The sequence below is a fragment of the Cibotium barometz genome, chromosome 58 (assembly GCF_041138505.1).
Source record: "Cibotium barometz isolate CiBa-2024 chromosome 58, ASM4113850v1, whole genome shotgun sequence".
NCBI classification, from domain to species: domain Eukaryota; kingdom Viridiplantae; phylum Streptophyta; class Polypodiopsida; order Cyatheales; family Cibotiaceae; genus Cibotium; species Cibotium barometz.
Window position 1 is genome coordinate 26,878,192 of NC_141103.1, and position 280,000 is coordinate 27,158,191.

At 44.4% G+C, this 280,000-nt stretch overlaps 2 protein-coding genes and 1 long non-coding RNA gene across 3 annotated transcripts; all 3 read right to left on the bottom strand.

Annotated features, from left to right (window-relative positions):
• Positions 1–20,707: 20,707 nt before the first annotated feature.
• Positions 20,708–67,236, bottom strand: LOC147606095 (MA3 DOMAIN-CONTAINING TRANSLATION REGULATORY FACTOR 4-like). Its single transcript, XM_086792844.1, has 3 exons — positions 66,608–67,236; positions 66,096–66,190; positions 20,708–22,877 (listed from the first exon to the last, which is right to left on the bottom strand). Exons 1-3 carry the CDS (start codon positions 66,837–66,839, stop codon positions 21,039–21,041), a joined length of 2,166 nt encoding a protein of 721 aa, XP_086648970.1. The 5' UTR covers positions 66,840–67,236; the 3' UTR covers positions 20,708–21,038.
• Positions 67,237–105,699: 38,463 nt separating this feature from the next.
• On the bottom strand, positions 105,700–107,020 carry LOC147606096 (uncharacterized). Its single transcript, XR_015265099.1, has 3 exons — positions 106,929–107,020; positions 105,959–106,043; positions 105,700–105,826 (listed from the first exon to the last, which is right to left on the bottom strand). It is a non-coding gene; the product is annotated as an uncharacterized LOC147606096 (long non-coding RNA).
• A 204-nt stretch (positions 107,021–107,224) lies between these two features.
• LOC147606097 (uncharacterized) lies at positions 107,225–231,902 on the bottom strand. The gene is made up of 16 exons (XM_086792845.1): positions 231,707–231,902; positions 169,089–169,297; positions 168,917–168,999; positions 148,177–148,272; positions 147,937–148,063; positions 147,799–147,857; positions 147,597–147,686; positions 126,077–126,144; positions 125,870–125,966; positions 108,643–108,717; positions 108,449–108,547; positions 108,111–108,269; positions 107,975–108,004; positions 107,762–107,824; positions 107,553–107,630; positions 107,225–107,432 (listed from the first exon to the last, which is right to left on the bottom strand). The coding sequence occupies exons 1-16, from the start codon at positions 231,829–231,831 to the stop codon at positions 107,346–107,348; spliced, it is 1,545 nt and encodes a 514-aa protein (XP_086648971.1). The 5' UTR covers positions 231,832–231,902; the 3' UTR covers positions 107,225–107,345.
• Between the last annotated feature and the right edge of the window lie 48,098 nt (positions 231,903–280,000).

Sequence of the window (280,000 nt, forward strand, 5' to 3'; positions counted from 1 at the left end):
GAGGAGTCAAGACATCTTTTCTGAGAGAGAAAGAGAGAGAAACCCCACAACAAAATGTAACTTGGCCCAATAGAGTAAAATCACCTCTGAAGCCACCGATGATGTAGGCCATGTGGTAGATGTATGTGTGAGCAATTTAGTCAAGGTCACGGGCACTTGTAGTAGTAGCCTTGGACACATAGAGAGAGAGTGTCAAGGACTATGAGTTTGGGACTTGAGGCATTGGTTGCGGGCTACCAAGTAAGAGGAAAACTTGGTATAGGGTCTAGGTGTGCTAGAATTATTCACTTGAGGGGAGGTGTTGAAATATGCAAGTGAATGGATGTGTGCAAAAACAAGCCCTTAGCAAGAGACTGTAATTAAGTGGGTAGCAATGAAAAGGTGAGAGGAATCTACTGATGAGAGAATCAAGGGTAGCATGAGTGAATATAGGGGTGTGGAAAGATGATAGGAAAAGGTGCCCCCAGATATAGGAGAGGTGGCACAAATCAAGGAGAAATGAGTGGGATTAGATGCTTGGCATCTTGTGGATGTAAAACCTATAAATTGAGGCATTGGCCTAATGAGAAATTATTGGTTTTTTAGTATCCATGCCTACATTAAGCTATTAGATTAATTGTTCACTAATCTCATCTTAATCATCATCTAATCACTTGCTTATTATGTTGATTCTTGTATTTGATCCACCATAGCTCATCACATTGCTGCAAATTTAACATGGTATCAAAGCTAAGCTTAGGATTCATCTGATTTTTGAGCCTAATTATCCATCCTAATTACTATACTAATCATAATTAGAGTTAATCCATGTTTTTAGCTCTCTTTAACTAAACCTCTACACCCCCAGCTGGTGGAGGGGCTTGATCTCCCTCCATCCTTAACATTAGACTAAATCTTCTTAGCCAAGCCTAGCCAGCCTCCCCACGCTTCAGCCTGTTAGGTCATCACGTCAAACCGCCGCCAGATTCAGTAGAAATTTACGAAATCGCCAGTGCCTTTTTCTATGAGTAAATCTACAAAATTGATTTCATGCCTTGGAATTGGAGCTATTGGAGCTAGCCCAAGAGGTTTTTGGGTGTGCTGAACATGCTGGTGATCTCAGATTTGAGAAATTCCTCAAGGAGAAGTGCTCTGCATCAAATCTGCAAGTGACTTTGGTAAAACAGAGCTTAAGCATTCAATAATTGGTCAATTATTTTGTTTCTTAGCTTGGTCCTCTACTAGACTAATTGCTATTGATTTCATTGAACCAGATCTGGCCTCCCCATACACTCTATTTTTTACACACAAAATAGGGGATTATTTCACTAATCAATGATTAATTAACACTAATCATTACTTTTAGGTGCAATTGATGGTTCAAATTTACCATTGGGTATCTGATATACAGATCTCTATCACTTTAGACTGCAATTCGGAGAAGGTTTGATATCCCAACCATTCAGTACAAATCAGTTACCCTTGGCTGTATGTAATTTTTGGTGAATTCATGCCGATAAACTTGTAATCATTAAACATCTGATTGGAGTTTTAAAAAGGGTAGACACTATCCTTGAATCTTGAATTGCATCAAGAGGTAAGACCCCCTTCACATCATCATGAGAACGGCACAAGAAATAGCTAAATTTAACAGGGAGCAGTTCCATATATGGCAAACAAAGACCATGTATTTTCTCATGAGGAAGAATCTGTGGGGGCTAGTTGAGGGAAGAGATTAATGTCCAGAGGAGATTGGGGAGAATGAGTGGAAGAGCAGGAATGAGAAAGCATTAGGACTCATTGCACTTTGCTTAAATGATGAAATTATTCACCACATTGCAGGGATACAACGGTCTAAAGATGCATGGGATGAACTTAACAAATTATTTGGCACTCAAGCAAGAAATTTCAAGATAAATCTGCTAATGCAATTCTACAAACTTGCCATGAAGGAAAGTGAACCTCTAACCACATACTTGAACAAATATAAAAGCATTAAGCAACAAATGGCAGCCATTGGTAAGAAGGTAGAAGATGATGAAGCACTAGCAGTGCTTCTGAGTGGACAAAGGAGAGTATGAGAACATTGTGGCATTCTTAAAGAATGTACTAGATTTGAAGCTACATGAGATAGAAGGAACTCTACTAGAGCAAGAGAACAAGGTCAAAGAGAAGAAAGGGTTGGACCTAACAACTAGAGAGAAGAAAGCATTCTACAACCCGAGGAGGCCTTGCACGAGGTCCAGGAGACGAGGAAGAGGCAGGGGAGGAGGAAGGACCATCACTTGACACAATTGTGGGAAGCCACAATATATGGCTAGAGACTGCTTAAAAATGGATTAACTCTAATTATGATTAGTAGAGTAATTAGCATGGATAATTAGGCTCAAAAATCAGATGAATCCTAAGCTTAGCTTTGATACCATGTTAAATTTGTGGCAATTTGATGAGCTATGGTGGATCAAATGCAAGAATCAACATAATAAGCAAGTGATTAGATGATGATTAAGATGAGACCAATTAATCTAATAGCTTAATTTAGGCATGGATACTCAAAAACTAGCAATTTCTCATTAGGCCAATGCCTCAGTTTATAGGTTTTACATCCACAAGATGCCAAGCATCTAATCCCACTCATTTCTCTTTGATTTGTGCCACCTCCTCTACATTTGGGGGCACCTTTTCCTATCATCTTTCCACACCCCTATATTCACTCATGCTACCCTTGATTCTCTCATCAGTAGATTCCTCTCACCTTTTCACTACTACCCACTTAATTATAGACTCTCTTTTACAGTCTCTTGCTAAGGGCTTGTTCTTGCACACACCCATTCACTTGCATATTTCAACACCTCCCCTGAAGTGAATAATTCTAGCACACCTGGATCCTATACTAATTTTCCCTCTTACTTGTTGGTAGCCCGCGACCAGTGCCTCAAGTCCCAAACTCATAGTCCTTGACACTCTCTCTCTCTCTATGTGTCCAAGGCTACTATAAGTGCCTGCAACCTTGACTAAAGTGCTCACACATACATCTAGCACACCTGGACCCTATACCAAGTTTCCCTCTTACTTGGTAGCCCGCGACGACCAGTGCCTCAAGTCCCAAACTCATAGTCCTTAACACTCTCTCTCTATGTGTCCAAGACTACTACAAGTGCCCGTGACCTTGACTAAAGTTCTCACATATACATCTACCACATGGCCTACATCATCGGTGGCTCAGACATGATTTTACTCTATTGAGGCAGGTTACATTGGGTTTTGGGGTTTCTCTCTCTTAGAAAAGATGTCCTGACTCCTCTACCTTAGGAGTCTCCATGAAGTTTGCTGATCTTCTTCATTGGGTTTGCTGTTTGTAGAACAGCCACACTCAGTGTAGGAAGGAGGTCCATCCACTACTGTAAGGCACCAGATCTCGCCTCCCCGTACATTCTATTTTTTGCACACAAAACATGGGATTATTTCACTAATCAATGATTATAATCACTACTTTTTGGTACAATTGATGGTTCAAATTTACCATTGGGTATCTGATATATAGATTTCTATCATTTTAGATTGCAATTCGGAGATGGTTTGATATCCCAACCATTCAGTACAAATCAGTTACCCTTGGCTTTATGTAATTTTTGGTGAACTCATGCTATGATAAACTTATTGTAATCATCATTAAGCATCATATTATAGTTTTAAAAGGGCAGACACTACCCTTAAATCTTGAATTGGATCAAGAGGTAAGACCCCCTTCACATCATCATGAGCACGGCACAAGAAATAGCTAAATTTAATGGGGAGCAGTTCCATACATGGCAAACAAAGACCATGTATTTGCTCATGAGGAAGAATCTGTGGGGGCTAGTTGAGGGAAGAGATGAATGTCCAGAGGAGATTGGGGAGAATGAGTGGAACAACAGGAATGAGAAAGCAATAGGACTCATTGCACTTAGCTTAAATGATGAAAATATTCATCTCATTGCAGGGATACAATGGGCTAAAGATGCATGGGATGAACTTAACAAATTATTTGGCACTCAAGCAAGAAATTTTAAGATACATCTGCTAATGCAATTCTACAAACTTGACATGAAGGAAAGTGAACCTCGAACCACACACTTGAACAAATATAAAAGCATTAAGCAACAACTAGCAGCCATTGGTAAGAACGTAGAAGATGATGAGGCACTAGCAGTGCTTCTGAAGAGTGTGGACAAGGGAGAGTATGAGAACATTGTGGCAACCTTAAAGAATGTACCAGATTTGAAGTTGCATGAGATAGAAGGAGCTCTACTAAAGCAAGAGAACAAGGTCAAAGATAAGAAAGGGTTGGACCCAACAACTAGAGAGAAGAAAGCATTCTACACCACCCGAGGAGGCCTTGCACGAGGTCGAGGAGACGAGGAAGAGACGAGGAAGAGACAGGGGAGGAGGAAGGACCTTCACTTGCCACAATTGTGGGAAGCCACGACATATGGCTAGAGACTGCTCTACATCAAACCCAATGAAGAAGGATAGACATCAGCAAACTTCATGGAGACTCCTAAGGGAGAGGAGTCACGACATCTTTTCTGAGAGAGAAAGAGAGAGAAACCCCACAACCCAATGTAACCTGGCCCAATAGAGTAAAATCACCTCTGAGCCACCAATGATGTAGGCCATGTGGTAGATGTATGTGTGAGCACTTTAGTCAAGGTCACGGGCACTTTTAGTAGCCTTGGACACATAGAGAGAGAGTGTCAAGGACTATGAGTTTGGGACTTGAGGCACTGGTCGTGGGCTACCAAGTAAGAGAGGGAAACTTGGTATAGGGTCTAGGTGTGCTAGAATTAATCACTTGAGGGGAGGTGTTGAAATATGCAAGTGAATGGGTGTGTGCGGGAACAAGCCCTTAGCAAGAGATTGTAAAAGGGAGTCTGTAATTAAGTGGGTAGCAGTGAAAAGGTGAGAGGAATCTACTGATGAGAGAATCAAGGGTAGCATGAGTGAATATAGGGGAGTGGAAAGATGATAGGAAAAGGTGCCCCCCCAGATGTAGGGGGAGGTGGCGCAAATCAAGGAGAAATGAGTGGGATTAGATGCTTGGCATCTTGTGGATGTAAAACCTATAAATTGAGGCATTGGCCTAATGAGAAATTGTTGGTTTTTGAGTATCCATGCCTACATTAAGCTATTAGATTATTTGCTCACTAATCTCGTCTTAGTCATCATCTAATCACTTGCTTATTATGTTGATTCTTGCATTTGATCCACCATAGCTCATCACATTGCTGCAAATTTGGTATCAAAGCCAAGCTTAGGATTCATCTGATTTTTGAGCCTAATTACCCATGCTAATTACTCTACTAATCATAATTAGAGTTAATCCATATGTTTAGCTCTCTTTAACTAAACCTCTACACCCCCAGCTGGTGGAGGGGCTTGATCTCCCTCCATCCTTAACATTAGACTAAATCTTCTTAGCCAAGCCTAACCAGCCTCCCCACGCTTAAGCCTGTTAGGTCAACACGTCAAACCATCGTCGGATTTAGCAAAAATTTACAAAATTGCCAATGCCTTTTTCTTTGAGTAAATCTGCAAAATTACTTTCATGCCTCGGAATTGGAGCTATTGGAGCTAGCCCAAAGGGTTTTTGGGTGTGCTTAACATGCTGGTGATCTCAGATTTGAGAAATTCCTCAAGGAGAAGTGGCATCAAGCTCTGCATCAAATCTACAAAGTGACTTTGGCAAAACAAAGATTAAGCATTCAATGTTTGGTCAAATCTTTCGTTTCTTGGCTTGATCTCTGTACACTCTAATTTTTGCACACAAAACATGGAATTACTTCACTAAAATCAATGATTAATTAGCACTAATTATTGCTTTTTGGTGCAATTGATGGTTCAAATTTACCATTGGGTATCTGATATACATATCTCTATCACTTTAGATTACCATTCGGAGATGGTTTGATACCCCAACCATTCAGTACAAATCAATTACCCTTGGCTTTATATAATTTTTGGTGAATTCATGCTAATTAAACATCAGATTGGAGTTTTAAAAGGGCAGACACTGCCCTTGAATCTTGAATTAAATCAAGAGGTAAGACCCCCTTCACATCATCATGAGCACAGCACAAGAAATAGCTAAATTTAATGGGGAGGAGTTCCATGCATGGCAAACAAAGACCATGTATTTACTCATGAGAGGAAGAATCTGTGGGGGCTAGTTGAGTGAAGAGATGAATGTCCAGAGGAGATTGAGGAGAATGAGTGGAATAGCAGGAACGAGAAAGCATTAGGACTCATTGCACTTAGCTTAAATGATGAAATTATTCACCACATTGTAGGGATACAACGGGCTAAAGTTGCATGGGATGAACTTAACAATTATTTAGAACTCAAGCAAGAAATTTCAAGATAAATCTGCCAATGCAATGCTACAAACTTGACATGAAGGAAAGTGAACCTCTAACCACACACTTGAACAAATATAAAAGCATTAAGCAACAATTGGAAACCATTGATAAGAAGGTAGAAGATGATGAGAAACTAGCAGTGCTTCTGAAGAGTGTAGACAAGGGAGAGTATGAGAACATTGTGGCAACCTTAAAGAATGTACCAGATTTGAAGCTGAATGAGATAGAAGGAGCTCTACTAGAGCAAGAGACCCAACAACTAGAGAGAAGAAAGCATTCTACACCCGAGGAGGCCTTGCACGAGGTCGAGGACGAGGAAGAGGTAGGGGAGGAGGAAGGACCATCACTTACCACAATTGTGGGAAGCCAGGACATATGGCTAGAGATTGGTCTATAGCAAATCCAATGAAGAAGGATCGACATCGGCAAACTTCATGGAGATTCCTAAGGTACACGAGTCAAGACATTTCTGAGAGAGAAAGAGAGAGAAACCCCAAAACCCAATGTAATCTGCCCTAATAGAGTAAAATCACCTTTGAGCCATCGATGATGTAGGCCATGTGGTAGATGTATGTGTGAGCACTTTAGTCAAGGTCACGGGCACTTGTAGTAGCCTTAGACACATAGAGAGAGAGTGTCAAGGACTATGAGTTTGGGACTTGAGGCACTAGTCGCGGGCTACCAAGTAAGAGGGAAACTTGGTATAGGGTCCAGGTGTGCTAGAATTATTCACTTGAGGGGAGGTGTTGAAATATGCAAGTGAATGGGTGTGTGCAAGAACAAGCCCTTAGTAAGAGACTGTGAAAGAGAGTCTGTAATTAAGTGGGTAGCAATAAAAAGGTGAGAGGAATCTACTCTATGAGAGAATCAAGGGTAGCATGAGTGATAATAGGGGTGTGGAAAGATGATAGGAAAAGGTACCCCCAGATGTAGGGGAGGTGGCACAAATCAAGGAGAAATCAGTGGGATTAGATGCTTGGCATCTTGTGGATATAAACCTTTAAATTGAGGCATTGACCTAATGAAAAATTGTTGGTTTTTGAGTATCCATGCCTACATTAAGCTATTAGATTAATTACTCACTAATCTCATCTTCATCATCATCTAATCACTTGCCTATTATGTTGATTCTTGCATTTGATCTACCATAGCTCATCACATTGCTGCAAATTTAACATGGTATCAAAGCCAAGCTTAGGATTCATCTGATCTTTTAGCCTAATTATCCATGCTAATTACTCTACTAATCATCATAATTAGAGTTAATCCATTTTTTAGCTCTCTTTAACTAAACCTCTACACCCCTAGCTGGTGGAGGGGCTTGATCTCCCTCCATCCTTCACATTAGACTAAACTTCTTAACCAAGCCTAGCCAGCCTCCCCACGCTTCAGCCTGTTAGGTCAGCACGTCAAAGCGCCACCGGATTCAGCAGAAATTTGTGAAATCACCAATGCCTTTTTCTCTGAGTAAATCTGCAAAATTGCTTTCATGCCTTGGAATCGGAGCTATTGGAGCTAGCCCAAAGGGTTTTAGGGTGTGCTGAACATGCTGGTGATCTCAGACTTGAGAAATTCCTCAAGGAGAAGTGGCATCAAGCTCTGCATCAAATCTACAAGTGACTTTGGTAAAACAGAGATTAAGCATTCAATGTTTGGTCAAATCTTTTGTTTCTTGGCTTGATCCTTTACTAGACTAACTGCTATTAATTCCCTTGAAAGGATCTAAGCTCATTTGAACTCTAAGGCACCAGATCTGGCCTCCCAGTACACTCCATTTTCTACACATAAAATAGGAGATTATTTCACTAAATCAATGATTAATTAACACTAATCATTACTTTTTGGTGCAATTGATGGTAAAAATTTACCATTGGATATATGATATACAGATCTCTATCACTTTAGATTGCAATTTGGAGATGGTTTGATATCCCAACCATTCAGTACAAATCAGTTACCCTTGGCTTTATGTAAGCTGTTAGTTGACATTTTCATGAAAGCCCTGGGAGCAGAGAAGCTTCGTAGATTTCAGACTATGCTTGGAGTCCTAGAGATGGAGTTGAGCTTGAGGGGGAGTGTTGAGATGTCAAGCTCAACACGAGCTAACACTTATGATATGCTTGGGTGACTATGCTCGCCACTTACATCACTAGCGTGTTTGGTAGGTTTCCGACATGATAGATCTTCACCACCAGTAATTCTAGAGCTGGACTACACCAACTACTAGTACGCCACTAAGTTATGGCATACTTATCTTGCCAGCTCACTCACTTAGCGTGTTCACATTATGGACCACATGTACATACTACTTTAGTACTTATGTTGTATTTCCCTTATCTTTTTGGTAGAACCCTTTTGTTGTGAGAAGAAGAAGAACAATTTTTTGCCTCTAATCTTGTGTGCTCTCTTCTAGGGTTTGTGTGTGTGTGCTTGCAAGAGCTCAAGCTCTCTTCCTCCCTGCATCTTTTCAGCCTTACCTTAACAGATGAAGTCGACTTGAGAAACATGAAGGAAGAACCTTTAAAAAAAAGAACAAAGACGAGCGTAGCAAGATTAACAACAAGAGTAGTTCATATTTTAAAACAAAAATATGAAAGCTTTTTTATGTTACCTACTCTCTTATACAAGAAGCATGTAATCCCTTCTTGCATTGGGACTTTTCATAGGATCTATTCTCGAATTCTCATTATCCATTCATATGGTTTGATTTTCCGAAGACCTTAGTCCAGGAATCCCATATTCATCTTAGTCCTCTTGTTTATTTCTAAGGTTTATGCATTTCAATAAACCTTAAGACTTTTTTATTCCAAACAACATAGATTTCATCTTAGATATCTTTGCAATTCATACAATCTTATATTGAATCCTTGGATCAATAACTTGGCACATAATTGTAGATACTCAATCTTAACTACTTAGTACCCAAACATAGATGTTCAATCTTATCTCACTAGAATTCAATCTAATGTCAACATAAGAATCATGGTCACTGATTTAAATTTGATTTCGTACGTATTTCAATAGCTCAACTCTATTCTATCCAAACCCTTCTTGATCCTTCAAAAGTTGTCTTATCCATCTGAGGGGGGACAAAGTAAAGGAGATAAGTGAATTCTTGGTGATACTCTTCTATAGACTTGCTCTTCTAGTCTACTTCCAAGAATTTATTCATTTTATCTTCTCAGAAACTAGGTGGAAAGAATTGGTTGAAGGTAATCCCTCATATCATCCCATGACATCATGTTGATCGAGCCCATTGGTCTCAAAATTATTTTTCCATCCAACCTTGGCTAGTTCAGTAACTTTCAATTAAGCCAAATCCAGCTTATGTTACCCATTGTATCTCACCACATCAAAGTACTCATCCATAGATTTAATCCAGGACTCGACAGCTTCACCAAGATTCCTTCCCTCTCCTTTGAGAAAACCCAGCTACGCTTTATGCAAGGCTTCCATACATTGTGATTAAGTGGCTCATTATCATCTATGAGGTGAGCCTGATTGCAGTTGGCACAATTCATGATTCATGTCCAGGCAAGGAGAATTTCATAAGGAGTATTCTCATAAGCCTAATTAATTTATCAAAATCTATAATCATTGATCTCATAGGTTTATCACATTAGTTAAACATGATTTAAATCTAATTCAAATAACCATTCTTAAAAAGAAACACTTAAACATAGTCAAAATTCCTTTTGCCTTTTCAAACATATGCTAGATTTAAACAAATGCTTTTAATGATTCTCGATAGGCTATAAGGGTACAACAATACCCCAACATGGATAGGGGGGTCATGATATCTTTCCACATCCTCACTGTTAATAAAACCAAGGGTACCTCCTTTTAAATTACGACAATAAGATGAGGGCTACCTCAGAATCCTAGCCTTCCTTCATAAATAATGACTCCTTACAGTCATACTACCCAAGATCATTCATAAGTAATCTAAGATCGTGAAATGCCTAAGTATGACAGTTCTAGGTAACCTAGGTTCTTAATAATCTGAGGCTTTGATACCAGCAGAGCAGCTGTGAGGGACCTAACCCCTATATAACTTTAGAATTTAACAAAAAAGTTGAATTTATGATTCGGGTAGAGTGACTCACATGGGGCCTCTCCCAACAATATCCAACGGCTATCTGACCATTTCTGTATACTATCTAAAAGATAATTCCTTTGTCAAAGAAAAGAGGGAAATTCCTCTAGATTGCCACTCAACCTAGGGTCTTTCTCTACAAATATCTACAAATCACATGAAGGGCAGCTACTTAACAGCTCACAAACAAGCTCCCAATGCAAAGACAATAGATAAACACTCTAGGACTACTAAATATCTAAGCTTTGGTCGCTACTTTACCATTTCAAATTGAAATCTAATCTCTCACACTTAGACCTCCAATTAAACCTCTTCCGATCACTCAACCAATGGATTATTCTATCATGCCTAACCCCATCTGACCCAATGGGTCAAACCTCTTATGATCACTCAACCACAACGGATCATTCTGCCATGCCTAAACCCATTCGACCCAATGGGTTAGCCACCATGTCCAACCACATAATCAAAAGATAAGAACCAATTTTTGTCTGGGTTGTGTCTAGGTACAAGGAGTATTTCACATGTGCTCCCTAGTCGCAGCACTTCTTCATGCAAGAAAAAATAGTCACCCTTTACAAAGATTGAAAAAATAGTCACACTTTACAAGGAGTATTTCACATGTGCTCCCTAGTCGCAGCACTTCTTCATGCAAGAAAAAATAGTCACACTTTACAAAGATTGAAACCTTTACTCAAACACACTTTTACTCAATAGGATATCACATAAACAATGTTTGCATAAATTTAAAATAATATATCCAATTATATCAATTATTCAACAAAATAACAATTTTCTCTTATTTTGATTCATCGATTACTATGGTTGGCCTGCCATGGTCTCATCTCATCGACCCTTGTTTACCACCATCTTAGACTACCATGGTCTCATCTCATCAACCCATGGTTACCACCATCTTAGACTACCATGGTCTCATTTCATCGACCCTTAGTTACCACCATCTTAGCCTACCATGGATCTGATCCTTGATTACCACCAGTGGCATGTTGCCCTGATCAAATTTTCCTCATTACATGACCTAGGTTCACTAGTACCAGGAGCTTGTCATCTCTGAGGCCTATTAAGAGTGAAGGGTTGGCCACATGATCAAATCTTCCTCTTCGTATAACCTAGGTGCTTTGGTACCGGGAGCATGTCATCTGTGAGGCCTGTCATGAGTCAAGGGTTGTTGGCCATGATCATATCCCTCCCTTGCCTATGGCCGTATTAACCTACTATCATGACACCATGGAGGATAGAGTCCCCATGACACTCCCTGCCTTCTCTACAAAGACCACCTACCTCCCCTAGACATACCAAAATCTCACCCATGCTCAACGATGAGGGGTTAAGGTCCACTGATGCAATACCTATACTGGCTCCACATTTGCCAGTGCGGGGCTCACCTTGTACCACCGGTCGATCCAAACTATAACCAGTTCAGAAATCAATACATGAAAATAATGATGCATATGCAAACAATGCATTCACACAAATTATCCTTGACATGGTAATCCCTTCTTGTATTGGGACCTTTCACATGATCTACTCTCAGATTCTCATTAAGTACCCATTCATATGGTTTCATTTGCCCGAGGCCTTAGTTCAAGACTCCCCTATTCATCTTAGTCCTCTTGCTTAGTTCCAAGATCTATGAATTTCAATAAAACGTAATCTAAATAACATAGCTTTCATCTCAGATAACTATGTAATTCATACAAGATTCTTGAATCAATAACTTGATACACAATTGTAGATGCTCTCAATCACATAACTACTTAGTACCGAATCATAGATGCTCAATCTTATCTCATTAGAATTTAATCTAAGGTTAACGTAAGAATCATGGTCACCAAATTAAATTTGATTACATACTTGTTTTAACAACTCAACTCTATTCTCGTTCTATGTTTTTGGAACATAGGATGTAATTTTCTCTATCTTCTCACCTTCTCTCTCTATATTACTTACTACATGTTTAAATTCTAAACCTTTTATTCTTATCCTAACTGTGTATTTAATCTTATGTTCGTATGATAATTTTTACACTCTATAATTACTCTCTCTAAGTTTATTTCTTCTCTCTCTAGAAACAAGCACCACATTAATTTCTATGGATTAGATAAACTTAGTTTTTCTTAATTTAGTCATCTAAAAACCATATTTACTATTTTACATACATCTAAATCATGTTATAGTGTATTTATCTCACTAGCATGGCAAAATTTAACTATTCTCCCTCTACAAATAAGCTCTACTATGTTTCAAAAATTTACTAGAATCTAAGCCCATGGAAGGTCTATCTACCATTTATACCAAAAATAGATCATTTAACCATACTCTCATTTGAGAATCTAGGTCCAATCTTGACTCTTTCGCTCTAAAATCTCATCCACTTGTTATGGGTTACCACACCTCCAAGAGGGAACTTAATGCATTCACCTAAAGGATGAGCAATAGATCACAACCGTCATTAGGAAACTTACCAATGCTTCAAACTTGAGTCCCTTGAGGCCTCCAAGCTCACTTGTTAAGCTCCAAACCTCCAAGCTCCACCTCCACGCTGTCACCGTAGAGTCGCTCACACCGTCGCATAAGACAATCCTCACTCTCCCACACAAGCATGAATCATACAAGCATAGAAGAGACACAATGCTAGAATGCTCTCTCTCTCAATATCTCTCAAGACATAAAGAAGAACTCTCTATAGCACAAAAGGGGATTGTGTCTTTTCATTATGAGAAAATGCCTTATATACATTTGGCCCTTATTCACACTTGGGTGCCCAAAACTTACTTAGCTAGGCCTTGGGTGGACGATATCTCATAATGTATAACTTTTATAGTGCCGTTTCATGACACTTATTAATGTCCTCGATTGGAGAAGCATGCTTGTAACCCAAAATGAGATTAACATCCCCCCTTCCTGATGTAGGTTCTGTCCTCAGAACCTATTACCGAGGTCTAAAGACCTGGTCAACGAACTCATGTCAGTAGAAATTCCTTCTTGATTGAAGCTTCTTGAGTGTGCGTCTGAAGGCTAAGTGGGAGCGCCAGAACCCTGTGTCTACCATGTCCTCGAACGTGACATGCAGGTAAGCCGGAAGACACCTTAGACGATGGTAATAGGATTCATCCTTGGAGGTAATGGGGGTGACACTTTATTCATAAGGGAATAAGGGAACTGTGGCTAAGGTTCAAGAAGAGTTGAAAATAGCTCAAGATAAGTTGGAAGTTATGTTAGCAGATGATTTAGAGCCCAAAGAGCAAAAGGAATTTTTGGACATGCTAAGAAGGTATCCTAACTTGTCTATCTCTGATTATACAGATTAGTGGAGTACATGCCATAGAACACCACATTGAGTTGAAAGAAGATGCCAAACCGGAGGCTAAAAAATTGCAAGGATTGGGAGTAGTATAGCATGATGCTTTGCTTAAAGAGGTAACCAAGTTACTAAAAGCTGGATTTATTTACCCTATCAAAAATTTTGAGTGGGTTTACTCCTATGGTGATTACTCCTAAAAAGAATGGTAAATGGCAGTATGTGTAGATTACAAACCACTCAATGCACCAACAAAGCGGGATCATTTCCTCTACCCTTTCAAGATGAAATTGTTAATGAAGTGGCTAGTCATGAGCGTTATACAGTATGTGATGGTTATTCAGGTTGTTTTCAGATATGGATTGCAGAGAGGGAGATCAAAAAAAGATTACATTCATTACCTCATGGGGATGTTTTGCTTATCGTGTGATGCCTTTTGGATTGACAAATGTCCCCTCAACTTTTCACAGGTATATGAATTATGTCTTTCAACCATTCTTTGGGAAGTCGATTAGGGTATACATTGATGATTTTTGTATCTATCGTCCTCGCATTTCACATTGGTTGAAGGTGGAAGAAGGACTACAATGATTGGATAACTTGGGTGGGCAATTGAATTATGAGAAATGTAAGATTGCTAGAAAATAAGTGGTTCTACTTGGCCATTTAGTTTCAGCAAAGGGAATTTCAGTGGACCCATCCAAAATTAAAATACTTTTGAAATTACCTTACGCTTCCAGTCTCAAGGAACTTGTTTCTTTTATTTAGAAAGTCAGGTATATGGCCACTTGCTTTCTGAGCTATTTCACCCTTTACAATCTTTAGCCAACCAAACAACTTTTTTTTTGGAATGAGGAGTATGATGCATATTTTGGTGAGCTAAGAGGGTATTACGCACTCTTCCTACTTTGTTGCCACCTGATTATGACCAACATTTTTTTGTGAATCCGAGTATTGGGAAAGATGCTATTGGTACCATTCTATTATTGAAAGATTTGAGGACTTCTCTTTTTTGCGACCCATTTATTTTGCAAGCAGGATGATGACTGTTGGAGAAAAAAATTATTGTGACACAAAACAACTTGTTTTGGCCTTGATGTTTGTAGTGAGAAAGTTTCGTGCATATTTACTTAGCAAACCTTTCATTGTGATTACAGTGGAGAAACTTTTCCACTTGTTGCTCAACATATGACAGGATCTCATAAGATTGCTAAGTAGATATTGGAATTACAAGAGTTTGATTATACCTTTAAAGTGGAAGATACTATCTGGGCCTCACTTGTAGATATATTGACTCTCAAAGTCTATGAGAAGCACCTAAGGATTGAAGAACCACTTAAAGGGATACAACCTTTGAAGCCTCTGGAGAATTCTTTCTTATTGTTATTTGAGGGAGAATATCGAAGATAGTTAGGGAAAGCTAGTGGTAGACTAGCCTTATATGATCCGCATATGGTCAAACTATGTTCAAAAAGAGAAGGTAGTCTTAGAAGATGTACAAACCAACAATGAGGCTGAATATGCAATTCTTGAGGAAGGATTGATAAGATAAAAACAAGCATGAGTGGATACATTGATCATTAAAGGGGATGCATTGTTACTCGTTTCGTTCAGATCGAGGAGGGGGGAGTATATGTCCAAGGAATTTCATGCATATAAGGCTAAAAAATGCATTAAGACATCAATGTATAGTGACATACACACCTCAGCAAAATGGTGTGGTTGAGAGGAAGAACATGTCTCTCATGGAGATGGCACGATGTATGGTGAAAGCCCAAGATTTACCTCATGGTTTTTGATTAGAGGCAACTATGTGTTGAACAAATGTCCTACCAAGGCCTTGCAGTCTAAAACTCCTTATATGAAGCTTGGCATGGCAAGAAGTCTTCTGTGGCTCATTTGCATGTTTTTGGTTATCTTGCTTATGCTCTTGTGCCTGAGCAACAACGTAGTAAGCTTGATGATAAGGCAGTTAAATGCATATTTGTGGGATACAGTTCAGAAAGCAAGGAATATAGACTCTACCATCTAGTCTCAAAGCGGATTTTGGTAAGTAGAGATGTTTTTGTCGAAAGCTCAGTTCAGCCCATGCTTTCATGCAAAAAATAGCAGAATATATGCTCAGAGAACATGTTTGATTTGCTCCTATCTTTGTTTAATGGAGAGCAGCCATATGTAGAGCAATTGAATGCTCAGCCAAGTTATGAGATTCAGCCTTTCCAGGTGCAAAATCAACCTGCAAATCAGCCTTTTGATGAGGCAATTATTGAGGATGTAGTGGATGAGGAGAGAGCAACCATAGAAGAATCTAGGCGTATGCCAAAATGGCTTGTGCAGACATTGAGGGATAGCAAGTTGGTAACTCCTTTACCTAGCAGAACTGGTGCAGGTTCTCATCATGCAGATTATTCTCATATGGATTATGTTCTCATTTCCACTTTATGTAACGAGGAGGAACCTGTTTCCTTTGAGGAAGCACAGGATGATGATCATTGGATGCATGCTATTATGCAGGATGAGTATAACTCTATACTCAAGAATGACACTTGGTATTTGACATATCTACCTCATGGCAAGAAGGCCATTGATACTAAGTGGGTTTACAAGTTAAAACGTAAAGCAGGTGGTAGCATTGATCGCGCTACAAGGCCAGACTTGTTGCAAAGGGGTATGCCCAGCAAAAGGGCATTGATTATGATGAGTCATTTGCACCCACATCTCGTATGACTACCATTAGGTGTCTCATTGCTTTGGCTGCACATCATGGGTGGAATGTATATCAGTTGGACATTAAGACTGCATTCTTGAATGGTGATTTACATGAGGACACGTATGTATCGCAAGCTCCTCGTTTTGCTGTGAAATGAGAAGAGTCTGAAGTATACCAGTTGAAAAAGGCTCTTTATGGCCTTAAGCAGGCTCCTAGAGCATGGTATGAGAAGATTCATGCATATTTGGTTGCAAATGATTTTTGCAACAGTCCAACAGAGAGTACCCTCTATGTGAATAGGAGTACGAACACATTTTTGGTCATCATTCTATACGTGGATGACATACTGCTCACGAGACCCGATATAGATCAGATTTCAGTCTTTAAGGCTGATTTGCAGTCATCGTTTGAGATGTCAGATTTGAAGCCCTTGCATTACTATTTGGGGATTCAGTTTATGCAACACAATGATGGCATTGTTATGCTGCAGTCTAAATATATATAGAAGCTATTGAAAAGGTTTAATCTTCAAGAATATAAACATGTGGCTACACCTAGGGAGACAGGTACTCAACTTAGTCTTCAAGATACAGGCTGTTGGATCCCTTCTTTATGTGTGCAACACGAGGCGAGATATACAATATGCGGTCTCATAATTGAGCAGATTTATGCATAGCCCAGGTACGAAGCATTGACAGGCTGTTAAGTGAATTTTTTGCTATTTATAGGGCACTCAGTATTTTGGATTATTTTATCCAAAGAGGGATGAGTCACAGCTGCATGCTTTCAGTGATTCAGATTGGGCTAAGTGTTATGACACACCAGTGTCCACTAGTGGGTTTTGCTTTCACCTTGGTGATTCATGTATATCATGGCTCAGCAAGAAGCAACCTACAGTGGCCATTTCCAACTGTAAAGCTGAGTACAGGATAGCTTTTACAACTACAGTTAAGTGTGTGTAGCTCAGACGTCTTATGGCTGATTTGGATGTTGGACAGTCGTCTAGCACTACGATTTTCACTAACAGCCAGAGCGCATTAGCAGTTACGAGGAACCCAGTGTTTCATGCTCGTACTAAGCACATTGAGGTGCATTACCACTATGTCAGGGAAAGACTCTCTACAGCAGAGATCATCTTGGTGTACATGCCTACACATGACAACATGACAGATTTATTCACGAAGGCTCTTCCTTGTGAAAAGTTTAAAGCTTTTCGTAAAGCTTTGGGCTTATCGCCTTTTCAAGATTGATCGGCCATACCCTGTACATGTTCACATCATCACTCCATGGGAGATTTGTAGCATTATACAGTAGTGATGTGTGAATACACTTAAGACCACCGAGGCACTTTTTCCCTCACTCTAGGAGGTTTTTTTCCCTGTGCGTATGTACACTCTTATCTACTCATTTTGGGATGTGTACTTATCTTTTGTATTTGGCACACATTTGTTCATTCTAATCTAGTGAGTTTGTGTACTCTCAAGCTTCTCTATCTTGTGTGTGCATTTTTGCAACCCTAACCCTAATTCCAACAACAGATTAGAAGCCAAAAAACAACCCAGTCTAAATTTCTGCAGAGGTTATGTTCATGGTGCTGAGTAACATCAAAATTCTTTCAACATTAGTTATTTAAAGACCAACCATTATATAAAAACTATGCTCATTCAATCCAACAGTCAGCATATTTTTTTAAGAACAGTATACATAGCTAAAAACGAGTCAATAAAGATATTATTTAACATGTTATCACATTCTAAGCCAAGTTCAGTAGTCCCATCTACTACAGTATTAAAAAATTATGTAATCAACATCTAGCAGCATATTCAGTATTTCACCTAGTAGTCCAAGTAATCAACAGCATAACCAGTACTTCAACCAATAGCCCAAGTAGCATCAGACCAGGTTTCTACAACTAATCACCATGTTTAATTACTATGTAGAGAACTTATAGTATAAGTGAAAAGATATGAGTCAGATCAATCTGCTGAACAAGATAGGACTCATACAATCCTCATAGTTGAAGGTCAACTAAAGTGAGGTAAGAAACTGTAGTTTTTAAACTTTGTAGGATCTGAAGTGTTTGAAGGTCTGTGAGTGTCAAAGGACACAGAAGGTGAGGAGATATGAATCAGCTGAATCAATTTATTCAAACTTGAGTCAAATAAGAGTCAGTAAAGGACAATTGACATATTCAATAGAGTCCTAGAGCTAGAGATTTGAGGATTGAAGATTGTTGGTTTTGGAGGAAAATCTGAGGGTCTGCAGGACAAGAATCTGACAAAGGTCAGCACAACAGTTGGCTGAATCAGATTACAGCCAGATCGTGGTTAGCTGAGAGTCAATTGGGGTCAGTTTAGGTCAACAAGTTATCAAAGAAGGTCAGCTGAGGAGATAGGATTGAAGATCAAACTTGTTCAAAGTCGTATCTGACCTGAGAAGGCATTTAGGAGGATTAGCTATTTCAATTTGAGGAGGGTAAGCAGCTTAGGGTTAATTTAGGTCAGCATGTTATCAGAGAAGGTCAGCTGAGGAGATAGGGTTGAAGGTCTGAGTTGTTTAGTGTCATATATGACCTGAGAAGTCATTTTAGAGAATCAACTAATTTAAGTTGAAGAGGGTAAGGTGTCGGATTGTATCATCAGAGATTCAAAGGATACCTAAATGTCAGCTAAAGTGAGGTAAGAGACTGTAGTGTTTAATCTTTGTAAGATGTGAAGTGTTTGAAGGTCTATGTGTTAAAGGACAAAGGTGAGGAGATCTAAATCAAGTGAATCAGTTTATTCATACTTGAGTCAAATAAGAGTCGATAAAGGACAACTAACATATTCAATAGGTTTCTAGAGCTAGCGATTTGGGGATTGAAGATTGCTGGTTCTTGAGGAAAATATGGAGGTCTGGAGGACAAGAAATTGACAGAAAACAACAATTCGTTGAATTAGATTATAGTAGTGGTGAACCAAGAGTCAGCTGGGGTCAGTTTAAGCCAACAGGTTACTTGAAGATCAACGTTGCTCAGAGTCATATTTGACCTAATAAAACATTTCAAAGAATCAACTAGCTCAAGTTAAAGAGGGTAAGGTGTTGGAATGTATCAGCAGAGATTTAGACAATAGTTGCAAATCTATTATGTTCCCTGGACTGGGCAACTCATCACCATCTGTAGCAAATGTAGCCTAAAACAGAGTGATGATGAACCCATGTTCATAATCACCTATAATCATAGTCCTAAGCAACACTCTTTCATTTTTACCATTTACAACAATTGAAACAAGGTATTGATCCAACAATACTCAAGGCTAAAATACATAATGATGCCCATGGATACAGTTTCATAGATTAGTTTACACATAATAATGCCCATGGATACAGTTTCATAGATTAGTTTAATTTCTTGAAGAACCCCAACTTATTCAAGTATGAAAAAAATGGTGTTGTTCTTAAGCACTTGTGTACCTGGGTAGAAGGACTCCTTGCAGAGGCAAGCATGATAGACATCGCGCAATGTTTCAATAAGAAAGTAAACGTGCGAAGTGAGTAAAAGAACCCACCTCCAATCTAATATATGGGTCACTACTAAGACAAAGCAAAGGAATCTCCATCATAGCGACAAGTGCCACAAGAACGTTATTGCCCACCACCATCCTTTGTGAGATCATGATAAACAATCGTGTACAGAGGCACATCAACCTATATGTAGCCCGTGCCACAAAAACGTAACTGCCCATCCGCACCCCTTGCAAGGTTATGATGAACCCAAAGAAATGACAGAGTTGGAACATCCAATAAGTCCAATGTGAAAGAGTTTGCAATAGTAAAGAACCCTAGCAAAGTACGCTATGATTCCATTTGTGCCATTACACATGTCATATGAGCACAAGTGGAGTAAGTGCGCGCGCGCGCGTGTGTGTGTGTGTGCACGCGCGCGCGTGCACGTGCAAGCGTTATGTGGTCAATAATCATGCAGCACAACCAGGTACACAAATTCCTCAATCCTAAAGCAAGAAGGGACAGCAGATGCAAAAGCATGGAAGAATCATACAAATAAATAAACTTCTAATTGCAGCAACAAATAGTCATTTAAAGTGTACCAAAAGCTTTGTAAAACGAAAACGTAACTAGCACATCTCATCTATGTAAATCACAACGCATTGACTACACACCAAAGTTTGTGGTTGTATGGAACCTTGCGGGACCATTCATCGTCCAAACCATACATTCCTTACAAGGCAATGACATGACAAATTTGAACACACGAGAAATATCCAAAAGCAAGTCTGTTAAGCACCCTAGTATCCCTGAAAGAGCCTTCAAGGTACTGCAAGCAGTCAAACCGCTAGAAACTTAGAATATAATACCCCCCCCCCCCCCCCCCCCCCCCGCGGCTGCGCACGAACCACCTCCTAAATACACACCAAAGCATATAAAAAGGGGTTCATTCAAAACGCTTGGTGCGGGAAAGTATCATTTCCAGTGTATGCCTATCATTACTGCCTACACCATGCCTCTGCCTACTGCAACAAAGTCAAAACTCTACTAGTTCATATATCCACTTTTAGCATGTCCATTTGTCCCAGATATCAGGGCCTTGGGACCGACCGCAAAAGCGGAGGATAACCAACCTTGAGTCTTTGCCTTCTCCACATAACCTGCAAACTTTTCACTTGCATTTGGAATATCCAAGGCAAGATCATCCAGACTGTCTGCTACTCTGGTAAATCCCTTAATCATCTGATTTAAAGTGATCAGGCCTTCACTTGAACACTCCTGTAATAAATTCAACAACCGGTCATTCTGCTTTTCCATAGCCATGACCAGTGCTTTCTTGACTACTTCATGGTGGAAGAACGGCATATCAAGGTCACGGATGCAATGGCAGGCTTCTGAAATATCCCCACCTGCTTCATACTCTTCAAGGAGCTTAATAATTTTGTCTTTGGCATCCTCCACTGCCCAACCAGAACCTCCACCCCAGCATCGAAGGATGCGTTCACCTGCATGCCGGGCTGCAAGTACTGCCTTTGCAGCGCGGACTGTTTCACTTCCAAGAGAACCTGGCTTCAGCTGCTCGTTGGTTTCCTCAAGATCTAATGGAGCCAGAATATCGTCTACTACAGCCCTTGCCAAAAACAATGCTAGCTCATTGGCAGCATCTGGAATGTCCAGGGCCGTGTCTTCTGCAACTTCTAGCAGTAGGACAAACGCTTTGGCCACATCCTCAGATGAAATAACCTCAGCATACAGAGAGGAGAGCAAAACAGATGCCATCTCCTTCTCTCGATTCTTCCTGTCCATGGCTGAAGTTATCACTTTCTTTACAAAAACAGCATTTAGGTCAGGGGCAGCCAGATCCTCTAAGCTTCTGATCACTTCACCCACATCATCAGAAAGGAAGTATTCTTGAATAATGCTTGCAGCCTTCTGCTTGAATGCAGTGACTTCATCAGTCTCCACAGTATCACTACATTCGGCAGTAGCAAGCGTTGTTGCAGAAGCTGGACTTAGAAACCCTCCTTCTATAGCCTTTGAAACTAAAGACAAAAGCATGTCTTTAGCATGAGGTATGTCCAGAGACAAGTCATCGACAGCATCAGCAAGCCGTGCAAAACCTTTCGAGATTTGGCTGGATGTTATTAAGCCTTCATCATCAGCTTCTTTCAGCAGAGAGAGAATGAGACTCTCAGAATTCCTCTTCTCCATGGCAAGGGTCAAAGCCCTCTTCACCAAGTCATGATGGAAATAAGGAACATTTAGCTGTCTGATGCACCTGCATGCTTCTGCTCTATCTCCGCTCTCAACATACTCATTAAGCAAGGCACTTATCTTTTTTCGCACTTCATCCACTGTACTATGGGTACAGCCACCCCATCTGCGTTCTACAATCTCAGCATGTAGAGGTGGTAATAAATAGCTTTTTTCTGCTTTTCTAACTACCTCATGACCCTTTGCTCCTTCAGGTAATGTCTGGACAATCTTTTTGAGAAAAGCTGGTGGAAGGATATCATCTACAACTGCTCTGGCTACAAAGAGAGCTAATGTGTCCACAGCATCAGGAATATCTATCGTCAGATCATCAGCTGACTCCACTAGTCTGGCAAACCCTTTGGCTACTTGATCTGGTTTGATTACGTCGGCATAGAGTGCAGATAACAAAACCGCAGCCATTTCCTTCTCACGGTCATGCCTATCCAAGGACATGGAAACAAGCTTCTTAACAAAATGGTGATGATACATTGGAGAACCCAAGTCCCGAAGATCAGCTGCAGTCTCAACGACAGTGTCTGTGGTGAAATACTCTTCTACAATTCGCACAACCTTGCTTTTGTAATCCTCAAGTGACTCTGTGACTGAAGCGCTGACGAGCTTGTAAGGTTCCTGAACACAAAAACCAACAAGCAAGATTCTCAAAACCACAAACCTTGCACGTTTGCACATTAAAAACTGCATGGCCCTACCCAAAACCTACCCTGATGGCAACTCACCTATGTTCCTTGACTAGGGCACACAACGGGGCACAATGCACATCACTAACCCGAAACTTGCACATAGTTATATCCACATGGCACCCAAGTGCAGGCTACACGTGACAACATGGACCTAAACATCTAGTTTGGCATTGCTACTTTAAAACAAGGTTCTTCGAGATCATTGTTGCAACATAAGTGCATGTAGGGAAGTCAATGGATCTACCAAAAATGGGCCTATAACACCTCACAGCTCTGTGTAAAAACACACATCAACCATAAATAGTATTTGAAAAGCTATGGGCTTTTACATGAGACTTGAGCTCAAACAAGTGGTATTTGAAGACGGCGAGAACGATCCGACTTGGAGCCATGAGTCAAACAAAGGACTTTACAATCAGCAACAATGTTGAGCAGACATCTAGCAAGCCAACCCAAGAACGCATAGCTTAAGAGCGTTGTCTACAAAACCAAAATTGAAATGTGCAAGACAATGAAAAGAGGCAAAGAGGAGTTTTGTAGAGCCATTCCCAATGAGAGGTTTTGTAGAGCAAGTATGTCAAACCGTGGTTATTCAACATGAAGTGACATTTAACACGCTAAAGCAACCAGCGACATTAGTGGAACTTTGATAAGATGAAAAAAGAAGTTCCTCTATGAGTCTATAAGGAGGGCTTTGTATGTTCCCAAAAGAAGGTTTTTCATCCAGTAGAAATGTGTTTATCCGAAAGGAGGGATTACAACACATACAAAGCATCACCACCAAAGCATCACTCAACAATAATAAAAGCTTCAAAAAAAAAGGAGAAAGTTTCCATAGGTTTTGTGCATATTATAACATCTATCAATAAAACACCATAATCCATGACTCATAGGAGAGATTTATCTATGATTTCACAAGTAGCTTACATAAAGCACCATCATCCATCATTCATACGAGTACGATTTCACAAGGAGGTGACTAGCTAATACAACTAAAGATTCATGAAGGATGAACTGTTTGAGAATATGCAAAGGAAAGACAGCTGCAAAATATTGCCACCCTCGCATCCAAACATAGGAGGCTAGCATTTTCAGAACACAGTGAGGGTTGAATTTAGGCTACATTGGCTGGCCTTCAAGTACTAGGGAGACACCAAGACAACTGTAAAATATAATAAAGGTAGAACTACTATCTTCTAAGAACTAGCAAGGATTTTACCCGGCACTAACATAGAAGCCAACATTTTCAAAAGATTGTATTTTGTCTACTTGACAACCAAACCAGTTACCTTCAAGTGGGAGGAAGACTCCAAGACAGTTGTAAAAAAGACAGTTGTAAAGCATGCCATGCTTTAGCAAAGCTATCGTAGACTTGTCTCTAATGTGCAAGTGAATAACAAAGAAGATAGAAGAGTGGAATAGAGAGTCAAGACACAGGCACAACACACGACTACCTAAACTCCTATAAACTTATGTACAAGAAAATGAGATACAATAGTACTCTCGACCTGATTGTGCGCTTTAGAAACCATAAGATGAGATGACAAATGATGAACCAAAACCCTCTTTATATATAAAAGCTACTACAGGTTGGTTTCAGGTCGGCCCGCCCTTTTTAATCTACAAAATAATGTCAAAAAACATTCCAAATGCTTTAATATTGTGCCCAAAGGGTGTCCCATCCATTGGTCCCTTGTGTGGGCACCTATAGGGCTCCTAAATTGGCCCCAAATCAGCCCCAAACCTGGTTGTCCAAACACAACCCACACACTTACTTGCAAGTGTGTCACATTCTCCCCCACTAACATTACAGATGTCCGGCCAAGAAACACAAAGGTAAAAGGAAAACCTCCCCACACAACAGATTGTCTAGAGATATGAGAAATAACCTTACATCTGCTCTTGAACCTAACATTCCGATCATGCATTGTCTGCACCAGAACTGTGCAAAGCAACTCCCCATCGAATCTCCATGTCAATCAGCAAAAAGTGCCGACTCCTCTAGAGGACACTCTTGATCTATACTCGGAGCACCAATGAAATTCTGCATATGGACCACCATCCTTGGCTCCCCAAAGCCCCTATGACACACCTACGAGTATGCAAGGCAAAGCCAGACATCAAATAGCAGCCAACAAGCAAGGTTAGACAACACACATAACACACGTGGCAGTAGTGACGTGTCAATCGGGTACCACTAGCCACAAAGCATTACTACTAGCTGACTAGGAGCATTGTTGCATATATATACGTGGGTAGTCAATTCGTCATAAATTCATCTGCTTTCCTTAGCGTTGTACTTAACAGAGTGTTTCTCTGTAGGCGAAGTGCAAGCCATGAGTGTAGGCTATGATTTGATGTCTTCATTCTTAGCCACGTCTCGTACTTGAATTTCAGTTGTATTACTTCTTTCTTGTACATAATACAAAGCAGTAGTTTAGGACCCTTGTGTGTGCTGTATGTGTGATTCGGCCGCACTCTTCTTTCTATTTCCAGAAAACCCTAGATAGGCACAAGTGTTCTACAGTTGGTATCAAAACCTAGAGAACCTGCAAACTTCTTTTCTTTTCTGGCACCCATGTGCGTTGACTACTTAGATATGGTTGAGCACCTAGATTCCAAGAGTGCACAAGTTCGGGTTTGGGAAAAGTGAATATTTGGGTTCTCTTCTTTGCACCTAGGTTAATTGGGGTATATTGTGCTTCCCTGCCTCACCAAACCATTGCACCTGGGTTAATTGGTGTATATTGTGTTCCCTGACCCACCAAACCCTTGCACTTGGGTTAATTGGGGTATATTGTGCTTCCCTGTCACGTGCATCCCGCACTTGGATGCCACGTAGACATATCTATACAGAAGGTGCAGGACCTGGGATGGTAAAACTAGTCCCATGTAAGCCAGTCCGGGGCGAGTCAGCTAGGGTTCCATCCTGGTCGTCCGAGGTCAAGAGTGCATTGTCCTCCACATGAGTCCAAGGTTAGGTGTGCATCGTCCTACACATGAAACAGTGCCAGTCCGCGCTGCGAGTCTCCCTCTGGAATGATGTCAGTGATTCTGTGTATCTGGTATGGTACTGGATGCCAGATCATTGTGTAGATAGTTAGGGTTTGCATATAGAAAAGGGGCCAGCCCATAGGGCTACCCCAAGTACTTGTGTGGGCATGGGGACAGTGTAAAACCACCCCATTAAGAGCCAGGAAGGTCCTGGTTGTACCCACCAGCCACAAGTAGGACAGCCCTAAGGGCATGCTAGGGGCAGCCAACAAGTCAACCAGCCTTTTGATGGCTGTAGGGCAAGTATGGGGCAGACCATACAGGCTGCCCAGCATTCAAGACAGCCAGTATTCAGTGCCCAGGCCTCTAGAAATCCATGTGCCTAATGCCCAGGCAAGAAGGGAAGCAGGCGCAGATTTTATGTAGCATTTAATGCTGTTTATTCAATCGTGGGCTGAATTTATGCCAGCCGACTGGACTTGAACTGGCCGACTAGACTTGAACTGGCCGACTGGAACTTTGGGACTCTAGGGATGCACAGGCCATGTCATTGATAGTCCCTTCAGTGAAAAGAACTATTATTCCGCACATTCGTTCTTGCAAGACATCGAAGCTTGCATGGGACACATTGGAAGCAATGTATCAGGTACACAACGAGACAAGAGTTGCCTACTTGAAGAGGCAATTGGATCTTCTTTCTATGGATGAGGGTGACTCCATGGCAGATCATCTCACCAAAGTGAAAGATTTGCAAGAACAATTGCTCAACATTGATAAGGTTATCCCAGACAGACAGCTGGTCACCAACACTCTTCATTCTTTACCACCTTCCTACTTGGGCTTTCACACCTCTCTCAACCTCTCTATGAGAGGAGGTGGTGATCCCGTCACTTTTGAAGAGCTGGTGGGTTTACTCTTGCAGGAAGAGCAAACAAGAGCAAACTTATCGAGCAACCGTGGTGGAGACAAGGCATTTACAGCCAAGGATAAGGGTAAAGCAAAGAGCTTTAAGCATGGGGGACAACAGTCTAGCAAGGTTGGTCATGGACAGCCCTCTTCTGGTGATGAAAAGTCTGACAAAGGGGATGCAAACAAGCCCAAAAAGAAGGGCAAATGTCACTACTGCCATAAGCTTGGACACTACATCAGTGAATGTAGAAAGCGGATTGCAAAAGAGAAAAGGAAAGAAGCAGGTAATGCAATAGCAGACTCTTCTGATGACAAAGCACAGCAATCAACTAATGTAATTCAAGAAGAGTACACTTTTTTGGTCACATGCACTAGTGACACACCAAGTGCTTCAAACAATGATATGTCTTGCATTGCATCTGACAGACAGGATGTATCATGGTATTTTGATAGTGGTGCTTCGAGCCACATCACTTCATGCAAAGATGTATTTCAGCACTTGGTTTATGCTTCAAATGGCCGCACTGTATCATGTGCAGATCATACCACATATCCAGTAAAGGGAATTGGCAATGTCATACTTATTGCAGCCAATGGTGCCAATATATGTATGAAAAATGTATTGTATATTCCAGGGATAAAGAAAAATCTGCTCTCCGTCTCAACCATAAACGACCAAGGTTTAAAGGTTGAATTTGAAGATGGGAAGTGTTTGGTAAAAGGCCCATCAAAGGGTTATGAAATAGTCACTTCTGGAACACGATACAAAGGCTTGTATAAGCTGGACAGCTATGACAAGCGTACTTTTATGATGCAAATACAATGGCTGCCCACACTCCTGCTATGCATGATGCAGAGCTATGGCATGCTCGTTTTGGGCATGTAAATTTTCAGAGTTTGATGCTTTTGCAGAAGCATCATATGGTTGATAATATGCCGCCTCTTGAGTCTCCACCAAGACATGTATGTGAGGGGTGTATTTTGGGAAAGATGCAACGAAAACCATTCCCCAAAGATGGAGCTGTTAGAGCTGAAAGTAAATTACAGCTCATACATAGTGATGTATGTGGTCCAATGCGGACACCATCCATAGGGGGACATCTTTACTTCGTCAGATTCATTGATGACTACTCCAGGTTTGCTTGGGTTTACCCTTTGAAAGCGAAAGCAGAGGTGTTTGCATGCTTTCGACACTTTGTAGCAATGGCTGAAAATATGTGTGGATGTAAAGTCCAAACACTCCGCTCAGATAGAGGTGGAGAATACATGTCAAATGCATTCAAGGATTATATGCTTCAAAAGGGCATCAAACACCAATGTACTGTGCCTTATACACCGCAGCAGAATGGTGTAGCTGAAAGGAAAAATAGATCTCTCATGGAGATGGCAAGATGCAAGGTGAAAGCACAAAAGTTGCATCACAATTTTTGGATGGAAGCTATAATGTGTGCATGAGATGAAAACATGGATTATGGGCTGGGGTATTTATACCACTCCCTTCATGCAGTCGGCTGGCTTCAGGACAGCCTCACGACTAGGTATTATTAATAAAATGTATTCACACTCTAATAAATGCTGTTTTCACACTAGGCAGCCTGCTGGCCATCCTGCGCAGTGTAACGGGAGGCGGACGCGTGTATTGGAATCGTATAAATGTGAACAAGATTCTGAGCACTTAACACTTGAGCATTACAACCACAAAGCTGAAAATGACAGTACACCACATAAAGGGGCCGATGATAGGCTGACCCCCCCCCCTTTTAGGTTATATTACCAAAAGAGTCTGCAAAGTACAAGATTACGGGTGCCTGGGGATTCACCACCAGCCTGCACCTGATTCTTCCAAATACATCATGAATGAATACATTTCAAACAAGAGAATCTGTAGGTACATCCGCCCTGCACAAGCCTCTTCACAGGTACATCCGCCCTGCACGAGTATCACAATCCTCACAGGTACTCCGCCCTGCACAGGATGTAAATGGATCTTTAGGCCCTGTTTCCACGCGAGAAACTGATCCAGAAACCTGTGTTCTCCGCGAGCAAGTGTCCCCAATGCTTGCCCTAAGCACCTGTTACACCAGGAATCCTTGAGACACATCCATGCTCACATATTCCATTGCTGTCCGACCTGTTTTGTGCAATAACCAGTCCAAAACAGCAACTTTCTATCGCGAGAAATCCACCTGTAAAGGGTCCTACAGCCCTGTGGAGGTCCCTAGAGCTGTCCTGTACTGTCCAAGTTGACTTTGGACACCTGTAACCAGCCCAAAACTCGCAATAACCAGAAATTACAGGTCTGAAATTTACCAACCAGCCCTTTAGAAGAGTGTGGGGATCGATATCCAAGCTTGTGTGAGTCCGGGAAGCAAGCAACCAGCCCTGTAGCAACTCCCAAAGCTTCAATCAGCTCTCCAATGTGTTGAATCATGAATAAAACAGCCCAAATGGTCTCTTGAAGGAGGCGCCTTTCTCCAGTGCCACCTATGGGGCTTGGTGGGTACACATACAGGCTGACAAGTGTCCCCATAAGGTGTCCAGGTAGGTGTCCAGCCCATAGTGCTCCATTTGTCCTGTTTGTATAAGTTTAGGTCCAACCAAATGGGAAATGGCCATAAGTTGTCCGGACTTCATTAATTTTGGTCCAACCAAATGCGAACGCATTATAAGTTGTCCGGCCACTTATTAATGAGTGTGGACCTGCAAACCAATAAACTTTAGTAGTAAATGAAATAAGCTGTAAATTGAGTGTGGACGCACTTACCACCTGCAAAACCCATAAGCCCACAATTCTAGGCCCAAACAGGAGTGCACACACGTGTCCACAAGGTGCCCGGGCGTCCCCGGTCCCTCGGGCTTCACAGGCCAAAATAACAAGCATTGTCCAGGCAGCAAGACAATGTCACACAAAGTAAAATAAAGTTATGGCATGCATCATTTATGCATTGTGCACATGTAAACTTGGAGAACCACCTATCATCACTCTTGTACTTGAAAATATTCCGCCTGCCATCATAACACACCATGTGTGCATGGCCGGAATCCACACGGGCACCGCCCGAAAGTCCACAAATATCCTGCCATGTCCTTGGACTCATATGCATCCACTCATATGATCCATACACATGCCCAGGTATAATACATACATGCATCCGCATGTTTCTAGGCCTGACACGCATCCGCATGTCCCTAGAATATAGGGATTTGAGACACGCAACCTTCTGGAACAGCTCCTGACTGCTGGCCAATCAGCGCATGGGTGTGGGACTGCTCCCTACACCTGGCTGACCTGCTGGATAGTGCTTTAATCCCTGTCGGCTGCCTGTCCAGAAGCTCTAGAGCTGGCCGACAGCCCTCCCAGCCCTTGCCTTGGCTGGTGGGCAAGGCTTGGGCCCTCCTGGCCCCTTGGGGGTGGTTCTACACCTCCCCCATGCCCATACTACAAGTGCAAGTGCAAAACCTTCTCACTGGGGTAGCCCCATGGGCTGGCCCCTTCTCTACATGCAAACCTACATGCCTACAGAGGCCTGGCATCCAGTTGCAAACCAGATACACAGAACATCTGACATCATTCCACAGGGAGACTCACAGCGCGGACTAGCACTGCTTCTTGTGCAGGACTTTGCACACCTGACCTCGGACTCATGTGCAGGATAATGCACACCTGACCTCGGACGACTGAGATGGATCCCTGGCTGACTCGTCCCGGACTGGGCTCACATGGGACCAGTTCACCATCCCAGGTCCTGCACCTTCTGTACAGAAATGTCTACGTGGCATCCAAGTGCCGGATGCACGTGACATCCCCTTCTGCTTAACTTGACGGAAGCTGCATAGCCTCCAAATAATCCGTCAATAATGCCGGATAGTCTTCGAAAAATTCTTTGTCGAGCCATACCGCTTCATGAGTTCCTCGGTCCTGAAACTTCGTGAGAAACTGTCGTAGTCTTCGGCCTGAGCCATGCTTGAAACGGTGCAGAAGGATCTGTTCTGGAACCATTACTTCTGTTTCATCAAGGATGTCTGGTTCCGCTTCGTCTTTGACCTCTGAAGGGGGTGGACTTGCATATGGCTTTAACCAACTGACATGAAATACATCGTGCATAGTCCAACTCGGAGGTAGCTTTAACTGCATAGACACCTCATTAATCTTTTTCCGGATGGGGAATGGTCCAAAGCTCCTGAAAGACAACTTTGGGCATCGCTTGCCCACCTGCTTCAATCTTTGCTTCATAATCCGAAGATATACCCAATCTCCTTCCGAAAACTTCATGTCCCTTCGGTCTTTATTGGCCTGTCGAGTGTAGGCCTCTTGCGCTTTAGCCAATCTGTCTTTAACGGACTCTAGGATCTCCTGGTAAGACTCCGTCACTCTGTTCGCCTCCGGTACTGAAGACGAAGTCCTAGTTAACAACGACTGGAAAGGCCTTCCAAACCCTGCCTCATATGGAGTCCTGCCAATAGCAGAAGAAAAAGAGTCATTCAAAACAGCTTGAACTAAAGGCAAAAACGATTCCCACTTACCTTGCTGATCGTGGACATAACACTTCAGCACATCAAAGGCCAACTGGTTGTATATCTCTGTCTGGCCATCTGTCTGTGGGTGGAATGCACTGGAAAAATTCAACTTAGTACCAAAATTAACAAACAATGCCCTCCAAAAATGACTGGTAAACTTGGCATCTCGGTCTGACACTATGGTCCTAGGAATCCCACCAATCGGGTACCAATGCCGAATGAATAGCTGGGCAACATCCTCGGCGGTCACATTAGCCCTGCAAGGAATAAGCATCACAAATTTGCTGAACCTGTCAACAATAGTCAAACACTGTGTATTACGCTTACTCGGACTGGGAGGCAGATTTGTGACAAAGTCCATTGAAATGTCTTGGAAAGGACCCTCAGGAATTGGCAAAGGCTGTAACAACCCTATCTTCTTTCCACGAGGAGCTTTCACCTTTTGACAAATGTCACAGCGTTGTACATATGTAAACACATCACGCCTCATCTTTGGCCAATAGTATTGCCGTTCTAATTTCTCCAGAGTCGAATTCATGCCCCTATGACCACCTGTAATGGCGTCATGGGCATCATGGAGAAGAGTTGCCCGGAATGATTTCATGACACACAGTCGGCCTTTGTAGTAAAGCCAACCATCGCGTATCAGAAAATGGCATGGTCCTGTGGCATCCAATGCCTGTTCCCACTGTGTACCGAATTCCTCGGAATCCGCGTACGTGTGCTTCATGTCTTCTAGTCCTGTACCAACAAGGTCAAGTCTAGTGGTCTGAATCGCAGATACTTGTCCCTTCCTGCTCAAAGCATCGGCCACTGGATTGGCCTTTCCTGGAAGGTACTCAATCATGCCACCGAACTGCTGGAATATCTGACTCCAGCGGTGTTGTCGATCACTCCACTGTGCACTTGGCATCGTCTGAATCCAGCGCAATGCCTGATGGTCAGTGCGAACCTCGAAGTCACGGCCATACAGGAAATGTTTCCAATGTTTCAAGGCCTGAATAACTGCTAGGAGTTCACGATCATAGACTGAGTAGTTCTTTTCGGCGGGCAGTAACTTACGAGACATGTAAGCTACCGGATGACCATTCTGTTGCAATACACCTCCAATTGCGATCTTACTCGCATCGGTGATCACTTGAAATGGTTCGTCCCACGAGGCAAGGGCTAAACAAGGCGCTTCTGACAAAGCCACCTTGAGGTTCTGGAATGCCTCCAACGCTTGTGGAGTCATTCGAATCTTTTGCCTCCTTGTTTTCACTCCCTTTAGCAGATCCGTGAGGTCTGCCGAGAGATCAGAAAACTTGGCAATGTGGGTGGAATATGCCTGGCATATACCCACAAATGATCTAATGTCATAAGCAGTCTGAGGTACTTCCCAGTTAACAATCTCGGCCACTTTAGCCGGATCAAGTCGAATGCCTTCGGCACTGATTATATATCCCAAGTAATGTACCTGAAATAAAATTCTGACTTTTTTTCATTGACATAGAGCTCGTTGCTTTCCAGCAACTTAAGGACTTTCTCCACATCAATGTCATGCTGCTCAACTGTAGCTGAAAATATGAGTATGTCGTCCCGAAATATGAACACACACACTCCAATCAACTCCCGGAAAATACGCATCATCATGCGGTTAAATGTAGCTGGGGCGTTCGTCAAACCAAATGGCATGACCACAAATTCATAGTGGGCCCGTTCTGTACGGAAAGCTGTCTTGGGGATGTCCCCCTCAACAATCCGAACCTGGTGGTACCCACTCTTTAAATCCAATTTAGAGAACACCTTAGCTCCATTCAGCCTCTCGAGAATATAATCAATACGAGGCATCGGGAATCTGCTCTTGATAGTCAGCTTGTTGTGTGCACGATAATCGACACACAACCGAGAAGACCCATTTTTCTTCTTGACAAATAAGATCGGTGCTGCAAATGGCGACACGCTGGGGCGGATGAAGCCAACTTGCAACAATTCTTGGAGTTGGCGGTCCAACTCCGATTCCATTGCCTTAGAAAGGCGATACGGAAACTTGCTGGGGGGTTCCGAGCCTGGGAGGAGGTCAATCTTGTGATCCTCCGGTCTGGACGGGGGAAGCTGGGGAGGGAGACTGTCCCGAAGAAAAATCTTCTGGAACTTTTCATGGAGAACCGAGTACTTCTCGGAAGCACTGGCCACCGTCTGGGCTGTCTGGATGTAAATCATCGCACACTGTGCGCCTTTCCTGACTGCTCGCTTAGCCTGCAAGTGGCTTATGAGCGGAAAGTTTGGAATACCTGGCTCACACTTAATGGTCACCGGGGTGTTTGACACATTCCGATCAATCTGGAACGTGTGCTTGTCCCACTTGACATCAGGAAGACACTTGTGAAACCACTGGATACCCAAAATTATGTCAGCTCCTACAAGAGGGGCAACCATAAAGTCACGCACAAACTCTATGCCCTGAATGACTAACTTAGCACCTAGAGCTTCATACTTGACGCTCGTTGTCATACCTGTGCTAAAACCCTCAACTTGTTTGTCCACCGGAGTCAGCTCGAAACGGGCACGCCTAGCGGCCTCTTCCGTGATCACATCCTCCGTGGTGCCGCTGTCAAACAAGACAACGATTCTCTGGCCACCTATGTAGCCAAAGGACTTGAGCAATTCGTTGCGCTCATACTCCTGGTCATGGGCGCCCTTCTGCTTATCTTCGAGCTCCCGGCTAATAATTGCTCCAACTGAAGCACCAGGGGTTGAAGAACTAGGGGTAGCCGCTGGGGTCTGTGTGGGAGCTGTGCTCACCACGGAAGCTCTGGAGGCGGCGGCGGCCTTTGGAGGCTTCTTCGGACAATCCCGAGAAGTATGTCCTTTTGTGTGACAAAAGTAACATCTACCCTCCTTCCTGTACTGAGAAAGCTCCTCAGCACTCAACTTGCCACCTGTCTTGCCTGCCTCCGCTTTCTGGTCTGGAGTAAGCTTAGACGCATTGTTCGAGTTCTTGGAGCCAGAGGCTCCCGGGCTCTGTCCTGGGGAAGACCCCGTCTGGTTCTGGCTTTTGCTCCCCGAGGCGTTAGCCTTGGGAGAAGCCGGCTGGGAAGTCTTGGGCTTGCCACCATTGTGTTTCATTTCTGCACTTTGCGCAAGCGAGAGTGCGTCCTCAAAGGTGGCTGGCCTAAACATACGCACCTCCCATTGGATTTGCGTGTCCAGGCCATACAAAAACTGCCCTTTCTTGTCTGCATCAGATAAGCCTAATTGTAGACACGGTCGAAATTCTATTGGCAAACTGAAGGACTGGTTGCGCATTCTGACGCGCACCCCTGAACTCGTCTTCGAGTCGCTCAAGGTAGTGGGGCGGTAAAAACCGCTGCTTAAGGTCACAGACGAACTCGTCCCACCCATAAGCTGCCATACCTGATCTGGTGTGGGCATGAGCCCACTGAGTCCACCAAGGAATGGCCTCATCTTCCAGGTACCAACTAGCTAAGATCACTTTGTCAATATCTGATTTCCTAACTGCGGCAAAGTAAGCTTCAAATTGATGTAACCATGAATACAGAGTAGTGGGATCGAGTTTACCATTATACTTACTGAAATTCATTTTCTCGGGAAAATGATTCGAGGACGCCGCCGGTGTCAATCTGGCGTCCAAAGCTCTGAGGTAACGCTCGTGTTCCACTCGTCGCATGGCGTCGTCTTCGCGTTGTCGAATCTCCAATGCATGCATCTGCATCTCAAGCAAGGAGCTTGGTTGCGGCTGTGACCCCTCCAGAGGGTCCCTGTGACGAGGATCTGGTATCTGGGGTACGGAAGGAGAGGGAGGAGGACATGGAAAACGCGACGCTGGAGAGCGAGAACGCTCCTCCAGAGCCAAAATCCGCACCTTCTGCTCATCCAACTTGGTTGTCTGGTCTGCGATTGCTCGCATCATCTGCTCGAACATGTCTTGTACACTCAAGCCGGGTGCCCTAGCTGGGCTGCCTGGTGCACTCTGGTCCCATGGTTCTGGTTCTCTCTCGTCGCCAAAGCTCGCCATAGCGGGAAAATACAGTTCCTTTCCGGAACGCAATCTGACCATCCACTATCTGTGTGGGAGACTTCCGGAGGCTTCCGGAGGCTAAAAACCAACCGTCCTTCGAGGGACAGGAGTCACTCCGAAAGGGGTAGTCCACCAGTGTCTAAAAACCAACCACACGAGCGAAAAAATTTTCTGGTTTTCTTTGCTGAATCTTTGTCCTTGAAGTGAGCTCTGATACCACTGTAATATGCGGAAGCTTCGGAGAAGGATCGGTACTTCAAAACTCAGAAAACAGCACTCTTTTCGCGACGGAATTAACGCACAAATTGAAAGACGATGTGCAGAAAAATAGAGAGAGAAGGGGGAGATGGAGAAGGACACAGTATTGGGTCCCAATTACCCTCTGTAGGGCCCCCCACCACGGATGGTGTATTTGCTTTATTAGTATGATGTATATCTCAAACAAATACAAAGTACTTGACCTTTTCTTGGCTGGAAATCCTGCCCTTGACCTTCAGTCCTTCACCCCTTTGCTTTAGCAATGTTCTTGGCTGTCCTGGCCCTTGGTTGCTTGGAGCACTTGGTGAATTATGAGATGAAAACATGGATTATGGGCTGGGGTATTTATACCACTCCCTTCATGCAGTCGGCTGGCTTCAGGACAGCCTCACGACTAGGTATTATTAATAAAATGTATTCACACTCTAATAAATGCTGTTTTCACACTAGGCAGCCTGCTGGCCATCCTGCGCAGCCTTCTGGAACAGCTCCTGACTGCTGGCCAATCAGCGCATGGGTGTGGGACTGCTCCCTACACCTGGCTGACCTGCTGGATAGTGCTTTAATCCCTGTCGGCTGCCTGTCCAGAAGCTCTAGAGCTGGCCGACAGCCCTCCCAGCGACTGGTGGGCAAGGCTTGGGCCCTCCTGGCCCCTTGGGGGTGGTTCTACACCTCCCCCATGCCCATACTACAAGTGCAAGTGCAAAACCTTCTCACTGGGGTAGCCCTATGGGCTGGCCCCTTCTCTACATGCAAACCTACATGCCTACAGAGGCCTGGCATCCAGTTGCAAACCAGATACACAGAACATCTGACATCATTCCAGAGGGAGACTCACAGCGCGGACTAGCACTGCTTCTTGTGCAGGACTTTGCACACCTGACCTCGGACTCATGTGCAGGACAATGCACACCTGACCTCGGACGACTGAGATGGATCCCTGGCTGACTCGTCCCGGACTGGGCTCACATGGGACCAGTTCACCATCCCAGGTCCTGCACCTTCTGTACAGAAATGTCTACGTGGCATCCAAGTGCGGGATGCACGTGACAGGATACCGTCTTTATAATCCATCGTAGGGAGTCTGCATTAGCCATGGGTGGTCTCTTTGATTCAGAAGAGCCTTCTTCTTATGAAGAAGCACATGAGAATGAGCATTGGGTGCAAGCTATGCAAGCTGAAATCTCTTCTATCATGAAGAACAATACTTGGGATCTTGTGGAATTCATTGGAACAAAGTGGGTGTACAAAGTCAAAAAGGAAGTCTCATGGTACTATTGACAGGTACAAAGCAAGACATGTGGCTAAAGGCTACTCCCAAAAAAAGGGAATAGATTATGAGGAGACTTTTGCTCCTACAAATACATGCTCATCTAACTAGCCAAGGTTATGTGAATAGTCCAGCTGAAAGCACATTGTATGTAAAGAAAACCGGTGCCGATATTCTCATAGTCATCTTGTATGTAGATGACATGCTCATTACAGATACTAGCAAAGCACAGATTTCAGATTTCAAAGCTAATTTGAAAGCTGAATTTGATATGTCAGATTTGGGGCCTTTACACTACTATCTTGGCATACAGTTTATGCATTCAGATGATGGCATTGTTATGCAGCAAACTAAGTACATAAAAAGTTTGCTAAAAAGGTTTCACATGGATGAATGTAAGCCCATTTCTACTCTAGTAGAACCAGGTGTACAGCTTACTATGCATGATATTAGAGAGCCTTTTGAGGCCGACATTTACAGCCAGGTAGTGGGATGTCTCATTTACTTGTGTAACACGAGGCCAGACATATCTTTTGGGGTGTCTTTGTTGAGCAAATTCATGCACAACCCAGGTACAAAGCATTGGCAAGCAGTCAAACACATTTTTCGTTATCTTCACGGTACCTTGGATCTTGGTTTGTTCTATCCCAAGGGGGGCAACTTGCAGCTTTATGCATACAGTGATTCAGATTGGGCTGGTGATTATGATACCATGCAATCCACCAGTGGAAATTGTTTTTTTCTTGGCAGTTCATGCATATCTTGGTTGAGCAAAAAGCAACCCACTGTTGCCACATCTACTTGTGAGGCTGAGTACAGGGCAATCTTCACAGCTACAGTAGATTGTGTATTGTTAGAGATTATTGGCTGATCTTCGTGAGTGTCAGCAGACACCCACCACCATTCTCACTAATAGCCAGAGTGCTATGGCCGTGGCACGAAATCCGGTATTTCATGCGCGTACCAAGCACATTGAGATTCATTATCACTATGTCAGAGAGAGGTTACATGTAAGGGAGATCAGTTTATCTTACTGCCCTACACAGGATAATGTTGCAGATCTATTCACAAAGGCTTTACCTCGAGAAAAGTTTGAAGCTTTCCGCAAAGCTTTGGGCTTACTCTCATACAGAGAGTGATCTGCTACCTTGTACAGGTTCACACTTCCACTACAGGGGGGATTTGTAGGCATATGCTCACTTATGGTAGTGCTATGTGTGAACAGGGCTTAACCAAGGGTACTTTTTTCCATGTGGTTTTTTCCCTTGGATATCAAGTGTGAAAGGACACTCTACATATAATATTTTGTACTTCTATATTATATGAATGTGACACACATGCAAGGGTTGGCTTACATTTTGTGGCTACCACACTTTTGGCTCTCTCTCTCTCATTTTTGTGTGAGCTTCTCCATCCTACACCTAACCCTACTGTGCAGATTTGTGTGTGTGTGAGTGTGTGAGTCCAACAAAAAACAAGATCAGCAAGGTAAGTGGGAATCATATTTGCCTTTAGTTCAAGCTGTTTTGAATGATTCTTTTTCTTCAGCTATTGGCAGGACTCCATATGAGGCAGCGTTTGGAAGACCTTTCCAGTCGTTTTTGACCAGGACCTCGTCTTCAGTACCTGAAGCGAACAGAGTGATGGAGTCTTACCATGAGATTTTAGAGTCAGTAAAAGTCAAGTTGGCTGAAGCGCAAGAGACCTACACTCGACAGGCCAATAAAGACGGAAGGGATATGAAGTTTTCGAAAGGGGATTGGGTTTATCTTCAGATTATGAAGCAAAAGGTTGAAGCAGGTGGGCAAGCGATGCCCAAAGTTGTCTTTTAGGAGCTTCGGACTCTTTCCCATCCGGAAAAAGATTAATGAGGTTTCCATGCAGTTGAAGCTACCTCCGAGTTGGACCATGCACGATGTGTTTCACGTCAGATGGTTAAAGCCATATGCAGGTCCAATCCCTTCAGAAGTTAAAGACGAGGCAGAACCAAATATTATTGATGAAGCAGAAGTTATGGTTCCAGAACACATCCTTTTGCACCATTTGAAACCGGCCTTCAGAAACTTGACGGGCGGTGAGCACACTTAAAACTCTTTATGAACTGGAATAGTAAACTTGGAGGAAGAAGAAAAAGAATAAGTGGAGCTAGCGTGCTCCTGCACAAAAAGACCAATTCGCCCTAGAGCGTGGCGCCCCCGTAGGTATTTATTTATCACTCGAGGTCGGCGTAGCCCTTGTACAATTCCCGAGAAGATGCCTCCTTGATTCACGCGGAGGAGATCTTCTTAAACTTTCACCCAATTTGTGTTGTGAGAAACTTAGCCCCCTTTTTATACAAGATTGGAGGTGACATAGCTTTTCCTCCTAGAAAAAAAAACTATAACAAGTGCTTTTCCAAAAGACTCTTCGAATAGCTTTCTCTCTTTTTTTTTAAAATAAAAAAAATATGGAGACTAGCGATTTTCGAAAATTCCCACGCAGCTTTTTCTTACGCGATTTGGGCTGCCCGGCGCTTTTTCTCCATCGTGTTTTTCCTTGAGCTTTTTCCTTGCTGCCTGGCGCGTTCGCTTCGCTTCTCTCCTTCGCTTGTACGCCTACCCACCTACGTGGCAGTCAGCCTCCATGTGCACCTACAGCCAGCCTTCGCTTCTAACACGTGGCAGCGCCTGCAGCCATGTCACCTAGCCACCGCTTATGACACACGCCTGCAGTCAGCTCCAGTCCAGTCTGTGCAGCCAGCCATACCACGTGTCAGCTGCCACGTGTCAACTGTCTGTACCTGTCGTACTTGCAGGGCTGACCCACAAGTAGCCTTGAGAGAGAAACTGCTACACCTGCAGCAAGGTAAGAAAAACACATATATATGCACATGAACATGTACACACATGTACACACACACACACACACACACACACACACACACACCAAACATGTATCTGCATTCACACACATGTACAAACTTACACATGCATATACAGGATTAACATGATCAATGAATGCTAAACATGATTAAACATAATCACAATGCTTAAGAAAGAGAGGTAAAATACTCAGTCCTGTAACATACCCCCCTCTTAAAACAAAGCAATCGTCCTCGATTGTTCATTCAAAGGATCTGCTTACTGAAACAAAACCTAAGAGCGCAACGAGAAAGCTATGTCCTGCCAATTGAAACAAAACATCTGAAAAACATAAATCAAGAGCATCAATCTCGTGAATAGTCATGTCCCCCTGGATGCTTTACCTGCTCCGCTCATGGTCCCACAGGACCCACGATCAGCAATACATCATGAACATAAGTAAACACTGATGCATATCAAATGAAAGTCTAGAATAGACGTCCCCATTCTCTCAAAAGACTCATATACCCATGAATCAAACCATGTGACTAGTACACATATCATAGAAATCCCATAGACAGATATATTCTCAGTTCAGTATCTCGGGTGTGCTGATAAGAACACCAAGCGACTTCCAGATCTCATCCAAGTGAACTCTGTGACAAAGGAGCGGAGTCACCCCCCTCTTGAGTAACAGGTAGTACTCCAAAATCCATAGCTGAACCTGTTGAAGCACTTTCTAAGGTAGGCTCCAAACCAAAAGCCTCGAGGTAAAGTTGTAGTATCCTTGGTGAATCTGCCAAGTCACCCTCCTCCATCTACTTCGAATCCATAGGTGAATAGTTCACAAACTTCACCAGATATCGGCGTGAAACTTTTCCTCTGACTTTTCTTTCTTTATGTGCCAAAATTTGTTCCGGTTGAAGAATCTCATCTAGTTCTTCGACTTCTGGTTGTGTCTCATCAACCTGATCTGTAGGCACCTCACCTCTGAAAGGTTTAAGAAGACTCACATGGAATGCATTATGAATCCTCCAATGATCCGGTAACTAAAGACGATAAGAAACATCACTCATCTTCTCAATCACTTGAAAAGGCCCATAGTACCGCATACTCAGTTTAGGATATAAGTGCTATTTACCCTTCATTTTCTTGAGTCTAGCCTTCTCAAATCTCAAAAGCACCCAATCACCCAAATCAAAAACCAATGATCGACGGTGAAGGTTTGCTGCTTTCCTCTATTTCTCTTGAGTCCTTTGAAGAGCCAACTTGACCTTCTTATAAGCCTCATCCATATTCTCCACAAAACGGTCTGCCTCGAAGATCTTATCTTTTGTACGCAAGATCGGAGGTACTTTCTTCCCGCCTTCCACAATCTCGAAAGGTACCTTTTCTGTCAAAGTGTGAATGGTGTTGTTGTAAGCAAACTCCACCAAAGGAAGATACTTTTCCCACTATATCTTACCGAAACATAACACTTTAGAAGATCCAATACAACTGAGTTGGCAATTTCTGATTGCCCATCTGTTTGTGGATGAAAAGACGATGAGAATTTCAACGAAGTCTTTATGTTCTCGAACAATGCTCTCCAAAATAAACTCGTCATTCGAGGATCTCTGTGACTAACAATAGATGTGGGCATCCCATGGTACTTGAAGATATTTATCAAAAATATCCTCACCATTTGCTCTGCATTAATCTTCTTCCTGACTCGAATGAAATGAGACTGCTTGCTGAAACGATCCACGATAGTCCAGATGCCATCATCCCCACTCTTTGTCCTAGGAAGATCAAAGATAAAATCCATAGCAATACTCTCTCACGATCTATCTGGAATAGGCAAAGGATAAAGTAACCCAGGTGTCTTTTGATGGTCATACTTCACCTTCTGACAAATGATGCAACCACGAACAAAAGCATCAGCATCCCTGCGCATACCAGGCCAATAAAAGAATGCCTCCAAAGCTTTCACTGTAGCCTCAATACCACGATGGCCTGCATAATGTGGAGCATGGCATTCTATCAAAACCTTCTGCCTCAATTGAGATGTGACACAATTTGTCATGCATCATCAAAAATCCTTCCTTGAGAGAATAATGATCAACTCGCTCTCCTTCAGTCAAATGATCAAAGATCCGCTCAAAATCTGCGTCATGAGCATACTGTTCTCGCATATCATCAAGTTCATGATGAAAGATAATAGAGACGACGGCCACATGTGGTTTCCTAGACAAGGCATCCCCAACCACATTCTTTTTGCCATCCACATGAACAATCTGAAAGTGAAACATGGACAAAAAGTTTGTCCATCTCATATGCTTCTCTGAAAGCTTCGTTTGAGTAAGGAAGTATCGAAGAGCCTGATGATCACTCTGAACAATGAAATCAGCCCCAAGAAAGTAATGCTTCCAAGAAGAAAGAGCATGAATAACCACAAGAAGCTCCTTCTCATATAATTGTAGATTCCTTTCTGCTAGTGACAGGGTTCTACTCTCATAAGCAATAACATGTCCATCCTGCATAAGAACAGCTCCAATGCTATTCTCGCATACATCACACTATACCACAAAAGGTTTATGTAGATCTAGTAGAACCAAAACTGGACCAGTGGTTAGCTTTTCCTTAAGCTTATTGAAAGCTTCCACTTCCTTCTCTGTCCATCGAAATTTTACATTCTTTTTGGTTAGGTGATGTAAAGGTGAAGCAATTTCTGCAAAGAATCGGATAAACCTCCTGTGATACGAACAAGTCCTAAGAAACTTCTCACATCATGTATAGTCTGCAAATCCGGCCAATTCTTTATCGCTTCAATTTTCGCTAGATCCATCCTAACGCCATCCTTAGACACTATGTGCCTAAGAAAGTGAATCTCCTACATGAAAAAATCACTCTTCTTTCCGTTGACAACCAATCTATGCTTTCTGAGTTCCTCAAACACTTTGGTCAAATGCTCCTGATGCTCCTTCTCTGAAGGAGAGAACACAATCATATCATCAAAGAAGGTGCCCACAAAAGCACGGTGTGGTCGAAAAATCCAATCCATCATCTTGTTAAAAGTCCCTGGAGCATTCATAAGACCAAAAGGCATGACCAAAAACTCATAAAGTCCAAAAGTTGTCCTGAAAGCTGTCTTGTCCACATCTTCTGGCCTGATGCGAATTTGATGGTATCCACTCTTCAGAGATCAATGCGACTGAAGTAAGCTGCTCCCTGTAACCGATCCAAGATATCATCGATTCGTGGTATAGGGAATCCACGCAACAAACAGGACCATGCTACGAATGTGGTGGACCACATTGGGCGAGAGAATGTCCAAACAAGAAACGACCCCTCTTAGCTAACATAGGCACAACATCTACGTTTCCACCTATAGAGAGGTTTTGCCAAGGGTGTAGCATTGACCATCTACCAAAGGATTGCTTGTTGAAGCCTGCGGATCCGGCAGCACAAAAAGCTAAAGCGCGTTGAAGTGATTCCATCACCCACGACATTTGAGGAGGAGAACGAACTAGTGTCCCTAAGAGTAGTGACTAGAGCCCAAGCGCAAAAGAATGTCAAAGAGGTTGTTGAGAAACCCTCTGAGATTAAGGTTCTATCCAAAGATGGAAAAGAGAGAAAGAAATCAACTCGACGTAAACCACGCAGCAAGGGGAGGAAGAAGTCGAAGGAGCAGAAGAGCTCTAATGGAGGAAATTCTATCCCAAAAGAGCTAGAAGGAATGTTGAAAACAAAACAAATCGGAGAGAAAACTCAAAATGAGCAAAAGGGAAAAGCATCGGAGTCTGAGAGGAAAGCTAAGGAGGATCAGTCCTTGTGGACAAAGTGTACGAGCCTTTAGATGCAGCGCTTCAAGCGTGTAATAGTAGGATCGCAGCTCTGACCGAGCTGCCTAAGAAGCTGCAAGAATATCCCAACCCTCGTGAAGAGACAATCAACTTGGCTATCCATAAGCAGTTGATTAGGGATACTCAGACTCTAATAGACGGCCCACCACCTATGTACGCAAGAGGACCTCCTTCTCTGAAGCCTAACTTAGAGACGATACCAGAAGCCATGCCAAGCATGGAAAAGGGAAGTGAAGTTGTATCTCTACATTTCCCAGAAATGCCTGAAGGAGATGATTTACCTCATACCAATGCAGACGAGTCAAAACCATTGACTACCGCAGATTTTGGAGATGAAATACGGGGAGTGAGGAAAAATGAGAAAACACCTACAAGGGCAGGCACACCCACAACAAAGTCCCTGGTGTATCAGTAACGACAAGAGATGACTTCTAACAGGCGTAGCCCTTGTACAATTCCCTATAAGATGCCTCCTTGATTCACGCGGAGGAGATCTTCTCAAACTTTCACCCAGTTTGTGTTGTGGGGAAACAAGAGCCTTGGCCCCCTTTTTATACAAGATTGGGGGTAAAAAGCTATGCTTTTCTCCCTAGGAAAAAAAAACTATAACAAGTGATTTTCCAAAAGACTTCGAATAGCTTTCTTTCTCTCTTTTTTTTTTAATTAAAAAAATAAGGGGATTAGTAATTTTCAAAAATTCCCACGCGACTTTTTCTTGCGCAATTTGGACTGCCCGACGCTTTTTCTCCATCGCGTTTTTCCTTGCTGCCTAGCGCGTTCGCTTCGCTTCTCTCCTTCGCTTGTACGCCTGCCCGCCTACGTGGCAGCCAACCGCCATGTGCACCTGTAGCCAGCCTTCGCTTCTAACACGTGGCAACGCCTGCTCGACAGTATTGCCGCCTTTGCAACGCCAACCTCTTGTGCCACATCAGCCGCTTACGTGGCAACGCCTACAAACACAGCCATGTCAACCCAGCCACCGCCTATGACACAGGCCTGCAGTCAGCTCCATTCCAGCCTGTGCAGCCAGTCTTACCACGTGTCAGCTGCCACGTCACCTGTGCCACGTGTCAACTGTCTGTACCTGTTGTACTTGCAAGGCTGACCTACAAGTAGCCTTGAGAGAGAAACTGCTACACCTGTAGCAAGGTAAGAGAAAAACACATATATATGCACATGAACATGCACACATGTACACACACACACCAAACAGGTATCTGCATTCACACGTGTACAAACTTACACATGCATATACAGGATTAACATGATCAGTGAATGCTAAACATGATTAAACATAATCACCATGCTTAAGAAAAAGAGGTAAAATACTCAATCTTGTAACACCATTTCAAGCATGGCTCAGGCCGAAGACACAGACAGTTCCTCACGAAGTTTCACGACCGAGGGACCCACGAAGCGGTATGGCTTGACAAAGTTTTTCGAGGACTATCCTGTCACATGCACTCTGCACTCAGTGCATGGTGACAAGATGGCTTATCATCAGAAGTGCAACATTTGTACAGTTTTAGAACCCAATAGGATGATAATTGTCGTACGCCGTGACCCCATTGTACATCCTCAGTCCAGGATAAGTCAGGCACGAGCTATGTAGGTCATTCCTCAGCCTTAGTGGGTCAGTCAATCAGTCAAGTCCCTTAACCCACTTGGAGAGAATCATTCATGCATGTAGAGTCAATAGAAGCCTTAGGGTTTGCATCAGAAAGCACTCTGCATCTTGCATAATATGCATACATATGCCTATGCATCATTTAGAACATCCCCAAAGCCTTAGGTAATTTACTGGGATTTATCTGGTATTTTTCCCATATTTATTAGTATTTATTTATCATTATTTGCATTATTGGGCATTTATAAATATTAACTTTATTAAATGACCAACCTCCAGTTAGTATAAATAGGCTTGCCTAGAGCCTCTTTTGCTCATTCAGTCTTCATTGTGCTAAGAGCTCTCCTCTCTCTTGCTTTCAGCCCAAGACTAATCCAACCCTAGAGCCCATAAGCTTGCTTCTCCAGCCCTTGAGAAACCCTAGCTTCATTCAGCCCTAGGTGCTTGCATTCAGCCCTGAATTCAGCACTCAGTTCAGGCCCAGATTCAGCATACCCTTCACCTTCAGTTCAACGCCAGTTTGCAGCCTGTATTCACCTGCGTTTTTGCACAGCAGTACAGCAGCAGTGCTGCGTTTCTGTTCCAGCCGTACAGCAGCCCTGCAGTCCCCTGTTGCTCACGCGTTTCAGTCCACAGCCCTCCCCACAGCTCAGCGTTTCTGTCCACAGCAGATTCCAGCCCTGAAGCAACAGTCTACAGCAGTTTCCAGCCCTGAAACTGTTGTTTGCATCAGTGTCCAGCATTCTGTGCATCATCCACACATTCAGCAGTCATCTGGTGAAGGTAACTCAGCATTCATATGTGTTTTCAGCATTCTAACAGTGTGTAGAACAGTCCACCTTCTTCTTCTTTGAGCCTCAGGTGTGCAGCCCTTCCTCATGCCCTTGGGAGGAGTGCATAGGCTCGAGATCAAGTCATTGAGGTGTTTCTACAGCAGTGTACAGATCAGCCGCTCTCCGATCCTCCGAGATCTTGCGTTCGGCTTATCTACAGTCCAAAGTCATTCTCTCTAAAGTAATAAAGCAAATACTATCTCGTTATCGGGATAGGGGGCCCTTCAATGGGTAATTCGGGACCCAATCTGGTGTACAGTTCTCATATCTCTCTCTCTCATCTCTTTAAAGTTTGAAGTAAATGAAATGGATTGCTAAACTCACGAAACTCAGGATACAGAAGATGGTGTGAGCATATTGTGTGACAGGATCAACCAATACAAAGACTTCCGCTGCATATCACATTGGTATCAGATTCAGATAGTCCACACACACCGTATCCTAGCGTGGGGGCATCCTTGGATGGTTAGATTGCGTTCCGGCACGACCACCGACTTCAGCATCATGTCTACAGGAGAGAGTACTCATCAGCCGGAAGACGTCTCCCCCGAAGGAGACCTTGTTCTTCCGCCTACAGCAGACACCATAGCTCTTCTTAGAGCTCAGAACCAGCTACTCATGGAGCGTCTCCAACTCTTGGAAGCAGCAGCAGCACGTCCTTCTACACCTCCAGCAGCACCCGACTACATATCCCTCTTCTTTCAGATGGAACAACAAAGGAGAGAGGACGAGGCCCAAAGGAGAAGAGATAAAGAAGAAAGACGGGACTATGAGGAAGCCCAACGCAGGATCGACGAAGACCGGCGTCAGGCTGAACTCGCCGCTCGGGAACACCAACGTGAGCTTGATCGAGAACGTATGTTACTCGAACACCAACGGGAAAAGGAGGCCATACACTTGAGGTATCAGCAGCTCTCCTCAGTCTCCCCAGTCATAGGTGTCACCAGCCAGCAGCCCGCAGCAGCATCAACCACCATCATTCGCAATCAACCAAATTTCAGTAAGTATGATGGTAAGTGTGATCATTCATCAGTTAATCAATTTATTCATCAGTTTAATGCTCATTTTCCTTTAGCTAAGATCACAAACCCACAAGACAAAGTCCACTTAGCGGCTCCCCATCTCACTGGTGAGGCAGTCACTTGGTGGCAGCATTGGTCTAGTATTCAACCACCATCATTCGCAATCAACCAAATTTCAGTAAGTATGATGGTAAGTGTGATCATTCATCAGTTAATCAATTTATTCATCAGTTTAATGCTCATTTTCCTTTAGCTAAGATCACAAACCCACAAGACAAAGTCCACTTAGCGGCTCCCCATCTCACTGGTGAGGCAGTCACTTGGTGGCAGCATTGGTCTAGTATTCATACAGACCAGGCCACAGGTGTCACAGCCTTTGACTGGAACATCTTTGTCCATGACCTGAAGACCAGATTTCTCCCACCCCAGTACATGACCGGTCTGAAAGACGAGTTCTATGGACTCAGACAGAACGGATCCCCAGTGCTTCAGTTTTCCGGTAAGGTTATTACTTTAGCACATCAGTTAGGGTTATCTGAGCAGTCCAAGATGGAGCAATTCATTCAAGGATTGGACTCCAACATTCGGTACACAGTTCGTAACTTTGAACCAAGTACATATGACCGGGCTTTGACTCTCGCTCAGAACGAAGAAATGAAGCTCAACGGGGGCAAGCCCAAGCAGACATCTCAGTCCAGTACCAAACCCCAGCAGCAGCAATCAGCTGCACAGACAGGGAAAGGTAACGCATCTTCTAAAGATGCTAAGAAGGACAGCAGTAATAGCTCCAGTTCAGACTAAGAAAACCCCTGATGAAAAGGCTAAAGCAGACATTACTGGAGGTTATCTTCCTCCAGAGGAGCAAAGGAAGTACCAGTCAGAAAATAGATGTTTTTTCTGTCACATTATAGGGCATGGTAAGAAGGATTGCCACAAATGGCAAGCGGCACAAGCTGCCAAAGCCCCTTCTGCCATAGTTGCCACAGCCTCCCCAGCTCCTCCAGCCCCGCCTACTACCTCAAATGCAGTTCAACTTTTACATTCCATGCATCCTATGCCATCCGTGGTATTTGATGCTAGATGCTGCTCAGAAGAGCCTCATCCGAGCTTATGGCTCTGCCCAGGGCCAACAGTTTGTAGTCCTTTTCGATATGGGTAGTTCTGAAGACGCCATCTCTCCCCAGTTGGCTAATAAATTGAACTGCACATCAGTCCCATATCATCTGGATGTGGACGGGTTTACACCTGGTCTTCGCACCCACATTTCCCAGAAGGCACAGCAGTTTGCCTTTGAAGTTTAGAAGGCCTCATTTCAACGAGATTTCATCGTCTCCCCTCTGTTAGGGTGTGACATGATCTTAGGAATTCAGTGGTTCCGTCAGTATGAGCCTATTCCCAATTGGGGGCAAGACACTTTTACTATTTGTAAAGGTTTTCCTGAGCCTGTCATGATTCGGGGGGATAGAAGCATTCTTGGCATCCCATTGATTTCACATCTCCAGGCCCGACGAGCTATCCGCAAGGGAGCAGAAGGAGCACTCCTTTATGTTCGTGCTCAAACCGCCCTTCCCTCATTAGTAGCATCCATTACATCTTCAGTCCCTCAGTTAGCAGACCTCCTATCCAGACACCAGGACATTATGCTTAGGGACGATCTCCTGAAACCGATCCCGTCAAGTGGGAAGGACTCCGTTGGACACCCACACGCTTAATAGCACAACTTTAAAACCACAAATTTGAAATGGACAACTTTAAAACAACTTGAATTTAAATGAACAGAAATGGAAAGATGGACACCAGCACTGGGGCCGGAACGGGCCGACCCCCCCCTCAATATATGATATATTTATTGGGAGTATTTAAAGAATACAATGCTCCATGGGTTCTGAGAACCAGATAATGTCCATGTACATATGAAAACAGTACCAAACAAGTAGGCTCGGAATTCGATGAAGAAAACTCGAAGCAGAACGACCACTAGTGTGGTCCAATCGCTACGGTCCTGGGCTTTCACTGGACTCCGCGGAGAGCGCCTCACTGGTGTTCCGAGACCACGCACAAACAGGCACTCTCGTACTAACGCCTGGCTCTCCCGATCTCAGCACCTTTGGACCGAGGTTCGCCAATTCAGCTTGGACAACCCGGCACCGAACGGGTGTGGCCGTAGAGGGATGAATCCCTTATCAGATTTAAACATTAAATGCTTTACTCAAATCTGAAAATCACTTACTTGTAGATGGTTGATAGAAAACCCATACTCCAAGTATGAAGAAGATGAAACCACCCTTGATGAAGAAGCAGTTGCCTCGTGGTGAACCACCAAGACAAGCACCACCACGAAAGGCCACAGCCGCCTGCTGTGATAGTATGAGCACAACTTACTGGTGGTGGACATTGTCCTGAGGGTAGAGAAAATGGCAGCCTGTCAGTAGCCGCCTGTGAGAGCAGCCACAACAGTCCTTGTGGAGGTGGAATCCACGTCTGAGTGCAGAGGAGAAAAGCAGCGCCAGCCTTCAAGTATGCTGCCGCCTGTGGGGGGTAGTTGCAGCCAGCCTGTAGAGGGGCAAGCGCAGCCGGCAGCAGAGGGTATAGCCCGTTGGAGGAGTCGCCTGTAGAGGTGGAAAGAGAAGGCAGCCGCCTGCAACAGCAAGCTCAGTCGCCTGTAGAGGGGCAGGTGCAGCAGCGGCAGCCAGAGTGTAGGCAGTCGCCTGTAGGAGCAAAGGCAGCACGCTGTAGTCAGGAGCAGCCGCCTCTGTGCTGCTGTAGTGGCCTGGCTGCAAAGTTTAGTCGCTTAGTTATGACCAAAAGAGGAGATGGCCTAGCAGAGCAGAAACATAGGTGGCAGCCGCCAACAGCAAACGATGCAAACCGTAGGGTGATGAACCAACGCAAAAGAAAAATAGAAGCGATGGATGATTCCGCTTGATGGAGAAAGCTTTATTTAATAATTATCATGTGGAGATAACCTTGGTCATACCCACGTTTGCATGTGGGGGACTAGTGGGGGTAGGTGACCATGCCCACCCCCACACTCACTTAAAAGTGGGGCTCCCCACCTTGGCCCCTAAGTGGGTGCCCAAAGGGGGTGCCCACTTTTAAATAAGTGTGAACCCCTAACCTTATAAAACAAAGGGGTTAGAATTTAAATAGTAAAACAACAAGTACCATATACTTACCACCTGTTCACATGCACTGAAACTTGTCAGAATACAGAGCAGACTTCACGACTCACTGGCAGGCGTCCCCGCTCAGTAAGTAACACGTCAGGCAGGCAAACACACAAATACATGTCATGCGAAAACAGTTTCAAACATGCAAAATATGTGTGCATGTGCAAATAGTAACATGGACATATCTCCCGTTCATGGAACATGTACAAAATATCTGTCGGCACAAAACTGGCACGACATAAAACATAAAAACCTGGTCTTCCTATGGAGTGACAGTCCCATAGGTAAGACACAGTTCCAGGCACGAGTTTCCCTACGGTGTGACAGTCCCATAGGTAAAACACGGCACGAATACTGGCTCTTCCATGGCGTGACAGTCCCATGGATCGAACACACTCCAGGTCATATACGGGTGGCACTGATCTGGCTCCCGTCCATACGACACCATCCTGCTAACACACGGGTGGCACCAGTCTGGCTCCCGTCCATGTCAGCAAAATACTGGCCTCTTCACATGAGACACCGGCCTGGCCTCAAGTGAACGAGACGCAAAAACTAGGAATGGACCAAATGGTCGGCCAATTGGTGACATCCCCCCGGGCTTCTAAAGAGTTGACCTCAACTTAAAAGCCTCAAGATATGCCTGCAACAAATGCGGATAATCTGCAAAATAATCCTCATTTACCCATTTGGCATCAATAGGCAAATAATTTTTAAACTTCACAAGGTATCTCCTGGAAAGCTTTCCTGCAGGTAGCTTTCTCTCCTTGTGAAAAACAATCTGTTCTGGCTGGAGGATCTCCTCAAGCTCTTCAATTTCTGGCGGATCTTCTGTGACAGGCTCATCAGGATCAAGCCCCACATATTTCCGAAATAGACTCACATGAAAAACATTGTGAATCTTCCAATGACTAGGTAGAGCAAGCCTGTAGGACACTTCATTGATCTTATGAATCACCTTGAAGGGTCCATAATAGCGAGGAGAAAGCTTAGGATATGATCCTTCTCGTCCTGGCCTCTTCCGAAGCCTAGCCTTCTCAAATTTCAGCAATACCCAATCACCTTCTTTGACTTCCATGTCCCTTCTATGCTTGTCAGCAGCCATTTTATGCTTATCCTGAGATCTTGCAATGGCTGTCCGTACCTGACCAAAGGCAACATCCAAGTCACGAACATATTCATCAGCTGCAAAAATCTCATCCTTTGTACGAAGGATGGGTGGCAAGACCACTCTGCCATAAATAATCTCAAACGGAGCCTTTCCTGTGGAAGCATGGATCGTATTGTTGTAGGCAAACTCAACAAGTGGAAGATACTTCTCCCATGCACTCTTTTGATCTGCCACATAACACTTCAACAAATCCAACACGGCTGAATTTGCAGCTTCACTTTGGTCATCCGTTTGGGGATGATAAGCTGATGAAAACTCAAGCTTAGTACCCATATTATCAAACAAAGCCCTCCAAAATAGGCTTGTAGTCCTGGGATCTCTATCCCCAACAATGGAGTTAGGCATACCATGATGCTTGAAAATATTAGCAAGAAAAAGCTTTACCATATGATCAGCTTTAATGGTTTTCTTGACGGGCAAGAAGTGAGCTTGCTTGCTAAAACTGTCCACAATAGTCCAAATAGCATCATTCCCATGCTGGGATCTAGGCAAATCCATAATAAAATCCATCGTGATACTTTCCCAAGGTTGCGAGGAAATAGGCAATGGCTGGAGCAAACCTGGAGGCTTTTGCCTGTCAAATTTCACCTTTTGGCAAGTGATACATGCACGCACATAAACCTCAATGTCTTTACGCATGCTTGGCCAAAAGAAGTACCTCTGAATCATGCGAGTAGTAGGCATAATACCTCTATGACCAGCATATGGTGGAGCGTGACATTCGTCCATAACCTTTGAACGCAAATCCTTCACCACACATAGGCAATTATCCTTCATGAGATAACCCTCGTTGATAACATAAGAGGCATGTGAATGACCAGCCATCAAATCAGTCCAAATATGGCAAAAATCAGCATCCAAATGATACAAATCTCTCATAGCAGATAGATCTCCATGAGAGGCCACTGAGACTGCAGCAATATAAGGCCTCCTAGATAGTGCATCGGCCACTACATTTTTCTTTCCTGGAGTATGCACAATCTGAAAATGAAACATGGAAAGAAAGTTTGCCATTCTCATCTGCTTCTCTGAAAGCTTAGTTTGAGATAGAAAGTATCTCAAGCTTTGATGATCTGTCTTGACTACAAATTCAGCCCCAAGAAGATAATGTTTTCATATCTTTAAGGCGTGAATTACAGCCAAGAGCTCTTTCTCATAGATATCCATATGAAGCTCAGCATCATGCAAACGACGGCTCTCGTATGCAACTCCATGCCCTTCTTGATTTAGGACAGCTCCTATGCAATCACCACAAGCATCACATTCAACCACGAATGACTTGTGCAAGTCAGGAACAATCAATACTGGGCCACATATGATCGCATGCTTGAGCTGCAAGAAAGCATCCTGTTCCTTTGAAGTCCATTTGAAAGCAATTTTCTTCTTCGTGAGATCATGTAGAGGAGTGGCAATCATAGCAAAATGCCTTATGAAACGCCTGTAATACGAACATAATCCCAGAAAACTACGTACTTGATGTACGTTTTGCAATTCGGGCCAATTCCGAATAGTCTCTATCTTTGCAGGATCCATTGTAACTCCATCCTTGGATACAATATGTCCCAGATAATGAATCTCTGAAAGGAAAAACTCACTTTTCTTGGCATTGACGAAAAGTTTATGCTTCCGCAACTCTTCGAACACTGTGACCAAATGAGTTCTGTGTTCCTGCTCATTCTTGGAGAAAACCAAGATATCATCAAAGAAGACTCCTGTAAACTTGCGATGGGGTCGGAATATCCTATCCATCATACGATTAAAAGTAGCAGGAGCATTGGTGAGACCAAAAGGCATTACCAAGAATTCATATAATCCGAAGGCTGTCCTGAATGCAGTCTTATGGACATCTTGTGGCACCACGCGTATCTGGTGATAACCACTCTTCAAATCAAGTCTGCTAAAGCAAGCTGAGCCATCAAGCTTATCCAAGATATCATCAATACGTGGAATTGGGAATCTGTTCTTGATGGTAAGCTTGTTCAAAGCTCTATAGTCTACACACATACGGAATGATCCGTCCTTCTTTTGAACAAGAAGTACAGGAGAGCAGTAAGGTGAGGAACTGGGCTGAACCAAACCTTTCTCTAAAAGCTCGTTGACCTGTTTCATAATTTCTTCTTGCTGTGCAGCACTCACTCGGTATGCGGGTTTGTTAGGAGGAGAACTACCTGGCACAAGATCTATGCGGTGATCTTCGGGCCTTTGGGGAGGTAATTCACCTGGCAATGAGTCAGCAAAACAATCGTTGAATGCATTAAGAAAATTCAGCCTATCATTAGACATAGCATCCACATTTTGATGATTTGGCACAAGACTATCACGCACAAAAACCAAGTACGCTGAAAGACTCTTTTTCATTGCTTTATTAATTTGGATGTGTGATACAACTGGGATAGAATCCCCTTCTTTGCCAGCATCAATAAAATGCATGCGGCCTTTATGCATAAAAGAAATCATATTAGACTTGTAGTCTTTGCGGGGCTCAAGCCTATGGTGCCACGGCTTGCCCAACAATACATCACATCCATTCAGAGGAGCAACTAAGAAATGCTCATTATCAAGATAGCCCTGTATATGGATACGCAACTTCCCAATCAAAGGGGTAACCTGCACCTCTTTACCAATAAATGCAGCTTCGGCTTCAATCTGAGGTCCCATGTTTTCAACCTCAATACCCAATGCAGCTGCCATTTGCATAGAGATGAAATTGTCAGTTGCACAGTCATCAAACATAAATAGTGCGGGCTGATCCTTGATTTGCCCCCAAGCCTTGCAAACCATACGCTCTTTTGCATCATGACCTGTATTACCTTGCACATCAGGAACTGCATGAACATTTGCTTTGGTGTGCTTGTCCTCGTGCTTTGGTTTGCGATCTGGGCATTGTCGGAACATGTGGTCTTCGCTACCACAAGAAAAGCATTTTCCATCCTTAGCATATTGCTCTCTTTGCTCCGGGGTTAATCCAAGTTTGTTCTTTCTTGGGCCCTGTTCTTTGGATGTGTAATTTTCAGCTTTACCACCCTTGTAAGGCTCCCGAAAGTTCTTTTTAGGTGGCTGTCCACCCTTTTGCTGATTTGGGACAGCCTTGTCCTTTGCCTTGGAACCTCCTTGATCCTGCTTGATCTTGAGCACCAATTGCTCTGTAGCAAGGGCAGAAGCTGTGAGTTGTTGCAACGTATGTTTTGGGTGCAATTCAATACCCGATCTATAGGCAGGTTGCAATCCAGAACGAAACTTCCTCTTTCTTTCATCTTCTGTGATTAGCATAAAGGGAGTCACTTCCAGCAACACTTTCCAAAATTTGTTAACATACTGTTGCACACTCTCATTATCTTTTTGTTCCAGCCTGTCCCACTTTTGAGTGAGAGTTTGCTCTGCATTGGGTGGCAAGAACTGAGCATAAAATCTGTCTTGAATTCCTTCCAAGTAGAGATGGGATCCTTGGTGATCTTTTCGGTGATCCACCAATGGGCAGCAGTGCCTTTCAGAAACATGCTAGCATGGCGCACTTTTGACTTTTTTGTAAAGTCCTCATCGCTAAAAGCAATGTCGAACTGTGCCACAAACGCTAACACCTTAGAAGCATCATGTTCACCATGAAAGACATCAAATTTGACAGATTCATCACCTGCTTTGAATTCCTTGAGCTTCCTGGCATGAGGCTCATGGTCCTCTCTTTTTCTTTTCCCCTTATCCAACGGGGTAGCCCTATCTGCATGGGCTCCATGGGCCGTCATAGAAGCTTCATGGGGCACGGTGGCATGTGCTCCACGAACTCGAAGCTCAGATGCATGTGAGTTACCTGCATATGGCATAGTCTCTCCATGAGACAACTCAGAAGGCAAAATTTTTCTGGAAGCAGACCTGTCACCATGAGATACATATCTTGCATGCAGGTGACTTTCGTGCCCTCCATGAGCACTGGCATACATAAATCTGTCAGGCTTAGTGCCTTGGGGAGAGGATGCATGACGAGAGGTGACAGTCACCTCTTCCTTTTGCATAAAAGATTTCAGCCTTTGGGATGCGAGATCTCCATGCTTCAAACGAGGTGGATTTCTGAATTTTAGCTCTCCGTCATCCCCCTCTTTGATATCACCTTTGCGAAGGAGATAGGCAAGTGCCAACTCCCTTGGTTTCTTGCCCACTTCACGAGCCATTGATTCAAAGGTTACATCAACCATAGCATCAGCCTTCCTGGCTTCAATAGCACTTTGCAGATGTGGATCTTCATGCAAAAACTTTAATTCTTGCTCTTGAGCCTGCAAAAGTTTTCTAATATGTTCCATTTCAGCCCTCATAGCATCAGGCTCTTGTTCAAGCATAACTGTCTTCCCTGGAGACAGTTGACCCTTGGATTCACTATCAAGAACCCTTTCAAGGGGCTTGTGCCTACCACGCAGGGCATCAGACCCACGAGAAGCACTAGATGGACCCCTCGAATTTGGTACTTCCAAAGGGTTGCTTTGGCTGTCCATTGTGTTCAAAGTTTGCTAAAAGCAGGATGTCCAGTACACAAGTTCGTTTCCCCACTAGGAAGAGGGAAACAACCGTGCTCTGATACCAATGAAACCGATCCCGTCAAGTGGGAAGGACTCCGTTGGACACCCACACGCTTAATAGCACAACTTTAAAACCACAAATTTGAAATGGACAACTTTAAAACAACTTGAATTTAAATGAACAGAAATGGAAAGATGGACACCAGCACTAGGGCCGGAACGGGCCGACCCCCCCCTCAATATATGATATATTTATTGGGAGTATTTAAAGAATACAATGCTCCATGGGTTCTGAGAACCAGATAATGTCCATGTACATATGAAAACAGTACCAAACAAGTAGGCTCGGAATTCGATGAAGAAAACTCGAAGCAGAACGACCACTAGTGTGGTCCAATCGCTACGGTCCTGTGCTTTCACTGGACTCCGCGGAGAGCGCCTCACTGGTGTTCCGAGACCATGCACAAACAGGCGCTCTCGTACTAACGCATGGCTCTCCCGATCTCAGCACCTTTGGACCGAGGTTCGCCAATTCAGCTTGGACAACCCGGCACCGAACGGGTGTGGCCGTAGAGGGATGAATCCCTTATCAGATTTAAACATTAAATGCTTTACTCAAATCTGAAAATCACTTACTTGTAGATGGTTGATAGAAAACCCATACTCGAAGTATGAAGAAGATGAAACCACCCTTGATGAAGAAGCAGTTGCCTCGTGGTGAACCACCAAGACAAGCACCACCACGAAAGGCCACAGCCGCCTGTTGTGATAGAATGAGCACAACTTACTGGTGGTGGACATTGTCCTGAGGGTAGAGAAAATGGCAGCCTGTCAGTAGCCGCCTGTGAGAGCAGCCACAACAGTCCTTGTGGAGGTGGAATCCACGTCTGAGTGCAGAGGAGAAAAGCAGCGCCAGCCTTCAAGTATGCTGCCGCCTGTGGGGGGTAGTTGCAGCCAGCCTGTAGAGGGGCAAGCGCAGCCGGCAGCAGAGGGTATAGCCCGTTGGAGGAGTCGCCTGTAGAGGTGGAAAGAGAAGGCAGCCGCCTGCAGCAGCAAGCTCAGTCGCCTGTAGAGGGGCAGGTGCAGCAGCGGCAGCCAAAGTGTAGGCAGTCGCCTGTAGGAGCAAAGGCAGCACGCTGTAGTCAGGAGCAGCCGCCTCTGTGCTGCTGTAGTGGCCTGGCTGCAAAGTTTAGTCGCTTAGTTATGACCAAAAGAGGAGATGGCCTAGCAGAGCAGAAACATAGGTGGCAGCCGCCAACAGCAAACGATGCAAACCGTAGGGTGATGAACCAACGCAAAAGAAAAATAGAAGCGATGGATGATTCCGCTTGATGGAGAAAGCTTTATTTAATAATTATCATGTGGAGATAACCTTGGTCATACCCACGTTTGCATGTGGGGGACTAGTGGGGGTAGGTGACCATGCCCACCCCCACACTCACTTAAAAGTGGGGCTCCCCACCTTGGCCCCTAAGTGGGTGCCCAAAGGGGGTGCCCACTTTTAAATAAGTGTGAACCCCTAACCTTATAAAACAAAGGGGTTAGAATTTAAATAGTAAAACAACAAGTACCATATACTTACCACCTGTTCACATGCACTGAAACTTATCAGAATACAGAGCAGACTTCACGACTCACTGGCAGGCGTCCCCGCTCAGTAAGTAACACGTCAGGCAGGCAAACACACAAATACATGTCATGCGAAAACAGTTTCAAACATGCAAAATATGTGTGCATGTGCAAATAGTAACATGGACATATCTCCCGTTCATGGAACATGTACAAAATATCTGTCGGCACAAAACTGGCACGACATAAAACATAAAAACCTGGTCTTCCTGTGGAGTGACAGTCCCATAGGTAAGACACAGTTCCAGGCACGAGTTTCCCTATGGTGTGACAGTCCCATAGGTAAAACACGGCACGAATACTGGCTCTTCCATGGCGTGACAGTCCCATGGATCGAACACACTCCAGGTCATACACGGGTGGCACTGATCTGGCTCCCGTCCATACGACACCATCCTGCTAACACACGTGTGGCACCAGTCTGGCTCCTACTGGCCTCTTCACATGAGACACCGGCCTGGCCTCAAGTGAACGAGACGCAAAAACTAGGAATGGACCAAATGGTCGGCCAATTGGTGACATCTCCCACCCAGTCTCCCACCCTCTCGCCTTGAGGACCATCACATTGATTTGGTCCCTGGATCAGATCCTCCTAGCAGGTTTCCCTATCATCTTTCCAAGACTTTAGAGGGCGAGTTGGAAAAGCAGTTATCTGAGCTTCTCCGAGCCGGATTCATTCGGCCTTCTTCCTCCCCATTTGCTGCACCTATCCTATTTGTCCAAAAGAAGGACAAGTCTGCACGCCTTTGTGTAGACTACAAGGCATTAAACAAACTCACTATCAAGAATAAGTTTCCTATGCCTAGGATAGAGTACATTTTGGAGCGTTTAGACGGTGCTAAGTTTTTCACTAAGATCGACCTCAAGAGTGGTTACCATCAGGTCCGCATTTTTGAAGCTGACATTCCAAAAACAGCTTTCAGGACAGAGCGTGGTCACTACGAGTTCGTAGTCATGCCTTTTGGGCTTACAAATACACCAGCAACGTTCAATAAGATGATGTCTAGGATTTTCGCAGTCCACATTGGGAAGTGTGTTTTCATATTCCTCGATGACATACTAGCCTTCTCAGCCACTGCGGAGCAGCATGAGAAAGATGTGGAGAAAGTCTTGCAACTTTTGCGAGATAATCAGCTCTACATAAACGCCAAAAAGTCTATCTTTGGTGTTAAGGAAGTTCAGTATTTGGGCTACATCATCGGTTCCGATGGGATTAGACTCGACCCATCAAAGGTTCAGGAGATCTTAGATTGGGATATTCCTAAGACCGCCCAAGAAATCCGTTCATTCGTAGGTCTTTGTCAGGCCTATAGTACCCATGTCCATCAGTTTTCCAACCTTGCAGCACCTCTAACAGACTTGCTCAAGGGGGTGAAGACTCGCAAGCAGAAAGTCTCAGTTACAGGTAAGGCACTTGATGCATTCCGTGCACTCCAGAAAGCTGCCTCAGAAGAACCTGTATTAAAGTTAGCATCATGGGACGAACCTTTCGAGGTCATCACCGATGCCAGCAACGTAGCCATAGGTGCAGTCCTCCAACAGGACAATAGACCCGTGGCCTATTACAGCAAAAAGTTGGATGTCGCCGAAAAGAATTATTCGGTATATGACAAAGAGCTTTTGGGTGTGATCACAGCGCTCAAACATTGGAAGCCTTTTCTTTATGGACAGGCTTTCACAGTGAAAACAGACCACCAAGCACTTAAGTGGCTTCAGACTATGCCAAGTGCCCAGTGGAGTGATCGACAGGCCAGGTGGAGTCAAATCTTCCAACAGTTTGGAGGTATGATTGAATACATCCAACCACCCCCATAAGGGCCAAGAAGGTCCTAGCTGTACCCACCAGCCATGGGTAGGCCATGGAGGGCTGTAGGACAGCCCTAGGGGCATGCTAGGGACAGCCGACAAGTCAACCACTCTTTTGATGTCTGTAGGGCAAGTATGGGGCAGCCCATACAGGCTCCCCAACATTCAAGACAGCCAGTATTCAATGCCCAGGGCTCTAGAAATCCATGCGTCTAATGCCCAGGTAAGAAGGGAAGCATGGGCAGATTTTATGTAGCATTTAATGCTGTTTATTCAGTCGTGGGATGAATTTATGCCAACCGACTAGACTTGAACTGGCTGACTGCCTTTTCTAGGTAGTATAAATACCAAGGCCCCAAGTCCATTCCTTCATCTCATAATTCACCAAGAGCCAAGGCTAATCAAGGGCCAGGACAGCCAAGGATTTGCTAACGCAAAGGGGTGAAGGACTGCAGGTCAAGGGCAAAGTTATCTCAGCCAAGAAAGGTCAAGTTTTCTGTATTTTCTTTTCAGATTTGCATCATTCTAATAAAGCAAATACACCACTCGTGGTGGGGGCCCTACAGAGGGTATTTGGGACCCAATATTGTGTCCTCTCCTCTCTCCCTCTCTCTCTCTCTATTTTCTGCACATCTTCATTCAGTTTTGTGCGTTAATTCAATCGCGAAAAGTGTGCTGATTTCTGAGCATTGAAGTTACCAATCTTCCCCGAAGCTTCCGCATGTCACATTCCCTGTCCCGACTCCCATTAAACCCTTACCTCATCGCGCAGGGCTGAAATCCCTCACCTGTGATAAAATGTGCAACGGAAGAAGGGAAAGTGGAACCACAGGAGAGAGAGTGAGAGAGAGAGAGAGAGAGAGATGGAGAGAAAACACAAGTTCGCAAGATGTAAAGACTCTGTAGAAAAGATAGGGTCCATCTCCTCAAACTCCATAACATGAGTTGCCCAATGCTATACATAAGTACACACCACTGAGGTGTGCATCGCAAGATAAAAGGACTCCACATCCCCCTCTGAAAACAATATCGTCGGACATTATAAGTCCAACCTGATTCTAATCCAAATCCAAAAAACTCTTGAAATACCACTGTGCCCCAGGCACGGTTAGCAACCACAGATCCAAAGCATCCCACTGGGTCCAAAAAACCATCCTCCAAAACAACAAGCCAACAGAACTGGCAAGGGAGGAGCATCCACAGAAGCATCACAAAGAGATGCAAAGATAGACTCCTCACAATGAGGAAGGGAAGCAGGAATATAAATTGCAGTGGTAACAAAGTCCTCAAAAGCATCACAGATTGCAAAAGACTGTTCCAGAAGTAGAACCAGATCCCAAGAATCAGCAAACAGATAAAAGATCCATGTGAAAGGATCACACCGCAAAGGGCAAAACACCCTCCTTGTTCTACAAATACGGCAAAGAACACAAGCTCGGACAAAATAAACTCTGCTCAGGATCTCTGAAAAGATCACTGCTCTCCTCCAAATAACTGTAAACTCATGTCAAAGAAGAAAGTCTGCACAGATACAACACAGCCCCCGAAACTGATCCTCAAGTGAAGTAGCTGGAGAAAGGCTCCCTCTGAGTGTAGAAAACTCCTATGGGAAGCAAAACGCAGCCAAAACACTGCTATCAAGCAAAAATATCACTCCACTGCCAACAACAGAAGGCAAGGAACATGTAGAAACCGGGAAACCGTGTAGGCCAAGAACAAAACACAGGTATAGATGCTCCAAAATCAGCAAAACGCTGACTGAAATCAGAAATTCGGAATCCTCCTCAAGTACCAAACTGCCTCCAAAGCCACAATCCAATCAAGAAACCCCCTCTGCAAGTGATCTGTGTCCACTGGAGAAGAAAACGCAGCCAAATAAGGGCTACAAACCTGAAAATTCAGGCCAACCAGTGCCCACACCTCCTATGAGGAAAAAACGCTGAAGAGAAGGTACCTTCGGGTCCAACAGATGAAGCCCAAGTGAAGGTAGAGCTATTAGCAAGATCGGTTCAGAAAAACGCAGCAACCATGGCTGCAAATCTGAAAACGCAGAGATATGAGGGGCTGCAGAACGGGCTGAATATGGAAACGCTTAAGCCTCAGATCAAGAACTGTTTGCAGAGAACAATCAGGGGGTGGAGGGATGGCACAAGATAACCAAAAAGGATAGGCAAAAGGGAGCCCAGAGAGCTCTAAGAGAGCTCTAAGATCAGGGCTAGGAAAGCAAGCCCAAACAAGCCAAAAAACACAGCCTGTTTGGGACAGCTATGTTGCTGTCCAGTCCTGAAAAAAACACCTAAGAACCCCTGGAAGATGCCACCAAGGACAGGTATGCTGTCCAAAAAAAACACCCTTGTCAAGTTGCCAAGAAGCTGCAAACTGACGCCCTGAAGAGAGGAAACTGCAGCCCATTGGATGGGGATCAATCAGCCCTTGAAGAAATGCAAGCTTCAACGCATGAACACAAAAAACGCAGATCTGTCCATGGGCGGAAAAATGCAGATATAAAGAGGTAGAGGAGGGAGCATCCAACTCTGAAAATCACCGGCGCTCTGATACCATGATAGAATGTGCAGCGGAAGAAGGGAAAGTGGAAACACAGGAGAAAGAGTGAGAGAGAAAGAAAGAAAGAAAGAAAGAAAGATTTTATTAACGTCTTCCAAAAGACCGAACTCGGCCTATGAGACAAATCGGAGTACCTGTATGGGGTATCCTCTGTCATCCCAACAAAATGAAAAAGTACTGAACAAAAAAGCTGAATCTGGGTGTGCAGGGGATGGAGCTCTACTACTAGGAGAATGCAAAGCTATATGCATGGAGTATACAATCATGATATGCAACCTAGCTAGCTCAATCCTGTACCATACTGGGGGTATAAAATGGTGTACATCAATGAAGGGGGTGTCCACAGCTCCCCACTCCGCACCCTCAGTATGGAGAGAAAACACAGGTGAGAACCTGCTCTCAATATCATCACCAAATACATGTCCCGAGCAAGAGGGGAGAACCCTTGTAAGTGAGGGACTGCAGCTAGACAAGCTAGGCAAGCAATGAAATAAATATGAGGGAGGCATGCCGGCTATATATACCCCTATATGTAGACAGCCGACTAGAGCAAAAGAACCTCCACGACTGGGGAAAAATACCCAGGACCATAAATGGGGAATAAATATGGGTAGAATATAAGTGGGGTGACCAGCCCCTCTGACTAACATGGTCAGCCCTAGAGGCTAAAATAGGGCACCAAATAGGAAGCCAGCAAGTGGGGGATGATGTCTAACAACCTGGTCGTTGATCACTTGATATTTATCATGAATTCACAACTCAATAAGCATGAAGACATCCATGGAAGCACAAGCAGCTAAAATGGAGGCTATATCTACCCGTCTCAAAAGGATGGAGTTGGCACCTCGAGCCCCTAGTACTCCAATCTCCGAATCTAGATCTGGAATCCCCAAGGGCCCATGCTTCGGAGCAACTCTTGGACGATTTCGAGGACGAAGTGGCAAAACTTTTTGGAGGAGGATTTTTCACTCCTTTGGATGCAGGCAAGGATGTACTTGATGAGCTTTGCTCCCAATCCGGCACTCATTATCATTCTAGACCTACTCGTAGTCGACAAGAGAGACGTTCTCGTCATTGACGATCTCCTTCGCGAAGTCCCTCTCCATCGGATTCTCTAGACAGTTCCTTCTCACCACCACTGGCTTGACATCGAGGGACTACCAATTTGACGAGTTCTTCCTCCATGCCTCATGAGAAACCAGCTCAATTATTGAAACTTTTGAAGCCTCCCAAGTTCAACGGAAAGATGGACGGAGAAGTACAGCAAGTGGTTCACATATTTTTCTGGTCCATTTGGTACGTACAGCTTTGACGGGTGCTGGTTTGAAGACCAAATTAGGCACCACTCCGTGACTTGTTGAGATGACTGCCACAAGGCAATCTTAAAGCAATTTATTCCAGTAGATTACGAGTATGAATTAAAGAAACACTGTGAGCATGTTCTTCCAAAACATGGTGAATCGATAACCGACTATCTCGCTCATTTCTAGAAGCTTTTGCTCATGCTCCCAAGGACCGTCCGATGGTCAGGGCATGTTGAGCGATTTGTGGATGGTTTGAAACTGTCTTTGAACGCGAACGTTGGCGTACATCGGCCCCATGATCTTTTAAATGAGTTCTTGCTACAACCTTTGAGACAAAGAAAAGTTCCAAGTCTGGACTCATCAACAAGGGCAATAGATAGAAAGGCAAAGACAAGGGTAGCCAAGCCAAGAATGGTAAGGACAAGGCAAGTAGGGGAGCCTCGGTGACTCACCTCACCCCTGAAGAGCGACACGCCTCACCTACCGTTTGCATTGGGTGGAGTATCTTTAGCGTCTAATGTCATGGAGGCACCATAGGAGGACATGTCATCAAATTTGTCTTCGTCATGGGAGGATAGGCCAATTGATGTAGCTTCATAGTACACAAATTTCTTGGAGACCGTACCGACAACAACCAAAATTTTGCCTTCGATAAATCAATGGATGTATTACTTGGAGTATGTTCCACAAGACATGGGTGGTTTTAAACATCCAGGTGCCGAGCAATACTGATGAATACAAATTTGGTGCAGCGTTTTTTAGGAGTATGGTTCTTGGTTTTGCTTTCTTTCTTCACAGTGCATTGGAGACCGTGCCAGCAGTTCTTGTGATCCATCAAAGCCAATGCATAAGAGACTGGAGTTTGGATAGTAGAGTTTTGCTCAGCCATTCTCTAGGGTCTTTCTTGTACATAATACAAAGTAGTAGTTAATGAATCGAGTGTGTGCGTTGTATATGTGATTCCGCCACACTTCTTCCCATCCCCGAAAAAACCTAGCACATAGGTGCATGTATTCTAGCCCCACATATGTCTTGACGATTGAACGAATCAAACAGAAACTTGTGGTTTCTTAGAATAGCTCCATCAACCGCGAGTACCTCTAGGTGCTAGTATGCTTAGACCAACATCCCCCTGCTTGTTGTGCACTGATACTTGGTTCTCCCTATGGACACTTCATTTTGAAACACTCGCTGGAAAGCTTGTCTTGCAATACAACGAAAAAAAAACCTCGTCCTCTATCTAACCGGCTACTAACAAAGTTATCTTCGATGAAATCTCATCTTCTGGTAAAACCTCTAGTGCTGAAGGCACATCCACTGGCATGTCCTCTTGTGGCCCCATCTATGAAGAAATCACCTATGTTGCTAAAGAAAGTGAACTCTTTGGCCAACTCTTGTGATGGCGTTGATGAATCCTCTCGATGTGTTAAGTTGTTGCATGTGGAATGACACTCCCCCACTAGAATTGGGCTTACCCTCCATGGCCTTAACAACTCAGTCAATAAGAATCTATGTGCCCTTCTTTTTGTGGACTTGCGAAGTCCCAGAGTTAGAATCCCCAATGCCATTGCCACCCTATTAAGATGCCTCCATACACACCGTTTGTGCGTCAATACTCGCTTTCATGCTAACGGGCAAGGCTGCAAGTTGATCAATAATCATGATGAATAGACAATGATCACTGAGAACACAAATAAAGACATTTCTCAAACCCGATCTTGTGCACTCCTCGAATCTAGGAGCTCTATCCTATCCAAGTAATCAATGCGCACGGGTGCCAAAAAAGTAAAAATTCAAAGATTCCCTAGACTTCAATACCAAATGTGGTAGACTTGTGTCTAATGTGCAAAGAAACAATAGAGAAGATAGACCATAGGAATGGAAAGACACATGCACAACACACGACTACCTAAAGTACAACTCCGCTATCTGTCCGAACATGAAGTGTACGTTCATCAACTCTATCATGCATAGCGTGGACAATAAGCTATGACATTCTTACTCATGTCACCAGTGCCCAAGGTTAGATGCAGGTTTGTATAAGGTTAGTCCAAAAGAACATGCTTTATAAAACCAGCGAACTGAGTTTCTATCACTCTCCGAAGGAGATGGGCATACTCAACCATGATAGAGACTAGCACTCAAAGTCCGCTCTAAGGTATAACAACAAAGAATCACAAAACATAAGAAAGAACCAAACTAAGTCTATATTAAGCTAGAGCGAGAAAGTTATTACAAAAAGACTAAACAAGGCCTACTCTAAGTTAAAACAACAAACTCTACTCTAAGCTAGAACAAGCCACTTTTACAAAAAAGAGCATTGAATTATGAATTAAGTGGGCTTTTCAGCTCTCCACTTCTATAAAACTTACTCCTTATCATTTTTAAACATTCCAAAAGCTGAAATACCAAAGATAAACTTACTACGATTCATGTAAGAACGAACCTTTTTCAAAATCTTATTGAAACTATAACCTTTTTCGATATGCAGCAAAATAAGATGGCATGATTGAGAGATAAAGGCAAATTTAGTAGAGCAAACACGAGAGAATCTAAAAAGTTGAGAACAAATAACACCTTACTTAGCTGTATCAAAAATATTGGAAGAAAAGTGTGGCACCCGAATGATCTTTAAGTTAGCATATTCAGGTTGTAAGTGTGTATTATTCTTTCCAAAGACCAGTTGAGATGCACGAAGCACCTTTCCTAATCATGCCACTTAACCTCCCCCACAAAAACCAACCCTTCTAGATCCCCGAAGTGAATCTCTCTCCCCTCCAAAATTTGCGGTCTTAAACAAAAAATCTCTAAAATGAAAGGTACCTTTATCATGCAAAAAATAGTCTTGATAAATGCTCACCTCTTCACTATTGTAGTTGGGGTCATTGCGATCAACACGGGCCTCCCCACCAATCTCTAGCGGTGAACCCCATGTACCTCTGCCTCCAGCACCACCTGGACTTGACAAAAGAAAAGGATTCCAAACTGTTGACTCTACTAGGAAAAATTTTATTTAAACCATACAAGATAGACTTCCTCTGCATTGCCATTGAACAACCTAATCTTGATCCCCGTAGGAGGTGAGCTCTCCGCCAAATGCGGATGGCAGGCAGTGACAGCCCATCCCTGACCAGCCAACTCCTGCTCGTCATGCCACAAAATAGGCAGCAGACTTCTACACGGATGAGCATTGGGGTTGCTACATGAACACTGCTACTAGATAATATACCATGAGCATTAGTACATTGTTACTAAGCCATTAAAGCTGTGTTTGCACGTGAATCAATCTGAGATTTACCATGGATAAACCCTAAGATCAACCAGCAAAGCAGAAAACATGACCCTAGAATACATGGAAAAAACAGGCCATACCTTTCTTAGGACGACCGAGCTTCCCAGAGTGCGAGCGCCTGTCGTGCTTAAGGACGGGAGGTTTCCCTCCGGCGGCGGCGGCAGCAGCAGCGTTGCTTCCTTGCCTAGCCAAGTCGGAGGAGCCTCTTGGCGATGAAGCTTCCGATGCAGAGGTGTTGCTGCCAAAGGACATAGATCTCAGTAGCTCCCGTTGCCCTTCAGTGAGAAAGCCATCCTGTTGAGGAGAAGCCATGGCCTAACCTTAAAAGGCTCAGAGATTCCAGGGCTTTACTAAGATAATGATGGTGACGATAGATAATCCTAAACCTAACCCAAAACCTAGAAAAACTCGGAGTCAAAAGGCTTTGCCGCGATGACGAGACCTGTCTTCTCCTTTCCTCGCCGTAGGCAGAGGAAAGGAAAGCTCGGCTGGGCGACAGTAGCTGACGCTTAGTTAGCGGGTATGCAACAGCTATGGCTATGGCGCTTGGCCTTCCCCTTTCTTTTCCTTGTTGCTCTCAAAAAAACCCTCTCCGTCTTATGGATATATATACTGCATGTCAGCTGAAAGATTAGTCAGCAGGACTGACCACTCAGTGTGTCGTTGGAACCTGTTTTTATGGGCAATGGCATCAATCAGTTTGTGACCCGCCTCTAGTATCGTATTTTCAACCTTAATCGACCGTGGATTAATTAATGGAAAAAAACATTTTGCACACATATTCGTGTGTGAATCGTGGAAGAATACCTTGAAATAGATAAATTCATCGCCTATTTCCAACAATCATGGTTTTTCACCACTCTCGTTTAACCTTTCTCACTGCAAGAGTTGGTAGATGTCGCATGATTGGTCTCTCGTCTCTCCAGAAAGGATGGGTGAACTGTGGGGATGTTAGTATGATGGATATAAAGATTGGTGGAGTTTTCTTCTTCTCTTTGTTTTTCTTCTTTTTAGCATTTGAAGTAAACAATGAATGAGTATGAGTACAAGGGCTTTCAGAGGAACAAGGGCACAACCATTAGAATGTGAGTGTGCATGCTCCACTGTTCATTTGTTTGCCATAGCTAGTTGGTTGACATATTAGCATTAAATTTCTAGTGTTCTCCCATTTTTTGGTTTTATTTATTTTTAATGTCTTCTTCACAAAGGGAGCTCTTCTTATGTGTTCCTTCTTTCTGAATAATGATCACGGACATGAAGTCAAATCTTCTCTTGTGTTCATTATTATCGTTAAATTTCTAGTGTTCTCCCAACGAAATTTCTAGTGTTCACCCATTTTTTGGTTTTTATTTATTTTTAATGTCTTCTTCACAAAGGGAGCTCTTCTTATGTGTTCCTTCTTTCTCAATAATGATCACGGACATGAAGTCAAATCTTTTCTTGTGTTCATTATTTAATGTCTTCTTCATAAAGGGAGCTCTTCTTATGCATTCCTTCTTTCTCAATAATGATGAAGTCAAATGTGCTCTTATTTAATGACTCCTTCACAAAGGGGCCTCTTCTTATGTGCTCCTTCTTTCTGAATAATGATCACGGTCATGAAGTCAAATCTGTTCTTGTGTTCATTATCATTTTTGGACAAAGGTTGTGTGTACTCCCAAGAGAATTTGTTTTTCTTGCCATGCCAAAATAAGTAGGTCATGTGCTATCCCATTTTTTGGGATAGGTTATTGTGGCAATTTCTAAAATTGTGCATGCTATAAAGCAACTATGACAAGTGAGTGTCATGGATTGTTGCATTGATGTACCTTGGCCACTTTAATATTGATCTTGTAGTTAGGCCCCTTTACAATAGTTAGGCTAATGTTAGTGTAGAAGTAGATATATGTGCGTGCACTTGCTAATTTGGGCTGAAGAGAAGATTACATCCCTAATATAAACTCATGAACAAGTTCTACTAGCTAACTCACATTGAAGAAGAATTGGTGAGCGTTGTAAATCATAATACCTCTTCGTTAATAAGTTGGAGATATTAGCAGCATGCGTTGATGAACATAACTCGTTGCCCCTTTCCAAAAAAGTTTTACGAGTGCTCTTTTTAGAAGATGCGAGCAATATCTTTATCTATCTCTCTACACATTCATGTAAACATGCATGCATTCATACATACCTCTCTCTCTCTCTCTCTCTCTCTCTCTCTCTCTCTCTCTCTCTCTCTCTCTCTCTCTCTCTCTCTCTCTCTCTCTCTCAAAGGACAAAATATGCCAACTCAGTCACATAGAGCTCGAGACAAAGGATCGTTACATATGTCGATGCCCTATATACTATGAGATTCGGGGGAGGTTCCACTGCCTCTTCCGAGCTGGGTTTGGTCCACTTTCCAAGATCATGGACTTCTCGGATTGGAGATGCCTGGGACTTTTTCTTTTGGAGCTCCGCAAACACAGGGAGTCCTTAGAGAGATTCAGATCAGTTGTACTTGCTCGAGGACCAGCACAGAGAGCTCTCACCGACTTCTTCTAGACTAGCACTCTGAGGGCCAATCCACCCACCATACCCAGACCACAGGCTAGTGCAAGAGCTCGGCTGAGAGGTGTGACACTCGCAGAGCCACTGAGTTATGCAGAGCTCGACACCCCATGGCCCTTGCCCACGGCCACACCACCACATGAGGATTCGGGCCATCATCTCCTATCATCACATGACCTCCTCGCGCCGGCTCAGTTTTACCACCTTGAGCACCATGTCACATCGGCCCATGAGGGATGTATTAGGGTGATATGAGAGCTCTCTGCTCATGTACCTAGATTAGATTTTATAGTTCTAGATTTTTGTTATCTTTCTTTATTACTATTTTGTACCCAGGATGATGTACCTCATGGATATGATGTAACCTTTTGGTCTCATAGGTCATTTTGAAGACATTAATACAACTCTCTCTCTCTCTCTCTCTCTCTCTCTCTCTCTCTCTCTCTCTCTCTCTCTCTCTCTCTCTCCTTTCACTCTACAACTCTCTCTAAATCACTCTCTCCAGCAGCATTGATGTATGGAGCATCCTTCTGGGCATCTGATCTTACAGTGGCCAAAATGGCCTAGGATAGAGAGGCCTTACGTCATGATGCTCTCCCGTATGTACGCAACAAACCATCAATCCCACATGATATTATCATGGGAGAGTTTGTTGCTGCACCCATGGTAGTAGAGGCACTCGTCCCCAGACAATCACATGCATTCACAAGATCAGTGCCATGCCCCTCTAGAGACTCCCGAGGCTTGCCCTACAGTCCTCCCAATAGCTAGCAACAGCAATAGATAGGCACGAGTCATGGTATAGCCGAGTATGCACCTGGTTCATGAGGCAGGGACTCAAGATGGATCGTTTCCCCCCACTCCAGCCCCCCACTCCAGTATGATCCAAACTCCTCATTCATCAGGCTCTCTTAGGATGGTAGGAACTGGGTGATCAGATATGATTTATTGGGACTATATATACAGGATACCTAGATCACAACACTCTCACACAAACAGCAGTACTACATGGATACTTTCATGAGGCTTACAGAGGATGTTTTCATACTGAGGGCCAGCTATCTTGACATATACATGTCACATGCCATGCGAATTGCAATGGGCCATTTGCGGGTGTCATCGCACCGCTTAAGGATAGAGACAGGGAGAGCCACGTAGATACCTCGTGAGGAGAGGATATGCACTATCTGCCAATAGGAGGTCGAGTCAGAGGAGCACTTCACAAGCAGATGTACTGTATATTATGAGATTAGAGGGAGGTTCCACTATCTCTTTAGAGAGGGGTTTGGACCCTTATCTAGGATCATGGATTACCCAGATCAGCAATGCCTGGGCCTCTTCCTACCAGAGTTTCACCACCACACAAAGATTCACTAATTAGGGAGTCGAGACCCCATGGGAGACACCCACCTGACCCTAGGCGAGCATCACTTAGTTCTTTCAACCACGAGAGCATGCCCCACTAGCTATGGATGACATACCTGCAACCTCATCGAGCCACACATTCTTGAGTGCTCGAGACCCCACTCTGGCGTGACTCCAGAGCGAGCCACTGCACTACAGCAAGCCCAACGCCCCAAACTACATGGTCGTCACACTAGCAAACAGAGACATCAACCCCAACTTGAGGAGATCTTGGAGAGCCATAGATCCACCTTCCCACGCCCGGTGGATCTATAGAGCCTTCTACAGGCTAACCCCATGCTCAATATCCTTGATGGCCCCCTCCCCCTACCGAGGGGTTAGCTCCATAGGTTTTATGATGATGGTCCCACTTTTTATCATATGGCTCAGATTTGATTTTCTTAGCTCATAGCTCTAGTCTTTGTTTTCTTTTGTACCATGATGAGATTACATGGACACTATTGTATCACTTTTGGTCTCATAGACCCACTGGGTCTTTTGAAGATGTTTAATATAAAAATCTCTCTCTCTCTCTCTATGAGATTACATGAACACTATTGTATCACTTTTGGTCTCATAGACCCACTGGGTCTTTTGAAGACATTTAATATAAATATAAATATAAATATATATATATATATCTTTTACACACACGTGTGTGTGTGTGTGTGTGTGTGAGAGAGAGAGAGAGAGAGAGAGAGAGAGAGTTTGTGTGTGCGTGTGTGAGAGAGAGAGATAGATAGATAGATAGAGAGAGAGAGAGAGAGAGAGAGAGAGAGAGAGAGAGAGAGAGAGAGAGAGAGAGAGAGATACACAGGGAGGGAACAAGCGGCCAAAAACAAAAACTAGCAAACTGTAAGTTTTTTGTTTGTGAGAAAGTTTGGGAAAAAAAAGACTTATGTCACGCTGCACAGATCGATAATATGCCGCATGGCTTTTTTAAAATCGATAGTATGCCACGTGGTTTTTTTTAACATACCCTCTCCAAAATAAAAACTCACAAGAAAAAGCACTCTTCACCCGAGGAGGATTCTCTCGAGGACGAGGATGAGGAAGAGGCAGAGTAGGAGGAAGGACCTTCACTTGCCACAACTGTGGAAAGCCAGGACACTTGGCAAGAGACTGCTACAGCAAACCAAGTGGAGAAGGAACGACATCAGCAAACTTCATGGAGGCTCCTAAGGAAGAGGAGTCGGATCATCTTTTCTGAGAGAGAGAGAGAGAGAGAGACCCCACAACCCAATGTAACCTGCCCCAACAAAGTAAAACCACCTCTGAGCCACCGCCGATGATGTAGGCCACGTGGTAGATAGATGTATGTGTGAGCACTTTAGTCAAGGTCACGGGCACTTGTAGTAGCCTTGGACACATAGAGAGAGAGTGTGTCAAGGACTATGGAGTTTAGGGACTTGAGGCACTAGCCGCGGGCTATCAAATAAGAGAGAAACTTGGTATAGGATCCAGGTGTGCTAGGATTATTCACTTGAGGGGAGGTGTTGAAAATACAAGTGAATAGGGTGTGTGCGGGAACAAGCCCTTGGTTAGAGGCTGTAAAAGAGAATGTGTAAATGTGAAAGAACCTGTGAAAAGGTGAGAAGAATCTACTCGGATAGAATAAAGGGTAGCATGAGAATATTTAGGAAGTGTGGAGATATTCTGGGAGATATTCTGGGAAAAGTGAAGAGATGGAGAGAATCAAGCAAAAGAGGTGGAGTGAATCAAGGAGAAATCAGTGGGATTAGATGCTTGGATGTAAACTCTATAAATTGAGGCATTGGCCTAATGAGAATTTGTTGGTTTTTGATTATCTATGCCTAGATTAAGCTATTTATTAATTACTCATCTTAATTATTGTCTAATCACTTTGTTAATGATGTTGATTCTAGTATTTGATCCACCATAGCTCATCACATTGCTCTAATTTCAACATGGTATCAGAGCCATGCCTAGAATCCATCATTTTGTGAGCCCATTATCTTGCTAATCATTTTACTAATTAGGATTAGTAGAAAATTATAAAATTTCCTCTTTTTTCAACTCACCTCTGTACCCCCAGCCAGTGGAGGAGTTCATTCTCCTTGCACACTAAAAATTAGGCCTATTGCTTCTAACCATAGCTAGCCCCATGAGCCTTGTGCTCCAGCCAGTCAAGAAAGAAGCGCAAACCGCCGGCGAACGAAGGAGAAATTGCTGTTTTAGCAGGCATCGTTTTTCAGCCGAAGATCTCAGATCTACACTCACTCAAGGTGAATTAGCCTAATTCCTCTTAGCTCCAGGAGTTTTCAAGCATGCTCTACAAGCTGGTGAAGACAGAATTCAATTTGATCAAGTCTACAGTGAGATCCAAGCTCTTCATCAAATCTGCACAGCAGCAGGTGACTTTGGTAAAACAGAGATTAAGCTTTCAATATTTGGTCAAATCTTGTGTTTCTTGGCTTAATCCTCTACTAGACTCATTGCTATTGATGGCTTTGAAAGCATTTGAGCTCATTTGAAGTCTAAGGCCCCAGATCTGGACTCCCCGCATACTCTGTTTTCTGCACACAAACCAGATATAAATTTGCTAATCAGTGATTAATCAGTACTAATCACTGTATTTTGGTACAATTGAGGGTTCAAATTAACCATTAGTATTTGATACAGATCCCTATAACTTCAGATTGCAATTCGGAGTTGGTTTGATACTCCAACCATTCCGTACAAATTGGTTACCCTTGATTTAATGTAATTTCTGGTGATTTTATGCTGATAAATTTGTTGTAATCATGTCTTAAACACGAGATTGAGTTGTAAAAGGGTAGACACTGCCCTTGAATCTTGAAATTGGATCAAGAGGTAAGACCCCCTTCACATAATCATGAGTACAGCACAAGAAATAGCCAAATTTAATGGGGAGCAGTTTTACACATGGCAGACAAAAACCATGTATTTGCTCATGAAGGAAAAATATGTGTGGGGGCTAGTTGAGGGAAGAGATGAATGTCCAGAGAGAGGAGAAAATGAGTGGAAGAGCAGGAATGAAAAAGCATTGGGACTTATTGCACTCAGTTTAAATGATGAAATCAGTGAGCACTTTAGTCAAGGTCACGGGCACTTGTAGTAGCCTTGGACACATAGAGAGAGAGAGAGTGTCAAGGACTATGGAGTTTAGGGACTTGAGGCACTGGTCGCGGGCTATCAAGTAAGAGAGAAACTTGGTATAGGATCCAGGTGTGCTAGGATTATTCACTTGAGGGGAGGTGTTGAAAATACAAGTGAATAGGGTGTGTGCGAGAACAAGCCCTTGGTTAGAGGCTGTAAAAGAGAATGTGTAAATGTGAAAGAACCTGTGAAAAGGTGAGAAGAATCTACTGGGAGAGAAGAAAGGGTAGCATGAGAATATTTAGGAAGTGTGGAGATATTCTAGGAGATATTCTGGGAAAAGTGAAGAGGTGGAGAGAATCAAGCAAAAGAGGTGGAGTGAATCAAGGAGAAATCAGTGGGATTAGATGCTTGGATGTAAACTCTATAAATTGAGGCATTGGCCTAATGAGAATTTGCTGGTTTTTGATTATCTATGCCTACATTAAGCTATTTGTTAATTACTCACTAATCACATCTTAATTATCTTCTAATTACTTTGTTAATGATGTTGATTCTAGTATTTGATCCACCATAGCTCATCACATTGCTCTAATTTCAACATGGTATCAGAGCCATGCCTAGAGTCCATCATTTTTGGATAATTTGGAGCTATATGGCCGCTCTCCCACACTTGAAATAGTCCTTTTGGATCCTTTGATTTCGGGCTTGAGGTGTTCCTCTATAACTTTGGGATCCATTAATTCTTTCTTGATGTTGGCAAGATGACCTCTTCCAGATAGAAGAGTCTTGGCTATTATCTTGGTAGCAACGACTCAGGGTAGGGCCGATGTTATACAACAACTCCCTGCCTAGATATATATCGGCTCTAGCCAAATGCATGACCTAAAAATCTAGCTTGTTCTCATAACCCTGCATAGCTAAAGGTACACCCAAGACCATTATGTCCCAAACAGTTTTGTCGTGACTATTAGCCAGTGCAGTGTGTACTCATGGTGGTCAGACTTGGTCTACAAAAGGCGCAACTTCTTAACTAACGCATAGTTAAGAAAGTTGTGTGTGGCCCCATCGTTAGTCATAACGGTGACTCTATGGCCACCAATGCTGCCATAAAGGCGGACCAAATCATGTGGTTCCACTGATGGTTGCCTCATTGCCTGGGTGATGCATTAAGCATGGGTACTATCCATATGTCCTATAGTTACCTCTTTGATTAGTGGCAACCACTGAATAGTATGTACCTGCTGCTGCGAGGACTTGTCGTCCCTCTTGGCATCACTGGAACTCCCTCCAACCCCTAGCTTTGGACATGTTGCCTTGCTATGCCCAGCCTTAAAGTAGTTAAAGTAGATATTTTCCTTTCTCGCTCTATCATACTGCTCTTTTTTTAGCAGTTTTAGACAAGTTCTCTTTTTTTTAGCAGTTTTAGACAAGTTCTTCTCTTTAAAACGGCACGGTTTTTAGACCAACGCCCTCCCTGTCCCCTCTGCTGATCACTCTGGCCCCCTATCCCCTATCACCCCGAAAGAATTTCCTCTTGAAATGTGAGCCCTCTTTACCCTCGATTAATTTGCTAACACCGGATTTAGAGCGACGTAAAATGTCGTCATAAATTTTTGCATACTTTATTGCTTTGCAGAAATCCTTTGGCTGCTTAGGCTCAACAAATGTCTCGCAATCTGGGTTTAGACCCCTAATGAACCCACGTAAGTTATGGAACTTTATTGCTTTGCAGAAATCCTTTGGCTGCTTAGGCTCAACAAATGTCTCGCAATCTGGGTTTAGACCCCTAGTGAACCCACGTAAGTTATGGAACTCATCGATTCCCTTTAATCTCAATATGATCTCACGGTAGTTGGAGATGTATTGGGTGAGGGAGATGCCCAGCATCGAGCATCTGTCTCACTCCCGCCACGATCTTTATTCACGGGTAAAAATTCTTTTTGAAACATCGTCTCAAACCCAAATATAAGGACGACTGGCGCTATCGGCCAAACTCATCCACCACTTAAACACCTTGCCTGTCTCAACGACAAGCTAGCCTCTATGAGCCTCACTTCCTCAGGCGGCTGCCTAAGGTTGTGGATGTCATACCACTTTTGTAGGAATATGTTAACCGAGTCTTTATTGCACTCTTTCTCCTCTCCCCCAAGGCTCGGTGTCTTGAGATCCTTGAGAAGACTAGCAGTCGATACTACAGAGTGCTTTGCAAACTATACTATCCGTGATGCTGCTCGAGGCTCTACATCCCTAGCAGATGAAAATCGCACCTTCTTGTGTGCAGAGCTGCGACGTCTATACACTCCCTGCTGCAAGAGTGGTTGGACTGGCGTCTAAGTAGGCATGAATGCTCCTAAGCATGGTCAGGATCTTCGCTTGATTACTTTCCAAGGCACTGGTCCTAGAAAATACCCTAGCAAGGGACTTTCAACCCATAAGAAGTTCCAGATCAATCGATGTACCTGGCCAATGCATGCCCGAGAAAAGGCTCAACACGAAGTGATGTACCACATAGTGGCTAGAAGTACATGGCTCGCGAATCTCTAGAGATTCCCATCTCTTGAAAGGAAGGCTGCTGTGTCATTTGTTGCAAACTCTAAATCAAGAAACTCCTCCTGCATATGAAGGGGAAGAGAGAAAATTGCTCATGGACTTATCGATGAAAAGGAAGAGGTACCAATGGTGGACAGTCCTGTGCCGAACTGAGCGTGCCGAACTGAGCGAGAAAGGGAAAATGTATCACCTCAGGCTCCCTGAATGAGGACCTAGCTATGCGAGGCTGTGTAGAGTCCTAAAACCCCATGAATCCACTCCATGGGGGAATCCCTTCTGTCTCATCGTGCCCTCCAGAAAGCTCCAATCCACCCTATCATATAATTTCTTGAAATCTAGGAGAAGCACAATGAGGTCCTGTTGCCACATCTTGGCCGATGTTGTCGCCTCTCCCAGAAGGTAAATATGTTATCCAGGATGCTCCGATCCTGAACAAAGCCAGTCTGAGTGTCATGGATCAAGTTTGGGAGAAAAGGCTGAAGTCTCCCGTTGATGGCCAATATCGTATAGGCTATCCCAAGGGGGAGAGTGATGGGTCTCCACTGTCGGATCTCCAATCTATCACCACCCTCTTTGGGAATCACGTGAATCAAGCCCTCTAAGAGCCTCTCTGGCATGGCACCTATAATCACAATCTCATTGAAAGCAACTCAAAGGCAACCTTCCACGAGGTCTTAATGGCAAAGAAAGAAGGAGATTGGAAACCCATTCGCCCCTGGGAAGTGCCGTTAATGCCTCCGCCAACTCCTCAGCAATAAATGGTGTTAATAAAAATGACTGAAGAGAAGGGGGAACCACCTCCCTTGTATGCCGCCAGACCCTCTCGCGTGCATCCACCACTTGTGAAGATGCTGGGGCACGAGTGAGGAGGGATCGAAAAAGCCCGTGGTGGCGATGGCTCTCACCTGGGGGGGATGGCTCTCACCTGGGGGGGATCTGAAACAATAGCTCCATCGTGGCCACGCAACCTGCGAATACCATCTCTTCTCCTGTGGGGTCTAGCGATTTCAAAGAAATCCCATGTGTTTTTGTCGCCTACTTGTGTTCAGAAAGAGGCCCTAAAATGATACATGTACTCTACCCTCCTCTCCTCTATGGATCTAATCTCTGTGTGAGTAGTGGCGGGCTGATGACTCTCGATCCACTGGCTATTTGGGGACCTCTCCCGAAGCCGGCTACTATAAAGAGTCAAGACTCCTTCTCAAACTCCTCTCTTGCTCTTGAAAACCCTCGAATTTGCTTTTAGCTGCCTCTTGCAAGAAATTGTTGATCTCCCCTAAGCCCTGCATGCAGCAGAGCCTGAATGAAAATCTAGTCTCGCCCATATCTACTCTATCCTACTGCATATCTCTGGGTCCTGAATGAGGCTATCTCGAATCCTCAATCTCACATGCTTGTCATGCCTCTAGGGGTCCTCTAAGGACAAAATAATTGGGGCATGATTAGAAAAGGAAGTACTTGCCAGAACACCAATCATATCCCCTTAGCTACAAGTCCAATCATCAACATAAAACCTTTCAAGTCTAGAGAGGTTGGGGCCGGTGCTTCTCTTATCCGATCTCAAGAAGCAAATGCTCCTAGTGCTACTACGCCCAAACTTTGGAAGATGCTAAGGTTCCTATCCCCTAACTGCAAGAATCATTTCCTCCCAGGCTGAGTACTCTTCTCCTGAACTATCCCATGCCACCTCCAAGCTTGTCCTCTAATGCTGCCTCAATCATGTTAAAGTCACCACCCAAGCACCAAAAGTCAGCCTCAGGGAGGGCTTGCTGTATTGAGCTCAAGAAGAGGGCTCTACCTGTAGGAATGTTTGGAGCATAGATGTTGAGGAAGATAATGCTATCCTCTCCAATAGTAATGGTAATCCATTGTGCCTGCCTGGGGACAATGCTCGCCTCGGGACAATGACCCTTGAGCCAATCACTGTTGTGGCAAACTGCTCATCTCACACTGACAGAAAAACACACCCCTCCCTATGTCCTTGAAGGGGCCGAAGGATGGGGACTAGAAAGTATGACTCTTTCTTGGAAGAATCTTCCCACATTTGCAGGTGTGCCCCTCTGAGAGATGATGCTCCTGGAGGGAAATAATGTCTATAGGTCCCCCCACTATGGCCCTCTGAAGCTCACCTTGTAGGACGCCTCGTCTCTGAAAAAGCACTGAGGCCCCCCTAAACCTTGAATGTTCCATGAAACAATCCACATATCAATCTTGGTGTGATGCGACACTAGCGAAGTTGCCCTCCACTCAAAGAGTCTTGGTGGAGGGTTTAGACGGGGAATAATCACAATCCGTGTGCGGGGGCGAAGGCACGCCAGGTGGGCACTAATCTTGTCCTCCATGTGATGCCACTCTGTAGTACGAGCACGCACATATGCATGCTCCGGACTCCATCGATCACAGTAAAGGTATCTGTAAGACGGGGGAAGAGGTACCGCAACAGAGGTATGCATGAACACAAAGAGTAGCACCTCCAGACTGGAAACTACCACCTCTCCATCTTGGTCTTGATGGGCTGAACCTCCAAGCTCCATCCTAGCCAAAGGCAAAAAAGGTGGAGGCCTCAAGTGAGGCAACAGTTGTGTGGCAAGAACCTATAGATCCGCTTCAGAGAAGGAAATGCAAGCAACGACAGCTTCTCAGTCCAGGGGATGATGGAGCGATTGCTCTTGAGGGTGAAGACAAGAATGAACCGAAGCTTGCCGAAAAAACTAAAAACCCCAAAAGCCTGGAAACATTAACTTGCATGGGAGGGGAGGGAGGAGAGGGTCGAGGAAACAAAAAGAGAAATGAAAAAGAAGAGAGAGAGAGAGAGAGAGAGAGAGAGAGAGAGAGAGAGAGAGAGAGAGAGAGAGAGAGAGAGAGAGAGAGAGAGAGAGAGAGAGAGAGAGAGAGAGAGAGAGAGAGAGAAAGAAAAAAAGAAAGAAAAAGAAAGAAGAAGAAGAAGAAAAAGAGTAAAAGAAAAAAGAAAAAAAGAAATGCACAGTGCAATGAGGGGAGGGAAGGGGGGGAGAGGTGGGGGGGCAGCAAGGAGGGGGAGGCAGGGCAGGGTGGGAGCATATGCACATGAATTGCACAAATACTACGAGGATAGAAGCCTCTACAACATAAACCATCCAGGTAAGTTCATGGATAGGGGGACCTTGGCAGTGTGTGCCAACACGGGAAAGATCATGGATAGGGGGACCTTGGCAGTGTGGCAACATGGGTAAGTTTATGGATATGGTGACCTTGGTAGTGTGGCAACATAGGTAAGATTACAAATTTCCTATGAGGAAGGATACAAACTAAGATGGTTAGTCTTGGATAAGTATTTGCCTAAGGTAAAAAGGGTTCTACCACAAATCCTATATTATTTTATAAAATTTAGGCCTTCCATAATCATGGCTAAACTTAGGGTTCGAAGCATGGCATGTCTATGTCTATCTCCACGATAAATTTCTCTTCTTCTTCATCCCACTGATGTTGCCACATGAACAAAGGATAGTAGGGTTGACCAAAATAATATTCCCTAAACTGAGATAGTAAGTTGTGGCCATTGCTCTATTACTAGCTATATGCTTGAATGCAACTTGGATGGCTTGTTGGTCCAAGGTAGAAGGCAAGTTCTAGACCCTACTACATTTTGATTTACATGGACTTAAAAAGATAAGATTTACATTTTGATTTACATGGACTTAAAAAGATAAGATTTGTAAATACATAAGATAAACAACATCTCTTACAAATTTATTTAAATACAATTAAGTATGCCATGAAGCCATCAATGATCAAGTCTTGCTATTACATATGGATAGACATGCCATATTAAACACGAAACAGAGGTATGCTTGGTAGAGTCACAAAGTCCTTTGGTGGGGAATTAAAGTTCCTAAGAATTTTATACATCTATCAATGAACTCTAAGTTATTGTCGTACGGGTAAAGAGCCATCCCTCTCACAACGTCTAGTCGTATAAGTATCATCATAGAGAAACACCATTCGTAGTCAAATGGTAGATCGGCAAAAAGTTATGCCTATCGGCATTGTTCATAGCTAAGAGTTTAGCGTAGCTGATTGTAAATTTTAAACATCTTTTGTGATCATACAAATGAAGGAAAACTCCATAGTATATCTAAGGTTCATCATAACTAGGAAACATACTAGATTACCATTCACAGAGAGGAAAGAAAAAGGTAAAAGTACCAAAGCTCTCCAAAGGAAAATTAGATCTATCTAATCATCCTTTCTAAGCAAAAGGACTCAACTGGTTGAGAGGAGTGGAGGATGATGATGAGGAAGAAATAATCCTAAGAGAGAATCTGGATCTGGTTTCCGTATATCTGATGTAGAGGTTGACTAGATAGTGTCTCAATATGATCTGGATCTTATGACGTGCCAATCATAGATTGAGTAGTACTGGCAAATCTAGGGGACACAGTTAAGCAAGTTCTCTAAGAAAAAGATGAAGCTACGGTTCTAGCACAGATTAAAGCACCAATCATAGATCTAGTATTGGCAAATCAAGGGGACATGGTTAAGCAGGCTCTCCAATAAAAAGAGGAAGCCGAGGCTCCAATAGAGATTAAAGCAATGATTGATGTGGAAGAAGCACATCAGAAGGACATGCAAAAAAAGTGGTTGAAGTACCAATTGCAGATCGAGTAGTACTAGCAAATCCAATGGACACGGTTAAGCAAGCTCTCCAAGAAAAAGAGGAAGCTGAGGTTCCAACAAAGATTAAAGCACTGATTGATGCAGAAGAAACATCTGAAGGACATGCAAAAAAGTGGTCGAGTTCAAGAGGATGAACTTTCTGACATGAACTTGGGGGGTGAACAAAACCCTTAGATGGTCTGAGTAAGTACTAAACTTACAAAAAGTGGTCAAGTTCAAGAGGATGAACTTTCTGACATGGACTTGGGGGATGAACAAAACCCTTAGATGGTCCGAGTAAGTACTAGAATTAAATATGAATGGAGGCAAAAATTGTAGGAATTGTGTATTCACTTGGAGTTATGTAGATATGAAGGGCATTCACCCTAGTCTATCAACACATGATCAATGTAGTACTAATACGGCAAGTAGAGGTACTGGATGAATCCAAATTATGCCCGACAAGTCAAAGAAGAATTTGACAAGCTGTAATTAGGTCTCACCAATTGTGAGAGTCCCTAAGAAGAATGGGAATTAAATATTACGTGTGGATTATAGAAAATTAATTGTAGCCATAGTTACAAATCCATTTTCCCTAGATTCCCTCGAGAATACAGTTGGCCATGAAATGTAATCATTCTTGGATGGCTTCAATGGTTATTATTAGGTATGGATGGCTCCTAAAGACAAAGAGAATACAGTTGGCCATGAAATGTAATCATTCTTGGATGGCTTCAATGGTTATTATCAGGTATGGATGGCTCCTAAAGACAAAGAGAAGATAGCTTTTATCACAGAATGGGGCCTCCAATGTTATGACATTCAGATTAAAGAATGCTTCGGCTACTACTTTCCAAAGAATGGTTCAATAAATCTTTTATGATTATCTCACAACATTCATGAGGGTGTTTGTGGATGATTTAAGTGTGTTTGGGAGTGCTCTAAGCATCTTCAACACCTAACCTTATGTCTAGAGAAGTGTCGAGAAACCAAATTGAGCTTGAATCTAGAAAAGTGTGCCTTTGCAGTGAGTGCAATGGTTTGTTGTAGTCTAGTCTTAGAGGAAGGACTAGCAATGGATCCTTGGAAAGTGATTGTCATAGTGAGGCTTGGCTTTAAGCTCCATGCAACATTAAAGAGAATGGGTAAGTTCCTTGGGAAAATCAAGCGGCACACAAGCTTCCTTTGTTATTTAGCACACATCACATCTCCATTGTAAATCACAAAAAAGGATGCTCAGTATATACGGAATAATAAATGCAAGTAAGCATTTTGGGAACTCAAGTTAATGTTAGCAACATCAGCAATAGTGCATTCTCCAGATTGGACGAAGCTATTTCATATCTTTGTGGATGCTTTTGATGTTACAATTGTGGAAGTGCACTGATGTAGGAAGCTAGAGAAGCTGGTGCCGTCCAATTTATTATGTAAGATGGGAAACATCTACTATAGAAAAGAAATATTCCACAAAAGAAAGAGAAGCCATGGGTATGGTTTATTTAAAGATAATTTCATGCATATTTTGGGCAATTATTTTGTCTTCCATGTTGATCATCTCAGCATTGGTGTATTTGGTAAGTAAGCCCAACCTGATAGGGGAAGCTCGCCAAATGGATGTTGTTATTTTGGGAAATCATTTTGTCTTCCATGTTGATAATCTAAGAATTGGTGTATTTGGTAAGTAAGCCCAACAACCTGATAGGGAAGCTCGCTATATGGATGCTGCAAGATATACAGCATAGGCTGCTTGGAAGTGAACACGCAATTGCATATGGATGCTGTTATTATTGTAAGCAGTTAATTGTAAGATATATAGATTGCAAGATATACAACATAGGCTTGGAAGTGAACACGCAATTGCATATGGATGCTGCTATTATTGTAAGCAGTTAATTGCAAGATATACAGCATAGGCTTGGAAGTGAACATGCAATTGCATATTTTTTATCTTGGATAGATTCTAGAGAACCACTAGATGGGGTACTAGATCAAATTTTAAATGCCTAATTATTCACTCTAGATGCTCCACCAATGATGTGGTATGATGAGATACTGATGTTCTTGAGGAATGGAGAATTTCTAGAAAGAATGTCTAGAGATTAGTGGAAAATGCTGGCACTCCATAGAAAAACTTTCATGGTTGTGGCAGGTTAGTTATATAAGATGAGAATAGATCGGGTCTTAAGATGGTGTGTCCCAGATCATGAGAAAGTTGCAATAATTGTGAAAGCATATCAAGGTGTGAGTGAAGAATAGCTCTCTGGAGAAATTATAGGTAGGAAGTTGTTCTAGGTAGGTTATGGCAGTCCATAGTATTAAAATATGTATGGCAATTTGCAAAAGCTTATGATTTTTACTAGTAGCGATGGCGGTTAGGTCAACCGACTGCTGTGTACATAGAATGTTGCATAATCTGGTATTACCACTAGAACTATTCCAAAAATGGGGGTTGGATTTTGTGGGTCCTTTCAAACTTCTAGCTCAAAGAACTCACAAGAAGTACATTTTAGTGGCGAGTCTGATTACTGCTCAAAGTGGGTGGAAGTTAAAGTGGATTTTGTGGGTCCTTTCAAACCTCTAGCCCAAAGAACTGGCAATAAGTACATTTTAGTAACGAGACTCATTACTGCTCAAAGTGAGTGGAAGTTAAAGCTCTTAGAGATAACAAGGCTACCTCAGTAGCAAACCCACGACCTCATTCCAAATTCAATTTCCAGTCATTCCTTGCTCAGCGTACTTATGGCATCATCGGCAAAACCAGAACGCTTACCACGTGGTCAGTCCCTCTCGGCTCACCTAGTACTTCACTCAGGGACCTTTGCAATAGTTCCTAGCTCATAGTACCCAAGAGTATAATCAATAATTTTTCATAAAATCCATATGGATTCTCCGTTGAAGATCAGCTAGATCAACCAATAAGATCTATTTATCAAAAAGAGCCATGAACTCATCCGTAAGACCAACAAGGCCAATCAACGAGATCAATGCCCGTGTTCAAAAAACAACTCCAACTCATTTTTTTCCTCGAAGTACGCATGGGTATCGTGGGTGACCCCGAGCCTGAGCACCGTATGGTCAACACCCTCTAGGCTCCTTTTCGCATAGTGATTCACTCATAGTCCGTTTCCTTGGCCCCTCATCCACCGTACCGAAAGCTCACTATTTTAACCGAACCGAGGCTGGTCAAGACCTCGACCGACCTTGTCACGTGAGACGTTCTTCTTTGACTCTCTGTCAGTTGTTGGAACATTTTTCACTTAGGTCCCCATGACCTCATTCTGTAAGATAGTCAAAATGCTTCTCCAACATTCTTGACGACATAAAACAATCTTTAAAAAACAGGTTTCATATGCAAATACAGTTTCTAAACAAATTTTCTATCTTTCTATATCATTCCTCATCATTTCTCTTTGGATTCTCTCTTAACGATCCGCCACCACACGGGTGAGTCATCCCATATTCCACATCAATCCACACATTAATCCACATCACTCCACATCACTCCACATCAATCCATATCAATTCTCATTAATCTACACATCAATCTACATAAATCCATATCAATCCATATCAATCCTCATCAATCACATGAATCCACATGAATCCTGTTGGAATTAGGGTTGCAGGAATGCACACACAACTTCAAGAAGATGAGGAAGTTTGAGCACAACACAGTAGTGTATTATGAGTGCCAAAAATAAAAGATTACAAGCCCTAGAAGATAATGGGCGTATATACAATGCACGGGGGAAAAAACCTCCTAGTGAGGGAAAAAGTGCCCCGGCGGTCCTAAGTGTGTTCACACACATCACTACTATAATATGGTAACAAATCCCCCCTGGAGTGATGCGGTGAACAAGAGCTAGCACTCATGTATAGGGAAGTGTCTAGCTATGTGGACGAATCCACAAAAGGGAGTAAGCCCAAAGCTTTGCGAAAAGCTTCGAACTTCTCACGAGGCAGAGCCTTTGTGAAAAGGTCTGCAAGGTTATCCTGTGTTGGCACATAAGCCAAACTGATCTCTCCTGCAGAGAGACTCTCCCTGACATAATGGTAGTGCACCTCAATGTGCTTCGTACGAGCATGGAACACTGGGTTCCGCGCAACTGCCAATGCGCTCTGACTGTCAGTGAAGATGGTGGTGGCAGATGGCTGCCCAACACCCAAATCAGCCATAAGGCGTCTGAGCCACACACACTCAACCGTAGCTGTGAAAGCTGCCCTGTACTCAGCTTCACAACTAGAAGTGGCCACAGTAGGCTGCTTCTTGCTCAACCATGATATGCATGAGCTTCCAAGCATGAAGCAAAAACCACTCGTGGACACGCGTGTGTCATAACAACCAGCCCAGTCAGAATCTGAAAAAGCATGTAAATCTGGCGGCAATGATCCCCCCTTGGGATAAAACAACCCAAGATGCCGAGTACCACTCAAATAACGAAAGATACGCTTCACTGCCTGCCAATGCTTAATGCCTGGGCTATGCATAAATCTGCTCACCTGTGAGACTGCAAACTGAATGTCTGGCCTCGTAATGCATACATAAATGAGGCAACCAACAGCTGTCTGATAGAGTGTGACATCAAAGTGATCTCCAGCATCATGAAGACTCAACTTCAAACCTGTCTCCATTGGAGTAGCAATAGGCTTGCAGTCTTCAAGGCCAAATCTCCGCAACAATGTTTCAATATACTTTGTCTGACACAAAGCAATACCTCCATCACACTGCTTAAATTGTATCCCCAAATAATGATGCAAATGCCCCAAATCTGACATCTCAAAAGAGGCATTCAAATCAGCCTTAAAATCAGCAATATGACTCTCATTTGGTCCTGTGAGCAGCATGTCATCGACATAGAGAGCAATGATTAGATGTACACCATCCACACGTTTAACATACAAAGTGCTTTCTGTTGGACTATTCTGAAACCCATGTGCAGTCAAATATGCATGTATTTTTTCATACCAAGCTCGTGGAGCTTGCTTTAAACCATATAAAGCCCTTTTTAACCTGCACACTTTGTTTTCCTGCCCTCTTTGAACAAAACCACGAGGCTGCGATACATACACCTCCTCATGCAAATCTCCATTTAAGAACGCAGTCTTTATGTCCAGCTGATGTACATTCCAACCATTATGAGCTGCTAATGCACAGATGCTATGAACAGTGGTCATACGACATGTGGGAGCAAAAGTCTCATCAAAATCAATGCCCTTCTCTTGAGCATAACCTTTTGCAACAAGCCTAGCCTTATGGCGATCCACTGTGCCATCAGGCTTACGCTTCAATTTGTAAACCCACTTAGTGCCAATGGCCTTCTTGCCAGGGGGCAAGTCACATAAAGACCATGTACCATTCTTCATAATAGCATCGTATTCTGCTTGCATAGCAGCCATCCAATTTTCTGAACTTTGTGCCTCATCAAATGAAACAGGCTCACTTTCATCGCACATACTAGAAACAGCCAATGCATAACAATCTGACGCATAAGAGGCACCATGAGAGCCAGAACGAGTGCGACTAGACAAAGGGGCATCCAACTTGCTGTCACGCAAAGTCTGCACCAGCCATCTAGGCATATTCCTAGAGCCCTCAATCTCTTGTCTCTCATCCTCAAGTGCATCATGCACATCTGCATCAGATATAGGCTGATCTGTGCCATCATTTAAAACCTGCATAGGCTGAAAAACTGCCTCATGAGGTATTGCACTTGACTGTGCACCACTGAAAAGAGGCAACAATGTATCATAGACATCACGTGAGCTGATATCTGTCTCCTTAGTACATGAAACCAAGGGCTGAACTGCATCTTCCACAAATACAACATCACGGCTAACCAAAATGCGCTTTGTCTGTGGATGATACAAACGATAGCCTTTGCTCTCAGCACTATATCCAACAAAAATACATTTGACAGCTTTGTCATCCAATTTTTTGCGATGTTGCACAGGCACTAATGCATATGCCAGGCAACCAAAAACACGTAAATGGCCAACAGATGGCTTGCGGCTATGCCAAGCCTCATATGGAGTGACAACCTGTAATGCTTTGGTGGGACACCTGTTTAGTACATAAGTGGCACACATGACAGCCTCAAGCCAAAAACCATGTGGTAGACTTTGACTCTTAACCATACATCTTGCCATTTCCATGAGAGACCTGTTTTTTCTCTCAGCCACACCATTTTGCTGTGGTGTATACGGCACTGTACATTGGTGTTTTATCCCACGCTCAGCCAGAAATGCATTAAATTCTGAAGACATATACTCCCCCCCTCGATCTGAACGGAGGGTGCCCATCTTACTTTCTGACACATTTTCAGCCATAACCAAAAACTGTTTGAAGCACAAAAACACTTCGGACTTTGCCTTCAAAGGATATACCCATGCATGCCTGGTAAAATCATCAATGAAAGTCACGAAGTAAAGGTAGTTTCCAAATGATGGAGTTTGCATGGGACCACAAACATCACTGTGAACAAGCTGCAATCTGCGTTCAGCTCTCACTGATCCATCTTTGGGAAAGGAAGCACGCTGCATTTTACCCAATATGCAGCCCTCACAAACATGCTTGACAGGTGCCTCAAGCTTAGGCAAAGAAGACACCATTTCAGATTTCTGCAGGCGCAGCAAACTTGCAAAATTCAGATGACCAAAACGTGCATGCCACAGTTTTGCATCTGAAATAGCCTGCGTATCCATAATAGCACATGCTGAATCCTCTACACATTTGCCATCCATATTGAGCTTATACAGCCCTCGACATAGTGAACCAGATGCTACAATGATGTCACCACAAGAGAGATCATGAACAGTACATCTGTCATCCACAAATTTTACAACCAAACCTGTTTTGGCAAATGCGGAGACTGACAGCAGATTCTTTTTGATCCCTGGCACATACAATGCATCAAAAAGTGTAAAGGTGTTGCCATTTGCAACATTCAGCACAATCTGTCCAACTCCTTCAATGGGATAAGAGGAGTTATTGGCACAAGTGACAGTATTCCCTGTGGGAGCAGACTCAAGGAAAGTGAATAAACTGCGCTGCGAGGTGATATGCTTAGTGGCACCACTGTCAAAGTACCATATATCTGAATCTACTGCAGACATACATGTGTCATGCAAAGATGGGTCATAACTGCACTGCGCATTGAATGCCCATTCTGTATCTAGCACAACATTAGCAAATTCATTGTTAGAAGGAGAGGCATCTGCAATAGCCATACCAGCCTCTTTCTTCTTAGCCTCTTTCGCAGCTAGCTTAGGACACGCTTTGATGACATGATCATTTCCCTTACAGTACTTGCAAAATGTCTTCTGTTTGTCACCCTTCTTCTCATCTTTGTCTTCCTTCTTTGGTTGCGCAGCATTTGCAGATTTCTGCTTACTAGAAGAAAAGCCAGCTTTACCTTTCCCGCTTCTCTGACTAGCAACGAAAGCTTGATCTGCGACACGCATAATATTCCTGTTTTGCCTTGACTGGTCTTCTTGCAGCAAAACAAAAACTAACTCCTCAAATGATAAGGCATTGGGATTGCCTTTCATCATCAAGCGAAGAGTGGAAGCAAAACCCTGATAAGAATCTGGTAGACCATTCAAAACAGTCTGCACAAGTGAACTGTCTGACAGGATTTCATCTGCAGAAATGAGCTGCTCTTTGAAATCCTTGATCTTTGTCAAAAAGCTATCCATAGAATCACCTTCGTTCATATGCTCACTCTCCAACTGTTTTCGGAGATAAGCAACACGAGCCTCATTTCTTGCCTGATACAATGTGGCAAGTACATCCCAAGCATCCTTAGAAGTCCTGCAGGAGCGAATATGTGGGATAATGGTACGTTTGACAGACAGCGCAATCAAGGCATGAGCCTGCGCATCTCTACCATCCCAACGAATCTGCTCTGCTGAAAGTGGTGGTTCTCGAACAGCTGCTACAGCACTTGTGCCTGCACCATCATCAACAGTACCTGTTTCTGATGTATTTGCAGCATTCCCAGCCACAATAGGACGTGCATCAATACCCTGCACAATGTTCCATAACCCCTTTGCTACCAATACATGTCGCATCATATATGCCCACAATGGATAGTTGGTGCCATCCAACTTATCCTCAGCAGCCAACATGCGGAATACATCATTGTTGTCAGCCATGGCCAATGACTGTACTACTAGATGTAAATGCTGTCTGTAAGAGGTAAACCTGTATAAAATCGACCTGTGCTATGTAGCACAGCCCAAAACAGACGAATGGGCACCTGTCCTGCAGATTTTAATCTTGACAAAAAATCTGCACAGTAGGACGATTTTGCCTGCGCAGTACTTGGAATGCAAAAACGGAGGGCGAAATGACTTCAGATCAAAATTCTGAAACGAACGAGCCCTATGGGCTCGCCCACGGCATATACTAACCTGCAGATGCTCGTGAAACCTCGTCGCAATCGGAGGAGATGAAGCGGCAGGTGCCGGTGATGCTGCCCGGGAGGAGGAAGCCTGCTCTGATACCAATTGTTGGAATTAGGGTTGCAGGAATGCACACACAACTTCAAGAAGATGAGGAAGTTTGAGCACAACACAGTAGTGTATTATGAGTGCCAAAAATAAAAGATTACAAGCCCTAGAAGATAATGGGCGTATATACAATGCACGGGGGAAAAAACCTCCTAGTGAGGGAAAAAGTGCCCCGGCGGTCCTAAGTGTGTTCACACACATCACTACTATAATATGGTAACAAATCCACACATCAATCTACATCAATCCTCATCAATCCACACATCATTCTACATCATTCACATTAATTCTCATCAACCCACATCAATCCACATTAATCCACAACAATCCACACATCAATCTACATCAATCCTCATCAATCACATCAATCCACATCAATCCACATCACTCCACATCAATCCATATCAATCCTCATCAATCCACACATCATTCTACATCATTCACACATCAATTCTCATCAACCCACATCAATCCACATCATTTCGCACATCATTCACACATCATTCACACATCAATTCTCATCAACCCACATCAATCCACATCATTCCGCACATCATTCACACATCATTCACACATCAATTCTCATCAACCCACATCAATCCACATCATTCCGCACATCATTCACACATCATTCACACATCAATTCTCATCAACCCACATCAATCCACATCATTCCGCACATCATTCACACATCATTCACACATCAATTCTCATCAACCCACATCAATCCACATCATTCCGCACATCAATCCAATTTCTACAAACAAGATGATCTCTTTTCACTTTGAGCGAATCAATTTTGATTATCAACTTCCCTTGATCTAGTTATCAGAATTTTTGTTCCACAATCAACCAAGTTAAGAGTACAGTTACTCTACTTTTCATACTGAAAGAACTTTCTAAGTCTCGGCCATTACTTGACTTAGTTAAAGATAACTTTTTCTCGACTCAATTCAATTAAGTCTAAATCCCCATTCACTTTTGGATCCTCGATCCTTTCAAGAATTTCAGATTCCTTTCCCAGGAAATCTAGGAATAAGTCAGTCTCACAAGTATTTACATTCATCCAACTAAGCATGTTTCTGGTCTTTTGTTGAGAAATCCTTTTCCTGTTCTGAGTGTACTGAAGATTCTATTTTTCGAGAATCTAGACGTCTGCTCATAATTTCAAAAGTCAATTATGTTCGTGATTTCTCTTTCTGATTAAAATTTATCCATGTTTTCTCGATGCATTCCTAAGAATATTTTCACGTTCTTATCTCAATTTTCACAAAATGAAATATGCTCAATATTCCTCTTTTTAAATAAAAGATTTATGCTTACATCTTTATGGGATTTACAAAATTAATTATACCCATTCAGCATAAAATATTTATGTACACATACTAATTTATTTTTATCTAAATGAATTATATTCATAATCCTTTCCATAATTCTCTATAAAAATTTGTGCATAACCTTCTTTATTTTTCTATAATGCTCAAAACTCCACTTTTAGCATAAAATTTATTATGCATAAATTTATTTTCTAATGATAAAAATTTTACCATAACTTCCCTACATTTTCTATGAAATGAGAATGCTTAAAATTTCACTTTTAACATAAAATTTATTATGCATAAATTTAAATTCATTTTCTAAACATTTTGCCATAGCTTCCCCGTATTTTCTATGAATTGAGAATGCTCAAATTTCTACTTTTAGCATAAAAATTAATTTATGCATAAACCTTTATTTTCTAATGATAAAATTTTACCATAGCATCCCTGCATTTTCTATGAAATGAGAATACTTAAAATTTTACTTTTAATATAGAGATTAGTTTATCCATAAATCTAAGCTTAAACATAAACATTACTTCATTTAAACAATAACATAAATCAAGAAGGCCTGGTTTTTAAGAAGAAATCATAAGATAAAATGGTTCCCAAGCATGAGAGAGGTTGGGAAGAAGATTAACATAAAAAAAGAGAGTAAACATCATTGTTTAGGGTTACCCTTGGTTTGCTTGATTCTTTACCTTTGCAAAAGTTATGTAGCCCTCAAGGAAGAGGCTTGGCCACCAAGAGAAGAGGGTAATCTTCAAGAGAAGAAGAGGTTTAGTGAAGCACCAAAGCTTCACAATGGAGAGGCAAGGAAGAGGGAAGAAGAAAATACACTAAAATGAAAATTACACTAGCATGTAAATACACTAAGATGAAAATACAAAGGAATGGGGCTCTATTTATAGGTGAGGAAGGCCACTAATCAAGTCCAATTGGGATCTAGAGACTTCCAGCTTCAGTTTGATCCAATTTGGACAAGTTTTAGACTAGTTATGCCCAGTTTTTAATCTGGTTTGGAAGAGGAGAGATGAGAGATGAAATATCTAGCCACTTTATGATTTTTTTGAATAAGAAAATGCCCCTTTGATGTGATTTCTAGGCGCTTCCTTGATGAGGGATTTTCTCTCTCCTAAGGTGTCACAAAGCCTCCCAAAAGTCTCCTAAAATATCTGAAAACTCATAATTATTGAATCTTCACCTCATGTGAGTCTTTCTTTACTATTTTTTAAATGGATAATTCTAAATTTTTTTATTTTTATTTTCCAACCTTAATGGATAAGGATATTACATTTTTAAATTCAAAATAATTTAATAAGGCTTAAAACTTTGAACTAGGAGACTCCTTGGTTCACCCATTGTCCAAATCTAATGCAACTTAGGAATTTCTGATTAAAATTTTGTTTCAGGGGATGACTTCCTATTGGCTGGATAAAATACTTATCCAAAAATATTTCAAAACTGTATTATCTCTCTCTAGACCAAAACATGGTCAAACAAGATCTTTTTTCCATTCTGAAGGGGGGATGATTACAAGAGACTGAAGGGGAGGTTCTTACATCTTTTCATCATCAAAAGCTGGAGGGAGGAATCTTACACAAGCCTATTGCTTGGACTAGTTTTAAGCAAATGTTCATGGATGAGTTCCTCCAGGTGGAGGATAAGTATGACATAGTATACCATGTCTTTGACACCTTTTTGCACAAATTTAGAGAGTTGCAAGCAAAAGCAACGCATATGGATGTGATCACCTTGCTTGTTTTTTTATGCAGAGACATTGATCCTAAATTGCAGGTGAGGAATAATAATTGTAAAATACTTGAGGATGCTATTTGTTTTGCAAAGATTTATGAAGAAATAGTTTTTGGCAAGAGTGAGAAGATTATTCCTCAAAAGTAGAAAATCTCTAGCAACTCCAAACCAGAATCCAAACATAAACAAAAGTTTAGATTTGTGAAGGCTTCCACAATCCAAAATCAAACCCGAGGATCGAGCAGAGCCTCCAGAACATTCAACAGGGTGGATTCTTTACTTGTGGCCAGATAGGTCATTGAAAAGGGAGCTACTCTCAAGCACAGAAAAAGCAGAAGCCTAACGGCATTCACTTAACCGTGGTAAGAAGGTGTGGTGTGGGGGCAGAGTTACTGCACGATTTTGATATAGAAATTCGGTATCGGCGAAAGGGTAGCTTGTGGAGGTTCAAGGTTCACAATCTAGCACTATGGAGGATGATGGACGTCCATGGTGTAGGTGTAGAGAGAGAGAGAGAGAGAGAGAGAGAGAGAGAGAGAGAGAGAGAGAGAGAGAGAGTGATGTAATAAACTGAAAGCTGAAGATTGCACAATACAATGTGTTGATTAGTTTGAAGTTTACAAGGTACTATGCTTTTATAGACAAAATGGCATATCTTTCTCAACTCTCTACTCAATATTGGGGCAGTGACACTTGCCTATACCAGTGACATCACTACTTACATATACAAATATTTAAGTGGCTATATGCTCTTATTCACACACACTTGCACACATCAACCTTTAAGAGGTGTTTACACACATACACTCATAGGGAGTGTTTACACATTGAAGCTCTGAATATCCAACAAACCCCCCTTTGGTGTGGAGATGCTAGGATGGCCTTTAATAGTCATTGTCCTCTAATACTAGCAAAGAAACACGACATGTTCCCTCGCAAACTAGCTCAAAGGCTTACAAACATGGCTTAAAGGCTTATAAGCATCGCCCAAAGGCGCATGTTTTAGTGCGAAAGATTTAGGTTATAGAAACAAAAGACAACTTACATCAACACAACAAAGCAAAAACCCTGCTGTTTCTAAATAGGGATGAGAGAACACGGAGCTTTTTATAAAAATAAGGCTTACAAAAATTCACACACAAGATTATGTATCATATTTTGGGGGACATCCCGGCCAGAGAACCCTTCAACTCATACGAACTAGAGAAACTAAAAAACCCAATCATAATCTTCCTCTTTAAAAGAAAGATTGTCCATCACGATAGCCGCATGTTCCACTATTGTGGATGCCTCTTCTTCCTCTTCTTCTGCCACTAAGTTTGCATGTACCTTTTCTTGTTCCTTAGCCATCTTCTTGAAGCATTGGTCCTCTGTGTGTCCACGCTTCTTGTAGAAGTTGCATTTGACAGCCCTTTGCCTTTTCCATTTATGAACATGGCTTTGTTAAGGTCAAATGCTCAGTCTTACTGCTCTTTGAGACGACTATCTTCATCTATCAAAGCTGTAATCATGTCATCAAATAAACTCCATCTATTCACCCAAGAATAAGTCAGGATATCAGCATATTTTGTCAAATCTTCAATGCTGGACAAGAGGACAGTTTTCTTGTCATCTTCATCTGGCTCGGCATTTAGGCTAGCTAATTATTGAATGAGAAAGCCCAAATTGTCGAAATGTTCTCCCAAATTTATAGTTTCACTCATTTTAGAGCCAAAAAAAAAACCTTTACATGCTCTGGAAAAACCTTGGATTTATTGCCAGACAGGTTTTCAAGCTTGTCCCATACCTCTTTTGCAGTTCTGTTGAAGTCTACATGATGAATCAAACTATCTACAAGATCAAGTCCAATCTATGCCGCCTCACCACCGTGCATGAGTAGTAGATGGACCTTTTTCTGCCAAGTAGGGAAGTTAGATCTGGAGAACTTCTCAAAAACTACATTGCTTCTGTTTACATCCATGTTATGTCTTCTGTTTACATCCATGGTATATGTAGAGGCTCAGAGCACCGGCAACACAGTCGGGCAGTGGGCGAGGCAGACGGCGGCGGTGGCCACTCAGGCGGGTATAGGTAGCGGCCGGGGAGCTCGGCCATGACGATGGTGCACCCAGCACTAGCACCGCATGATCTGGCGGCTGCACGGCTGCCTTTCGCTCAGCGGTGGTGGGCGGAAAGCTGTGGGCAGTGGCGCTTCATGGTAGATAGTCTAGCTCCGATACCATTTGTGGAGGTTCAAAGCCCTTGTTCACACGCACTTGCACAAATTCACATTTTTAAGAGGTGTTCTCACAGATAAACTCACAGGGATTGTTTACACACTGAAGCTTTGAATATGGGACATAGTTTGAATTAGATTGCAGATGCATAGAGTCGAATTGAGGAGGTGATTCTTTTGAGTTTCACTGAGATTCAAAGTGACCTTTATGATTTCGTGAGAGGGCTATGTGGGACCGATAGATATTTTACTCGGTTTTTGTAGAGCAGGTCCAGGCAGGGAGCTCCATTATTACAGACCAAAGCGACCAAAGCTTAGGTATCATTCCACCTGTTCACCAAAGCTCAGGGATCATTCCACCTATCTCATTCGAAGCGGGTTGTTGTTTCGAAACAATAGAGTTTGCGTGCCAAATAGTGCTTAGATTAGGAGGAGAATCCTTAATGACTATCACGTTGCTCCTAGTAGGTTATCCAGGTGTACAACGATGATTTGGCAAAACATATGTTTTATTGTCCTAAGATGACGGGGCACCAATCCAGGACTATCTGGTAAAGTGTTGTCAATGTTAGGTGTGAACAAGGCTGAGCGCCTTAGGAGTGGAGGATTGATGCATCCTCTAGAGATCCTATATAGTAAATGGGAAAGTATTTCCATGGACTTTATCACTGGTTTACCACACACTCGTAGAGGGCATGATGCCATTTGGGTGGTGGTATAGATAGATTGACAAAGATGGCAAGATTTCTACCCACAAGGAAAACAATAACAACATTTGAATTGGCATAGCAATTTGTTGAGCAGTCTTTAGGTTATATGGTTTACCTTGTGACGACACAGTGAGTGACAGGGACTTGCAGTTTACTGGACACTTTTGGCAGCTAGTCTTCCAGAAATTGGAGACCAAGCTGAGTTTGAGTTCCTTTATCAACAGGCAAACAGAGAGGGTAAATCAAGTTTTGGAGGATATACTTCCCATCAAACTGGGAGAGGTACATCCCGATGGTTGAGTTTTCCCATAACAATGCTAAGCATGTGGCTATTGGTTACAGTCCGTTTATGTTGATGTACGTATGAATATACCAACCTAGGTCTCTGGTAGAGCTAAGGGAATTAAGGGTATTTAGAATGATGCATCTAGGGATTTCTTGGAAGATATGCAGGAGAAGTTAGCTAGAGTTAGAGATTCTATCACAAGTGCTCGAGATAGAGCATAGTTTTATGCTAATAGGCTGCATTCGCGCCCAAGGAGTCATTAAAGGGAATGCTTGTGTTCTTGCAAATACCCAAGTGTTCAAAAACATTATGGATGGGGAAGGTTGGGAAGTTATTCCCTAGGTACTGTGGGCCTTTTTAGATCCTTAAAAAGATCGAAGAGGTAGCCTATAGACTAGAACTACCTCAAAATGTGAAAGTTCATCCAATATTTCATGTCAATAGATTGAAAAAGATGTTGGGAGCTGAGGCTAGTATTGTGACTCCTAAGGAACTTGTTGAGTTGAGGACTTGTCCTATGTTCCACATGAACCAATATTTCATGTCCGTAGAATGAAAGAGATGTTGGGAGCTGAGGCTAGTATCATGACTCCTAAGGAACTTGTTGAGGTTGAGGACTTGTCCTATGTTCCACATGAACCAAAAGCTATGATTGATTTCAGGGAAAGGCAACTTAGGAATAAGTTGATACTTGAGTATTAAATTAAGCGGAGGGAGACAATTGGTTGCTAGTATAGAGCACAGGTTTTCCGATTTCCTTTCTTAGACAGATTTTGTTTTTCCAAGAGTGGAAACGTCTGAGGTGGGGAAGTATATTATGTATCTAGAGCTAATCCTTTGATTAGCAAAACTAATCTAGTAGGGTTAAGGGACCCTAGGATTAGGAGATACAATGGGCTATGGTTCAAAATTAATAAAACCGGACTACTGGTTATCTACAGCGGGCTAGCTATTTATAGTAGCAACAATTATCACTATATAAGTGATGCCTTAGGTTATTATTTGTGAGTTAGTTGTGTAGTGCACTTATGATGGGTCTATGCTAGACCAAAGTTTCTACTTTTGCTGTGGACATAGTAGATCACAAATAGTCTCGTCAAGGGCCACTCTGGGTAGGCACTGGCGATATGGGATGGCACTGCTAGACTAGCATGTATATGTGGAGTGGGACCTTAGCCCTTGGTTTGAGGGTGGATTGAAGTACTGATCCTATGGTTGGGTGGTGAGCTTGCATGCACCTCTTTTATTTGGTTTTCTCTAATCTTATGTTGGACTATGTTTAGGACATCTTGGTTGGACATGGATGGGAGGCCTCTTACAAAGTTTGAGCTTGAGCAGAAGTGGTTGGCGAGTTATCCTTGTTGGTGCTTCAGCTATGAGGCCAATCGACTCAAACACACATAGACTAACACAAGGTCGCCACCCATGTTTTAATAGCTTATGCATGTTCTTCTCAATATGCTTCTTGCTTCCACCTTCCACTTCACCAATGTGAACATTAATTTAGGAGAGGTCTTACCACTTGTTTATCAACACAAGGGCAGTGTCTAACTTCATGACAATATGGTAGACGACTTTCATGCACATGAGTTCATCAAAAAATTTTGAGGATTGAATTTCATGAAAAAGTTACCATGCCCTTGGATGAGCAAGGATGAGTGATATCCTTTGGATGAGTAAGGGTTGAAAAACCTTTGATCGAAAGGTTTAAAACAAAACCTTAGATAGAAAGGTGGGTTTTTTTTCTTGTAAAATAGAACCCTTGATGTGAAAAAAAAAAGAGAAAAGGTTTTCAAACCTTAGGAGAATGACGTTTTTTTTCATGTTGAAAAATGCACGGTTGCGTTTTCGTTTGCTGTTGTGTGCTATGTCGCCAATGATGCGCTGATGCGTTTGTTGACACTTCTGTAGTCTGCTAAGGCAACAGAAGGACGCTGTGTGCACACAATAGTCCGTCGTCTGTTGTTGGACGGCTGACGACGGCAGGTGTCAGAAGGATGGTGGCGACTTGATGCAATATCCCCTTTGCATTTTTGGGTTGATGCGTTTGATGCACCTATTGTGCTGCTCTGATGCTCGAGTTGTTGACGGGGTTGCTTAAGCTTGTTGTTGTAGCACTTTCAAGGGTGGCAAAGCTCTTCTTAGCTACCAACTAAGCGCCAGTCAACGGATTGTAGCGGATGGACGTAATACAACGACAGCGATGAAAAACGCTGCAGTGGATGGACGTCGACCGTGGCTGGTGACGGACGTGCTGCCGCCAAGAAATCTCTTCGCCTCCTTTGATATGGGGCTAAAATACAAGTTTAGCAGCTTCAAAAGCTTAACCAAAAATTCTCATACCTCTTCTTCACGGCTTTGAAGTTTCAAAGAGATCATCGAGACGGAGAAAGACTGACAAAAATTCTTGTCTGAAAAATAAAGATGGACGGAACTTTACATTTTTCTTCTTCTTTTTCCTCCTCCTCTTCTTATTCTTCTTCTGGTTGGTGATGACGATCATCTTCTTCTTCTTCCAAGCTTCAAAAAACTTATTGACGGTGACGGAATCTCCTCTTTGATGAAGCTCTTTTTGTTGCCTTCCTTCTTGACTCCTTTTTGCTTCTCACCTTTTTCTGCCACCGTCCTTCTTGATGAGGATGTGAATGGATTATGATAGTGAGAGAGAAAGAAAAGGGGATTGAAGGGGAACTTAGCCCTTTCAAGAGTCTGATGCACAATGGAAGCAATAGTTGATGGCAAGATAGAGCAACATATATGAGAGAGAGTAAGAACACGAGATGTATAGAAAGCTTCTAATTACCTTCTATTTTAGCCACTCCAAAGTTGGCTCAACCTTTACCTTCATGTGTTGGTTGTGTTGTGTGGTGTTACAAAAAGCGAGGTCTCATGCCCTTTATATAGGGTCCACCAAGGGCTAGGGTTGGGCCAACCCTAGATCCCTTTTCCATCCACATGCCCACTTTATTTGGGGTGTGTTCACACCTACATGACCTCTTTCTCTCACCCTTTACCACTTGTACATCATATATTTCAACATTGGCATGCCATAATGATGCCCCTTGCTTGGCAAAGCTGGACATGGTAGGCTTTGCACTCTTGATCATACCAATTATTTTGGGGTACGGATCCAATAGAAGCTCGGTTTTGCTGATGGGTGGTGCACAAGTAGGTGGCTTGAGCTGACGCATGTAGCCGAGGGCTGAATGGTGGCATTGGCAAGGGGGGTGGTATGTAAGTCAATGGCGGAGAGGCGACGCCATATGTGATCCTTGTAGATGTTGTCAAGATCATGGTGGAAGTGCACCTTCGTGTAGGGGGAGGGTTGTGTGTGGGATATGGCACCGAATGTGCAAAATTTGAGATGGTGAAGGCAAGATATGTATGACCAGCTCTGATTGGGGGAGGAGGTATGATGAAATCTTGTATGTTAAGGGGTAAAGGCCATAGAGCCCATCAGGTAGTCCACTCTACTACTTCCTCCTCATGTGGAAAGAATGTGAATCCTCCAGATTTTGCCCATTTAGACGTGTTGTTATATATAATCAAGTTATGTGTGATGCCCATGTCTAATAATGCTCTCTCTGTTGGTGTGAGTCCCATATCCTTTGAGGTCCTATTGGCTTCCATTTATATAGGGTCAAACTCATAGATAATGGTGGTGGCCGAGTCACAATCTAGTCATATGGCTGAGACTGGAGGCTCTGTGTCCTTGCATTGAAGTCACCTACAAGGAGAATGTCTCCTTGTGTGGAGAACTCTGTGATGTTGTAAAGTGGCATGAATGGGGAGGAGTTCCATGAAAAGTATCTCGAGGTATATGGTGGGAAGTAGCACAACAGCAATGTACAAGCTTCCCCTCTTGGGAAAGCTAAGTTTGACCCACATGAACCTGGCTTCCTCGTCCTTCTTCATCACTGTGATCATAGGGCTAAGATGAATATGCGAGCGATGTCTTCAGCTATGGCCGTCTGCTTGCATGGGATCAACATGCATAATTTACTAAACCGGTCCACAATGGTCATGCACTGTGTTTTTCGAGATCTAAATGCTGCGGAAAGAGGTCCAACAAGGTCCATAGTGATATCTTGGAAAGGACCCTCTGGAACTAGCAAAGGTTGAAGTAACCCTACCTGTTTTGTATGAGGTACCTTCACTTTCTAGCAAATTTGACATGCTTGGACATACTGATAGACATCCCATCTCATCTTTGGCCAATAGAATGATCACTTAAGTTTCTCCAATGTACTATTGATACCACAATGCCCTCCGACAAGAGAATTATGAGCATCGTGGAGAAGTGCCTGTCTGAAGTTCGGTTGAGCTCATATGACTGTGGTGGTTGGGGCCTGCGCCTTGGTTCGCCAGTGTAGGGAGAATAGACAAAACATTTGCCTACATAGCACCTACTATCAACTGCTGATTTTGGAGTTGTATAGCCTCATGATGAAGCGTTTCGCAGGTAGCTTGGTCTGCTTGCTTTCGGTCTTCTTCCTCCCTGCGTTTAGCTTTCTCAGCCTTCGTTCATCCTCACAAGGAGCTTCTTTGGCTAGCTATTCTTTGTGTTGTTGCTGCTCCATGAGAAGAAATAAATTTTCTGATTCTGAGAACTCTTTGGGCTTTTTTGCTTCTTCTTTAGCTTTTTCAGCCTACTACTACTATGGCTTTTTCAGCCTCTTCTTTAGCTTTTTTTTCTTGTGCCGCTTCTTCTTCCTTGGCTTCAATTTGTTGCCTTAGCAACTTGTTTTGCTCCAAGAGCAATCTAATGAAATCTTCATTGCTTGACAGAAGCGTTTCTATAGGTGGTGTGTCTTCCCTGTAGAACTCCTCTTCAATATCTTCCTTGTAGCTTGGTGACGATGTCTCTCTTGACATTGTGGAGGCCTGGGTGGTTTTACCCGATGGCAATTTTACCATCCACGGAATGCTCTCACTTTAGGGTAGCTAGTTGGGTTACAACCTATAGCTTTGATACCAATGTAGCACGTAAGAGGGTGATCGTTGTAACACGCAACAAAGCCTTCTTTATACCCATGAGTTTGAGCAATTCTACTTAGAGAGAGAGTAGAAGAGAGAAAAAGCAGATAAGAGTCGAAACATTATTGGGTTTCAATTTACCCACTGAAGGGCCCTTTTGCAAGCTGGAGTATTTGCTTATATTAATCTTTGGAGAACTTACAACGAGAATGAAGGATGATTGAGGACTACCGAACACAAGGACGATGTAGACCCAATGCAGGCTGATCCAGATGCTATCCAAGCTCCTTTGAATGGCACTACAATGACCACTATGCAACCCCAAAACCGAGGGATGCACATATGCTGGTTGAATGTTGAAGTTAACCCTTCGTGGAGCTGTGGCAATGCTTGGAACTGGTCCTAACTTGATGATTTTATGCTGAATACTTGAATGGATTTCCACAAAAGCATGCAGTCAACAAGTTTATCTTCTGTCGGCTAGTCCCTTGTGGACAATAACATTCTTTTAATATTTATTTAATGCTGGCCAACTTGATGCTTTCCACGATTGCTTCATCCCTTCCACTTCTATTGGCCGACTGGTGAATGGGACTAGTTTATGCTAGCCAACAGCCATTGTGAGGCTGTTGAGTTGGCCGACAACCATTGGGCCAATGTAGGGTAGCCGACTGGCTGCCCAAACCTTTCTATGGTTTGGAAGATGCCCTTTATGGGCTGACCATGCAATGGCCTAGCTAAAGGCATCATTAAATGCTCCTAATGCAACCCTAATGCTAAGGCTGACACTATGCATTATCTGATACATTCTCGAAGTGGGTTAAAGAACTGACACCTGACTCACCTCTAAGAATCAGAGAATGACCTACGTAGCTCGTGCCTGACTGTCCCTAGACTAAGGGCTCACAATGGGGCCACAACATACGATAAAATATTCCTAAAAAAGGTTATTCCTAAAAAAGGTGATTCCTAGTGATGAATGGTGCACTGATGTAGAGCCAGTTTGTCACATAGCACTCTAGTGCAGGGTGCATGTGACATGCGCCACCATAGAGATCAGCTAAGCAAAGAGACACAAAGGCTAACCTCAGATACCTCACAGTGCACCATCACGAGTTTCTTTCATTTGACCTAGGATGGAGACCCTCACTGACAACCACGAGATAGCTCTGACCCAATGCCCCTACTCAGCGGATCATGTAGTGCAGCAGCAAGATATCCCGTTTCTCCTTTGCAGTCGGAAGCTGGTCCACATGGTGAATGAGAGTCTCATCAAGATGGAGCATGATGATGGCTTGTGCCCTCTCAATCATCATCTTCAATATTTTCAGCCTTAGTTCAATCAATAACCTTAGTGCCGGAGATGAATGGCCAAAAACCTTTGGACATCATCTTGTACTTGACAAGAACTTGCCAAGTGTGGAAACCCTCTCCTGAGAACTTCTTAATTTGGGTGTTGTTCTTTGACATGGTACCCCATTGGAGGTTTGCCAAGGACAATAACATCAGACAGGGATCCCAAGTTTACTTCAAATTTTTGGAGAGCATTGCTCGATAACTTTGGGACCAAGTTGCGTCTGTCCAGTGCATTTCATCCACAAACAGATGGCTAGACAGAAATATACAATCAACTGGCCTTTGATGTTCTCAAATCGTATTGCCATGACAAGAAGTCAAAGTGAGAGCATTACCTTCCTTTGGTTCAAGCCATCCTCAACGATACTCATTCATCTAGCATTGGTCGAACTCCATACAAGGCAACATTTGGTTGCCGTTTCTTGTCACTTCTGTACAAGAATAGTATCACCTTCCTTGGAGGCCAACAAGACCACAGAAACATTTTTAGAGATAATTGAGTCTGTCAAAGAGTTCCTTGCCAAAGCACAGGAAGCATACACCAAGCAAGCCAACAAATCAAGAAGAGATGTCAACTTTAAAGAAGGGGATTGGGTATATCTCCGGATTATGAAGCAAAGATTGAAACAAGTTGACAAACATTGTCCAAAATTATCCTTTCGCAGCTTTGGACTCTTTCCTATCATTAAAAAGATCAATGAGGTCTCTCTATGAAGCTTAAGCTTCTAGATAGTTGGACCATGCATAATGTTTTCCGTGTTTCTTGGTTGAAGCCCTATATTGGTCTAGCTTTACAGGATATTACAGATAAGGTGGAAGACAAAGCCGAAGTAATTGAACCTGAACAGATTCTCCTCCACAAGTAGAAGCATGAATTCGATCGAAGACAAACAATTCTACACGAAGTTTCGAGACCGAGGTACCCATGATGCAGTATGGCTTGACGAAGAGTTCTTCCCCAAGTACCCCCAGCTCTTGGTGAACTACTTCGAAGCGATGAACCTGTCGCCAAGCTAAGCAGGTGGGAATGTCATATGCACCCTCACTGGAGTGCTATGTGACAAACTAGCTCTACAGCAGTGCACCATTCAAGTAGGAATCACCTTTTTTAGGAATATTTTGTCATATGCCGTGGCCCCATTGTGAGCCCTCAGTCCATGGACAATCAGGCACGAGCTACGTAGGTCAGTCTTTGAGCCTTAGAGGTCGATCAGGTGTCAGTCCTCTTATAATCCACTTGGAGAATGTATAAGATAGTGCTTATAGTGTCAGCCTTAGCATTAGGGCTGCATTAGGAGCATTTAGTGATGCCTTGGGCCAGGCCATTGCATGGTCAGCCCATAAAGGGCATCTTCCAAGCGGTTTGGGCAGCCAGTCGACTGCCCTACATTGGCCCAATGGCTATTGGCTAACTCAATAGCCTCACAATGGCTGCCGGCCAGCATAAACCAGTCCCATTCAGCAGTCAGCCAGTAGAAGTGGAAGGGATGAACTAGTCGTGGAAAGCATCAAGTCGGCCATCATCAAATAAATATTAAAATAATGTTATTATCCACAAGGGACTGGCCGACAGAAGAGAAACCAATCGATTGCATGCTTTTGTGGATATAAAAGCATGTGCATTCCTCCCATTTAGCATAAAATCAACAAGTTAGGACCAATTCCAAGCATTACCAAAGCTCCACGAAGGGTTAACTTCAGCATTCAACTAGCATATGTGCATCCCTCAGTTTTGGGGTTGCATAGTGGTCATTGAAATGCCATTCAAAGGAGCTTGGACAGCATCTGGATCAGCCTACGTTGTGTCTACATCGTCCTTGCGTTTGGCAATCCTCCGTCATCGTCATTCGCATTGGAAGTTCTCCAAAGATTAATATAAGCAAAACTCCTACTTGTAGGGGGACCCTTCAGTGGGTAAATTGGGACCCAATACTATGTTGACTCTTATCTGCTTTCTCTCTCTTCTACTCTCTCTAAGTGGAATTGCACAGACTCACGGGTATAAAGAAGGCTTTGTTGCGTGTTACGACGATCAACCTCTTGCATGCTACAACGCAGCTCAATCAAGGAGAGTCATAGGCATAGTTGCTCTAGGAAATCAATGACTCGAGATTGTGGTCCAAATCCCTCCTTGAAGACGCAATGAAAACCCCTTCTTGCCTCAGTGCACTCGGCATCTACAATGATAGTGCTCCTTTATCTCCGCCTCTCTTCTAGTGAATAGAATCAACAAATTATGTTCTTTGTGGTAGTGCCTTGTGCATGCTGCCTCTCCACGGCCGATCACAATCCTCATGGCATGTGACATGTGTCTATAAAGATAGCCATGCTTTTGAGGAAAGCCATCCTCTGTAATCCTCGTAAGGTGAACCCGATAAAACTGCATCTTCGTAGTCCAACCATGTGACACACGTCTGGAGGATGAAAAGGTTGGCTTAGATTAGTCAGTTAATGTCCCATAAGGGTGAGAGGTAATAGTGGTGCATCCGAATAGTGGTGGAATGGGGGGAGGCCGTCCATATGAAGCCCATGCGAGAGGAACCACTTAGTAACCATGGCATCAGCAATCTCTAACATGTCCCATCTCGGCTAGTCGCCTAGACGCCTCTAGGGCATGTAGACACGCCATATGAAGGTCACTCTCTGGAAGAGGGCATCAACTACATATGGGCCTGCTCCAAAACCTCCAGTCTAACCTTCCCAACGTCTAGTCCCCAAAAGGAGGCTCGATACATAATAGTAGGTGTGTCAAAAAGCCTTCCTTTAGTGCTAGGCTCTTGAAAGTGTCGGAGAAAGAGGGCATCCCTGCTTCACCCTTATGGTGCCAGTGATCACATTGAAAATGCCTCCTAGTGCTTGGACTCTCCATGTCACCTCCTATCACTGACTCAGAATGCTGTGACTCCCCATATCATTTCACTGGAAGGGCCAACTCTTCAGTGTATGCAAGAGTGCAAGAGGCTTACAATCTATGATATAAGATGCATCGGTAATCTCCAAGGGCCATATCAACAAAGAAAACGAACTCAATAAGTTAATGTACTAAAGCATATATCTGAACAGTCCAAGGAAGTACTTGTCGACTTCTGCCATGTGTGCTTCTACCAGGGCTACAAGTTCACTCTCTATCAAGGTATTGGGGTTACAAATGCAACTAAGGACTTCATCTTTTGAGCAACAAGATAGTGAGTCTTCCATGTGCTAAAAAAAATGTGCATATTTTCTCTCTGCACTCTGTGATCTCCTCTTTGGTAGTGGGCGCAATTCCAAAAAAACCAGGGTTGTCGGATGCTATGGGCTTCTGAGATATTCTCATACAAGTCTGTGCATGGCTAGATGTAGCTAACTATCTAGAGGTTATGATGACGATTCCCTGGGGCGGAGGTCTATCAAGGCTTGCTCTAGTTGTGGGTGACCATGAGTCTCTTCCTCAGTATCTATCTAACTCTATAGCTCAAAGTTGCCCAATTTTCTCCAAAACAGCTTAGGAGTGTTTGGCCATGGTCCTTGCCCCTTCATTCTATGTATCTGAAGTAACAAAAGTGCCACACATCTCTAGCCCACATACTCCATGAGTCTGCGAAGCGAACCAAGTGGAACCATCCTTTAGTAATACACTGGACATCAAAAGATAGTGTGCTTCTCAGTCTCTGTCTCATAAATGTCACAAATCCTCATCTGTGGGCACTGTCTAGGGTAATATCCATATCATACAAATATATATTTGCCAATGAGTTCCTACCTCAATATTGGATGGGACTGACAAAGATATCGAAAAGGTGAAAATACATCTACGGAGAGGCCATGCATCGTCATTCATCTCTTTGTCTTACCAACCATTGTCTACCACCCTGATGCTAGGTACATGGGTGAAGACAAGGAAAATCATGCGAGGCATTGTTTACCTTCCATTGCATCCCCAATATGTCACACCCTGAAAGTGTACTCAACCAGCTGAAATGAGGCATCTGTATGCACAAGTCAAGACTGTAAACTCTACTAAAGCAATGTACAGATGTTTTTCTACAAATAAGACAAGAAAGCATCATAACCTGGAATTTATCCATCAAGTTCCTGTCAAGAGTTGTGAGATCAACTACCTAAAATGGTGCTCCATAGATGGCTGCTAGTTTGACTTTTTTTGTACATGTTAGAAATGTGCCTTGATGTGTTGCCCCTCTAGGCCTGCCAAAGAGGCATAATCCTTAGCCAATCTTGCCTTCGTATGGAATTTAGGCTCAAGTATATGCATACTTACTGTCCCCACTTGCTGGTAGTCAAATGTAAAGATGTCTTTATACCAATCCATAGCTCATGTGGAAGACCATGAATCTTTCCAAGATTCACGCTACAAGTCCCATTCTCAACAAGAAGAGTGTAATGCATCCAAGTGTTTAGAGAAGCCCTCTACTGTGTGCTACAATAGTGCTAAATCATTGCATAGAAGAGTACGGAGATTACTGTCTCCACCCAATCTGTCGATGAATCTGCCAGCTCATCTGACCCAAAGAGTGGGGGAGAGGACAGCCTTGTTTTCCTCAATTGTGCTTCGTACTAGCTCTAAAAGTCCCTACTGTCTCCACCCAATCTGCAATGAAATCTGCCAGCTCATCTAACCCAAAGAGTGGGAGAGAGGAGAGCCTTGTTTTCCTCAATTGTGCTTTGTACTAGCTCTAAAAGTCCCTGCTCTGTAAACACTCTGCCAATGACCTGCTTTTAAAGTGAGACATGGCCCATATGACCTCTTCTTCCACCACCGTATGTCAACCAGTTGATCAGCTGAGCTCATATTGGCGGAGTGTGAAGATATGATCTAATCACTGAAAGCCTGCTTGCCCCCAAGTAGAGAAAAAGAGAGACAGAGAGAGATCCCTGCATGTGCATAGCTCTTTTGAAGGATATTCTTAAAAGAATGTGATCAGCTAAGCTCATATTGGCGGAGTGTGAAGATATGATCTAATCACTGAAAGCCTGCTTGCCCCCAAGTAGAGAAAAAGAGAGACAGAGAGAGATCCCTGCATGTGCATAGCTCTTTTAAAGGATATTTTTAAAAGAATGTGTTTGATTTACCTCATCTCTTCATATGTTTGACATCCTCTCAGATAAAGCTCGAAGTGTCAAAATTGACAAATTTGCAAACAGTTTCCACTTCTAAAAGTCTTGCACATTTGATCACTCCAAAGAGGCCTCTACCGTTTGAAATGTCACACTCCATCACAGTTTTCATTCTGCTACACTCATGAGTTAGAACCTTAGTTTCCATCCTTCGAAACAAAATCCAAGAATGTGTAATTTTGGGACGGGGCATTCAAATTTATGATGAAACAAAATTAAAATGAAAAAGAATCCCAAAGGAAGACCAAAAATAACAAAGGCATCCCTATAGGTGGCCTCAGGAGGTCATATTATCATGATGAAACAGTGTCTACATGTACATATACGGTTAGTTTGTTTGACTTCTGACAAGGTAAAGCACACCTATATAAGTTATTCACTTGGCTTTGAGGGAGGTCTACGCGATCTAAACTTCCCAAACCGCCGCATAACTTCCGCGTCCATCATGGTATCCCAAACCTGCAAACAAAACAGATGTTCTCAACAAGTGCATCAGCATCATCTACATTCTTTCAGAGGTCAATTGAAGAGGGTTTGCAATTGTAGAAGGGTGGTTAAAAGGTTCGCCTGGAAACTTACATCCAGATTCCCTTTGGATCCACCAAGGGCCAGCAAAAATGGTGAGTCTTTACAGAAAGCAGAAGCAAAAACAGCTCCCTAACATTCAGAAAAGACAGAAATCTCTTACTCAATTAGGGTAAGTAAGGAGCCGGATGCCCAGTCTAAAAGCACAAGATGAATCAAGAAACAGAATTCCAGCAAAGGTTTATTAGAGGTCCAGGCTATACCACTTTGGGATTTTTGGAGCAAATGCATGAGGGGTGGTTATCTTTAATATCCCATAATTTCACCTACAAAACAAGGTGGCCCAAAGAACGCAATCTTGAGTTGACAATACACAATCCTTAAGCTTCAAACTATTTCTAGCACGCACATGCACAAGCACACCCACACGTGCACACCCACCCAAATTTAAATGCACAAGATTCTGGAAAAGTTACCGTTTTGTCTGTAGAGCCTGTGGCCAACAGCTGCACACAAAAACATGAGACATATAAGCTCCAGTACTACATTCTCGGCATGCATTCCTACTTCTATCTCCAGGAAAGCCAACTGATTGTGTGGGGAGGAGAGTACGTGAGGTGCAGCCATGTTGTACGTTATCGTGCACACTGCTTTGTCATGCGCATGTATGGTGAACAAAGGTTTGCTACCCTTGCCAAGGCTGCCTGAAGCCGATGCAGGAGATACCATACGTATATCATGACCACAAACCGTCCCATCTTCCAAGCTCACCTATCACAACAAAATAAATTTGAGCATTCCGTTCATACTTTCCCACCCCTTTGGCACGAAGTTGCCCGCCCAGAAACAGAAAGTTTCCTACAAAACAGCATAGCCTATGGGAGGAGGAAACACAAGCGGAGCCCTCTGTTTAGCCAAAAGAGGGGAACAAGGTTCTCTATCAAACCTACCACAAAAGAATGGGCCGTATGAGGATCCCAAGCGAGGCATTCCACATCAGCAGAAACAGACCATTTGATGCCTTTGTGTGTTGGTGCCCTCATGTCCATCTGCATGAATTACATCTATCAGAGAAACTCAGAAAACAAGACTACCCTACAAACATGTAGTGTCTCAAAAGAAAAGAACCCTACATATGACATACCAGAGAAACCGTGCGGTCAAAAGATCCACTCAGTAGAACTGTGGGCTCAAGCATATTCCATGAGACAGCTTGCACCTGACCAAAAAAGTACCAATGAAATTGTCCTATGAGAAAAAATCCACATGAAGTGAAATAGCAACTTCCTATAAGAGAAAAGGCAGATGTGAACTGGTTTTGCAAAGAACAGTATCATTTCTGTTTATGGGGGTTGGAATGTATGAAGCTGCAGCATACAGTATATGCAAGACAACAATCACAGGATGTATACTCTTTCACAGCACAAAACTCAAGCTCAAATTGCACTATAACAAAGAGAACAATATTATACATTCTGATACAACATATGGCTGAAAGCTCCACACTTGTATAGAACTGTTGAGATGGAAGTTATCTGCTAGAAGAAAGCTAGGCAATAGACACTGAAGGTAAATAATTGTTGTGTGAATGGGCTAGAGACTGACTCTCTAAATAACCTCTGTAGATTGTGGTAAGTACTAGGAAACCTCTCCCATGACCCGTTACCTTGTGAATATGACTACTTGGCATCCACTGGACAATATAATAAAAGCCATAACCAACTTTTGGCCTTGACTCAACCTTTAGGCCCATTTGAAACCGTATGGGCATCCATTCAAGCCTCAAATCCCAAGGATAGGGTGTCTTGGGATTCGACTCCACCTGTCAACAGCTTAGACATAATCCCCGAAATCCATGGATATATGTTGATTATCCATGTTTGGGTGCACATATGTGGATTGATTGGACTCGCCCACATAAGGTTATATAACTGCCGTGGACTCCCATGTTTGGGTAGATACCTGTGGAGAGGCACATTGTGGTGTATGCACATACCTGAGTTTAGATTGATGGAATATAAGCTTGGAAACTGTCAGTTAATTGTGTTTATGCATTAATTGTATTTGCCTGGGCATAACCTGCATGCATGAATGAATATTCTGGTGTGCACTTTGCCTCGTATTTATTGCCTGTGAATGTCCATAGGGATGGGGACCAAGTGGGCGTGTGTGCATGACCCTGTTTGAGATCTAATAGGTGTTTCTTTTAGGTTTTGTAGGTGGTAAGGGATATTTTTAATTATGCAAGGTTTTATTGGCTAATGTACACTTGTAAGTTCACATCTCATTAAAACTTGGGTGGCCAACTCTATAAAATGAACAAGGTCATATTATTGGAGGGTGCCCTGTCTAATCTCTCTCCAGCACTCAAGGCTGGTGCCCAGCAGCTCAAGGCCGGTGCCTAGCAGTTCAAACCCTGACCAGTCTGTCTTGCCATTGCCCAGCAGCAGATAGGTAATCCCACAGATTCCCCACCGCTGCTGCCACAGGCTGTATTCAACTACAGCTCCACCCGCTCAACAAAGGCTGCTTCACAGTCCTAGAGGGGAGTGAGTGTCGCCATCGCCCAGCAGTAGATAGGTGGGCCCACAAACACTCCACAGTACTATTGAGAATCAAAGTCTTACCTCTGTGAACCCACTCTTATAGGTGTGGTAGTACAGTAGCCCGCATAGACTATGGAGAGTATCTCTTAGCCCTCAGTGGGGCTCATAGGCTAGCCATTTATAATGGCCTGGCCACATGGCCTAGATCCCAACTCCTTCACCTCCTACCCCTTCGGACATGGAGCCAGTACAATGGACTATCTAATGGGATCCCTCTCTTTGATCCCACTCATTCTGGAGTTTACCATCTCGCCTCGCCCCATCGGTGTTGCATCTGACCATGCATACTTGGCTTTCTCCCTCACATGCTGATACACCATATAACCACCTGCTTTGCCCCATCACCGTCCGAGATACCACTTCACCAAAGAGACCTCTTCCATCTATTCTGATCACGTCTACCGCATCCTCTCCGACCTCGACCCCCACATCCCACTTGATGAGCTTACCACACACCTCTCAGCCACCCTCCATAAGTCTGCTGCAGCCGCCTTCCCACACTCTAGAGCCACCCCTACATCACCAGGAGGGACTGTCCCACAAAATAGCTGGTACGACGAGGAATGTCGTGATACCCGAGCCCGTCTACATCGGGAGATGGCGCTAGGATCCACCACTCACCAGCAGGCACGAGTGATCTTTCGACGTCTCACACGGAGAAAGAAGAGAGCCTACCTAGCCAGGCTTGAGCAGGAGCTATACCAGCTATTTCTTGGAAGGGACTGTAAGGAGGCCTGGAGGATCTTCCAGGATCATTGCCTACCGACTCCGATTACTTCACCCAGAACCTGGCACACCTATGCCACCTCCCTCTACCGTGCCCCCGAGCAGCCACCACTCCAACTGATGAGGAGACTGCAGGATATGAGAGTGCCAGCAGAGATGCTTTGGGGGATCATTACACTCTATGAGTCAATCACAGGCAGAGTACGGGCTCCAGGAGGTGACTCAGAGATCATACATAGCACTATCGGGGTGATGCAGGGCTGCCCCTTGTCTCCTACTCTATTTGGTCTATACATTGACGAGATCTCAGATTACATAGACAGACAGGGAGGACCAGGAGCACATTTAGCAGGAGCCCTGATACCGATCCTCTTGTATGCAGATGATATTGTTCTTATTTCTGATTCACCAGAGGGGCTGCAGAGGCATTTGGATGCATTACGAGCCTTTTGTGAGGACGGGGACCTCACTGTGAACCTTGGAAAGACCAAGGTCATGATCTTTAACACCTCCTCACAGTGGATAAGTAGATCTACAGTACAGTTTACATACAGTGGAGAGCCTGTGGAGTATGTTACCTCATATGTATACCTTGGGATCACTTTTGCTGGACCTCAGTTCTCGATGCGGAAGGCGGCCAAAGCTAGATTGATGAGGGGATATGCAGCCCTTGGCTCGCTAGAGAGGCAATGCTCACAGATACAATTTTAGGAGCCGAGGATGAAGCTTTGGCTGTTTGATACTCTAGTTACACCTGCACTACTGTATGGTGCCCCCATCTGGGGTCCTAGCTTATACCACAAGAGACAGAGGAGAGAGTCGGCCGAGACAGATACAGAGGAGGTATATGATGGGTGGAAGCCGATGGACAGGCCCCTGGTGGCGATGATCTCATGCATGATTAGAAGTAAGCCATCACTGCCACATGAGATTATGCGGGCAGAGATGGGGGCTGCACCGATAGTGACAGAGACTCTATTCCAGACAGTGACATACTGGCACAGGCTATGGGAGCTTCCACTAGATAGATACCCCCGGCTAGCCCTGGAGTCCTTGAGACAACTGACACTTGAGGGAGATACAGGGTGCTGGTATGCACAGGTAGGCACTTGATTTGGCATGCACGGTATGCAGATGGAGGCAATCCCTCCCCCCCCCCCCCACCCCCCCCGGTTCCAATACAGCATAGAGGCCCCATCATTTGCTCTCAGCTGCACAGAGCGGAACAAGGTTATCAGGAAGGACATTGTCAGACTGGATACTCAGAGGACATGGAGTTCACCTAGTCGTCCACTGGGGACGAAGATGGCCTTCTACAGAGATCACCTCCTATGCCTGATAGAGGATGGTTTCATCATCCGCCCACGCTACATGGACACACACCTATCTTTTGGGGTGAGATGTGCGATCGGCCAGATCCGCACCTTGTCCCACCAGCTGAGAGTGGAGACTACCAAATATGGGCCCAGGGCGGCTGCACCAGAGGATAGGATATGCCAGCTCTGTCACACAGAGCCCGAGACAGAGGATCATTACACTCTATGAGTCAATCACAGGCAGAGTACGGGCTCCAGGAGGTGACTCAGAGATCATACATAGCACTATTGGGGTGATGCAAGGCTGCCCCTTGCCTCCTACTCTATTTGGTCTATACATTGACGAGATCTCAGATTATATAGACAGACAGGGAGGACCAGGAGCACATTTAGCAGGAGCCCTGATACCGATCCTCTTGTATGCAGATGATATTGTTCTTATTTCTGATTCACCAGAGGCGCTGCAGAGGCATTTGGATGCATTACGAGCCTTTTGCGAGGACGGGGATCTCACTGTGAACCTTGGAAAGACCAAGGTCGTGATCTTTAACACCTCCTCACAGTGGATAAGTAGATCTACAGTTGTCGCTGAAGCTCTCGCCTCCCCCCCCGCTCGCACCTTCGTCCCGCCTGCTCGCGCCGTCGTCCCCCCCCCCCCCCCCCCGTGCCGGCCCCCCTTTCACGCCCTTCCCGCCCCCCCCTACGCGCCCTTCTGCTCCTGCTCCCTCCCCGCTCCCCCTCGCCTTCCCCCCCTCTGTCACCTGCCCCTCCCCCCCTCGCTTTCGGTCTTTCCCTCCCCGCTCCGCGCTTCCCCCCTTCCCGCTTCGCCCTCGACTCAGCTTCAGACTCTGATGGAGGCGCCTCCCGCCCCACCTCAGAGGGACTCTTTCGCAGCCCCCTCCCTCGCCCGCCCTTGAGGATACCCCCATCAGGCTTTCTCTTTCGCCAGAAGAGGAAGCGAGCCTCGCCGCAGAGGTGGAACGCCTCCAGGCACATTCCACCATCTGCCGTATAGTTGGCACCCGCCCCAGCAAAGGGGAGATCCGGGATCTTCTCCAGGCCCGCCTTCTTGCAGATGTGGGCAAGATCCTGGACGTTCAGTTACTGGTGGGCCGCGGCCATTACCAGATTGAGTTTGAGACAGCCCAGAGCGTGGCCCAGGTCCTAGCCATGAATCCCCTTGACATCAGGGGCGCTCGGGCCTTCTTCAGACATTGGCAGCATGGTTTCGACCCAGCAGCGGCCGAACAGGGAGCGCCTATTCCATGTCACAGTTTGCTTTCCTGGACTTCGCCGCGAGTACCTTCCGCTCCTCTCCAGGATAGGATCATTGGTGGGCTCGGCGCTTGAGACTGGCCCCACAGCAGCTTCAGTGGTGGCTAGAGCAACGGGCCTGCCTTCGGTCAGAGTTTTGGTTCCTGACATCTCCTCCCTTCTGAAGGTCATTCAGTTACCTAGGATGGGGGGGGATGGATCGATCAGAGAGTGGAGTTTTCGGGGCTCCCGAACCAGTGTTTTATATGCAGGCAGGTCGGCCACCTGGCCAAAGCCTGCCCTCGCAGGAGACCCCGATCCGATGGCCCGTCCACAGATGCGGCTCGGCAGGCAGCCTCCGGGACACCTGTTCAGCCCACAGAGACCTCTGGTTGGCAGCCTGGACAAGGGCGCCGTAGAGGGAGACAACCACAGCAGCATGCCCCGAGACCGACGCAACAACAGACACAGCCTCAGCATCATTGGGTTCCAGTGAGGAACAGCTTTGCTCCCCTCCAGGAGGAGACCCCAGCGCAGACTGAGGATCAGGAGATGCCAGCGCCCCCCCCCTTCACCTCCACCCCCCCCTCCCGCCTCGCTTCCACCCTCACCTCCTTCCGTTCCCGCTCTCGCATTTTCAGCGTCTCCTTCCCCACCCCCTTCTCCCCCCTCCGCTCGCCTCAGCTCCCCAGGAGGCACTGGCAGTGCCCTGGCACTCACCTGCAATTCGCCGGGCACTAAGCACCGACCTTGCTCGTGTACCGCAGAGGAGACCTACCATGCCGATTCGTGCTTCACGGATATCCTCTATCCGCAGTCGGCTGAGTAGTCTCGACACTAGATAGCGCTCGAAGGCTTTCGACTACTCCTTTACACGCCTATTTGGAGCGGAGGGCCCCCATGAGCTAGCACCTATCAGAGTTCATGTGGTGATACTTCCGGCCCGAGGGGAGGAGGCACTTGATTCAGCGGTGGCCTTCTCTTTCCCTCTTTGCGGCACTAGCAACCGGGAGTGGACTCTGGATCTTGCTATTAGTATTTTGCAGACACAGGCAGTTGAGTTTTCTCACCATGTGAGCGATTTGGAGATTACAGACATGGTAGGCCGACTCTGGGAGTTGGCACATTTCTTTGATACTGGGAGTGCGGATGCCTCCAGGAATCGACACTTGGTGGTTCGCATAGTGACAGACCTAGCGCGAGACCCTGGCTATGTATGCATACATGAGGATTCTTTCTCCGAGCGGGAGGTAGTCGCTATGGGACACAGCCACTGGCGCCTGGTCCGAGACTCTTGCAGCACACCGGGTGGGCAGATTCGTAGTCGCTCGGATGGGGATTACTCTCCATCCAAGCCGCTTTCGAAGGCCCGCCGTATGGCTGAGACAGCCTCCACCTCAGCAGGTCATCCATGAGGATCATCTCATGGAATGTACAGGGCCTTGGCGGCACACACTATGTACGTTATCGTGGTTGCTTGAGGCAGGAGCTTCAGAGATGCCTGGTTGGGGGCAGTATTGATATTTTGATGATGCAAGAGCACCATTTGAGTGAGAGCAGGATTCGGAGATATGGTTCGGTGATGCCTGGTTTGTGGATCGCGGGGTCATTGTGCCTGGTAGAGCGCAGTATGTTATTCTGAGGATGCACGATGAGCACATTGGTGTGCTCAATGTCTATGCTCCCAATCATGCTAGTGCCAGAGCAGAGTTGTGGACCCTTGTTACAGATGCATTGCCTGAGGCCGCACATTGGTGTGTTGGGGGAGACTTCAACATGCTTGAGGACCCGGCCAATAGGGTGGGAGGCAGTCATGTTACAGTGCACGGCACGGAGCTTGCAGCTTGGGAGCGATTTTGTATGACACTGCGGATCTGGCAGCATGAGGCTCTCTCCCGTTCTCAGGAAAGTCTTGGTTTTTCTCGGTCGGATCGCCGACAGGGAGGGACTAATTTATCACGGATTGATCGCTTCGATGTGGGCGACAGGGTCAGGGAGCGTGGTGGGTCCGTTGGCATTCTCGCTGGCACCTCTTTCTCAAACCATGCGCCAGTTATTTTGACTCTTGAGGAGAGGACACGGGAGACCAGCGTGCAGTTGAGGATCCTAGAGAGGATACTTACAGACCCTAGTCTTTTTGAGGACATTGAGAGGATATGGCAGGATAGCCAGAGCTCTGACCTGGATACAGCAGGCGAGTGTGCCCAGGGGCTCATCGAGCTCAGCTCTTCTTTGCACGCTACAGCCTTGACACGGCTAGGAGAGACACGAGAGCGGGAGCGTCGCTTGAGACGTAGCCTTGCTTCGCTCTAGCGCCTTCAGGAGCAGCAGCCCATATGTGAGTGGGTGGCGCCCCAGCTGAGCTAGGCACGTCAGGAGGTTCGAGAGGCAGAAGAGCAAAGACACGAGTTTTACTATCATCGCCAGGCCTCTCAGTGGACTCAGCTTGGTGATAGAGTGACTGGGGAGTTTTTTGAGATCACCGGACCCCGCCATGCTCGAGCAGGAGTACGCCAACTTAGGAGGCAGGACGGATCGTTAGCCACTGAGCCCGAGGAGATTAGAGCTATTGCCACTGAGTTCTACAGAGACCTGCTTTCAGCGGAGCCAGCCACGGAGGCACGTGATGCTTGCAGACAGACTGTGTGGACCCATGTGCAGAGGAGGGTCACAGATCGTATGCGCACAGCTTTGGGTGCGCCCCTTTCAGAGGATGAGCTTGTTGAGGCTTTGAGGGCCCTCCCGCGTCATAGTTGCCCTGGGGAGGACGGTTTGACGCCTGCCTTTTTTATGCGCTATTGGGACCTTTTGGGGCCAGGCCTCCGCAGGGGTTTTCAGCATGTTTTGGACACTGGGGTGATGTCATAGAGTTTTTCAGAGGGCTTGATCTTTCTTATCCCCAAGGGTGAGGGAGTGTCAGATGATATTCGGCAGTGGAGGCCTATTACGATCCTCAATACTGTTTACAAGGTCCTAGCCAAGGCCTTGAGTTTGAGGATCCAGCCCTTCCTTGGGGATTTGATTCATGCTACCCAGACAGGCTTTGTCAAGGAGCGCAGTATCCTTGACAACATCTTCACCTTCTGGGAGGCGACGGCCCGAGCTAGGTTTCTCGACGAGGACTTGGTCGTTATGCTTCTCGATTTTGAGAAGGCATACGATAGAGTCAATTGGGGTTTACTGGAGGGCACTATGCTTCACCTGGGTTTTGAGCCAGACTGGATTCGAGGAGTGGCGGCTCTATATTCCACAGCTCGTAGCCAGGTGTTGATGGCAGGAGGACAGGGGTCGAGTTTTGAGCTGACCAGATTAGTCCGTCAGGGATGCCCTCTCGCTCCGTTCCTTTTTCTTTTCTTTGTAGAGGCTATGAGCATGTATCTGACAGCAGAGGAGGTTGGCTTGAGAGGACTCCAGCTTCCAGTCCGGGGTGAGGACTTGCTTGATTCTGAGTTTGCTGATGACACGGGATTGTTTTTGCATGGCAAGGAGGCCAATCTACAGAGGGCAAAGCAGTCTCTACAGGTTTTTGGTGTGGCTTCGGGAGCATTGATCAATTGGCGCAAGACAGTGGCTTTTTGGATCAGTAGCGCTCCCGCTCCGGCATGGAGCCCAGACCCGGGTTTTAGATGGATTCCTCCTCAGCAGTGCGGATCTTGATTTGGCACCTGAGCAACAGATTGCCCCGCTTCTTCTGAGCATTCGGAAGAAGCTTCTATATTGGAGTACAGCTCGGCTTTCCTTGGTTGGGAGGGTGGTGGTGACAAATCAGGTGGTTTTAGTGACTATGTGGTATATCACGTCTTGCTGGATTTTCTCGAGCTCTTGCATCAGCCAGGTACAGAGGCTGATCAGGAACCTTCTTTGGTCACGGCGGGATGGTCAGCTGGCCCGAGCAAAGGTTGCTTGGGCAGTTATTACTCTTCCGCTGGCCCAGGGGGGCTTGGGCATTATAGATCAAGCTGATCAGAGTAGAGCCTTGTTGGGGAAGCTTATTGTTCGGGGGCTGCTTCCAGGCGCTGAGCCTTGGAAGGAGCTTCTTTTTCAGCGGCTGCAGGCTAGAGCTCCCCCAGCAAGGGGTACGGTGGATCTTCATAGAGATGAGGAGGACAGGCCTCAGTAGAGGATGGGAGGACAGATTTGCCTTGAGCATCCTGCGAGCTTGGGAGTTACTGAGACAGGGGCTTTCTCAGAGACCTCCCACTTGTGATGAGGAGCGGGCCAGACAGCCGCTCGTCTGGAGCCCCGCGGTACGCACAGAGCAGGGTCATATGCTGGGTTCTCGGCCTCGTCTAGCCTGGGGACCATTGGCGGCAGGCCCAGCACGCAGTTTTGGAGATGGGCAGGCCTTTTGCAGTCTCTCGGAGGAGATCCAGGCGGAGAGGCTGAGTCACTTCAGAGGGGGGCTGATTATGAGGGATGACATTTAGGAGGCACTCACTGAGGAGTGGTTCACACCTTTCGAGCCAGCGGCCCCACGGTGGATGGGAGCCTTTACACAGTTGGAGATCTTGATTGCTGTCAGAGCTTGCACTGAGGATGGTAGATGCCTCTACTATGAGATACAGGATGAGGGCAGACTTCAGAGAGTGGAGGCGGAGTCGCCTTTGGTTGCAGAGTGCATCTTTCAGAGGATACGGGTAGTGGCCGCCGCTTCTCGGAAGTGGCATATTGATCCAGACCCTGCAGATGTGGACTCTGATTGGCGCATATGGGCATATGCTGCGCGCCCCTTGGCCCGGCTCCAGTGGGACCCTGGCGAGTACGAGTGGCATGATCCTTATGCGTCCCCCGAGGCCACAGAGATCACCTTTTTCCAGTACACTGTTCGGTTGGGGTATATCTATATCTATATCTATATCTATATCTATATCTTTGTATATATATATGTATATATATATGTATATGTATATGTATATGTATATATATGTATATATATATACATATATATATATATATAGGACCATCTTGGTTGGCCACGTGCTAGCCAAGCTCTATGGATCAGTACTAGAGCATGAGTTGAGCAAATGGGCAGAGACACATCAGCATCGGGCACATGGACAGGCAGGGTTCAGGAGGGGATAACTCTACCTTGGATCACATCTTCACACTTCAGGCCATCATCAAGGAGGGCAGAGCTCATGGGATGAGAGTATATTGTTGCTTTGTGGATTTCCGCAAGGCCTTTGACACAGTACCACGAGGGAGGCTGATGCAGAGGCTACAGGACATGGGGGTGCCCGCTAAGATGAGATGGGGAGTCTTAGCATTGTATGAGTCAGTCAGAGGCCGGATCCGGGCTCCGGGAGGGATGTCAAAGGAGATCACCAGCACTATTGAGGTGAAGCAGGGTTGCCCGCTATCACCCACACTCTTCGGGCTATACATTGATGAGATCTCCGACTACATTGACAGACTAGGAGGACCTGGAGCTAGCTTGGGAGGAGTGTTGATCCCTCTATTACTCTATGCCGACGACATTGTACTTATCTCAAATACACCAGAGGGGCTGCAGAGACACCTGGATGCAATACGGACCTTCTGCCAAGATAGGGACCTTACAGTGAACCTTGGGAAGACCAAGGTAATGGTGTTTAACACCTCTCAGCAGTGGGCCGATTGGTTGCCTGAGTTCACCTATGGTGGGGAGACAGTACAGAGAGTCAAGAGATATGTCTACCTGGGGGTCACTTTTGCTGGACCGCACTTTACCACGAGAAGGGCAGATTGACTAGAGGATATGCTGCACTCGGAGCCCTGGAGAGCCGGGGTGCACACATCCAGTTTCATGAACCTCGGACGAAGCTCTGGTTATTTGACATGTTGGTTACACCAGCGCTTTTGTACAGTGCTCCCATTTGGGGGCCAAGTCTCTATCACAGGTGGAGGAGTGGATCTACAACAGAGCAGCCAGCCTCAAGTGGAGGGGAGTTTTATGATGGGTGGGAACAGATGGAGAGACCACTAGTAATGATGATCTCCCGCATGATCAGGAGTAAATCATCAGTACCACATGAGATAGTCCGGGCAGAGATCGCAGCCCCACCGATTGTAGCCGAGCCCCTCTTCCAGACGGTCCCTTTCATACATAGGCTATGGAGCCTCTCCAGGCATAGATACTCTAGACTCGTCGCATCATAGGGCGACATGGAGTGTTGGTATGCCCAGACTAGCACATGGTTACAGCTACATGGTATGCATATGGACCACCTTCCACCTTTACAGTGCAGCCTTGACTCCCCCTTCCTGGAGTTGAGCCAGAATGAGCTCAACAAGATCATCAGGATGGGTATCATTCAGCTACACATAGCACACACATGGATCACACCGGCTGAGCCACTAGGGACGAAGATGACTTTCTACCGAGAGCATCTTCTCCACTTATCCCTTGATGATTTTGTTGTCCGCCCAAGGTACATGGACATTCACCTCTCTCATGGAGTCATATGTGCTATTGGCCAGATCCGCATGTCTTCACATCAGCTAAGGATAGAGACCGGTCGATATGGAGCCGTCTCCCTTGCCCCAGAGGATCGGATTTGCCAGCTCTGTCAGCTGGAGCCAGAGACTGAGGAGCACTACATATGTTGTGCCTAGTGTACTACGAGATCCAGGGGCGCTTTCATTGCCTCTTCCGAGATGGGTTTGGGCCATTGTCTAGAGTGATGGACTACTAAGACCAGCGTTGCCTTGGGCTTTTTCTCCTCGAGCTGCGCAGACACCGAGACCACATCCTACGCTCCAAACAAGGGGGACATGTCCAAGACACAGGCCAGCCCACCCTTACTAACTTCTTTAGAGCAGCAGCAACCCCGTGCACTGTTGACCACGAGTCGACTGAGCCCACACAGCCACCTCGAGGAATCACCCTAGACAGAGCTGGAGAGTTATGTAGAGCACGGCGTCCACGACCCGCTGGGCTGCGGCCTCAGCCTGTCTATGCTGGATCGACCTATGCGAGACATTATGGGATGAGTCTATCTCAGCTGCTTCCCATAGCCTACCATTTTTCTAGTTCCACACTTTTATCAGAAATGCCTTTTTCTGGCAGTTGTATCAGGCCACTAGTTCTTCTTTGGCCACATGTTATAGCTAGTTGTTTTTCAGTTTATGCTTTTCATTTTCTACTCGGGACATTTAGTTTCCTTGAGTTTTGGATGTATTGGTACTTTTGTTTCATAGGCCACTTTGGTCTCTTGTAGACGTTAATATATCTTTCTTTCTTACATCCCTCTTATGGCACTGGATGGAGTTAGACATAGATCTGCATAGCATGCTTGTACTACCCCTTCAGCATATAGAGATGCATCTTGTCTTAGCACTCCATCCACATCCCCACCCCCCCTTATATTGTTTGTATATGGGCTCCACCGATCCATGATGATTCACAGTTGTATCCAGACACATGCACACTTTTTCTTTTGTTTCTTTTCTTCCGATGACCGGAAGAACACAGTTGTATTATTTTTTGTCTCATAGGCCGACTTTGGCCTCTCGTAGACGTTAATATATCTTTCTTTCTTTCTTTCTTTTCTCTCTCCACATCCACATCCATATCCACACACACACACACACATGGAACTTTTATAACGCATGTGGGTCTCATATACCCATTGGGTCTTTTGTAGACGTTAATGAAACCTTTCTTTCTTTCCTTCTCTCTCTCTCTCTCTCTCTCTCTCTCTCTCTCTCTCTCTCTCTCTCTCTCGCGCTGCCCGCTGCGCCCCCCCCCCCCTCGCTGCCTGCCTGCGCCCCTCTTCGCTCTCTCTCCCGCTGCCTGCCCTTCGCCCCCCCCTCCTGCTGCCTACCTGCGCCCCCCCCTCACGTTGCCTGCCCTTCGCTCTCTCTCTCTCTGCCCTCCCCCCGTCTCTCTCTCCTGCGCATCTCTCCCTCCCCTCCCTCCCACCTGTGCGCCCTCTTGCCCGCCTGCACCCCGCCCTTTGTCCCCTCACTATATTCACACCCTATAAGGGTTTCTGTTTACCTTCCAGTTCCAGTTTCATTTTCTAGGTGGTGCCAGTAGTATCATCTTTATTTTTCATTTTTTGGGTTTTTTTAATCCAGACATTGTATCAGATCCACCATGATGTAACTTTTGGTCTCATAGGTCATTATGGCCTTTTGAAGACGTTAATATAACATTTCATTTCATTTCATTTCTCTCCTGAAGGTCAGCACCATGTTGAGACCAACCCTCGTCTGCTGAAGTAACAGTCACAGCCCACAAGGATTAACGACAAAAGAAACGTCATGGAGGCACGTATGGAAAAGCTCGAAAAGATGCTGAAGGATTTGAAGAAAACCACGGACAGCAACCTCAACACTGTCCAGAAGAACCTCCTCGATCGCATTGCTAAGCTGGAGACTGAGGCAAAAACATGGAAGAAAGAAAAGGAAACAATGCAGGAGGAGATTGCCCAGCTTAAAGGCGAAGTAGCTTCACTGCGTGAACGCCCAGAAGAAGGGGAAATCCTCGAGGCAGACAAAGAAGCCATGAAGGAGGAGCTCACCCAGACGATTACCAAAACCCTGGAGGGCAAGATGGAAGCAGTAAGAGAAGGATGGGTGGAAGTGGTCAAGAAAAACATTAAGAAAGAAGTACAAGAGGACACGCACATGGTCCAATCCACACAAGATGAAGAGAAGATGAGGAGAATCCGTCGCCTGAACATACACGTGACAGGTATTCCAGAGACAGAGGGGTGCATCCCTGAGGCGGACAGCCGAAACTTATGCATAAAATTAGGCCATGCGGAGGATGCACCACTTCCATTCACCAAGATATGGAGGACAGCCCCACTCAAGGACCCCACCCAAAGTAAAGCCCTAATGCTACAGTTCGCAGACGAAGTGAGCAGGCAAACCTGCATGAGACAAAGAGTTATTCTGAGAAACCTACCAGGGGACTCCATCTACTTTGATGATGACCTAACTTGGATGCAGAGACAACATAGGAAATCATGCATGCCACAAATTAAAGCAGCACGTGCTGAAGGGAAAAAGGCACATTACAGAGACGGCCGTGTATACATAGAGGGCAAGATGGTGGCATAGCGCCATATGGCCTATGGGACACAGGAAATTATCAAGAAGCACAAGGAGATATATGCAGCAGTTTGGAACTGCAATGGGGCTCAATGGACACATCCAGGCAGACTAGAGGAGGTTATGGAGAACCGGGACATCATGTTTCTGACAGAGACACATGAAAGCCCATAGAGAGGCTTACCACGGGTAGCAGGGTACCAGTGGGAATCAGTGGGAATCAGTGTATAGACAAGGGATGCGACAGGGCACTTCCAGAGGCTCAGGTGGGATCGCTATACTATTCAGACGAGCACTACACCAACGTATCAGGGTGGTGTCGAGAGTCCCAGAGGCACGCAACATGTGGATTAGCCTACAGCTCTCAGAGGTGAGAACAGTTTACTTGGCAATATGCTACTTCCTGCCGAAGGGGTCGAGATTCAACACAGGTCACATGGAGGACCAGATTGGAGGAGGAGAGGAGAGAGGGGCCCTTCATAGTGAGTCTCCATATGCCACTCTATCCGCAGATATCCTACACTATTCGACCATGGGGGAGGTTCTCCTGATGGGGGACTTCAATGCACGCACACAGAATCGACAGTGTGAATCATTCGACTTCACAGATCCCCTCATCCTACAGGCACTAGACGATGTAGATGCAGGGACCACGAGGATGTCAGAGGACAGTCGGCCAGACAGTACAGGTTATGGGCAACACCATCTCGTTATTTATAACGGGATGTCACAATGGCCAGAATCGGGAAGACTCACATGTTTCCCATCATCAGGAGGCAGCAGCACTGTGGACTACATATTGGGCTCGCGGGAGAGCACAGACCTGATAGACTCTTTCACTATCCCTACAAGCCCCATTGGTGCGGACCATACTTATTTGGCTTTTTCTCTTAGGAGCTCTCTTGATCTGCCACCCCCGACCACTCAGGCATCTCGTACCATCTTCCACTTTACCCGGGAGCTTGCAGACGTTTATGATTCAAAAGTACATGATGGCCTCTTTGGTATGGACCCTACAGCACCCATCGATGTACTGACGGCCCAGCTTTCACACATACTGCACACAGCAGCTAGCCACAGTGTCACCAGGCACACTTCCAGGAGCCCCGTACTAAGGGGTGGCTATTTGATACACTAGTTACTCCACCATTGATGTATGCAGCAGCAGCAGCAGCAGTATGGGCACCAGGTTTGGCTACATCGTCATGGACACAGATAGAGCGCCCTCAGATTTTGATGCTCTCACGGATGATCTGCAGCAAACCTTCAGTACCACATGATATCCTTCGAGCGGAGTTTGCTGTACCACCTATGTTAGTAGAGGCCATGTTCCAGACTATATCTTTTATACACAGGATGCGGGAGCTCCCACTAAATCGGGTATCTCGGGCTGCTTTTGAGGCATCCAGACAGCTTGCTGAGGAGGGACATACCTGGTCATGGAACTCCCAGGTGGTACAGTGGATATCATCACACAAGATTGATATTGACAGATTACCACCCTTACAGTATGACCTAGCTGCACCACACAGACGCCTCTCTCAGACAGAGAGGAACAGAGTCATGAGACATGACATTTGGCAGGGCCACATACAGGAGACTTGGCTATCTCCCAATCAGCCACTCCCGACGAAGATGCTCTACTACAGAGACCACTTCTTGAGCACCTCCACAGACGGCTTCATCCAGCGACTACGATACTTGGAGGTCCACTTATCACATGGAGCCAGCGTAGCCATTGGGCGACTAAAGGTCTCATCACACCAACTAGAGATCGAGAGACTGGGAGAGCAGCACGCATCCCTCGAGCAGAGCGCATTTGCAGATTATGCCAGATGGGGGTAGAGACAAAGGAGCATTTTGTTTGCCAGTGTGGTGCTTTGCAGGAGATCAGGGCATGCTATCCTGAGGTTTTTAGAGGGATCACATCACTTAGACAGATCTAAGAGAGATCGGACCAGAGACAACTAGGCAGACTACTACTAGCACTACAGAGACACAGGGAGATCTTACTTCAGACACCCGCACATCATAGCGGAGGAAGACAGTCCCAGTTGACTGACTTCTTCCAGAGATTGGCACCAGTAGCCCAGCCACACACATTGGGAGTGACATCTCAGCGAGCGGAGGAGATTCGAGCTAGGCGACGACCCAGACTAGCCGGCTAACAGACACCACGGCTACACCACAGAGAGATCGCGGCCATCCGGTCTCGACACCAGCAGGAGGTCCAGGAGCAGCTGGCACATTTTCGCTCTGATCCAGGACGCATGTTCCAGACATTTACGGCATCCTCAGATCGGATGTATGACATATTGTACCCAGACTATGGGACTGGATGGAGTTAGGAGTAGATAACATATCATACTTGTATCACCCCTTCAGCATATAGAGATGCATTAGTAGCCCTAGTACTCCATCCACACCCTCTCGTTTGTACACCACTATTGAGTCCCCTATGGTCGTGTTGTCATACTTGTACATTTTATTCTCACTCCACATTTTCCTCTTGATGACTGGAGGAACATCATTGTATACTTGTTTGTCTCAAAGGCCAATTTTGGCCTTTTGCAAACGTTAATATATCCTTCTTTCTTTCTTTCTTTTCTCTCTCTCTCTCTCCTACGTGGCGTGCCCCCCCCATGAGGGCTTATTGAGGCTACAGGACAAGGAGACAGGATCTACTGGATACCATTCAAACATCCATCACAGACATCTTTGCGGCCTTCAAGTGACTATGACAAATATTAAGCCCACTTGACATCTAAGGGGACAGAGTGACCTTAGACAAGACGCTTGACCTCGCCAAGCGACTGCCCCCAAACCCGATAGCTCGTTCTTTTTGAACAACATTGAGTGTACAGACAGGTAGGGATGCACCAGGGTGCAGTACGTGCACGCCTTCGATAGGAGCAATCAACGCCCCAAGGCAAAGGCCTATCTATGGCAAGAGGAGAGATTGTGGGTTGGGTGGCAAGGGGATGCACGGAACAGGGAAGGAGGGGGGAGGCGGAGCTTGTTCCTAGCCATTGGAACCTAGCACTAACGCTGCTCGTGTTTGTGGTTGTGCAAGTATTTCCTGACAACCGAGTCTTTTCTTGAACATTCTCCATGCCATAGTCATGTTAACATCTTGTATGAGCAACTTGAAGATACAATGTCTCTAAAGTCCTTCAAGGTATTTCTTCCTGTTGGCCATCAAGTTAAATGTGAGCTTTTTTGCCTCTCTAGCGCTTTATTGGCAAGGTCAAAGACCTCCATTGCTAGGCTTGTGTAGCTCACATCCAAACATCTGATAGGACAGCCCTCACGAAGCTAGCCGGATATGGACTGCCTGCCAGGCCCTTGACCACATCATGAAAGTTAAAAATACAATATTTCCAGTGATTAATTGTACAATACTCGCATACCAAAACATGACTGCTACCTTATCAGAATGAGAACAAATTGTATGCTCACACTTCTGAGTCACAATATCCCATATTTTGATAGACGAATCTGCACTTGCACTTGCCAAGACATTTCTGCACATACATAACCAACCAAGGCGAAGGAATTTGTAAGCAGAAGACATAAATAAACTGTACCATTGCAGTCGAGCAATCAGAACAGTACTATGGATGTTCAGCTGTACCTGTACTCACTGTTCCAAGCTAAACCAAGAACAGCATCTGAGTGGCTACCCTCCTTCAATTTTGTTACCTGCAAAATAATTCGAATAATGTTAAAGCTTCTAAACAGTAGGTAACATAGTTTGGGCGGGAATATCCGATTGGTGGATTTGGGGGGTAAAGTTGAGTCCAAAACACGTTTCAACCATATAGAGAGTTTCCATAACTACATGTTTCAGCCATTTCCCTTGCAAAACCCCCATCTGCATGCTGATAGTATCTTTTGTTCCCTCTTCTCATCAATATCGTTTCTCATTCTCTCCCTTCATTTTTTGTCCCATTTCTTACATCTCAATGTGTTTCAACTCACCTTCTTCTCTTCCGCAACCCCACCCCCCGCGTGCGCATGCGCGCATTGCATCCCAAGGCTAACTAGGGTTACGACCTTCAAGTTAGGTAAACCATAGCCTAGGGGTTATGCATATTAAGTGAGGGGTTAGTTAAATTTTATGAGACGTGTGCTATATTTGGCTCTTGGTTTATAGGCAGCCTATATGAGTGGCTTTATGAATCAGTTTGAGGGATATCTCCTCAAAACAACTCGAGGCTTGAGACTACTCCGTATTAACAGTGGCCCAGTAGTGTGGGACACTTAGTGTCACATGCACTGTGCACTGTAGTGCATGGTGACAAACTGACTCATCATCATCAGTGCAACATTGTAACAGTATTAGTTCCATTCGGGATGATATTTGTCGTACACCGTGACCCCATTGTAATCCTCAGTCCAGGATAAGTCAGGCACGAGTTACGTAGGTCATTCTCAGCGATAGTAAGTCAGTCAATCTAAGTCCCTTAACCCACTTAAAGAGACGCATTCATGCATATACAGTCAGTAGAAACCTTAGGGTTTGCATTAGAAAGCATCCTGCATATTGCACATCATTCATGCATAGCATCTAGACCATTGCAGGAACCCCAGATATCATCCAGTATTTATCAGGATATTTACTAGGAATTTTCTAGTATTTTTCCCATCATTTTCAAGATTTTATACACATTTATGCATTTATGATTGGACATGAGCAGTTGGCCAGCTTAGTAGCCAGCCGACTGGCTCCATGTGTCCATATAAATAGAGTCCTTGCATAATCATTCATTCATTCAATCATATTCAGACAGTAATCAGCATTCAGGCGCATCACTCTTCAGCCTTGCATTCACTTCAACCCTATGCGTTTTGGAGAAGCGTGTCATCCTACAGCTAGAGGAGCATCAACGCTTGTGCATTCAGCCCTCCATCAACAAACACAACAGTTCTCAGCATTTAGCCATCAGTAAACCTTGCGTTTTCTGCATCCATACAGTTTTCAGCATTCATCATATCATCGTTTTGCTCCAGCCACTTGGTGAAGGTAAAACGCAACATTCATATTCATTTACAGTTACAGCATTCATACTCAGTCTAGAACAGTCCCAAACAGCCCCTCCCTCATTCCATTGGGAAGAGTGCATAGGCTCGAGATTGGACATCTTTGGTGTTTCTACAGCAGTGTACAGTTCAGCCCAACACTTGGTCTTCAGAGGTCTTGCGTTTGGCTTATTGTAGTCACACGGTCAGTCTCTTTAAAGATAATAAAGCAAATACTATCTCGGTAACGGGATAGGGGGCCCTTCAGTGGGTAATTCGAGACTCCATATGGTGTACAGTTCTCATCTCTCTTTAAAGTTTGAAGTCATTAAAGTGGATTGCTAACTCACGAAACTTAGGATACAGAAGACGGTGTGAGCATTTGTGTGTCAGGATCCTCCATGTTACATTGGTATCAGATTTAGCTTGTCCACACACACCGTATCCTAGCATGAGGGCATCCTTGGATGGTCAGATTGCGTTCCAGCACGACCACCAACTTCAGCATCATGTCTACAGAGGAGAGTACCCATCAGCCGGAAGAAGTCTCCCCCAACGGAGACCTTGCTCTTCCGACTACAGCAGACACCATAGCTCTTCTTAGAGCTCAAAACCAGCTGCTCATGGAAGGTCTCCAACTCTTGGAGGCAACAGCAGCACGTCCTCCTCCGCCTCCAGCAGTCCCCGACTACATCTCCCTCTTCTTTCGATGGAACAACAAAGAAGAGAAGACGAGGCCTGAAGGAGAGAAGAAAAAGCAAAAGCAGAATTAAGAAAACAACAAGAAAAAGCACAAAGACGGGACTATGAGGAAGCCCAAAGCAGGATCAACGAAGACTGGTGCCAAGCTGAACTTGCTGCTCGGAGCACCAACGAGAGCTCGATCGAGAACGTATGTTACTCAAGCACCAAAGGGAAAAGGAGGCCATTCATCTTAGATACCAGCACCTCTCTTCAGCTTCCCCTGCCTCAGGTGCCACCAGCCAACAATTCACAGCATCAACTACCGTCATTCGCAGTCAACCAAATTTCAGTAAGTATGATAGTAAGTGTGATCATTTAGCAGTTAATCAAATTATTCATCAATTTACTGCTCATTTTCCATTAGCTAAAATCACAAATTCTCAAGATAGAGTCCACGTAGCGGCTCCCCATCTCATAGGTGAGGCAATCACTTGGTGGCAGCATTGGTCTAATCTTTATACAGACCAGACCACAGGTGTCACAGCTTTTAGCTGGGATACATTTGTCCATGACCTGAAGACCAGATTCCTCCCGCCCCAGTACATGACCGGTCTGGCAGATGAGTTCTATGGACTCATCTGAGTTCTATGGACTCAGATAGAACGGATCCCCAGTGCTTCAGTTTTCCGGCAAGGTTATTACTTAAGCACAGTAGTTAGGGCTATCTACGCAAGCCAAGATGGAGCAATTCATTCGTGGATTGGATCCTAACATTCGGTTCACAGTTCATAACTTTGAACCCAATACATATGACCGGACTTTGACTCACACTCAGAATGAAGAAACGAAGATGAACGGAGGCAAGCCCAAGCAGTCATCACAGTCCAGTACCAAACCCCAACCAGGGAAGGGTAATTCGTCTTCTAAAGACACTAAGACAGACAACAGTCCTAGCTCTAGTTCAGGGGGTAAGGAATCCAAGCCTAAGAAAACCCCTCAGGAAAAGGCTCAAGCAGGCATTACTGGAGGTTATCTTCCTCCAGAGGAGCAAAAGAAATATCAGTCAGAAAACAGATGTTTTTTCTGTCACATCATAGGGCATGGTAAGAAGGATTGTCCAAAAAGGCAAACGGAGCAAGCCTCCAAAGAGCCTTCTGCCACAGTTGCCGTAGTATCCCCCGCTCCTCCAGACCCGCCTGCTACCACAAACGCAGTTCAGATCTTACCTTCTATGCATCCCATGCCATCCGTGGTACTTGATGCTAAGCAGGAGGGTGAGGCAACAACCACACAGAAAAACCTGATCTGAGCTTATGGCTCTGCCAAGGACCGCCAGTTCATAATCCTTTTTGACATGGGCAGTTCTGAGGACGCCATCTCTCCCCAGTTGGCTACCAACATGAGCTGTACCTTAGTGCCCTATCATTTGGAGGTAGACAGGTTCACACCTAGTCTCCGCACCCAGATATCTCAAAAGGCACAGCAATTTGCCTTTGAAGTTCAGAAGGCCTCATTCCAACGAGATTTCATTGTCTCTACTCTTTTGGGATATGACATGACCTTAGGAATCCAGCGGTTTCGTCAGTATGAACCTATTCCCAATTGGGCAGGACACCTTTATTATCTCTAAAGGTTTTCCTGAGCCTGTCATGATTCGGGGAGATAGGAGCATTCTTGGCATTCCTATGATTTCTCATCTCCACGCACGACGAGCTATCCACAAGGGAGCAGAAGGAGCATTGATTTATGCTCAGCCAGCTTCTATCTCATCGATAACCGCCGTCTCATCTTCTTCAGTCCCTCAGTTGGAAGATCTCCTTTCTCATTCAGACATTTTTAAGGATGATCTCCCACCCAGTATCCCACAGTTAGCAGAACCTCCTAGCAAGTTTCCCTCTTGTCTTTCCAAGACTTTCAAGGGCAAGCTAGAACAGCAGTCGGTTCTCACACATGTGGAACCTGCTCCTTATGGACGCATTTTCACAGTCATTAGAGACCACCAAGCACTTAAGTGGCTCCCGACGATGCCAAGTGCCCAGTGGAGTGATCAGCACACTCGATAGGGTCAGCTCTTCCATCAGGTTGGAGGAACGATCAAGTACATCCCTGGCCAGCATAACCCAATAGCAGATGTTCTTAGTAGAAAGACCAGCATCCAAACCAGTCATGAGTCTACCATTCTCAACATCTCTGGAAAAGACTAAAATAGCATAGAAGATCACTATGTCGATTCCGCAGAGTTTGGCCCTCAGTTTTGAGCCTGGACATTATTCAGTTCATAGACACGCAAGTAAGTTTAGACGAGATATCCACTTCAAGAAAGGGGATAGGGTCTATCTGCGTATCATGAAACAAAGATTGAAACAAGTGGGCAAACGTTGTCCCAAGCTTTCATTCCGTAGTTTTAGACCTTTCCCAATAGTTAAGAAGTTAAGTGATGTCTCCATGAAGTTAAAGTTGCCTAGCAATTGGACAATGCATGATGTTTTCCATGTTTCTTGGCTAAATCCATATGTTGGACCAGAAGTGCTTGATGTTTCAGATGAACAGCAGCCAGACGTGGTAGACGAAGCAGAAGTCATCGAGCTCGAGCAGATCCTTCTTATCGTTGGAAGCATGGTTCCGGTCGACGGATACGTCAATTCTATACGAAATTCCGAGATCGAGGCACCTACGAAGCCGTATGGCTAGACGAGGAGTTCTTTCAAGAGTACCCCCAGTTGATGGCAGACTACTTGGAAGCCATGAACCTGCCACCAAGCTAAGCAGGAGGGAATGTCACATGCACTCTGCACTGTAGTGCATGGTGACAAACTGGCTCATCATCATCAGTGCAACATTGTAACAGTATCAGTTTCATTCAGGATGATATTTGTCGTACGCCGTGACCCAATTGTAATCCTCAGTACGAGACAAGTCAAGTACGAGTTACGTAGGTCATTCTCAGCCATAGTAAGTCAGTCAGTCAGTCTAAGTCCCTTAACCCACTTAAAGAGACGCATTCATGCATATAGTCAATAGTAGAAACCTTAGGGTTTGCATTAGAAAACATCCTGTATATTGCACATCATTCATGCATAACATCTAGACCATTGCAAGAACCCCAAATATCATCCAGTATTTATCAGGATATTTACTAGGATTTTTCTGGTATTTTTTCCATCATTTTCAAGATTTTATACACATTTATGCATTTATGATTGGACATGAGCAGTCGACCAACTCAGTAGCCAGCCGACTCGCTCCATGTGTCCATATAAATAGAGTCCTTGCATAATCATTCATTCATTCAATCATATTCAGCAATCAGCATTCAGGCGCATCAGTCTTCAGCCTTGCATTCACTTCAGCCCTATGCGTTTTGGAGAAGCGTGTCATCCTACAGCTAGAGGAGCATCAACGCTTGTGCATTCAGCCCTCCATCAGTAAACGTAGTAGTTCTCAGCATTCAGCCATCAGTAAACCTTGCGTTTTCTGCATCCATACAATTCTCAGCATTCATCATATCATCGTTTTGCTCCAACCACTTGGTGAAGGTAAAACGCAGCATTCATATTCATTTATAGCATTCATACTCAGTCTAGAACAGTCCCAAACAGCCCCTCTCTTAACCCTAGCTTTGCATCCCTCCCTCATTCCATTGGGAAGAGTGCATAGGCTCGAGATTGGACATCTTTGGTGTTTCTATAGCAGTGTACAGTTCAGCCCAACACTTGGTCTTCAAAGGTCTTGCATTTGCCTTATCGTCAGTCACACTGTCAGTCTCTTTAAAGATAATAAAGCAAATACTATCTCGGTAACGGGATAGGGGCCCCTTTAGTGGGTAATTTTAAAGTGGATTGCTAACTCGCAAAACTTAGGATACAGAAGACGGTGTGAGCATTTGTGTGACAGGATCCTCCAATACGAATACTTCCGTTGCATGTTACACTTAGGGCGGAAGACAGAGAAGAGTCATAGGTGAGCGGAGAAGACGCTATGGTTAGCTATGCTCAGACGGTTTTTGAAATCGTTGCGTATCTATGGAAAAAGCACGAGCTTTTTGCTATGTCTGTGTGTGTTTGCTTGTTTTTTGATAGACCTTATATGCGTGTGCTTGAGGGTGACATCTTGGGCCTTGGTCGTTTATCTACACATGAGGTTTTTAATTGTTTGCTGTGTTATACAGAGAGTTGGTCGAATTCTGATAGACCTTATATGCGTGTGCTTGAGGGTGACATCTTGGGCCTTGGTCGTTTATCTACACATGAGGTTATATGCGTGTGCTTGAGGGTGACATCTTGGGCCTTGGTCGTTTATCGACACATGAGGTTTTTAATTGTTTGTTGTGTTATACAGAGAGTTGGTCGAATTCTGCAGAAGGCTGAATCCTATGCGCTTTTTGAAGTACAAGGGACATTTTGCTTTTTCGGATTCTAAAGTGTGTTTTTTTGTGTATGAATTCGTAATCAAGTAGGTTGTGTCTATTTTTCCCACAAAACATTGTCTAAAAAGTCATATTTTGTGTCCAAACTATGCCCAAAAGGTGCCCCAATCATTGGGCTATGTCTTCGGCACTTTCAGGAGCATGTAGAGCTGTAAAATCTGCTACAAATATGCCCCTAAATCTGTCCATGTATTTGCTAATGAGAATATAAATGTCTATGAGCATCGGGATTAACGGATGCACATGACATGGCTGCAAACAGCAGTACCTCATACAGGGAAAGTGATGCAACAAGGGATTAAAACCCTAGCACATGCATGAAAGCGTATCTGCCAAAAATGAGAGAGATGAGAAGCCTTCGACTGTAGCAAGCTGGCCATGCTTCTCGTTTATTGTCAACACTGTCCATACACATAAACGATGAGGGGATATCTATGTAACTGGCTGTATAGCTGGCCGTACAACAAGTCCACACGTGTGTATAAGGCAGGCAGCCGGACTGAGGTGTGGCTGAGAGCATGGGCGCACTACAGACTTTCACAAAAAAAGTATGTGCATGGGGTTATTTAGGCATTATAGATATAAGTCGCCTTTATGCTAAAGAAGGGGGAAAAGAGGGTCGGAATCTAGGCACCTTGTTAATTTGGGGTTAAGCTTGTACATGCTCATAAAAGCCTGCATGCTTGATGCGTGGGCTGAAAGTCAACCTCTGTGAGTTGTGCTTTTGCAAAAAGATGGAGCTTATGCTATCTACCCAATATTAGTGACCATCTTTATTTTTATTTTTTATTTTTTCAAGTCTTAGGCCCAAGATCCTCCCGGACCGTTTTTCACTGCCCATAAGCGCTTTTTATCCACCCATAGACGATGCCGCCGAGGAGGCACCTTGTGGGGTTTTGAACCCAAGACCTCCTGATCCTAGGCAAAAACCTTCACCACTTGAGCTCTCTTCTCATTAGCAGTAGAAGCAACCATCTTTAACCCTCAGCACTCCTTGATTTCTTGCAAGTTTGCTGAATTTCTGCAGCAATACTTGATGGTGGATCAATAGGCTATGGCTAGTGTACCTATGGATGTTTTTCGGTGCATAGCCGACAACGCTACCTACTCTTCTTGGCTATCATCAAATAAAAATTAAACCTAAGGATGTGCCTAAGACTACGTTTGGGCGCGCTATGGCCACTATGAGTTTTTGGTCTTACCATTTGGGTTGATCAATGCTCCTGTTATTTCAACCCTATTTGGGAAAGCAGATTGTTGTCTTCTTGGATGACATAGTAATTAACAGTAGATCATTGGAAGAACACATACAACATCTTGGAGATTCTCACATGAGAAGCTATATGCCAAGAAGTCAAAGTGTGACTTCTTCAAGCAGGAACTCTTGAATTTGGGTCATGTCATCTATGTTGATGGTGTGAGGATTGATCCAGATAAGGTTCAAAAGGTCTTGGAGTGACCCATTCCATGGATAATTAGGCAGGTAAAATCATTTTTTGGTTTCACTGGCTTTTTCAAGAAATTTATCGAGGCTTATACCAAGATTGCTCCGCCTCTTACTTAGCTTTTAAAGAGGGTGAGAAACAAGAAAGGCAAGTTAAGTCCTCTGCTAGCTTGGAGTGACAAGCTCCTTGACAAATCACCACTTGTTGAAGTACATTTGTGATCAGCTTGCCCTGAGGGATCGGAAGGCCAGATGGGTTGACCTCATGCAGGAGTTCGACTTTGAGATCCGTTACCGCAAGGAAGCAACCAATCGGGTTACTAATGCCCTTAGTAGGATCCTCGAGGTAAATGCTATCTCTATAGTGGAGATATCGACTGACTTCTATCTCTCTCTCAAAGAGCATTGCCAACATGATTTCCATTTTTGGTGAGTCTGGCAATTGGTCCAGGCCAGTTGCAACCCACGAGATCCAAGTGTTCCAAACACTCCAACAAGTGTTGTTGAGAGAAAGATGCTAAAAAGGTATTCCATTAGAGGTGGATTACTCTTCAAGGATGGCAAGGTTTGTGTACCCAGTGATTTGAACATCCAAGCTTTGATATTGCATGAGTGCCATAGTGCAGGGCACCTAGACATACAAAGAGCCTTGGCCTTGGTTGGCCGGCATTTCTATTGGCCATGCATGAAATCCTTTGTTGAGGATTATGTGCGGAAGTGTATCCAGGCTCAGCTCTTAGTAGAGAACTTGTATAAGCTATGGACTACTTGAGGAGATTGTCAATGATTGGGATCCCAAATTCACTGCACAATTTTGGCAATCGGTGTATTCCAAGTTGGAAACACATTTGAGCATGTCATCTTCGCATCATCCCGAGTCGGATGGTCAGCCAAAGAGGACGAAGCAAACCATGGAGGATATGCTGAGGACGTATGTCTCAAGAGACAATCTGAGTGGGAAAGGCATCTCCCACATATTGAGTTTGCTTACAACAGTAGTAAGCATGCGGCTACTCGTTTTAGCCCATTTATGGGTATGTATGGTTATCAATCAAAGTCACTCATTATCGTAGGGCTACGGGGAGTCGAGTTGCAATTAGCAGTGGATTTCTTGTAAGATATGTAGGATATGTTGAAAGTTACAAGGGAGAGCACGAAGAGTGCTCAAGATTGCACTCAAGTTTACGCTAACCAAGACGGACCCCAAGAGTTTCACGAGAGGGCATGTGGGTGTATCTTAAAGTCCCAAAGGGCTAGCAAGCATTACAAGTTATCTTTGTGATGTTGTGGTCCTTACCAGATCACAAAGAAGTTTAGTAATGTCGTTTACCAGTTAGCACTAGCTCCTGGAATCAAGATTCACCCTGTCTTTCACCTCACTAGTTTGAAAGAACATCTGGGTGAAGGTGATCAAATTGCGCCGGTGAGAAGGAGATCCCTAACATCAAGGATACGACTAGGTATATTCCCATGGAACCCACGATGGTTCTGGATCAAGGTACTAGACAGTTTTGGCATACCATCTATTATGAGTACTTGATCAAATGGAAGGGACGGTCATAGGTCAAGACTACAATCAGTGCGTAGTTTGAAGAGTCGTTCCCCATATTCATTGCTGAGGACATCAATGGTTCTCAAGGGGGAAAGTATCTAACGTCCCAAGGCTCATCAGGGTTAAGACCTTCAGGTTGGGTTAACCATACCTTAGGGGTTAGGAATCTTAAGTGGAGGGTTAGTAGCTTTTACGAGACATGTGCTATATTTGGCTCATGGTTTATAGGAAGCCTATATAAATGACTTCATGAGTCAATTTGAGGGAGAGCCCTTCAGACTTGGACTCGAGGCCTTGAGACTACTCCGTGCTTACATCAGATCGGTGTGTAGTACTAGTGGTATAAGCCGCCAAGGACTTTGCACGTGGAGCCATGTCTCAAATGCTACTATCCCCTTGTGCTCGAGGGTGAGCTTGAATAGCTCTATGGTTGGGCGGTGAGCTAGATGCCAGTGCCTATGTTTGTTTCCCTTTTGTGTATGCTTAGTTGCGGGGTCAGTTAGCCTGGGGGATTTACACCCCCCTTCCCCCATGGCTAGAGGCATATGGTCCACCAATAATAACAGATATGAGCTCTTGATCACAACTGCATTTCAGATGAAAATCTTCATAATTTCAGTCTGATAGCATTCTCCAATCAGTCCAAAAATTTGTAGAGTCAAATGTTCAAGCAATTCCAGATTGACAGCTGGACCCTTATTTGACCTGGAACTGCAGCTGAATTTCAATGTACTCCACGTGTCCACAAAACACACATCTCCAGCAATGAGGGCTGGGAACGTTGCTATGGTCTAGATCCCAGATGGTCCCAGCGAGGAATTTCTTGTCAGAATGCACAGCGGAAATGAAGACAATTGCTGTAGAGAGCAATACACAGATGCAAGAGAGAGAGAAGCTAGTGTAACTCTGCTATATACACCAATAAATCCCAGAATACAGAATGAAGAGTGTGGGGGGGCAAGGGGCCATTTTTTATGGCCCCAAGCTGCTGGTCAACCAGCACTAAAAAAGCTGACAGCAACCCAGATGCCCACGACCAACAATAAGCCCAATCTGCCAGCCGAAGGGCAGTCGGCCAGGGTTGGACAGAAGGTTGGGTATCTGAATCCAGTCGGCCAGCATCTGATACAGCCGACAGGAAGAAAACAACCTCCCACACCTGGCAAAAAATGGGAAAAATTACATGGAAGTGAGGAAAAATGGGGAAACACCAAAGCTGGGCGGGCACACCCACAATAGAGGCCCTGACATAGTGTACAAACAGAAGATGACTGCTAACACCCCCTCTCAGCTCCTGGATGTGGAACCAACCCCAGTGAGCTGGAGTGCCGCCAGAGCATAGCCTGAGGTAGAGACTTCGTGAAGAGATCTGTCGCATTGTCCTCCGTCGAACGATAAAGAAGCAAGATGTCACCAGCCAAGATCTTCTCACGAACAAAGTGACATTGTATCTCTATGTGCTTGGTCCGGGCATGGAAGTCAGGGTTCCGAGCAATAGCGATACAGCTCTCGTTATCGCACTGGATGACCGTGGGCTCCTTCTGTGGAAACCCAATCTCACCAAGCAACCTCCGTAGCCACACAACCTCGCAAGCAGCACCACAAGCAGCCCGATACTCTACCTCTGTAGACGACAAGGCAATAGTTGGCTGCCCCTTACTGCTCCATGAAACAGCTCCTGAGCCGAGGGAAAAACTGTAGCCTGATGTAGATCTCCTCGTGTCTGGATCTCCTCCCCAATATAAGTCACTCCAACCTTGGAGTCGAACTTCTTCCTTCGTTTCACCTCCAGTGGTCTAGACGAGTCCAAGATCCTTCGTACCCTGCAGATACCGCAAGATCTGCAATCCTGCATCCCAATGAGACTTCAACGGCGTCTGCATAAATGAGCTCAACAGCCCCACAGGAAAGCTCAAGTCCAATTTGGTGTTCAGCAACCAGATCAATGAACCAACCAGCTTCCGGTACATAGAGGCATCAACTGGCTCACAAGGATCATTCACTGTAAGCTTCATGTTCGGGTCCATCGGCGACGTGATAGGCTTGCAGTTCTCCATCCCAAAGGCCTCAAGCAACTCATGGACATACCGCTGCTTAGAGACAAAGAACCCCCTCTGGGTCTGCCAGATCTCCAATCCCAAGAAGAAGTGGAGTAAGCCTGAATCGGTCATCTCAAACTCCTTTGACAAGGCAGCCTTCGTCACTACCATGTGCTCCATATGACCGCCGGTGAGAATGAGGTCATCCACATAAAGGATGATCAACGTGACCATGCCGCGTTCCCGAAAGAGATATAGGTTGGGATCTGCAACTGATCTCTGAAATCCAGTCCGTAGAAAGAAGGAATCAATCTTTTGATTCCAAGCCCTGGGAGCTTGCTTAAGACCATACAACGCCTTCCGCAACCTGTAAACCATCCCCTTTGATCCTGGAACCTCAAAGCCTGGAGGCTGCTCAACTTACACCTCCTCCTGCAGGTCACCATTAAGGAACGCAGATTTAACATTCATCTGAAATACGGGCCACCGCTGAGAAGAAGCAAGGGCAAGAACGGTCCGAATCGTGGTCATCCTTGCTGTCGGTGCAAAGGTATCCTCATAGTCGATGCCAGGCTGCTGAGCATAACCCTTAGCCACAAGTCTGGCTTTGTGTTTGTCCACCGACCCATTTAAGGCTTGAATATATAATGAAAACATGTTTTGGGCACCTATAAGTGTGGGCAGCGGCATCTGAATGCCGGTACTAGTCCAACAGCTGCGGTACACCAATGACAGACCGTTTTGACGGCCTCGGAACCAACTCCCAAGTGTTATTCTTCTCAATGGCATCCAATTCCACCTGCATGGCTTTCCTCCAAGTATCCTGTGCAAGGGCTTCCTTGACGGAAGTGTGCTCTTTGTGTCACATGCTACGAGACATCAAAGCATATTTTACCTGTAGAAGCTCCGCTGAATGACTTTTATCACGAAATATGTGTGATCTTCGAGGTCCATCCTCTGTGGTCCATTTGGAGGGAAGCTCTGTGACACTTGACTCCCAAAGGGTGTCTACCAACCACCTAGATACTCAAACAAAACGCGGAGCCTCCTGCTATTGTGGGGGCTCATCTCCAGCTACGGGCTCAACCTCCTCAACTGACTGAGGCTGACCAGTTGGAACAATCGACTGGGAATCATCATCAGAATCATCTGGGTCACCAAGAAGTGGCGGCTCATCAACAGTGGAAACTGGAACATGCTCATCAAAAACCACATCCCTACTGACGACCACCTTGTTCCTCTCTGGATCATACAACCTGTATCCCTTGGAAGGAGAGTTATATCCCACAAAGACAAGCTTTTGGGACTTTGAGTCGAGCTTCCCCCTTTGCTTCTTCGGAATGTGAACATATGCATCGCTCCCAAACACACAGAAATGGGAGACATCAGGTTTCCTGCCAAAATATGCCTCAAAGGGAGTCATGTTAATCTACAAGCCAGACTCTTTCTCCACCATCACATGCCACTCCTTGAACCGAGTAAAAGCTTGGTCCTTCTGGGAAAGAAAATAAACCCATGTCGATCTGCTACAATCATCAACTAGCAACATGAAGTACAAAAAACGTCCCAAGGATGCTGTCTGCATAGGTCCACACAAGTCAGTGTGTACCAACTCCAAAGGTTTCGAAGCCCGCCTGGAACCCTTGCTTCGGAAAAGATTCCCTGTGCTGCTTACCATGAATGCAAGAACTACAGCGTCCTTGCCTGCTGCCAACATCTGGCGAGCCAACCACCATCTGGTCCCGGAGAGCTCGCCGCAATGCATCCACATTCAAGTGGCCAAACCGAAAATGCCACAAATCACCAATCTGAGAACCTGTTAAAGAGGAGAGTGGGGAGAGTTTGTATATACCATTCTCTACGCCGCCTTCCCAAACAACCTGGCCAATCTTGCGGTCCTGTAGACAACAGAATGCTCCTCAAACTCCACCCGGAAGCCAGTCTTGCTCCATCCGACTCTCACTGTGAATCAGTATGGTGGAATTGTCGCCAATGAAAATGCGACCTGATTGCCGTTTCAGATCCTTAAAGAAGTCACGGGAAGGAGTCATGTACCTGGAAGCACCACTATCAAGAATCCATTCTCGAGTATCCTTGGCGGTGAAGCCAACTGCCTCCTCGCTCGAAGAAGATGAAGCATCGATGTCTAACATCTCCAAGTGCACAAAGGTGGGAGTCTTTGCAGCTGAAGCTGAAGAATCAACACTCTTCCCAGTCCGCTTGGGACACTTCCTCCAAGAGTGGCTCTTCTTGCCACAATCATTACAGGTCCTCTCGGCCTTCAGTTTCCCTCGGTTGGAATCGGGCTTCTTCTCAGATGACTTCTTCGAGGAAGCCTTGCCTTTGCCCTTGTTGTTGTTAGGGCCCTTCGACCGTTGGTCAGTCAAGGCCTCAGAATCTCCGCCCTGTGGAGGGTTCGTGAATTGCTCTTTCTGGTCCAAGACCATGGGCACAAGCTCCTCCCATGTGATGGTGCTGAGCCTGCCACTGGTGATCAAAGAAGAGTAAAAGGCTGAGAACTCAGAGGGCAAATATGTCACAGCAACGTTATGGGCATATCCTCTAACGATCTCTTTCCCGGCCTGGAGAACTTCCTGCTGAAGAGCCTGCAGCTTGTTAATGTGCTCCCGCATCATCGACGACTTTGCAGGATTCATCACCCGCATCTGATCTTCCAAGGAGATTCTCTTCATGGGTGATATACCCTGTTGTAGAGAGAAGCCAAATGCTGCCAAATACCTCTAGCTAGCGTCATATGCTTTATGTGATTGATCACATGTGGTGTGCAATTGAAGAAGATGAAAGAACGGACTCGGGTATTAACACGATCCCATAACTATGCCTGTGCCTTCCGTTCCTTCCGAATAGAGGGTTAACTCCCCTTCTTCCAACTCCGGCCGTGGAACCCGAACAACAATGAAATCAACCAAGTCATAGGACTCCAAAACAGATTCCATCATTACTGAAACTCGCGGCGGCGGGTGCCCGGGGGACTAGGGCCTTTGACACACTTGTTGATACCATCAATGCATATTAAAACACTTAAACATGGCCACAGCCTTAACACATATCCATCATCACTTTGCATAAAACATAAAGTTGGACAAAACATCCACAAATGCTGAAAATGGAGCTTGCACACGTGACACCGCATAGAGGCCGGAATGGGCCGACCCCCCCCTTGGAGTATTTTATTACCCAAGGAGAATAATATCATGTACAAGCTTTGAGGGCCTTACTCTCCCCACGGGAGATGCCGGATTATCCATATACAAATGCCATAACACAGCCCAACACAAGGCAACTGAGCCGGAACATAGGCTGTAGAAATGCCGAAATAAATGATTGAATACCCTTGCCTTCAGTATTTCTTCGCGATGGAAGCCTCCAAAACAGTCCCATACAGCCGGTATTCTTCATGGACAGCCTTAAAGTGAGAGAGAAAGAGAGTAGCCATCATTAGAGAAGCCTTCAACGGTGGTAGAGGCTAGTGTGCAGCAAGAGAGCCTCCATTAATGAAGAGAGAGGGCTCCAATTTATAGATTTGGGCCTCCCATGAGGTAAAATGGCAAGAGAAGGCTACAATGACAAGTGGAGAGCCACACAATAGCTGAAGTGACAAGTGTGGTCTCACTTTGATCCATTTTCTAACAAGTGTCAGGCCACTTGTCTCACTTTGGTCCACCTCCTTGCCACATGTCCCAATCTAAGAGATGGGTCCTTCCATAAACTTTATCTCTAAAAATATCCCAACCGGTAGACATTCTGTCATAGGCACTTTGTCAACTCTTAGTATCTGCTTAATTCCAGATGTAATGACGCGAACAGAATTTCCATCGGAGTCGGGCCAAAAATAGCAACTCTCCTAAATTTTAGGAGTGTGGTCCTTTGTATTCTAGGATAATCCCCCATTCCCAAAGCTTGTACTTTCCAAATATTTAAACATCCTGGAGTCCACCAGACCCCTTTCAGACTGGGAAATGTCCAGGCTGGTGACATCCTCCCCAACTTCTTAAAAGTTGTCCGCAACTTTAAGCTTCAAGCCATATATTCAAGATATAATCATGTCCCATCGATTGGGCGAGATGCGACAGTCTCAAAAATCCAATCTAACTGAAGAATCCATGTCCCAAAGAAATGGGTGAGACTAAATAAGTCTCCATAATACCAATATCAAAATCATGTCCCAAGATAAATGGGCAAGATAAAAACACTCCCATAAGTCCAGATATCATAATCATGTCCCAAGTAAATGGGCGAGACAAATCAGTCCCATAAGTCGAGATATCATAATCCATGTCCCAAGTAAATGGGCGAGACAAAACAGTCCCATAAGTCCAGATATCATAATCCATGTCCCAAGTAAATGGGCGAGACAAAACATAAGTCGAGATATCATAATCCATGTCCCAAGTAAATGGGCGAGACAAAACAGTCCCATAAGTCCAGATATCATAATCCATGTCCCAAGTAAATGGACGAGACAAAATAAGTATCCTGCCAACAAGACATCGGTCCACATGACCCTTGGCATAGACATAAGTTCCGTCATGTCCACTTTACCACTTGCACTCCGTGTTGGTACTCTGACCACACACCTTGGATGAGAGGTGGGCTTACAAGAGACACACAATGAGCCGGAACGGCCGACCCCTCCCTTGAGTAAATTGTATTACTATTGGAGAAATTCAATACATAGCTTTACGGGCATCCATTGCCAAATCCTCCATGCCAATGCATATGAAATTCAGCATTTAGAAAACAATGTTATGTCCATGTAGATCACCAAGGAGCTGCCTTGACGCCCGGCCCGACTTCAGTGCCCATATTCTCTACCATTGGCTCTATGTTCTACCAAGCAAGGTAGCAACATCTTGAAGAGCATTTAGGACAAGAGAAATACTACACAGGGCGGCTAAACAAGGAGTCCTGAAAACAATCACTCGGCAGGCATAGATAACCTGGTGTTCCATACGCATTTCTGCTACACATAGTTTATAGGCATTTCGGCCACCAATAGTTTGTAGGCATTTCGGCTACCAACTCACACTACCCTCTCAAGTGCCCATGTTCCCTTCCATCTGCTCTCTATTGTTCCACCCACACATGGTAGAAACAATCTTCAAGAGAGCACATAGGACAAGAGAACACTACACAGGGTATGTTGTGCTTGTCACTACCCTTTGAAGTGCCCATGTTCCCTTCCATCTGCTCTCTATTGTTCCACCCTCACATGGTAGAAACAATCTTCAAGAGAGCACGTAGGACAAGAGAACACTACACAGGGTATGTGAATCATGAGTTTCATAAGTCCAATGCATCCCAAATAAAGGGAGCCAAAAGGAATAATCCATCCCTTGGAGTAGAGGTGGACTTTATCCATAAAAGCATCATATCCATGAGATATCCAAATATTTCTTCTCTATAAACTGGGACAGATTCGTCCATAATCTTGACCAAGAAAGAAATCTCCATAGATATAATCCATCCCAATAAAGGGAGCCATGAAAAGAATTCATCCCATTAAAGGGAGCCATAAACAATGTTTCCCTGAAACCATCTTAAGGCAAACAATAACACCTTTCTCCTTGCATAGCTATACAAGGGTTAGTGAACATCAAAAACACTTCATAGCAAAAGCACTAACTTTGCAAACTCAAAGTATACTTAGCTTTTCTTTGCCAGGTTGGTCATGAAGCCAAAAGAAATATCTCGTCACCATATCCTTAAGATATCCTGACATATATCTCCATATAGCTTGCCTGTAAGCTTGATAATATAATCCACAATATCCATATGGAAAGAGTGCTAAACGTGTGCACATAAAGCCAACTTCACACTTCCACGATAAAATTCTGTGAATTCATAAATCCTTAGATCAACATGCTGTCTACTGCTCATGCTCTTGCTTCATAAGCTATGAAGCGGCTGGCCATGCTTTACAGCAATGATGGTAAGTGTGGTCCCCACTTGAGATCTTTTCTCTTCCTTATTGATAGAAGGAAGCCTCCACTTTCAAGAAAGCCTATGCTCTGATACCAATGAAACTCGCGGCGGGGGACTAGGGCCTTTGACACACTTGTTGATACCATCAATGCATATTAAAACACTTAAACATGGCCACAGCCTTAACACATATCCATCATCACTTTGCATAAAACATAAAGTTGGACAAAACATCCACAAATGCTGAAAATGGAGCTTGCACACGTGACACCGCATAGAGGCCGGAATGGGCCGATCCCCCCCTTGGAGTATTTTATTACCCAAGGAGAATAATATCATGTACAAGCTTTGAGGGCCTTACTCTCCCCACGGGAGATGCCGGATTATCCATATACAAATGCCATAACACAGCCCAACACAAGGAAACTGAGCCGGAACATAGGCTGTAGAAATGCCGAGCCAACAATATAATCCATATACCTCCATGTGGGTACTGATTCTACTCGCGGCGGCGGGTGCCCGGGGTACTAGGGCCTTTGACACACTTGTTGATACCATCAATGCATATTAAAACACTTAAACATGGCCACAGCCTTAACACATATCCATCATCACTTTGCATAAAACATAAAGTTGGACAAAACATCCACAAATGCTGAAAATGGAGCTTGCACACGTGACACCGCATAGAGGCCGGAATGGGCCGACCCCCCCCCTTGGAGTATTTTATTACCCAAGGAGAATAATATCATGTACAAGCTTTGAGGGCCTTACTCTCCCCACGGGAGATGCCGGATTATCCATATACAAATGCCATAACACAGCCCAACACAAGGCAACTGAGCCGGAACATAGGCTGTAGAAATGCCGAGCCAACAATATAATCCATATACCTCCGTGTGGGTACTGATTCTTCCCCAAAAACCACGGTTCTTCATGCAATAGAAAGGGTACAGCAAGTACAACTCTCCATTCAGCCGGTACAGCAGGTACAATGGTTGGTACAGCCGGTATAGTGGCTGGTACAGCCGGTACGGTGGCTGGTACAGCAGGTACAGTAAGTACAAAAGCTAGTACAGCAAGTACAGTGGTTGGTACAATCAATATGGTGGCTGGTACAACAAGTACAGCAAGTACAAATGCTGGTACAACACATGCAATGGCTAGAAATCATAATAAGTAATTGAATACCCTTGCCTTCAGTATTTCTTCGCGATGGAAGCCTCCAAAACAGTCCCATACAGCCGGTATTCTTCATGTGCAGCCTTAAAGTGAGAGAGAAAGAGAGTAGCCATCATTAGAGAAGCCTTCAACGGTGGTAGAGGCTAGTGTGCAGCAAGAGAGCCTCCATTAATGAAGAGAGAGGGCTCAAATTTATAGATTTGGGCCTCCCATGAGCTAAAATGGCAAGAGAAGGCTACAATGACAAGTGGAGAGCCACACAATAGCTGAAGTGACAAGTGTGAGGCCACTTGTCTCACTTTGATCCATTTTCTAACAAGTGTCAGGCCACTTGTCTCACTTTGGTCCACCTCCTTGCCACATGTCCCAATCTAAGAGATGGGTCCTTCCATAAACTTTATCTCTAAAAATATCCCAACCGGTAGACATTCTGTCATAGGCACTTTGTCAACTCTTGGTATCTGCTTAATTCCAGATGTAATGACGCGAACAGAATTTCCATCGGAGTCGGGCCAAAAATAGCAACTCTCCTAAATTTTAGGAGTGTGGTCCTTTGTATTCTAGGATAATCCCCCATTCCCAAAGCTTGTACTTTCCAAATATTTAAACATCCTGGAGTCCACCAGACCCCTTTCAGACTGGGAAATGTCCAGGCTGGTGACAATTACCTTCCATATGCCGTAGTTGTTCCAGTCCAACTAGCGGTCCACCGGGAATGTGGGGAGTGTCAGGATCTTCACGTGCTTCTCAGCCATCTCAAGCAAATCTGCCATCTCAAGGGTTCACAAGGTCTCGTGAAGGGAGGGTGGGTGGGAAAAAAGAAGAAGAAGAGGCAGCAAATAGAATGCAAGGTGGCTGTCCAATGGTGATGGCCGCCTTCTACCCGATCTCCAAGTACCGTATAGCCCAAAACAATCTCCAATCAGCACCTAACTTAGCAAACTCTCACTGTGAATCGGTATGGTGGAATTGTCGCCAATGAAAATGCGACCTGACTGCCATTTCAGATCCTTAAAGAAGTCACGGGAAGGAGTCATGTACCTGGAAGCACCACTATCAAGAATCCATTCTCGAGTATCCTTGGCGGTGAAGCCAACTGCCTCCTCGCTCGAAGAAGATGAAGCATCGGTATCTAACATCTCCAAGTGCACAAAGGAGTCATGTACCTGGAAGCACCACTATCAAGAATCAACACTCTTCCCAATCCGCTTGGGACACTTCCTCCAAGAGTGGCCTTTCTTGCCACAATCATTACAGGTCCTCTCGGCCCTCAATTTCTCTCGGTTGGAATCGGGCTTCTTCTCAGATGACTTCTTCGATGACGCCTTGCCTTTGCCCTTGTTGTTGTTAGGGCCCTTCGACCGTTGGTCAATCAAGGCCTCAGAATCTCCGCCCTGTGGAGGGTTCGTGAATCGCTCTTTCTGGTCCAAGACTATGGGCACAAGCTCCTCCCATGTGATGGTGCTGAGCCTGCCACTGGTGATCAAAGAAGAGTAAAAGGCTGAGAACTTAGAGGGCAAATATGTCACAGCAACGTTATGGCCATATCCTCTAACGATCTCTTTCCCGGCCTGGAGAACTTCCTGCTGAAGAGCCTGCAGCTTGTTGATGTGCTCCCGCATCATCGACGACTTTGCAGGATTCATCACCCGCATCTGATCTTTCAAGGAGATTCTCTTCATGGGTGATACCCTGTTGTAGAGAGAAGCCAAATGCTGCCAAATACCTCTGGCTAGCGTCATATGCTTTATGTGATTGATCACCTGTGGTGTGCAATTGAAGAAGATGAAAGAACGGACTCGGGTATTAACACAATCCCATAACTATGCCTGTGCCTCCCGTTCCTTCCGAATAGAGGGTTAACTCCCCTTCTTCCAACTCCGGCCGTGGAACCCGAACAACAATGAAATCAACCAAGTCATAGGACTCCAAAACAGATTCCATCATTACCTTCCATATGCCGTAGTTGTTCCCGTCCAACTAGCGGTCCACCGGGAACGTGGGGAGTGTCGGGATCTTCACGTGCTTCTCAGCCATCTCAAGCAAATCTGCCATCTCAAGGGTTCACAAGGTCTCGTGAAGGGAGGGTGGGTGGGAGAAAAGAAGAAGAAGAGGCAGCAAATAGAATGCAAGGTGGCTGTCCAATGGTGATGGCCGCCTTCTACCCGATCTCCAAGTCCCGTATAGCCCAAAACAATCTCCAATCAGCACCTAAATTAGCAAACCCTCGACGTCCCACTATCTCCAAGCTTCAAGCCACCTGGGGCTCTGATACCATGTCAGAATGCACAGCGGAAATGAAGACAACTGCTGTAAAGAGCAATACACAGATGCAAGAGAGAGACTAGTGTAACTCTGCTATATACACCAATAAATCCCAGAATACAGAATGAAGAGTGTGGGGGGGCAAGGGGCCATTTTATATGGCCCCAGGCTGCTGGTCGGCCAGCACTAAAACAGCCGACAGCAGCCCACATGTCCACGACCAGCAATAAGCCCGATTGGCCAGCAGAAGGGCAATGGGCCAGTATCTGAATCCAGTCGGCCAGCATCTGATACAGCCGACAGGAAGAAAACAGCCTCCCACACCTGGCAAGAAATGGGAAAAATACATGGAAGTGAGGAAAAATTGGGAAACACCTAAACTGGGCGGGCACATCCACAACAGAGGCCCTGACATAGTGTACAGACAGGAGATGACTGCTAACATTTCCTCCCAGGAACACGGACCATACCAAGGTTCCCTACCTATTCCCTCTCCCTTTGTTTCCCCTTTTCTGTCTGGGATGACGTTTCAACCACACACTATGGTTGGCAACCAGAAACAAACCAGAAACACATTTTTTACTCTTCAAGCACCTTCTTGTTTTTCTTCTTTTCACTGCTTTGCTTTGCTGAAGAACGATGTTTATAGCCCCCCAGCACAACAGCCGGCTCCACAGCATCCAACTGCCAAAAACGCATGCGTGCAGTTTGTTTATGGTCTAGAAATAGAAACATTACTGCAATCTGAAAACCATTCCCAAGTTCAAATCTCTACGGAAAGCACAAATTGACATACTATATCAAGGTCCCATATCTCAATTTCTGGTTGCATTGTTCCCACTGCCACATAATTTCCTACAAGAAAATGACATACAATCAGCCCAAAAATAAAGTGGTCCACAGAGAGGTCAGAATGTAGAATTTCCACACTTACCCTTTTCACCTCCTTTGAGATCACAATCAAGCCATGCTAGACTTAGCGGAAAGGCTGGTAGCATTACATCATGATGCACATACATGTTCTGGGTGCCATCTTCCAATACATCTTCGTAAACCCACATCTAAGAAAATGGCGCAATCAGATCCTTCACAAATTCTAGTGGGCTAACTAGAACAGCACCAGCCATTTTTGCTATGGCTATACAAACACACAATCTGGATTGCTTTCACATACCTCAAGATGGCTGACATCATCCTCATTCCGAGCAGTCAATAAAAGTAAATCTGCAGGCTTTATTGTCATGTCCTCTATTTCTTCTTCATCTTCACTCTGACAATCCAACAAATTCATTAGTAAACTCTCTCTCTCTCTCTCTCTCTCTCTCTCTCTCTCTCTCTCTCGGGTGGGCCATAGTGATGAAGCAAGAAGTAGAGAAAGAATGGACAGAAGTGGTGAGAAAACACCCCACACCCATGCCCATCATACATGATACGTTGGAAGAGCAGAAGAGGAGGAAGTTCCGCGCTCTTCATTTGAGGGTGACAGGACTAAAGGAGGGGGAATCTCCCAAGGCCGACACTCTAGCCCTATGCAAGAAACTCAAAGTGGAAGGGACCCCTTATGTGGACACATGGCGTGTGGGACGAGACACCTCACGGGAGCGCCCCTCATCTTGAATTCTTGGACCTTGCTAGCCGAGACGCCTTCATGGACACACGGATAGATCTCCGAGGGGAGAAATATACCTAGGGGATGATCTCACCTAAACCCATGTGGAGCACACACGGGCGAACATGCCCAAGGTGCACGAGGCCCGCAAGGCGGGAAAGTGGGCAGTATACAGGGACGGGCGAGTCATCATCACAGAGCAGCGTCCCAAATAGGGACACGGAGTCTGTGGGACCATACACCTGGAGCTAGCAGTTTGGAACTGCAATGGGACACTATGGTCGGACATTGGGGGACTTAGGGAAGATTTTACAAAGAGGGATATTATCTTCTTCATAGAGACCCACGAGAGCCCGGAGAGAGGGCTACCACGCATTTCAGGCTATGAGTGGGATCCGCCTACCGAGAGGAGACACGCACGTGGTGGGGTATGCGGGTATGGCGGAGTGGCACTACTATTCAGGACACATCTATAGCCCATGATCACCATAGTCCGCAAGGACACAAAGGCACGCTTTATGTGGGCGAGGTTACAGGTCACACTGCAGAGATGTATACACATTGTAGTATGTTACTTCCCACCTAGGAAGTCCCCCTATGCTATTCTAGAGGAGGGAGAGCAGTTTTATCCCCTCCATGCATACATCATTGAGTTCTCATGCTTGGGTGAAGTTCTCCTTTTAGGGGACTTCAATACCAGGACTCGAAGCCAGCAAGTATCTGTATATGACCAAGAGGAGCCGACCATGCAGGAGATAGACTCGGAGGAGATTGGCATTCAGCGAGCATCACAGGATAGAGGGGACATTACAGCATCACGGAGAGAGTTCCCCGTGCTAGGGACCACACATGGCTTAGCCATCTTCAATGGGATGTTCCGTTGGCCTTATTCCAGAGCTCTCACATGCTTCCCACATCGTGGAGGCTCAAGTACAGTGGATTACTTGATGGGATCTCCGGCTTTAGCCACATCCATATTTATCTTCACCATTCCCACCCGAATGACGGAGTCTTACCACGAACATTTGGAATCAGTTAAAGACAGGTTGGCTAAAGCGTAGGAGGCATACACTCGACAAGCCAATAAAGACCGAAGGGATGTGAAGTTCTCGAAAGGAGATTGGATTTATCTTCGGATTATGAAGCAACATCTAAAACAGGTGGACAAGCGATACCCAAAATTGTCGTTCAGGTGCTTCGGACCTTTTCCTATCTAAAGAAAGATCAACAAGGTGTCAATGAAGTCGAAGCTACCTCCAAGCTGGACTATGCACGACGTGTTCCATGTCAATTGGCTAAAACCGTATGTAGGTCCAATCCCTTCAGAAGTTAAAGACGAAGCGGAACCAGCATAGTTGATGGCGCTTAAGTGATGGTTCCAGAATAGATCTTTTTTCACCGCTTCAAGCATGGCTCAAGCCAAAGCCAAAGACAGTTCCTCATGAAGTTTCAAGGCCAAGGGACTCACGAAGCAGTTTGGCTTGACAAAGACTTCTTCGAAGACTATCTAGCTTTATTGACGGACTATTTGAAGGCTATGCAGCTTCCGTCAAGTTAAGCAAAAGGGGATGTCACGTGCATCCTGCACTTGGATGCCACATGGACATATCTGAACAGAAGGTGCATGACCTGGAGTGGAAACCGGTCCCATGTGAGCCTTGTCCAAGACGAGTCAGCCAAGGTTCCACTCTAAGCGTCTAAAGTCAGGTGTGCATTGTCTTGCACATGAAGCAGTGCCAGTCCGTATTGTGAGTCTCCCTCTGGAATGATGTTAAGTGTCCTGAGTATTTGGTTTGCAACAAGATGCCAGGCATTTATGTAGAAGCATGTAGGACACGGCCAGCCCTCAGGGCTACCCCAAGAAGGGGTCTTCAATCCCTTGAGTGGGCATTGGGTAGGCTTTAGGCCACCTAAGAAGGGCCAGGAAGGCCCATGGCCTTGCCCACCAGCCATAGATGGGCTGGGCAGGCTGTCGGCCAGCCCATGGGGTTGGCCAACCAGCCGACAGGGCCTAAAGGCCAGCCCAGCCAGGCGGCCAGTCATAGAGGCTGCCCAGCAGCAGGCACAGACCTGGACAGCAGCCAGCAGCAAGCGCATAAGGGCCAGCCCAGCATCCAGTGTGAAAATGATTGAATAAATGCATTTATTTGCATAAGGACCAGGTCGTGGGGTTTTCTGCAGCAGGCCGACCCCTGAAAAACCAGCCGACCAGCATCTAGAAGGGGTATAAATAGCCCAGTCATAAATCCATTCAAGCATCTCATTATTCACAAAGGGCTTGCTGAATTCCAAGGGCCAGGACAGCCAAGGGGAACTCTCAGCCAAGGTGAAGAGTGCAGGTCAAGAACCAGATTTTCTATCTGCAGAATTTGCATCATTCTAATAAAGCAAATACACCATTCGTGGTGGGGACCCTACAGAGGGTATTCAGGACCCAATACTGTGTCTGATTCTCCCCCTCTCTCTGTTTCTACACACCTCTCTCTATGCTGTGTGTTATCTTCGCCACGAACGATTGCTGAATTTCTGAACATTGAAGTTACCGATTCTTCCACCGAGCTTCCGCATGTTACAACTCGCCTGCAAGAAACGAGCACATTGTCATAAACAACACGAGGACTTATACCAACTCTTCTTGAGCGGGATTCTAACAAGACTTGGCGTAGGATCCAAGAACGCCGCTTACCCCCCCCCCCCCCCATCACAGACCCACACATCTAGCACTCATATGCACACGCCTTATATCACATTCCCCACCAACCCCCTCTCCCACATCCACCTCACACACGTCCCACCACATCCACCTTCTTCACAGGAGACATGGTGGTGAAGGCTATACGCAAGCTTCAGAACGGCCGATTCACAGGATCACGAGGGGTTTATGGCTAGGCACCTCTCTTATGCAGGTAACACCCTGGCACCTCTCCTGTTTAATATGGCCCTCTCAAAGGGCTTTCCCTCCACCTAGTCATCCAACATTATTGCGCCTATCCATAAGGCAGGAGACCCCATGGATTCTAGAGCCATCATGATTCATGATCGACCATATCTTGGCAAAGCTCTATGCATCTATACTTAATTCTGAGCCCAGCACACTAGTAGAGAGAGAGAGGTGTTAGCAGTCATCTCCTGTCTATACACTATGTCAGGGCCTCGGTTGTGCGTGTGCCCGCCCGTATTTAGTGTCTTCCCATTTTTCCTCTCTCTCCGTATTTTTTCCTCTTTATCTGGAGGTGTGTATGGGCTCTCGGCTGCCCCCAGATGCTGGCCGACTGAGTTTTCTTGCTGCCCGACTGATCTGGTGCTGCCTGACCCATTTCTCAGTGCTGGTCGACTGCTTTTCTTCTGGCCGACTGGGCATCTGCTGGTCGTGGGCAGCCAGGGCTGCTGTCAGCTGATTATGGGCTGGCCAACCAGCAGCCAGGGGCCATATAAAATGGCCCCTTGCCCCCACACTCCCACTTGTATATTTTCGGGATTTTATTGGTGTATATAGCAGAGTTACACAGCTTCTCTCTCTTTCGTCTGTGTATTGCTCACTACAATAGTTGTCTTCATTTCCGTTGTGCATTCTGACATGGTTTCAGAGCCCCAGGTGGCTTGAAGCTTGGAGACAGTGGGACGTTGAGGGTTTGCTAATTGAGGTGCTGATTGGAGACTAGGATCACTAGTGGTAGGCTCAGCACCATCACATGGGAGGAGCTTGTGCCCATGGTCTTGGACCAGGAAGCATAGTTGCATTCCATACTGGTACGGATTGGCTCAGTCCGTAGAGTACATTCCATACGCCATACGGAACAGTTGACGTGGACAATTTTTTTAAAAATCCCCAACCCATCGCTTTCGCATCGCGTAGGGTTCCGTACCTTTTTTTTAAATCGTTTTGGTTCGTGTTTTGTGCCGCCGTCGCGTTTTCGTACCTGCACCGTATTGTGCGCTCCCGGATCCCATACCAACACCGCCCATCTGTTGTCCAGCTCAAAGGTGCCCCTCTCTCCCTCTCTCTCTCTCTCTCTCTCTCTCTCTCTACTTGGTACTTATTACTCTCTAGACTCTCTCTCTCATGAATGATCATTGATGACACAGAGACTCTCTCTCTCTCTCTCTCTCTCAACCCTTGATTAAACTAATCCTACCCTAATAAGTTAATTTTAACACAAATTAATCATTACCCCCAATTCAAGAAATTCCAATTTTCAAAAATTCCCTCTATTTTCAGCCTTCAAGAATTCCCTCTATTTTCAATCATTTCCTAAGCTCTCTATTTTCAAAAATTACCTCTATTAATTATGTATTTTTATTTTTTTCCCAATCATTCCCTCTATTTTCAGAAATTCAGCCCCTTGAACAATCCCTTTTCAATCACGCGGCCACATGTCAAAGTTGGGAGGCAAGGGAGTTGGTGGGTGCCCAAGTATTCCACAAGAGATGGCTGATACTATTATAAGGGAGAACCCCAAGGAGTTTCCACACGGCAGAGAGATTCGTAGCACTATCGTTGATGACAATGTGTTGTTGGATCCTTTGCCTATAGATGCAGCACCTAGCAAGAAGAGGGCTAGGATTTTTGAGAATGAGGAAGTGCCTGGTTCTTCTGCACCTATTGGGCAACCTTCTAGGCAATGCAACATTGATTCCTCCTTGCACTCCATGTCATGGATCAAGGAGAGACAACGTAGGGCAAAGATTGAGATAGAGCACACTCTCATTGAGTGTAATATCTCTTTCAATGTGCTACGCATAGACCAATGGAAGAGGATGATTGCCGTTGTTGCAGCTATAAGCAATGTGAAAGCTATTGTGGAGGTGGGGGTAGAGAATGTGGTGCAAGTGGTAATAGACAATGCCTCTAACTGCAAGAGGATGGGTGAGCTAATTGAGGAAGAGTTTCCAAGCATTGTGTGGACTCCTTGTGCTGCACTCTCCTTGGATCTTCTTATGGAGGATATTGGGAGCTTGAGTTGGGTGAAGCCCATCATCGAGGATGCTACACGCATAGCTTCTTTCTTTAGAAAGAAGCACCAGGCATTGGCTATTTTTCGCTCTCATAGTGCGAAAGATATCATACAACCCTCCAAGACCAGATTCGCTTCTATGTATTTGGTCTTGGAGCGTTTGTATGATGTTCGAGATGCTCTTCGCCAATCAGTGGTTGATGCACCTTGGAGGCAAATGCATAATGCAAATCATGAAGCCACAAGGACCATCCAAAGAAAAGTGCTAGATGAGGAGTTTTGGACAGAAGCACATAGCATCACCATAGTCTTGAAACCCCTCTTTATCCTCTTGTGTGTCACAAATACGGAGGGGTCTACCATGGAAATACTCTATCATCTTTTCCACAAGACGAAGAGAGAGCTTGCAGCATGCACGGTCATCTCCAGAGCCAGGTGAATACTAAATATTGAATTGTAAATTGCAATGTCTATTTAATATTTAGTATTTATAAATTACTCTTCGAAGTTCGTAGTATGTACTTATGGTTATTGACATTCACAGGGTGGATGAGATTATGCGCCTTGTAGAGCGGAGATGGGATTGGATGCGTCGTCCAATTCATGGTATGGCAGTACTATTGCATCCTCTCTATAAGAGTGCAGATCTTTTCATGGACACGGCGCTTCTATCCATGAGAGATCACTACATGAGTCATGTACTGATCGATGAGCAACAGGTATACATTGATTGAGAGATGATAGGATACTCCAATAACCTTGGAGAATTCTATAGTGCGGTGTTTCTATGCTGCCAGAGGTGTGTAAGACACCTCTTGATTGGTGGGAGACACATGGATACCATCAGCCTCAACTAAAAGCCCTTACACTTCAGCTATTATCCCAGGTAATAATACAAAATACATATCGATAAAAAATTCGGCTTTGGAGTCACGAGTGTAGGATGCAAGCTTTAAGATTTGTTATAACTAAGACTCGAATCTTCGTGAATTTAAGGATTGTTCCTCTAGAGCCTGTGAGAGGAACTGGAGTTCCTACTCTCTTATTCACACGAAGATCCGAAACCACTTGAGCACGGCACAACTAGAGAGGTTGGTGTTTTGCAGAGCCAACCTTTTCAGAATCTTCGAAAGATGGATAGACCAAAACAGGTAAAAAAAATTACGACATACTGACACACTTCAAAGTTCATCGTAAGCTTAAAGTGATTAGTCACTAATAACTACTAGTGAATACATGCTCCATAGGTTGATGTTGAGGAGTTCGAGCGCCGCAACCAGCAACATGTCGAGGAGAGCGACATAGTACGTGATGAGCAGGAGATATACAGACAACTTCACAGAGAGCTCGAGGCCATTGATAGACGAGTCACTCGAGCTCGGTCTCGAGCTCTCACTACCAGCTCCCTCACTTCTTTAGCTCAACAGAGTCGTCCTTCCACCTCTAAAGGCACCAGGGTGTATACTCGTGGTGCACATGCCAGAGGGAGAGTCGCTAGAGTGATCAGTAGAGGTGGTCCAGAGCACCAGATGCAGACTCTTCCAGAGGAGATACCTGGGACCTCTGGCATTGTTGAGGAGATACCAAGTGATGTGGGGAAGCGGGAGCCACTATATGATTCTGATGGGAATCTCCTCATCACAGATGGAGACTACTCATCATCCTCATCTTCATACTTGGATGAGCCGACCATATGGCTATTGGCGTTTGTACTTTGTAGTATATACTAGGATTTCAGCTTCAGCCGGACTTCATATTGTATGCAGTGCACCTCATTTGACATTTATATAGCATACATATTTGCATTTCAATTGTTTTTTGTGCATCTTTGTGTACCAGTGTCGCTAAATTATGAATGATTTATACTATGTGTTTTTTTTTTATATACACATTTATAAAAAAAAGTGAACGTACTTAAAGCACTCATCTTGATGCGTACTTTACGTACTCGTACTCGTACCGTACCTAAAGTACTCAACCACTATGCCAAGAAGAGTGATTTACGAATCCTCCACAGGGCGGAGGTTCCGAGGCCTTGACTGGCCAACAGTCGAAAGGCCGTAACAACAACAAGGGCAAAGAGAAGTCTTCATCGGAGAAGTCTTCTGAAAAGAAGCCCGATTCAGACCGTGACAAATTGAAGGCCGAGCGGACCTGTAATGATTGTGGTAAGAAAGGCCACTATTAAAGGAAGTGTTCCAAGTGGACTGGGAAGAGTGCTGATTCTTCAACTTTAGCTGCAAAGACTCCAACCTTTGTGCACTTGGAGATGTTGGACACCGATGCTTCATCTTCTTCGAGCAAGGAGGCAGTTGGCTTCACCGCCAAGGATACTCGGGAATGGATTCTTGATAGTGGTGCTTCCAGGCACATGACTCCTTCCCGTGACTTCTTTCAGGATCTGAAACGGCAGTCAGGTCGCATTTTCATTGGCGACAATTCCACCATACCGATTCACAGTGAGGGCCGGATGCAGATCATTCCCGATGGCAGAGGGGGGAAGCATTCCTCTCGTGTTCTTTACGTCCCCGCACTTGGTTTTCATCTGTTGTCAATATATGAGGTGTGCAAGACTGGCTTCCGGGTGATGTTCAAGGAGCATTCTGTTGCTCTACGGGACCGCGAGACTGGCCAGGTTGTTTGGGAAGTCGGAGTGGAGAATGGTATATACAAACTCTCATGTAACACGCGGAAGCTCTGGAAGTCTTCTTTCAGCCCTAAACACTCTTGGAAAACATCTGATGCAAAACGCAAATATAGAGAGAGAGAAGTGCTCGAAATTCAGTATATTCTATGGTACAAAAAGGTACTTGTCTGCAGCCCTTGGCTGCCTCCTTGAAAAGGTGGTAACACACCAAAATCTGTCCCCTATGGGACCCCTAATGACTCACACCCCTAGAGGGAGTGAATGATTAAAACCGTGAGCAAGGGGGCCTATTTATAGCCCTTGGAATACATGGGGAACTGGCCGACTGCTGGTCGGCTAGTCATAAATTCATTAATATCTTTTTAATGCAGCCCGACTGGATCTACACCTTGTTCTTGATGCGCCTGCTGCTGCTCCTATTTGCTGGTCCAGCCGACACCACCTGTCCTGCAGCCAACACACTTCTGGCACTGCTGATGTCAGCCGACAGTACTTCCTGGCAGCCAGCCAGGCAGCCAGCCAACTGCATCACCCCTCCATGATCCCAGTTTGTCCTGCCCCAAGTCAACCACAGATGCTACACCTGAGGTTCCTAAATTCTGGTTCTTCCTATCTTATACTGGCTCATACTCTTTATCTGATTGCCTTTTCTGGATCTAGCCCTGAGAATGTCCATGGCATCTATGATACACATGACATCCCCCTCTGCTAAACTTGATGACGGGATTCCAACCTGCTCTTGGATGAATGTCATCATCCCAATCCTGTCCCGAAGTCCCTCTGTCATCATCTATCCCTGGCAACCCTTTTTCTCTGAAAACCGGCCTGTTCTCCAAACCACTCTGTCTTAGACGAAAATCTATGCATCTGATTCCATCAAAAGTCCACAATCCATTCCTGCCCTGACTCTGAACACCGTCTTGGTCTTCATTCCTGGAACTGAGTCTGGCACTCTCACGTCACCCTTGGAGGATCAACCTCCCTTGGGACCGTTACTTGAGAACCTATCTGGCTCATGGAACTGCCATCCCCTCTCGCACTGTGGAACACCACCAACTAACCTCCTGGGAGTTCTTCCCGATCTGTGTTCTTGCCTTGGGCTTCGAATCCGTGTACTTTCCTGTACCTTGGACCTGTACACCATCATATGGGATTGAATCAGTGTTTAGCTTTGCTGAGCCTGATGCTCTGATACCAATGTAACACGCGGAAGCTCTGGGAGTCGTCTTTCAACCCTAAACACTCTTGGAAAACATCTGATGCAAAACGCAGATATAGAGAGAGAGTAGAGAGAGAGTAGAGAGAGAGATAAGTGCTGGAAATTCAGTATATTCTATGGTACAAAAAGGTACTTGTCTGCAGCCCTTGGCTGCCTCCTTGAAAAGGTGGTAACACACCAAAATCTGTCCCCTATGGGACCCCTAATGACTCACACCCCTAGAGGGAGTGAATGATTAAAACCGTGAGCAAGGGGGCCTATTTAAAGCCCTTGGAATACATGGGGAACTGGCCGACTGCTGGTCGGCCAGTCATAAATTCATTAATATCTTTTTAATGCAGCCCGACTGGATCTACACCTTGTTCTTGATGCGCCTGCTGCGCTGCTCCTATTTGCTGGTTCAGCCGACCACGTCTATGGGCAGCCGACACCACCTGTCCTGCAGCCAACACACTTCTGGCACTGCTGATGTCAGCCGACAGTACTTCCTGGCAGCCAGCCGACTGCATTACCCCTCCATGATCCCAGTTTGTCCTGCTCCGAGTCAACCACAGATGCTACACCTGAGGTTCCTAAATTCTGGTTCTTCCTATCTTATACTGGCTCATACTCTTTATCTGGTTGCCTTTTCTGGATCTAGCCCTGAGAATGTCCATGGCATCTATGATGCACATGACATCTCAGCACTCTCCTCTTTGACAGGTTCTCAAATTGGTGATTTTGTCATGTGCATGAATATGCCATGGACATTCTCAGAGATTCTACAGCAGAGGTAACCAGAAAAGGACCATTAGAGTTGGGGATTTGGAGCACAGAGTGCAGATGGGCCAGTGATGGACTTGGAGATAGGTGGAAGGATGCACTGACAGTTGCGTTGGATTCAAGGCAGGACCAGGACAGTCAGCTGCAGATTTGTTGTCGGCTGTACCTGATCTGAGGCGGCTGTACCATTAGGCGGCTGCAGGCGCATGAAGATACAAGAAGAAGCCAAGTCGGTTTGAGCATTTAATGGAGTGTTGACTCGCCGACCAGCAGTCAGCCAGTTTCACATGTCTTGTGGAAGGCCTATAAATAGGCTAGGAGGCTCATCATTCATTGCATTCAATCCTCTAGGGATTGGGTCTTAGGGGTCCAAGTAGGGACCAGATCTAGGGTGTTTACCACCTTTTTATGAAGGCAGCCTAGGGCTGTAGCAAAGTACCCTTTTTGTACTATATGAAATATACTGAATTTCCAGCACATCTCTCTCTGTCTCTCTACTCTCTCTCTATATCTGCGTTTTGCATCAGATGGTTTTCCAGGAGTGTTTAGGGCTGAAAGAAGACTCCCAGAGCTTCCGCATGTTACATTGGTATCAGAGCATCAGGCTCAGCAAAGCTAAACACTGATTCAGTCCCATATGATGGTGTACAGGTCCAAGGTACAGGAAAGTACACGGATGCGAAGCCCAAGGCAAGGAACACAGAATCGGGAAGAGCTCCCAGGAGGTTTGTTGGTGGTGTTCCACAAAGCCAGAGGGGATGGCAGTCCTGTGAGCCGAATAGGTTCTCGGGCAATGGTCCCAAGGGAGGTTTATCCTCGAAGGGTGATGTGAGGGTGCCAGACTCATTTCTCACGAATGAAAACCAAGACAGTGTTCAGAGTCAGGGCAGGAATGGATTGTGGACTAGATGGAACATATGCATAGATCTTAGTCTGAGACAGAGTGGTTTGGAGAACAGGCCGGGCTTTCAGAAAAAAGGGTTGCCAAGGATGGATGGATGACAGAGGGACTTCGGGAAAAGATTTGGGATGATGACAGTCATCCAAGAACAGGTTGGATTCCCGTCATCAAGTTTAGCAGAGGGGGATGTCATGTGCATGAATATGCCATGGACATTCTCAGAGATTCTCCAGCAGAGGTAACCAGAAAAAGACCATTAGAGTTAGGGATTTGGAGTACAGAGTGCAGATGGGCCAGTGATGGACTTGGAGATAGGTGGAAGGATGCACTGACAGTTGCGTTGGATTCAAGGTAGGACCAGGACATTCGGCTGCAGATTTGTTGTTGGCTGTACCTGATCTAAGGCGGCTGCACTTCAGGAGGCGGCTATACCATTAGGCGGCTGCAGGCGCATGAAGATACAAGAAGAAGCCAAGTCGGTTTGAGCATTTAATGGAGTGTTGACTGGCCAACCGGCAGTCGGCCAGTTTCACATGTCTTGTGGAAGGCCTATAAATAGGCTAGGAGGCTCATCATTCATTGCATTCAATCCTCTAGGGATTGGGTCTTAGGGGTCCAAGTAGGGACCAGATCTAGGGTGTTTACCACCTTTTTATGAAGGCAGCCTAGGGCTGTAGCAAAGTACCCTTTTTGTACTATATGAAATATACTGAATTTCCAGCACATCTCTCTCTCTCTCTCTACTCTCTCTCTATATCTGCATTTTGCATCAAATGGTTTTCTAGGAGTGTTTAGGGCTGAAAGAAGACTCCTAGAGCTTCTGCATGTTACAGATTTGTGGCACTTTTGGTTTGGCCACTTAAATGTGGATGCGCTGCGGCGCGCTTTCCTGGACCAGATGGTGGTTGGCTTGCCAGATGTTGGCAGCAAGCAGGGACGCTGTAGTTCTTGCATTCATGGTAATGCAGCACATGGAATCTTTTCCGAAGCAGGCTTCCAAGCGGGCTTCGAAACCTTTGGAGTTGGTACACACTGACTTGTGTGGACCTACGCAGACGCCATCCTTGGGAGGTTCTTTGTACTTCATGCTGCTTGTTGATAATTGTAGCAGACTCTCTTGGGTTTATTTTCTTTCACATAAGGACCAAGATTTTGCTCGGTTCAAGGAGTGGCATGTGATGGTGGAGAAAGAGTTTAGCTTGTAGATAAAGACTATTAGGGCTGACAAAGGAGGAGAGTTTTCTTCCAATGCATTCGTGCGGTTTTGTGCGGAACATGGCATCAAGCGGGAGCTGGCCGATACAGGTTCGCCTTTAGAGAATGGAGTAGTTGAGCGAAAGAACAGGACTGTGGTGGTGATGGCGAGGACAATGCTGGAGCATCGTGATCTTCCTCGTCCACTTTGGGGAGAGGCTGTGGCTACGACTGTCCATATCCTCAACTGTTCTCCGACGACTTCAGTACCAAACATGACTCCCTTTGAGGTGTATTTTGGCAGGAAACCAGATGTACCCATTTCTGTGTGTTTGGGAGTGATGCATATGTTCACATTCCAAAGAAGCAAAGGGGGAAGCTCGACTCAAAGTCCCAAAAGCTTGTCTTTGTGGGATATAACTCTCTTTCCAAGGGATATAGGTTGTATGATCCAGAAAGGAACGAGGTCGTCGTCAACATAGGGATATGGTTTTTGATGAGCATGTTCCAGTTTCCGCTCTTGATAAGCCGCCACTTCTTGGAGACCCAGATGCTTCTAATGATGATTCCCAGTCGATTGTTCCAGCTCGACAGCCTCAGTCAGTTGAGGAGGTTGAGCCCGCAGCTGGAGTTGAGCCCCCGCAGCAGTAGAAGGCTCCGCGTTCTGTTTGAGTACCTAGGTGGTTGGTTGACACCCTTCGGGAGTCGGGTGTTACGGAGCTTCCCTCCGAATGGACCACAGAGGACGGACCTCAAAGATCGCATGGAGTTCGTGACAAAAGTCATTCAACAGAGCTTTTAAAGGTAAACTATGCTTTGATGTCTCGTACCATGCGGGACAAAGAGCCCACTTCCGTCAAGGAAGCCCTTGCACAGGATACTTGGAGAAAAGCCATGAAGGTGGAACTGGATGCCATAGAGAAGAATAACACTTGGGAATGGTTCCCAAGCCGTCAAAACGGTCTGTCATTGGTGTCAAGTGGGTCTTTAAGACCAAGTATACGTCAGATGGGTCGGTGGACAAACACAGCCAAACTTGTGGCTAAGGGTTATGCTCAACGGCCTGGCATCGACTATGAGGATACCTTTACACCGACAGCGAGGATGACCATGATTCGGACCATTCTTGCCCTTGCTTCTTCTCAACGGTGGCCCGTATTTCAGATGGACGTTAAATCTGTGTTCCTTAATGGTGACCTGCAGGAGGAGATGTATGTTGAGCAGCCTCGTTAACAGGTTGCAGAAGGCCTTGTATGGTCTTAAGCAGGCTCCCAAGGCTTGGAATCAGAAGATTGATTCCTTCTTTCTACGGACTGAATTTCAGAGATCGGTTGCAGATCCTAACCTATATCTCTTTTAGGAACACGGCATGGTCATGTTGATCATCGTTTATGTGGATGACCTCATTCTCACTGCCGGTCATATGGAGCACATTGCAGTGACGAAGGCTGCCTTGTCAAAGGAGTTTGAGATGACCGATTCAAGCTTACTCCAGTTTTTATTGGGATTGGAGATCTGGCAGACCCAGAGGGGGTTCTTTGTCTCTCAGTAGCGGTATGTCCATGAGTTGCTTGAGGCCTTTGGGATGGAGAACTGCAAGCCTATCACGTCACCAATGGACCCGAACACGAAACTCACAGTTAATGATCCTTGTGAGCCAGTTGATGCCTCTTTGTACCGGAAGCTGGTTGGTTCCTTGATCTAGTTGCTAAACACCAGATTGGACTTGACCTTTCTTGTGGGGTTGTTGAGCTCATTTATGCAAACGCCGTTGAAGTCTCATTGGGACGCAGGATTGCGGATCTTGTGGTATCTGCAGGGTATGAAGGATCTTCGACTCTTCTACACCACTGGAGGTGAAACGAAGGAACGAGTTCGACTCCAAGGTTGGAGTGACTCAGATTGGGGAGGAGATCCAGACACGAGGAGATCTACATCAGGCTACAATTTTTCCCTCGGCTCAGGAGTTGTTTCATGGAGCAGCAAGAGGCAGCCAACTATTGCCTTGTCGTCTACAGAGACAGAGTACCGGGCTGCTTGTGGTGCTGCTTGCGAGGTTGTGTGGCTGCGGAGGTTGCTTGGCGAGATTGGGTTCCACAGAAAGAGCCCACAGTCATCCAGTGCAATAACCAGAGCTACATTGCTATTGCTCGGAACCCGGTCTTCCATGCCCGGACCAAGCACATAGAGATACAATATCACTTTGTTCGTGAGAAGATCTTGGCTGGTGACATCTTGCTTCTTTATTGTTCGACGAAGGACAATGCGGTGGACCTCTTCACGAAGTCTCTACCTCAGGCTATGCTCTGGCGGCACTCCAACTCACTGGGGTTGGTTCCACATCTAGGAGCTCAGAGGGGGTGTTAGCAGTCATCTCTTGTCTGTACACTATGTCAGGGCCTCTCTTGTGGGTGTGCCCGCCCGTATTTAGTGTCTTCCCATTTTTCCTCACTCTCCGTATTTTTTCCTATTTATCTGGAGGTGTGTATGGGCTGTCGGCTGCCCCTAGATGCTGCCCGACTGAGTTTTCTTGCTGCCCGACTGATCTGGTGCTGCCTGACCCATTTCTCAGCCGACTGCTTTTCTTCTGGCTGACTCGGCATCTGCTGGTCGTGGGCAGCCAGGGCTGCTGTCAGCTGATTATGGGCTGGCTGATCAGCAAGCAGGGGCCATATAAAATGGCCCCTTGCCCCCACACTCCCACTTGTATATTTCTGGGATTTTATTGGTGTATATAGCAGAGTTACACAGCTTCTCTCTCTCTTGCATCTGTGTATTGCTCTCTACAGCAGTTGTCTTCATTTCCGTTGTGCATTCTGACAAGAGGGATACAGGGCACCAGGGCAGGCAAGATTCAGGAGGACCTTCTCCACATTGGATCACATATTCACACTTCGGGCTATCATCGAGCAGGCCAAGGCACATGGCCGCCGACTATACTGTTGCTTCGTGGACTTCCGCAAAGCTTTGATACAATGTCTTGGGCCCATCTCCTACAGTGCTTACAGCATCTCGGGGTCCTGTCTCACATGATCTGGGCTATCATTGCCTTATATAAGTCAGTTATTGGCAGGGTGAGATGCTCGAGAGGACTATCTGAGGAGGTCTCTAGCACCATTGGAGTGAAACAACGATGCCCACTATCTCTGACCCTCTTTCGACTTTACATAGACTCAAGCTTCATTGACAGAACTGAAGGCGGAGGAGCTTTTAAGGGAGGTATTCATGTTTTCATCCTTTTATATGCTGATGATATTGTACTCATTGCAGATTCTGAGGAGGTGCTACAGAAGCACATGGATACGTTACAGGGTACTGCAGAGATCATTTCATGAGATTCACAACAAATGGTTTATGCGGAGACCAAGTTATCCCGATGCCTTTATGTCCCATGCTATGAGGATAGCCATTGGCCAGCTCAGGGTATCATCCCATAGACTGAGGTAGAGACTGGCAGAGCTGAGCGGATACCCAGAGAGAACACGACATGTAGACTCTGTGAGACGGGAGTTGAGTCGGAGAAGCACTATGTTTTGCCAGTGCCCACTCTACTATGAGATTAGAGGAAGATTTCATTGTCTATTCAGAGAGGGCTTTGGACCCTTATCCCGAATCATGGAGTACCCAGATCAGAGGTGCCTTGGACTCTTCCTACAGAAGTTCAGCAGACACAAAGAGTCACTACTCAGAGATCCTCGCCCCCAACAGCCCTCCTCTCAAGGCGATAGGGGAACTTACTTGGCGGTTATGTCTTGGGGACCAACTCAATGCGATGATCCTCAAGATGACTGGGTGGGAGCTGAGGCGGGAGCTCATCCTTCAGCATAATATCTTGATATTGTGCGAGGAGACCTTCTATCCTTTGCTTCAAAGAGGTTGCTGGTTGAATAACAGACTACGCTACGGACATAAATCAAAGCACATTCGGCTCCTTTTCTGATGGCTCTTTGGGCTTGAATATGGGAGATGAGTGGAATGCCGGGAAGGCTCCTATCCCCGCAAATCACAACAGGCTCAGGAACAACATCAACAATTGTGAAAGTGTCATGCCTCCAATCACAAATGAGTGCAGCCTCCCTAAACCACTGAATGCCGATAATCATATCACACCCCAAAAGAGGTGAGACAAACTATGCCAGTCTCTAGAATGGCTATCACACAGCCTGTCATCCCACGGGCCGCATATCACCCATGATCTCACCAACCATGCCAGTGGAATAAGTGTGGGGCCTATCCCCCAGGCGGGTCATCAATGTCCATCGCCTCACTAGATGAGCTCGATATCTCAACACTCCCCCTTGAGCTCAACTCCATCTCATGTACACCAAGCGAAGCCCTGAATCTGCGAAGCTTCTCTGTACCCAATGCTTTGGTGAAGATGTCAACTACTACTTGATCTTGTGTGCTGACATAAACAAGGTCAATGTCTCCTGCCAAGACCTTCTCTCTGACAAAATGGTAGTGGACCTCTATATGCTTCGTGCGAGCATGAAAAACTGGGTTCCTGGCCAACTGTATACTACTAATGTTGTCACAGAAAATAACAACTTGTCTATCCACAAATAGACCCAAATCTGCAAGTAGCTTTCTCAACCAAGCTACCACACATGCTGCCATAGCAGCATCTCTGTACTTGGCCTCTGTACTGGATGGAGTAATCGTAGGCTGCTTCTTGCTGCTCCAAGTCACAACAGCACTCCCCAACGAAAACATGAAGCCACTAGTAGATCTTCTATCTGAGATACTACCAGCCCAATCAGCATCTGTGTACCCATGTACACATATCTCTATCCCAATTTTATAAAATAGTGCACAATGCAAAGTAGACCTCACATCCCTCAGTATGCGTCTCAATGCATCCAAATGCGACTTCCGAGGAACCTACATAAACTGACTCACCAACCCAACAGCATATCTCAAATATGGACTGGTGATCGTCATGTAGATCAAGCTTCCTACTATGCACCTATACATAGTAGGATCCTCTAAAATCTTTCATGAATCTGCACTCAACTTGCCATTCTGATCCAATGGCACTGAGATAGGCTTACAGCCTGTCATACCATACTTGGACAAATGTGGCCTTTTGAACCTGGAATTTAAACTGCTAAGCCTTGTGGGAATTGTGAGTGCAAAGACTAGGTGTGAACCCGTCTACGTCCAGATGATGGGGTACAAGTGTACAACTCATCTTTTTAGCCAATTGAGGAGAAATGGCATCTCACAGCTGCCCATATCAAAGAGGACAATGAACTGTTGTCCCTTCGGTGTGCCATAAGCACAAATGAGGGCTTTCTTTTACCCCTCAGCCTCACCCTCCTGCCTATTAAATACCATGGTTGGTACTAAATTTAAGGCGGATAAAAGTTGGAGGCCAGTAGTGGCCGATGTTGGAGCTATGAATGAAGCTACATATCGGTGGCCACTGTGGAGGTAGAGGTCTTGGAGGCTTGTGCAGTCTACCACTTGGTATAATCTTTCTTACCATGCCCCACAATGTGGCAAAAGAAACATAGGTTCTACCCCTCGTACCGCATTTGCTCGTCTAGTTGGAGATATCCAGGAGCTAGCTCGGATCTCCTTGGGCTTACCTCTGTTCAGCATCATTTCCTGATTCTGAGCGAGAGTAAGAGCCCTGTCATATGACTGTGGCTCAAAATTATGCACGGTGAACCTTATGTTCATATCCAGCCTCGTAACGAACTCTTTCAATTTATCCTCCTCGAATATCCCCAACTGCTACGCTAATGTGATAACTCTGTTAGAGTATGTCAGAACTGGAGACCCATTTTGGGAGAGTCTGTAGAACTCATCCTCAAGATTGGTCATGTATTGGGGAGGAAGAAACCGTTTTTAACGTCAGACACAAAGGTGTCCTAGAGTCCCTGTGGTCGGGTTTGCATGTAGATTGGACCAATGCTGCCACCAGGTAAATGCTTCGCCGGAGAGGTGAGGTGCTGCTAGGTGGACTCTGTCTTGAGGATCTGAAAGCTTAGCCAAAGGAAAATATGTCACAAATTGATGAATAAACAGCATAACTACAGCATGATCACACTTACCATCATACTTACTAAACTTTGGTTGAGCTCGTATGACGGTGGTGGTGGTTGAGGCAATGGAGGAACTTGGACCTTGTTGTGCCATTGTAGGTAGAATCAACAACATGTTTGCCTGCATAGATGTTATCAACTGCCGGTTTTGGAGTTGCCTAGCGTCTTATTCAAGCCTTTGTTGGTGTTCTCGGGTTGCTTGGTCTACCCGTCGTTGGTCTTCATCAACCCTGTGTCATTTGGCGTCCTCGACCCTTTGTTCATCATCACATCGGCCTTCTTTGGCCCTTCGTTCTTCAACCCTTTTAGCTTCTTCTTTTTGTCTTTGTTGCTCCATGATGAGGAACGATCTTTCAAGCTTTGAAAGTTCTGTTGGCTTTTCAACTTCTTTGACTGCTTCCTTGGCTTTTCAGGCTCCTCTTTAGCTTTTTTTGCTTTGGCTTTTTTTGACTTCTTCTTCTTTAGCCTCGATTTGGAGCCTCAGCAATTTGGTTTGCTCCAAAATTGCTTTGATGAAGTCAGCATTGAAGTACATAAGCATTTCTTTGGTGGTATCTTCTTTGTTGATCTCTCCTTCCATATCTTCATTGTAGCTCTTTGAAGAAGTCTCTCCTCACATTGTGGAGGCCTAGGTGGTTTTTCGTGACCGTAGTTTTACCATCCACATGAAGCTCTCACTTTTTGGGTAGTTAAGTTGGGTCACAACTTGCAGCTCTGATACCAATGTAGCATGCAGTAGGTTGACATGTGTGTTTATGCAATACACTTTACTTCAAGAGAGAAGAATTGAGAGGGAAGATGAGAGTCGACACCAAATTGGGTCCCACTGAAGGACCCCTACAAGCAAGAGTATTTGATTATATTACTTTGGAGAACTTTGTACAATGATGAGAATGATAACTGTGGACTGCCAAACGCAAGGGCGAGAAGATCAAACGCAGGCTGAACCATATGCTGAACCAATAGCATATGAAGTCACTTCTACAAATCGAGAACTGCCGAGGATATGCACATATGCTAGCTGATGATGAGAGGATCTTCTATGTTGCCTTGGACTGAAGCACATAGTGCTTGAGCTTGCTTCTATGATCCAGGAACCTTGAGGGAACTTAAGCACACATGTTCTCTAATTGCTTTGCTAAATACTTGTGAAAATGATGTGTGTTTTATGCAAGAGACTAGGGGCTGCTAATATAGGTAATTTTGATGTTGGTCGGTGCTAGTATGCTGCTATTGGCCAAGTCAATAGTCCACAACTTGTGAAAAATGAGCATTAAATGCTAGCCGAACATTTAATATTGGCTAACCATTATATACACTGGAATTTGGGAGCGTTGGTGAAACTTATGTATCTTACGTCAAAACCCCCCCATGTAAGCCCTTGAAAAGTAAATTCTAAATCTACCACCTCCGACAAATTTGGAGTTGATATTCTCAAGTTATGCCTTCCCCACTAAACGGTAGATTCAAATCATTGTGACATCCATGTTACATGGATGTCACAATCATTCCCCACTAAACAGTAGATTCCAATCATTGTGACATCCATGTTACATGGATGTCACAATCATTGGAACTGCCTTTTAGTGGGAGATGATAGATTATCGCTGGAACCTACCTTGAAAATATCAACTCTAAATTTGTCGGAGAGGTGGTAGATTTAGAATCTACTTTCAAGGCCTTTCGAATGGTATGCCACATGTGGGGGTTTTGACGTAAGATATATAAGGTTCACCATGGCTCCCTTTTTTCTAGAAAGATGATGTCCATGATGCTTAGCATCAAAAGTTTAGGCATATAGCATGCCTTGTGGCTAACTAATGGTTGGCCCATGCACATGCAACTCCTCCATGCTTTTATATGCTTCTATGGACTGACTTAGACATGCCCTAGTCTCGGCTACATGCTTGTTCTCCAAGTGGGTTAAGGGACATCCTATCACCTAAGGCTAGGAAAATGACCTACGTAGCTCATGCCTGACAGGTCCTGGACTGGGGCTCACAATGCGACCACAGCATACAACAAATATTCCAAAAAAAGCGTACTAATGCTATATAATGTCACATGAAATGCTGAGCCACTGTGTCACATAACACCACAGTGCAGGGTGCATGTGACATGCTCTGATACAACTGTTAGAATCAACAAGGGGTTTTGGAGTCGACTTTCATTAAAGAAAAAATAAACGTGACGAGCAAGGTGTAGAAAAGTACGACTCAATTCTATCATTCCATGAAGGTGTTAATAAATACAAAGCTCAACAAAAGTTGGCTTGATAAAATTAGCCTATCTTCTAAATTTGATGGTTTTCTAGCTTGGGCTACACACTTCTATTCTATTTCTAGTTCTAGCCTCCATCCATACACCTCAAGCTTTGCACTTAACCTTGGTAATATCCAATAGTAGAATTATGCTACTTCTCCTTGAATCAATCCACCTCATCTCAGAGAATCTACTCACTATGATTAGTTGATTAAAAGCAATGTCTTGTCAGCTTCGTTTGACAACTGTAATTCAGTATTTCTTTAAAAAGATACTATTGATGAAAAACCAATTTTCAAGGTCAAGTGTCATTACATCTTTGTTGGTAAGATATGGATCCATATCATTGCTAGGATAGTAGGCAGCACCAAGGCCCCCGTTGCCAAATAACTCAACATCTGCAAATACATAAGGCAATTCAAAAAAATATTTTAAATGATTCATGGAAAGGGTTTTATTGAAGCTAGACAGCATACCAAAAACCTACCTTCATCTTCATTATCATAATTATCCATGTCAAGCTCTGCAAAGCCAGCAGCAACGTCGTTTAATCTCTCCTCTACGCGTGTGTTCCCCCCCTCACAACCCAGCGCACGGGCAGCAGCTAAAGCAGTTGCCACTGCATTGGAAGAAACCTTAGTCTCAACGTTCATTTCCTTTTCATGAGCCACCATCTCATCTGTTCCCTCGTCCTCACTGCAAAGGATAAAAAAAGATGTATTGAAAGTATAAAGGTCTTGCAACAGCCAACTTGATACTAGAATTTGCAAACAAACTAGGGTATTTGCAGGTAATATGCGAAGTGATTATTAATTCCTTGAAAGGTAAGATGATAGCTTCTCAAGAAAACAAATTCTATAACAGCTGAAATGAACCTCCTCAAAACATAATCTTCAAAAGAACCAAAGACACCCTCAAATCAATCAAAATGACTCAAATTTATCTTCCCAATCAGAGAACCCTCACTTGGTAGGGGCTGAAAAGAATGACATTGAATATTTAAATGCCCAGGTCAACCTCCTGCAACCATCTGTGATCATCCTGCATCCAAAGAACAGAACAGAGGCACACACATGTATGCATAGTTTTGACTGACTCACCAACCCAACCATATGCCTAACAGATCTGAACCACCAACAGCATAGGAGATCCGAGAGTTCGACCCGAGCACAAGGCCTCCAGACCAGAGACCACCTTCACCAACCCAACCATAGGCCTAACAGCTCTGAACCACCATCAGCATAGGAGAGTTAGACCCGAGCACAAAGCCTCCAGACCATAGACCACCTTGCCCATGGATGACTTCACCCAGGAGAAGGTTGGGCGGCACGTCGTGGACTTGGTCGAGCAAGCTGACCCTAAAAAAGAGGGCACAGAGTGCTGCACACCTCTCTCCCTCATCAAGCAATCCATTAATCACACAGCAGGAGCCAACATACTGGGACAAACAATGATTTCAATCTGGAAGGGTCACAGCATCTTAAGTACCAGCCCCCTCCATCTGGCAAAAGAGGGAATCACAAGCTTAAATTCCGGGATAAGTCTTGAAAGAGAAAGAAGGGAGGAGAGAAGAGATGGTGGGCTATGGCAGGTCTCACATGCTGCAAGCAGGCTTATGGCTTGAAACGGGCTGCTTTCAATAAGCTGAAACAAAGGAAAACCATGTGCATGAAACCTGAAATTTTCTGAGCATTTTTTTTCCCGTTTCTTCAGAAACATTTTGGGGTAGAAACATTTTGCATGCATTCTATGCACCAAACAACTATGCTGGCTCTGAAAATTCTTCCCCACATAAGCATCTGGAGACTGTATTCTCCCACAACCAAGGACTAGGAGTGCCCCATAGTAGACATTGCCCTACATACTGCTTGGTTTGGAAATCTTCCTAAGAGAGTGGAGTTGGGGAGACTATGGAAGCCTCGGAAAGATCCCAAGCAAGGGACATGAAACCAGCAGCAGTTGGGGGGGGCACGAAACAAAGGAGCTGGTAAGATCAAAGAGGGGTAAGGACATTTCAAATGGGGGAGGCCCGAGGCCCGAAGGACCGCTATCAAGCTATCGAGCTGGACTCACAGCATCTTAGCCTTGGCTGGCATTTGTTCATCCATAGCCATGAGAAAGAAACATAGCAACAAGCAACTTTTCCAGGACCTTAACTATGCTCTCCTAACTCTTACCTTATCATGCAGACAACACATACACGATGCTGGAAAAGAAAATTTTGAAAAACCATACGCCATGATACCAAATGTAGACCTACTCATGCTATGAAAGTGTTAACAAAGTAGAATGAACAGTGGAATACTTCCATAAACACATTCACAGACAAGTATCTACACTTACTCTCGGTAAATCCTGAGAGCTCAGCTTAATTATACAATAAAATGTGTACAATGCTGTCTAAGAAAATAAATGATCAACTAGCAGGAGAATAAGCCCAAATTGACAGAACTCTACTGCTCTTCAATTGCTAATGGCTACATGCTAATTCCCACCTTCAGATGCATGATAACCCTTTCTCTGGCTCTACATTGCTATGTGACTGAACCTTTGATGATAATAGAGGAGGGGGCAAGAGTCATATTTGTGAGGGCAAAAGGATGAAAGGACCAAATATATGAGAGATCAGAGTAAGTCAGCACACATGCAATGAGTGAGTGCTCAGTGTATACATGATAAAATCCAATACAAGAGGTTAGTGTGACACTCCGAAGGAGCAGAGGGCTGCTGTCCCGTGATAATGCAGAGGGTGGAGAAGGCCACAATCCAAGGCAGATGGTAGGCTGCCATCTTGAAGAAATGAGCAGAGAGGGCTGCCGTCCCGATGTCGAGGTCAAGGAGCAGAGACGGCTGCTACCCCGGTGATGATCAATGAAGTAAACCTGCTGGAAAACTCTACTGTAGCAGAGAGGGCTGCTGTCCCATATGCTGTAGATAAAATGCTGATATGCTGTAGGCAAGAAGCTACTGCAGATCTGCTCCTGAGGAACGCTGAAGTGCAGTAGACGAGAACTGATGTACAGCCTGAAGTAAATGCTGATATACAGCCTGAAGTAAACGCTGAATGTAGCACTGATGATGTGCTGAAATAAAACGCTGTAGGAGTGGATGCGCAGCCAAAAGCTGTGACAACTCCAGCAGCAGCAGCAGGTAAACGATGCACTGCCTGAAGATGAAGGAGCACCTGGCTGCAGCAAGACTCCAGATCGTGATCATGAATTATGTTGAGTTTCTTTTATATGCTTGAGGGGCTGCTGGTCGGTCAGGGAAAAGTGGCAGCCAGCAGCAAAGACAATAAAAACCATAAAATATCCAAAAATACCCTTTTGGGCTGGATAAAATGGCATGTTTTCACACACCCCCTCTCACGCCAAAAGGGGACCATGAGAGAAGACGAAAAAAAAGGGGTTTGAAGAGGATCATGAAGAGGAATGAGGAGTTGGTTTGTCGATGGTGTAGAACCGTTTGAGATTGGGCAGTACTGGATTCAATGCCACAATGCAAGAGGTTTTCACTAGCATGAATGCCCATTTTTGGGTTTTCATTCACACATGCGCCCCAAACACAAATAACAGAATGCTATGCACAAGGAATGCAAGATGGTAAATGCAATGCAGTGGGTTTTCACATGAGTTGTGCCCTCATGGGGTTTTCACTAACTCATGTGCCTGATACAACAATGATAAAAAATCTGAAAGGAGAGGAAGATCCCCCTCTCAATATGCGGAGGGTGATGGTGGAGGACCGATGCTGATCCGATCGCGAAGACGCTCGAGGATGGGCCGGTTGACGGACTTTGTTAGGATGTCTGAATGGTTGTTCGCCATAGGAATGTGCTCGAGTCTGATGGTACCAAGCTCAACTTGTTCCCTGGTAAAATGAAAATGGACACCCACATGCTTGGTACGGTTAGGAAAAATAGGATTGCCAGCAAGGGCAATTGCACTCTGACTGTCGACGAAGATGGTAGAAGGAGTGTCAATGGGAATGTGCATCTCCGTAAGAAGCTGACGAAGATACATAGCCTGAGTGATGGCATCATAGAGGGCCCGGCATTCGGCCTCAGCAAAAGAACCTGCAACGGTATCCTGCTTCTTGCTAGACCAAGAGAAAGGGGCAGATCCAAGGGAGTACAAATAACCACCATGAGCACGCTAGGAATCGAAATCATCGGCCCAGTCAGAGTCCAAACATATAGGTACCTGCTAGATAGTGAAAAACCCTACTTGCTGGACTCCAATGTGGCCCCTTAGGAGCATTGAAATACTGACTTAAAATGGATGTGCAATAGGAAATGTCAGGTCGAGAATTTGTGAGCCATATGAGTTTCCCAACCAATTGGTGGTAGGCTCGCTCTTCATGTGGAGGTGAGTCCTCTTCCTTTGATAGTTTGATGGTGGGATCAAATGGGGTAGCCACAGGGATAGCACCATCAGGAAAGTAGGAAGTAATGAGTTGAAGACAGTACTTTTGTTGGGATACAAAAATACCATTAGGATGTTGGACCACCTCCATGCCAAGGAAATATGAGAGAAGACCAAGATCAGTCATCTCAAAAGTTCGTCTCAGTTGTGCCATGATATCAGCCACTTTGGCTTGATGTGAACCAGAAATGATGAGGTCATCGACATACAGAACTAGGTAGCAAACCATCCCTGATCTGTGTGGATATAGATATTGGGATCACATTGAGATGGTTGAAAACCTTAGCTGCAAAAAAATTTGTCGATGCGATGATACCACGCTCGGGGGGATTGCCAAAACCCATAAAGAGCTTTATGCAGGCGGAAGACTTTGTCCTCATACTTATGGAGCGGGAAACCAGGAGGTTGGTCAGCATATACCTCTTCCTCGAGAGTGCCATTGAGGAAGGCACTCTTGAAATCCATCTGATAGACTAGCCACGTGTGGTGTGCGGCCAGATTGAGTAAGAGACGGATTGTCATCATTTGAGCGGTAAGTGCGAAGGTCTCGTCGAAGTCGATGGCTTCTTTTTGGTGAAAACCTTGCACCACAAGCCGGGCTTTGTATTTGTCCAAGGTACCATCAGCTTTATATTTGGTGCGAAAGATCCATTTGGTCCCAATTACCTCCTTATGAGGACGAGGGCGATCCACAAGGGATCACATGCCATTATGATCAATGCTTTCGAGTTCTTGTTTCATAGCTTGTTTCCAGGCTGGCTGTTGGATAGCATCTTTCCACAATGTTGGCTCATCATGCGCCACATAGTCTGCGGAGAAAACAGAGGCAAATGAGGCACGAGGAGTGAGCCTGGTGGACCAATGAGGACCGTCCAAAGGGGAATCATGGGGAAGCATTCCAGAATCACGCATGGTCTGTTGGTACTAGCGGGGTAAAGGGTCCCTGGGTGGCTGTCGGGAGGAGGAAGGCTCCTCAAGAGGCAAAGTTATAGTTGACTGATTGGGTTCATGTGGCACAATTGGAGATTCTTGTTCAGTTGGTATGGGCAGGTGAAGGCGAAGTAAATCCCACTCATCAAAGACAATGTCTCGACGAACGAAGACTTTGTTTGATCTGTTAGAATGCGCAGCGGAAGACTAACACACGTAGGAGACGCATCACCATCGAGCACCACGAACACCCCCCAACGGGCACTGCAGCATCCCTCCACCGGGCTCCCATCTCCCAGTGAGCTGCCCCCCAAAACACCGGCCAGAGGAGATGACTATGACAAGGTGCCACTCTAGCCTATATATGGCTCTTCAACTTCCCATGCTTCCACTTATGGGATAATCCAAGGCACCTTCTAGCCATAGATCACACGCTCGAAATTGCCAACCTTCCAACACCCTCCCTCGATTCGAGCTCCGCAAGCCACCGAGGCGCGAGGGGGTCGCCCAGGACCACGCACGCTTGAGCTGCCCAGGACCACACACAACTTGGCTCTAATACCATGTCAAAATGCGCAGCAGAAGACTAAAGCACGTAGGAGACGCATCACCATCGAGCACCATGAACACCCCTCCACCGGGCTCCCATCTCCCAGTGAGCTGCCCCCCCAAACACCGGCCGGAGGAGATGACTATGACAAGGTGCCATTCTAGCCATAGATCACACGCTCGAAATCGCCAACCTTCCAACATGATCTTGGATCAAAAACTTTGTAAGCCTTTGATTCAGAAGAGTAGCCCACAAAAATGAGCAACTCACTCCTTGGCTCAAGCTTGCCCCTTGTGTCATTCGGAGTGTGAGTGTACGCACGACACCCAAAGACACGGAAATGGAAAACGTCGGTTTTTTGCCATAAAATGCCTCAAACAGGGTCCTGTGAGGAACAGCGACCGTGGGGCAATGGTTCAGAGGGTACACCGCAGTGTTGACCGATTCTGACCAAAGGCATTCAGGCAGCTCAGCTGCAAAAAGCATGGAGCGTGCCATATCCATCACAGTTCGGTTCTTGTGCTCAACCACTCGAGGGGGAGTTGGTGGAGGTGAGTTGGCGTTGAATGCCATGTTCTTGCAAGAACTCAATAAGTTGATGGGAGATAAACTCACCACCATTGTCACTGTGAGCAATCCCAATCGAGACGCCGATTTGATTAGTGACTAACCGAACCCACATGGAAAAGTATTGGAAGGCATCTGATTTATGCTTCAAGAAATACACCCACATGTATCTCGAATAATCATCAACAATTAGCATGTAGTAGAGAGACCCATTCAAGGAGGGGGTTGGGGATTGCCCACTCAAATCGAAATGAATCAACTTGAGGATACCCTGAGCACAATGAGCAGCATGATGTGGGAAACGGTGAACGATGCTACTTACCCATTTGACGTGGCTGGCAAACATCCTTTGTCAATTTGAGGCTAGGTATGCATTCAACTAACTGGTCCCGAGACAACTCGTAGAGTGTGTCATAGGACAGGTGACCATAGCGAAAGTGCCATAGTTGTTCAATGTCTTAGGGAGCTCTGGTCACATAGGCACGAACCTAATGAAACTCAGAACCCTCGGAAGATGGCTCAAATAAAAAAGTAGACATCCGGTATAAGCCATCCTTTTGTGCCTGGCCACGGGCAACAACAAGACCGGTAGTCTCATCAATTACCTCTACAACTCGCTTGTTGAAGTGAACTCCACGATCGAGTTGGGTCAACTGGGATGCGGAAAGTAAATTGAGGCCCAGGTTAGGAACAAGATAGACATTGTCCAATGTTGCTTGATTGGGGCCTCTGTTGGTGTTAAATAAAACGGTGCCAATAGATTTGATGGGCATCAATGTGTTGTTGCCACATCGAACTTCACCCTTAGCATGTCGCTAAGAGATGAAAATGTCAGCATTGCGTGCTATATGGTGAGTAGCTCCACTGTCAACTACCCAAGTGACCGGATGGCCACAGGGAAGTGTTGGGTGGACTTCGAGGATAGGTTCTGGAAGAGTAATCAACCTCAAATGTGACATGAGTGACATTGGCCGAAGGGTCGGGATGTGGTGTAAGAGATGACCAATCAGACATCTCTTCCGAGGTGGTAAAAGAAACTGACTGGGTGGGGGGGCCTTGAGCGACTTGACCAATGGGTCGCCACGGAGATGATCTAGGCCAATTCAAACCATTGCCTTGTTGCGGGTTCCTGGGGGGGGGGGGGGGGGGGGGGGGGGGGACCCTGCAGAGTAGGTGCTGGATTATTACCCCCTCTTGACCGCCAATTACGAGCATTACTGCCACCTTGGTTGTTTTGGCGATTTGAGTTAGTGGGGTTGTTACCTCTATTTTCCTTGGCTTTAATGCCACACTCATCGTCAACAAGACCAGGCATTTGGCAATGAGTGTAGAATCTATTCTTTTTGGGAATATTCTGCCAGTAGGGAGTGGGTGTTGAGGCAGGGTTTTTTTTTATCAATATTGTTCCCTTGAGGTTTGCCTTGATTACCTGAGTTGCTGTTCTCCTTCCCTTGCTGCCCTTTTTGAGTAGAGGTGGTATTGGACACAAGGGTCCCCTCTTGAATAGAGGAGGAAGATTTCTTGGGATGTGTGATGGCCCGGTCCCCACGGGGCCCAAACGGGCTCAAATCACGTGCCGACGTGCCAAACGGCACAAGAGACCAAACGGACCGAACGTCGTTCCCCGCGGCTCGCGTAGAGCCAACGGCAACGGGGAATTCACGATTTGCTTGCCAAGAGAGAGAGAAAGAGGAAAAGACTCACGGAGGAGCCGTCATTGCTATTAACCAAGAAAAATATTTACAAGAGGATGCACCGCTTGAAAACGGGCATGAGCCACGGCCGTTTCGGGGGGGGGGGGGGGGTAAGGGCCCGGACCACGGCTCGGAGGTTGAGAGGGAGGAGAGCATGGGCGCTTGAGATAGGCGCTTGTGTTTGCTTGAGCTTGGATGGCTTGAGAGTGGCTAGTACCCCATAAAGAGGCAAAATGATGTTGGTGGTCAAGCATACCCCCCAAGCACCCCACACCCCGGATAGAAATCCCAACGTGAGCACCCATGAGGGGGGCGTGAGCACCCATGAAGGGGGGGCGTGAGCATAACCAGAGGGAGGGCCACCACGTGATGAAACATCACACACACCCCTCCTTACAAAGCTTGAAGCCCCTTTCAAGCTAAAAAGGATATGTACAATATGAACAGAGGATATGTACAACATGTACAGGGGAGGCAAAACATGACCCTCAACGGGTAAGGCATCACATGTTGCTCGCATCATCCATTTGTAAAACTGCATGACTAACTGCTTATGTGCATCTAACAACTTTGCCTCAGGCACCCAAACACAATCTTTTCAGGGTCGACCTTTCCACTTCACATAGAACTCTGGTTGATTGTGGCGGACCCTTGCCTTTAAAATGATCTCTGGTTCAAAGGGGTTAGAATTGTTGTCCACCAGTGGCACGTGACGGCTGAATCTCTCATCAACATAGAACCTCTTGAGTAAGCTGATGTGAAATGCATTGTGAATTCTGACAGATTCTGGTAAATCTAACTTGTATGTGACTCTGTTGTAGCTCTGAAGGGCCCTATAAGGGCCGTAGTACCTGTGGTTGAATTTTGGTGTGAGGTTCTTTGGTGAAGCAATGTTTTGAGCGCTAACCAACACCAAGTCCCCTAGGTGGAATTCCTCTTGTCTTCTGTGTCGATCGGCATATTTGGCATACTTCTGCTTACTGTGCACTAAATTTTGCCTGGCTATGTGCATGCGTGACTGCCATTGCCTCAAAAATTGTTATGCGTCGTGATCCTCTGCATGAATAGCTCCAGTGGCGATTGCGAGGGGGGTTATCACCTCTTTACCCATTGCGAGTTCAAAGGGCGAGAACCCGGTAGCATTGTGTATGGAGCTATTGTAGTGGAATTCTAGGATTTCTAGGTATTCTGCCCAATCTTTCTGATCTGCCCTGACGTAGCTGCGGATGTAGTCTTCGATCCCCTGGTTGATGCGCTCTGTTTGACCGTCTGTCTGCGGGTGGTATGCAGATGAGAATCGAAGCTATGTGTCGAGCAGCTTGAAGAGTTATCTCCACATGGAACTCACGAACCTTCTATCCCGATCGGACACTATGGCCGTCGGCAATCCATGGTACTTGAAAACGTGCTTGAAGAATAGTTTGGCCGTTAGATATGCAGTAAGGGGCGGCTTGGCGGGAATGAAATGGGCCTGCTTTGAAAAATAGTCGACCACCACAAAGATGGTAGTATAGCCGTGTGACTCGGGTAGCTCGACTATGAAGTCCATGCTCACCACGTCCCAAGGTCGAGACGGTATTGGCATCGTTTGCAATAAGCCCGCCGGTTTTACCCGCTGCGCCTTGACCAATTGGCAGGTGGGGCATGACCTTACATATTCGATCACATCATGCTGCCTCTTAGGCCAGTAGAAGAATCTACTCAATTTTTCAAATGACCGTTTCTTGCCACCATGGCCTGCCAGTTTGCAATCATGGGCTTCCCACAACAATTTGGCTTTCAAGTTAGGCACCTCAGGCACATAGATTTTCCCGTGGGCATAGAACAGTCCATCCCTAAAGTCATACAATCCTACCGCTGATTTGCCTTTGTGTAAATCATTGAACATTCTCTGTTCTGCAGCATCCTGCTTGATTGCTGTCCTGATCTGATCTAATACATCACTGTCAACTGCACTTACTGCATTTATCTCTGCATTCACTGCAACTGTCTCTGGCATCCGGCTCAATGCATCAGGCATCACATTTTGCTTACCGGGTTTGTGCACTATGTGTATGTCGAATTCTGCAAGGAGGTCTTGCCATCTAGCTTGTTTGGGTAAGAGTTTAGGTTGGGTTTGAAAGTACTTGAGGGATATGTTGTCGGTGAATACATTAGTGTGTTTATCCTGTACATAATGGCGCCATTTCTCCCAGCAATGGACCACTGCATACATTTCTTTCTCATGTGTAGGCCACCTCTGTTGGACATCAGAAAACTTCTTGGATTCGTAGGCAACAGGATGGCCGTCCTGCATGAGCACCCCGCCAAGAGCTCCATCAGATGCATCAGTATGTATCTCGAATTCTTTGTCGAATTCGGGTAGCTTCAAAACGGGAGTATCACACATGGCGACTTTCATTTTTTCAAATGCATCATTTTGCCTTTCTGTCCAAGAAAAGACTCTTTTGCCCTTGGTAATATCTGTTAGAGGGGTTGTAATTTTGGAGAAATCGCGGATGTGTTTGCGGCAAAACTGAGTGAAGCCGACAAATTTGTTACTGACAACAAATCCCAAAAAATCAACCTCTGATACTGCAAACTCACACTTTTCTGGTTTAGCATACAGTTTACATTGTCTGAGTCTCTGCAGCACCTTGGTGAGGTGTTCCTTATGCTCTGTGAGGGTTTTGCTATAGATCAAGAGATCGTCGATGTATATAATGAGAAAGTCATCAAGATAGTCTTTGAAGGCATCATTCATCAAGGTACAGAAGGTGGCCGGAGCGTTCGTGAGGCCAAACGGCAACACGAGCCATTCATAGCTACCATACCTTGTTCTGAATGTTGTCTTCTCGACGTCCCCTTTTGCGATACGAATTTGATGGTAACCTGATCGGAGGTCGATACGTGTGAAGTATTGAGCTCCAGCTAGTCTGTCCATCAAATCGTCCATCACTGGAATGGGGTATTTGTTCTTGATGGTCATTTTGTTGAGTGCTCGGTAATCTGTACAAAGCCTAGCTGTGCCATCCTTCTTGGTGACAAAAAGGACTGGTGCGCCGTATGGTGATTTGCTCGGCCTAATGAGCCCCTGCTGCATAAGCTCGCCTAGTTGCCTCTTGAGCTCTTTGAGTTTAGTGGCATCCATCTTGTACGGCGGCCTTGCCGGCAGGGTGTGCCCCGGGACCAATTCAATCTTGTGGTCCACTGACCGCTGCGGCGGCAGTCCGGGTGGCAATTGGTCCGGTAAGACATCTTTGAATTGATCAAGAACTCCTTTAATCTCCGGCTCCCCAATCACCACTTTGCCTGTGTCCACATCACTGTCCACTCGCATAATGCATAAGTGTACTTGGGCTCCATGCCTCATGTCCCTTTCCACTTGCTTAGCTGAGTACCAGTACCAATCGGGTGTCATGTCGTCCCACGACAACTGCCTATTCTGCCCATTTTGCTTTGTTACATTTCCTAGTTTATTTCCTTGACTCTGTATGGTGGCATTGACTGGCTTGATATTCTCCATGATCACCCTTTTCCCTTTGTCGCTAATTGCAGGGTTCACCTGATTGCTTGGGGCCCTTCTGTCATCAGGCCATTGCGTTTTGATTGGGGCCCTTCTGTCTGCGTACCCCTGCTTCGCTGCTTGCTTTGTCCTTTGTGGGGCCTTCTTCGTTGAGCGGGGAGGGGTGGACCTCAAGCACGGTACCAATACCCCAGTCCCTTGCATGTCAAGCAGAAGATTATTGACCCCCTTTCCCAGTACTGCTAACAAATATTTATCCATCCATGCGAGTCCCACAATAGCTTCGAAGGCGTCCATCGGGACCACGAGGAAGTCCATTTTGGCCTTCCAAGCGCCCGCTTGGACCGGCACAGAGTACGCCATGAGCACATTGGAGTCGGCGCCTTGGGCAAAAGACACCTCCAAGGCTGTGGCCGTACGAGTCAACCGCACCCCCAACCTCTTAGCAGATTGGGGAGTCATGAAGTTATGAGTTGCACCCGTGTCTACCATTATGTCCTATTTTACTCCATTCATCTCTGCCTGAAAATACAAATGAGGAACTGTCTGCAGTTGCGCTGCCATGCATCTCGGCATTGCCTGCACGGCCTCCACACGGGGCATACTCGGCGCATCATCTCTTGAGTAGGAGTACTCCGGTTCATCGACCTCGGTGATCTGCACTCCTTCATGGTGATAACATCCATTGTGATGATCACTGTCATCGTCTGCATCCTGGGCCTCTACCGTGTTCACCTTGGATTGTGCTGGCCGTTTTGGGCATTCGTTGTCATAATGATCACCACTACACCAACGGCAGCTCCTCCAGGCGAGGGGTCTTTGATACCCGGTGTTGCTAGCACTATGGGCGGTAGATTGATTGGTGCTCCTCCAAGTGTTACTCGCTTGACTCCCATAGCCACCTCTGCGAGGATTTGGGTAACCTCCACCCCGGCTACTTAGTGACTGTGACTCGGACGCCTCACTTTTCGTGTCCCGGGTTGCATTCTCATGTTTTCCCTGCATCTTAGGAACATTGGCATTGTTAACTGCAGTTGCATTTGCTCGTGCATTCACCCTACGGCGGCTATCTGCATCTGCTAGTCTTTCAGCCATAACCATGGCTTCCTCATAATCCCTTGGATTCTGTTTCTCCACTTCTCTTCGGGCCCAATCTTTTAGCCCAAACAAGAAGCCATGCAGCCTGTCCACCACGGTCATCTTAGCGATTTGTAGCATGATCTGTCGATACTTGCTTATGTATTCTGAGAGCTTACCATCACCTTGGGCCAGGTTCCTCCATTCATCTCTTATTTTGAAGACTTCATTGCGGGGGACAAAATAATATGTGATGTCTTTTTTGAATTCGTCCCAGGACCTCCAACCACCTCCCTCACCGCGTTTCTCCGCGGCTAGGAGCCAGTTGAACACATCCCCCGTAAGAAAACGGCCCGCAATCTTAGTCCAATGCCGTTCTGCCACTTGATTCATTTCCAAGTATTCTTCCACTTCGCGGACCCACTTCTGCAGAACCAGAGAGTCCCAGTGTCACCAATTGGCCGACCATTTGGTCCATCTCCAGTTTTTGCGTCTCGTTCACTTGAGGCCAGGCCGGCGTCTCATGTGAAGAGGCCAGTATTTTGCTGACATGGACGGGAGCCAGACTGGTGCCACCCGTGTGTTAGCAAGATGGTGTCGTATGGACGGGAGCCAGTGTCATGGCCCTGTGAAAATGGAGCAGGACAAGTGTGGGCATGGTGGTTGCAGGGTCATAATATTTTATGATTCACATGGGGGGTGCCCGGACAGTGTTTAAAGATGTGTGGACAACCCTAGGTGTGAAGGGGGAACATTAAAACATTAACTTTTAATGTTTATTAAAGTTGCCCCTAGGCCTTAGTGGCCCTAGGGAACTTATTAAGTTGGGCCCTAGGGATTAACTTGGGAAGGAGGTTTTCTCTCTCTTCACTCTCTCTCCTCCCTTTTTGGGGAGTCGTGTAGCAAAAGGGGAGGCTTCCTTCATGCGCTTGAGTTCCATCGTGGGAAAGCTGAAGAGGAGGAGAAGGCGGCTGTTTTGCTGCAGGGTGCTGCTGTTTTTCTGAAGGAACCAGCCGTACAGCACTGTACGGCCAGTGCTGGACACTCTCTCTTTCTCTCTTTCTCCTCTGCTGCTGGCGGCGCACAGGACAGTTGCTGTTTGGGGCTGCGCAGAAGGCCTGTGCAGGCTGCACAGCTTGTTTTTCAGCAAGTACACCTGGTACGGCTGCCGTACAGTGTACGGGCAGCAGGGTACAGAAGGTACAGTTGCTGCAGAAGTGTTTACAGGTGCTGGACAGACCTGTGCATGCTGATTCAGACAGGTACAGAAGTGGACAGCAGGCTGTTTTTGCAAGTACAACGCCTGGCACGCATCCCGAGGCGGTACAATCAAGTACAGTGCTGATTTTCAGATCTGTACTTTCAAGGACAGCATAGGAGTGAGCATCAGGAGGAAGATACAGGCAAGTGCAAGCACATGTGTGAAGCAGGATTGTGGGTTCAAGTGCCTGCAGGCACAGATTGGTGCTGTTGCTTCCTCCAGAGTTGTTTCACGAGCTGAACTTGGTAAGCCTTGACTCTGTTCATCCATCTCTCTTTCTATTGCTTGATGTCTGCTACAGGTATGTGTTATCTGGCTCCTTGTGAGAGGAGGAGTATAGCAGATTGACAAGAGATTAAGACAGGGATTGAACAGCACATGTATGTTGAGCTGAGAAAATGTATCAAGCTCTAGAGTTATGCCAGATGTATGCCCATGGCTGGCCTGCTTTGTGAACTTGGCTGATCAGAGGGAGGCACAGTGTGTTGCTTGAGGACACAGATCTGTGTGCATAGATCCTCTGTGCTGAGAAGGATTTGTGGGCAGTCAGATTGGACTACAGGTGTAAACTCTTGGCTGGTTTTTGTGTTGTACTCAGCCATACATATTATTTTAATGGAATAAAGAAATACCGCAAGGGGCGCCAAGCTTTGGGGCCAACAGGTGTCGTTGTGTATTCAGATTTGGGCACTCTAGCTCCAATCTGTGTTTGGTTTTTCATCTAGACTACAAGTGGACGGGTGATTGCTCCTACCGCACTCTGGTTTTCTATCAGAGGCCGGTTTCAAGGTTCCGTCGCCGGGACCAATCATCAACTTTCTGAAGGGGGTGAGCTCGTGGTTGCTTTGAAGAAAGCCATCGCTGAAAATTCAGCAAACATGTCTGATACAGAGGAAGAGTACTTCTATCATGAAGAAGAAGAGCAAGAGACTTCTCCTGAAAGAGATGTATCTGAGGATATTTTTGCAGGAGAACAGGCTGCAGATGTTGAGCCTTATGAGGATGTAACACAGCCAGAAGATGTGCATGGTAAAGAGGATGATGATGCTCGGTTCAAAGATCGCTTGGCTGGTGTTATGGATACTTTTATGCAGCTCACTCAGAGCGAGAGATTTGCTGAATTTATGAGATCTCGCACAGAGCCCCGCACAGAGCCCGTGAAAAAGAAGAAGAAGGTTCGATCAAAGAATCTTTCTCATGGTCATAGTGGTACCACTCCACAGGATCCATCTCCTGCACAGTTTCCGAACATGCAGCATGCTTTTGGTGCTAACCCACAGAGTTCCTTCTATGGACAGCCACCTATTCCTCAGCAGAACATGCATCCAGGGTACTTTGGTGGTGGCTCGGTGTTTCAATCCATGACTGGGGGTTATCCTCAGGGAGGCATGGGTATGTATGGGCCTTTTGGAGCCAATTTTCAGCCTGGCATGCAAGGGAATATGTATGGTGGTATGCAGTCCGGTATGCAAGGAAATGTGTTTGGAAGCATGCAACCTGGGATGCAAGGCAATATGTTTGGTGGCATGCAGCCAGGTATGCAGCATGGAATGTATGGAAACATGGCTGGGATGTATGGTATGCCTGGTGTTGGAATGGGAAATGTTGACCCAATGATGGGTATGAATGTTGGGGGCAGCAATCTTACAAAACCACTTCCATATGATAATCTAACGCCTATGGGAAAGGCGAAGGATTACAAGGAAGGGGGAGCTGCAGTGAAGTTTGACACTTTCAGTGGGGCCAAGGATAAATTGAAGGCACTTACCTTTTTACAGCAGTTTGATGCTGCTTTTTCTGGTGGGAATTACACAGAGTCCTCAAAGGTGAGGAAAGCTGCCACTTTTCTCAAGGGCAATGCTTTGCAGTGGTGGTCTACTCTTCTTTTGCAGGGCATAGCACCCACCACATGGGTCCAATTCAAACAGGTTTTCTCTTCCGTATGGCTCACATCTACATTTGAGGTGGATGTTATGACCGCATGGCACAAGCTGGATGCTTCAAAGTGTGATAGTTTGGAGGATTATAACAAGAAGTTTTGGGAAGCTCTACTCCCAGTGACTTCTTATCGTGCCGTGCCATTATCTGAGCAGGTAGAGAAGTATTGTTGTGGGCTGCCCAAGGAGGTACGAGATTACTGTATAAAGACAAGAGTAACGAACATGTCACAGATGATTGAAAATGCTATGACAGCTAATGCGTTACTCACAGGTGGTTCATCTGGATTTAAGGGCAGTAAGAAATTGAGCAAGAAAGCTGAAAAATTTGGGCATGCTTCTCGTGATGCTAAAGGGTCTACAGAGACAAAGTATAAGAAGTTGCCAATGCCCAAAAGGACTTCTGAGGAAAGACAGGCTTTGAGAGATGCTCAAAAGTGTTTTTACTGTACTGAAGAGGGGCATATGTCATTCAATTGTCCCAAGAGAACGTCCAAGAAGGACCCTGACAATAAAGGAGAGCCCAAGCCAAAGAAACCAAAGCCTTCTGCAGGCTTAGTTCGTGATCTTGTGGGGGAGCAGCTAAGTGGTGAAGCTTCAGAGTTGTGCAGAGCATGGGGCAAAGTGAGAGATCAGAATGCTTTGATCTTCTTTGACACAGGTGCTAGAGCCAACTTCATTTCACCAGATTTGGCTGGCCGATTGGGGATTCGCGCAGAGCAGATGGGGCCGTTACATGAGGCAAATATGGCTTGTCCAGGGTATGCAGAACCCGTTACTCCTATCATTGGGAAGCTTCGGCTTCATTTGCAGGGTTATGTGGACAGCGAGGAGTTCTTCATCATGCCTTTGGATGGCTGTGATGTTTTGTTGGGGATGCCATGGTGCCACAGGGTACATGCGGTGGTGGATACTTATAACAGGAAAATTACTCTGACTCATAGAGGGAAAGAGCATGTATTGGATGTAAAACTCAAAGGGGAATCTGTTCCTATTGTATCCGCTTCGGCGATTTCATCAGTAATGAAAAAGCATCTTTCCGCGTACTTGATTTATGTAAAGGATGCACAGGATGATGAGTCTAAGTCTAATTTGTCAATGTTAGATAAGGACAGGGCTGATTTCTTAAGTGGGTTTCAAGACTGTTTTTCCGAGTCATTGCCAGGAGAATTACCTCCTGAGAGGCCAGAAGATCATGCCATAGATCTGATACCTGGTAGTACTCCACCGAATAGACTGCCGTATCGTGTTAGTGCAGCCCAACAGGAAGAGATTATGAGTCAGGTGCAGGAGCTTCTAAATAAGGGGTTGATTCAGCCTAGCTCATCACCCTTTTGCTCACCTGTGCTCTTAGTGCAGAAGAAGGATGGTTCTTGGCGCATGTGTATAGATTACAGGGCGCTGAATAAGAATACCATCAAGAATCGATTCCCCATACCGAGGATCGATGACATCTTGGACCGCTTACAGGGCTCCACAGTTTTTAGTCGTATTGACTTGAAAAGCGGGTATCATCAGATACGCATTAGACCTGAGGATGTGCATAAGACAGCATTCCGAACCACGTTTGGGTTGTATGAGTTCTTGGTTATGCCCTTTGGTTTGACGAATGCGCCTGCCACATTTAATAGAATGATGGACAGGATTTTCAGGCCTCATAGAGAGTTTGTGGGCACATTCTTTGATGATATGATTGTGCATTCACGAACTGAGGAAGAGCATAGAAGGCATTTGGCCATTGTGTTTGCAGAACTCAGAAACCATAGATTGGTGGTTAATGGCAAGAAGAGTGAGTTCTTTTTGCAGGAGATACATTTCCTGGGGCATATTGTGTCTGGTCATGGAGTCCGTATGGATCCAGCAAAGGTGGAAGCAATACTTAATTGGCCAGCTTTGAGGACCGTGCATGATGTACGCAGCTTTCTAGGATTGTGTTCCTATTACAGGCGTTACATACGGCACTTTGCTGAAATTGCTTCGCCTCTTCATGCTTTGACGAAGAAAGCAACTCCGTTTAGATGGGCTGATCGGGAAATTACAGCATTCAAAAAGCTCAAAGCAAAGCTTACTTCGGACCCAGTATTGGTGTTACCGGACCTCCGAAAGGCTTTTGTTGTCCAGTGTGATGCATGTGGAAGTAGCATTGGTGCAGTTCTCATGCAAGAGGGACATGTGATAGCCTATGAGAGTAGAGTTTTGCAAGATGCCGAGAAGCATTTACAGGTGTATGAGAAAGAGATGTTGGCTGTAATTCACGCTCTTTCTACTTGGAAACACTACTTGCTTGGGGCTGATTTCACTGTACAGACAGATCATCAGACCTTGCGTTATTTCCTCACGCAGACTAAACTTTCAGAGAAGCATATGCGTTGGGCAAACTTTTTGTCAATGTTTCACTTCCAGATTGTGCATGTGGAAGGCAAAAAGAATGTAGTGGCAGATGCTTTGTCACGCAAGCCACAGGTCTCTGCAGTTTCACTTGCTTATCATCATGAGCTTGATGAAATGAAAGAGCAGTATGCCCATGATGAGGATTTTGAAAAGTTATATGATCAGATGTGAAACCGATCCCGTCAAGTGGGAAAGACTCAATTGGACACCTACACGTTTAATAGCACAACTTTAAAACCACAAATATGAAATGGACAACTTAAAACAACTTGAAAAATAAATGAACAGAAATGGAAAGATGGACACCAGCACTGGGGCCGGAACGGGCCGACCCCCCCCTCAATATATGATATATTTATTGGGAGTATTTAAAGAATAAATGCTCCATGGGTTCTGAGAACCAAATCATGTCCATGCACATATGAAAACAGTACTAAACAAATAGCTCGAATTTCGATGTAGAAGCTCGAAGCAGATTGACCACTAGTGTGGTCCAATCGCTACGGTCCTGTGCTTTCACTGGACTCCGCGGAGAGCGCCACACTGGTGTTCCGAGACCACGCACAGACAGGCGCTCTCGTACTAACGCCTGGCTCTCCCGATCTCAGCACCTTTGGACCGAGGTTCGCCCATATAGCTTGGACAACCCGGCACCGAACGGGTGTAGGCCGAGCGGGACGAATCTTTTACCATATTTAAACATTAAATGCTTTACTCAAATCTGAAAATCACTTACTTGTAGTTGGTTGATAGAAGACCAAGACTTGTGGTGTTTAAAGCCACCCAGGAGATACAAAGTCCTCTTGTAGAACGCAAATGGAGATGATGTACCACCACCGCAAGAGTCCACAGCCGCCTGCTGTGAAAGGAGGAGTACCCACTTGTAAGGAAGGAGAGGCCACAGCATGGAGCACACAGGCGCCTACAAGGGCAGCACCATATGGAGGCAGCCTCCTGGGGATGTAATGCAGCCTGTGTGGAAGGGAAGCGATCAGCTGTACAGCCACCTGTGAGAAAAGGAACGCCTGTAGCAGCACATACGTAGCAGTGCCCTGTAAAGATGGCTGGCCCACGTCTGAAAGCAAAAGCAGCCGCCTGAGGGAATGGTAAGCGCAGCCTGTTCTGCAGGTTTCAACAGTCGCCTGGGGAAAAGAAACGCAGCAGCAACAGGGTCAGCCGCCTGTAGATAGTCCACGCCTCAAAGCAGCCAGCAATGATATTCAGCCGAGTAGGAGGTGGTCGCCAGCAGAGATGCACTCAGCCGCCTGTGAGGAGCAGCAGCGTAGAGGTGCAGATTATAAGAGCCGCCTGCAGCAAGCTAGTCGCCAGCCGGAAGGGAAGCCAGCGCCGGTTGATGAAAATCCACGCTCAAAAGAAAAACGATTGCCTCTACGCTTGAATGAGGGAACTTTTTTTTAATAAAATTAATGTGGAGATAACCTTAGCTTGCATGTGGGGAATTAGTGGGGGTTGGTGACACCCACCCCCACACTCACTTAAAAGTGAGGCTCCCCACCTTGGCCCCAAAGTGGGTGCCCAAAGGGGGTGCCCACTTTTAAGTAAGTGTGAACCCCTAACCTTATAAATCAAAGGGTTAGAATTTAAATCATTAAAACAAACATGTGCGATATACTTACCACCTGTTCACATGCACTGAAACTTGTCAGAATACAGGGCACACTTCACGACTCACTGGCAGGCGTCCCCGCTCAGTAAGTAACACGTCAGGCAGGCAAACACACGAATACATGTCATGCGAAAACAGTTTCAAGCATGCAAAATATGTGTGCATGTGCAAAAGTAACATGGACATATCTCCCGTTCATGGAACATGTACAAAATATTTGTCGGCACAAAACTGGCACGACATTTATTACATAAAAACCTGGTCTTCCTATGGAGTGACAGTCCCATAGGTAAGACACAGTTCCAGGCACGAGTTTCCCTAGGTGTGACAGTCCCATAGGTAAAACACGGCACGAATACTGGCTCTTCCATGGCGTGACAGTCCCATGGATCGAACACAGTCCAGGTCATACACGGGTGGCACTGATCTGGCTCCCGTCCATACGACACCATCCTGCTAACACACGGGTGGCACCAGTCTGGCTCCCGTCCATGTCAGCAAAATACTGGCCTCTTCACATGAGACACCGGCCTGGCCTCAAGTGAACGAGACACAAAAATGTGGGAATGGACCAAATGGTCGGCCAATTGGTGACATCCCCCCGGGCTTCTAAAGAGTTGACCTCAACTTAAAAGCCTCAAGATATGCCTGCAACAACTGCGGATAATCTGCAAAATAATCTTCATTTACCCATTTGGCATCAATAGGCAAATAATTCTTAAACTTCACAAGGTATCTCCTGGAAAGCTTTCCTGCAGGTAGCTTTCTCTCCTTGTGAAAAACAATCTGTTCTGGCTGGAGGATCTCCTCAAGCTCTTCAATCTCTGGCGGATCTTCTGTGACAGGCTCATCAGGATCTGGCCCCACATATTTCCGAAATAGACTCACAAGAAAAGCATTGTGAATCTTCCAATGACTAGGTAGAGCAAGCCTGTAGGACACTTCATTGATTTTGTGAATCACCTTGAAGGGTCCATAATAGCGAGGAGAAAGCTTAGGATATGATCCTTCTCGTCCTGGCCTCTTCCGAAGCCTAGCCTTCTCAAATTTCAGCAATACCCAATCACCTTCTTTGACTTCCATGTCCCTGCTATGCTTGTCAGCAGCCTTTTTATGCTTATCCTGAGATCTTGCAATGGCTGTCCGGACCTGACCGAAGGCAACATCCAAGTCACGAACATATTCATCAGCTGCAAAAATCTCATCCTTGGTACGAAGGATGGGTGGCAAGACCACTCTGCCATAAACAATCTCAAACGGAGCCTTTCCTGTAGAAGCATGGATTGTATTGTTGTAGGCAAACTCAACAAGTGGAAGATACTTCTCCCATGCACTCTTTTGATCTGCCACATAACACTTCAATAAATCCAACACAGCTGAATTTGCAGCTTCACTTTGGCCATCCGTTTGGGGATGATAAGCTGATGAAAACTCAAGCTTAGTACCCATATTATCAAACAAAGCCCTCCAAAATAGGCTTGTAGTCCTGGGATCTCTATCCCCAACAATGGATTTAGGCATACCATGATGCTTGAAAATATTAGCAAGAAAAAGCTTTACCATATGATCAGCTTTAATGGTTTTCTTGACGGGCAAGAAGTGAGCTTGCTTGCTAAACCTGTCCACAATAGTCCAAATAGCATCATTCCCATGCTGGGATCTAGGCAAATCCATAATAAAATCCATCGTGATACTTTCCCAAGGTTGCGAGGGAATAGGCAATGGCTGAAGCAAACCTGGAGGCTTTTGCCTGTCAAATTTCACCTTTTGGCAAGTAATACATGCACGCACATAAACCTCAATGTCTTTACGCATGCTTGGCCAAAAGAAATACCTCTGAATCATGCGTGTAGTAGGCATAATACCTCTATGACCAGCATAAGGTGGAGCATGACATTCGTCCATAACCTTTGGACGCAAATCCTTCACCACACATAGGCAATTATCCTTCATGAGATAACCCTCATTGATAACATAAGAGGCATGTGAATGACCAGCCATCAAATCAGTCCATATATGGCAAAAATCAGCATCCAAATGATACAAATCTCTCATAGCAGATAGATCTCCATGAGAGGCCACTGAGACTGCAGCAATATAAGGCCTCCTAGATAGTGCATCGGCCACCACATTTTTCTTTCCTGGAGTATGCACAATCTGAAAATGAAACATGGAAAGAAAATTTGCCATTCTCATCTGCTTTTCTGAAAGCTTGGTTTGAGATAGAAAGTATCTCAAGCTTTGATGATCTGTCTTGACTACAAATGCAGCCCCAAGAAGATAATGTTTCCAAATCTTTAAGGCGTGAATTACAGCCAAGAGCTCTTTCTCATAGATATCCATATGAAGCTCAGCATCATGCAAACGACGGCTCTCGTATGCAACTGCATGCCCTTCTTGATTTAGGACAGCTCCTATGCAATCACCACAAGCATCACATTCAACCACGAATGACTTGTGCAAGTCAGGAACAATCAATACTGGACCACATATGATCGCATGCTTGAGCTGCAAGAAAGCATCCTGTTCCTTTGAAGTCCATTTGAAAACAGTTTTCTTCTTCGTGAGATCATGTAGAGGAGTGGCAATCATAGCAAAATGCCTTATGAAACGCCTGTAGTACGAGCATAATCCCAGAAAACTACGTACTTGATGTACGTTTTGCAATTCGGGCCAATTCCGAATAGTCTCGATCTTTGCGGGATCCATTGTAACTCCATCCTTGGATACAATATGTCCCAGATAATGAATCTCTGAAAGGAAAAACTCACTTTTCTTGGCATTGACGAAAAGTTTGTGCTTTCGCAACTCTTCGAACACTGTGACCAAATGAGTTCTGTGTTCCTGCTCATTCTTGGAGAAAACCAAGATATCATCAAAGAAGACTCCTGTAAACTTGCGATGGGATCGGAATATCCTATCCATCATACGATTAAAAGTAGCAGGAGCATTGGTGAGACCAAAAGGCATTACCAAGAATTCATATAATCCGAAGGCTGTCCTGAATGCAGTCTTATGGACATCTTGTGGCACCACACGTATCTGGTGATAACCACTCTTCAAATCAAGTCTGCTAAAGCAAGCTGAGCCATCAAGCTTATCCAAGATATCATCAATACGTGGAATAGGAAATCTGTTCTTGATGGTAAGCTTGTTCAAAGCTCTATAGTCAACACACATACGGAATGATCCGTCCTTCTTTTGAACAAGAAGCACAGGAGAGCAGTAAGGTGAGGAACTGGGCTGAACCAATCCTTTCTCTAAAAGCTCGTGAACCTGCTTCATAATTTCTTCTTGTTGTGCAGCACTCACTCGGTATGCGGGTTTGTAAAACAGTCTTTGAATGCATTAAGAAAATTCAGCCTATCATTAGACATAGCATCCACATTTTGATGATTTGGCACAAGACTATCACGCACAAAAATCAAGTACGCTGAAAGACTCTTTTTCATTGCTTTATTAATTTGGATGTGTGATACAACTGGGATGGAATCCCCTTCTTTGCCAGCATCAATAAAGTGCATGCGGCCTTTATGCATAAAAGAAATCATATTGGACTTGTAGTCTTTGCGGGGCTCAAGCCTATGATGCCACGGCTTGCCCAACAATACATCACATCCATTCAGAGGAGCAACTAAGAAATGCTCATTGTCAAGATAGCCCTGTATATGAATACGCAACTTCCCAATCAAAGGGGTAACCTGCACCTCTTTGCCAATAAATGCAGCTTCAGCTTCAATCTGAGGTCCCATGTTTTCAACCTCAATACCCAATGCAGCTGCCATTTGCATAGAGATGAAATTGTCAGTTGCACAGTCATCAAACATGAAGAGTGCGGGCTGATCCTTAACTTGCCCCCATGCCTTGCAAACCATTCTCTCTTTAGCATCATGACCTGTATTACCTTGCACATCAGGAACTGCATGAACATTTGCTTTGGTGTTCTTGTCCTCGTGCTTTGGTTTGCGATCTGGGCATTGCCGGAACATGTGGTCTTTGCTACCACAAGAAAAGCATTTTCCATCCTTAGCATATTGCTCTCTTTGCTCCGGGGTTAATCCAAATTTGTTCTTTCTTGGGCCCTGTTCTTTATTTTCAGCTTTACCACCCTTGTAAGGCTCCCGGAAGTTCTTTTTAGATGGCTGTCCGCCCTTTTGCTGATTTGGGACAGCCTTGTCCTTCGCCTTGGAACCTCCTTGATCTTGCTTGATCTTGAGCACCAATTGCTCTGTAGCAAGGGCAGAAGCTGTGAGTTGTTGCAACGTATGTTTTGGGTGCAATTCAATACCCGATCTGTAAGCAGGTTGCAATCCAGAACGAAACTTCCTCTTTCTTTCCTCCTCTGAGATTAGCATGAAGGGAGTCACTTCCAGCAACACTTTCCAAAATTTGTTCACATACTGTTGCACACTCTCATTATCTTTTTGTTCCAGCCTGTCCCACTTTTGAGTGAGAGTTTGCTCTGCATTGGGTGGCAGGAACTGAGCATAAAATCTGTCTTTGAATTCCTTCCAAGTAGAGATGGGATCCTTGGTGATCTTTTCGGTGATCCACCAATGAGCAGCAGTGCCTTTCAGAAACATGCTAGCATGGCGCACCTTTGACTTTTCTGTAAAGTCCTCATCGCTAAAAGCAATGTCGAACTGTGCCACAAACGCTAGCACCTTAGAGGCATCATGTTCACCATGAAAGACATCAAATTTGACAGATTTATCACCTGCTTTGAACTCCTTGAGCTTCCTGGTATGAGGCTCATGGTCCTCTCTTTTTCTTTTCCCCTTATCCAACGGGGTAGCCCTGTCTGCATGGGCTCCATGGGCCGTCATAGAAGCTTCATGGGGCACGGTGGCATGTGCTCCACGAACTCGAAGCTCAGATGCATGTGACTTACCTGCATATGGCATGGTCTCTCCATGAGACAACTCAGAAGGCAAAATTTTCCTGGAAGCAGACCTGTCACCATGAGATACATATCTTGCATGCATGTGACTTTCGTGCCCTCCATGAGCACTGGCATACATAAATCTGTCAGGCTTAGTGCCTTGGGGAGAGGATGCATGACGAGAGGTGACAGTCACCTCCTCCTTTTGCATATAAGATTTCAGCCTCTGGGATGCAGGATCTCCATGCTTCAAACGAGGTGGATTTCTGAATTTTAGTTCTCCGTCATCCCCCTCTTTGATATCACCTTTGCGAAGGAGATAGGCAAGTGCCAACTCCCTTGGTTTCTTGCCCACTTCACGAGCCATTGATTCAAAGGTTACATCAACCATAGCATCTGCCTTCCTGGCTTCAATAGCACTTTGCAGATGAGGATCTTCATGCAAAAACTTCAATTCTTGCTCTTGAGCCTGCAAAAGTTTTCTCATATGTTCCATTTCAGCCCTCATAGCATCAGGGTCTTGTTCAAGCATAACTGTCTTTCCTGGAGACAGTTGACCTTTGGATTCACTATCCAGAACCCTTTCAAGAGGCTTGTGTCTACCTCGCAGGGCATCAGACCCACGAGAAGCACTAGAGGGACCCCTCGAATTTGGTACTTCCAAAGGGTTGCCTTGGCTGTCCATTGTGTTCAAAGTTTGCTAAAAGCGGGATGTCCAATACACAGATTCGTTTCCCCACTAGGAAGAGGGAAACAACCGTGCTCTGATACCAATGAAACCGATCCCGTCAAGTGGGAAAGACTCAATTGGACACCTACACGTTTAATAGCACAACTTTAAAACCACAAATATGAAATGGACAACTTAAAACAACTTGAAAAATAAATGAACAGAAATGGAAAGATGGACACCAGCACTGGGGCCGGAACGGGCCGACCCCCCCCTCAATATATGATATATTTATTGGGAGTATTTAAAGAATACAATGCTCCATGGGTTCTGAGAACCAGATCATGTCCATGCACATATGAAAACAGTACTAAACAAGTAGCTCGAATTTCGATGTAGAAGCTCGAAGCAGATTGACCACTAGTGTGGTCCAATCGCTACGGTCCTGTGCTTTCACTGGACTCCGCGGAGAGCGCCACACTGGTGTTCCGAGACCACGCACAGACAGGCGCTCTCGTACTAACGCCTGGCTCTCCCGATCTCAGCACCTTTGGACCGAGGTTCGCCCATATAGCTTGGACAACCCGGCACCGAACGGGTGTAGGCCGAGCGGGACGAATCTTTTACCATATTTAAACATTAAATGCTTTACTCAAATCTGAAAATCACTTACTTGTAGTTGGTTGATAGAAGACCAAGACTTGTGGTGTTTAAAGCCACCCAGGAGATACAAAGTCCTCTTGTAGAACGCAAATGGAGATGATGTACCACCACCGCAAGAGTCCACAGCCGCCTGCTGTGAAAGGAGGAGTACCCACTTGTAAGGAAGGAGAGGCCACAGCATGGAGCACACAGGCGCCTACAAGGGCAGCACCATATGGAGGCAGCCTCCTGGGGATGTAATGCAGCCTGTGTGGAAGGGAAGCGATCAGCTGTACAGCCACCTGTGAGAAAAGGAACGCCTGTAGCAGCACATACGTAGCAGTGCCCTGTAAAGATGGCTGGCCCACGTCTGAAAGCAAAAGCAGCCGCCTGAGGGAATGGTAAGCGCAGCCTGTTCTGCAGGTTTCAACAGTCGCCTGGGGAAAAGAAACGCAGCAGCAACAGGGTCAGCCGCCTGTAGATAGTCCACGCCTCAAAGCAGCCAGCAATGATATTCAGCCGAGTAGGAGGTGGTCGCCAGCAGAGATGCACTCAGCCGCCTGTGAGGAGCAGCAGCGTAGAGGTGCAGATTATAAGAGCCGCCTGCAGCAAGCTAGTCGCCAGCCGGAAGGGAAGCCAGCGCCGGTTGATGAAAATCCACGCTCAAAAGAAAAACGATTGCCTCTACGCTTGAATGAGGGAACTTTTTTTTAATAAAATTAATGTGGAGATAACCTTAGCTTGCATGTGGGGAATTAGTGGGGGTTGGTGACACCCACCCCCACACTCACTTAAAAGTGAGGCTCCCCACCTTGGCCCCAAAGTGGGTGCCCAAAGGGGGTGCCCACTTTTAAGTAAGTGTGAACCCCTAACCTTATAAATCAAAGGGTTAGAATTTAAATCATTAAAACAAACATGTGCGATATACTTACCACCTGTTCACATGCACTGAAACTTGTCAGAATACAGGGCACACTTCACGACTCACTGGCAGGCGTCCCCGCTCAGTAAGTAACACGTCAGGCAGGCAAACACACGAATACATGTCATGCGAAAACAGTTTCAAGCATGCAAAATATGTGTGCATGTGCAAAAGTAACATGGACATATCTCCCGTTCATGGAACATGTACAAAATATTTGTCGGCACAAAACTGGCACGACATTTATTACATAAAAACCTGGTCTTCCTATGGAGTGACAGTCCCATAGGTAAGACACAGTTCCAGGCACGAGTTTCCCTAGGTGTGACAGTCCCATAGGTAAAACACGGCACGAATACTGGCTCTTCCATGGCGTGACAGTCCCATGGATCGAACACAGTCCAGGTCATACACGGGTGGCACTGATCTGGCTCCCGTCCATACGACACCATCCTGCTAACACACGGGTGGCACCAGTCTGGCTCCCGTCCATGTCAGCAAAATACTGGCCTCTTCACATGAGACACCGGCCTGGCCTCAAGTGAACGAGACACAAAAATGTGGGAATGGACCAAATGGTCGGCCAATTGGTGACAAGATGTCTGAGGGTCAGCGGCATGAGCATTACACTCTCAGAGATGGGTTTTTATTGATGCATGGCAGACTGTGTGTTACCCGGCCATTGCGACTCAAGGTTATGATTGAAAGTCATGCTCCACCGTATGCAGGTCATAGAGGTATTGACGCCACGGTCAAAGCAGTGGAGACTTTCTTTTATTGGCCAACCTTGAGAAGAGATGTTGATGCCTTTGTGAGGCAATGCATCGTATGTCAGAAGGTAAAGTTTGACCGTCAGAAGACACCAGGGTTATTACAGCCTTTACCTATTCCGGATAGACCTTGGGAGAGCATTGCCATGGATTTTGTATTTGATCTTCCACGGACACAAACGGGAAATGATGGCATCTGGACTATCATATGCAGGTTCAGTAAGCAGGCACATTTCATTCCCGTGAGGAAGACAATTAAAGTGGATCATATGGTGAAGTTGTTCATGGCGAACATCTTCAAGTATCATGGCTTGCCTACGTCTATCATTAGTGACCGTGATCCACGGATGACGAGTTTGTTTTGGAGAGGGTTGTTTGACAACATGGGTACAACTCTCAAGTTTTCATCGTCATTTCATCCACAGACAGATGGTCAGTCAGAAGAGGCTAACTCTACAGTATTGGATCTTCTCAACCCATTTTGCATACAAAGGATAAGATTTTTGAGGCTGATCAGTATGTGGAGAGCTTGGATGAAGCTTATCGGAGAGTTAAATTGGCCCTCCAGAAAACTCAGCAGAAGCAAAAGAAAGCCGCAGACCGTCACAGACGTGATTTACAGTTTGCATTGGGTGATTGGGTTCTTTTGCGCTTTGAAAAGGCTAGACTCAAGAAGATGAAGGGTAAAGAGCGCTTATTCCCTAAGTTGAGTATGCGATATTATGGGCCTTTTCAGGTTTTGGAAAAGATTGGTGAGGTAACCTATCGTTTGAAGTTACCAGATCACTGGAGGATTCACAATGCTTTTCACGTGAGTCTTCTTAGACCTTTCCGTGGGGATGTGCCTGAGGATGTATCAGATGAGGCTCAGCCGGAAGTTGAGGAACTTGATGAGGTTCTGATTCCAGAGCAGATACTGGCACATAAAGAAAGGAAGGTACGAGGTAAAGTTTCCCGTCGCTATCTTGTGAAGTTCAAGAACTATTCACCGATGGATGCGAAGTGGATGGAGGAAGGTGACTTAACAGATTCACCTCAGGTTTTGCAGCTTTATCTCGATGCCTTTGAGTTAGAGCCGACTCTTATTGTGGCTCATTCAGGTTCAGCAGAGCATGGGTCTGGAGCATTACCTGATGCTCAAGAGGGGGGTAGCACCTCCACTCCCTTGATACAGACAGGCTCAGATGACATCTAGAGGTTGCTTGGTGCAGATTTTATCTCATCCGAAGGTACTGAGGCTGACAGTACATCTGTTTATGGGACTTCTATGATATATGTGTACTAGTCACATGGAGATTTTTGTGGATATGTATGGTTCACAGTGGTATACAACTTGGACTATTACTATGCCATTGGTTTGCAGTGAATGTTGATACATGTGTATGGCTCAGAGAGATTGGGACGCTGATCTTGCCATATTGTATATTTCACTTTGGATATTTTGATGCAACACCAGAATGCAATCGAGGACGCTTGCCATCTTTCAAGAGGGGGGTATGTCATGGCCCTGTGAAAATGGAGCAGGACAAGTGTGGGCATGGTGGTTGCAGGGTCATAATATTTTATGATTCACATGGGGGGTGCCCGGACAGTGTTTAAAGATGTGTGGACAACCCTAGGTGTGAAGGGGGAACATTAAAACATTAACTTTTAATGTTTATTAAAGTTGCCCCTAGGCCTTAGTGGCCCTAGGGAACTTATTAAGTTGGGCCCTAGGGATTAACTTGGGAAGGAGGTTTTCTCTCTCTTCACTCTCTCTCCTCCCTTTTTGGGGAGTCGTGTAGCAAAAGGGGAGGCTTCCTTCATGCGCTTGAGTTCCATCGTGGGAAAGCTGAAGAGGAGGAGAAGGCGGCTGTTTTGCTGCAGGGTGCTGCTGTTTTTCTGAAGGAACCAGCCGTACAGCACTGTACGGCCAGTGCTGGACACTCTCTCTTTCTCTCTTTCTCCTCTGCTGCTGGCGGCGCACAGGACAGTTGCTGTTTGGGGCTGCGCAGAAGGCCTGTGCAGGCTGCACAGCTTGTTTTTCAGCAAGTACACCTGGTACGGCTGCCGTACAGTGTACGGGCAGCAGGGTACAGAAGGTACAGTTGCTGCAGAAGTGTTTACAGGTGCTGGACAGACCTGTGCATGCTGATTCAGACAGGTACAGAAGTGGACAGCAGGCTGTTTTTGCAAGTACAACGCCTGGCACGCATCCCGAGGCGGTACAATCAAGTACAGTGCTGATTTTCAGATCTGTACTTTCAAGGACAGCATAGGAGTGAGCATCAGGAGGAAGATACAGGCAAGTGCAAGCACATGTGTGAAGCAGGATTGTGGGTTCAAGTGCCTGCAGGCACAGATTGGTGCTGTTGCTTCCTCCAGAGTTGTTTCACGAGCTGAACTTGGTAAGCCTTGACTCTGTTCATCCATCTCTCTTTCTATTGCTTGATGTCTGCTACAGGTATGTGTTATCTGGCTCCTTGTGAGAGGAGGAGTATAGCAGATTGACAAGAGATTAAGACAGGGATTGAACAGCACATGTATGTTGAGCTGAGAAAATGTATCAAGCTCTAGAGTTATGCCAGATGTATGCCCATGGCTGGCCTGCTTTGTGAACTTGGCTGATCAGAGGGAGGCACAGTGTGTTGCTTGAGGACACAGATCTGTGTGCATAGATCCTCTGTGCTGAGAAGGATTTGTGGGCAGTCAGATTGGACTACAGGTGTAAACTCTTGGCTGGTTTTTGTGTTGTACTCAGCCATACATATTATTTTAATGGAATAAAGAAATACCGCAAGGGGCGCCAAGCTTTGGGGCCAACAGGTGTCGTTGTGTATTCAGATTTGGGCACTCTAGCTCCAATCTGTGTTTGGTTTTTCATCTAGACTACAAGTGGACGGGTGATTGCTCCTACCGCACTCTGGTTTTCTATCAGAGGCCGGTTTCAGCCAGACCAATGCCACCCGTGTATGACCTGGACTGTGTTCGACCCATGGGATTGTCACGCCATGGAAGAGCCAGTATTCGTGCCGTGTTTTGCCTATGGGACTGTCACACCATAGGGAAACTCGTGCCTGGAACTGTGTCCTACCTATGGGACTGTCACTCCATAGGAAGACCAGGTTTTTATGTTTTTATGTCGTGCCAGTTTTGTGCCGACAGATATTTTGTACTTGTTCCATGAACGGGAGATATGTCCATGTTACTATTTGCACATGCACACATATTTTGCATGTTTGAAACTGTTTTCGCATGACATGTATTTGTGTGTTTGCCTGCTTGACGTGTTACTTACTGAGCGGGGACGCCTGCCAGTGAGTCGTGAAGTCTGCTCTGTATTCTGACGAGCTTTAGTGCATGTGAACAGGTGGTAAGTATGTTGCACATGTTTTTATTATTTTATTTCTAATCTTTTATTTTATAAGGTTAGGTGTTCACATTTATTTAAAAGTGGGCACCCACTTAGGGGCCAAGGTGGGGAGCCCCACTTTAAGTGAGTGTGGGGGTGGGCATGGTCACCTACCCAAACTCCCCACCCACATGCAAACGTGGGAATCACCAAAGTAAACTTCACTTTAATTTTATTAAAAAAAAGACTCCCTCCTTCAAGCGTGAAAAACCATCGCTTCTATCTGGCGTTTATTCACCAACCGGCGACCATCTCTCCCTCTGGCGCATGTTCTTCATGAAGGCGACTGCTGCAGTACCCTCTGCTGCTGGCTGCGCCTGCCTCTCTACATGTGGCTGAGTATTGTTGCAAGCGGCTGTTTACTCCACGCTACTCTCTCTTGCAGGCGGCTGTCACCTCCACAAGGCTGCACTGCTGTGGCTGCTCTCACAGGCGGCTACTGACAGGCTGCCCTATCTTCTACACTACAGGCTGCAGCCAAGCCCTTTCACATGCTCCTACAGGCGGCAGCATATTGGCAGTAGGCGCTGCCTGTTTTCTCTTACAGGTAGTCGTGGGTCCTCTCCAGCAACCTGCGCTTGTTTCTCTAGCAAGCTACCCAAGTAACTGTGCACAGCAGACTGGTACCTCCTCTATATTCGGCGGTTTCTTTTCTCCCTCAGGCGACTTTGCTTGAGCTCCTCCACACTGCAGCCAAGCATCTCCTCCCTTGCAAGTGGATGCTTCTTCTCTCACAACAGGCGGCTGTACCCTTTGTGGTGGTGCTTGTCTTGATGGTTCTACACGAGGCAACTGTTTCTTCAACAAGGGTGGCTTCATATTCTACACAAACACCACAAGTATTGGTTTTCTATCAACCATCTACAAGTAAGTGAATTTCAGATTTCAATAAAGTATTTTATGTTTAAATCTGATAAGGGATTCATCCCGCTCGGCCAACACCCATTCGGTGCCGGGTTGTCCAAGCTCTATTGGAGAACCTCGGTCCAAAGGTGCTGAGATCGGGAGAGCCATGCGTTAGTACGAGAGCGCCTGTTTGTGCGTGGTCTCGGAACACCAGTGAGGCGCTCTCCGCGGAGTCCAGTGAAAGCACAGGACCGTAGAGATTGGACCACATTAGTGGTCGTACTGCTTCGAGCTTCTACATCGAAATTCGACTTCGAATCTATTTGTTTGGTACTGTTTTCATATGTACATGGACATTATCTGGTTCTTGGAACCCATGGAGCATTGTATTCATTAAATACTCCCAATAAATATATCATATATTGAGGGGGGGGTCGGCCCGTTCCGGCCCCAATGCTGGTGTCCATCTTTCCATTTCATTTCATTTCAATTTCAAGTTGTTTTAAGTTGTCCATTTCAAATTTGTGATTTTAAAGTTGTGCTATTAAGCGTGTGGGTGTCCAACGGAGTCTTTCCCACTTGACGGGATCGGTTTCATTGGTATCAGAGCACGGTTGTTTCCCTCTTCCTAGTGGGGAAACGAACCTGTGTACTGGACATCCCGCTTTCAGCAAACTTAAAAACACAATGGACAGCCAAGGCAACCCTTTGGAAGTGCCAAATTCGAGGGGTCCATCTAGTGCCTCTCGTGGGTCTGATGCCCTGCGAGGAAGACACAAGCCCCTTGAAAGGGTTAAGGACAGTGAATCCAAGGGTCAACTGTCTCCAGGAAAGACAGTTATGCTTGAACAAGAGCCTGATGCTATGAGGGCTGAAATGGAACATATGAGAAAACTTTTGCAGGCTCAAGAGCAAGAGTTAAAGTTTTTACATGAAGATCCCCATCTACAAAGTGCTATTGAAGCCACGAAGGCTGATGCTATGGTAGATGTAACTTTCGAATCAATGGCTCGTGAAGTGGGCAAGAAACCAAGGGAGTTGGCACTTGCCTATCTCCTTCGCAAAGGTGATATCAAAGAGGGGGATGACGGAGAGCTGAAATTCAGAAATCCACCTCGTTTGAAGCATGGAGATCCCGCATCTCAAAGGCTGAAATCTTTTATGCAAAAGGAAGAGGTGACTGTCACCCTCGACATGCATCCTCTCCACAAGGCACAAAGCCTGATAGATATATGTATGCCAGTGCTCATGGAGGGCATGAAAGTCACATGCATGCAAGACATGTATCTCATGGTGACAGGTCTACTTCCAGAAAAATTTTGCCTTCTGAGTTGTCTCATGGAGAGACCATGCCATATGCAGGTAAGTCACATGCATCTAAGTTTCGAGTTCGTGGAGCACATGCCACCGTGCCCCATGAAGTTTCTATGACGGCCCATGGAGCCCATGCAGACAGGGCTACCCCGTTGGATAAGGGGAAAAGAAAAAGAGAAGACCATGAGCCTCATGCCAGGAAGCTCAAGGAATTCAAAGCAGGTGATAAATCTGTCAAATTTGATGTCTTTCATGGTGAACATGATGCTTCTAAGGTGTTAGCATTTGTGGCACAGTTCGACATTGCTTTTAGCGATGAGGATTTCACAGAAAAGTCAAAGGTGCCCCATGCTAGCATGTTTTTGAAAGGGACTGCTGCCCATTGGTGGATCACTGAAAAGATCACCAAGGATCCTATTTCTACTTGGAAGGAATTCAAGGATAGATTTTATGCTCAGTTCTTGCCACCCAATGCAGAGCAAACTCTCACTCAAAAGTGGGACAGGTTGGAGCAAAAAGATAATGAGAGTGTGCAACAGTATGTTAATAAATTCTGGAAAGTGTTGCTGGAAGTGACTCCCTTCTTACAAATCACTGAGGATGAAAGAAAGAGGAAGTTTCGTTCTGGACTGCAACCAGCATATAGATCGGGTATTGAATTGCACCCGAAACATACGTTGCAACAACTCACAGCTTCTGCTCTTGCTACGGAGCAATTGGTGCTCAAGATTAAACAGGATCAAGGAGGTTCCAAGGGGAAGGACAAGGCTGTCCCAAATCAGCAAAAGGGTGGACAGCCACCTAAAAAGAACTTCCGGGAGCCTTACAAGGGTGGTAAAGCTGAAAATAACACATCTAAAGAACAGGGCCCAAGAAAGAACAAATTCGGCTTAACCCCGGAGCAAAGAGAGCAATATGCTAAGGATGGAAAATGCTTTTCTTGTGGTAGCAAAGACCACATGTTTCGACAATGCCCAGAACGCAAACCAAAGCACGAGGACAAGCACACCAAAGCAAATGTTCATGCAGTTCCTGATGTGCAAGGAAATACAGGTCATGATGCAAAAGAGCGAATGGTTTGCAAAGCTTGGGGGCAAATCAAGGATCAGCCCGCACTCTTCATGTTTGATGACTGTGCAACTGACAATTTCATCTCTATGCAAATGGCAGCTGCATTGGGTATTGAGGTTGAAAACATGGGACCTCAGATTGAAGCCGAAGCTGCATTTATTGGTAAAGAGGTGCAGGTTACCCCTTTGATAGGGAAGTTGCGTATCCATATCCAGGGCTACCTTGATAATGAGCATTTCTTAGTTGCTCCACTGAATGGATGTGATGTATTGTTGGGCAAGCCGTGGCACCATAGGCTTGAGCCCCGCAAAGACTACAAGTCTAATATGATTTCTTTTATGCATAAAGGCCGCATGCATTTTATTGATGCTGGCAAAGAAGGGGATTCCATCCCACTTGTATCACACATCCAAATTAATAAAGCAATGAAAAAGAGTCTTTCAGCGTACTTGGTTTTTGTGCGTGATAGTCTTGTGCCAAATCATCAAAATGTGGATGCTATGTCTAATGATAGGCTGAATTTTCTTAATGCATTCAACGACTGTTTTGCTGACTCATTGCCCGGTGAATTACCTCCCCAAAGGCCCGAAGATCATCGCATAGATCTTGTGCCGGGTAGTTCTCCACCTGACAAACCCGCATACCGAGTGAGTGCTGCACAACAAGAAGAAATCATGAAGCAGGTAAACGAGCTTTTAGAGAAAGGTTTGGTTCAGCCCAGTTCCTCACCTTACTGCTCTCCTGTGCTTCTTGTTCAAAAGAAGGACGGATCATTCCGTATGTGTGTAGACTATAGAGCTTTGAACAAGCTTACCATCAAGAACAGATTCCCAATTCCACGTATTGATGATATCTTGGATAAGCTTGATGGTTCGGCTTGCTTTAGCAGACTTGACTTGAAGAGTGGTTATCACCAGATACGCGTGGTGCCACAAGATGTCCATAAGACTGCATTCAGGACAGCCTTCGGATTATATGAATTCTTGGTAATGCCTTTTGGTCTCACCAATGCTCCTGCTACTTTTAATCGTATGATGGATAGGATATTCCGACCCCATCGCAAGTTTACAGGAGTCTTCTTTGATGATATCTTGGTTTTCTCCAAGAATGAGCAGGAACACATAACTCATTTGGTCACAGTGTTCGAAGAGTTGCGGAAGCATAAACTTTTCGTCAATGCCAAGAAAAGTGAGTTTTTCCTTTCAGAGATTTATTATTTGGGTCATATTGTATCCAAAGATGGAGTTACAATGGATCCTGCAAAGATCGAGACTATTCGAAATTGGCCCGAATTGCAAAACGTACATCAAGTACGTAGTTTTCTGGGATTATGTTCGTACTATAGGCGTTTCATAAGGCATTTTGCTATGATTGCCACTCCTCTACATGATCTCACGAAGAAGAAAACTGCTTTCAAATGGACTTCAAAGGAACAGGATGCTTTCTTGCAGCTCAAGCATGCGATCATATGTGGTCTAGTATTGATTGTTCCTGACTTGCATAAGTCATTCGTGGTTGAATGTGATGCTTGTGGTGATTGCATTGGAGCTGTCCTAAATCAAGAAGGGCATGCAGTTACATACGAGAGCCGTCGTTTGCATGATGCTGAGCTTCATATGGATATCTATGAGAAAGAGCTCTTGGCTGTAATTCACGCCTTCAAGATTTGGAAACATTACCTTCTTGGGGCTGAATTTGTAGTCAAGACAGATCATCAAAGCTTGAGATACTTTCTATCTCAAACCAAGCTTTCAAAGAAGCAGATGAGAATGGCAAATTTTCTTTCCATGTTTCATTTTCAGATTGTGCATACTCCAGGAAAGAAAAATGTGGTCGCCGATGCACTATCTAGGAGGCCTTATGTTGCTGCAGTCTCAGTGGCCTCTCATGGAGATCTATCTGCTATGAGAGATTTGTATCATTTGGATGCTGATTTTTGCCATATATGGACTGATTTGATGGCTGGTCATTCACATGCCTCTTATGTTATCAACGAGGGTTATCTTATGAAGGATAATTGCCTATGTGTGGTGAAGGATTTGCGTCCAAAGGTTATGGACGAATGTCACGCTCCACCATATGCTGGTCATAGAGGTATTATGCCTACTACTCGCATGATTCAGAGGTATTTCTTTTGGCCAAGCATGCGTAAAGACATTGAGGCTTATGTGCGTGCATGTATTACTTGCCAAAAGGTGAAATTTGACAGGCAAAAGCCTCCAGGTTTGCTTCAGCCATTGCCTATTCCCTCGCAACCTTGGGAAAGTATCACGATGGATTTTATTATGGATTTGCCTAGATCCCAACATGGGAATGATGCTATTTGGACTATTGTGGACAGGTTTAGCAAGCAAGCTCACTTCTTGCCCGTCAAGAAAACCATCAAAGCTGATCATATGGTAAAGCTTTTTCTTGCTAATATTTTCAAGCATCATGGTATGCCTAAATCCATTGTTGGGGATAGAGATCCCAGGACTACAAGCCTATTTTGGAGGGCTTTGTTTGATAATATAGGTACTAAGCTTGAGTTTTCATCAGCTTATCATCCCCAAACGGATGGCCAAAGTACTTCCACTTGTTGAGTTTGCCTACAACAATACGATCCATACTTCCACGGGCAAGGCTCCGTTTGAGATTATTTATGGCAGAGTAGTCTTGCCACCCATCCTTCGTACTAAGGATGAGATATTTGCAGCTGATGAATATGTTCGTGACTTGGATGTTGCCTTTGGTCAGGTGCGGACAGCCATTGCAAGATCTCAGGATAAGCATAAAATGGCTGCTGACAAGCATAGAAGGGACATGGAAGTCAAAGAAGGTGATTGGGTATTGCTGAAATTTGAGAAGGCTAGGCTTCGGAAGAGGCCAGGACGAGAAGGATCATATCCTAAGCTTTCTCCTCGCTATTATGGACACTTCAAGGTGATTCACAAGATCAATGAAGTGTCCTACAGGCTTGCTTTACCTAGTCATTGGAAGATTCACAATGCTTTTCATGTGAGTCTATTTCGGAAATATGTGGGGCCAGATCCTGATGAGCCTGTCACAGAAGATCCGCCAGAGATTGAAGAGCTTGAGGAGATCCTCCAGCCAGAACAGATTGTTTTTCACAAGGAGAGAAAGCTACCTGCAGGAAAGCTTTCCAGGAGATACCTTGTGAAGTTTAAGAATTATTTGCCTATTGATGCCAAATGGGTAAATGAGGATTATTTTGCAGATTACCCGCAATTGTTGCAGGCATATCTTGAGGCTTTTCAGTTGAGGTCAACTCTTTAGAAGCCCGGGGGGATGTCACCAATTGGCCGACCATTTGGTCCATCTCCAGTTTTTGCGTCTCGTTCACTTGAGGCCATGTTGTTTTTATTATTTTATTTCTAACCTTTTATTTTATAAGGTTAGGTGTTCACATTTATTTAAAAGTGGGCACCCACTTAGGGGCCAAGGTGGGGGTGGGCATGGTCACCTACCCAAACTCCCCACCCACATGCAAACGTGGGAATCACCAAAGTAAACTTCACTTTAATTTTATTAAAAAAAAGACTCCCTCCTTCAAGCGTGAAAAACCATCGCTTCTATCTGGCGTTTATTCACCAACCGGCGACCATCTCTCCCTCTGGCGCATGTTCTTCATGAAGGCGAATGCTGCAGTACCCTCTGCTGCTGGCTGCGCCTACCTCTCTACAGGTGGCTGAGTATTGTTGCAGGCGGCTGTTTACTCCACCCTACTCTCTCTTGCAGGCGGCTGTCACCTCCACAAGGCTGCACTGCTGTGGCTGCTCTCACAGGCGGCTACTGACAGGCTGCCCTATCTTCTACACTACAGGCTGCAGCCAAGCCCTTTCACATGCTCCTACAGGCGGCAGCATATTGGCAGTAGGCGCTGCCTGTTTTCTCTTACAGGTAGTCGTGGGTCCTCTCCAGCAACCTGCGCTTGTTTCTCTAGCAAGCTACCCAAGTAACTGTGCACAGCAGACTGGTACCTCCTCTATATTCGGCGGTTTCTTTTCTCCCTCAGGCGACTTTGCTTGAGCTCCTCCACACTGCAGCCAGGCATCTCCTCCCTTGCAAGTGGATGCTTCTTCTCTCACAACAGGCGGCTGTACCCTTTGTGGTGGTGCTTGTCTTGATGGTTCTACACGAGGCAACTGTTTCTTCAACAAGGGTGGCTTCATATTCTACACAAACACCACAAGTATTGGTTTTCTATCAACCATCTACAAGTAAGTGAATTTCAGATTTCAATAAAGTATTTTATGTTTAAATCTGATAAGGGATTCATCCCGCTCGGCCAACACCCGTTCGGTGCCGGGTTGTCCAAGCTCTATTGGAGAACCTCGGTCCAAAGGTGCTGAGATCGGGAGAGCCAGGTGTTAGTACGAGAGCGCCTGTTTGTGCGTGGTCTCGGAACACCAGTGAGGCGCTCTCCACGGAGTCCAGTGAAAGCACAGGACCGTAGAGATTGGACCACACTAGTGGTCGTACTGCTTCGAGCTTCTACATCGAAATTCGACTTTGAATCTATTTGTTTGGTACTGTTTTCATATGTACATGGACATTATCTGGTTCTTGGAACCCATGGAGCATTGTATTCATTAAATACTCCCAATAAATATATCATATATTGAGGGGGGGGTCGGCCCGTTCCGGCCCCAATGCTGGTGTCCATCTTTCCATTTCATTTCATTTCAATTTCAAGTTGTTTTAAGTTGTCCATTTCAAATTTGTGATTTTAAAGTTGTGCTATTAAGCGTGTGGGGGTCCAACGGAGTCTTTCCCACTTGACGGGATCGGTTTCATCCCGGTGTCTAGAGTATTTTTCAGGAGGCTGAGGTTTGTACTTCCCAAACCCGTCGTCTTCTTGCCCCCTACGCCTTTCGTGACGCCGGCGACCGTGTTGGGCGACCTCCCTTTCGGAGTTGGAAGGGGAATCACAGTCCCTCCTCTCGGGTGCCCACGACGGCAACCGGTCCATCAAGGTTTCCAGCATGTCTTCCAGACGGCCGAGTCGCTCGTCTTGCTCTGTCATTCGGGCTTGCACTTCGGAGCTACCCCGGAAGTCCCCTTCGTCATCCATATTCCTCACCGACGAGGGTCCTGGCCATTCACCGAGCCTCTCTTGGCGTTCGGCTTGCTTGACCCACTGCCGGATTTCAGCACGGATTTCAGTTGAGAGGGCTTCTTCTTCTTCGATCCGCCGCGCCTCCGCTTGGGACGACGGGTCTTCGCTACTTTCATAACCGGCTTCTTGCAGAATCTGATCACGAGCCACGTCGCGCCGTTTAGGCAGGGGACGGTGGCTCCGCCGAGTGGATTCCGGCTCTGATACCAAGTGTGATGGCCCGGTCCCCACGGGACCCAAACGGGCTCAAATCACGTGCCGATGTGCCAAACGGCACAAGAGACCAAACGGGACCAGACGTCGTTCCCCGCGGCTCGCGTAGAGCCAATGGCAACGGGGAATTCACGATTTGCTTGCCAAGAGAGAGAGAAAGAGGAAAAGACTCACAGAGGAGCCGTCATTGCTATTAACCAAGAAAAATATTTACAAGAGGATGCACCGCTTGAAAACGGGATGAGCCATGGCCGTTTCGGGGGAGGGGTAAGGGCCCGGACCGCGGCTCGGAGGTTGAGAGGGAGGAGAGGATGGGCGCTTGAGATAGGCGCTTGTGTTTGCTTGAGCTTGGATGGCTTGAGAGTGGCTAGTACCCCATAAAGAGGCAAAATGATGTTGGTGGTCAAGCATACCCCCCAAGCACCCCACACCCCGGATAGAAATCCCAACGTGAGCACCCATGAGGGGGGCGTGAGCACCCATGGTGGCGTGAGCACCCATGGTGGCGTGAGCACCCATGAAGGGGGGGCGTGAGCATAACCTGAGGGAGGGCCACCACGTGAAGAAACATCACAGGATTAAACTGGGCATGCAACCGAGCGAAGCGCAACTTGTCGGCACTTACACTCATATAGGTTAGGCATAGGTTCTAGACTAATGGTCTCTGTGACAAAAGTAAAGAAACTAGGAGGCAACTTGTTCAGTAAACTGATCACCTGGTCTTCTTGAGACTTGGCGGAACCAATGGTGGCGTACTCCGTATTAAGGCGTCGGTATTCAGCAATCTTCACGACTCTCTTTTATAAAGAAAAGTTGGATTTGATGTTCGAGATCTATGCGACGTGTGCGATCACTGCATCTCTCTCTGCAAGGTGTGCCCGTCTGTCAAAGACATAGGGGAATTGCTGGAGTTGTGAATGAAACTCCGGAAGAAGGCCTTGCATGAGCTCCACTATGGCAATGGCATTCCTAATAGCGGATGACGTCAGGAGGTGCTAGTGAGGGGTGGGGTTTTGGTTCAAGTCCCTTCACCAGGTTCCAGGAACCTTGGGACGTGAAAACTTGTTCCATAAGATTAGCCCAGGTGGTGTAATTAGACCCATTGAAACGAGTCTTTTCTGTGAAAGCATTTCTGGACGTAGAGACGTGAAAGGATGTAATATGCGGAAGCTTCGGAGAAGGATCGGTACTTCAAAACTCAGAAATCAGCACTCTTTTCGCGACGGAATTAACGCACAAACTGAAAGACGATGTGCAGAAAATAGAGAGAGAAAGGGGAGATGGAGAGGACACAGTATTGGGTCCCAATTACCCTCTGTAGGGCCCCCACCACGGATGGTGTATTTGCTTTATTAGAATGATGTAAATCTGAAACAAATACAAAGTACTTGACCTTTTCTTGGCTGGAAAACCTGCCCTTGACCTTCAGTCCTTCACCCCTTTGCTTTAGCAATGTTCTTGGCTGTCCTGGCCCTTGGTTGCTTGGAGCACTTGGTGAATTATGAGATGACTACAATGAATTCTTGGCTGGGCTTTTATACTTCTCATATCATCCAGTCGGCTGGCTTCAGGGAGCTCCACGACTGAATTTTATTATTAAAGTGTTTTCACACTATGTTAAATACTATGCCACCCTGCTGTCCAGCCTGCGCATGCTTCTGGGGCAGCATCCTGGCTGCTGGGCATGCTGCGCAGAGGTGTGGGACAGCTCCCTACACCTGGCCGACTAGGTGGGTAGGGTACTAGACCTGGTCGGCTACCTGTCCAGCAGTAGTACAGCTGGCCGACAGCCCCTCCAGCCCATGCCTTGGCTGGTGGGCAAATCTTGGGTCCTCCTGGCCCCATGGGGGTGGTTCTACACCTCCCCCATGCCCAGACTAAGAATGCAAAATGCAAATCCTTGCACTGGGGTAGCCCTATGGGCTGGCCCCATCTCTACATGCAACCTACATGCCTACAGAGGCCTGGCATCCAGTTGCAAACCAGATACTCAGCACATCTGACATCATTCCAGAGGGAGACTCACAGCGCGGACTGGCACTGCTTCATGTGCAGGACAATGCACACCTGACCTCGGACGACTGAGATGGATCCCTGGCTGACTCGTCCCGGACTGGGCTCACATGGGACCAGTTCACCATCCCAGGTCCTGCACCTACTGTACAGAAATGTCTACGTGGCATCCAAGTGCGGGATGCACGTGACATCCCCTTCTGCTTAACTTGACGGAAGCTGCATAGCCTCCAAATAATCCGTCAATAATGCCGGATAGTCTTCGAAAAATTCTTTGTCGAGCCATACCGCTTCATGAGTTCCTCGGTCCTGAAACTTCGTGAGGAACTGTCGTAGTCTTCGGCCTGAGCCATGCTTGAAACGGTGCAGAAGGATCTGTTCTGGAACCATTACTTCCGCTTCATCAATGATGTCTGGTTCCGCTTCATCTTTGACCTCTGAAGGGGGTGGACCTGCATATGGCTTTAACCAACTGACATGAAATACATCGTGCATAGTCCAACTCGGAGGTAGCTGTAACTGCATAGACACCTCATTAATCTTTTTCCGGATAGGAAATGGTCCGAAGCTCCTGAAAGACAACTTTGGGCATCGCTTGCCCACCTGCTTTAATCTTTGCTTCATAATCCGAAGATATACCCAATCTCCTTCCGAAAACTTCATGTCCCTTCGGTCTTTATTGGCCTGTCGAGTGTAGGCCTCTTGCGCTTTAGCCAATCTGTCTTTAACGGACTCTAGGATCTCCTGGTAAGTCTCCGTCACTCTGTTCGCCTCCGGTACTGAAGACGAAGTCCTGGTTGACAACGACTGGAAAGGCCTTCCAAACGTTGCCTCATATGGAGTCCTGCCAATAGCTGAAGAAAAAGAGTCATTCAAAACAGCTTGAACTAAAGGCAAAAACGATTCCCACTTACCTTGCTGATCGTGGACATAACACTTCAGCACATCAAAGGCCAACTGGTTGTATATCTCTGTCTGGCCATCTGTCTCTGTGGGTGGAATGCACTGGAAAAATTCAACTTAGTACCAAAATTATCAAACAATGCCCTCCAAAAATGACTGGTAAACTTGGCATCTCGGTCTGACACTATGGTCCTAGGAATCCCACCAATCGGGTACCAATGCCGAATGAATAGCTGGGCAACATCCTCGGCGGTCACATTGGCCCTGCAAGGAATAAGCATAACAAATTTGCTGAACCTATCAACAATCGTTAAACACTGTGTATTACGCTTACTCGGACTGGGAGGCAGATTTGTGACAAAGTCCATCGAAATGTCTTGGAAAGGACCCTCAGGAATTGGCAAAGGCTGTAACAACCCTATCTTCTTTCCACGAGGAGCTTTCACCTTTTGACAAATGTCACAGCGTTGTACATATGTAAACACATCACGCCTCATCTTTGGCCAATAGTATTGCCGTTCTAATTTCTCCAGAGTCGAATTCATGCCCCTATGACCACCTGTAATGGCGTCATGGGTATCATGGAGAAGAGCTGCCCGGAATGATTTCATGACACACAGTCCGCCTTTGTAGTAAAGCCAACCATCGCGTATCAGAAAATGGCATGGTCCTGTGGCATCCAATGCCTGTTCCCACTGTGTACCGAATTCCTCGGAATCTGCGTACGTGTGCTTCATGTCTTCTAGTCCTGTACCAACAAGGTCAAGTCTAGTGGTCTGAATCGCAGATACTTGTCCCTTCCTGCTCAAAGCATTGGCCACTGGATTGGCATTTCCTGGAAGGTACTCAATCATACCACCGAACTGCTGGAATATCTGACTCCAGCGGTGTTGTCGATCACTCCACTGTGCACTTGGCATCGTCTGAATCCAGCGCAATGCCTGATGGTCAGTGCGAACCTCGAAGTCACGGCCATACAGGAAATGTTTCCAATGTTTCAAGGCCTGTATAACTGCTAGGAGTTCACGATCATAGACTGAGTAGTTCTTTTCGGCGGGCAGTAACTTACGAGACATGTAAGCTACTGGATGACCATTCTGTTGCAATACACCTCCAATTGCGATGTTACTCGCATCGGTGATCACCTGAAATGGTTCGTCCCATGCGGCAAGGGCTAAACAAGGCGCTTCTGACAAAGCCACCTTGAGGTTCTGGAATGCCTCCAACGCCCGTGGAGTCATTCGAATCTTTTGCCTCCTTGTTTTCACTCCCTTTAGCAGATCGGTGAGGTCTGCCGAGAGATCAGAAAACTTGTCAATGTGGGTGGAATATGCCTGGCATATACCCACAAATGATCTAATGTCATAAGCAGTCTGAGGTACTTCCCAGTTAACAATCTCGGCCACTTTAGCCGGATCAAGTCGAATGCCTTCGGCACTGATTATATATCCCAAGTAATGTACCTGGAACAGATAAAATTCTGACTTCTTTTCATTGATATAGAGCTCGTTGCTTTCCAGCAACTTAAGGACTTTCTCCACATCAATGTCATGCTGCTCAACTGTAGCTGAAAATATGAGTATGTCGTCCAGAAATATGAACACACACACACTCCAATCAACTCCCGGAAAATACGCATCATCATGCGGTTAAATGTAGCTGGGGCGTTCGTCAAACCAAATGGCATGACCACAAATTCATAGTGGGCCCGTTCTGTACGGAAAGCTGTCTTGGGGATGTCCCCCTCAACAATCCGAACCTGGTGGTACCCACTTTTTAAATCCAATTTAGAGAACACCTTAGCTCCATTCAGCCTCTCGAGAATATAATCAATACGAGGCATCGGGAATCTGCTCTTGATAGTCAGCTTGTTGAGTGCACGATAATCGACACACAACCGAGAAGACCCATCTTTCTTCTTGACAAATAAGATCGGTGCTGCAAATGGCGACACGCTGGGGCGGATGAAGCCAGCTTGCAACAATTCTTGGAGTTGGCGGTCCAACTCCGATTCCATTGCCTTAGAAAGGCGATACGGAAACTTGCTCGGGGGTTCCGAGCCTGGGAGGCCAGGCTCGGAGGTCAATCTTGTGATCCTCCGGTCTGGACGGGGGAAGCTGGGGAGGGAGACCGTCCCGAAGAAAAATCCTCTGGAACTTTTCATGGAGAACCGAGTACTTCTCGGAAGCACTGGCCACCGTCTGGGCTGTCTGGATGTAAATCATCGCACACTGTGCGCCTTTCCTGACTGCTCGCTTAGCCTGCAAGTGGCTTATGAGCGGAAAGTTTGGAATACCTGGCTCACATTTAATGGTCACCGGGGTGTTTGACACATTCCGATCAATCTGGAACGTGTGCTTGTCCCACTTGACATCAGGAAGAAACTTGTGAAACCACTGGATACCCAAAATTATGTCTGCTCCTACAAGAGGGGCAACCATAAAGTCACGCACAAACTCTATGCCCTGAATTACTAACTTAGCACCTAGAGCTTCATACTTGACGCTCGTTGTCATACCTGTGCTAAAACCCTCAACTTGTTTGTCCACCGGAGTCAGCTCGAAACGGGCACGCCTAGCGGCCTCTTCCGTGATCACATCCTCCGTACTGCCGCTGTCAAACAAGACAACGACTCTCTAGCCACCTATGTAGCCAAAGGACTTGAGCAATTCGTTGCGCTCATACTCCTGGTCATGGGCGCCCTTCTGCTTATCTTCGAGCTCCCGGCTAATAATTGCTCCAACTGAAGCACCGGGGGTTGAAGAACTAGGGGTAGCCGCTGGGGTCTGTGTGGGAGCTGTGCTCACCACGGAAGCTGTGGAGGCGGCGGCGGGCTTTGGAGGCTTCTTCGGACAATCCCGAGAAGTATGTCCTTTTGTGTGACAAAAGTAACATCTACCCTCCTTCCTGTACTGAGCAAGCTCCTCAGCACTCAACTTGCCACCTGTCTTGCCTGCCTCCGCTTTCTGGTCTGGAGTAAGCTTAGACGCATTGTTCGAGTTCTTGGAGCCAGAGGCTCCCGGGCTCTGTCCTGGGGAAGACCCCGTCTGGTTCTGGCTTTTGCCCCCCGAGGCGTTAGCCTTGGGGGAAGCCGGCTGGGAAGTCTTGGGCTTGCCACCATTGTGTTTCATTTCTGCACTCTGCGCAAGCGAGAGTGCGTCCTCAAAGGTGGCTGGCCTAAACATACGCACCTCCCATTGGATTTGCGTGTCCAGGCCATACAAAAACTGCCCTTTCTTGTCCGTATCAGATAAGCCTAATTGCAGACACAAGGTCGAAGTTTATTGGCAAACTGAAGGACTAGTTGCGCGTTCTGACGCGCTCCCCTGAACTCGTCTTCGAGTCGCTCAAGGTAGTGGGGCGGTAGAAACCGCTGCTTAAGGTCACGGACGAACTCGTCCCACCCATAAGCTGCCATACCTGATCTGGTGTGGGCATGAGCCCACTGAGTCCACCAAGGAATGGCCTCACCTTCCAAGTACCAACTGGCTAAGATCACTTTGTCAATATCTGTTTTCCTAACTGCGGCAAAGTAAGCTTCAAATTGATGTAACCATGAATACAGAGTAGTGGGATCGAGTTTACCATTATACTTACTGAAGTTCATTTTCTCGGGAAAATGATTCGCGGGCGCCGCCGGTGTCAATCTGGCGTCCAAAGCTCTGAGGTAACGCTCGTGTTCCACTCGTCGCATGGCGTCGTCTTCTCGTTGTCGAATCTCCAATGCGCGCATCTGCATCTCAAGCAAGGAGCTTGGCTGCGGCTGTGACCCCTCGAGAGGGTCCCTGTGACGAGGATCTGGTATCTGGGGTACGGAAGGAGAGGGAGGAGGAGATGGAAAACGCGACGCTGGAGAGCGAGAACGCTCCTCCACAGCCAAAATCCGCGCCTTCTCCTCATCCAACTTGGTTGTCTGGTCTGCGATTGCTCGCATCATCTACTGGAACATGTCTTGTACACTCAAGCCGGGTGCCCTAGCTCGGCTGCCTGGTGCACTCTGGTCCCATGGTTCTGGTTCTCTCTCGTCGCCAAAGCTCGCCATAGCGGGAAAATGCAGTTCCTTTCCGGAACGCAATCTGACCATCCACTATCTGTGTGGGAGACTTCCGGAGGCTTCCGGAGGCTAAAAACCAACCGTCCTTCGAGGGACACGAGTCACTTCGAAAGGGGTAGTCCACTGGTGTCTAAAAACCAACCACACGAGCGAAAAAATTTTCTGGTTTTCTTTGCTGAATCTTTGTCCTTGAAGTGAGCTCTAATACCACTGTAATATGCGGAAGCTTCGGAGAAGGATCGGTACTTCAAAACTCAGAAATCAGCACTCTTTTCACGACGGAATTAACGCACAAACTGAAAGACGATGTGCAGAAAATAGAGAGAGAAAGGGGAGATGGAGAGGACACAGTATTGGGTCCCAATTACCCTCTGTAGGGCCCCCACCACGGATGGTGTATTTGCTTTATTAGAATGATGTAAATCTGAAACAAATACAAAGTCCTTGACCTTTTCTTGGCTGGAAAACCTGCCCTTGACCTTCAGTCCTTCACCCCTTTGCTTTAGCAATGTTCTTGGCTGTCCTGGCCCTTGGTTGCTTGGAGCACTTGGTGAATTATGAGATGACTACAATGAATTCTTGGCTGGGCTTTTATACTTCTCATATCATCCAGTCGGCTGGCTTCAGGGAGCTCCACGACTGAATTTTATTATTAAAGTGTTTTCACACTGTTAAATACTATGCCACCCTGCTGTCCAGCCTGCGCATGCTTCTGGGGCAGCATCCTGGCTGCTGGGCATGCTGCGCAGAGGTGTGGGACAGCTCCCTACACCTGGCCGACTAGGTGGGTAGGGTACTAGACCTGGTCGGCTACCTGTCCAGCAGTAGTACAGCTGGCCGACAGCCCCTCCAGCCCATGCCTTGGCTGGTGGGCAAATCTTGGGTCCTCCTGGCCCCATGGGGGTGGTTCTACACCTCCCCCATGCCCAGACTAAGAATGCAAAATGCAAATCCTTGCACTGGGGTAGCCCTATGGGCTGGCCCCATCTCTACATGCAACCTACATGCCTACAGAGGCCTGGCATCCAGTTGCAAACCAGATACTCAGCACATCTGACATCATTCCAGAGGGAGACTCACAGCGCGGACTGGCACTGCTTCATGTGCAGGACAATGCACACCTGACCTCGGACGACTGAGATGGATCCCTGGCTGACTCGTCCCGGACTGGGCTCACATGGGACCAGTTCACCATCCCAGGTCCTGCACCTACTGTACAGAAATGTCTACGTGGCATCCAAGTGCGGGATGCACGTGACAAAGGAAGGAGGTGGGGGAGTCCAGGATGGCTAGTACCCTCGGCATAGGTGGAATACTTGGTTGAGGCACAAATCCTTGAGTGGGCACATAAGCAGAAAAAGCATTAGTGCCAGAGATGAGTCGGTAAACCACCTGATACCTCAGAATGCTAGGTGGCACCGCAGTGCCAGAAGGTAATAGTGCTCTTAGATACCTGTGTTGGGTAAAACCCATACACAGGACCCAATGGGAGTGCAGTTAGTAATGATTGCACGCCAACACTAGCAGGAAAAGACATGGGTTGGGTGGGAGGGTTTTGTGCTTGAGTTTGAGCAGTATTCCAAAACACATTAGGAGCAGGAACGGAAGGTGAACCTCCTTGAACACCAGAAGTCTCGGAGTGAATTGTACTCCTAGACCCTCCTCTATTTGGGTTCACATAATTCTAGGGATCGAGGGTAGATGATGGTACCATATGTTGAACCAATGCTACAAAAGAAGACACCCAAGTAGAAATAGGAACATAAGTACTCAAAGGCACATATGAACCTGACGCGATCACCAACAGGGTTGATGATGATGGATCTCCGAACGACCGAGGAGGTTCCTGTCCTTCCTAAGAAAAAATCCCATACCGAAGTCCAGGCTATCGGCTAGATTGAGTAGCAAGGCTATCCAGTTGAGGCTGAATACCTGGGTCCAGTACTGGCACACTGGCTGTAGGCATGTATCCTCCTCTGGAAGTGACGTTTGATAAGCTCGGAGAAGAAAGACGAGATGCCAAGGGTGTAGAGGGTGAGTAGGTGAAAATGGGTTGGTCGTCTCCCAATGAAAGACCTCGAACGGGGCTCTCCAATGAATAAGGAGTCCCATCCTCTGTGTGATCTATATCTGAATAAGGAGAATCAACATCTAGTAAGAAAGGCTAGTCCTCCGGAATCGTGGGTAGACGATCCGCTCTCAAGGTCTTCAATCTTTTTGCTCACGATCGCTCTAATACCATGTGAGGGCAAAAGGATGAAAGGACCAAATGTACGAGAGATCAGAGTAAATCAACACAGCATGCAGTAAGTGAGTGTATATATGATAAAATCCAGTACAAGAGCTCAGTGTGAGACTCCGAAGGAGCAGAGAGGGCTGCTGTCTAGAGGGCGGAGAAGGCCACAATCTGTAACATGCGGAAGCTCTGGGGAGTCTTCTTTCAGCCCTAAACACTCTTGGAAACCTTCTGATGCAAAAACGCAAGTAGAGAGAGAGTAGAGAGAGAGAGAGAGAGAAGTGCTGGAAATTCAGTATATACTATGGTACAAAAAGGGTACATATCTGCAGCCATGGGCTGCCTTCATAAAAAAGGTGGTTAACACCAAAATCTGTCCCCTATGGGACCTCTAAGGATGCAAACCCCTAGTGGGATTGAATGACTAACACAATGAGTACTTGGGCCTTTTTATAGGTCCCTTGGACAAAGGGTAGACTGGCCGACTGCTGGTCGGCCAGTATTAAATGCATTAAATGCTTATTAAACTCAGCCGACTTGGTCCTCCTCCTTGATCTTGATGCGCCTGATGCTGCCCCTGTTTGCTGGTTCAGCCGACCACCTCCATGAGCAGCCGACAGTCCTTTCTGTGCAGCCAGCACCAATGTCCTGCAGCCGACACACTTCTGATCTTCAGCTTGTTCTCCACGCCGGTCTCCAGTCTACACTGCCACAAGTGCTCTGTACTCTTTCATCTTGGTTCTACTCTTTATCTGGCTGCCTCTTCTGGATCTAGCCCTGAGAATGTCCATGGCATCTATGATGCACATGACACAATCCAAGGCAGATGGTAGGCTGGCATCCTGAAGAAATGAGCAGAGAGGGCTGCTGTCCTGATGTCGAGGTCAAGGAGTAGAGAGGGCTGCTATCCCGGTGATGATGAATGAAGTAAACCTGCTGGAAAACTCTACTGTAGCAGAGAGGGCTGCTGTCCCATATGCTGTAGATAAAACGCTGATATGCTGTAGGCAAGAAGCTACTGCAATTCTGCTCCTGAGGAACGCTGAAGTGCAGTAGACGAGAACTGATGTACAGCCTGAAATAAACGCTGATGTACAGCCTGAAGTAAACACTGATGACAGGCTGAAGTAAACGCTGATGTACGGAAGAAGTAAACGCTGAATGTAGCACTGATGATGTGCTGAAGTAAAACGCTGTAGGAGTGGATGCGCAGCCAGAAGATGTGACAACTCCAGCAGCAGCAGCAGGTAAACGATGCACTGCCTGAAGATGAAGGAGCACCCAGCTGCAGCAAGACTCCAGATCGTGATCATGTCAAGTGAATTATGTTGAGTTTCTTTTATATGCTTGAGGGGCTGCTTAGTGCTAGTCAGTCAGGGAAAAGTGGCGGCCAGCAAAGACAAAATAAATACCATAAAATATCCAAAAATACCCTTTTGGGCTGGATAAAATGGCATGTTTTCACACAATATTTATAGGGGAAATCCCCCGGTTGTAGGCTGGTCAGCCAACTCCATGTAGGTCGCGGGCTAGTCGACTCGAAACAAACCTCGGAATAAGCCTTAATTAAAGGTTTACTTTTCGTACATGTGGGCGACCAACCCAACTGTCCCATGTATGGCTGCCCAAGCTCAAAACTAGCTGTAAACTGTGCGCCTCTTTGCTATGCACTGCTCGTCTATTGCCCGACTCGCCTTGCTGCCTGCTCTATACTAATCTGCAAGTATGTCACACAGACAGCCATTTCTTCTGTTTGTTGTATATTTGAGCTTGGGCTTTCAAAGTTAACAAGCATTTCGGAGTTTCTTTCACCCAGATCAACATGAGTGTATAAGAAAAAAATTACATAAACTCGTATCCCTTTTATTCCCCTTCTATTCTCTTAAACCTTAAAACTCATGTCATATTGTGATCACATGTGTACAAACAACCATGAACTTTCAGCCCCTCTTCTCCCTTGCTGACATAGCATTTCCATTTCCATTTCCGCCCTCCTGAAAATTCTATGTTTCCGTACCACACCCGTATCCATTCCCATTTCCTCTCAACTATGGGCTGCAATGACCTTTATATCGGGTCCTAGAAGATAATCGAGTAGGCCGACCAGCTTAGAGGACAAATGAGCCAAGGCTGACTTCATCTAGGGTTGGTAAAAGGTCCTTTTTGTGTGCCCACACCAGGCTGCCCATAAGCTCCTACCCAAATCCCTTTCAAAAGTGTCCATTAACGCACAATTGTCCATGTCCCTAAGTCCCATGGCCCCTCTAGCCATGCACAAAGCTTTGCCAATGCTTGTGCCTGGGACATAGGTTGCACATTATCTATAGGACATTTGACCAATGTCTGACCACATTTGGCTGAGGTTGCCCAGGACACCCGACAAAATTCTTATGAGTGTCCCAATCACACTGTACATTATATCTCACTACCAATAGGTTAAGGACAGTGCCGAACAAGCACAACAAGACGGTGCAAGACGCACGACGCAACTAACCACCCTTGGCTGTACCCCACCAACTCGTCCCTAGACAAGGGCTCACAAAATGCTCGATGTCCAGCCTTAGGTATGTGCTTGTCCTATACAATCATGTCCATGTGGCATCCAAGTGCAAGATGCACGAGATAGTACAATAGATGTGCACGCCAATACAGCAGGTACAAGTTGTGCTGCAGATTCATGGCGCCTGCCAATAGCAATAGGGCCATAAGTAGAATGAAAATGCCGTACAACTACTCAACAAGGTTGTACAGCAGTATATGCAGCCATACCGCAAGTGCTGGCCAAAAGCAGGCCATACAAGACAAGAGTGACCTGCACACAAGACATACACAGCCAAATGCAAGGTCATATAGCAGAATGGATGTCTGGGCACTAAATCGTGAGCTTCTCTCCCAAAGCTGGGTCAACCATTTCCTCTCTCCACCAACTTGCATGTCTTATCCCCACATGACCTAACTTGACACCCACTTCACATCATGGTCACTACGAACCGCGTTTCGTTGCTGCTGAAACGTCAAACACGTTTCGCTATTGAAACGTTTCAACCATGGACATTTTGTCCAACGTTTCAAGGCAGCTGAAAAGTTGAGAAGGAAGATACAAAAATGTTCAATATTGAACATTATTGTAATATGTGCTTGCGGCTCCACCAATTATGAGGCATGTTATTTTTTGTTTATGTAACATGTATACAGTATGACTCAGAATGAGGAAATCACTCAGAATTGTCCATGGATGCAATCAACAATGCATCGTAGTTTTAAGTTTTGGTACTTTTGTTTTCTTGATTGTAAGTATTAAAGTAAATCTGTTAATAAGTTTAAAGGCCCAAATTTGAAATTTCAGATTTGGGTCATTGGGGGGGAGGGGGGGGGGGGTGGAATTGCACTTTCGCTCTCCAAGTTGAAGGCTTAAATCTGAAATTTCACATTTAGGCCCCTAAATTGGAGGAAAAATTGCACTTTTCCTCTCCAATTGAAGGTCCAAATGTTAAATTTCAGATTTGACCCCCCCAGCCTTCAGATTTTATGTATATAATCGTTTTGGTCTATCATTTCATTGTCCACCTCCCAGCATTGAACGTTTCATTCCAAAATAAATCGTTTCAGCAACGTTTCATTTCAACAGTGAAACATTTTACGGTGACCTTTCTTTACATCTCTTGCTATCATTTGAACCACATGTTTTTCATGGATTTAGACCTTCCTACACAATAGAAGGTTAGCACACATTAAAACCAAAATAAGTGTTTGGTTTCATACTCACCCCTTGCAAAACCCATAGAAACACTTATGAGTGCACAACTTGTACCATAAATGTTAGATCACACCTGTCCTTGGGATTTTTGGGTGTCTTCAAAGCGCATGGACATTTCACATGCATTAAATACATGTAATGTCAAGGTTCAAAAACAGTTCACGCACACAAGTTCATTTCCCATGCAACAAGCACGTACAATGTGAATTACATGAGACAAGTTACCAAGAAAATCCTCCATCTTCCAAAGCTTTGTACAATTTTTTGGTGTAGTAAATCTACAACCAACTGGATGAAATACTCTACCAAATGTCTAGAACCTCTATGTACAACTCTGCATAGCAAATGTTCCAACGTCAAAAGGAGCTCTACAAGTAACTCTGCATAGTAAATATCCACTTGCACAACCCTATTGGCCTATGAGACCATGAATAGTACAATGATACCATGGGTTTACACTGCCTGGAAAAACTAAAAAAGGACATGAACTGAAACAACCCCATACGCCTCTTGATGACACGTCACTATGGTGAGGGCGTGTCATGTCGTCAGAGAATCTCATGGATCTGTCTCTATGTGGTGGAGATCCTTAGTGCTCCATAGTGACGTGTCATGTCATCGAAAAATCTCATAGATTTGACATTGATGCAAAGCAAAGCAACACTTCCCCATATGACATTGTTATCAAAGCAAAAACATCTGTTCTCCCTCTTATAAGCTTCAACTTCTTTTGGAGATAAAAGCCCAATCTATGCTTTTGCTCGCTAATCTTCCTTCTTAAGCGAATGATACCATGCTGGAGAATGCAATGTTGCTGTGGATATGGCTCCCTCCTGTACGAACAGTTGAACGGACCCAACTATGCTCATTGGAAGCTGCAAATGCGGATCTGGTTCATCCACAAGGGTTTGTGGGATATTGTTCATTCAGGGCAGTGAGAGAGCCCGGGCGTCCTCAGAACTCTAGGAGGTGGACTCAGGATCTTCCTTGCGGAATTACAAGACTGGGAGAATCGCGATTCGAAGGCACATTCAATGCTTGTGCGGACCATCACAGAGGAGATCTCACCGGCCGTACAAACTCTCACCAGTGCTCATCAAGTATGGTCTAAATTGGAGGATCTCGCTCAAGATTCTTCAACGAGGGCAGTTACTTTGCAAGGGCAACTCTATGGTTTGTTATTTCCTGCAGGAGTTCTATGCAGTCGTTCCTCATGAAGGCCAAGGTTATCATGACCAGTTTTACTGGCAATGGGTGTTGCTTTGTTCTCTGCTCAGCTGGCTGCACTTATCCTCACCAAGCTTCCCCCGGTGTTTCTCGACCTTTGAAGTGCCAAGTCACAACCATTCAGTTGGATTTTTGATGATTTTAGCTCCCTACTCTTAGAGGAAAGTCCGCCCTAGTCTCACAGGGTAAGATAAAGGTGTCTCTCAACAGTTTTGACCACGCACTTTCCACAGTTCATAAGCAAGGTCGGAGTCGTTGCTTCTCATGTGGGAAGAGAGGACATTTGTCCAAGGATTGTTTGTCCAAGAAGAAGGACAAGACCAAGGGTAAGTCTTCATCTCAGAAAAAGGACGACGACATGACAAATGACAGTGATACATATTCCTCTAGTAACACATCTAGGGCTCCCAGATGCGGAGTTCCAAGCATTAGACATCTAGTAGAACATGGTTATCTTTGGTGTAGCAAAAATTATGAACAGGATCTAGGATCTGTTCCGAGTTCATTCTTCGAGGCTTTTGGGACATGATGTGTTTTCCGTCCACTATTGGGGATTATGGGCATGGTGTGTCCGGTAGCTCATCATCTATTCTTGGAATTCACTACACTTGTGTGGGAATTCGTAGCCAAGCAAAATTCCTTGTTGTTCGTGTTAGAAGTCGTCTCCTATCTTTACTGAGACACTAGGGTCTCTGTTGTGGGTGTGCCCGCCCTCGTAGGTGTTTTTCTCATTTTTCCTCACTCCCCGTATTTTTCCCCATTTTTTTCCATTTTTCTATGGCTTGGGTGGCTGCCCTATGGTGGCTGGAGCTCACAGATTTTGGCCGACTGCTGCATCAGGTCCACGACTTCACCTATGTGAAGGCTGACTCATCATAGCTCGCCGATTGGGTGTCTTCAACAAGTCGTGAAGGTTTAGGGCCTGTCGGCTACTTCTGCTGCAGGCCGACTGTAGTATGGGGGCCGTATAAAATGGCCCCATTGCTCCCTTGTCATATCATCTTGTATCATTCCGGGATCTTGTGTATATAGAGTAGAGTTACACGTCTCTCTCTCTCCTTCTCTTGTGCTGTCTATTTTTTGCACTCTACTTGCTCTTGTGGTCTCAGATTTGGTTATCATCTCCGCTGCGTATTTTGACATGGTATCAGAGCCCGAGGCTCTTGATAGATCTTCGGAGTTATGTGAGCAAAAGGGGGACTATAGCGTTGCTGATTGGTGGACTGTTCCGGACTGATCGGGAAGAGAAGAAGCAAGAGGATGGCGGGCTGATTTGCTGGACAGCCACTTGCAGGTGTAAGTTTTTTTTTCCCACCCACCCACCCTTTTCAGTTACATCCCCGCAATGGCAAATTTGTTAGAGATGGCTAAGAAGCATGTGAAGATCCCAACACTCCCCACATTCCCGGTGGACCGTCAGTTGGACGGGAACAATTACAGCATATGGAAGGCTATGATAGAATATGTGCTGGAGTCATAAGACCTTGCTGATTTCATCACTGCACACCGCAGGGAATCAATCATGTAAAGCATATGACGCTAGCCAAAGGCATATGGCAGCACTTGGCTTCTTTAACAGGGTATCGCCCATGAAGAGGATTTCCTTGGAAGTACAGATGCGGGTTATGAACCCTACAAAGTCATCGACTATGCGGGAGCATATTAACAAGCTGCAAGCCCTTCAGCAGGAAGTCCTTCAAGCTGGGAAGGAGATATCATCAAAAGATATGGCCATCACTTTGCTGTCCCACTTCCCTTCTCAGTATTCCGCTTTCTACTCTTCTTTGATTACTAGTGGCGGCTCAGCACCATTACATGGGAGGAGCTTGTGCCCATGGTCTTGGACCAAGAGGAACGATTCACGAACCCTCCTCACAGCGGAGGTTCGAAGGCCTTAACTGGCCAACGGTAGAAAGGCCGGAATAACAACAAGGGCAAAGGGAAGGCTTCATCGGAGAAGTCTTCTGAGAAGAAGCCTGACACGGATCGAGAGAAACTGAAGGCCGAGAGGTCCTACAATGATTGTGGCGAGAAAGGCCACTATTGGAGGAAGTGTCCTAAGCGGACTGGGAAGAGTACTGATTCTTCAGCCTCAGCTGCAAAGACTCCAGCATTTGTGCACTTAGAGATGATGGACTCAGATGCTTCATCGTCTTCGAGCGAGGAGGCAGTTGACTTCACCGCAAAGGATACTCAGGAGTGGATTCTTGACAGTGGTGCTTCCAGGCTCATGACTCCTTCCCGAGACTTCTTTTTGGATCTGAAACGGCAGTCAAGTCACATCTTCATTGGCGACAACTCCACCATTCCGATACACAGTGAGGGCTGGATGGAGATTATTCCCGACGGCAAGGGGGGTAAGCATTCCTCCTGTGTTCTTTACGTCCCTGCTCTTGGTTTTCATCTTCTGTCAATGCATGAAGTATGCAAGACTGGCTTTCGGGTGGAATTTGAGGAGCATTCACTTGCTCTACGGGACCGTGAGATTGGCCAGGTTGTTTGGGAAGGCGGTGTTGGCAACAGGCAAGGACGTTGCAATTCTTGCATACGTGGTAAGCAACACAGGGAATCCTTTCCGAAGCAGGCTTCCGGGCAGGCTTCAAAACCATTGGAGTTGATTCACACTGACTTGTGTGGACCTCAGCAGACACCATCATTGGGAGGTTCTCTATATTTCATGCTGCTAGTTGATGACTGTTCCAGATTCACATGGGTCTACTTTCTTTCACACAAGGACCAAGCTTTTTCACGGTTCAAGGATTGGCATGTGATGGTGGAGAAAGAGTCTGGATTGCAGGTAAAGACTCTCAGGGCTGACAAAGGAGGTGAATTCTCTTCGAATGCTTTCGTCAGATTTTGTGCAGATCATGGCATCAAGCGGGAACTGGCCAATACAAGATCGCCTTCCGAGAATGGAGTTGTCGAATGCAAAAACAGGACTGTGGTGGAGATGGCGAGGACGATGTTGGAGCATCGTGATCTTCCTCGTCCACTTTGGGGAGAGGCTGTGGCGATGGCTGTCCATACCCTCAACCGGTCTCCAACGACTTCGGTACCTCACTTGACTCCTTTTGAGGCATACTTTGGCAAGAAACTTGATGTCTCCCACTTCCGTGTGTTTGGGAGCGATGCGTATGTACATATTCCGAAGAAGCAGAGGGGGAAGCTTGACTCCAAGTCCCGTAAGCTTATTTTTGTGGGGTATAATTCTCTTTCCAAGGGATACAGATTGTATGATCCAGAGAGGGATGAGATTATTGTCAGCCGGGATGTGGTTTTTGATGAGCATGTTCCAGTTTCCACTGTCGAGGAGCCGCCACTTCTTGGAGACCCAAAGGAGTGTGATGATGATTCCCTGTCCTTTGTTCCAGCTAGACAACCACAGTCAGTACAACAGGTTGAGCCTACAGCTGGAGTAGAGCCCCCGCAATAGCAGGAGGCTCCGCGGTCTGTTCGAGTACCCAGGTGGTTGATAGACACCCTTCGGGAGTCGGGTGTCATGGAGCTTCCCTCCGAATGGATCACAGAGGACGGTCCTCGAAGATCGCACAGAGTCCGAGACAAAAGTCATTCAACGGAGCTTCTTCAGGTAAGCTATGCTTTGATGTCTCGTATCATGCGGGACAAGGAGTCCACTTCCGTCAAGGAAGCCCTTTCACAGGATACTTGGAGGAAAGCCATGCAAGTGGAACTTAATGCCATCGAGAAGAACAATACATGGGAGTTGGTACCGAGGTCGTCGACACGGTCAGTCATTGGTGTCAAATGAGTCTTTAAGACCAAATATGCGTCAGATGGGTCGGTGGACAAACACAAAGCCAGGCTTGTGGCTAAGGGTTATGCTCAGCGGCCAAGCATCGACTACGAGGATACCTTTGCACCGACGGCCAGGATGACCACGATTCGGACCGTTCTTGCCGTTGCTTCTTCTAAGAGGTGGCTTGTGTATCAAATGGATGTAAAATCTGCGTTCCTTAATGGTGACCTGCAAAAGAGGCGTATGTTGAGCAGCCTCCAGGCTTTGTTGTTCCAAGATCAGAAGGGATGGTTTACAGGTTACATAAGGCCTTGTATGGTCTTAAACAGGCTCCCAAGGCTTGGAATCAGAAGATTGATTGCTTCTTTGTTCGGACTAGTTTTCAGAGATCGGTTGCAGATCCCAACCTGTATCTCTTTCGGGAACGTGGCATGGTTACGATTATCATCCTTTATGTGGATGATCTCATTCTCACCGGCGGTCATGTGGAGCACATTGGCGTGACGAAGGCTGCCTTGTCAAAGGAGTTTGAGATGACCGATCTAGGCTTACTCCACTTCTTTTTGGGATTGGAGATCTGGCAGACCCAGAGGGGGTTTTTCGTCTCTCAGCAACGATATGTTCATGAGTTGCTTGAGGCCTTTGGGATGGAGAACTGCAAGCCTATTACTTCGCCGATGGATCCGAATACAAAGTTAACTGTAATGATCCTTGTGAGCCAGTTGATGCCTCGCAGTATCGGAAGCTGGTTGGTTCATTGATCTGGTTACTGAACACCAGATTGGACTTGAGCTTCTCCGTGGGGCTGTTGAGCTCTTTTATGCAGACACCATTGAAGTCTCATTGGGACACGGGATTGCAGATCTTGCGGTATCTACAAAGTACGAAGGATCTAGGACTCTTCTACACAGGAGGGGATGGAGTCAGACTCCAAGGTTGGAGTGACTCAGATTGGGGAGGAGATCCAGACACGAGGAGATCTACTTCAGGTTACAGTTTTACCCTCGGCTCAGGAGTAGTTTCTTGGAGCAGTAAGACGCAGCCAACTATTGCCTTATCTTCGACAGAGGTAGAGTACCGGGCTGCTTGTGGTGCTGCTTGCGAGGTTGTGTGGCTGCGGAGGCTGCTAGGCGAGATTGGGTTTTCACAGAAGGAGCCCACAGTCATCCAGTGTGATAACCAGAGTTGTATAGCTATTGCTCAGAACCCGGTCTTCCATGCCCGAACCAAGCACATCGAGATACAGTATTACTTTGTACGTGAGAAGACCTTGGCTGGTGACATCTTGCTACTTTATTGTTCGACGGAGGACAATGCCGCAGACCTCTTCACGAAGTCTCTACCTCGAGCTATGCTCAGGCGGCACTCCAGCTCCCTGGGGTTGGTTTCACAGCCAGGAACTGAGAGGGGGTGTTAGAAGTCATCTCCTGTCTTTACTGAGACACCAGGGCCTCTGTTGTGGGTATGCCCGCCCTCGTAGGTGTTTTTCTCATTTTTCCTCACTCCCCGTATTTTTTCCCCTTTTTTCACATTTTTCTATGGCTTGGGTGGCTGCCCTATGGTGGCTGGAGCTCATAGATTCTGGCCAACTACTGCATCAAGTCCACGACTTCACCTATGTGAAGGCCGACTCATTATAGCTGGCCGACTAGGTGTCTTCAGCAAGTCGTGGAGGTTTAGGGCCTGTCGGCTGCTTTTGATGCAGGCCGACTGTAGTATGGAGGCCATATAAAATGGCCCCATTGCTCCCTTGTCATATCATCTTGTATCATTCCGAGATCTTGTGTATATAGAGTAGAGTTACACGTCTATCTCTCTCCTTCTCTTGTGCTGTCTATTTTCTACACTCTACTTGCTCTTGTGGTCTCAAATTTGGTTATCATCTCCGCTGTGTATTTTGACAGTTCGTGGTGGCATTTTGTTTCGAGGAAACAGGTTGGCGGGTGCTCTCTCCGAGATGATTCTAGTATTCGCGGTGCTGGAGATTTCATGGTTGCATCTTCATCAACTTATCTTCTTCAGACTCTTGCATACTATGAGCTGCAGAGGGAGTGTTAGAATTAGTGCATCTCAATGTTATTTGGGCAAACCCTATTTTGGGTATTTTATGTATTTTCCCTTGTGTACTAGATCGTGAGCTAGTCGGCTTGTTCTAGAGGCAGTCGGCCAGGTCATTTCTTTACTATATAAGGAGTCTCCCCTTTGCTCACTTCAACCATCCATTCCCTTGCACATTGTTCAACATCTCTTGCTACCTATTGCCATTGTAAAGCTGTTGTCATGTGCATGAATATGCCATGGACATTTTCAAAGATTCTCCAGCAGAGGTAACCAGAAAAAGACCATTAGAGTTAGGGATTTGGAGCACAGAGTGCAGATGGGCCAGTGTTGGACTTGGAGATAGGTGGAAGGATGCACTAACAGTTGCGTTGGATTCAAGGGAGGACCAGGACAGTCGGTTGCAGGTTTGGTTGTCGGCTGTACCAGAATCTGAGGCTGCAGCTGCACTTCGGGAGGCGACTGTACATTTGTCGGCTGCGCAGGCACATTAGAGCACAAGAGGAAGGCCCAGTCGGAAGTACAATGGGCATTTAATGGATGTTAACTGGCCGACCACCAGCAGTCGGCCAGTTTACTATGTCTTGTGGAAGGACTATAAATAGGCACAAGGGTTCCTCATTCATTTTATTCAGTCCAGTAGGGATTGGATCCTTAGGGTCCAGATTTAGGACCATAATTTTGGTGTTTATCACCTTTTTAGGAAGACAGCCTAGGGCTCTGTAAGAGTACCTTTTTGTACTATAATAATATACTAAATTTCCAGCATATCTCTCTCTCTCTACTCTCTCTCTATATCTGCGTTTTGCATCAGCATGTTTCTAGGAGTGTTTAGGGCTGAAAGAAGACTCTCAGAGCTTCCACGTGTTACATTGGTATCAGAGCATCAGGCTCAGCAAAGCTAGACATTGATTCAGTCCCATATGATGGTGTACAAGTCCAAGGTACAGGAAAGTACACGGATGCGAAGCCCAAGGCAAGGAACACAGAATCGGGAAGAGCTCCCAAGAGGTTTGTTGGTGGTGTTCCACAAAGCCAGAGGAGATGGCAGTCCTGTGAGCCAGATAGGTTCTCGGGCAACGGTCTCAAGGGAGGTTTATCCTCCAAGGGGTGATGTGAGAGTGCCAGACTCATTTCTCAAGAATGAAGACCAAGACAGTGTTCAGAGTCAGGGCAGGAATAGATTGTGGACTAGATGGAACAGATGCATAGATCTTAGTCTGAGACAGAGTGGTTTTGGAGACCGAGTCGGGCTTTCAGAGAAAAGGGTTGCCAGGGATGGATGGATGACAGAGGGACTCCGGGAATAGAGTGGGATGATGACAGTCATCCAAGAACAGGTTGGAATCCCGTCATCAAGTTTAGCAGAGGGGGATGTCATGTGCATGAATATGCCATGGACATTCTCAAAGATTCTCCAGCAGAGGTAACCAGAAAAAGACCATTAGAGTTAGGGATTTGGAGCACAGAGTGCAGATGGGCCAGTGTTGGACTTGGAGATAGGTGGAAGGATGCACTGACAATTGCGTTGGATTCAAGGCAGGACCAGGACAGTCGGCCGCAGGTTTGGTTGTCGGCTGTACCAGAATCTCAAGCAGCGGTTGCACTTCGGGAGGCAGCTGTACATTTGTCGGCTGCAGGCGCATTAGAGCACAAGAGGAAGGCCCAGTCAGGCAGTACAATGGGCATTTAATGGATGTTGACTGACCGACCAGCAGTCGGCCAGTTTACTATATCTTGTGGAAGGCCTGTAAATAGGCACAAGGGTTCCTCATTCATTTTATTCAGACCAGTAGGGATTGGATCCTTAGGGTCCAGATTTAGGACCAGCATTTTGGTGTTTATCACCTTTTTAGGAAGACAGCCTATGGGCTGTGTAAGAGTACCTTTTTGTACTATAATAATATACTGAATTTCCAGCATCTCTCTCTCTCTACTCTCTCTCTATATCTGCGTTTTGCATCAGCATGTTTCCAGGAGTGTTTACGGCTGAAAGAAGACTCTCAGAGCTTCCACGTGTTACAGCTGTTTGCTATTATAAAAGGTGATCTTGTCCACAAGCTCTCTCTACTCTCTCTCTTGTTCAGTTTATGCTTCCGCTTGGGCATTCTCTAACAAACCCTAACTGACTTCCTCTCAACTCAAAGAGATTATTTCTACCATTCTACATTATCAGCTGTCTTATCGTGATACTTAGCTAATACTATCTAACCACTAACTGACACTCAGTTGACCTTCAGCAGACCCTCAGCTGACTATGTCTCGAGTCAGATAGTTCTCAATACTAACTTAGACATCACTCATAATTGATCTTCACAACAATCTCAATCAAATCAACATAACTATCTCAATCAAAATACCATATCCCAAACTCAACCATCCACTCACAACGGACTCGCAACAAGTTCAAGCCCAAGCACACTGAATTCTTTATATTTGCAAAATGAAAACCAATCTCAACAGCCTTGAGACTCTGGGTTCAAACAAAAAGAAAAACATAAAAGACAGAGGGAATCTATACAAATAGCTCCCTGCAACAACTCTTTCATCTGCGTGATCTCCAACCAAAATCCTCTTTTTATAAAAACCAAAAACGACTTCTCCTACCTTCCTTACTAAAAGAAAACGCCTATGGGTCTCCTCGCATCTTCACAAACAACTTCCCTTTTAGCAAGGGTATGGCTTATCCACATGCCCCGGCTATTTATATTGATTTCAAACTATGTCGACCATCTTCACCAACAAAAGCTTATTCTAAACCAACATATGTACACTACATCTTCCTATCTATCATGACTGCATAGGGCACAAAAACCCGTCACAACGCTTCCAATTTACATGTATGAATTGACCATTTTCAAATTCAATACAGATTAGCATGCCATGTCATCATGCCACATCATCAAGATTAGCATGCCATGTTGGGAGGAGGCTGGCTATAACCAGAAGTGCATATTGAAAGGTGCAAACAAATGATGGTCATTAAATCCACTCAGTTTTCATGTGATGTGGGCCAATAAGCATATCAACACATGGGAAAGGCATGCTAGTACTTCTACAGTGGCTATTCTCCTTGTTGAACTCATTAAATATGTGTTAGACGGCATAAGCTCCGTCGTTGTTTATGTATACAGAGTTTTCATTCTGAAAACGGGTTACAATAATGGCTAGGGTAAAATACTTGGTTGAACTGGCAACCTAGGGTACAAATTAGCCAATTTTTTTGAGAGTTAAATATAAAATTAATGGAGGCAACTAGGCTAAAAAGATTGAAAAGCATTCATGTTCGAAGCTTACCTGAAGGCTGCAGCGTCGTCATGATGGCGGATAAGGGCTTGCAGCTCTTCGGCAGAAGGAGGCTCAATGGCTTCAGGGACAGGCTTTGCGGCACCCCTTGGAACCCAACACACTGCAGCGATCATCCTTGCTCGCTGAAGAGCCTAGCCTGAAAGAGAAACTCAACATCAACTGAATCACACTCGTAAGGCAGAGCTGGGCGTTTCAGACCTAGCCGCCCAACATGTAGAGGCTGGTAAAAGGCCGGCCTTAGTTGTATACGTCTCAATAGGGTTTTAAGAATTTTAGCCGTCGAGCATCTAGTAGAGTTGGTAGAACGGTTGGGTCTCACTACAGCTCGATGCCTATGAGCTACACGGACAGGGTTGCTTGAGTGAGCCGATGGATTATTCAACCTTCCCAACACAAGGGTTTTAATAATTTAAGCTTGCCTTTGTATTTTTAGCTAAGTCTACCCCGAAAAGGGGAAAAAAAAACTTTTCATTCTCATCAGCTTTAGACCATGGACATACTTTAGCAACACAAAAGTGACACTCATGAGGTGGACATTGACTTAATGTATCCAAATGTCTACATGAGAGGATGCTACATGATAGGCACATACTCGTTTCATTATGTCCACGTAGTACTACCTGGGCCTTGTTTTGGGCAAACATAAATTTTTTTTCTTTTCATGTTCATGACTCCCAACTTCTACATAGATCACATGTATTAGACCCTTTGGGCATTAGACATCCATCTCTCTCTCTCTCTCTCTCTCTCTCTCTCTCTCTCTCTCTCTCTCTCTTACACACACGCACACAACTAGTAACCCAAGCCTCTCCCTTCCCAAGAGATTTTCGGCACATGACCCATCGAAAGAAGCGTGCATTCTTGGCAAAGCGTGAGTCAAAATTGTACCGCCTCTTTTTTAGTGCACCTCAAAGGCATAACGCCTTTTAGAGCAAAGGAGGACACCCACACCCATCAAAGACCCTCTCATCTGGGAGACTCATACATGCCACCTACACGACATCCCAAATCAGCCCCCTTGACTTATCTCACATCCCCTGCTAGCATATTCACCCCACAACCAATGTCACCAAAGCATTATTGAAACCGCACACGGTAGAGCCAAGGATCATGAGGACCTCCACACGGAGCCCTTTGCACATGGATTCGCCGTCTTGGCTCCTATCTTTGTGCGGATCTTCATACAATGCTTTGTGTGAAGGGCTCCCTTACTCCTAGACCACAACAAGAGCCTCTATGGACCCCAATACCTACCGAACTATCATGAGACCTTACAAACCCCATTATATCTTGGCCAAGGTATGGGCCCGAATAGATCATGGCCATACCTTGGCCAAGATCTAATACAGACAACGTTTGGTACCCTAGCAAAGAGGCAAACATAAAGAGCACAAGGACAAACACGCTTTAGGAGGAACTATTCCACATTGGATCATATCTTTACTCTCGCGGCTATAATTGAGGAGGCTAGAGCACATGAGCAATGGGTTTATTGTTGCTTTGTGAATTTCTACAATGCTTTTGATTTCGTCCCTAGATGATTGGGGGTCCTTGGGCGATTACAAGAGCTACACACCTAAGATGATTTGGGATGGCATGGCACTATATGAGTCCATGACCCAATAGGGTTTGAGTCTAGAAACTAGTTGCTACACCATCCATGATGTGTCATGGTTCTCACATCAAGACTAGGATTGACGAATGTGGCCAACATATGTGCCGAGCATGCTTTCTAGAGTCAATAGAACTTCTCGAGGCATATACATCTGCATCCAACATCCCAATCCAATCGAGCATGGAGGGAAGTGGCCCCCACGACCATGAACCAAGGCTCTGATACCATCTTGGAAACCAAGAGTTGCCACATCAAACACCAAAGGGGCCTTTCTAAAGAGATCAATACCACAATTGGGTTCAAATAGGGTCAGCGCGTCTTGGGCTATGCATTGATGAGATCTCAGGTTTCATTGATCGATTTGGTGGCATGGGCTCATAGCTAGCACAAAGAATGGGCTCGCAAGCTGGCACGTACGATGATACCTATCCTCTAAGCACTCTAGTTAACATGGTCTCACCTACCCATCCTATCGTAAGGTATTTCACCATCTTACTTTCCCATAGCAGATGTTTATCTTTTGTAAGACAGTGAAGCCGGCTTACTCTTTATGCTTAACACGAATGGTCTCAACTACCCGTCCTATCATAAGGTGTTTGGCCATCTTATCTTTTGTAAGACAGTGAAATGGCCTTACGCTTTATGCTTAGCACGAATGGGAGAGTCTATGTATACTTGCTTAAGGTTAGACATAGTGGACATGGATTATTTTTAAGTTAATATTGTCGACACACTCTAAAAGACATACAATTTAGAGCCTCAGATGTGTTTGTGTGTTGTTTTCAAGATTTCTTTCAATCTTGTTTGTATTAGGATTAGGACATTCTATTTGTAGGTTTTGTAAGGGGGGAAACCCCTAGTTTTCTTGGTCATTTTTATGAGGCTTGGTTTTTATTGTATTATTGGTTTGTATTAAGATTAAGACATTCAATTTGTAGGTTTTGTAAGGGGGAAAACCCCTAGTTTTCTTGGTCATTCACATGAGGCTTGGTTTTTATTGTGTTAATCCAAGGGGTTGCTTAGCCTTAGTGATTAGGGGTGAGATCCACTATGAGAACATTGGTTAGAAGCTTCAATCTTGTGGATTAGAGTGTGAAAGTTTTTTTCCTTTCTTGTTTATGCATTCTATACATTGGATAACACATAAAATCAATTAAAAAAAGTGTGAAAGTTTTTTTCCTTTCTTGTTCATGCGTTGTATACATTGAGTAACACATAAAATTGTTAACCCATTCCTAAGGTTAACAAGAACTACCACCATTATCTTACATTAAGGAGTCAAGGTAGATACACCAAAGGGTCATACATTCAAGATATGAAGCAATAGTGTCCTAAGCTACAACTTGGACGGGCGCCCGTATGGTGTGATGAAGTATTTATGGTGATTCTCGCTTCAAGAGCGTGTGGTAGCAAGTTAGGTTGGAGTCCTAAGTGATGTACTTCATGGATATATTATGAGAGTAGGCATTGTAATAGCATTAGGCCTCTTATGAGCCTAAAGTGCCCGGTCGGCCACAGTTTAAGTGAGTGTGAACACTTATGGCCATGTATATAAGTGAATATCTCTCATAATACAACATACTTTCCCATTGTGCAATTGAGTCTTGCTCTTACTAATCCTCTTGCTAATCTCTCTCCCTAATGCATGCTAGTGTGTGTGTATGAGTGAAGTGAGGTGAGGTGAGGTGAGAGGAGGGACGAGTACACGTAGTGCAACGCTGCGGTGTGACAGTGCTCGCGAGGCGTGGTGGAATTGCTTCTCAAGGAGTTGTAGACCTTAGAGACCTCAAGGGTTACGAGCTCAGCCATTGGAAAGATCCTTACGATAGTTGCGGTTCACTAGGTAATCTGTTGATGTGTTTCAAGGGGGGTTAGGGTGAGCCATAACATTTCTGGCGTCACTGCCGGAAGCCACCATCCCTTGGCTTTTTCCATCATTTTTCATCTAATCTACACATTATCCATTGCCCATTGTCTTGATTAATGGTTTTCCATAAAAAAAGATGTGGATTTGATGGTGATTTGTGTGTGATTTGGTGTAGAATAGCTCTCTTTTTTTGTTTTTGTAAAGAATGCTTTTTGCTTAATTTGTTGTTTTTGTTGTTGTTATTGTGGTTTTTCATGTTCTTAGGGCTTGCATATAGTTTGTATTAGGCTTAGTTTGCATCCATTGCATTAAACAATGTAATAGAATGCAATTCTTAGTGAATGTTAGCTCTCTTTAGTGTTAAACACAGATAAAATCATTAATTTTAGCTTAATAGTGTGTTTTTTGTTTAAACTGTTTGCATTAGAGTGTTAGCAAGCATTAGGAGTAGATTAATCTTTCAAAAAATTTCTTAAAACCATGAAAAAACCCTTGAATTCAAAACCTTGTTCAAGAGGCTAAAAATTTAGAAAATGTGTTAATTGGGGTCTAAATTGATCATGCGAGTAGTCAAAATTAGTGTTTTGAGAGCATCTAGATGCATCAAAACACCTACTTATATCAATTTCTTCATCAATTGGAAGATTTTGACTCCCTTTGCTTAATTTTGCCTTAAAAGAGGAGACCAAAATTAAGAGTCTAATTAATCTCCTATTTTAGATTAATTTACACATTGGTTGATGCACATAGATTAGCATTCCCTTACTCTATCCAATGATGTGCTCAATTGTGTGAATTAATTAGGGAGTAGTGGCTAATTAGAGTCCTTGATTAGTATAAAGGAGAAAGATTAGTGAAAGGATTAATCTTTGATTAATTTTTAATCACTTTTTTTTACATAACTCATTAAGGCTAATGATCATTCACAATGAGTAGATACTCATGAGTTGTCAAATTGTCCATTTTGGGGGTCATTTATGAAGAGTGTAAGGGGTCATAAAAAGGTTGACTTTTTTTATTCCCACTTACCTTTTTGGGAAAATGCCCATATCTCCTTAATTTCAAATTCAAACAAATATATATCCCCCTAAAAAAGAAAATTCGTATTTTCCACTAGACTTAAAAAATAAAAAAAAATAAAAAATTGGTTTATGTCGTGAACCATCAGAGGAGGAACTTGCACTTGGTTCATATAGAGACCAACGCTTTTTCCCCCCATCAAAAGAGGCACAACCGTTGATTCTTTTCCATAGAACAAGAATTATCCTATGACTTACTTCAACTATCGTAACTAGAATAGAATTGAATTTTATTGTAGGAATCTATCGATCTAGCCTAACCCCATCCAATCCCATAGGTCAGTCAACCGCCCAACCACTGTATTAATCGTTTTGGCCTCCGACCAACAGCCTCAAAATTCGACCCGAAAATCGAGGCAAAAACCCGAAAAGCATGAAAAATTACAAAAAACAATGCGAAAATGACATCGAACCATATTTGGGCCATTGTTTGAGGGTCTAAACGACAAAATCATGAACAACTCAGGGAGACAAAATTATAGTACTCCAAAAATACTACAACCCTCTCATACAGAGTTTTTCAAAATTCCTTTTGGAACACCCTTAAAACGTGCTGCAAAACAGGGAAAAAGTTCTCCAAAAAAAATCGTCTTGAGATAGTGATGGAAAATAGGTTTTGGGACCTTCTTTGCCATCTAGGAAGTTACTAGCATGCACTTTTTCCGAAAAATTATCTCTAAGAGGTCGTTCACGTGCGTATAGCACCTAAGCTAATTAGGACGAACGGACACTCATTTGACCCAATAAAGAGAATGCCAGGCCTCTGGAGACTGACGGGCTATGAGAAAATATAAAAAGTATAAAAAAAACACATGCTTGCTCATTAAGGAGCAATTAGGCAATCAGACATGGCAATGATATAGGGATTGCAAGGGATCACACAAGGACTGAACCCAATTGCTGACATCTTCGAGCCATTGAGATCTATGCCACAAATGCACCTTCCAATACCATTGGCCATGCCTATAACAAGCATGTCATCAGGTTTTACGCCCCCTGTCACTTCAATCCCATCGAGCTTTGGTCCCTTACCTAACATTCCCACCAATCTTATAGGTACCAATCCTTTTCAACCCCTGGATGCCCACACCTTAGATATATTGACTAGTCTAGGAAGAGGGTAAGCCCAAGGACCGAGTGAGTCCCTCCCAACAAGAGCACTCACATATGACCTCAGTGACTTATACAAGAATACAGTTGTACAGATCTCCAAAATCATGGACAAATACTACGAAATAATAGATCCTGTTCAATTCATACAAATGTTTGAACAGAGATGTGAAGCCTTTGGAAATCCCACCTGCCCCACCAAGGTACATGCGTTGAACTTGTTGTTAGAGGGCAAGGCTAGTCGATGGTTCATCACATTGATGCCGGCAATCACAAGACCAACTTCAAAACCTTAAAGTCATCCTTTATCCATGGCTTTTCAAGACAAGGTGATTGGTGGAGTGCAGCAAAAGAACTCTATTTAATCGAGCATAACCCAAATGAAACCATTAGAGACTTTATTCTTCGGATAAAACTCTTGGACTCACAATGTGGGTTATGGGAGAAATTAAATGATTCTCAATTGAAGAGATGTTTCATGATGGGCTTAAAGAAAAACAGCTTACACAACTTGATCATTGTATCCAATCCGGAAACATTCGATCAATGTTATAAAGAAGCAGTACATTTAGATGACAACATGCTGGAATATGATCATGCTACGAGATGTTCCTCATCTATACCAAGTGAAACAATGACAAAAGAAAGATTAATCTCGGAATTATCATTCACTGAATTCTATGCAACCTTGCTTCAAAGCTTACAACCAACATCTTTAAGAGAGCAAAGCCAACCATCCTTAATGCCTCTACAAGTGAGGAGCGAAATGCCTTGTGTTAAGTGCCTACGACCATCCCAATTCCCATTGTGCATACAAGGCACTTGTTTTTCTATAGTGCATATATTGTAAATCCTTTGATCATGATACTACAAAGTGTCCCAATTCATCCACAATTGACTCAAAACCTCCATCTCCCGTGTGCACCAAACAGAAATAGCCCAAAGGGTCGAAACCGCTCAGGAAGAAATTAATCGAATACTTCAGTGTTTCTATTATCGTGGACCTCACAAAGTGGCAGTCTGCATAGTTTGGAATACCTCCATGCCCATAGTCATTGACACTTTGCAACCCATATGTGAATGATGTGGCATTGATCACATGTTCCAATATTGCCCAAGACGAGTTGCTTCAATGCAACTTGTCTCACAAAATACAACTCTTAACATCTTAAGTGTACAAAACAGGCAATTATCCACGGTACCCTTGAATGTGCTTACACACTTAAAAGCCAAGGCACGAGAAACAGTAAAAAAGAATGCAAAAGACAATACCTCAACATGGGTAGAAGAATATGCTTTAAAGTAGAACCTAAAAGAAAAAGCAAAACCTTCTAAACCCAAGAAAAACAAGGGACAACAAACTATCAAAACCAAGGTTGAATTAAAGGACAGGGAAAAGAAGCATGTAGGGGACATAAACCTAAAAGAGCCAAAAGCTACACATGATGCAGAAGCGTCCACCTCAAAGGCCACCACACAAACCACAAAAGCGTCCACCTCAAAGGCCACCACACAAACCACAAAACCCATATATGCGACACAGGTTACAAAAGCCTAAAATAAAATTTGATCTCGTCGCATGAGCAAACATAAAGAAAACGTGACAATCCAAAGAAAGTCAGAAGATGAAACAAGTTCTAGTACGTCACTAAGTGAGGATGAAACAAGTTTTGACTCTTCACTCAGTGCATCTCATAGACCAATTAAGAAACTAGGATCCACCCAACCACCTCAAATTGAAAATCATAATCATATGACATATGTGGAACATATAAAGCAAGCTCAGGAGAGCATGCTTAGCTTGGTTGAGTATCTTACAGGATCACCGGAAATACAAAACCCAGAGGAGTACCGCTTTCCCTTTCAAGAGGAAGACATACTCTCTAGAGAAGAGTTATTAGAGACAAATTGCACGAATTATGCGGTTGAGAAAGCATGTGAGGAATTTGATAATTTTCTTTTACAAAATTAAAGCAGTCTCTCAAAACCTCATATGGAGGAATGCTCTTCTCTCATGGTGAAGCCAGCATAATATCATCACTTGCACCTTTACGGGCTTAACATGAGTTTTACCAAGACATAAAGAGCTCCATAGAACAGGACTGTAAGGATTCACAAGTTTCCAAACAAAACTCAGTTAGAATTGTCAGGAGACCAAGTGTACCAGTGTACACATTGGCTACTCTTGAAAAAGCTGAGAGCCAAATAGAGGATGAAAGTGAATGGAAATATGAAACCAAGAGATGGGATCTGAAGCTGAAACAAAAACTGAAACATCCATGGTTCCTTTGGAAGATTCTATCATGATATGGTTAGATTTCCCTATAAGCAATAATGTGAAGCGCAAACGCACATTGATTAACCCTCGAGCTAGTCATAACATTATGTCAATAGACACTTGGGTGGGAACTTCCACCATATCTTACTAAAAAGATCCCTAGGATTATGGTTGGATTGGAAATTTCAAATAAAATCACCACAGCTCAAGCATAGCTTTATATCCAACATGAGAACACAATCTCATGACCCTCGAGTTATGGGATTTGTTAGGTCAACCAACACTCACGGCTCATCCTGAAAGAATTCCCTTTACACAAGACTTGAACATGCCATGTTTGCGGTACTTTGAACATTGAAACTAACCCCCTTACTTGCAAGTTTTTTGTGGTTGAGTATGTGTTGGAAGTAGATTTGATCCCTTGGGGCATAAATGGACTATTGCTTGTGCTTTGCTAGCGATAGAGTCATTATGATGATGGTCAACGACAAAAAGTTGACAATACCATATTGCAAGGAAGAGGATCCAACTTTAATGGATTTCTATGAGTTGAACGCAAAAGGTTACAAGCCTCTTCCATAGAAGCCCCTCTACATAATGACCTACCATCTATGTCAACAACGGCCAACTCCGATAAAGCATCTACTCCTTCATCACCAATGAAGTTAGATGCCAATACCTCGCAATCAAAAGCTATTCTTGAAGAAATTCCCATAGCGCAACCATCTATCTCTAACAAAGGAACTCAAAGGAAAAGCCCCAAAGCATATGCCTCTTTATCGCGACAAACCCCACCAAAGGAGACAACCGCATGCTCGAAAGCCTCATCATCGACAACCACTCCACAAGAGACCCGAACCTCATCGTCAACAATGCACATAAATCTTAAACCTGTAGCCTCAGCGCCAATCAGTGTGAAGGAGGGTCCCAAACCTTCCATATTAACCAAAAAGAAAACTCCGCCAAGACAACCAAAATCAAGGTATCTTAATGGTATCAAGTTGTGAGTGGAGAAGCAGCTACTTGTAGCTCAAGGATACTACAAAGGTGCCAATCAAATTTAGGTGCCATGATAGTCAAAGCCTCTTCCTCAACGCAACACTGAGAGGCCAAGGAAAAATAAAAGTACTCCACAACACCGTCCACAAAAGCCTATGCGAGTTCCTAAAAGAACTCCACCAAGTCAACAAGTGTGGGTACCAAAAAATTTACTACAAGCACAAGGGTACTACCAAAGTAGCTTAGATTCCCAAGCACATCAATAAGTCCCCTCAACTTGTTCAAAAAGAAACAAACCTCAGCACCAAAGGCATCAGCCACCAATTTATAATGTTCATCAAAGATAGGTGTCTGTGCATGTGCTTCAACAACAAGGATACTATGATGGTAATCCCATCATATGGTTGCCAAAATCGAACAACGTGAAGAAAGCCTCACCATCGACTTTAACCCCAACATATTCACCTAAAGTTTGACAAGCATGGAGGCCCAAACAACACCAAGCAAGTCACCTAATCACTCTCGTGCATTCAGCACCTACACAAAAGCTTGTGTGTTCAAACAACCCTAATGTTAACCAACCAGCAGTCTTACCTACCACCTTGATAACATTTGAGCCTCGAGCCTCGATAACATTTGAGCCAACAATTTAAGAACCAATTCCCACGTCTGCAATGGAGACTTATCAGCGCATCAAAGACAAACTCATGATGGTCTTTTCACCCCTCTGGATGTGAAGTGTAAGTGCAGAAGCTACATGATAGACATAAGAATCTATTCTCTCAAAAAGGAGAATAGCCACAAGAACTTGTTGCTCACAAAGTGGTAACACACACACAAACACACACACACACACACACACACAAGGGAGTCACACATATGGCCTATTAACAAACAACTCCCAAGGATCTTAAATAGCCATTCCATTTTCATTAAGCTTATAGCTTACTATTCTTTTGGCTATGATAATGTAACAGCTGCTCCATGAGTACATATCCATACTCATGCACTTGAGGACATTTGCACCAAAGCCTCACCATTGACAACTTCCATGTATATCTCTGGATGGGGGGGCCATGGTGGGCGAAAGCCTGTCAATGATACAACCCATCGCTTGGAATTTTCCTTCAAATTACAAACTTCTCCAAACGACGCTACCATCTTCACAAATCAAAGATTTCCAATCCTTAGTAAAGATATCTATATTAGTCTCGCAAGTCAACGTAATTCTTTCAACCTCGCCAACAACAAGTGGCTACTTCAACATAGAGCAGTTCAATAAGAGTTTATTTGACTCAATTCTTGTACTTCATATCTATTTGCTTCATAAGAGCACTTAAATATACACAAAAACATAAAAAGCACATGGGCATAAGAAAGCAGGAATAGGTCCTACTCAACAACATTTAACAAGAATCCTACCACACAAAGGGACATCATTGAAGGCCAATTTCTTCAAATGATGAATGTCGCTTCAATGAATCAAATGAGGAACTGAGAATCACCATCTTGTTCTGATTATTATGTCTATGTTCCTCCGGATCCTTCCCTTTCTTCTCTCTCATTATTAACATCTCTTAGCATCCCCACTAACACAACTCACATGTAACATTGCTTATGATTGCCAAAAATAAAGTGAGCAAAAAACCAAAAAAAAACATGCTCACACAAATATAAAAATGTAATCACTCGAAAAACCCCACCCCCCACCTCGTTTAGGAATTCCCAATAAACCACTAACCTTCTCATTTACTAACTAGATTTTCTTATTCCTTCTGAAGGAACAAAGACCATTGAACATCACTCAACATCAAAGCCATCGACAAAGCTTGTCCATTCTCCCCACATAAAGGTCTTCTCACGGATCACGAGAGGACGCGATCGCCATTAGGAAGGGGGGGTGTTAACCCATTCCTAGGGTTAACAAGAACTACCACCATTATCTTAAATCAAAGAGTCAAGGTAGATACACCAAAGGGTCATACATTCAAGATATGAAGCTATGGTGTCCAAAGCTACAACTTGGACGGGCGCCCGTAATGGTGTGACGAAGTATTTATGGGCAATTCCCGCTTCAAGAGCGTGTGGTAGATAGCAAGTTAGGATGAATCCCTAAGTGATGTACTTCATGGATATATTATGAGAGTAGTCATTGTAGTAGCATTACGTCTCTTATGAGCCTAAAGTGCCCGGTCGGCCACAGTTTAAGTGAGTGTGAACACTTATGGCCATGTATATAAGTGAATATCTCTCATAATACAACATACTCTTCCATTGTGCAATTGAGTCTTGATCTTGCTAATTCTCTTACTAATCTCTCTCCCTAATGAAAGCTAGTGAGTGTGTGTGAGTGAAGTGAGGTGAGCGGAGGGACGAGTACCTGTAGTGCAACGTGGCGGTGTGACAACGCTCACAGGAGGCGCGGTGGAATTGCTTCTCAAGGAGTTTTAGAGCTTGGAGATCTCAAGGATTATGAGCTCGGCCATTGGAAAGATCCTTATGATAGTTGCGGTTCACCAGATAATCTCTTGTTGGATGTGTTTCAAGGGGGGCTAGGGTGAGCCATAACAAAAATCAATAAACAAATAACCATTAAGCATTGCATTACTTGCATAAATCCACATTATTAGTCTTAGGAACACTAAACACCCCAAATAAGTCCAAGAGAAAACCAGGTCCAAAACTATGCAAATAAATTTCTTGTCGGGATATAACCCCCACAATCTCACGCGACGAAAACGTGAGCTTGAAGGACATCACATGCGTGAGCCCAACCGAAACAGTTACACCTAATATTGCACCAGCTTGTTAACACCACCTTGAGAAGACTTGTAAGGTCTCACAGAAAGAATTTTCTATAAAAAATCTTTATACCATCACCAAATTCCAAGAAAAAGTTTTTTCATTTTCCAAATATGAGCACTAAAGATCCAAATACCCTTATCATAGGTATGGGGCCCCACTTGTCACCTATAAATTAAAAATCACGTGAGCCCAGCTAGATGTGGTGTGAGCCCAACTAGATGTGACATGAGTAGGAGCAAGACCATCAAAGTTCGCATCAACTATACTCATTAATCTCCGTGTCATATGCCAGAACTTTGGCATCAATCTCCACGTCAAACACCAAGGTGTTAACCTTGAGTTGCCAGCTGGCCTATTCCATGTAGCCACAATATTGTCCTTGTAGCGGCAATTGATACATGTCTCATTTTTTATAGCCTAATAAAGGGTAGGTAACCCACAACCCACCAATCCACAAGTCAATCCCTAAACCAATCCATAAGTGCACATAGTGCAAGTGGGAGTACCGCCCCTCAAAGGAGACACTTTGAACACTTCCTCATCTTGCAAAACCAAGTACTAGTTCCTCTCCATTTAGACGAGGCATGTGGAATGTGGGGAAATGTAAGAACCAATCCTACACCACAAGGATAGTAATCACCTATTGGGTTGTAGGCCAACAAAGTGAGGCATGCATAGAGACAAGACATCACAACTATTCCCTTACGTTCCATCACCATGTGAATATGTAGAAGACATACTAAGGATGGAATTTGAAAAGAGAAGGGGGCGGTGCCTTGAATGTAGCACATAAATGCCTAAATATAGGCAAAACTAAGCTAATCTACATCTCAAGGCTAATGAACAAATTTGATGGAATCGGAGATTCCATTCAAGAAGTTCGATCAAGATTTGCCAAGCCATGGTGGGAAGGATTAATTATCCCATTAAAATTTGTTCATTTGGTGTTTAACCTTGAACACAGAGTAGGCCAGTGGTTTAGGGTACTAAAGCCACTTAAAAAGGCACATGTATGAGGTCTTGAGACACACTTTCATGGTTGGAACTCACCTAGTGGAGATATTTAGAGTCCTATTGCCAAAATCTACAATCTCAAGTAGGAAGAAGAAGAGTCCATTTAGGACTAAATTGTTGAAGCCAAATATCTCCACATGGGATGATGCCCCAGTGGTGGATGACCTATTCCCTTATTGATTGATTCATGATTAGTCTCAAGAGCAAGAGGTTTATGAACATGTCTATATATGAGTGTTGCCTTCAGGTGCATACCTAAGTAGACAATGTGCAAGAAATAAGATGTCCCCCTTCTGAACCAAGAGAGAGAGGGGACACATGATCCAAATTCTCCACACATAAGGGTGCCCAACCAGCACGAGACATGGCTCTAGTCGCATTGATGAGTTGGGAGAGAATAAGATTTGCAAAATTGGATGTGAAGGAGATAACCTCCCTCCTATTCATGCTTATGTAGCATCCCTTTTACGAGCCAACAATGACTTTGAACTAGGGGTAGTAGAGACTTATCTAGAAATTCCTAAAATGACTTTGAACTAGGGGTAGTAGAGACTTATCTAGAAATTCCTAAAATGACTTCTCAACGAAAGAAGCCACTTGCACATTGTCCATAGTCACCCAGCCAAGCAAGAAAAAACCACTAGCTAGTGACTTATCTTGCGATGATTCCAATAGAAGAAGCCACTTTTGCATTGCCCATAGTTACCCAGCCAAAGAAAGAGAAAACCACTAGCTAGTGACTCATCTAGTAACGATGACTAAGAAAGAGAAAACCACTAGCTAGTGACTCATCTAGTAACGATGACTAAGAAAGAGAAAACCACTAGCTAGTGACTCATATAGTAATGATGACTCTAGTAGAAGAAGCCACTTTTGCATTGCCCATAGTTACCTAACAAAGAGAAAACCACATAGGAAGCCTAAGAAGTATGCCCTCCCCATGGAGATGGACCTTCATTAGCTTTGCTACAAGTGCCAATGGAATTCATAATCCCCAATTTCTAGGTGGCAGCAGGGGTGACTCATAGATTGGCTCCGGAGGAATCAGTCATGCATGACTAGAGCAGCTGTGCTGGTGTTGGGCGAGAAAAGGCTTCATAGTGGGAATGCTGTTGCTGTGCTGGTGTTGGGCGAGAAAAGGCTTCATAGTGGGAATGCTGTCCAAAAACAGCGAAAGCTTTTTGTTGATGGAAATACTAAATTTAAAATTTTTGATACAAGTGACTCGGTGTTATTATTTAATTCCAGAATGGGTCCACATCCGGGTAAGCTCAAGTTAAGATGGATAGCCCCATATTGGATAGTTGCAAAGTTCGACACACTGACACATTTGAACTAACATCATTGGATGATGTGAGATTATCGAAGCCTGTGAATGGATTTAGAATGAAGCCCTATTTTGGAATGCTACTAAGTGCAATGCAAAGCTGTTGGGTTATTATTATTACATCGTGGGCCGGCTTGCGTTTCACCTCTCTTAGCTTCCTTGTCACATTGATTTGTGTGCACCTTGAATCCAATCATCATGAATTCTTGTGTTGATTTTTTGGCCGTTCGTGTGATTTACGCCAAACTCTAAATACCTATCAATTAAACTTTCATTCTTCACAAGTGCTTTCGCAAAGTTCACTATTCTCTCATTCACACTTTCGCTCTCATTCTTGTAATCGATCTTGTAGATCTTTGTTGTTGTCAGCAGCCATGGTGGAATTCGAGAAACTTGTGCCATCTTAGATGTGAACATCACCTTCAACCGTGTCTGGTTGGAGAAGGTGGGCTTATTGCCTCTCTCCCATGGAACCCTCAAACACTTAACACAGATGTGTTGGAGCAGTAGGAGGTGCAAAAGAATGGAATTGTGAAGAAAGCCACATAGGGTACAAAGTTGTTCACTCTAGAATATGTAGCTTAGGTATTCCAATTTTCACATAGGGTACAAAGCTGTTCACTCTAGAATATGTAGCTCACATATTCCAATTGTCACGTAGGGTACAAATCTATTCACTCCAAAAGAATGGAGTTGTGAAGATAGCCACATAGGGTACAAAGCTGTTCACTCCAGAATATGTAGTTCACGTATTTCAATTGCCAATGGAAGGAGCTATGGATATTCCTATAGATATGGAATATTATTTTGGTTCCAAAGGAGCATGCAAATTATAAGGATGTTCATAGCAGGCTACATTTTAGGTTACACATAAGCTTACATACATGTCCAAGAGTACAAGTTGGCAAATTATAAGGATGCTAGTAACATGCTGCATTTCAGGCTACCCATAAGCTTACATACATGTGCAAGAGGGAAATGGGTATGTATTTGTATGGGTCAATAGGGAAGCCTGCAAAGAGTACAAGCTAGTGAATTATAAGGATTATCGTATAGGCTACATTTCAAGTTACCCGTAAGCTTACATACATGTCCAAGAGAGAAATGGGTATGTATTTGTATGGGTTAATAGGGAAGCTTGGTGCAAGGGATCATATCCTTTTTCATCAATTACAAGTAGAGCTTAAGAGTGTAAGTTCTCAATTCAAACAAAAATAGGACTATACCTCCAGTTTCTGATAAAGGAGTTCCTGATAGTGTGCCAAACCCACTCATAGAGCAGCAACAACAGGGGCACAAGGGTTACTCCCTAGGTGAGAAGATAATGAAGAAGATTCATGATAAATTAACTTTGGATGCAGTCACTAGAACCAAAGAGGAGATCTAGAAAGAATATCAGTAGATTTCAGGTAAAGAGTTCCCCAATACCTCTATTTCTGGAAATGTGGATGAGATCCATAATTTGGATGTCTTAAAGGAGTAGGATGGCACATGCCCATCCAAAATAGTTGTTTTTTGAGATGTGGTAGAAGAGGTGGACACAGAGTTGTTAAAAGCAGCTTGTTTGTATATTTCCTAGTGTGCCACCAAAACCATAGATGTGTTTACAACTCTAACAGCTCAGAAAGATGCAATGTAGAATGAATTGAATTTATCTATATCTGACCTACAAAAGACTAAAGTAGAGTTAACACGGATTTTTGTAGTTCAATAGAAGGTGCAGACCTTGGTGAACTTAAAGAGGATCATTCAATCTCTCAGCATAGAAATAAGCCATGCCTATGAGGATAAAGCCAAGATTTAGGAGCAGATAACAGAGCTTTAACAAAAATGCATGAATTCAAAGCTCAAAAGCTAACATTTGTTAACACAACATATATTTTCCATGGATCAACATGAAAAAGCAGCACAATCAGATAGAGCCAGTCTTCAAGTAGTTTTGTAGAGTTGTATTAATGCACTAGTTGCTAATAAAGACTTGGAAATCTATGAAATGTATGCTAATGATGTGGATAATTATGAAGTCAGAATTCAGGAATCGATGGAAAGCTTCTATGTTGGCTACATAAAAGAGTTTTAATACATTATCAATCATGAATGCCACCCATACAAGCTCAAGCACAACAAGCCAAATGATCAATCCGAAGGAGGTGGATTCGGAGGGCCAACTAGTCCAAATCCCAAGTTGCCTAGAGGAACTAAGGATACCACAAGCTTGATGATAGGCCAATCCTTTGATAATCCAATAGCAAAGGCAAGCAAGTCAACTCATAGCAGGATAAAAACTTTCAAAAACTTCAAAGAGAATGTATTATCTTTAGAGAACAACTCGATCTTATGGTTGATATGCCATTAGTGGACGATAGGCTGTATGACAACCACTTTGGAGTACTAGAGTTTGGCATAGAGAAGAAAATATTCGTGAGAATATATTACTAGAATGTGATGACATTCCAACTACGAGGCACCTGAGATAACCAATCAAGAACTGGAGAAGAGGAATGCTGAACTTGATGATCAAAGAGTAGGAGACTTGGTAAAGATTGGCAAATTAAGAGAAAAAGTTATTGCTTCTATAGAATTGCAGGATGCTATCAAAAAGCTTGATGAGTATGAGGAAGAAATCCAAAGGCTTCAAAGTTATCATGCAGAGTATTAAAATCTGATGGAAAATAAATAAAAATCTTGGAAACACAAGCAAATCAATTCAAAAACTCTATTCATGTCTTACAGTGGGCGAGAGATGGAAAGGTGTGCCAATACTTGCATTCTAGAAGTAGTGGAAACCTTGCGGTTTAGGCAATTGCATCCGTAGATGCATCATCTTGTGGTATTACAGGTGTTGATACATGTATTACGCAAAGTCTTACCTCCTCAATAAGGGATTTGGGCCACTTTCTCGAGTCATTGATTACCTAGACAACTAGTTTTTGCTTTGGAACAGTTGATTCTCAGGCCCCTCCTTTCAAGAGGAAGCTGGACTTTTCTGCTGCTATACTCAGACCACAGCAATCACCAGGTGATTCATGTGTGCTCATGAAGAGAATTGTTTGGTGATATCCTATACATTCCCTGATTGCATATGTCAGCATATAGAATTCATGATATATAAATTTTTGTTCAGGCAAAAGCAAGAGACTGGAGCAGAAAGGTGAGTCTTCCCTTTCAAAACAAATGGAACCAGAAGAGGATAAATCTCCAGATTTGCTCCTATTTGACTTTCTTCACAAGTGCAAGGCTCAGAGGAACTTCCACATATACCACAGTATTTTCAACAGGGAGTTCACTATGAGCTTGGAGCATCACAGAGATTTTCTTTCAGACCATTGGGATACCTTCAAACAACTGACAGAGCCAGGAAGAATTGTGGAAGGTGAAAAGGTTTTTGTGCATATAAATCATATTGTCTCCATTGACAGGCTGAGGTACCATGTGAATAGAAGATTTGACAGCCTGCCTGAGGAATATAAATTCAGCTGTAACTTGCACACCAGAAAGTGTAAAGTGCTTGAGGAAACCATGGCATTCCTTAGGTACATTGTCTTCCATCAGCAATCTCTAGAAGAGCAAGGGCAGGAGACTGGAGAAGAAGATATATCTGTAGCGGAGGAAAAAGAGGATATTCCTTTGGCAACAGATATGGCAGAGCAGGAAGAAGATATCAACCTCGAGGATGAGGGGCTGCAAGTGACTGCTCTTGACCTTGTTCAACTGAGGACTGAAACTCTTAGGGTAGCATAGTTAGTTGAAGATTTTGATGTTCAGAGCAGCAACTATGCAGTGCCCATGCTTCCAGGCGTCTTGATTGGTGGTAAAGATTATGTTTTCCTCCATGATATAGAGTGTATGTTCAATTTGAGGGAGGACTATGCCATTTCCCTTATTGCCCAGGCTTCAAGGCTTGACAAGGAGGTTGGCATAGAGGATGACCATTCACTACTGGCTTTGGAAACAACTTTTGATCCTGTAGAGGCCCTTACTATTTGTTTCAAAAAGGCTAAAAATTTCCAAGAGCCAGATGAAGCTGCCTTCCAGCTCACCCAGGAAGCTATGAATCTCTCAGCACTTCACAAGGGAAAGCTTAAAGAAGAGGCTGGACTGGAGGGGAGAGGAATAAATCTTTGGAAAGATGAACTTCTTGTTGTTGCTGATGAAAATGAGAAGGTATGATCTTATTACTTCAAATCAAATACTTTATCTTGTGTTTAAATGTTTTGTAGTTGTGTATTATTGTCTCACTCCAATCTTTTGATACGTGGCAGCTACAAATTGAGGATGACACATTCCTCCAGAGAACAAGTGGAAGCAGGCCCCGGCTGGGTTTGGCAAAATGTCAAGCCTAGCTCATTATATTCATGATCTAGGCAGTGCTAAGATCTTGATTTACCATAGGCAGTTGAGCAACAATGGAGAAGCCATTGTTTACTTCTTTAAATGTTTGTCTAGGGTTTTAGCTGGACATGATCTTCCATGGTGGCAAAAGGAAAAGATCATTTTAATAGAGAGGTTGACCGCCATAGATATATTTGGGGATTATGTGAATAAGCAGGCCTCTAGGGCCTCTTACTTTTTGTCTTATACTTCTTATGCATTAGCATGTGGTGTTAAGGAGCCCAAATGTCTGGAGGGCTATGGAAAACACAAGCTCATAAGGTTTCGAGAGCCACCCATGATTGCATCAGGCCACACAATCCAAGAAGAAGAACACGTGGAGATAGCTGAAGACAAGGATACCCCTCTCAGACAAGCAACAAAGGCAAGCATTGATAAATAGACAGTCGACATCAAGCCAACAAGGAAGAAAAAGAGTCCAATCAAGTTCAAAAAGAGAGTTCCGACTGGCAGGCCCTCGGAGTAATAGGATTTAGTCATCAAATATAGCACAAACATTATGTTGAAGTTGAATTGATTTGTACAAAGTCTTTGATCCTCATCAGTTCCTTGTCCGTACGGATGATCAGTACCCTTTTGCATTTGTCGCATCACCGTACGACACTTCAGTACTCTTCCCACACTCAGTAGCTTCTAAAAGCATTTGACACTCAGTACCTTATTGGTAAGGATCAATAGTGTGTCTAGCATAATTAAGTAGTATTGATTGAATTTTTTGTGTAGCTCATGGATGTATTGATGCTTGTTAATATAGATCACATGTTTCACAAAAGAAATACTTTTGATGGAGTCTCAAAACATATAGGCATAACACCAAGAGTCACTTGTTCCACAGAATAAAAATCTATTGATTGAGTTTGAAAACATGTGGACATAACACCAATAAGTTACAAACTGCTATTCATGTTTACTTGTCCATTTATGGTTTCTAAATATCTTCGAATCCCTCCATTGTCTATGTCTCTCTATTGCCATTGAATTGTCCAAAGTTTGTCTTCGTCTTTGCTTTTGGGCTAGAATAAAAGCAAGCTTGACTTTGGAACTAGCAACTTTTCTTTTAGCATGCAGCCTCTGTAGAATGCCTCGGTAAAACCATTGGAAGACTTCCTTCAGACTATTTGCCTTTTGACTCCCTCCATAGTGTTGTGTGTGTCTGAAAAATGCATTACGTGCCATGTAGTGAGACTTCTCCATGCCTTGGGTAGACCAAATTGCTGGGCATCCATACTTTTTGACAAAATAGGGAAGGTGGTTGTAGATGATACGCTGTTTTCACAGAGACATAAGAATGCATAGTAAGTTATAAAAGAAAAGAGGATCACACTTAAGTAAAAGACGAAGACATCACTTTACCATGTAGTGAGTTATATTGCAGGCTGTCCACGCGTCTTTCATTGACTTCCCAAAATGTTTAATTGCCTCTTCAAAGTTCTTGTAATCACTCTTTGTCCATGTTACATTGTCACAGAACATGAAGAGTTGATCAAGAGACCTCCACACCTCTGCCTTCACATTTCGTGCTTCCCCATCTGCCTCATGATCTTTCATGGCATTATGGACTTGCTTCCACAATCCATAATTAATCCTTGAAACTGTTCTACCTTGCCTTACTTGCTTACTACTGTGTTTGGGTCGAGACAAGAATTTTCTTGCCTTAACACCACCAATAGAGGGCTTGATTGGTACCTCCTTGCCATTGGTAGACTTTTTAAAATCCTTTGTGATATGAACATCACCTCCATGCAGACCTATATCGGATAACACTTTTTCCAATGCATGAAGAGCATTCTTTCTATTTCTTTCGGGATGGAGTTTCCAAGCAAATCCAATATACAAAAATACCAATTTCTCAATAATTCGACATAGAGCATGCAATGTGCATATGTGAACATTACATAATGGAATGTTAAGAATGGCCTTGAAGTCAGGGTCAACTTTATCTCTATTAGGTGCTCTCTTCCACCATTTAGAATCCATTACTTGAGCTGATTCTTTGCAGTAAAGACAAGGAGACTTTGAGTTACCTCCTTTACTAACGTTATACATGCACTTAAGTGTTTTAATATCCCCCGCCATGTGCCACTCTACTTGAAAATCACCTTTTTTTGCAACATGGAGATTCTCTCCTTGCACTTGTCTTTTAATTATTCTTGGTATTTTCGTGTGGTGAAACACCCAATCTAGTGTTTCATGGTCTTCTGTCTTCACCTGTGATTATAGAAAACAAAAGTCTTACTATAAAAGATTTGAAAACATTGACTAAAATAAAGTACGAAACAAAAAATGATCATACCTGGAATGAGCCTAACCACCATATGTGTTTCTCCGACTGCACACTAAAATACTTCGAACTCACTTCAGCCAATGATGTATCAAGTGCTCCATTCATCAATGTAATAGTAATCCTTTCCATTTTCTTTTCCTTTACAACCTCACACTTGATAACAAATTTCAAAGTGCCTTTGCACTCTTCAAATGTTATTCCATAAAACTCGACCATTCTTCTTTGAAGTTGTTGTAGATCTACAAATATATTGTTCCAAGGGTCATACACAGTGGTTCCTTTACCACCATGAAATATTTCTTCAATATGGATATATTGTCCAATAAACTCATCTATACTTTCATTCAAATGACCTCTTATCTTCCACACGGTTGTGCTGGATTTGGCAGTAAAACTCGTTTAATCCTTTGATCTCTCAAAGTTGAGGATATCGCATGGAAAATCAAACTATATCCCTTCCTGCTAACTCCACTAACATCAAGAGCCTCTTGGATTGTAGTACCATCAACTTGATTATTGGATATAAAGTCCTCTACAACATTGCGTTTGATTGTTTTGTATTTTTTTTCTTCAAGCAAACCTTTTGCTACACCACAAGAAAGCAATCCTTTCATTTGTTTAACTGGAAGAAGGTTGGGATCCATATTTTCTTTTGCAGGCTCCAATAGTTTCCTATAGTAACAACACAATATGCCTATATTATTCAACACTTCCAATCTTGTTTTGCATTAATGGACAAAATAGATATAGTCATTTGAGAGCATTTTTGAGTATAAAAAATAAAAAATTACAAACTAGCCTTGCTTCCTGAATTCTTCGCTTGCATCCACCAGTCCCAGCCTTCAAATTTGCAATGTTTTTAATCTTCCTGCTTTGTTGTCTATCTCCAAGCACGGTTCTCTTCCTTCTTGATCTTGTCAACTCTTTTTTACTCTTTGAATGCTCCTCAATTTCATTCTGCAAACTGCTGCTCCAATTTTGCACGAATGGCTATCTCTTGAATCCTGGCTCCCTTTTCTTGTAGGTACATCGTTTTATATGTTTTGCAAATGCAGACTGTGCTGAAATATAACCAAGAAGTCCATTTTATCCATCGTCCGCAAACCTCAGTAGTGTGGTTGGATTGACAAATGGAGGTGTAGAGTTTTTTACTAGACATTTTGGATATATGCTTCCATCGCACCATAAGTCAATATGTTGGAGCCCTTCTCTTCTCATATTTTCCCGTTGTTGAGCATTCAGCACCGTATCCTTTTGTCTTTTTTGTGCCGGAGCATATTGTTCTTCTAAGTCGATGTGAAGATGGTGTAATCGCTTCTTCTGAGATTGTGACTCACTAGTATCGGCCATTTTTTGTGCTTCTGAGGTTGCAAAGTTTGCTTGTCAATCTCATAGTCTTTTTGTAACATGAATCGTGGAAGTGTGGCGGTATCCATACAATCATTAAGTTCAGTGAGTGATGGATTCTTTATGAGAGGCCTACACACGTCGTCAAAAGAGATGCGGAATCTTCGGGAAACAAAAAAAAACTAAGGAGATATTTAATGCAAAATCGTGTTAGTTAGACAAAAGATTATCTTATTCTTTTATGAACTGACAGTTCGGTAGTCCTTACTGACAGTTCTGAGCCACGTTTCCATATTTTATTATTTTTGAAGTCTTTTAGGAGAGGAATAAATCAAAAAATAGTGAATTTCTTACAGGGCCCCAAAATGAGCTCCCTTTTTCCCTAATGCTATGTGTGCGTCTATACACGCATCTAGATACACGTCTATAAGCGTGTCTATATTAGTATAGATACACTTATAGATGCGCTTATAGACGCATATATAGATGCGCTTATAGCCTCCATTATAGACGCGCTCCCGGAATTTAAAAAAAATTTCAGAGAGATGCTTGTGCAGATGTACAGCTGCATTTTCTGCATATGCAGCTACATTTTCTACACATGCAGCTGCATTTTTTGCACAGGCAGCTTTCTGGTTTAAGGTTTTGCTTACTTGTACATAGAAGATCAGCAAAAAGATATCAACATACAACTTCATGTCTTTTCTTTGTATTCTCTCTATTTGAGTTGTGTTATAATGTTTGTCTTGTGATGTAGCGTGACATTGTGGGTAGAGATCCTACCCTAGCAGCAGAGACTGGCTACCATCGTCGCCACAGTAGAGGAGATACATGGGATTACCTTCACGAAGGGATCATTCCGATGAATAATACAATCGAGCAAGGAGAACACCAATGTAGGTAATACTTTTTATTTTTAATTACAAAACATGTTTCAACCTTTATAATACTTTCTATTTTTATTTATACATATCTTCGCTTTGTGTAGGCACAAGGTGGACAAGAAGACTCGGAGAGTGATGACTCCTCCGAGTAGTCGCCCGCTAGTTTTTCTTCATGTATAGTTTTGGTATATGCAACTATGTTTCTTTTTCAAGCCTCATAGGGCTACCATCATGTATAGACAACTTCTTGGATATAAGATGAAATTTTTCATCTTCTTTATGTATCTATGTTTTTATTCAAGCCTTATGTGGCTACGATCATGTATGGATAAATTTTTGGATATAAAATATAATTTCTCATCTTCTTTAATCAATATTCGAAGTGTGTTCACAAATCTTTTTGTGCATATCTATCTTTAATTTAAGCGACTTCCCTCCTTACGACAATGGCTTCCACTCTCATGAGAGCCATGGTTGATCACAAATGAACTGCAAAGACTAATGATCTGTCAAGACCATAAATTGAGACCCTTAGAGATATTATCTCCATGCCTTTAAAGCATAAATAATTGCATACAACTCTTTCTCCTGAAGAGGGTATCTAGTCTGTGCATCATTGAGTTTCTTAGTCTCGAAGGCCACAGACTTCCCATCTTGGAACAAAGCTGTGCCTACCGCAAAATCACTAGCATCAGTCTCTACAATGTAATGTTGCAAACATGGATCCTCCCACTTCATGGGAGGTCACCCATATGGGTTGTGTTCCTACGCAAGCGCGCTTAACTGAGGTGTTCCACAAATTGGTTTAGCTATCCAGACCCTAAAACCTTAAGGTGTTAGGTGACCTCCGATAATCTAATTGTAGAAACCTCAACTTGCCAAGATTCAAACCTAGTCTCACCACGTAAGCTGGTTCTCTCTAGAAGTGTGGATTGCATCTCCAACATGTAAGGCCTACTAGGATCTGGTAAGGTTAACACAGGAGCATCTCAAACTTTATATTTCAAAGTATCAAAAGTTTCTTATAGCTTTTCATTCCACTCAATCGGAGAATTAGACTTCTTATTTTTACCCTTGAGAAGGTTGGTAAAAGGCGCTGTCAACTTCAAATAATCCTTGTCGAAGAAATACCACAAAACCTAAGAAAGATCTTAATTCCTTGACCGTACACGGAATTGGCCATTCCAAAACCTTTTGTATGTGAGCCAAATCTATACTTAAGCCATCTCGGGAGATCTTATGACCCAAGTATAACAACTCCTTTTTAAAGAAATCACACTTAGATAATTTACAATACAGTTTCTCCTTCCTGACCCTTTCTAGAACCTCTTTAAGATGATTCTCATGCTCAGCCAAAGTTTTACTGAATATCCAAATATCATCTAAGAAAACCACCACGCATTTTCTTGACAGATCCCGAAAGATATCATTCATCATCTGTTGGAAAGTTGCTGGTGCATTAGTGAGACAAAAGGGTAACACTAAAAATTCATAATGGCCATAACGTGTCTGAAAGGCAGTTTTAGGAACATCTTCCTCTGTAATATGTATCTGATGATAACCAGATCGCAAATCAAGCTTTGTGAAATACTTAGCTCCTTGCAACCTATCAAAAAGATCATCTGATCTAGGCAATGGGTATTTGTTTTTAATTCTAACTTTGTTTTTAAGACGTTTGTAATCAATACACGTCTGCCAGGTACCTTGATATTTTTTCTTCACTAGGAGAACTAGTGCACCCCAAGGAGACTTACTTAGTCTAATTTGACCCATCCTCAAGTATTCATCTAGTTGCCTTGCTACCTCGTCTTCCTCAATTCGGCCAAGCCTATGGAGAAATACTAACAGGTTTTGCACCCGGCACTAGCTCAATCTTATAGTCCACCTCTCGCTTAAGAGGTAATCCAGGAGGTAACTCATCAAGAAATACAAACGAAAATTCGCTTTTAATGGAATCTAACACTTTACTTTCCCAAACATCCATAGAAATAGTGTTTACACCAAAATGAACACATGAAGACACTGGATCCATAACTAATTGAAAAAGTTCATAGTTAAAAAGATTTTCCATTAACTCAAGCTCGTTAATAAAAGTTTCCTTGGGTACAACATTGTTTCCCTTAAGAGTAACAAGGTTTCCATTGTGATGAAAAGACATCAAATGTTTGACCCAATCAATAGAAAAATCCTTATTTTTTTTATGAAACCATTCTATCCCTAGAATTATGTCTACATGACCCAAGCTCATGACATGCAAATCAAGTCTATCAGAGTACAATTGGATGTCTAACGGTAGTTTTGACACCTTCTTGTCCCAGAATTGGACTTGTCCTCTAGCCATCCTGACCTTGTACATGTGATCATTCTGTGTGATTTCCAGCTTCATCCTTTGTACACAATATTGTCAATAAAATTGTGAGTACTACCAGGATCAAACAAAATATGAACCTGATGTGCATTTATTAATCCATAAACATAAAATATTTTGTTTGGACCAAAAACATCTTTACTAATAGTACAATCAGAACATTGGCTTCCTTCAAGATGCGTAATATTGACTTCATAAAATTTACCTTGAAGTTCTGTAATGTGTATAGATTTCTTTGGTATAAACTTCTTCAGTGCCACCTTTTGTCCAAGTGCGGAAGGTACTGTAGCTCCATTCAAATGATAAAATTTCTTCGTGTGTCCCTTTTCCTTGCATTTGAAACATGTGATATTATCCTTACCCACAAATTTTTGCTTCTTGCTGGCATTGTCAAATTTTTTTGGTTTTGGTATGAAAACCAACTTTCTTTTTTGTCCACTATTTGAAAAAGTGAACGTGGATTTCTTTTCATTAGACAATGCTTTTGAAGTGTTGGCGTACTCTTGTGAAAAACCTGAGCTACCTGAATAGCATCCTCAACTATTTTGACCTTGCATTTCTTTACCTTGTACTGATAATCATGAGCTAGACCATTGATGAGAATCCCACACAAAGTATGATCATCAAATTTGGCTTTGGCAGCCAATTGTCTAAATTTTTGCACAAAATTAGCAAAAGGCTGATTTGCAATGCTATTTTTAACAAGCTTGGCAATTATTTCAAATTCATCCTCTGGTTGGACAAACTCTTTCTTAAAATCTTCCTCAAAACTTTGCCAAGTAGTGGGAATGGAATCATCTTTGAGATCCTTCCACCAAGTTAATGCCTTTCCTTTCAATAAACGCTACGCCATTTGCAGCCTTTGTGCATCTGTGAATGGATGAAAGGCAAAATGTGTAGTCCACCTATTGAGCCAGGCATCTACACATTCCTAAGTCTTCTCCTTTTTCTCACCGTCGTACACTATTGGTGCAAACGACAGAGCGACCACTTTGGTAAGAGCAGGAGGTGTTGCCAAAAGCGCTTTTTGCAAAGTCAAAATCCGCATCTTTAGTGACTCCATCTCATCATGACATCTGGCAATAGTTTCCTTAAGATGTTCTATCATTTCTACAAATTCGCTCTGTCCAATAGCCTCCTCTTCTTCAACTTGAAATTTTAGATCTTCCACACCCAAGTTGGGATGATCACTCATCTCATCAACATTGTCATTGAGCTCTATGCATAGAGCTTAATGCATGTATAGATTAAGCTCTATGCATGCATTAAGCTCTATGCATGCATGCTTAATGCATAGTGCCGAGGTACGGTTTAGTTTAGGATAGCGTGGCTTGCATAGTGCTTTATGCATAAGCCTCATATGCATAATGCTTTATGCATAAGCTTTATGTATAAGGCCTCATGCTGCATAGCTTTATGCATAAGGCCTCACACATGCTTTATGCATAAGCTTTAGCATAGCTTGCATAAGGCTTGCATAGCGGCATAGTTTGCATAAGGCTTACATAAGCTTTAGCATAGCTTGCATAAGCTTTTGTATGTATGCATTACTAATCCCTTACTCACCCTTTTGTTGGTTTTGTAAGTCCTCTAATCCTCTCTTTCAACATCACGAAAAAGAGGTAAGTTCTTTTCTATCTTTCCTCTCTTTCCTCTATTATTATTGCACCCTTGGGTGCAGGGGATTTGTTTTGTAAATTTGCACATAAGCAAAGAGATATTTTTTTTTCCAAAAATATTTAAAAACTAAATTACCACTCTCTAGAAGATTTTCTCTCTCTAGGCCAAAACAGGTAGAAACAAGATCTTTTATATTTCTGAAGAGGGATTTGATTACAGGGGAAGATGCTGGACATCTTGAGAGGTTGGGGAAGAATCTTACAAATATAAAAAGGCAATCATTCGCAAAAAATCCCACCCCCACCTCGTTAGAAATTCCCAATACACCACTAACCTCTTTATTTATTAACTAGATTTTCTTATTCCTTTTGGAGGAACAAAGACAATTGATGAATGTCACTAATCATCAATGCCATCGACAAAGCTTGTTCATTCTCCCCACACAAAGGTCTTCAATGCGATCACCACCCATCAGGAAGGGGGGAATGTAATCTAATTCTAGGATTAACAAGAGATACCGCCATTATCTTACATCAAGGAGTCACGATAGATACACCAAAGGGTCATACATTCAAGATATAAAGCAATAGTGTCCAAAGCTACAACTTGGACGGGCACCTGTAATGGTGTGACGGGCAATCATTCGCAAAAAACCCCACTCCCACCTCGTTAGAAATTCCCAATACACCACTAACCTCTTCATTCATTAACCAGATTTTCTTATTCCTTTCGGAGGAACAAAGACCATTGATGAACGTCACTCATCATCAATGCCATTGACAAAGCTTGTTCATTCTCCCCACACAAAGGTCTTCAACGCGATCACCATCAAGAAGGGGGGAATGTAATTTAATTCTAGGATTAACAAGAGATACCGTCATTATCTTACATCAAGGAGTCACGATAGATACACCAAAGGGTCATACATTCAAGATATAAAGCAATAATGTCCAAAGCTACAACTTGGACGGGCACTTGTAATGGTGTGACAGAGTATTTATGGGAATTCCCACTTCAAGAGCGTGTGGTAGCAAGATATGATGAAGTCTTAAGTGATGTACTTCATGGATATATTATGAGAGTAGTCATTGTAATAGCATTAGGCCTCTTATGAGCCTAAAGTGCCCAGCCGGCCACAGTTAGTGAGTGTGAGCACTTATGGCCATGTATATAACTGAATTTCTCTCATAATACAACATACTCTCCCATTATGCAATTGAGTCTTGCTCTTGCTAATCTCTCTCCCTAATGCATGCTAGTGAGTGTGTGTGAGTGAAGTGAGGTGAGAGAAGGGACGAGGACCCATAGTGCAACGCGACGGTGTGACAATGCTCACGAGAGATGCGGTGGAATTGCTTCTCAAGGAGTTGTAGAGCTTAGAGACCTCAAGGGTTTTGAGCTCGGCCATCGGAAAGATCCTCACACGATAGTTGTGGTTCACTAGGTAATCTCTTTTTGGATGTGTTTCAAGGAGGGTTAGGGTGACCATAACATGCATGCTATCAAATCTCTACCGATTTTCTGCTGAAATGCAGTAGGGGACAACATGTTAGTACAACAGGTTCTCTCCCGTGTGGGTGGTAAATTTTTCATCTCTCAAATCTGAAATTTTCTTCATATTCTTCTTCCTCATGTGAACACCTCTTCGGTGGGGTAGATTTAATTATTATTAAATATGATTAAGCTTTAATCATAATTATCAATATAATTATGATTAAACACCTTAATTAATTTCATAGAATAGTGAATGGAGAAGAAGAAGAGAGAGTGTGGAGATGAGCATGAAGTGGGGGAGAGAAGCAAAGCTCTCTCTCCTCACTCTCTCATACGCGCGCGCATTGGGGGGGGGGCTTTTTTCTGCATCCCACCGGCGCACAGGCCCTCCCGTTTATTATCTTCAATAAATTTTATTTAAAGCTTTTGTTAAAGCTTATTTAAAGCTTTTAACTAAGCTTTATTACATTTAATCAAAGCTTAATCAAAATTAGCTTAAAGCTTTAAAAAAAAGAGAAAAAAAACTTCTTATTTCATAGTATTTTTTTTAAACAAAAAATTCATGATGAACCCTTTTGACGTTTGGGGTCCAACTATTTTTTTGCCTTTCAAATTCTGGTATTTTTGGTCTTTTCATTTTTCAGCAACCCTTGACTTTCCGTATTCCGAGATGACCTTTCGGGTTTCGATTTTTTTGATCATTCGTATTCTAATGCGTTTGAGGTGCATTAAAAATTTTAAAAATTAGACAAGGTTATTTCAAAGTTTTGGAATATTTGGGTTTGGTGATCGGCATGTGGTGTGTCCGTTCGGACACCCGTGACTGTTCAAATTCCTTTAAAAAAAACTATAAAAAATTAGTAAATTCATTAAAATTATAAATTTAAATTGGATTTGAGAATTGTCGAGCGGAATTGAAAAATTTCGTATTCAATGGGATTCTCGGGGTAAATTTTTTTAATTACCAAAAAAGGAAGAACTCTAGAAATTATTTTAGAAATCCTAGAAATTGGTATTTTTGAAATATCAATTGTATTTTGGCAAATGTTATTGCTATTAATTTTTGGAAAAATCTAAAGTTGGAGTGCCATAAGATAAAAGTTGGTGGATTTCAAAATTAGTAAATTTTGAGGCCCTAGAAAAATAGAAAAAATTAATAAAAAATCATGATAATTTTTTTTCTTGAGAATTTAATAATTTCAAGGCTTATGTAGTGTTGAAGTACGTTTTTTATGTGCCGACATTAGATAGATGTGGATTATTCACGTATAATTAATGCGAGTATGCCTCATTTTTATAGTTATTTTGGTTTGGTTAATTTTAGACGGTGTTTTCATGATTTTTTTACCATTGTTTAGCCACCAAAATGCTAATTAAAGCATTTTTTTCTTATGTTGTGCAGTCAGTTCTAGCGAATTGATTTGTTAGATCATTTTGGTCAAAAGAGGGCAAGTGAAGTTGAATTCGAGTGAATCGTGATTTTTGAAGAATTTTATTACAATCACTACAAGAGAGGCGGGGCCATTATCCACGCTTTTTTCGGCGTTTTAGAACTAAGCTTAAAATCCCCTAAACGTTGAAATACCTGTCGAAAAAAGTGTTGAAATAGAAACATCGAAATAGACATCGAAACAAGCGTCGAAAAAGTAATTTTACCACACATTTTTCGACGTCCTTTTCGACTAACATTCCGACTACTATTTTGACTATTATTTCGACGCTTTTTTGACGCGTGCAAGTTTTACATTTTTTTTTTGCATAATGGTGCATCCACAACTGCAGTCTTGTAATAACTGGATGCACCATTATGCCAAATTTATGATGCATAATGATGCATCCAACTGCAGTCTTGTAACTGGATGCACCAATATGCCAAATTTATAGAGTACCAAAGGCAACTGTACTCTGATGTGAAGAACGAAGTGAATTTGTTGAAAAAGTTAGAGAGAGTGCCATAACGTTTTCGACATTACAAAGTAGGTACACAATTCATACAAGTGCAAACAATGGCCAATTATATTGCAAGATGTGAAATTTATATATCAAGCTCTGTGAGTGACGAGATAAGCCAAAATTTGCATACAATCTATACAAGCTCAAACAAAGATGTGAGCTGACCAAAATGTATATGTACAAGGGGAAAGACATGGGCAAGGCCACTCTATGCGGAGCCCTCGCTCAGGATCAGGCAAGCATTGGTCCCTGTAAAAACCATACAAGATGCTTTTTTTGGTATACCAAAACAACGATCTAACATGACAAGGCAAAGCAAGTATACAAATCATAAGGTTAAGGCTTGCCGTACTTACTATATCTACAATGCGCCCCCAATTGAGGTTCGTGCCTTCTTGCTCAAGCTTCTCCAAAAGAAAGTATGTGTTATGGCGGTGAGCAATGTCCTCCTCTTCTCCTGTTTTGTCGACCGACCAACCACTTGACTCTAAAAGTACCAAAACAACAAGATAAGCATTGATACTTACAAAGTAGACATAACATCAAATGAAACATACAAGATAAATGTTGATACTAACAAAGTAGGCATGGAATGCATCCCAACCGCCGCTTCCAAGGTGAGAGCTTCCCATGCTCTCCATTCAGGCTTTGGCCCGGATCCTCTTGTTGCTTGTAGCATTGGGGATTTCGAGCATGCTTTTGCTTCTTCTCATTCATAGGTCATGTTGCTTGATAGGTTTGTCAGAAAGCTCGATTCGCTTGTCAAGAATGCTAAAATAGGCCCTATAGGTTTGTTAGAAAGCTCAATCCACCTGTGGATAAGTTGGTCAATAATGCTAAACTAGGCTCTATAGCAGAAGTCATTCTTATGATAGAATACTTTGCTAACGTTTCTTTGAGAGAAAACCCTCAAGCTAGAAGAATACTCCTAACTGCTCGAAAAGATCATCAAGCCCACGTGAGAACCAAAATCTACCGAGATAAAAGAAAAAACATAATTCAAAATTTGAATCGAGAGGGACTTCCCAAGTATTCGATGTATCCTTGCAACAACTAAGGAGGGAACAAAGATGTTGTCGGTTGTGTCACCACCAGGGCATGCTATCGGTGTCACCGGCCGCAATGTTATGAGTGGATTTCGCAATACCTCAAATATGACTTATCCAATGCAAAGCACTGTAGGACCTCATTCTCAAAGGCCGACAACCTCTGTCCAAAGCAATGAGAGACTTGTTGCTCCTACCCAAAGTTATCAAAACCCTCGAGGAGGAAGGAATAGAGCAAACAATTACTTGAAGTTTTCCAATGGTTTCATAGAAGAATTTTCTTGAAAAAAAGATAGGAAATCAAAGAATGAATTTTTTTAGCTCAGCTAGCTAAATTATTACTGTTTGTTGACTTAGAAGAAGATAATAAAGGTAGACTTCACGTGGCCATTGAACATCAAGGCCAAAATCAATAATTTTCTATAATTCAAGCACCCACAAGCTAAAACAATTTAAGATTTTGATTGAGTCTGGTAGTAGCACTCATTCTTTCATTTTGCCTGCATTTTGATTGAGTCTGGTAGCACTCATTCTTTCATTTTGCCTACCTGCAAAAGTTAGAGATAGATCAGAAACAAGGTAAACCAATGCAAGTCAAATTGGCTAGTTTGCGCACATGTCATGAGATGGATAATCTTGAATTTACTCTAGAAAACTCCACTCAATATAAATTCAAAGTCTTAACTTTAGGAATTCATGATGGAAATTCCACTTAATGTAAATTCAAAGTCTTTTCTCAGAATGGATTAGCTTACTTAGAATCAGGCAGATATACACTATTATACGGGAACCATTTCTTCAACTCTATTGGGAAAGACAGGTTTAGGAATTGATGGAAATGCCCCCCAACCCAAGAAGTGGATCATGAGATAGATCTTGTACTCGGAGACAAACCAGTTGAGCAAAAAGGGCTTATAAAATGGTTGTACTAGAAGAAATTGAACTTAAGGAAAAATTAAAGTAACTTTTAGAACAACTGTTTCGCACTCACTGTTTTGCCAGTGAAACAGGTCCAGAGACATCTCTCTCTCTCTTTGTTCTTGGTACAAGCCCTATATTAAGGCCACAAAAGTAGTACCTTGATCGTGGCTTACTTTCTTTTACAAGCCATAGATCCACAAAAACACTATAGTCTCTCTCTCTCTCTCTCTCTCTCTCTCTCTCTCTCTCTCTCTCTCTCTCTCTCTCTCTCTCTCTCTCTCTCTCTCTTCCATATGCACACACAAGTTGAGTTTTTTGGTGCTTACCCTTCCAAATTTTTACAACTTCCCTCGCTATTCCACCAGGAAAATCATCTAACAGAAAATTTATCTAACAAGTCAAGGCCTTAACTAGCTTTTCTATTCCGATCGAACCCATAGTAGGTCACATGGCTAGATCAAGGAAGGGACTTGCACTTGGTTCATAGAAATCACCGCTTTTTTCCCCTTAAGCGAGGCACAGCCGCCACGCTGATTCTTTCCCACAAAACAAGAATCTTCCTGGGACTTATTCTAATTAATGGACCATAAGTCCATTCACACATACACCCTTCTCCTCCCCTTTTACTAAACCTTAGTCTCTTAATAATTTTTATATAAAGGGATCCCACCAATATAGTGGTTGGGCGGTTGGCTAACCCATGGGCCAGTTGGGGTTAGGCTGGATTGGTGCCTGGATTCCTGTGATACAGTTAGATACGTTATCAAGCCTAGTGTATACCTGTGGAGTGGTGCCAGTTCTTTTTTAAAGGAAGAAAAAGATTGTGTATTGACTACAAAACAGATATGCATGTAGAGTGATCTTAATATGCATAAAAAGAGATGTATGTAAATATTGCAAGAGCTTTATTTTGAAATTAAGTACAAATTTGGAAAAGAAAATGTAGCCATATATGCCTCAAGTCAAAAAGTTTCCTTGATTACCATAACAGTTATCTGAAACTCCCTTCTGGCACAAATCAATTATCATTTTATTAAGACAAGAACAAAAAACTGTTCAAGAAATAAACAAAGTTCAAGGATATAAATTTGAAGATGGGTGCTTGTATTTCAACGTTCATTTATGTGTCCCAAGTGAAGGGAGTTTTAAGAATAGAATCTTAGTTGAGGCTCGTGCAACCCAATATTGTTAGAGGACATCTTGGTTATGTGAAGAAATTTACATAAGTTAAGAAAAGCTTCTTTTATCCAGGAATGAAAAAGGATGTATTGATTCATGTCCATCAATGACTTATTTGTCAAAAGATTAAAACTGAAAGAGTAAAGTTACTTGGAAAATTGCATCCCTTGGATATTCTGACAAGGGAGTGCATTATATGGATTTTATCATAGGATTGTCTTCTAGTTTTAGATATAAAGGTTCACATCTTATACTAATAAAGAAGACCTGCACTACCTCGGACATTACCAGGGTAGAGATCTTTCATTTACATGGATCACCCCATAGAATTGTGAGCGACAGAGATGCAAAGTTTACTTCTCGATTTTGGATGTCGTTTTTTGAAGTGATGATCAAACTAAAAGGGATAATCAAGTTATCAAAGACACCCTCATAGCCTTCTAGGATGTGAGTATGGTTGTACTACCTACATCTAGTAGAATTTCCCTATAATGTCTCTTATTATCAAAGTTGGTACGAGTCCTTTCAAACATCTATATGGTCAAGATTGTCTTACAACCTTGAATTGGTATGAACCTCTAATCAAGATAGATATTTTAAAGCAGACACTTGATAAAATGGACAACCAAATGCAGTATATAAGAAAAGATACCAAATCTGCTAAAGGTAGAGATTTTAAAGCAAATACTTGATGAAATGGATAACCAAATGTAGTTTATAAGAAAAGATACCAAAGCTGCTAAAAAAACATTATACAGATCCAAAAAGGTTGAGTTGTGAGTCTAAATAAAGCGACATGGTTTGTCTTTGTGTATGACCCAAAAGGAGTTCTTTATCCTTAGGGAATCACAAGAAGTTATCACTAAGATAGTGTGGACCTTATGTCATATGAGGAAGATCAAAGATCATGCTTATGAGTTTCTTTTTCCTTCACATCTTAAGGTACAACACCGCCTTTCATGTCAGCTTACTAAACAAGTATCATTCAAACCTTGATCACATCTTAGAAGATGATCACATTGTTATGCCAGCATAAGGACATATGGAGTTGGAACCGAAAGAGATCCTTGATGTTTGTGAGAAACCTCTACAAAATAGGATTATGAAAGAATGCTTGGTTAAATGGAAGTTTTTCCCTGTTGAAGATGCAACTTGGGAAAAAGAAGAGGATCTAGCTAAAGATTATCTCCAGTTCACAAGAAGATGAGGACATCTCGATGCTTAAGTAGGGAGGGAAGAATGTAAGATCCCTCTTGAAAATGTTAAATAAAAGAAAAATTAGTCCAAATTTTTAAATTCTTGAAGAAGAAATGTGCACATAGAAAAATTAATCAAAAACAAAAAAAAACTCTTTGAAAATTAAAATTTAGGTGATAATCCTAGTATTTGGCAAAGTGGTTTTGGTTAGGTCGGAAGGTGGAAAGTAATCCATGGTTGGTTTGTGAATGGATGGATGCATGAAACTAGTGTCGTGCTTGTCTCTATTTCTTAACAAGAAGTAAGTATTACTTCACTAAAATTCAAGCCCGCAAAATGAGAGGTATGCATGTATGCATGATGTATGAGCAACCAAGATCTAGGCATTAACTCCTAGAGCACTTGTGGAGCATACATAGGCTAGAATTCCTATAAAAATCCCCTCCCCCAAGTTAGAAATCCATGAAATTTGTTGAATCCTTCTATACTCACCTTACAATTTCTCTTATGTAAAGTACGAGTAGTACTTTCCTAGTTTAGATAGTAGAAGACATTGAATTTTTGGCATTTACTACATTGATAGAGCTTCTGTGGGACACTCAAATAGAGGAGATTCGTGGACGTCTTGGAAGCTTCGGCGGGGGAGTGCAAATCACCACATAACGCAATGATACTTCAAAGTAGTTCAAATGGTGAATCATAGAATTGCAAAAAGATCACATAAAGTGAAAATTGTTAAAATTTGGACTTGGGAATATCCTGGAAACATAAAAGGGTGGAATGTTTTGGGGTGATTGGTTTAAATCTCCATTCAATGCACCTGAGGTCCAAATGAATTCTTGGTCGCACTTAGATGATAGTGTTTTGAAAAATCTAAGATTCTAATATTAATCAAGCCTAGGTTTCCATTGCTCTATGCAAACTCAAGGGAGTGTTACATGCCTAGAACAAGAGGAACTAATATGTAGAACACCTTGAGACATCTGTCACACTTAAAAAGCATGGGTAGCTTAGTAATCCTTGTAAATCTCTAAACACAATATGTAGAACACCTTGAGACACTGTCACACTTAAAAAGCATGGGTAGCTTAGTAATCCTTGTAAATCTCTAAACACAATATGTAGAACACCTTGAGACATATGTCACACTTCAAAAGCATGGGTAGCTTAGTAATCCTTGTAAATTTATTAAACCAATAAGTAGCAAATGTTCTAATATTCTGTTTTGAATCTTGCTTCCATGATGGTTGGGTAAGCACTCTTGAATGTCTTCCCCTTAGCTATTTTCATTGGTGACCTCCATTCAAAGAGAAAATAAGGAGCGTCTTGCGAGCTGGGATATGTGAGATTTGGGAGAAGGAAGGAAGGATATGTGAGAAACGTAACCCTAAATACCAATGTTGCTAAACTCTACTTTGGACCATTTGCCTCTTTTTCAACTATCTTCACCATTACAGGGTGAAAGCATGATAAGGTGGTACACTTTCTACCAGTTGCATTGGTTTCTACCACACATGAAGACAACCAATATTAGTGGATTTAATATCATCATAAGATGTATTTAGAAATTTATCTAGTGCCTTTTAGATATAATAAATGTGAAACAAGATTAAATAACCATGTTTTAATTCTCTAACTTTGCACATAAAAGTGTTTCATAACTAGTTATAAACCATTGTCTAGGACATAGGTTTTTAGTCAACCTTATCATGCTTTCACCCTACAACAAAAACCTTAGCAACAATGAGTGACAATGAAGTATCCCAATCTAGTTTCACCCCATGAGATCTAGGAATCATACCTTGTTGTGCCAAAAAAATTTCTAGTTTCACCATGAAATTTGGAAATCATACCTTGCCCATGACAAATAGTTCCAATGATCATTGCCAATCAAATGAAGGTCGTCTTGGCACACCATTTTGTGAAGCAAAGCCACATGCCTGCTTTCCTTGTATGGGCCTAAATAACTCACAACCCTAGAGATGAGACCTTGCATCAAGCATTTTTTTGCCCATATTACACCATATTACACCACATGGGGCTCACGTCAAGCGTTTTTATGCCCACATTACACCACATGAGGCTTCCCATCAAGCATTTTAAGCTACATTACACCACATGAAGCCTTAACATGCTTTCTAGCTCACATGCCAACCAAACTCTATTGAGAATACGCCCTAAAACAGGTGGATTGGTCTCTTCATCGACTACATCTTTGATCATCTAGATATACCTCTCTATTACCAGCATTATGTTCACTACCTAAGCGTGGTCTCACCATTTAGGAAGGGGGGTAAGCTAACCACTTCACTAGTTAATATAGTTTTGCTTGCATGTCCTACCGCAGTATGGACTTTATAAAGCGTCTTACCCTGTGGGTAGTAGGGCTATTGATTGATGTATAATGTAGGTATTTCAAACTAGAGAAGAAGAAGAAAAAGAGGACACAGATACACATACGAAGAGAGAGAGAGAGAGAGAGAGAGAGAGAGAGAGAGAGAGAGAGAGAGAGAGGGGGGGGGAGGGAGAGGTATTTTTCAATTCTTTTCCAAAACCTATTTATGAAAAATATAGAGACGAAGAAAACATTGAATACCAAGCAGCCTTATCTTTCTACAAAGTCTTGAAAAAAAAAAGAATTGGGTGTGTGCTCAAATTCTTAAGCTAGGCAATGCATTCAATAAGTTATAGTGTATCAGCTTGAATCTACTCTTAAATTACCCAACTATCATTTCTTATGGGCCTATTGTTTTTTTCCCAAGTATGTGTGCTTTCTTCCCTGTCACTTGTTATGGTCCATTACTCTCCTAATGTTGAGACAGTCACCATAAATGGATCCCCTTCCCGCCTCTCCCACCTGTATTCTTTGTCTAGTGCTTCTGTTTCATTCTCTCTCTTTCTCGCCTTACCATTAAGATAGAATTGAACTCGTTACCCCTTCTTGGGAGGCATAGGCTCCTCTCTCTCTCTCTCTCTCTCTCTCTCTCTCTCTCTCTCTCGCCTTACCATTAAGATAGAATCGAACTCGTTATCCCTTCTTGGGAGGCGTAGGCGCTACAACAAGGCAATAGCTATAGGAGGCTTAATTAAGCAAATCTTGACTAGGGAGGCTTAATAAACAAATTTTGACTAGGGAGGCCTCGAGGCCACCACCACTGCCCCCACTAGGGAGACGTAATTCGTAATTAAGCCTCCTATAACTACTAATTCGTAGCTATAGGAGGCTTAATTAAGCAAATCTTGACTAGGGAGGCTTAATAAACAAATTTTGACTAGGGAGGCCTCGAGGCCACCACCACTGCCCCCACTAGGCAGACGTAATTTGCACCTGCGTATTGCTACGGACGACCAAGTTTCGAGAAAAGAAATATTCCCTCTCTACAACCATCTCTCTCTCTCTCTCTCTCTCTCTCTCTCTCTCTCTTTCACACACACACACACACACACACACACATGCACATGCACGACCCTCTCCCTCTCTCTGTCACGTAGAAACACTCTCAAATGTTGAAACTCTCTCTCTCTCTCTCTCTCTCTCTCACATGCAGACACATATACACACCCTCTCTCTCTCTCTCTCACACACACACACACACACACACACACACACACACGTGCGCGCACACACACATGCACACACTCCCTCTCTCTTCTTACACTCTCCCACACATAGAAGCACTCTCTCTCTCTCTCTCTCTCACTCACACACACACACACACACACACACACACACACACACACACGTATGCACACATACACACACACACACTCTCTCTGTTTCTCACGCACACATACACATATGTAAATATATAGTATATATAGTATATAGAGAGTATATACAATATTATGTTTTAGATACATATACTTATACATAGACACATATACTTATACATATATACATGTATTTAAAAATATAAATACAAACATCAACATAATTTAATTAATTCTGATTAAATTTTAATGGACGGAGATGGGTGATAAGCTGTGGTCACTTTTAAATATATAGATAGATATATCATACACACATCGAAACACACACACACACACACACACACACACACACACACACACATGTATATACATATACATACATACATACATACATACATATATGTATGTATGTATGTATAAATGTAAATAATAACACACATATAAATATATGTAGTTTATAATTCTCATTATATTTTATTAAAAGCTACTTTTTATTCTCTATCTCTTGCTCTCTTTCTCTCTCTTTTCACCCTCTCCCTCGTTACATCTCTCTCTCTCTCTCTCTCTCTCTCTCTCTCTCTCCAGGTCTGCCCCATCTCACTCTCTCTCAAGCACATTCTAGACATAGATTCAAATGTATGCACATGCATGCATACTCTCTCTCTCTCTCTCTCTCTCTCTCTCTCTCTCACACACACACACACACACACACACACACACACACGTGTGTTCACACCGCATATACACTACTGCAAATGCACACTCTCTCCTCCCACACAAACTATCTCCTCCCACGTGCACACGCACACTCTCTCCTCCCACATGCACATGATCCTGTCCCTCTCTCTATCATGTACACACACTCTCAAATGTTGAAAATCTATCTCACATGCACACACATATATACACACTCGCTCTCACATGCACACACATATATACACACTCGCTCTCTCTCTCTCTCTCTCTCTCTCACACACACACACACACACACTCCCTCTCTCTTCTTACACTCTTCCACACATAGAAGCTCTCTCTCTCTCTCTCTCTCTCTCTCTCTCTCACACACACACACACACACACACACACACACACACGCATGTATGCACACATACACACACGCACTCTCTCTCTCTCTCTCTCTCTCTCTCTCTCTCTCACGCACACATACACATATGTAAATATATAGTATATACAATATTGTGTTTTAGATACATATACCTATACATAGACACATATACTTATACATATATACATGTATTTAAAAATATAAATACAAACATCGACATAATCAATTAATTTTAATTAAATTTTAATGTGCGGAGATGGGTGATAAGCTGTGGTCACCCATACATATACCTATACCTAGACACATATACTTATACATATATAAATGTATTTAAAAATATAAATACAAACATCGACATAATTTAATTAATTTAAATTAAATTTTAATGTGCGAAGATGGGTGATAAGCTGTGGTCACTTTTAAATATATAGATAGATATATCATACACACATCGAAACACACACACACACACGCGTGCGCGCGTATATATATGTATATACATATACATGCATACATACATGTATGTATGTATGTATAAATGTAAATAAAAACACACACACATTTATACACACATATAAACATATGTTTTCTATTTAACTTATATTTCTGTTTATATTTTATTAAAAGCTACTTTTTATTCTCTATCTCTCGCTCTCTTTCTCTCTCTTTTCACCCTCTCCCTCGTTACATCTCTCTCTCTCTCTAGGTCTGCCCCATCTCACTCTCTCTCAAGCACATTCTACACATAGATGCAGATGTACGCACATGCATGCTATACTCTCTCTTTGTCTCTCTCTCTCTCTCTCTCACTCTCACACACACTACATAAAAATTCTTTACCTCTCTCTCTCTCTCTCTCTCTCTCTCTCACACACACACACACACACACATGTACACACCGCACATACACTAATGCAAACACACACTCTCTCCTCCCACATAAACTATCTCCTATATAGAAATTTTCTACCTCTCTCTCTCTCTCTCTCTCTCTCTCACACACACACACACACACACACACACTTAAATAGATTTATACACATATATAGAATTTTAATTAATTAAATTTTAGTGGTAGGGATGAGTTGTGAGGTGTGCTCACTCTCAAATAATGCATCTTACATGTAATGTCTCTCTCTCTCTCTCTCTCTCTCTCACACACACACACACACACACACACACACTCTCTCTCTCTCTCTCTCAAATGTCGAAACTCTCTTTCTCTCTCTCTCTCTCTTACACACACACACATGTATACACTGTTAGAAATTCGTGGTGCTCATGCTAGATCAAATATGTAGAGGAGAGAGACTCACAAAATACAAGAAAAGCTTGCTCATGAAATGCCTTCTAGCTCCACCTTTAAATAGGTGAGCTAGTGGACCATAAGTCCATTCACACACACACCCTTCTCCTCCCCTTTTACATAACCTTAGTCTCTTAATACCCCCCCTCAATACCAACTATGAAAAAAATTAGAATATTGGACATAGGATGCCTTTATAACATTAGGCGTACAAGGTTAGGATTCAGGAATATAGGTGTGGTTACATTGAGATTTAAAACAATTTTTCAATGGAGTTAGAGGCTGATACAAATTAGCCTCTGACTCTTTGTTAGGACATTTAGAAGTGATATGTCGCGTTTGTTTACACTTGTTACATTTCATTTTGTTGGGATATCTGATCCAACAATTATTTGCCAAACGACCCACCTTTTTGCAATGGACACATCTTACTTTGATCACTTGATGTGACAAAGCTTGTTCGATATTCGATGAAGTTGTTGCATTTGAAGATTCAGCTCCTGCCTTTGGCCTCTTTTCTTCATCAAGACAAGATTGAATGACTTCTTCAAGGGTGGGATTAGGTATGTTCTTCAAGGTGGTGACTAAGGTGGGGTACACCTTCTTGATGATTGCTTTTAGCAAAACAGCCACTGCATCATCTTCATCCATTCTCGCATTCACTGATGCAAGTTGAGCCAGTCAAGTGAGAGATGAAGGCTCCAATGCTGTCTCCCTCTTTGAGTTCCACGCTCAAAAATTCAATTTTAAGTGAGATCTTGGAATTCTTACCACCACGAGCTCCATAGAGCTTGTCAAGCTCATCCCATTTCTCCTTTGCAGTCAGAAGCTGGTCCACATGTGGTGAATGAGAGCCTCATCAAGATGAAGCATGATGATGGCTTGTGCCCTCTCATCATCTTCAATATGTTTACCTTAGTGCTGGAGATGAATGGCCAAAAACCTTTGGACATCATCTTGTACTTGACAAGGACTTGCCAAGTGTGGAAGCCCTCTCTTGAGAACTTCTTAATTTGGGTGTTGTCCTTTGACATTGGGTATTGAAGGAGATTACTAGAGAGTAATGGGCTGATTTATGAAGAAGAAAAAACCAAAAATTTGTGATGTTTTGGCTTAAGTAGAAAGAGAAAGGCTTATGAGAGTGCAACAACCCTTAATCAAGCCAAGGATGTTGCATAAAAAAAGAGATTAAGATGGTGAAGCTTATGGTTTAGCACTTAGGGTTTGTGCCCAACCACTAATTCTGATGGAGATTATCTTTATTAGTGTCAAAGAACACTTTGTTCGGTGATTAAGATCACCATTAGTATTTAGCAACACTATTAGTGCTTTTAAGAGCACTTTTCTAGCATCTAATGACACTTGCATTGGTGATTAGATTCACCATTAGTGTTTAAGAACACTCTTAGTGTTTAGAAACACTTTGGAATGGCTCCTCTTTATTGGATTAGTAGTCTCATTAGTGTTAATCAACACTATTAGTGTTTATGAACACTATTAACAAGCTTGAGCAAGCTTTCATGGAGAAAAGAAACAGTAGGCGCCTGGTTTTTTCACTCCCACGGTTGATTCAACCCGCCATTAGGGCTAAGATTTGAGCTGTAGGACCTTGAGACCATGGGCTTCAAAAGCCCTAAGCTCTCTAGGCCTGCAATCGCCTACACACGGTGAAATACTGTACGCCAACCTGCTCAGTGAGCAATGCCACGGCTGAGAAAGGAGTACTCGCGTCTGATGAGCTGTACGAATCTGAGTGCCCAGACCTCCTCTACATTTTCTTAGATGTAAGCACGTCGAGTTCTTGCCTCCACAAGCTGCTAGAGCTCCTCCATTGGCAGGAGGTTCAGCTCCACACAAAAAAAGAGAATAAAATTTGACCTATTCTACACCACAAAAATGACCTAATCTTGCCAAGCTCTAGATACCAAGTTAGAATTTCATGGTGCTCATGCTAGATCAAATATGTGAAGGAGAGAGACTTACAAAATACAAGAAAAGATCTTGCTTATTAAGTTGCTCAAAATACAACTAAGCTTCTTGCTCATGAAATGCCTTCTCGTTCCACCTTTAAATAGGTGAGCTAGTGGACCATAAGTCCATTCACACACACACACCCTTCTCCTCCCCTTTTACATAACCTTAGTCTCTTAATATACACATGCACATGTACTAATGCAAACACACACTCTTTTCCCCCCACACTCTCACACATAGACTTCCATGTCTTTGTCTCTCTCTGTGTTTGTCTCTCTCTGTCTCTCTCTTTCTCTCTCCCCTCCATCTCTCTCTCTCTCTCTCTCTCTCTGTGTCTCTCTTATATACATTCATGCACACGTGCACACACACACACACACACACACTCTCTCTCTCTCTCTCTCACACACACACACACCCACACACCCACATGTAACTATATATTATCTATAATATTATATTTTATTATATTGAGATGTATACCTATATATGCATGTGCATTTATAAAATAAATAAACACATATAAACATATATTTTTAATTAATATTAAATTATATTAGTGCGGATGCATGATGAGGTGTGTTCACTCCTAAATAAGTGTATCTTATATATAATGTCTTCTTTCTTCTCTTTTACATACATATGTGTGTGATTGTGTAATGTCTTCATGCGTGCATGTGTCGTGCAAGTGTCTTGATTATGTGTTATGTATTTGTTGTGTGTGTGTACATGGTGTGTATGTTTTTATTTATGTGTATCCATAGCAAGTGTCTACATGTACGTGTGTGTGAGCATGTGAATATACTGGTGTGTACATCTATGTGTGTGCAAGTGTGTGTATGTCCATGTGTGTGCACATGTACTTGTGTATGTGAGTGTATTTATGTGCTTGTGTGCATGTATACACGTGTGTATGTGCAAGCTTGAGTATGTGTGCAAGTGTGCATATCTCTATGTATTGCACGTGTGTCCATGTGTGCAAGTGTATTTATGTGCTTGTGTGCATGTATACACGTGTGTATGTGCAAGCTTGAGTATGTGTGCAAGTTTGCATATCTCTATGTATTGCACGTGTGTCCATGTGTGTGAGTGTGTGTATGTGTGTTTGTATGCGTGTGTGTACGTATCATGTGCTTGAGTGTGTTTGTGTGTGTTGTGTGCGTGCATGAACATACATGTGTGTGCGTCGACATACATATAAATCTATTTATATATACATGCTTACATACCTATAGATACACATACATACATAATATATATACATGTGTGTGTGTATGTATATTCGCTCTCTTACACATGCACATAATATATATATGTGTGTGTGTATGTATATTCTCTCTCTTACACATGCACATGATATAATATTAGAAGATATGTATGTGTGTGTGTGTGTGTGAGGAGGAGGGAGGGAGGGGTGGACACACTTGCACACGCATACATGTGTGTTCATGCGTGCAAGTGTGTGTATGTGTTTGTATGCGTGTGTACACGTATCATGTGCAAGTGTGTGTATGTGTTTGTATGCGTGTGTACACGTATCATGTACTTGTGTGTGTGTGTGTGCATGAACATACATGTGTGTGCGTCGACATACACATAAATTTATTTATATATACATGCTTACATACCTATAGATACACATACGTACATAATATATATACGTGTGTGTATGTATATTCTCTCTCTTACACATACACATAATATAATATTAGAAGATATGTATATGTGTGTGTGTGTATGAGGAGAAGGGTGCTTTCTAATGTATGTATGTATATATATATATATATATATATATATAACTCATTCAATGAGTAAATGGTTTGATGGTGACAACTAATTGTAAGCCCCAATGCATCTAAGCGTAAGGGAAAGAAACCCCAAACACTTGTCTTCTCTTCTCCTTTCTCCAGGTGAAGGGGTAGGCACTCTTCCTTTATCTTGTATAGATATTCCCCCTAGAACTGGTCTATTTAATATATTTGCTTAATATTAGCTTCAGGTCAAAGGCCTTCCTTTAATATAATGAATCTGACCTGGTCTTTGATGATGGAGTGAGGCAAGTCGCCAGCCATGGCCGAGACTCTGGTTGTGCTGCTAGCGAGTTGCAAGGATCATCCCAAGCTCTTTCTCAAAGCTCTAAAGACTCAGCATTGCAGAGATGCCTCAAATAGCGTTCCCTGCAGACCTTGAGACCCCCATAATCCATTATGCCCAAGAATACCATACGCTCTAGGCATAGCTATGGGAGAGATGCACTTAAACAAAGCCAAAAGCCCTGCCTCAAGCTCTCCTCCAGTTGCAGCAGCAAGGCCGTTAAGCCCACAGCTGTTGTGTGGGAGGTAAACATAGCGCGCCATTGTTTAGAAAGCTTCAACAAGATCGTAGACGCCCACGCCATAGTCTTGTCTCTGCTACTCACTGTAAATCTGATAGGGTTTCTGCAGCCCCCAAGGGGCTGGGAGACTAATCCTGCAGATGTAACACAAAAGGCGACCATGTACACGAACTCGCATTCGGTAGATTCTTGCATTTTCCATCTGCAACAGCTTGTCTCTCTTCAGTGCAATGTCGGGGCTGTTGCTGTGTGTGTACTGCAGCTACGCGACCATATTGTCACTGAGCTCGGTTCCTCTACCGGAAAGGTTAGATGAGCTTGGGATGAAGTTTATACACAAGCTTAGAAGCGCGCTGAGGGGGGTGGCGCTTCCCTCTGTGAGAAGAAGGTCTCTGCTACTGTTCAGCTTCCTGTTATCGTCGCTGGCGACGTATATAAGCGCCGGCCTCTCTGCGACGGCTCCCAAGAAAAGGTTCGTTTGTGTGATTCTGCCTTCCATACCGGGATGCGCCATCATCCTGCAGGTGCTCCTGTGCGCCTCTGCGGCCAAGATCTCCTTGGAACTCAACTTCGAGAGCCGCCTCACGCTCCTCTGGGATATGATGGGACTCCCTTACGATTGCCTTCCTCCAGCCCTCGTGGCCGTCCTCGACCCCATGCCTCCTTTCGTAAGACCGTTTGTGAATGTACTCTTTCCCACCAACCTCCAAGTTTGCGTTGCTTTTCGTTAACTATAACTATAACGGTCCTATTAGCTCAAACTCACTTCTGGCTCTCTCATGGAGCGGTTGCAACTTAGATTTCAAGGCACATGGTACATTTCTTGTACTATCTTTTCACGAATTTATTTCATCTAGTTCATTGATTCTTGGATAAATTGTCGTGCAATTTTTAGTAACCTAGATACTTTTTGAGGCTTGTTAAAAACACATTGTACATGTATTGTGCATGTTAACAGAGTCTTAGAAGAAGGTTTATGTTTTTTCAAGAATCACATAACACTACTGAATGTAATATATCATTAAGTTTATGAATTTCAAGAATCACATAACATGTTAGAATCTACTAAATGTAATATGTCTTTAAGTTTCACTTTAACTAAAGTTGACTAGCACAACCAAGGAGTTGATTAACCACAATTTGGAGTTTCGATTAACTCCTAGCTCAATTAAGGAGTTGATTAACTATGATTTGGAGTTTCATTTAACTAAAGTTGTCTATCACAACAACCAAGGAATTGATCCAATTGATCCAACTATAATTTGGAACTCCTAGCTCAATTAAGGAGTTGATCAACTATATAATATGGAGGCTTTGGTTGTTCCTACAGCACGAATTGACACCAACCCACTTCAAGAAGCTCATGGAGGGAGGATTTATCATACCTTTTTCTAGCACGATGAGTTTTTTTTGATGAAGTCAAGGGTGAAGTCTATGATCGTTCACAACCAAGGTTTAAGAAATAGATCTAGCTATGCTAAACATAGGTCGTAAGCTACCAATCTATTGTGGAGAAGATCTAATTTCTAATCAAAGGCTAACAGAGCTTAAGGCATTCTTAATGGAGTCAAATTTCTTGAAGTTACAAGGTTATAAGGCGAGCTGTGCCACTGGTGGTTATGCATTGGTTTATGGTGTTAAGTTGGTATCTCCTATGTCAAATAAGACCAATGTCGTGTATATCATGATGATTAATGAAATATCAATCAAGCCTAGGTTTCCATTGCTCTATACAAACTCAAGGGAGTGTTACATGCCTAGAACAAGAGGAATCTCTAAACATAATATGTAGAACACCTTGAGACATTTGTCACACTTAAAAAGCATGGGTAGCTTAGTAATCCTTGTAAATCTCTAAACATAATATGTAGAACACCTTGAGACATCTATCACACTTCAAAAGCATGGGTAGCTTAGTAATCCTTGTAAATTTATTAAACCAATAAGTAACGACCCTTCTAATATTCTGTTTTGAAGCTTGCTTCCATGATGGTTGGGTAAGCACTCTTGAACATCTTCCCCTTAGCTATTTTCATTGGTGACCTCCATTCAAAGAGAAACTAAGGAGCGTCTTGCGAGCTGGGATCTGTGAGATTTGGGAGGAGAAGGAAGGAAGGATATGTGAGAAACGTAAGGAGAAAACCAATGCTGCCAAACTCTACTTTGGACCATTTGCCTCTTCTTCAACTATCTTCAGCATTACAACAAAAACCTTAGCAACAAGTGACAATGAAGTATCCCAATCTAGTTTCACCATGAGATCTGGGAATCGTACCTTGACGTGCCAAAAAAATCTCTAGTTTCACTCATGAAATTTGGAAATCATACCTTGCTCGACAAATAGTTCTGGACCACCAATGATCATTGCCAATCAAATGAAGGTCGTCTTGGCACACCATTTTGTGAAGCAAAGCCACATGCCTGCTTTCCTTGTATGGGCCCAAATCACTGACAATCCTAGAGATGAGACCTTTCATCAAGCATTTTTAAGCCCATATTACACCACATGAGCTCACATCAAGCATTTTTATGCCCATATTACACCACATGAGGCTTCACATCAAGCATTTTTAAGCTACATTACACCACATGAGGCTTCACATCAAGCATTTTTAAGCTACATTACACCACATGAAGCCTTAACATGCTTTCTAGCTCCTCACATGCCACCAAACTCTATTGAGAATAGGCCCTAAAACAGGTGGATTGGTCTCTTCACCGACTACATCTTTGATCATCCAGATATACCTCTCTAGAACCAGCATTATGTTCACTACCTGAGCGTGGTCTCACCATTTAGGAAGGGGGGGGTACGCCAACCACTTCACTAGTTAATATAGTTTTGCTTCTTGCATGTCCTACCGCAATGTGGACTTTATGAAGATGTGGACTTTATGAAGAGGCCTTACCCTGTGGGTAGTAGGGCTATTGATTGATGTATAATGTAGGTATTTTTATGCCTTCATATTTCAAACTAGAGAAGAAGAAGAAAAAGAGGACACAGATACACATACAAAGAGAGAGAGAGGTATTTTTCAATTCTTTTCCAAAACCTATTTATGAAAAATATAGAGATGAAGAAAACATTGAATACTAAGAAGCCTTATCTTT

Coding starts and splice junctions, on each gene's coding strand:
- LOC147606095 (XM_086792844.1), bottom strand. CDS start 66,839: ATGGCTTCTCCTCAACAGGATGGCTTTCTCACTGAAGGGCAACGGGAG. Junction 66,191..66,607: donor GCTCGGTCGTCCTAAGAAAG/GTATGGCCTGTT, acceptor TGTCAAGTCCAG/GTGGTGCTGGAGGCAGAGGT. Junction 22,878..66,095: donor CCAACTACAATAGTGAAGAG/GTGAGCATTTAT, acceptor TTTTGTGTTCAG/GAACCTTACAAGCTCGTCAG.
- LOC147606097 (XM_086792845.1), bottom strand. CDS start 231,831: ATGATCGCTGCAGTGTGTTGGGTTCCAAGGGGTGCCGCAAAGCCTGTC. Junction 108,548..108,642: donor TTGACCGCACGGTTTCTCTG/GTATGTCATATG, acceptor TAATTCATGCAG/ATGGACATGAGGGCACCAAC. Junction 108,270..108,448: donor ATACGGCCCATTCTTTTGTG/GTAGGTTTGATA, acceptor TTGTTGTGATAG/GTGAGCTTGGAAGATGGGAC.